The sequence below is a fragment of the Mauremys reevesii genome, linkage group 3, assembly GCF_016161935.1.
Source record: "Mauremys reevesii isolate NIE-2019 linkage group 3, ASM1616193v1, whole genome shotgun sequence".
Classification (NCBI taxonomy): domain Eukaryota; kingdom Metazoa; phylum Chordata; order Testudines; family Geoemydidae; genus Mauremys; species Mauremys reevesii.
In genome coordinates, this window is record NC_052625.1 from 119,889,903 (window position 1) to 120,133,695 (window position 243,793).

The following is a 243,793-nucleotide window of genomic DNA, read 5'->3' on the forward strand; positions in this document are numbered from 1 at the left end:
ACATCACACCTGACGGATTGAGGTGCAACCCCTCTACGTAGCAAGGTACAATCCCTCTATGTATTAAGGTGCTGCCTTCTACCTTGTACATGTTGGTTCCATCAAAACAACTCTATCCATCATTTTACCCTTTTGCCCCTGTCATTGGGATTGGCCAGCCTGTTCTTTGTTATCTGTGTGGAATGTGCAAGTATGTGAATGTTCTGATATCTAGTGTTCAGTACCTTTTTAGGTACGTATCTTCTTGCAGCATCAGCCCTTTCCTTGCCAGCTTTTGTGAGCAGGGCCTGCCTCTGGCTCACAGCTTAACTTTGCTTTATATTAGCAAAGTCTTGATCTTTACTTTAGTTTAGGCCTCAGGCCTCATACCAGGCCTCTGATACCAAGGTTTATATCTTAGGGCCTCCTCTTACTACACCAGCATCTATACACTGGGAGAATTAGAAATGTGTGCCTCCCACCCATGTTGCATTGAAATAAAGGACAAAGAATATAACCTTAAAACAGAAGATTTATTAAGGGATATATACAACTGAGAGAAGATTCACTACGGGAAACACTACAAATACAACTACCACAAATAGATGCCAGTAAGGGAGGCATAAAGCCCAGGCCCTTAATCTCTCCCTTGGCTAAACTAATAAATGCCCAAAGATAATTACTGTCTCTCTAATTGCAGATGGAAGACACTGGCAATGGATGGTCCATCTTAGGATCTCTGGAACACCAGAGGATCTGGCTCTCTTACTGCTAAAGCAGGAGATCAACAGATCTGAGCTGACCGCAAGCCTTCACTGGATCCTTTGGTGGATTATAGGAATCAGGCAAGTATCAGAGTCCTTAACAGATGTTAGTAGCCAAAGTCTTGATCCGATGCCACGCAAAGAACCTGGACGTGGCTGCCTCGATGGTGGACAGCCCCTGCGTCACTGCTGACAGTCCCTTATATGCTCTCTGTGGTGCACCTTTCTGAGGTACACTCTGACAAGCCCTGCCCCCAGCCAGTTCTCAGTCCCTCAAGTTCTGCCTGGAAACAGAGTTTTGGCAGGAAAATGCCATGAAGAAGGGCACCTAGATGGAGTTCAAACCCTCCCTAACACATGCCCCATTTTGAATTTCTAATCTCCATTTTGAATTGCAGCAACATTCCTAACAGAATATAATCATGTACCAAAAACACCTTACAACTCTGTACTAGGAAAAAAGGATTCCCCAACAAATAAATAGTATCTATGGCTCACTTCACTGCGGGGCCTCCTTCTCGATGAAAGAGTAGGGCACTTCTTGGAGAAACAGCTTCTTACTAAGGTAGAGAATGGGATATTCTTCCGTGTCAGAGTCCTGGGAAAGTAAGGCCCCAAGACTGACATTGGAGGTGTCTGTTGGCAGAAGAAATTGTCTTGAAAAGTTTGGGTTGAAGAGGACTGGTTACTGACTTATCTAGTCTTTCAGAATTCTGAAAGCCTTGTCACAAGCCTTGTGAACCCTAAAATATTTAGTGGTCCGTCTTTTGCCATCGTCAGGGGCATTGCAGTTGTGGCAAAGTGTGGTGCAAAGTGTCTATAATAGCTGTCAAGGTACAGGAAGTGCCACACTTGTTTCCTTGTGATCAGGACACATCATTGTGCTAGGGCTTGGACTTTACACACCAGCAGCTATAATTGTTCCTCACCACCCAGTATATTGCTCAGATAGTTCACTTCCCAGTTGGCCAGCCTACATTTGGCAGGTTTGGTCATTAGTCCCATCTTCTTGAGAGCTTGCAGGACTGCTGTGACATGCCTTAAGTGGTCATTCCACTCATAGCTATAAATAATGATATTGTCAATGTATGCTGCAGCATATTACCCGTGAGGTCAGAGTACCTACCCATCAGGTGTTGGAAGATGGGCCACAGCCCCATAAAAGCCAAATTGCATGTTCCTGAACCGATGGAGGCCAAACAGGGTGAATAATAGCTGAGTCATGAGAAAAGAATGCATTCAAGGAAGATGTCAATATCCCTTCATTGGGTCAAAAGTGGAAATATATTTGGCAGCCCCTCGCCTCTTCAGCAACTCATCCACTCTAAACATGAGAGACATTGAATGCAATATTAAAATTCACTTTCCAAAAATCGATGCATAAATGGGTTGGACCCACTGGGTTTTGGGATGAGTATGATGGGACGCCTCCACTTACAATTCAGCCCTCTGTCTGGGTCAACAATTTACTTTGCACCCTTCTAGGTTAACAGAGCCCAAAGAAATATATAGGGTCCCACATTCACACAACCTCCTGTTGCATGAAAGTGATTTATCTTCACTTTACAGCTTTCAGCATCTCTACCTTCTCTTTACTTCTGAGAGGGATGTGTGGAAGGAAGATTTATACACCACCACCCCCCCCCACACACACACACACACACTGCAACATGGGTGATTAGTAAGAGAGTCCAGGCCCTCCCATTCTACCAAGCTCTGACCCAGAGCTCCATGAGAGGCAACAATTTCAAGCACCCTGGCGTGACTTGAGGCTGCCTCCCTGGGCCGCTTCCTACCATTTGCCTCCCAGCAAAGTCCAACATAAAATAGAAAGAGGAAAATAATTGAACTTTCAATCCAACCAGGCTCAAGTGATAATCTCTTTCTGACAGCAAAGTCTTCTGCAGTACCTTTATACAGGAGATCTCAGGCTAGGTCTGTCCTCCTATCTTGTCTGCCCAGTTCTGAGATGTCTGGTTCTCTATTACACTCCTCCTCCAGCTGGAGCAGGCACCACAGGTGCATGAGAGACAGAGTCACATAGGCCCAGAACTGCTCCTCAGCCCCTTCAGTTCCAGTGTGGGGTTTATACCCCCTGTAGAATGTCTCATTCTTTTAAATTATGTCAGCCACAATTCATGTTCACGGATACAGGGGATGCAAACTGAAAACCCTAATGCATTCCAGAGCCACTGTACCCAATGGAGAATCCCTTCCTGAGAAGCACAAGCAGCATGTGTATGATTGCTCTCCCCCAGTAATTTCTTCAGAAGGCAACCATCCCAGAGAGGACCTTGGCCTCACATCACAGGATCTCTTTTCTGATTTGGACCAGAAAGAACACAGTGGGGTAGGGATACCCCACAAAGAAGAAGCAGGGGAGGGGGACAGAGAAGGGATACAGCTTCTCAGCTGGATAACATGGATACAGACATCTTTGTCATTATTATGATGGATATTTCTAATTGAGCCAAATTTTAGCCTATAATCCTAGCTGCTACTTCAATTGAGGGTGGATGCTGTACCATTCACCTACCCTCCTCCCCCATTGCCTATCACACTGCTTAAAACGGGGACAAGGGCAGAGGGAAAAAAATGGCAAACAGATAGCTTACAATGGCTGGATATGTTCACAGCATATAAACTATACATGTTGAATTAGTAACAAAAGGGGAGGGTAAAAGAAGAACCATAGCACTCAGCATAAAAATCTAGAGGTTGAGAACAAAATTAATCAAAGACCCAAATTATATGAAGAGAAGAAATTCTTTAATTGCCCATACAGCACTGCTAGGAGCCCAGGTAACAAGAGAAATTGTAATTTCTCATTTATGAGCCTAAATTCAATCTAGTTGGTATTATTGAAACCTGGTGGCATGATTTACATGACTGGAATGTTAAAGTCAATTATTATATCCTATTTAGGAAGGATCAGATGAGCAAATGGGGAGGGGAATGGCACTCTGTGTCAAAAATGGCAATACCTGTTTCCAAGTCACTAATAACTCAGAAGATTATGCTTAACGCTTATGGATCAGGGTCCTAACAGATAAAGCACAAGATTGGGTTGTCCCTTCACCCACAAGTAGCACTGCCTAGCCTGTTCTTCTGGTCTCCTAACCACAAACACATAGAAACTGTTTTTCCCCTATGTAAGCATTTAATCTTCAGTTTCAAGGCATAACAGAATGTACTACAGGTATATAGCAGAAGACTTCCATAGTGCAGGGGTTCTCACACTTCATGGCACTGCAACCCCCTTCTGACAACAAAAATTACTACCTCAGGAGCAGGGGACCAAAGCCTAAGCCCACCCAAGCCCCACTGCCCCAGATCGGGGGGCCAAAGCCCCAGACTCACCACACCATTTCTGGGAGGAGAGGGGAAGGGAGGGGGATGAAAGCCAAAGTACTTCAGCTCTAGACAAAGGGCCTTGAACCTGAACCCTAGTACCACAAGGGCCAGCTTTCCAATGTGCTTGGGGGAGGCTAGACCCCCCAGCTCTGCCCCAGGCCAAACCCCACCTCTTTCCACCCTATTCCATTCCCTACCCCAAGCACATTGTGTCCTCACTCCTCCCCAAAACCTCCTGCACACTACAAAACAGCTGATCATGGCAGGTGGAAGCACTGATCAACAGGGCCCACCAGCAGGCCCTGGAGACTGATAGAAGAGTGCCAGTGTGTGCTCAGCACCCACCATTTTTTCCCCCTAGTAGGTGCTCCAGCCCTAGAATACCCACAGAATCAGCACCTATCCCAGGCACCAGGGCCAAAGCTTTGGCCCCAGTAATCTAAGCCAGGCCTAACAACCCCATTAAAACAGGGATCCAACCCACAGTTTGAGAACCACTGCCATAGTGCTTTCTTTCCTCCCTTAGCCTCCAAGTTTCCTCAAGCTTCCTGTTCCTCCCAAATATACATCCTCCCAGTTACTGAGCCAATTCTCATTAGCCCAGAAATTGCCATCAAGTGTCAGCAATCCCCAACAGAAACTGCTTAATTGACTTCAATTAGCCGGTAGTCTTCCCTAGGCTGCAGCAACTTCAGTGACCAGGATGATACAGCTAGCACCCTGTCACAGGTATGTTAGCTGGTGTTTGCTACAAACCATGAAATTACACCAGGGAACAGGATGACTGACTTGTTAAGGACCTATCTATAATGTGTAGGAAAAAAGCTGCATGCCCATGGAGGACTTCAATTTGAATGACATATGCTGGCGGTCTCACACTGCCAGTACTAAAACATGCTTGGAATTTCTAAATATTATGGATGTCAATTTCCTAACTCAAAAAGTGTTGCATCCAACATAGGGGAATTCTATATTAGACCTTATCTTGATAACTAAAGAGGAATAGATCACAGAACTAAAAAATAGTGGTAGCTTAGGTACAAGGAACCATGAAAAATGTGAATGATAATTGGGAATTGTTTAAGAACACTTTACTAGATGACCAAAAAGCCAATTTCCCACAAGCAAGGAAGATGGATTCATTGGTTAAAAAACTAACCTTGTTTAGAGAGAAAGTGTGGTAGGGTGTTCACCACACATTACCCTTATAACAGGTTAATATATGCAAGAAAGGTCAATTAGCCATAGGTAGAATGCAATTAGGATTAAATAGGGATGAAGCTTACCTGGGCAGAAACAGGCAGGGCTTCTATATTGCCACAGAGCTGATAACTAGGGTTGCTAGGCATCTGGGTTTAGATTAGAATACGCAGTTGAAAAGGGACTCTGGTGGTTCTAGTCAGCACCACTGACCAAGCTGTTAAAAATCCAGTTGGCAATGCAACAGGGGCCCAGTTTTAAGATAGGCTTCTAGCGCTATATGGCTCCTGAAGTGGCTGCCAGATCCCTACAGCCACTAGGTAGGTAGGTGGGTGGGTGGCCAGGGAGGCTCCACACATTGCCCATGCCCTGAGTGCCAGGAACTGAGATGAATGGGAACTGTGGGGGCAGTGCCTGTGGGTGGGAGGGAAGCAGGTAGAGCCTCCCTGGCTGCCCATATGTCTAGGGGCTGCAGGGATCTGGCAACTGCTTCCTTGGACCCATGGTAAGTGCTGCAGGAATCCCATGCCACAATCCCCTGGCCCAGCATGGATTGCTCTACTGAAGCCTGCACTCCTCCTGCAACACACCAACTCCCTACTCTGTCCCTGAACCCCTTCCTGCACCCCAAACCCCTCATCCCCAGCCTCACCCCAGAGCCCATACCCCATCCCATAGCCCAAACCTGTCCACCTCCTTGCTCCAGCCCAGGGCTCTTTCCTGCACCCCTAGCTGCACCCCTGGCCCCACCCCAGAACCTGCACCACCCAGAGCCCTCATCCCCCTCCTGCACTCCAAATCCCTGCCTCAGCTCAGTGAAAGTGAGTGAGGGTGGGTGAGAGTAAGCAATGGAGGGAGGGGGAATGAAACAAGTCGGGGTGAAGCCTCAGAGAAAGGGTGAGGCAGGGGTGTTTGGTTTTGTGCAGTTAGAAAATTGGCAACCCTACTGATAACAGAGAAGGGGGTTACAGTGAGGAAGTCTATGGTCATTCTTCTTAATACAGGAGGGGTGGGGGAGAGAGGAAATGAGTAGGAGCTTGCAATAGGAGTATAGAAAGTAGTCTAGGGAGGAAAAAAACTGAGATGCTCGTTCAAAGGCCCCTAAATTGGAACCCAGTGTAGAGGACAGGACAGGGTTCCCCTACCAGCCAGCATGAGAATGGTGCAGTCAGCATAGTGGATATGGATGTTGCCTGAGACTGGTGAGACCTTAGAGTGGAGAACAGTTGTATCTTGGTTGGAGAACTAAGCCATAAATTGACAAGCTGCAGCCCCTGACCAGGAAAGGGGTCACCGATCAAGAGACTGAGGCAATGGGCTGACTGACTGCCAGACAGGGCACAGACAGTGGTTAGCTAATTCCTCAGATGACCTATGAGTAGCATACACTCTGTTACAGAAAGCAAAGGCAGCTTGTAAAAGGAGAGAGAGAGAAGACAGTGGAAGTTGATGGTAATGAATATAAATCAGAAGATAAGAAAGCTTATAAGAGAAATCTCTGAGTGGAGTTAAGGATAATAAGGGTTTTTTTAAGTCTATTAGGAATAAAAAGAACCTAACAATTTTATTGATCCATTACTAGGTATAAATAGTAGAATTATCAATAATACACAAAAAGTGGGAAAGTTCAATAAATATTTCTGTTCTGTATTGGGCAAGGGGGGGAGATGATAATGATTATACCACTCTTTCCATTCCACTAGTATCTCAGGAAGATGTTAAAGAGCAGTTATTAAAGTTAGACATTTTTAAATCAGTGGGTCTGGATAACTTGCCTCCAAGAGTTTTTACAGAGCTGGCTGAAGAGCTTGCTGGAATGTTGATTCTCAGTTAGTCTTGGAACACTGAGGAGGTTCCAGAAGAATGGAAGAAAGTTAATATTGTGCCAATATTTTACAACGATAACTGGGATGACCTATGTAACTATAGGTAAGACTACAATTTTTTTATGGAGGTCGTAGAAGTCACAGAATCCATGACTTCAGCCCTAGCGGCTGAGAGCTGCAGAGTCCTGGCACCTCCACAGCAGCAGGGAGCTCTGAGTCGGCTGACACAGGGGAGGGGAGGAGCCTGCAATTCCCAATCACCACAGGCAGGGGGGCATTCCTGGGCAGTTCTCGGGCTGCCACCACGGAGCAGCGGCCAGGGGACCCTGGAGCTGAGCCCATATGGGTGGGAGTGGGGCAGAACTCCCATCCACCTCACAGCTGCTCAGTCCTTCCCATTTTATCATGGAGATTTTTAGTAAAAGTCAGGGACAGGTCATGGCTTCCATGAATTTTTATTACTCGTGACCTGTCCCTGACTTTTATTAAAAATAACCATGACAAAATCTTAGCCTTAATTATAGGCTTGTCAGTCTGACATCAATCCTGGACAAGATAATGTAGCAGCTGATATGGGGCTCTATTAATAAAGAATAGGAGGGTAATATAATTAATACTAGCCAACATGGATTTATGGAAAACAGATTTTGTCAAACTAACTGTTTGGGTTTTGTTTCTTTTTTAAAAAATGACAACCTTGGTTTGATAACAGTAGTGGTATTGATATTTAGACTTGGTACTGGATGGCATTTAAATTAAAAACTAAAATGACAGAAAATTAACATGGCACACATTAGGTGGATTAAAAGCTAGCTAAGAGGTTTTAAAATAATTGTAAATGGGGAATCATAATCGAGCAGGTGTTTTTTGGGGGGGTGCGGGGTCCCATAAGCACTGGTTCTTGCCCCTGCACTGTTTGTTGTAGCCATGTCAGTCCCAGGATATTACAGAGACAAGGTGGGTGACATAATCACTTTTATTGGACCAACTTCTGTTGGTGAGAGACAAGTTTTCAAGTTTACACAGAGCTCTTCTTCAGAAGCTTGAAAGTATATGTCTCCCACCAACAGAAGTTGGTCCAATAAAAGAGATTGGAGACAAGCTGAGTGAGGCATACACTAGTTGTCATTTTATCAATGACATGCAGGGAGACATAAGAGCGGCACTGATAAAATTCACACATGACCCAGAAATTGGTAAGTAGTAAATAAGGAAGAGAACAGATCACTGATATGGAGCCATTGTTCGGTAAGCTGGGCTCAAGCAAAAAATAGGTTATTTTTAATATAGTCAAATGTAAATGTACACATCTAGGAACAAAGAATGTGCCCATACTTAGAGGATGAGGGAGTCTAACCTAAAAAGCAGTGACTCTGGCACAGACTTGTGGGTCAGGGTGGATAATGAGCTGAAAATGAGCTCTTGGGGCAATGCTGCAACTAAAAAAGCTAATGCAACCCATAGATGTATGAACAGGGGAATATTGAGTAGAAGAAGGGAGGTGATACTACCTCTGTATTTGGGCACTGGTGTGGCCACTACTGGAATACTGTGTCTAGGTCTGGTGTCCACAATTCAAGAAAAATATCTATAAACTGGAGTAGGTGTGGAGAGTCACAAGAATGATTAAAAGTTTGGAAAGTATGCCTGATTAGAGGGAAACTCAATCTGCTTACCTTAAAAATAAGGTTAAGGAGTGACTTGATCAGAGGCTATAAAAACTTACAAGAACAAAATCAGTAAGAACAAATATTTGATAATTGAGGGCTCTTCAGCCCATGAGACCCAGGTATAACAAGTTCCAAGGGCTGGAAGTTGAAGCTGGACAACTTCAGAGTAGAAATAAAGCACACATTAAATGAGAATAATTAACCCTTCTACAGGCAGTTGGATTAGATTATCACAATGGTCCCTTCTGGCCTTTGGAATCTATGAACACACTCAAAGAAGTTGAATAAAAACAGGAGACATTCTTGTTGGAAGATTACAATGTAGCACTGCTTAGTTTCTTAAAATCCCAAACCTTAACCCACAACAGAGGGACAAAGTAGGCTGTTCCCTGACACAGAGAGCCACAACTCATCCCACCTTACTGTCAGCTGGTCCCCTGCAGACTGATTGCATGGTTGAGCTTCCCTACTGTCAGAAATAAGGCCCTGCAGCTGCACCTGCTCAGTCTCCTTACAGCATAATGAGCACAGCTGGGCTGCATCAGCTGGGCCTTTCAGACTGTTGTTCTTGTGCCCAGCAGCAGCAGAAATTCACTTCGTGTTCAGGACATATATCCACAGATTCTCTGTCTCTCTGTGTAGCTCCCACCTAGCCCCTGCTCTGGAACCAGCCCTGTCCTGCCTTTCCTCACTTTGGGTAATTCAGTTCGGACCTTTGGCTCTGACTCCTGTCTCTTACTCTGCATTGACCCTTGGCTCTGGCATTCAGACTCTGAATCTGGTTCTGACTCCTGCTCTGCTGACTAGACCCAGACCATCCATGACTTGGTCTTTTAACACCTCCAGAGTCCCCTGCCTGCAAACAGGAGCAGGAACCCCTTATAAATTGAAGTGGTAGCTTGTACTTTTAACATAGCTTTCAATACACCACAGAATGTAATAGCAATCTTTAATGGACAAGAATTGAAGCAAAAGCTACACAAGTCTGTGTGGGACCGTTATATTTTGCTTGGGCTATTACCACAATCCTTAAAAAGCACTACTATCCCAAATAGCATTTTATGTTAAAGCTCCCTCCCACTAGCAAAACAGCTGATCTGATTTTTGGTCCACTCCTGGAGGATAAAGAATTTTTTTTCTCCATAAATATTCCACTCTGTTCGCCACTGTTATACTGTGCTCTGTCCAGTCACTTAACAGTTCATCAATCATAGCACAGATGGAGGGTCTATTCCATGAAGCCTGAAATAACTGGCCTTTCTTCCATTCAGGGCTTGGGCTAAGCGGCTGTTTAATTGCACTGTAAATGTGTGGGCTGGCACGCAGGCTCTAGGACCCTGCAAGGAGGGAGGGTCTCAGAACACAGACTGCAGCCTGAGCCCAGATATCTACACTGCAATTAAACAGCTCCTTAGTCTGAGCCACATGAAGCCAGGTTGAGTCAGTGGCACAGGCCAGCTACAGATGTATAATTGTATTGTAGGCATACCGGAAAAGTCTAAACAGCCTCTACCTCTCTATCCTATACAAAGTACAAACCACCCCCTTTGCTGTGGTCACTGATGCTAGATGGCAATGTGAGCTCGGAGTTCTGAATGCTGATTGCTGCTGTCTGCACAGTCTGTCTCCTTGTTGCTGGGTTGTTCTGAGTCCCGCTGCTCCATGGGGCAGACTCTCTGAGGCCTTTTTCAGCTGTCTTTCTGTCTCCTCTCTCTCCCGTAGTAGAAAACAAAAGCACAGACCACCACCACCACAGCAGCTTGCTCGCAGCCCCCAAGCCTGACTTGCCAAGAGTCTACCAGGTGGTCTACCGCCAATTCCTTTGTTTTAGAGTGGCACCCTGCCCTCCAGTGGCAGTTAGGTCTAACTCCTGTTGCTGCTCTGCACCCACAATGGGTGGGTGCAGTTCAGCGGGACACTTGGAGGGCACTGCCTTTAGCCAATCAGAGGAGTTCTGTGGAGGGGAGGGCTCTGCACAGCTGGATACCAGACCAACACCATTTCCTCCCACAATCCCCAGAGTGGGCAGACTAGTCACTCCACCACACCCTGTGAATATGAGCGATGCAGTGAGTTGTGGTGCTATGAATCATGGCCCAATATAGTACCAGTGTGGACACAAGGCATGACAGCAGAGTAAAAGAGGTAAAACTCTGCAGATAAACTTTTGAACTCTGAGGCTGCACTGACCAGGGACAGAGACTTTTGGGGTGTTGGACTTAAGACCCTGAGGGGAAAAGGATACTTCCAAACTTACTTGGGGGTGGGTCTTTTGCTCATGGTTGGTGTTATGAATCCTGTTTGTAGTGTTTCTCCAACATAAAGCCGCATTGTTTCCCTCCTTTATTAAAAGGATTTTGCTACACTCAGACTCCGTGCTTGTGAGAGGGAAAGTGTTGCCTCTTAGAGGGGCCCAGGGGGTGATATGTAATTGTCCCAGGTCACTGGGTGGGGGCTCGAGCCAGTTTTGCATTGCGTTATTGAAACGGAACCTCTAGATCCTGAACCCAACCCTTGTTGCTTGGGCAGAAGGATTACATACATATGTACTTAAGTAATGCTACATGTACAAACCTCTGCCTCTTTCCAATAGCAATAAAATCATTTGCCACCTTCCGTAGAATGTTTTGATCTGTGATCTTGATGGTGGACCAGGAAAGATAAAAACACAATCCAGCAACAAATTTTACTTTCACAAAGTAGCAAACATTCAAGATAAGTTAAAAGGGAAATAAGGATAAATACTTTTTTTCTTTCATAACTCAGTGATATATCTTTGTTTGTACTGGTGTCAGTGCCTGGGCAGTAACTAAAATTTATCAAACATAGACAAGAAACTCCAGTCTTGGGATTTAACCTTGCTTGTCAAAGGTGAAAGGTATATGCAGTGGTGCTGTAGCTGTGTCAGTCTCAGGATATTAGCGAGACAAGGTGGGTGAGGTAATATCTGTTATTGGGCTTACTTCTGAAGGGGAGCTTGTCTCTCACCAACAGAAGTTGGTCCAATAAAAAGATTATCTCACCCACCTTGTCTCTGTAATAGGTGAGAGGTGTAAGCTAAAGAAGGGTTACTTCAGTGTGCTCATTCTCTAGGAATAATCCACTAAGAATTCACTATTCACCTATGTGACGGTCACAAATAAATCCCATGCTAGTGTTTTTTTGGTAATATGCTAATAGTTTCTTGTTACTACTCTGCCGGTGCCATCTCATTTTCCTCATGCTGTGCCTCATTTGCATTTTGTCTTGTATATCCCCTTTTCAACAACTGTCCTTCGCTGGTCAAGAAACCCATGGGCATAAATTAATGCCAATTATATATTAAACTGTACAAAAGAGGCACATGTGGTGTTTTCTGGTTACTTTATATACACAAAGTCATCCTAATGTAGAGTATTAGTTATTCATGAAGACAGTCTCATTTGCCCCAAAGAGTGCCATGTTTTTCATTATATTGTCATAAAACAGCTGAACAATTCTCATGAGTCCACGCTGGAATTCCAAAAAATGACTTATCTGAGACAGGAACTTTGTTTTCTGAAAAGCTGTATGTGACGTTGCAGTCTATATGGTTTTATAAAAATATGCTAATGAGTGACTATAATGTAACTGGAATATGCTTCACGCAAAAGGTCTCTTGTAAGGTATCATTACAGAGTTTATAATCTACTGAGCGTGATCATCCTATTTGTATAAATGTAACATTCTTGTATCTGAAACTAGAAATATGAAATAACTCTGGGGGCCTATTGTAATTATGCAAAATGTGGGCTATTAATGGTGGTTTGGAATCTTGATGACTCCCATTAACCAAGACAATTGTCTGCAGATGGGTGTGTTTTACCTGTAAGTCTTCCTGTATACATGTGTGCTGGCAAGTGGGCAATGAAGTTTTGCTCTGACGTGATCATGTCACCTGAACTGGAATCCATCTTTAACCTGGTGTCTTTCCATTGAGAAGGAGGGGGTGGGAACCCAGAGAGGGACAAAGGATTCCCACCTTATGCAAAAGATATATAAAGGGGTGGAAGAGAACAAAAGAGTGAGAGGAGCCATCATGAAGAATCCCCTAGCTACCACCTGAGCTGGAACAAGAGCTATACCAGGGGAAAGAATTGTGCCCAGGCCTGGAAGGTATCCAGCCTGAGAAAAAACTTATTGAAACATCTCTGAGGGTGAGATTATCTGTATTCAGTTTGATTAGCCATAGATTTGCGCGTTTTATTTTATTTTGCTTGGTGACTTACTTTGTTCTGTCTGTTACTACTTGGAACCACTTAAATCCTACTTTCTGTATTTAATAAAATCACTTTTTACTTATTAATTAACTCAGAGTATGTATTAATACCTGGGGGAGCAAACAACTGTGCATACCTCTCTATCAGTGTTATAGAGGGTGAACAATTTGAGTTTACCCTGCATAAGCTTTATATAGGGTAAAAATGATTTATTTGGGTGTTGACCCCATTGGGAGTTGGGCATCTGAGTGTTAAAGACAAGCACACTTCTGTTAGCTGCTTTCAGGTAAACCTGCAGCTTTGGGGCAAATAATTCAGTTCCTGGGTCTTTGTTGGAGCAGATGGGAGTGTCTGGTTCAGCAAGACAGGGTGCTAGAGTCCTGAGCTGGCAGGGAAAACAGGAGCAGAGGTAGTCTTGGCACATCAGTTGGCAGCTCCCAGGGGGGTTTCTGTGATCCAACCCGTCACATTGTATTAAAAAAAAAAAAAAAAAGACCCTGGAACTGATTTTGCTCCATGGTGACTGCTGCTTGTGCCTAGACCTTCGATTGCACCTCTGATATCCCTCCACAAAGATAGAATGGCTAGAGAATCTACATAGGTGAGGATCCACAAATTTAGGCCTTACTCCTTCCTTAATCTTGCGTACTTGGGCACAAGGAGCCCCAGTGATGTACAAGGGGTTTAGATACACGTAGACTTTGGCTCTCTGAATTCTGCCTCTTCCTGCAGAACATCTTGAGATTGATCCAAAGCTCATTGAAGTAAATGGGTGTCTTTCCATTGGCTTAACTGGCTTTGGATCAGTCCCTTAGAACATAGATCTGATGCTTTCTAAAATGAATAAACTCATCCTAAATGAGTGATTCTCAAGCAGGAGTACACATACCCCTGGGGGTACACAGAGGGCTTCCAGAGGGTACATCAACTCTTCTAGATATTTGCCTCGTTTTACAACAGGCTACATCAAAAGCACTAGCTAAGTCAGTACAAACTAAAATTTCATACAATGACTTGTTTATACTGCTCTATCTACTATACACTGAAATGTAAGTACAGTATTTATGTTCCAACTGATTTATTTTATAATTATATGGTAAAAATGAGAAAGGAAGCAATTTTTCAGTAATAATGTGCTGTGTCACTTTTGTATTTTTATGCCTGATTTTGTAAACAAGTAGTTTTTAAGCAAGGTGTAACTTAGGGGAACACAAGGCAAGCCAGACTCCTGAAAGGGGTACAGTAGTCTGGAAAGGCTGAGCGCCACTGTCCTAAATAAAAGCACCAAATATTGTACATTTTATGAATGTGTTAATTTGAAATAACTAAAACATACAGTTAAACAATAACCATTCATGTCTTTCCCATCAGATCCTCATTTAGAATATGGGAGCATATGTGCCTCAATGATATATATTGTGTTTTACATTTTCCACCCATAGGTGGTGCTAGCCCTTTCCACATTTGTTAGAGACTTTTTGCTATTACACATATTCACTAAGCAGGGGTGGCTCTAGAAATTACGCCGCCCCAAGCAGGGCGGCGCACTCGCCGCCCTTCCCCGATCACGCGGCCGGGGCAGAAGTGTCTGCGGCGGGTGCGCTGGTTCCGCGGCTCCGGTGGAGCATCCGCAGGCATGCCTGCGGGAGCTCCGTCCGAGCCGCGGGACCAGCGCACCCGCCGCAGTCATGCCTGCGGGAGCTCAAGCGGAGCCACGGGAAGAGGGGACCCTCCGCAGTCATGCCTGCGGCAGGTCCGCTCATCCCAGGGCTCCGGTGGACCTCCCGCAGGCATGACTGAGGAAGGTCCGCCGGAGCCAAATGCCTCCCTGCCGGGACAATGCCGCCCCATGCGCCTGCTTGGCGCGCTGGGGTCTGGAGCCGGCCCTGTCACTAAGGGAAAGTAAACTAAATGTTTCACAGCTGTTTACTCAGGGTCTGTTTGTTTGCTGTATGTCACAGGATTATCTACTGGTCAAGGCCACATTAAGCCTTATGAAGCAAAATCAGTTCCATATTACATACATGTAAAATTTCAAAGATTTGACTCAAATCACTTTTCCTAAGACAAAAAGCAGCGTCCTAAGTCTTAGTAAAATACCTTAACAGTAAATCTTCTTATAATTAATTGAGAATGGCAATGCAATGAACTGAAAATTTAAACAGTTTGAAGATTAAACAGTTTGAACATTCTTCAAAGCGTTTTTAAAAAATCTGTTATCTTCCATCAAGAAGCAAACGAATATTCTGAATGGAATATATCTTCCATCAAGAAGCAAATGAATAAACAAAACACCAATCAGAGTAATACTCCTTTTAAAATATATATATCATCACTGCAGTTAAGTGCTGCTCTTGAAACATTAGCTCAGACTTTGAACCAGCTCCCCACAGTTCCCTTGTGACTGAAAAACATTAGACTGAAATGCAGGTACTTTGCACAAATATAATCGCAACCACACGCAAGATTTTTTTTCTGTTTGTATGACCCTATAATTCTTCTTTTTTTTTTAAGACTCGAATGCTAGGCTTTTGAAATGCATTAGCAACAAATAGACTCTTTATTAAACAACTTAAAGTATTACAGTACAAATAAGGCTTTTCTAAAAAGCTACATTCTATTGCTGAACTTTGTACCTTAAATGTTTACATAGAGTTTGACCATAATGTTTGATTTACAATTAAGTGACCAGAGAAATAGCTTTTTTGCTCTTTTGAAGTCATTTTATAAGTATAGATAAACAACAGTTGGAAGGATACTAGTAATTTGATTTTTGCTTCCAAATAAGTCTCCTTAATTAATTAGTCCACTAGCCTGGGCTTCTTTCTGGGTATACCGTATAAGAATGTATTTACTTCTAGTTCCAAGTTTTGGCCCAATCCTGCTCCCATTTACCACTGGTTTAAATGGAAGCAAGATCAGGTTTTGTTTGCAATTGGCACTTTACTATAGTGCATTTGAGCATTTCATATAGAAGAAAGATGCATTTTTTACATTTTAAAAATCTCTCAATGTTTATTAAAAGTTGTTATTACAAATGGTCAAATAGATGTCTTACTACTGTATATCCTAGCTTTTACAGTAATTTTTTAAGCCCAACACAAAAAACAATACATAGCACTCTAAGAAAAACCTAACAGGCAGACAAACTCAACCTGATAAAATGCCTGATTCAGCAAAGCCCTTAACTACATGTTTAATTTCAAGCATATGATTAAGTCCATTCCTATTCAGCAGAGTTCTTAGGTGTGTATTTCAAAATAAGCACATACTTAAGTGCTTTGCTGAACTGGGGCCAAAAATAACTAATCCTCCACATACATTATGTGGCTGTGAACAAGTCACTTACCTTCGATGTGTCTCATTTTCTCAGAGTCTTGTCATAAAAATAAACATTAATCCTCAAATTACAGAAAGCATGTGAAAAGACTTTCCTTTACAAAAATCAAAGAACATACCAAGAACAAAGTGTCCATGTCCAGGTACCAAATGACCAATTAGTCCAGCCAGTGAATTACTTATGGCCTCGAAGCCTTTCACCTCTAGGTCAACCCTTCATATTGGAATAAAGTCAGTAATAAAGGGTTATTGCTATTTGACTACTGTGTGTTGCCCAAAACAAAAAGAACACCTTTACTTGCAGACCAAGGACGGGCTCAGCACGAAGAGTGAATTCTCAACTTTAGAGATGGTCCCCACATTATGATTCACCAGATTTGATAGAAAAGTGCAAGGAAGGTATTAGCGTAAGCCCCAGACTCACAGCACAATATATTACATATGTCCCATACATTTAATGAAGAAACCAGAACTATATTCAAACCTGAATACATTAGGGAATTTTTCTGTTTGTTGTTTGATTGTATTGAATGAGCTTACTTTTTTGGTTAATAAACCATGAGAAAGAAGCCTTGCTTCCTAAACTCTTTTTGCTCTGCTGAGTCATTTCACCAGTTTATAGGTGACTTTTGTGGAAGAGGGAAATTGATTTGTGGAAGTGACATAACAAGTGTTTAAGGAAATCTTGGGCCTGATTCTCCACTTTGGGACTTCAGTTTTTCACAAGCCTAACTCCACTGGACCTAATTCTCCTCACTTTGTGTAATAATTTAAGACCAGTAGCAAGTGAGTGAAAAATGCTACCAGATCAGAATGGTAGCATTTTACATCCAATATGCATGTTTTTAAAATGGATACACACACACTGTGGAGAATCAGGTCCACAGACTTCAACTGTTACTTTGACTAAGAGTTCATACTTTATAAACACAATATCTGGAAGCTTCTGGTGCTACCTCTCGGGACTGCCAGCTGCTGCTGTCAGTCTGGATGTTGTCTCTCTCTGTCCCATCTTTGATGTTTGTATCTCCCTAGAAAGAGTTTTATATAAACCAATCTCTTCTCTGTGTAGCTTCAAAAATGGTTCAGACAAGGTTATAAAATCTCCCATGTGTTCCTACACCTCAAGAAGAACACACTGCTACAGATGGTATCGGTCTACTGCTCCTTTATGTCTGTTGCAGAGATGATGATGGAGTGGTGACCTCTTGGCTATCTGCTTGAGTTACTTCAATATTTTTAATATACCAACATCTAATAAAACAAAAGCATGACTATCCACAGTGATGGTCTCTTTTTTTCCTAGTCTCTCTGGTTTTCTGTTAATATTTCCTTTTCATAAGTACTGGGTAACTTGGCACTTAAGCCCCCTGAATTGTAATCATGTCTTCCTATCTAAATGAGGAGGTTATAAGCTCAAGCACCTCAGCTGATTTTAATGGCTGTGGTATCACTCTAGGAGATGGGTGGTTTCTAAAGTAGCTGGATCCAAACCATTAAGGGTATTAAAGGTCAAAACCAACAACTTAAACTTTATCCAGAAATAACTGGAAGACATTTTAGACCACAGAGGGCAGTTGTAATATACTAACTGTGAGAAATACCCCTTGATATATGTCCAGCTGTATTCCGAACCCACTGAAATTTCTGAATGAGCCCATTTAGTGAATTCCAGTAATCCAATCATAAGAGGACAAAGACATGGATCCCTGGGTCAAGGTCCACATCTCAGAAGAAAAGGTTGCAAACTTCTAGACCAATGTAGATGGGAAAAAGTGCTTTTGGCCACCACTGCCCCTGGAGATTCAGAAGCAGCTGATGATCCAATAAGCCCCCAGCTTGTGAACTGGGCTAAGAGCGGGCATAACTTTTCAACCAAGAGGCAAACAAACTTTCCACTTCTTCTGGTTGCATCTCCTAGTCTATCAGAATTACCCCCGTCTTATGTATATTGAATCTTAGATAACTCATCCTCATCCATGTCCCAGTCACAGTGAGAATCCCATTCATTTAACGGCCCAGGTCAGATGAAATTGACACCCAAAGTTGCATGTTTTCCCCATACTGGGTCACCATCGGCCAGTCTGATGATCTTCCATAGTGGCTTTAGTCCACCTGCACATGTGTCATTGCAGGATTAGGCCTATATCTGAGAGAAGCCCCATACCTCTTTGTCTACTGATTAAAACTGTATACTTTTGCCTAGTTAGGTGTCTTCAGCCATACAAGGACTGACTATTTTCATTTTTGAGGTATGGAGTAGGAAAACTTCTTTATTAATTTTTTATGAAAAATTCAAAAAAGAAACCAATCATCACAGTGTTACTGGACTAGGGCAAATTAATGTGCTGTAAGGCTGGGGAAGAGGGTGAAAAAAGTCTAGAAAAAGGATATTTTTTATAAGAGGCCAATACCCCCACAGGAGACAAGGCTGCCTAATGTAGTTTATTTAAGATCAAGCAATGCTTCTTTTTATCCCATAGACCTTTTTTCAACAAAAATTATAAACGTAACAAAAAAACTGTTGAAATCTCTTTAGAGATATCCTGGAAAGCAAATAGTTTATTTTATTTGAGGAGCTGTGTTCTTTGCCGGTACTTTTATCTTTCTCCTATGGGAAACATTTAGCTGGACTCATTGTTTCTGCCAGCTTGTACGGGTGTTATGATAGAGCAATATTAGCTACTGGCTAGTTGACTGTTCACAAGTCCTTCACCAGAATAGCTCCAGCTTCCATTAAAGACAATTACAGGCAATGAAAGGGTAAAACTCAGTCAGAAGTATCAAACTTGGTGTCTATCTAGGTTAGCAATAGGCCGTCAAATTATTTTTTATCTTTATAATTATGTAAAATTATTCAACATATATAATTTTAATATTATTACCTTTATATGCAGTGTGTGTGTGTGTGTATATATATATTTTTTTTCTTTTAAAGCTGGTTATGCCCCAGTTCCCTAATGCTTAGTTTCTCTTGGGCACCAGGTCAAGTTCTCTGTTCCCTACTGATAGGCAGCATAAATTAGATATCCTCATTTAAAAACAAAAGGAACATCTTTCCAGCTAGGGATAAGGGATGATAAAGTGACCTGACACAGGATATAGCCCCGCAGTTTCCATTCATAGATACAGCTTCCATATCTACCCATCCTGTTTGGAGCAGGATATTGGAGTAGCCAGTTATTTAGCTGTACACACTTTATTTTTTCCTATGAATTTTCCATTATCATCATTATTTATGTGTATTGCACTAACTGTTGCTAGTCACTTTACAGGCAAGCATGAAGCCAATAGCACAGCCCTTGAGATCATATAATCTAAATAGAGTTTACAGTGAATCTAAGGCCTTCACAGATCCATTTGGAAGATTGGGGCTTCACAGATATGAGTAACTTTACACAAAGGAGTTGACTTCTATCTGGGAATACTCATGTGTAAAGCTCTTGTAACAGAGCTGTAGTGGCTGGGTGAGTGGGTGTTTCTGGGCACTGGCGCAAACTGCTCTTAAAAGGTGTGGCCCCTTGCAGATGGTGAGAAGAGCCCCTGTCTGAGGGAGTAACTCTCCTTGGAGAGAAAGCAAAATGGTTTAATATAACAACACCAGCAGCAGGAGAGGACCTGTCTTCTATCCTTTCTGCCGATAACATATAGATGTAGTTCTGTTGTTTGCTCAGCTTGAATCATTATCTTGGGGACTCGACTGTGCTAAAGCGTGAAGGGCTTTTCTGTATGGGATCATCCAGGAAAGTTAACCCAAATTAAACAAACTCACACCTTTAAAGTGAATTAGTTAAACCACATTAAATGGTGTGTGAACACTTTCATTCAGAATTAAAGTGACCTTAGTTTAGTTTAATTCCGTTTGGAAGTGAATTAAACTAAACCAAATTAAAGACATTTTAATTATGAACAACAGTGTCCACACAGGGATAATGCTGCTTAACTAATCCCTTTAAATTCACACCTTTATGTAATTTGGATTGGTTTTCCTGGATGTCCCCATGTACACAAGCCCTAAGAAGTGACCATGAGGTCACATAACACTATCCACATGTGCAATTTTCAGATCACGACCTATTGGCCCAGTGCTACCACCCTTACTCATGCTGATTACTTCCTTATTGTAGTAAGTAATCTCATACTGGACAAAGTAAGTATCAGAGGGGTAGCCATGTTAGTTTGGATCTGTAAAAAGCAACAAAATGTCCTGTGGCACCTTATAGACTAACAGACGTATTGGAGCATAAGCTTTCGTGGGTGAATACCCACTTCGTCAGATGCATGACAGGACTCTGTCACTTTTGGACAGAGTAAGGTACTTCTTAACCATAGTAATGTAGCAGAACTGGGATCTCAGGGCTCCACTTTGTTTCAAATGCCCCCCCTTTTCTGGTACAAAATGGGCCACATTCTGTTATCAATTACATGAGTCCAATTCCCAATAAATTCAGTCAAGGATGGACCATTAATTTGAAAGCACAATTTGGCCTATTTAGTTTGGTCGGGTTTGTCTCAAGAATTTAGGGGGTTCCAAGATCTTAATCTTCTTTCCATTAAATTCATAGTTCTTGGGATTTTATAACCAGTGTGTTACAAAGTTGTGGTTAGTGTTACTTTTGAGTAGTATTTTATGCAGGTTTTCCCATTGAAATTCCCAAACATGCATCTGACTATAACATTTTTTTTAGTCACTGGTGCTTTGCATTAGCAAACCTCCAGCTGGAAATTTGAAAATAGAGGAGCAACTGATAGCAGGGGGTGGAGAGGGGGATGAAGGGGACAGAAAATTTTTCCAAAAGATGCAATGGAAAGTTTTCAGGAAAGACCACATGATATCATATCATCCCCTGATAAAAATCTTTAAAGGCAACCTGATTTTTTCAAGGGCAGTGGCTTTTCAATCTCATCCAAGTCACAGGACAGATCACATCAGCAAGAATTGTTAGAGAAATATGATTTTTCCATGCACAAGTAGGATGGATTTATCATTCATTCCATTCCAGTTAAAAAGCAGGATAGATAATTTATAGCTGCTTGAATGTCACATGGTTACTTTGCTGTGAATCTGGAAACACTCTCACCATAAAAAATACTGATTTTAATGAACCAAATCAATTCATTCCCAGCACTGGGAAGAAGAACTGGTGCCAGACTTATCTTTCTGAAGACAAAAGGTGAATACACAGAAAAGAGGAAGTAAATCTGGGATTTAATGGATGATTTTAAGAGCAAGATGACCTGAGCAATGTTCTAGTTCTGCTGCAATTTAAATGTGTCCTTCTTTGTCCATGTACAGATAACTATTAGCTTCCATTGCATTGTCTCAGCTGTCTTTCAGGTAGCTTTGGAGAAAGAAAGTCATTCCACTGTTTATTCACTTGAGAAAAATGGCAGATGCCAGTGAGGAACCAGAAAACAATCTTGATATGATGGAACAGGTTTTACTTTTATATTAATTTTTGACAAATTAAATACTGTATAAGCCCACTAAATACTGGTCAATGTATATTAAGCTAGATATTGTAATATCTAAGAAAATGTATATTTAAGCACTGTTGTGAAATGAACAAATAGAAGAAGTTGAGCAACACATTTATTTGGGCCAAGAAATTAACATGCACCATGAAGGTCAGGAAGGCAAACTCTCGCAAAGAAAGAAAGCTGGTTGGAGCGCATTCAATGCTATGAAGGATGTCCTCCAAGGAAAAATCAACACGGCAACACGTGCCAATCTCTTCAATTCAACAGTATTGCTGGCAATGTTGTACAGCAGTGAAACATGGGCACTGAGAAAGATAGAGGAGCAACAACTGTCTGTCATGGAGAGAACGATGGCAAGACAAATTCTGGGGATTTCAATCCGTGACCAAGTCTCCAGTGAAGTGATCAGACAGTAGTGTGGAGTGCAGGATATAATTGTTGAAAGCAGCTACATTAAAATACGATGAGCTGGGCATATAGCTAGTCTCACTGACAATGTGGAGGATTAGGCTAAAAGAAATCTGATGAGGTTCAACAAGGACAAGTGCAGAGTCCTGCACTTAGGACAGAAGAATCCCATATACTGCTACAGGCTGGGGACCAGCTGACTAAGCAGCCATTCTGCAGAAAAGGACCTGGGGATTACAATGCATGAGAAGCTGGATATGAGTCAGCAGTGTGCCCTCATTGCCAAGAAGGCTAACGGCATATGGGGCTGCATTACTAGGAGCATTGCCACCAGATCAAGGGAAGTGATTATTCCCCTCTATTCGGCACTGGTGAGACCACATCTGGAGTATTATGTCCAGTTTTGGGCCCCCCACTACAGAAAGGATGTGGACACATTGAAGAGAGTCCAGCAGAGGGCAATGAAAATGATCAGGGGGCTGGGGCACATGGCTTATGAGAAGAGGCTGAAGGCACTGAGCGTATTTAGTCTGCAGAAGAGAAGAGTGAGACTGGATTTGGTAGCAGCCTTCAACTACCTGAAATGGGGCTTCCAAAGAGGATGGAGCTAGGCTGTTCTCCATGGTGGCAGATGACAGAACAAGGAGCCATGTTCTCAAGTTGCAGTGTGGGAGGTCTAGGATGGATATTAGGAAACACTATTTCACTAGTAGGGTGGTGAAGCACTGGAATGGGTTACCTAGGGAGGTGGTAGAATCGCCTTCCTTAGAGGTTTTTAAGGCCCAGCTTGAAAAAGGGCCTACAGTTGGAGAGTCTGTTAGGGATGATAGAACAGGCAACAGCAATTCTGAACAAGTTAAAAAGTAAATATACAGCAACACTGACTAGAAGCATTGGACAGGAGCTGGGAAAGTTAGATGGGAGTGGAATATTTCCAACAGATATTAGGATCAAAAAAATCCTCCACCACCCTTTTAACCCTAAAAGCCTTTTTAAGTCCAAGCAAGGAGTGGGTGGGCTTTTGAAAAGGCACCAGAATAAAATAAAGTTAGTGCAATGCCCCAGTCAATCAGGGTACAGTAAAACAGTCTTGTCTGTATTTGTCCCTTTAAAATGTGCAGGGGAGCAGAGTGAATTTTGACAGTTGGGGAAACAGTCACTGGGAAGAGGGAAGCACAAGGACACCATTTCAAAATGTAACTGATGGTGATTTAAAATATCCACAGAGTATCAGGCATGGCCAGGGGAGTCCATAGGCTGGGAACATTTGCAGATTTTTGTTTTTTTATGAAATGGCCAAACAACCATTAATGATAAAAATTAAAGTCTTTTCCAGACCAAGCATTATTAAAATCAATAAATAAATCATACTCTGCCGCCTTCCTTCTGACTCTTTCTAGCTTTTAAAAAATATATATCTTGCTGCTCCTTTCCATCATGCCTTTAAAGTGTTCTTTTCCCCTTCAAACTAAAACAGAATTATTCAAGTGTAATGCAGGTATAATTTACACCTCCCTTCACCAGATTCGCAATCTGCACCACCAAAAGCATTCACACCAAGGGGAGGCAGACACTCACTACCTTCCCTTGGGCTTTTTTGTTATTGATTATGATGATTTTTTACTGGGGGTGGGCAGCTTTAGTTTATAGCCAAGATTCTCCAGGTGACATACTGGCAAGGCTGCTGAGCATATGCTGAATGACTGCATTCCCTGTCCCTCCTGGCCATGTACCCTTCCTAGCCAACACCTCTGATTTCTTTCATTGCATTGACCTAGTATAATATTCCCCATCAGAAGGGAAGTTCTGGATGGTTTCCAAGAGTCCCTTAGTACACTTTCTGCTTCAAAGGTCCTTTCTCTGGTTTTATCCTGACAAAAACTGGTGTAAACCCAGGCTGAATTTGATCATTTCATCCCTTTAAAATGTTTTCATTTTCTCATCTAAAACTCTCTCTCACTTTTTCTTTTCTGATTTAGTCCCTCTTCCATTGTCTACATATCTTCAGTGTCTTCTCTCTCTCTCTCTCTCCACCTTTCCCCTTTTTGGATCTCCCCACTATTGTCTCTTGTCCCTTCACTGATAATTCTTGCCCTATGTTTTGCTCTATCTTCCATTTCACCAGTCTCTCCTTTTGGTCATCATAGGAGATTAGTGCCAGGCAGACTGTTGGCCTGAGTCAGCAGACTTTTGGCCTGAGTCTCCAGCCTGGGAAGGACTGACACCATGTCCAGAGTCTGGATCACGGTTTCATTTAGGGATTATTTGTTCTGCTCATTCCCTCTGAAGCACCTGGCATTGGCCACTGTCGGAAGATAGGATACTGGGCTAGATGGACCTTTAGTGTGACCCAGTATGGCCGTTCTTATAGTCTTATGTTCTTATTTACTCAATTAGAAAACTCACAAAGTACTATGTAATAAAACTCTTCATTGGTGTGGTTTTGCAAACTGTACCTTGAGGTGGGATAGCTTCCCAGACAAGAAGCCAGGGGGAGGGGGTGCTGTAGAGGCCCATGTTCTGTTATGCAGAAGCATTTGGGCCATGGTGCCATTGAATAAAGAGGATCTCTTTCAAGCACCTTGAGCCCAGTGTGATTACTGAACACCACGAGGTACTGGGAGTAAACAGAAATTAAAGAAAATAACTTGAGTGGAAGAATGGAGCAGCTAACATCGCTCAAACTCACTGGAAATATGTAATTTAAATAGTGCTTCACTCTGTATGTACAAGCAATGGGTGCCAGTGAAAAGGAAGACAATCAAAAGGTAGCCTTATTTCTGACAATAGCAGGTTCTGATACACTTAATGTGCTTAACACTTTTCGGTTCACTCAGGCAGAGGAGAAGAACTGTGAAATTGTAGTATAAAAATTTAAGCTGTACTACACTCCACATAAAAATGAAACATGAGAGAGATGTTTTTACCTGAGGTAACAAAAAGAAAGTGAAGGTATAAAAAAAGTTTGTGACTGATATCAGGCAAAAGAGCTAATCTTGCAATTTTGGGGAATGAACCAAGTCCCTGATAAGAGACTGGAATGTGATTGGAATCCAAAACAAAAAACTCAAGAGAGAGATTACTGGGAGATCCAGAATTAACCCTTGACCAGAGAATTAGAATTTCTCAAGCACAGGAAGTCACCCAGTCCAGAATGAAGCTTATGGACAGTGCTCGGGCAGGAATTATTTCAGAGATGTTCCATGGCCTGTGTTACACAGGAGGTCAGGCCAGGGGGTTGCAGTGGTCCCTTGCGGCCTTGGAATCTATGATAGAGAATCCAAAATGCCACAAGGAAAGAAACAAGCAGCAGAAAAGCATGCAGAGAGTAATGCGCACAACGTGGAAAAAGAGGATAACAGCAGGATCAATGTCTCAGATGACTTCTTAATAAGAGCAATGGACAGTGTTGCAGCAGAAGACCAGTGGGCTATCAACCTGAAAGCAAATTAAGTTAGACAGTGGTGTACAAGTCAGTATGTTGCCAGAAACCTTATTATTAACACTGAACAAAAAGCCACAGGTAATAGAAAGTAAACAGGTAAAACTCAGGCTTTACAATGGTGAGTTTATCCCCACTAAAGGATATGCAAACTAGATATATGGGTAAATAAAGTGGAAAAGGTACAATCTGTAATAGAACCAGGGAAAAGAGCATACGTATTAGGTTAAAAATGTGTTATGCTCTTGGTCTTGTCAAGAGAGTGTACTCATTGGAGAGCAAGAGACCAATCCAATTGAGGAAGATTTTAAGGACATCTTCCAGAGCTACTGCTTAGGATGAGACCCTGAAGAGAGTCATGCATGTACATGCATCCGACGAAGTGGGTATTCACCCACGAAAGCTCATGCTCCAATACGTCTGTTAGTCTATAAGGTGCCACAGGACTCTTTGCTGCTTTTGAAGAGAGTCATTAAGGCTATTAGCACAAGGCTGCTGGGACAGCATATTTGAGCCCTTATCAATATGAGGAAGCTCTCAGTATTTGATGGAACATTGTTTAAAGGCACCAGGATGGTGATTCCTAAGGCATTACAGAAAAACATGTTTTAAAGGATACATAAAGGTCATTTAGGGATTGAAAAAACTAAGCAAAGGGCCAGAGATATTTTTATACTGGCCTCAAATGAACAGTGACATTGAGGATGCTGTTAAGATTTGTCACATATGCCAAAAATACAGGCCAAGTCAAGCAAGAGAGCCCATGTCAGCGGCTCAAGAAAAATCAGTCCCCTGGAGCAAAGTAAGCATTGACTTGTTTACCATTGCTGGAAAAAAGTATGTACTTGTCCTAGACTATTATTCTCACTTCTCTGAGGCAGTTTTACTTGAAGATACTACAGTTCAACAAGTGATGGTGCATATCAAATCTATTTTGAATAGACATAGTAATGTCTGATAATGGGACTCAGTTTATTGGCCATGAGTTTAAGCGGTTTGCAGTGAAGTTTGGGTTTAGACATCTAACTGCTAGTCCCCATTATCCCCCATCCAACAGGTTGGCAGGAAATGATGTCAAAATAATAAAGCATCACTGAAAAAGGCTGCAGCGTCAGACCCTGATCCATATTTAACTCTGTTAAATTATAGGATGGCACCAATGAAACATGGTTTGTCAGCTGCAGATATTTTATTTAACACAGGGTGGCCAATCTGTGGCTCCGGAGCTGCATGTGGCTCTTCAGAAGATAATATGCAGCTCCTGCTAGGTGCCAACTCTGGGGAAAAAATGGTGGGTGCTCAGCACCCACCGGCAGCCCTATCAGCCCCCTTCCTCCCCCGTGCCTCCTGCCCGCTGCAATCAGCTGTTTTGCAGCATTCAGGAGGCTCTGGGTGGGGAAGGGCGGAGGAGTGAGGACATGGTGTGCAGCCCCCTTTCCCTCTCCTAGTGTTATAAGAAGCACACAGGATCTTTATAGGGGAGAAGGCAAAAAACGCCACATTTATTGAGAATACAGCAGTTAGCACAGGGTTTCTCAAACGGGGTCACCGCTTGTGTAGGGAAAGCCCCTGGCGGGCCGGGCCGGTGTGTTTACCTGCCCCGTCCACAGGTCCGGCCGATCGCAGCACCCACTGGCCACGGTTCGCTGTTCCGGGCCAATGGGAGCTGCTGGAAGCAGTGGCCATTTAGTCCTTCGGCCCATGCCACTTCCAGCAGCTCCCATTGGCCTGGGCCAGCGATCCGCGGCCAATGGGAGCCGTAATCGGCTGGACCTTCAGATGGGGCAGGTAAACACACCGGCCCACCAGGGGCTTTCCCTACACAAGCAGTGACCCCTGTTTGAGAAACCCTGAGTTAGTATATGCTTTTCAGTTACACATACACACCATGCACCCAGTCCTGCCAGTTGATGTTTATAGTTGCCAGTCCAGAGTCTGGATCAACCTAGTGGCCAGCCAGATTGGTCATAGAGGGGAGCCGGGCTCTGTTGGTCATGATCCAATGCTCCTGGAGTAGTAGCAAGACAAACCCAAAGTCCCATGGCAAAGCACCCTATTCTTACAGTCTTTTTTCTCTGTTGAAGTCTATGGATTTTGCTGTGTCAGTTTATGACCGGTTACGTCGTAATTGGTGCTATCTTTTGATGTAAACATTACAATACACCTATGAGAGGGTCATCCTGTCCTGGTTTCTATTTAATCAATTGTCCTTAGGGCTGCCAGCCTTACATCAGGGTCGTCAATCTGCCCTTCCTTCATTATGGATGTGCGTTGATGGTGTCATTACGTCTCTCCACTCCTTCTTCCTTGACCATTTGGCGATAACAATGGCCTTCACACCTTAGCTTTTCCTGATGCATAAAATCCTCATTCACACAAACAATCTTTTACAGAGACCTTCAAAGGTATACAGCAGTTTTTATGTTGAGCAAGAAAAGACATTATAAATGAAACCTTGCTAAGTTTCATAACCAAAACAATTCACATTGAGGCCCAGGCCTTCAACATTCATCTAATCTCCTTAACATAGACACAATACAAGATCCTGTCTCTTGCTTTCTAAACCTCAAACAAAGAAATGTATATTTAACCAGAGTGCCTAATTTATAATACATATAGGAAACCACAGTAGACATTATAACTTATCCTAAAACAAAAGGGTGATCATTATCAGTCATAAGGATTGTTCTGGTCTGTCCCTACCCAGGGTCAGTACAGACACTGGCACTCTGTCAGATGCATTTCTACCAATGTCCCAGAGGGTCATTCCTTTCTTCTATTCAAAAAGGGTGGCTGGCAGGATGAAATCAAATCATACATTAATTCTCATAGTACAATTATAAAAACCTGCTCCTATACTGTTTCACAGCATTGAGGAGGCTCGGGGGGGGGAAGGAGAGAGGATGTGGTGCGCAGCCTCACCCGTCCCTCCCCCAGCACTTCCTCCTCCCTCCCTGTGCCTCCCGCCCACTGCGATCAGCTGTTGTGACATGCAGGCAGCTCGGAGGGCAGGAGGAGAAAGGACATGGCTTACTTGGGAGAGGGGGTGGGAAAAGGTGGGGCGGAGGTGTGGGTGGGGACTTGGGGAAAGGGATTAAGTGGGGGTTGCGGTCTGGGACAGAGCCAGGGGTCCAGCACCCCCTGGCCAGCAACAGTGTCTCCTTGAATAAAGCACACGGTGACTAGCTGGCATGGAAATTTTAATCAACATTTTTCTTACACCATCTAACAATGGAAGGCAAGTGCCAACAGAAAAGAAAATACACAGACGAAAATCAAGGCTTCCAACAGGAGTGAGAGAATAAGTACTTTTTTTGTTGAATATAAATGGTAAGGTTGTGTGTCTTCTTTGCCAGACGTGTGTGTCTCAGTTCAAATCTTCAGACTTGCAGCATCATTTCGCTTCTAGCCATGCACATATGGATCAAGAATTCCCACAAGGTTCTGAACTCCGCACTTTAAAACTGAAAAAAAATGAACAAGCCCAGTTCTTCACCAGTTTTGCCAACCAATCGCAGACTGTAACATTAGCCTCCTATTATGTGGCCTGGCAAATACCCCATGTGAAAAATCCCTACTCTGAAGGACAGTCTATAAAAACGTGCCTCACTGATGTGATTTCAATCCTGTCACCAGAGAACGAGAATCTACAGAAGAAAATTTCTGGTCTGCAGCTTTCACACCATAAAATAGAACACAGAATCTCCGACCTGAACAGTGACATTGAATTGCAACTGCACTCAACTTCAGCAGTGTGAGTATCTGAGCATCGCTTGGGATGAGTCATGCCATGCACAGGATAAACCTTATTCTTGGTATTTGTCTGCACTGCGTCTGACGACTGTGTTGTAAGGAAAGAACTCCTCGATATCGTGTCACTAAAGGACAGAACTCATGGACGAGATCTAAAGGAGGTGTTGATGTTGGTAGTTGCAAAAAGCCACTTGCCTTTACAGAAGCTCACTGCCATTGCAACGGATGGACTCTGTTCATGTGGGGATCTGCGAATGGATTAGTAGGGCTTTGTAACTCTGACGAGAGCTTTCTTAAATTTTGGACATTTCACTGGGAGCAACTGTTATCTAAAAATCTCAGATTTCATCACGTCATTAAACCTGTCTTGCACATTGTGAAATTCATTCTCTCAAATGCACTCAATCACAGACAATTTCAAAATCTAATTGAAGAACTGGATGAAGATGACTCCCCTGACAATTTGCCATTTCACTGTGCAGTTCAATGGCTCTCGAGAGCTAAAGTTATTTCTCATTTTTTCAAGCTCCATTATTTATGGAGGAGAAGCACAGAATACACCCTGAGCTTACAGATCCTGGATGGGTTCTAGACTTGGCATTTCTTGCAGACATACTGCTACATTTGGATAAACTAAACGTGGACTTACAAGGAAAATTCCGGTTGCTGTCTGATCTAGTGCAAGGCGTATTTTTGTTCATGAACAAACTGCAGTTGTTTCACAGACAAATGGTTGAGGGAGAGCTGACACACTTTCCCTCAATGTCACAACTTCCAGCCACATCAAAAGAAGACGCAGCAGCACCCTTAAAACGGAGCACAACTAGGTATGCGAGCATGATTAAAGATCTTAAGGACAGTTTTGAGGAAAGATTCCAAGATTTGTAGCAGAAAAGACCTCAAATCAGATTTCTGATTGAACCTTTTAGTGCCGAAGCTGATTGTCTGAAGCCCCCTTTAGTCACTGGTGAAGCAAAATCCCAGATGGAAATAATAGAACTTTTGGAAAATGACAGATTGAAATCTGTTCAGAAGACAGCGGGGACCTTTACTTCCTGGAAATCTGTACCAAAGGATAAATACCCCAACATCAGAGGTGCAGCCCTAAAATTAATCTTGATTTTTGCCTCGACCTATCTTTGTGAGTCTGTTTTCTCAACACTCAAATGTGAATCCAAGCAACAATCCATTTTGACAGACAGCCACTTAAGGGAACTGTTGCATGTAAGCACAACTGAACACAAATTGAACTTCAAGGGAATTGCTGAAAGCAAAGATTGCCAGAAGTCCCACTAAGTAAAAGATTAAATTGTTATTATCATTAACTATACATTATACATGTATAATAAATATACATTATCAACTTATATAATGATTATGTGTGCATATACATATATACATATTCATTACATATTACTGTGGCTCTTTGACAATGTACATTGGTAAATTCTGGCTCCTTCTCAGGCTCAGGTTGGCCACCCCTAATTTAATAGAAAAATGAGAACTAGAAAGCCTGTCATGATAGAAACTGAGGTAAGGGAACTGGGGATTCACAGATGTACAGCGAGATAGATAAAGCTAAACAAACAAAAACAATATATTAAAGCCAAAACTTATTATTGTATAGTAAAATCATTACAATTAACTACATTTTAAAAAGTTGAGCAGTACATGATTGCTTACGTTTTAAAGAAAGTCAAATGACAGAGCTGGTGGAAGTCATGGGCTAAGCAACTGGAACCATAGTTTGTTCAAGTGCTAAGCCAGCTTTTGACAGCCCTAGCCTTTATTGTAGGTGCAGAGAGAGTATTTTCTTCATTTCAGTTTATTCAACTAGTTCATTCAAAGCTAGGAAACAAATGGGGTGTTGAAAAGGCTGGAAAGCTTGTTTCTCTGTTCCAATGTATGAACAAAAATTAGGTCTGAGAGGATGAGATCTACTTGTTCAAAAATCTTGAAGAAACAATCAGCTTGGTTCACTAATTATGAAATAGTACTTCCTTTGTTTAATAAGCCAGTAAGTTTTAAATGGAAAACATGTTTTGATAAACCTTTTTTTCTCATCTATACAGAATATTTAAGGTAGTTTTATTTACTTTATTTATTAACCAATAAAAAATTAAAATGCTGTTTTTGTGCATTTTTAATTGAATTCCAATTTCCAGCCAAATGCAGTTTGACACAAATCAGAAGTAAAAAATTGATAATCTAGTAAATAAGAAATGCAACACATCATTTTCTATCATAATAAAAATTAAGACTCTAAATAAATGTTAAGCTATATAATTGCTTAAATAAATGTGTATAAATATAGATGTGTATTAACCTCCTGGTTAATAAAAAGAAGTAACAATTTTTGTGTAAAGGCTATATTTAGTTGCAAATCAACATGTTTTAATGGTTACCAACCAGCAAAAATCAATCTTTCTCAGGAAAATAACTAAAAGATACAAATGCAAAACAAGATTAAAATTGATTATTTAAATCAAGGTTTTCTACTTGCTGATTTAAAACATGATTAGAAGTGGTGATTTAAATCACTTTGACTAAAATCAAGCCATCCTGATAACACTTAAACACCATTTATATAACACACAATTCCAAGTACTTATAACCAACCTAGTAAATAAATTACTTAACAATGTTCAAGTAATCTTGGAGGTGCCCTGCTTGGACTTGCCGGTCTCCATTGAAATATCAGGATGAGTCTTGTCAGGAGGCAGTGAGTCCATTTCTTCTGGCAGTGTTATGTGCTGGGGCTCAGTTATCTTGACCTGTCGTGTTGTTGCCTGAGACCTTTGGCGCAAAGCCATAATAAGTGCCCCTCATCTCCCTCCCTTCCGGTAACGGAAGAAGGTGGTGTCTCCTCTTCCTCAATATATGTTCATCTAGGGTGATAACCTTAGAAGACCACAGGGCAACCTCATTACACCACTGCTGTTTGTAACCAGTGATTTCCATCATTGATGTGCCCTTCATCATGTTCATGAAATAGCAGCTCCCTAGGCCCCAGGTCATATTGTTTTTGTTTATTTAGCTTTATCTATCTCGCTATAAATCTGGGAATCCCCAGTTCCCTTACCTCAGTTTCTATCATGACAGGCTTTCTAGTTCTCATTTTTCTATTAAATTAGGGGTGGCCAACCTGAGCCTGAGAAGGAGCCAGAATTTACCAATGTACATTGTCAAAGAGCCACAGTAATATGTAATTAATATGTTTTTCATCAAGGAGAAACAAACAGAACTGTCACACAGTAGCCTGGCCAGTCATGAAACTGGTTTTCAAAGCTTCTCTGATGTGCAGCGCTTCCTGGTGTGCTCTTCTAATTGCCCTGGTGTCTGGCTGCATGTAATCAGCGGCCAGGTGATTTGCCTCAACCTCCCACCCCACCATAAACATCTCACCCTTACTCTCACAGAGATTGTGGAGCACACAGCAAGCAGCAATAACAATAGGAATATTGGTTTGGCTGAGGTCTGAACGAGTCAGTAAAGTGCACCAGCGACCCTTTAAAGGTTCAAATGCACATTCTACCACCATTCTGCACTTGCTCAGCCTATAGTTGAACTTCTAATTATTACTGTCCAGGGTGCCTGTGTACAGCTTCATGAGCCATGGCATTAAGGGGTAGGCTAGGTCCCCAAGGATAACTATAGGCATGTCAACATCCCCAACAGTTATTTTCTGGTCTGGGAAGTAAATCCCTTGCTGCAGCCATTTAAACAGAGTAGTGTTCCTGAAGACGTGAGCGTCATGAACCCTTCCTGGCCATTCCACGTGGATGTTGGTGAAACGTCCCTTGTGATCCACCAGTGCTTACAACACCATTGAAAAGTACCCCTTGCAGTTTATGTACTGGCTGCCCTGGTGGTCCGGTGCCAAGATAGGGATATGGGTTCCACCTATCACCCCACCACAGTTAGGGAATCCCATTGCAGCAAAGCCATCCACTATGGCCTGCACATTTCCCAGAGTCACTGCCTTTCGTAGCAGCAGCTTAATGATTGCTTTGGCTGCTTGCATCACAGCAGCCCCCACAGTAGATTTGCTCACTCCAAATTGATTCCTGACTGACTGGTAGCTGTCTGGCATTGCAAGCTTCCACAGGGTTATCGCCACTCGCTTCTCAACTGTGAGGCTGCTTTCATCTTGGTATTCTGTAGCTTCAGGGCAGGGGAAAGCAAGTCACAAAGTTCCATGAAAGTGCCCTTACGCATGCGAAAGTTTCACAGCCACTGGGAATCGTCCCACACCTGCAACACTATGCGGTCCCACCAGTCTGTGCTTGTTTCCTGGGCTCAGAATTGGAGTTCCATGGCATGAACCTGCCCCATTAACACCATGATCTCTAAAGTGCCGGGGCCCACGGTTTGAGAGAATTCTGTGTCCATGTCCTCATCATGCTCATCACCGCGCTGCCGTCGCCTCCTCCTTGCCTGGTTTTTCAGGTTCTGGTTCTGCATAAACTGCACAATAACGCGCGAGGTGTTTACAATTTTCATGACTGCTGCGTTGAGATGAGTGGGCTCCATGCTTGCTGTGTTCCGCGCCCGCCTGGTGCTTTAAAACAGCTGGGAGGCTGGGGCTGGGCTGAGCTGACTAAGGGGTAGCTGCAGCTGGCTGGCCCAAACAAAACTGAAGCCCTGGGGCTATAAAGAGCCAGAAGCCAGAGCCCCAGAGAGTGTCTCTCTGGCCATAGAGAATGGGCCTGAGGCTGAGGAGGCTGCTGCTGCTAGATGAGAGAGGGAGGCTAGGGAACAGGCTGAGAGGCAGGGAGGAGGCAGCCAGAGGCAGCCCCAGGCTGCGGCCTAGTAAAGGGCCAAGGTATTGTTGTGGGGTGCAGAGGGCTGCCCAGGCACCAGGGCACAAGCACCACCAACCCCTGTGCCTGTGTGAGTGTGGGCTGACAGTGCAGTCTGCCCCAGGGTGTGGGGGCTGAGACATGTGGCCACCACTGAGGCAAAAGTGGGGTGGGGATAGTAGGGTTGGGAGGGGTGGGGGAGAGACCCAGTTATAAAGCATAGGGGGGGGGGGGGGGGGGGGGGGGGGCGGGGCGACGCGGGTCACAGCAGCCCGAGGCGCTCAGAGGGGCAGAACTGCGGGACAATCTGAGCCCAACCAGCAGGAGGCGCGGCAGGGGTGAGTACCACCCGTTTACACTGTGGTATGGTGTCTGCACTGAAAAAAGGCGCAAAATGATTGTCTGCCGTTGCTCTGGGGAGGGGCAACTGATGACATGGCTTACAGGGAATTAAAATCAACAAAGGGGCTGGCTTTGCATCAAGGAGAAACACAAACAACTGTCACACAGAATGGCACCATCAAGGATTGAACTCAAAACCCTGGGTTTAGCAGGCCATTGATTTCACGGAGGGAGGGGGGAGCAAATGAATACAAAACAAATCTGGTCTATTTCTTGTTTTGATCCACTCCATCTATCTTTTACATCTTAGGCTGGCAGTAGATGGTGCAGTACGACCGCTAGCCATCATCATCTCCTGGGTGCTCGGCAGAAGATGGGAATGACCTGGCTGAGTCACTCCCATGTCTGCCTAGGCGCTCCTGACTGACCTCACTGAGGTTGGCTGAAAGAGCACCCAGGAGTATGATGATGATGGCTACTAATCGTAATGCACCGTCTGCTGCTAAAAGGCAATGAGCTGCTGCTGTGTAGCAATGCAGTCTCACGTCTGCCAGCACCCAGGAGACATATGGTGACGGTCAGCTGAGCGGGCTCCATGCTTGCCGTGGTATGGAGTCTGCTCAGGTAACCCAGGAAAAAAGGCATGAAATGATTGTCTGCCGTTGCTTTCACATAGGGAGGGAGGGAGAGGGGGGGCCTGACAACATGTACCCAGAACCACCCGCAACAATGTTTTTTGCCCCATCAAGCATTGGGATTTCAACCCAGAATTCCAATGGGCGGGGGAGACTGCGGGAACTATGGGATAGCTATGGGATAACTACCCACAGTGCAACACTCCAGAAGTCGACGCTAGTCTCAGCACTCTGGACGCCTACCGCCAAATTAATGTGCTTAGTGTGGATGCAAGCACTCGACTTTATACAATCTGTTGCCAAAAATCAAATTCTGTAAAATCGGAGTAATTTCGTAGTGTAGATATACCCGTAGAGAGAAGCTAGGTGCCTAACTCAGTCTTTTTGGATCCTACTGTTGTTCCAGTGATTTTCCAGGCACCTAAGCCCCTTTTGTGGATTCAGGCCCAAGAGTATTTCTTGGAGACAGCTTTCAAATATGGGCCAGGTGGCAGCCCTACAAGAATACAGCAAAGTAAGAGGATCTGCTGGCTCCTTCTCCAGTTGTTATAAGAGCTCTTCAGGATTGGGTTAGGTTATTTCCTGTAATATATTAGCAAGAAAATTATAAAGTGTTAAAGGTAGAGAAGAGAAATGGAAGTGGATTCAGATATCAGAGGCAGACAGGTCTAGGAAGAGAAACACAAGCCGAAGGCTGCAGGCCCAAGAGCTTATCTATGTTTAAAATGCTACAGCAGCACAGCCCACATGCAAATAATGAAAAACAAAGGGCAATTGGGTTAAGAATAATGACTAAATGCTAATGAGTTACATGACCTTGCAAGGGCTCAAAGTTCAAAGCCTGGAATCAGTTAGCTTTGTTGGAGTGTGCAGCCTTGTAAAGGAAATTTAAGTGTGGGTGACTTGTGCTGCTGCAGGGATAGTTTAGGGTCTTTTTGGGTCTAAATTATCTTCAGTAGTGTGACAAATAGGGCAATTTCCTGCGATATGCTTGGGAGACCTTACTGAATTACATTTAAGTATCTTTGGGGTCCATAATATTAAATTAAAGGTTTATGTATTATTGTTAGTAGAAAGTATCCACCTTTAGAAAAACTGTTTTTTCAGCGGGAGAGGGGGACTGTATCTCGGAAACACTTTTGTCAAATGGCCCCAAAAATGGATCACTAACCACACACTGTTTCCTCATGAGGCACACTTTGAGTCTGAGACAGATAGGATATCACTCTGGGGGAGGAAAAGGCTGTTTTACTGGGCAAACATCAAGGCAAGAGCCTGACCACAGGGCTCACAGTCCTCCCATTTATTGAGGCTATTTTGATACCTCTCTCAGCCTTATGGAATGAGAATTTAGGAAATTTGAGGGGGCCTGGAGGGAAGGTGGGGTCCCCAGGTGGATGAAGCTCAGGAGAGGGCCACAGTTGGTCCAGATAGTCTTGGTGTCCCAGGCAACATAGGTGAAAAGAACATTAATGATATTGCTAAACAGTTTGCATGCCTAAATATGGGTTTTCCTACTGAAACTGTGTGAGCAGAGGAAACAAGCCCAGGGAGTAACTGACAAGCAGGCAGGACTAGTAGCAGAGAGGGAGACAAGACTCTTAGTCATGGCTAAAATGAAGTGGCAAATTAACATGTTTAGAAAGGAATGCAGCCTTCTTTACGAGGAAGTCTGTGTTCATGCCCAAGAAACCCAATGCTTAAGGATATAGCTCCAGCACCTACTTTGACAGATGATAATAAGATGCTCCAGTCACAGGAAGAGATTACACTTGAGCAAGGTGCCAAATGCCAGACATTACACAACTAAGAGGGACCAGCTGTCGTGGTGGCCAATACTTGAGGTCAGGGAGCCCTGGCCCTAGAAGAGAAGCAATGCCCAGAAACCTGAGTAGCTCAACTTGAGGAAGACCAAAGCAATACCACAGTAGGGAACAACCAGTTTGCAAGAGCAGATACAGACCTAAGGGCCAAGTTACAGATGATAGAAAGCACAATGATGTCTGAGTACAGATCTACCCTAATGACCTTGGAAGTGAGAGTCACACAACTTGAACATCAGTGGGACCTGGAGTCCAAGAAACAACAGGCTGAAGGCCACCAGGCAACCGAGATGGAGAAGGAACTGTTGTGAGAATTGGGCCTACAAATTTATCCTAATTGTGAGCTCATCTGTGAAAAGTGAGTGAATGTTTATGAAGTCTCACAATAGCCTGTAACAAATGTTAATGGAAAAAGTTGCCAGAGGGAGATGGAAAAACTGAATTAGTCCAAACAAAAAGGCCTACTGATATAACTCAAGAACTGTGTTAAGATCTTGCCTTGTAAATAAGAAAAGTGGGGGACCAGAACTCAATGAAATCAATGTGTCTGATATTAGCCCTAATTGGTGGACAAAATAATGAAGGGGAGGACTATTCCACTCATCACTCCCTTTTGGTGTCTTCAAAAACAGAGACTCTGGAAGAAAACATTGGCTACCGGAGTGAGCCTTCACCAACATGGTTGCCACCCCCATAGTCCTCTGACCTTGAGCCTTTGTCTTCTTGATCCTGAGAGATGTTATGACCAGGCTGGGCCTGAGAGAAGGACCCATCACCATGACATCCCCACCTCTTCCGCTCTGGACACCACCTGGGACATGAGACTTTGTCATCCCGTTCCCCCCACCTTTCCCATGTGTCCTTTTTTCTTTCCTACTTTCTCTTTTCTTATCTCTCCTTTTTCCTTCTGTCTAACAAAATTCTGGCTTCGCCAGCTAAGACTATATTTTGCAACACTGCTGTAAGCCTGTGACCAGAAAGGCAGCTAAAAGCAATGCCTTAAACAGCCCAGTGCTGGTACAAGTTTGACAAGTCTTGGAGTGGCTAATCAGATCATGAGCTGTGCCTGTGTTTCTCAAGGAGTGGTTGCAAGTGAGCATCAATACCAGAGACAGAAGCTGCATTTTCTGTTTTTGTGTTTCTCTCGCCCCTTTTGTGTATGTTTGGTTTGTTTTGCCTTCTAGGAAACAGGACTGGACTTTAATAACAATAGCAACAACAAAAGTTCCAGCCCATTTCAAATAATTTCTTCTCTTCTCCCCAAAAGGGCAGTTATTACCATCTTTGATATCATCTAAGAGACTGACAGACAAGGTGAGTTTTCCTTCTAAAGGAATCTTAAGGGAAATGGAACAAGGAATATTGTTCAAATGAAAGCCTTATGGAATACTTTGCATTTCAAATGCTTTAACTGTTTTTCATCTTTTTAAAAACATTTTTAATGGTGTGTTTGCCATGGTACTAAACAGGCTGTGGTCTCTTTATACCGAACCCTGAACCTTGTTTAAAGCTATTTAATGTGGGACGGTTTCTGGGTCATGTTAACACTTTTAACTCTTTGGGCCGTTTATTCTATCTTAATTAATACAATACCACCAGTCAACAGAACAAATCCCAGGAGCTGAAATAGAAAGAACCTGAACAAGCCCTTCAACTCCTGACAGAGGCACTTTGGAAAGGGCAGTCAGACATGATTAATGTGGCTAACGGACACCAGGAACCAGCTGAGACAGGAGTTGTAAGACACTGTGGATGGACAGTGTGTAATGAAGCAGAAACTCAGCACCCTGCTGAAGGATTTGAAGTGGCAGCTGCACCTGTAGCAGAAATGAGCAGCCAAGCCCCAGGAGCAACTATGGGAGATCCTGGCCAACAGCAAGACCTGGAGGCCAGTCCCTCCCAGGCCTGGCAGATGCTGTCAGAAGTGTAGATAAAATGGGAGATGGAGAAAGAATAGAAGGGGCTGCTAAAGGAGCTATAACAGAAGCTTGGTCTACACTACAGAGTTAGGTCAACATAAGGCAGCTTACATCAACCTGATTTTGTCAGTGTCTACACTACAATGCTGCTTCCACCAAAGTAAGTGGCCTCCAGTGTCTGTGTAGACCCTGCATTACTTACATCGGCTGTTCGCTGTCAGCCCCAAATGGGGATGACAGCTGGCGCCCTAGCCCCTCCCCTACTCCCCAACCCCCGCCCCAGTGCTGACAGCAGGAGCTGTCAGTGCCAGGAGTGGGGGATCTGACAGCTGTGAGTCTACCACCCAACTGACAGCTGTGGGAGGGGGCAGCTGTGAGCGCCATGCCTGCAGCTACAGACAGAGAAGAAAGCTGTCAAGGCTGATTCCCCACTCTGGCACTTCGAGTGCAGAAGGTGGGGGCTGGCAAGGATTCTAAAAATTAATACTGGCCACTCCAGGCTTATATTAAACTCCCAAGGTTACAGCTTTTCTCTGACCTTGGATGGGTAGATGCTGCCACCACCCAAGTGCAAAAACCCCTTTTAGAACCCAGGAAGGTGCACTTGGGAATTCCCTCAAGCCCTCCCACCCCCCAGGGAAGAGCTGAGAAAGAAAACAAAGGAAATCAGCTTTTGCCACCAGCTAATTAAACAACATACACAAACCTCTTAGGGACACAAAAATCCAATCCTGTTCTTAAAAAAAATAAAAGAGAAAATATTTCTGGAACTTAGGCCTTTTGCTAGGTTTAAAAAAAACAATTACAGGGATTAAGCATCAAGCTAGCTTCTTGAGGTCCAGTTTAAAGGTTACAAGCAAAACAAAGCACCTGGGGTTAGCACAGAGGAGTCCACAAGCCATAAAGAAATAAAAGAGATAAACCTAATCACATCTTCCTAGACATTTCCTGATCTACTTACATATCTGCGGTTTTAAACGAGTAGTTTCTAGGTATGATCTGATGATTTCCATACCTGGCCCAAAGGTTTCTACAGCATAGTTCCAGCCCTGTCTCTGGTCTGTCCCCTCTCTCCGGAGAACCACAACAGACAGACAAAGGGGAAGTTTTTCCCAATTTTAAAAAGTTCTAACCCTCCCATTGGCTCTTTTGCTTAGGTGCCCACACCCTTCCTTTTACCTATGGACTTTTTAACCCTTTACAGGTAAAGCAAGTAGAGAACAGCTACTAACATGGATTTTACAGCTAACTGGCTGGCTGGGTGTCCATAAAAGCTGCCCCCCTGCCTTCATCTATCACGGAAACTCTTTACAATGACAACAGGTCTGGAATCAAGGCGATTTCAGCAGAGAAAGGACAAGGTGCTGAAATCTCTGCTGCTCTGCAACAAGATCTACAGGCTGCTATGCAGAGTTACTCAGGGGCGTGGGACCAGCTGCAGAGCCAGCAGAAAGAACGCAGCATAGCTCTGCAAGCCCTCCAGGACGAGATCCAGATATCAAAGATCTAGGAGCTAGATCTGCTAAGGGACCAGAACACAGTGCTCAGCCTTGAGCAGTAGCAGCAGAGTAAGAAGGAGACAGTCGTGGGGCAACAGGATGATCTCAATGTCCAGCTGCAGGAATTCTTCTGAGCCACAGCCACCTCTTGGAGCAAATGAAGGAAAAGGACTAAAAATGATGGTCAAGGAGAGGGCAGAGCTGCATGAAGAGAGCACAAACATGGATGCTGAGATGGAAAACTTAGTAACTGTTTACCAAGGAGCTTGCATCCCCACATGGTACTGGGGCAATGTCCTAGAACATGGTCCCGGAAGCATCCTGGAAGATATTGCCAGGAGACTGATTCACCACCCAGTGAAGGAGCTAGTACTGATGGCCATACAGAGGCTGTGGCATCTGTAGATGCTGCTGGATGGCAGTAGTCTCTAGAGCTACAGAACAAACCCAATCCCTAAGGGGGTGGAGAGAGTTAGAAAATAAGGTTGCTATGGCCCATAAGTGCAAGGCAGAAACTGTGGCATAACTCAGTGCACCACAGCCGGGGTCGGCAACCTTTCTGAAGTGGTGGGCTAAGTCTTCATTTATTCACTGTAACTTAAGGTTTTGTGTGCCAGTAATACATTTTACATTTACAGGGGCCGGTGGATGGAACCTCAGACCAGCAGCAGGCTGAGTGGGGCCTGCAGCCTGGGGTTCTGTCCACCAGCCCCTGCTAGCCGGGGTCCCCACCACCGGTCCTGCTCAGCCCGCTGCTAGCCTGGGGTTCCATCCATCCAGGCCAGCAGCGGGTGGAGCAGGGCCAGCGGCCAGGACCCCAGCTGGCAGGGGGCTGGCAGACGGAACCCCAGGCCGGCAGCAGAGTGCCACTGAAAATCAACTCACGTGCTGCCTTTGGCACGTGTGCCATAGGTTGCCGACCTCTGCACTACAGGAACCTGGAAAGCAGTATCCTTGCAGGAACTAGAAGAAATATGCTCCTTAATTAGGATCCTGGCTCAAGCCATAAAATGAGTCAGCCCAGCTGAGGATAAAGGAGAAAACAAGGAACAACAGCACTTACTGTTACAAAAGGATCTGAGTGAGCTCTGTGAGACAACCCTTGGGCGGTGCCCTGTTAGGAAGACCCAGACTAAGAAAACTGAAGTACTATAAGGGGAGAAAGCAACCCTCAAGTGTGGAATGAGCTCAGAATGTCAGGCACAAGACAGCCAAGAAGAGGCAGTACTTCAAACTCCTGAAAGGGAAAGCTGCATTGTAGTCTACCATGTGTGGGTACTGTGTGTGGCAGAAATTGTTTCATTTGTAGGGGAGCTCTTGAGATGGGTGGGATGGGGAGTCATCTCTGATACTTAAAAAATGTTTAAACTGAAAATGTAATGGTGAAAGCACAGCTCTAGTTTTTGGAACAGAAGATGCATGAAAAGTGGTATTAAACCAGTATAAGGCCAGAAGGCCCTGCTTACTTTTGACTCCTAGTGATGTTATTGAAAAGACAAAGTTGTTGTTCTTTGTATTGCAAAGCACACATTTGTGTTTCTCTCTGTATATTTATGAATCTGTGACCTCTGCCTTGAGATAATTAATGCTACATCCATGTATATTACTAAATAGTTGTAACCAGATGCCTCCAGGCTGGAAAGATTTGCAAAACCCTCTAATTTCTTATCAAAGATCATTACTAAAGTATTTAACAATTAAAAAGTCAAGCAGCCGGATGGCTGCCAACCCCTCAGATGACTAATTAATCTGCACTAATCAATAAGGGGTTTCTATGCTAATGTCGTTTTAACCTTGGCGATCTTCCTTTTTGCGGACGTCAAACGATAAAGAACAAACGCCTACCGCCCACCCAACCAAACCCCACCAACAGAGCAAAAAAACAAAACAGCAGCGGCAGCAAAAAAAGGGGGGGGGGGCAAATTAAAAACAGCTTACACAGATGCAATTAAAGAAACAGTGGCGCCTTTACTGAACGGGTATTAGTCTCATTAATGCCGCGGCTGCTGCCTGCTTCAGCGCTGCCACAGGAGCCCGGAGCTGTTTGTGTGAACCAGAGTCGATGTACTTCGTATTCCTCCCCACCCCGGGTCCGTGTGTGTGTGTGTCACTCTCACGCACACGCCCCGCCCCTCTCTCCGGCAGCCCCGCCCACTCCCCCCGCCCACGCGCTGATTGGCCCGGCGGCGCCGCTCCCCCTGGCTCTGGCAGGCGGAGGCCGGCGCTGCCTGGCAGTTGTTCGCAGGCTCAGGGAGGCGGCGCGCGCGCGAGTGGCCGCGGCGCTCTGTCTCCAGCGGGACCTGGGGCCGGCAGCGGCAGCGGCAGCAGCATCATGGGCTGCAGCTGACAGGCAGCAGCGCCGCGCAGCCCGCCCCGCAGCCGCACGCGCCGGGGAGAGCGGAGCGGAAAAGTTCCTGCTGCCGCCGCCGCCGCCGAGGGGAACTTTGCGCGGGGGCGCCCGGCGCGGGGCGCTGAGCCATGCCCGCCGTGAGCCTGTTGCCGCTGTTCGGCAGCCCCGCGGGGCCCGGCGCGCTGGGCGGCGGCCCGCTGGGCGGCGGCAGGAAGGCGTCGGGCCCCAGCGCGGTCCGGCTGACGGAGAAGTTCGTGCTGCTGCTGGTGTTCAGCGCCTTCATCACCCTCTGCTTCGGGGCCATCTTCTTCCTGCCCGACTCGTCCAAGCTGCTCAGCGGCGTCTTCTTCCACTCCTCCGCCGCCCTGCAGCAGCCGCCGCCCGGGGGGGAGCAGCGCGCCCCGCCGCCCGGAGCCGGCCCCGGCCCCGCCGCCGGGAGCAGCAGCAGCAGCAGCAGCGCCGGGGAGGCGGCCGCGGCCGCGGAGAACTTGGCCAAGATCCGCGAGGACCACGAGCGGGCTCTGCGCGAGGCCAAGGAGACGCTGCAGAAGCTGCCCGAGGAGATCCGCCGGGACATCCGGCAGGACAAGGAGAAACTTCTCCAGGACAGGCGCGGCAGGAAGGAGGCGGGGGCCGCCGGGCTACCCAGCCTGCTCTTCCGCAAGCCCGTCGGGGCCGTGGGGCGGGAGCCGGCGGACCCTGATGTCCAGCAGAAACGGGCCAAGATTAAAGAGGTGGGTGTCCCCGGCGGTGGGCGGAGGGGGGGGGGTGTGAGTGTCCGCGATCGGCCGGGCTGCCTCCCGGCTCACTTGCTACTTTCTTGTTTATCCCGCTCGTTGCCCTTCGCCAGCGCCTTGTCACCGGCAAGCTTTCCCCGGGTCGCTTATTTGCAACTTGCTGAAGTGAGCTGAGGGTGACGCTGGCTCCTGCTGAAAGCCAGGAACTGGCTGATCGGCCTCCTCAGGGAGACACGGTAGTGCCTGGGATCTGCTGGCGTTTAACTGGGTTTTGTGCAAGGTTTACACCGGTGGAGTTCAAAATGCAGCGTGGCCGCCCATGTGTCAGCGGACGCATGCACACCGGGGACGGGGGCGGGGGAACAACACCTCCTCGCAAAAAAACTTACCGAAACTAGAAGCTCTTCACAACGCTCTTCCTGCCAAACCCCCCTCTCCCCTGGGGAAGCCCGGGGCGCGCGGACTCCGAGCTGTGAAGTGCGGTGTTCACACTTGGAAGCGCAGAGAGCCGTACGGTGGGAGGGTGGAATGGCAGAAGGCTCCTGTGGCGTCTCGGAGCCGCATCTGTGAAAGCATCGCCGCTACTCAGTGCCGTGCTAGGAGGTATAAGCGTATACTCCTAACTCAGTACAGGTGCTACTTTACATCTCAGAGCACCTGCCTTTGTATCCCGTTTATGTGAGTGTACGTTCATAAGCAAGTGTAGACTTCTGAGCAAAACTTAGGGAAAGAATGAAACCTAACATTTATTCTGTGTTCAGCAATAAGTCTTTAAAAGCATTTTACTGACTTGGTTTAACAAGTTTCCCATACAGTGTGAAGACCTCATGACGGTCATTGATCTAGTCCTTTGGGTGCGTTGGCAATTCCTTATTGTGCAGGTAGATCGTTATGTCAGTTTCTTCTCTCTGTGGAAGTCCCACTTTATTTCTTTTCTGGTTAATTTCCTGTCTCTATACCGATATCTTCTCCTGCCCCTTGATCTTTTTCTTACCCTCATCCCCTATTCTTTTTGCCTCTATACTTAAGGAAGCTATTCAGGTATGGCTTTCTACCTTGTGTGATGTTAGATATAAGCAGCTTTCAGCCTGCTGCTACAAACTAACTCTAAGCATATTTTGTCAGTTTTTACTTCGTGGTTTTCAGATATTAACCTTCTCTGTGCTGGTCCTGCTCTTACTACTGTATACTTTGCTAAAGCATACATGTCTTGACTTAATAGATAGGAACTCGAATGAACCATGTTTACTGATTATAGCAAGACAGGGCTGTAAAAAGCATTTAGAGAAAATTAAGTTTGTTAGGCAGAGGGGAGATATGAATTAGGCTCTGTCTGCTGCCTTCATTGGACCCGCAGGGCACTGTAATGCACCCAGTTCTCTTTCACTTGCCATTTCTGCTTTACTTCTCATGAACATAGATGATAGACTTGTTTACTTCTCTCACTGCACTAGTATTGGGGGAGGGTGTGTCCTATATTAATTCCTGCATCGAATGTAAAAGACCTGTGTTAGTGGTGGGAGATGGAACAGAAGACTGAACTCCTGTATCTCTTCTGCTGCATTTCACATGCATTGCAATACTTTTGATTTTCAAATTTGTGTGTTGGAACCTTAGCCAAACTGTATTAATGTGAAGTTCTAATCTACAGAGTTAGAAAAAGCTGTTGTTTTATAGCATGTAATAGTGAAATGTATGACCAATAATATACATTTTGCAAACTCCTTAAAATTTTTATTTACTCAGACTGATCTGATTGTTCAGAAAGCTTTAAAACCTTGAACAGCTCAGACTAAAGCTCTTTATAGGGGAACTCCCCCCTCTTCCCCTGGAGGAAAGGAGAAGAGTGGGAAGCGAAAGTTTTTCTTGATGGAAAGTAATAAAAAAAAATTAATTTTTCACTGAAACAATTATTCTGGGACATTCCAAACAAAATGGAAAAATATTCACTCTTATAAATGTTGCTGTTTTCAACCAGCTTCAGTTCAACACTGATGTTGATTCAGATATGGGTCAGTATGACTGCACAAGACACACTTTGTTTTCAGTTTACACTTTTAAAAACCTACAAAATTACACACAAAATGACATTAAAATTGCAAAAGCAAACACTTTGAAAGTTAGGAACTGCAGAATGAAGGTTGCCCTTGCAACCTTAATCTGAACTGCCAATGTACATTTCCATTTTGATAATCTTTAATTATGAGCTCCCATAATATTTGTTTCTCAGGTTCATTCAGTGCATAGAATGGACAGTGCTCACTGAATGAATGGCAAGAGCTATTCTGTATTTCTTCTTCTCTTCATTCAGTGTGTGCTCCCATACTTAATTTACTACACACCATATAAACCCTGCACTTAGTACAGTATTAATTTCCTCATGGGCATTTTTATGTGATGTTCATGATAGCATCTGAGGGCTTCACAAATTGTCAGTTTATTTTCCCACCACCTTAGTGAGGTGATCTTGTTTCTGTTTCACTGGTGGAGAACTGAGTTTCAGATTAAGGCCAAATCTTCAAGTGTCCACTAATTTTGGGTGCCAAATATGAGATGCCTGGAACATGATATTTTTTCAGAGTACTCAGCATTATATGGCACTTCATATATTCAAAGCATAGCTCCCATTGACTTCTGAGCGCTCACAACTGCAGCTGTACTCCTGCAAATCAGAACCCAGTTATCTCAAATTGGGCACGTTGAAAATTGGGAACAGAGAGTGGCCACCTGAGACTGGACTATAAAAAGAAAGGGGAGAGAACCCTGTAGTTGTCAATCACTTGGGGGATTCAAGGAGCTGGAGCTTTTGAAATCATCAAATGTTGGGTCCTTTAGCTGAAGTCTTTGGGAACAGATTAGGTGAGAAACTTGCTTAGAAAAAGATGGGTAATTTTTTTTTTTTGGTCTTGGAACTGTGTTTTTGCTTTTGTTGGCTTATACAAGCCAAATTAAAATAAAAAGGGTTACACCTCTACCCCGATATAACGCTGCCCTCGGGAGCCAAAAAATCTTACTACGTTGTAGGTGAAACTGCATTATATTGAACTTGCTTTGATTCACCAGAGCGCACAGCACCCTCCCGCCCCCCGAGCACTGCTTTACCGTGTTATATCTGAATTTGTGTTATATCGGGTCACATTATATCGGGGTAGAGGTGTACTTGGTATCACTTAATCCTGTGCCATTTTGTTTATTAAACTTGCTTTAGTAAAAAAAAAAAATTCCGTGCTATGATGCAAATAAGAGTGTTCACCCCAATTAAAGTATTTAGCAGTGGTTATTGTCTCTTCAATGGAGCAGCAAACTTCTGTGTGTGTTCCAGGAGAGCACTGGATGCTGCAGTGAGAACTCTGTTGGGTAACTTGGGGTTCACTTCTTGTAACTTGCCAGGCAAGGTTAGGACTGGCATGGTCCTGAAGTGTTTGCTGGCAAGATAAACAAGCTGGTGTGTCAGGGAGTTGTCACACAGCTAGTAATAGCAAAACTCTCACCGAGGCGGTGACATAAGAAGTTCTGGGAACCTCAGCAGATTGTTATATTGGCAGCTGGTTTCGGGGAAATTCAGGAATAGGAGGAGGGGTGTGTGTGTGTCACTTTGCAAAAAGTACCTAAGCAGTAGAAGGGAGCATGTGATGAATATGCTTGTAAGCTGGCTTTGGTGTCAAGGCTGTGGGCTACAGTACATAGCATTTAATTCACTTAGGGTACGTCTACAGTACGAAATTAATTCAAACTTACTTTATTCGAATTTTCGGAAGCGATTTTATACATTTGGTGTTGTTTGTCTCCACTAAAGCGTGTGAATTCAGCGGAGTGCATCCACAGTACCGAAGCTAGCATCGAATGTCGGAGCGGTGCACTGTGGTAGCTATCCCACAGTTCCTGCAGTCTCTGCTGCCCATTGGAATTGTGGGTTAAGCCCCCGGTGCATGATGGGGCAAAAACATTCTTGCGGATGTGTGCCGTCACTCACTCCTCCCTCCATGAAAGCTATGGCAGATGCCATACTACCAGCAGACAGTACAGCACGGTGCACCTCCTGTCTCCTGGTACTATGAATCCACCTCGCATGTCCTCTTGTCTTTCTTTCTACTCTTTCATCTAACCATTTCCCACCCTTTTTTGGCTACCATTAACAGAGCCACATAGCTTCTGCTGCTTTTTCCATGTTGTCTGTCCTGGGCTCCCGTGGAAGCTACAGAAGGCAACAATTGCCTGCTGTTTTTCAGCCATTGTGAACAGAACCGCACAGCTTCCACCGCAAACTCTGCTCTCCTGCTCTTGCAGCTCTAATGAGCTTCCCGACTTGGTGAAAGCTACAGGAGACAGCCATTTACCGCCTTTTATCGGCCACCTTGGACCGAACAGCTCATTTCACGCCCTTTTTCCAGGATTACCTGTGTAGGTGCCATAGCACAGAAAGCATGGAGCCTGCTCAGATCTCCGCTGCAGTTTTGACCATTGTAAATACCTCATGCAGCATCCAGCACTATGTGCAGTGCCTGCAAAACTGGGCGAGGAAGCGACGACAATGCAATTACTATACTGATGAGGACATGGACACAGACATTCCTAGAAGCACGGCATGTGGCGATTGGGAGATCATGGTGGCATTGGGCCTGGTTCATGCCGTGGAACACTGATTCTGGGCCTGGGAAACAAGCACAGACTGGTGGGACCACATAGTGTTGCAGGTCTGGGATGATTTCCAGTGGCTGAGAAACTTTCATATGCGTAGGGCCACTTCCATGGAACTTAATGACTTGCCGTCCCCTGCTCTGAAGCGCAAAGACACCAAAATGAGAGCAGCTCTCACAGTTGAGAAGTGAGTGGCCATAGCACTGTGGAGTCAGGCGTTGCAAGCTAGCTACCACTCGTGTCAGTTGGGAATCAGTTTGGAGTAGGCAAATCGACTGTGGGGACTGCAGTGCTGCAAGTAACCAACACAATCGTTGACCAGCTGCTATCAAGGGTAGTGACTCTGGGAAATGTGCAGACCATTGTGGATGGCTTTAATGCACTGGGGTTCCCTAACTGCAGCTGGGCGATAGTTAGGAACGCATATCCCTATCTTGGCCCTGGCACACCGGGGCGGCCAGTACATAAACTGCAAGGGGTACTTTTCCATGGTGCTGCAAGCACTGGTGGATCACAAGGGACGTTTCACTGACATCAACGTGGGATGGCCGGGGAAGGTGCATGACGCTCGCATCTTCAGGAACTCTGGTCTGTTTGAACAGCTGCAGGAAGGGACTTACTTCCCAGACCAGAAAATTACTGTTAGGCATTTCAGCATCCCCATAGTTCTCCTTGGGGACCCAGCCTACCCCTTAATGCCATGGCTCATGAAGCCGTACACAAGCACTCTGGACAGTAATAATTAGAAATTCAACTATAGGCTGAGCAAGTGCAGAATTGTGGTAGCATGTGCTTCTGGATGTTTGAAAGCATGCTGGCGCAGTTTACTGACTCGGTTAGATCGCAGCACAAGCAATATTCCAATTGTAATTGCTGCTTGTTGTGTGCTCCACAATATCTGTGAGAGTAAGGGTGAGATGTTTATGGTGGGGTGGAAGGTTGAGGCAACTCGCCTGGTGGACAATTTTGCACAGCCAGACAACAGGGCGATTCGACGAGCGCAGCAGGGTGTGCTGCGCATCAGAGAACCTTTGAAAGCCAGTTTCATGACTGGCCAGGGTACGGTTCGACAGTTGTTTCTCTTGAAGTTACCCGCCCCCTATATACATGAAAGGAAATAAAGTCAAAATTGTTTAAAAACTGTTCTTTATTATTTGTTGCACAACACATTGAGAGAAATCAGAAGGCAGACTGGGGAGGGAGGAGGGAGGGTTGGGTTAGGGAGGAGGAGGAGGAGGAGGAGGGAAGGACAATTCAAGAAACCAAATCAAAAGTTCGCATATGCCAGCTTTCTGCTGCTTGGGTGATCCTCTGGGGTAGAGTGTGTGGGTCCCTGTAGCCTCCCCCCCTTGTGTTCTTGGGCATCTGTGTGAGGAGGCAATGGAACTTGGGAGGAGAGAGGGTGGTTATACAGGGGCTCCCGCGGCAGTCTGTGGTCTTGCTGCCTTTCCCGCATTAGATCCACCATACAGCAGAGCATGTCAGTTTGCTCCCCCATGAGCTTGACCATAGCATCCTGCCTGCTCTCATCGCGCCCATCCGTCCTCTGTTCGTGTTCCTGTAATGCTTTATGTGACTCCGCAATTGTTCGCCTCCATGCATTCAGCTGGGCCCTATCAGTGCGGGAGGACTGCTTGAGCTCCGGGAACATATCTTCCTGAGTTTGTTTTTTCCACCTTCTAATCTGGACCAGCCTCTGGGACAGAGTAGATAAGGGTCAGGTTGAAACATTTGCACCTACGAGAAAAGAAAAAGGGAGGGTAGTATTTTAAAAGATACTTTTCAGAGAACAAAGGTGACACTTTGGTGTGAGTAAGCCATCACACGTAGCTGGGCAACAGAATTCAGCTTGCAGGCAGCCTAGGGGCATGTGGGATTCTGCTTCTTCATTCATTTCAATGTTTTCAAACTGCTGGCCCCCCTTTCCCATAGGAAGCAATGCCTGGTGGGTTTGCCATAAAGGAGGGCCTGTGGGCTTTCTGGGATGATCACGTCACACAACACCCCCTCCCCCCCCACTGCATGGCTCCGATGAGGCTTTGAGCAGGGATGAGCCCTTTAAACTATACGCAAACAGCCCAGCACGGCTGGGTTTCCCCCCGGCCCTCCACCATGTGCCTCCGATCAGGCTCTCACCAGAAGTACCTTCTCCAGGGTCATGGTCTGGGAGCCCGCGTTGGGAGTTGGGGGAGGCTATTGGCTCCAGCGCTAAGCATAGTTCCTTGCTAGGGGGAAAATGGATTCCCCACTTTCCACCTGTGCACTGTCCTCCTCCTCCCCCCCCTCTTCGTCCTCAATGACTCTTCCTCCTCCGTGCAACTTCCTCCTTGCAGGTGTCCATGGACAGTGGTGGGGTAGTGGTGGTGTCATCCCCCCATAATTGCATGGCGCTCACGGTAGAAGCGGAATGTATGGGCCTGTGACCCAGAGCACCCGTTTGTCTCCCTGGCTTTTTGGTATGCTTGCCTGAGCTCCTTGATTTTTTTTGTACGACACTGCTCTGTGTCCCTGGAGTAGCCTCTTTCTGTCATGGCCCTGGAGACTTTAGCATACGTATTTGCATTCCTTTTATTGGAATGTAGTTCTGCCATAACAGACTTGTCTCTCCAACATGCGATGAGATCTAGTACCTCTCGTTCGGAGCATGCTGGAGCTCGTCTGTGAATCTGGGACTGTGTGATCTCTTGTGATGGTGGACTCTGCATGGTCGCTTGTGCTGATGGTGACCAAACAGGAAATGAAATTTAAAAATTCCCAGGGCATTTCCTGCCCACCTGGCTAGTGCATCGGAGTTGAGTGTTGTCCAGAGCGGTCAGAAGGGAGCATTCTGGGATAGCCCCTGGAGGCCAATAACGTTGAATTGCGTCCACAATACCTTTTAACCCGGGATTGCGATAATCGATTTGAAGAGCCCTTTAAATTGAAAAAGCCGGTTTGGTCCTGTGGATGGAATCTTTTTTTTTCCCCCCAAATTAACTCAGCTAATTCTGAAATAACAGGCTAGTGTAGACCAGGCCTTAGAATTGCAAGGCAGGCAATGACACAACTGTACTGGTGTGGGTTGAATCCGCAAGTGTCTCAGGAGATTTCCTAAATTCTGAAGCCAGAAGGGACAACTGTGTGATCATCTAGTCTGACCTCCTGTAGAACACAGGCCATAGAACTGTGCAAAATAATTCCTAGAGCATATCTTTAAAAACAAAACAAAACAAAAAAAAAACATTCAATCTTGATTTAAAAATTCAGTGATGGAGAATATATACAACCATTGGTAAATTGTTCCAGTGGTTAATTACTCTCACAGTTAAAAATGCATGCTTTGTTTCTAGTCTTAATTTGCCTAGGTTCAACTTTGAACATTGGATCATGTTAGACCGTTCTCTGGTAGATTGAAAAGCCCATGAAATAATTAATAATGGACTCCTCAGTCTAGCAGATAAAAGTATTTAAATATTTGTTCCCCGTGTAGATACTTAAAGACTGTAATTAAGTCACCCCTTAACCTTCTGTTTGTTAAGCTAAACAAATTGAGCTCCTTGAGTCTCACTATATAACACATGTAGATAGACTCAAATTCTCCAGGGTGACATTCAGCTACCCAAGCTAGTAGACCATGCTTGCTTTTCCTGCAGTGCTCTGCCTCCTTCACTACCCACATCTGTTTCTACAGCCAATTAAGCAAATTTCCTACAGAGAGCAGCATTATTCACTGATCAACCCTGACTCATTCCCTAAACATCCATTATGTGCATTAAATGAGACAGGGTATGTGGGGGTGGGGGTATGATGCATGATCTGTGTTTAAAGACTATCCTAATGGATATGCGCAAGGGGGCTACCATAAGTTTGTACAGTACTTATGAACCTAAAAGTGTCAAAAATCAGTGACAAGATGGGTGAGGGGAAATATCTTCTATTGGACCAACTTCTGTTGGTGAGAGACAGCTTTTGAACTGACATAGAACTGTTCTTCCAGACTGGGAAATGTACTTGGAGTGTGACAGCTAAATAGGAGGTGGAACAGATTGTTTAGCATAAGTAGTCCACCTTGAATAGTCCCTTTAAATGTGTTAAGTGTAATAGTGAAGCCTGCTTATTTTGAAACTCCACTCTGAAGTGAGAAAAATTGAGACCTGAATTGCTACGTTGCTTTATTAGGGCAGAGTTCCATTCAGACGTGCAAATCCTCTTGGAAGGTAGTGTTTTACCTTCAGTGGCAGATGTGAGATGCTGCATTCCTAAGTATTATCCCCGAACGCCTCTTCAGAGGAGGAAGGAAAGGTGGAAGACATCACCAGTTACTGTAGCCTTTATGCTCTCCAAGCCTGAGGGAGTGAAGAAAGGGCTGCTGTTGTAAGACAATGAAATGGCTTTGTCTACCAAACTTCTTCACTGAAAATAAAAGTAACACTATACTTCGAAGGCCACAACTTCCTTGGAATCTTCAAATTGGTAAGCCCATGTGGATATAAACCAGGGGTAGGCAACCTATGGCACGTGTGCCGAAGGCGGCATGCGAGCTGATTTTCAGTGGCACTCACACTGCCTGGGTCCTGGCCACTGGTCCGGGGTGCTCTGCATTTTAATTTAATTTTAAATGAAGCTTCTTAAACATTTTAAAAACCTTATTTAAACTATTGTTTTATGTAAAGTAGTTACATATTATAGACTTACAGAAAGAGACCTTCTAAAAATGTATTACTGGCACGTTAAAATGTATTACTGGCACGCAAAACCTTAAATTAGAGTGAATAAATTAAGACTTGGCACACCACTTCTGAAAGGTTGCCGACCCCTGATATAAACTGTTTAAACTGATGGTTTGTTGTTCTCCTTCTGTCTCTAGTAAGGTCATGAGAATGTTACTTAGCAGTCTTCTTAAAAATTATTTCACATTAACAGATATGCAGACTAATCTGAGTGTATGTCTTCACTAGCAAGGTTAAAGCGCTGCTGTGTAGTCGCGGCACCAGTGCTGGGAGAGAGCTCTCCCAGTGCTGTTTAAAAAAAAAAAAAAAACCCATCGCCACTGTCTACACTGCCACTTTACAGCGCTGAAACTTGCAGCGCTTGGGAGGGAGGTGGTGGGTTGTTGTTTTTTTTTTAAACACCCCTGAGTGAGAAAGTTGCAGTGCTGTAAAGAGGCTGTATAGACTAGGCCTGAAACAACTTCTTTTCTCTTGGCCTTGCACATTGAAGGTGATGTAACTCCACAGTGCAGGTATCATCTTTATTTTGTCTTGTGCAACACCAAGCAAGTTGATAACTTACTTACTAGTAAGTTATCATAATAAGTAATTTTGAGACTGAACCACATGGAATCTATTCTCCCTCCTGCTTACGTTGTAAATATAAGGATTACTGTAGGTATAAGGATTTCTTCTAATCTATGTCACAAACATGTCTATCCCCCTACCTTGCATTTCTAGCACTTGCTACTTTTCTGTTCATACAGTGGTGGTGCATTGGTGAAACTTCTCCTTTGACCCTTCTGTGTGCATGTGACTGTCCATCTGTACAGTTGGTTGATGTGGTGGGTTTTTGTTTCAATCATAAAAGCATGGTCTATGCCGTAAAAAGCTTACATTTTTAAAAATACAAGACAAAGGGAAGAGAATGGGAATGGACATGCAGTGAAGTAGTCCGATGGTGATTATTGGTCGTATGCTGCTGATAAAATTTAAAAAAAAAATATATAGAATCTGGTAGTACTTCACAACCTTATAATAATCCAGATTCTTGTTCATGTCATCCAGTTTCTCACCAGTCACAGTAGAAGTGAGTCCATATTGACTACTCTTTTTTTTTTTTTTTGGTGGTGGGGGGGTTTGCGCACACACCCCACATTCTACCTGGACTACACTTTAAATTTTCCCTTCTGGTATTTGTATCTTAAGTTTTATACTGCCATGGTAGATTGGCAATGTTGTTTATTTTTAGTATACAGGTATACGAAAGGCACAATCTAAATTGATTTTTCCATTTTCCCAAATGTCTCCCATCCAGCTACAACTCTTGATTTGTGAAACTTAACTAATCTTTTTCTATCAGCTCATTCCTGGGATAAGGGTGATTCTTACCTGTTCAAGTATTAACCACGTCCAAACCTGCTCAGTTTTGAAAACTGAACATGAGATTATTAAGACTGGAAAAGACAGGGATTTGAAGCATCCACCTATTAACTCTTGAATTGTAACGTAACATCTGAAAAACCTGCTTAGTCAATTGTAACATTCAACTTTTTTTGTATTCATATTTTTCAAACATGTCACACTTGTTTATTGACGATTAGGTGCAAGACCAGCTTGACCGCCCAAATAATTGGCTCTTCAGACCTTTTTGCTCTCCCATAACTCGAACACTCTGCAACCCTCCCCCCCCCCCCAAAAAAAATTGCCACAAAGATGCCTCGTCTGAATTTCTTAAGCTTACCACCACCACTGTCTTCTTGATTAAAGAAGATTAAACATAAATTTGAACTAGAAAGGGTGAGGTTTGTTTTTTGATTGCTGGTATTTTTGCTTTTTGTTTTGGTGAAAATCATGTAAGGTTTAGAGTGGAATGTTTTCTGCGCTTTGGCTAAGATTATGAACTCATAATGGTAACTTCATGTTTTAAGGTTCACTTAGCCTGTGGCATCCATGCAGCATGAGGGAATGGAGTAAATCATAGTGTTAGAGTGCTACTGCGGTAGGCAATAACTCAGTTCTGTGTGCACACTGAATGCAGAATAGCAGAACTTAAAGATTGATAAGTTTACTTTGAAATCCGCTACTTACCAGATCTATTTGCAGCTTATGTGAGAAACTGACAGGGAGGGCTTCAGTGGATGCCAGATGTGAATGAAGGCAACTGTATCTGCTATGAAAAGCTGATCACTGCTAGTCAGATTTTGACACAGCATTTTTTATGCAACATAGTTAACTTCATTAGAAGCACTTGTACTGTGTGGATGACACTCTTTTAATAATAAAAAAAAGCCTTGGGGGAAAAACTGCCATGAAGTTTGGTAAACTCTGTTCTTGGGAAGATTGGGGTGTAGGTTCTCACCCTCCATCCTCTTCCCCCCCCTCCCATGAAGAAAAGCTGTAATATAGCAAAAGGCCCACAATTTTTATTAAGTGTATACAAATATACCTTAGCATATAGTGCTTACCCAACCATTAAATATAAAATTAGAGATCTATCTGAAGTCCTTGGTTTGCTCATCTTAGGCTGCAAACTAAAAGCAGTTCCTGAATTTGGCTTTTATTATGGCGTACACTATACTGTGGAGTAGCTAACTATATATTGTAATATGCTACCTCTTTCTTTGTCAATAAATTGTAGTTTGAGATAGGATGACACTAGTTTTAAGAAAATTCACTTAAGCTAGTTATCTAAAGATTCCTATTGCCTTATTGCACAAGAAGTAACAGCACAGTAATGCCATAACGTGCCTTGGTAATAGTAATAGTTTACTCTTCTTACTTGCTTATTCTGGGGTTGTAAGCTTGAGGAGAGGAATTTCATAGCTAGGCTGGTAAATGGAAGAACATGTGTGAAGTACCAGTTCAACATGTTGGATCCTTCCTTTATTAAATTGCATGTGGGGGGAGGCCAGGAAGGAGTGGAAGGGGGTGATCTTTAAAGAAAATGTGTGTATTTCAAGGCAGTGTATTTGTAATCTTGTCTTTTTCCTTCTGATATACTTAATTCAGCTTTGCAAAGATGTTATGAAAATTGTCAGGTCAGGTGTAAAATGGGAATTTACTGAAATAGCTTAATTGAAACACCTTCTGGAATACTTGTTGCTATTATAATATATTTGGCAACTTTTCTCAAAGTACTCTATGAAGGGGAAGTACTCCAATGGGGAAACTGAATTCAGGTGGCTCACTGGAGGTCACGCAGTGGGTCAGTGGTAGAGAATTGCACTCAGTTCTGACTACCAATCTTCGTGCTTTGTGCTCTAAATTATGCCCTGTTGTGCTGTCACTAAACAATAAGGGTAAGATACTATAACTGTTATCAGGCTGAGTAGCTCCTCAGGGAAGTAATCTGACTGAGGTCAGCATAGGTTAAACTTTTGGAATCTGGCCCCAACATAAGATAGTTATTGGTAGTAGTTATGGGTGTCCACTGCAAAGGTGAGCAAGTGTGAACACTGGTCTTCAATAACAGGATTAGGTCGAATTTAGCTGCGTTAGGTTGATTTTATAATTAATGCGTCTACACGAGCAACCTGTTGCGTCGACCTAAAGGACTCTTAAAATCGACTTCTGTATTTCCCAATGAGGGGGAGTAGTGCTAAAATCGACCTTGCTGGGTCAAGTTTGGGGTAGTGCGGCTGAAAATCTACATTGTAGCACTCTGGGATAGCTCCTGGAGGCCAATAATGTGACCACTCTGGACAGCACTTTCAACTCCAATGCACTAGCCAGGTACACAGGAAAAGCCCCAGGAACTTTTTAATTTCATTTCCTGTTTGGTCAGCATGATGAGCTCAGCAGCACAGGTGACCATGCAGTCCCCCCCAGATTTGCAAACGAGCTACAGCGTGGAGCGAACGGGAGAGACTGGATCTAATTGCTGTATGGGGAGAAGAATCTGTGCAGGCAGAACTCTGATCAAAAAGAAGAAATGCTTAATATATATACATGTCAAAATCACACATGGTATGATGGACAGAGGCTACACCAGGGATATGCAGCAGTGCCGCATGAAAGTCGAGACGCTCAGGCAAGCCTACCAAAAGACAAAGGAGGTAAAGGAGGCAAATGGTCGCTCTATGATCAGCTGCAGGGCATTCTAGGGGGGGACCCTACCACTACCCCACCACTGTCCGTGGACACTTGCAAGGGGGGAGTCTCACGCAACACGAAGGAGGATTTTGTGGATGAGGAAGAATGAGCAGTAGGCAAGCAGTGAATCCATTCTCCCTGGCATCCAGGACCTTTAATGCACACAGCAAGCAGTAATAACAATGGGACTATTGGTTGCGCTGAGGTCTAACCTCATCCGCAAACAGTGCCAGCGAGCTTTTAAATGTCCAAAGGCACATTCTACCGCCATTCTGCACTTGCTCAGCCTATAGTTGAACTGCTCCTTACTACTGTCCAGGCTGCCTGTGTATGGCTTCATGAGCCATGGGAGCAAGGGGTAGGCTGGGTCTCCAAGGATAACTATTGGCATTTCAACATCCCCCAACAGTAATTTTCTGGTCTGGGAGGTAAGTCCCTTCTTGCAGCTGCTCAAACAGCCCAGAGTTCCTAAAGACGCAACTGTCATGCACCTTTCCCGGCCATCCCACATTGATGTCGGTGAAACATCCCTTGTGATCCACCAGTGCTTGCAGCACCATTGAGAAGTACCCCTTGTGGTTTATATACTGGTTGGCAAGGTGGTCCAGTGCCAAGATAGGGATACGTGTTCTATCGCCCCACCACAATTAGGGAGCCCCACTGCAGCAAAGCCATCCACTATGACCCGCACATTTCCCAGAGTCACTACCCTTGATAGCCGAACATCAGTGATTGCATTGGTACTTGAATCACAGCAGTCCCCACAGTAGATTTGCGCCCTCCAAATTGATTCCCGACTGACTGGTAGCAGTCAGGCATTGCAAGCTTCCACAGAGCTGTCGCCACTCACTTCTTAATTGCCAGGGCAGCTCTCATCTTGGTATTCCTACACTTCAGGGTGGAGGAAAGCAACTCTGAGTTCCAGGAAAGTGGCCTTATGGCATGCGACAGTTTTTCAGCTACTGGGAATCATCTGATACCCGCAACACTATGTGGTCCCACCAATCTGTGCTTGTTTGCTAGGCCCAGAATCGGCTTTCCACTGTATCAACCAGCCCCACCGCCGCCATGGTGTCCCAATCAGGGCCGGCGCTTCCACTAGGCGGTCACCTAAGGTGGCAGGATTGGGGGGGGAGGGGTGGCATTTTGCTGCCCTTGGCAGAAATTCGGCGATGTGGGGTCCTTCCGCTCTGGGTCTTCAGCAGAAATTTGGCGGCAGGTCCTTCGCTTGCTCTGGGACCCGCCGCCGAAGTGCTCCGAAGACGCAGAGCGGAAGGATCCCCCACCGCCGAATGCTTAGAGAAGGAGTGCTGCCGCCTAGAGTGGCAAAAAACGTGGCGCTGCTCCTGGTCCCAGTTGCCACATCTCATGCTTTCAGGAATGTCTGTGTCCATGTCCTCCTCACAGTCATCCTTGTGCTGCTGTTTCTTAACCAGGTTCTGCACATACTGCAGTATAATGCGCGAGGTGTTTAAAATGCTCGCAACAGCAACGGTGAGCTGAGTGGGCTCCATGCTTCCTGTGTTATGGTAATCCAGGAAAAAAGGCACAAAATGATTGCAGTTGATTTCACAGAAGGAGGGACTGATGACATGTACCCAATACCACCCGCAACAATGTTTTGGCCCCCTCAGGCATTGGGAGCTTAACCCAGAATTCCAATGTGCAGTGGAGACTGCAGGAACTGTGTGATAGCTTCTCACAGTGCACCGCTCCGTGAGTCGATGCTAGCCATGGTAGTGAGGATGCACTCCACCAATTAATGCGCTTAGTGGGGACATACACAATCAACTGTATAAAATGGATTTATAAAAATCAATTTCTATAAAATTGACCTAATTTCGTAGTGTGGAGATGCCCTGAAACTTGCTCTTAAAATATATGCTAGCCAATAGGTCCAAAGAGTGAAATTATCCTTTTAACTGTTTAACTTTAACTATTTATCTTAAAGTAGAGTACTGTGGAGGATGGTAGGATGCTTTACCTTTTTTTTTTCCCCAACATTTCTCCCCCCTCCCGTCACCTCATCTCTTCAGTTTGAGTTCTGCTGTAACCAAGAACCACTTCCATTGGTCTCATTAGTTTGTACAGGAAATTGACATATTTGGCCTTAGCAAATGTACTGCATTTTTATTAGCTGGTGGTGAGGAAGATTTGGATATTGCTCATTCTGATGCTTTTAATTTTTAAAGCTTTTGCCAACATGTTAACAGCAGGTTATATCATCCAGTTATAATCTCTTACTTATTAGAGTTAAGCACATATAGCACTTGAGAGAACACTGCTCGTGTTCCTAAATTTGCATTCCTAAATTATTTAAGAAATACAGCAAGTGAATTAAGTCTGCTTAAAAATTTCTTAAATCTCTCAACATAGGACTCTAAGAGATAGCACAAGAGTCAAAAGACAAGAAAGATGATAATGTTGAAGGGCCAAAAAGATATGTTGTACAAAGGGTGAGATAATGATCTAGAACATCCTTTAACCATTAAAAAAGGACGTACTTGCTTTTCAAAACTTCCTTCAGAAGAATAAACTTTTCCTCTGGAAGTGGATGGAAAAGTTACAGTTAGGGAAGAACATGTTTCTGTGTAGTTCTCAGCCACATGGGCATATCTGTCTTCTGTCTGTATTTACTACAGATACAATAACTTGTATCTATTGACAACATTAAAGTGGAAAGGAAGGTAAAAGGAAAATCATTGTCTAGTATTCATTATCCTTTTCTTTCACTCTTGTTTTACCTGGTTGATGTGTCCATGTCCAGGGATGCCTTTACTGTTCAGCAACGTGGAACTTGTCTCTATCAAACCTCTGTAGTTTGATTTCAGCATTGTTTTAAAATGTAGCAGAAGAGGTCTTGCATTAGACAAATATAACTTGTTTCTTGAATTAATGGCTGGCAGCATTGAATTTTTCTCTTCAAAGAAAAAATAGTTCAGTAGTTGCAGGCTTTTTACACGCTTAGCAGACTACATAATACAAATGACCCCTATGCCTTTAAATTCCTTCCTGTTTATCTTTCTTTCAAAGAAATATGAAATAGCCTGTGTGAAAGAATGCTTAAAGGTTTTTTTTGGTTTTGTTTTTTGTTTAGATGGTGGGGGGGACGGGACAGAGGAGAATATTGCTTTGGAAAATGCACTGGTTAAGTAGTTAGTATTTCTATAATTGACTACGATGCACACACATGCAGGTCCATTCTTCCTAGCTCACTGTTTTCTGTTACTGCTTTTCAGTACTAGCATCAGTAATTGTGCTGACTGATTCCCTAAAATACAGTTTTGCCAGTACTGCTGGAAACCTGCTGCTTGTTACCGTGGTTGTAGTTCTCCACCCATCTGTGATTCTGAGAATTGCAGTCCAAATTTTCTGTTGGACCTAGGTAATCATTTTAAAATACGTAAACCAAAACTAAAGGAGTGGAAGTAGATGTAAATAATGTACAGCAATTTTGAGCCCCTGTAACAGAAACCTTAACTGCTGTTCAGACACTACTGGAGATGTACCTCTGTACTGGAATATGATAATACTTCCTTACTGTATTGAATTGTTTCTCTTGACAAGCTCATCAAAATTGTGGATGTCTGAACACAAATTGCATACCAACTAATATTTGCATTACTAGCCATGACACTGGCAGACCAGGTGCTAGCTCATGCCAAGGAGCCTGGGACTCACTGAACACTGGCAAATGCATAGCTGGAAACCAGTCTGGCTCTCCTGTTAATATTGTTAAAATAGCTATTAGAGTTGTAAACATGTTTAGTCTTTAGACTTTTTGATATGTGCAGCATCCTGCAAGCATTTCATAATCTATCATAGGATATGTCTTCACTACCAGCATTAAAGTGCTGCTGCGGCAGTGCTTTAACGTGGCTGTGTAGCTGCGGCACCAGTGCTCTTTTCCACTCCCATGAGGGGAGTAGCTACCAGTGCTGTCTATACTGCCACTTTACAGGACTGAAACTTGCATTGCTCAGGGGGGTGTTTTTTCACACCCCTGAGTGTGAAAGTTTCAGCACTGTAAAGTGACAGTGTAGATAAGGCCTTACTTCGTTACATGAGATACAGATATTATAACATTTAAGTTCTGTAACTAAAAATGTTTGCTATGACTGTAAACCCCCACAATAAAGAGAGAAGCATTATCAAGTGTGAAATACTAGTTAATCCTAAAAGAAGGCAAACCTTTGTGGAACACCAGTGGACAAAGACTTTACTGATTGCGTCCCCCCATGCCCATGAAAGAGGCTATGTACACAAGTCCTTGTCCCATCACAGTTTAAATGCTGGGGGAAGGAAATAAAAATCCCTATTAAGGAGCAATTATCACTATGCTGCTTGGAATTTGGAGAGGGCAATATTTCTAAGCATAAGCATACTTAGCTTGGGTTAGCCCTAAAGGACATAGAGCTTGCACATCACAGAAGCTTCTGTTACTTTTTGAAACCTAAGACTGACTCATTTGTGTGTTTTCCTCCTTTAACCTTGGAATAAAGAAGTAGTTATTTACTAGTTAATAAATCTGTAGTTTATTACAACTTTGGCTAAAAGCATTTTTTTTTCTGCAATAGCTGAGTATGTTAACAGGACATATCCAAATCTGTGATTGTACCATTCCCCACCCCACCCCATTACCCTTTCTATTTCCCAAGCAGTTGTTTCGTTTTTAATAAATGCATTTTCTTTCTAATAAATGGATTTTTTTGCTTTGAAAACATTCTTTATTATTGCATAAAGTTAAAAGATACCTTAGCCCAGGAAAGCAACAGGCACTGCGTAGCGCAAACAGATTCCTGCTAACATTGGAACCACTGCACTTCACTCCCATGTAGGGCACCAGACATTACTGGTGGCTTTCAGCCTCAAATTGCTCCCTCAAGGAATCCCTAATCCTTGCAGCTCCGTGCTGGGCCCCTCTAATAGCCCTGCTCTTTGGCTGTTCAAATTCAGCCTCCAGGTGTTGCACCTCTGAGTTCCATGCCTGAGTTAACATTTGTGAAGGGAAGGGTGAAAGATTATGGAGGGTATAGCACACGAATATAACCGCGGGGATGCTGTTAGCAGTCAGGTCCCCTGCCCATTCAGGTTCTTCAATAATTATTGGAGCAACAAAATTAGGTACTATAGTGAGGAGTTAATCCTACCATCCATTCTTGAGGATGTTGAATTAATTCCTTTTTTTTTAAAATCAAAAGTTGATACAAATAATATGATCTCAATTTTGAATAGCAGTGGCAGATTCTAAATTCATTAGATGGCTCTTTGGACAATCCCAGGGCACTGAGAAGGAAAACAAAGCAAATCTGCACTGCAACTTGATGAGTCTACAGATATTGCTGGTTTAGGAGAAACTTCTGCTTTTGTTTTGTTCTTTAAATGTTTAATTGTGGAGATAAGCCTCCTCACCACTAAATTTATTTTAAGAAGAAATGTTCAGCAGGAATAGCAACACTGCATCTACATGGATGATCCTATAGTTGGACAAACAGTTTTTGCTTAACTTAAAACAAAAACTTGTGAACGTGGTCTGTATTGATGCATACATACAATGCTCCTTTTATCACCTCACCTACTTCTTAGTTTTTCATTTTACCATAAATTAGACTATTGTTTTATCCGGGCAGAACTTGCTTGTTCCCTCTATAGTACCTGGCACAAGAGTCTGAAATAAAGGGAATGATAATGGAGTGAAACTTACTTCAAAGAATCAGCTGTTTGTTTGTCTCTCCAGTAAACACATGGAAATGCTGACTGAATCTGTTTTACCAACTTCTGTATGAAAATATTTAATTTGCAAACTGTATCACTTCTGGCTATAAGTATTAAACAAGTATCTGGACAAAAGCTGTGAGGCGTAAAAAGTAGCAAATCTTCAAGGATCTACATGTCTTCGTGAAACTCCTTTTCCTTGTAGTGGCTATGAATAAAAACAAAACATAAATCACTTACAACTGGATGATTTGATAGTATGTTTTGCAAGTATGAAATTAAGAATATAGAAATTGACATACTATAACATTAAAGTTCATATATATAGATAAACATTTTGAATTGGTTTCATTGAAGTGCATTTGGAATAACAGTTTTAATTTTTTGCTCTTCATATATGTTTATGATTATAAATTGAATTTCTTCAATCAAAATAAAATCAACAAAGACTTGTTATAAAGAGGACAGTGATCAGTTCTCCCTATCCACTGAAGATAGAACAAGTACTAATCCAACATCAAGGGTGATTTAGGTTAGATATTAGGAAAAGCTTTCTAACTATATGGGTAACTAAGCTCTGGAATAGGCTTCCAATGGATGTTGTGGAATCCCCATCTTTGGAGGTTTTAAGAACACCACCTGTCAGGGATGGTTTAGGTTTATCTCAGCACAGGGGCTGAACCTGGAGACTTTGGGGTCCCTTCCAGCCCTACATTTCTATGATTGAGCGACATACTGTCGCTATCTATTATACCTCAAATACAAAATCTCTTTACCTGCAAATACTGTTTAATTCAACATTGGGCTGCAGGCTTTGAATATACTTAATTTTAATATTTGACAATTATTTTCTGCCTTTTCTGACTGAGATTTGCAATACTTTACCAGTATTTCAGACACTAAATTTAGTAATAGCTTCTGGTTACATCAGATATAGAAAAAATATAAATGTAGACATCACACTGTAGAGTTGACTTTGCATTTGGTCTGTCACTATTCTGCAGATCTTTAAGGATTTCTAAAAGTAAGACTGTCCTCTGGTGTGGTGGTTTTTTGCTTTTGTTTTTTTATGTTCTGAAACTTTTAAAAATCCCAACTTGTCTTGTTTTAGAAATATTAAATCCAGTTTGGTCTTCCCTATTCTTGCTTCTGGAAGTGTGTGTGTGTGTGTGTGTGTGTGTGTGTGTGTGTTTTGTGATTGCCATCTTTTCAATGTTGAAAGCAAAAGCTTCACTTAATCAAAATGCTAGTCCACTAAACATATCAAACACATGAAACAGAAAATAGGTTGACAAGGAATCTCTTCTGTTACCAAGCATTCGTTCCCTTGGCTCATGTCACTTTACTAATTCTCCAGTCATAGTAGATGGAACCTGAATTCTTAATTAAAAAACAAGCAGGAAAGGAAATAAAAACCTTTTGGGCCTTCTTTAAATGTCATAAAGAAGCAGAAAAAGCTCACAAATAAAATTTTCCTTTCTAGGCCACTCTAAAACATACTTCAAATGCACAGTGTCTATTACTGCTGAATAAAAGTTAATACAAGCACTTCCTCTTTGTGTCTGGGTAAGTTTATTGTAAAGTGTAATACTGCTTGAGTTTATAGATCTGGCCTTGCTACAAAACAAGGTAATCGTGAGGGGTCTTTAGCTTTCTAAATTCTTCCCAGGCACACAGTCAGTTGTAACTACTCAACCCCTTCTACAGTGTAGCATTGCACTGGTTTCTTGTGTTCCTTACTCCTACTGAATCCCTTAATATAACAAATGGATTCCTTTGTTTGGTTGTCTCAAGAGTTCTGATCTTCCTAAAAATGACAACTATAATCCTACACCTATACAAAGTTGTTAAAAGCATCCAGGTTGGCTGTATTTGAAGACTAATTTACCCCCTACTGTTAGCTTTCCTAGTGTTCAACTCACTGGTTTAAATTATATACAATCTAAGTAGCCTTATAAATGATTACAGTAGTAACACAGATTGTACCCAGAAGCTTGCTTTCTTCCATTGCAAGGGTTTTGGCACACATTTTTTCTACTGTCTTAGAACTTAGCCCTGATGTAGAAGAGTCAGTAGTGAAATACTGAAAATATGCATGCCAAAGGAGGTGGTGAAAAAATAAAAAATGAATTGTCTGTACAAGATTTACCTGGGCAAAGATACTTCCCCACATCAAAATACCGTATTTTTCCGTGTATAAGACTATACTTTTTCCTAAAATCCTTAGCCTAAAAATTGAGGGTAGTTTGTAAGCCTCCTGTTCCAACTCCTATCCACCCCGAACTCCCTGCCCTCTCTCCAACACGCTGCCTGCACATGGCTGGTGGCGCTACAATCCATCCGCGGCTGGAGCTGGGCGGGCAGTGTCGGAGCCGGGTGGCGGGTGGTCGCGGACGCACGTGCACTGGGGCTGCGGGGCGGGCCGGCGGAGCGGGGCGGCGGGGGGGCCAGGGGGGGCGCGGCTCCCCCCCCGCTCCCCGCGCCCAGCCCCGCCCCCGGGCTGGTAGGCTGCCGTCCGCCTGGCTGCGGCGGGGGGGACCAGGAGGCCGGCGCCTCGGCCCGGTAGTGCGATCCGGGTACTGCAGCGGCTGGGGACCGGAGAGCCGGGCGGCAGGAGTCGCGCGGCAGGAGCCGGGCAGGGCTGCTGCCGGAGACCAGCCGGCCCTTCTCCTTCCCTCTACCCCTACCTCCGTCCTCTTCCTGGGCCTGAGCAGCAAAGTCGGGGGGGACAGCTGCAGTGCGGCTGGAGGGAAAAGAAAACAAAACAAAAAAACCTGGGGCATGGCCGGAGCGGCAAAGCAGGGGAGAAAAAAAAACAAAAACCTGAATTTGGGGTTAGAAAAGTGGGGGCGTCTTATACATGGGGGCGTCTTATACATGGAAAAATACGGTAAACCCTCTGTCACCAAAACAAACATTGGCAATTCACCCTAAAATCTAAGCAATCGTTGATCTATCACATAAGGGTGGAAATGAATTCTTCCTGTGAAGGACACTTTTGCTACCATTCTCCTCCTCCTCCTACCCCTGCAAAAAGAGATCTGTGAGCACAAGCATCTTCATCCTTCATGGAAGGGTTTGTGAAAAGAAGAGGCTTTCTGGTAGTCATGCTCCAAGCCCTTTAAGACCTGAATGGATCAAAATCAGTTGGATCCCAGTGCAGACTATGGAGCACTTATGTAATGTGTTTTTTCTGCTTGAAGCATTGCTCATGCAGCAAGCACTTGTTTCTCTAGTGCACTGCATAACTTGGATAGATGCCAAGTTACTTCATAGCTTAAATGGTAGCCTATGTTTGCTGTGTGCTGAGAAGTAGGTTAAAGATCTTTCTCTCCCAAGAAAACTTAGTGTGTGGTTAATGGATCAGCAACAGAACTTTGAGCAACGAATTAGCCCACTTTTTTTAAGTATCAACAAGGCCATGGCAGGTAATGCTCCTGCAGTGAATTTAGAGTGGTATCCTGAAAGTTTCTTCTTGTAAAATCTCACTTTTTAAATTTAACTAGATGAGCATCAACAGTATTTTTAAATAACCATATCTACATGTAACAAATGAAATAAAGATGACTCCAGAAAGGCTGCCATTTTCTTTCAGAAAATAGATATCAAGTTAAGAGAACTCTCTTGTTAAAATTGGTTAGAAAACCACTAGACTACAAACATTAATTTTAAGTGAGTTTTCAGAGTATCTTTTCAGATAATGGTAGTGTTAGTTGAATTTCTCTATTTTGTTGATAGCATTGAGAAATTTCAGATCAAGCTGGACTTCGATGCTTTTGATCCCTTTCACCTTCCTCTGCTTTTTTTCAAGGCATTCTTCATTTAAACTCAGCCCCCTTTCCTTCTAGACTTATTACAGCACTTGATTCTAGTAGTGGAGATCTACTCTGGTTATTACCTCTTAGAAATAAGTGTACACATTAACACTTATCCATTACTAACATTCAGAGTCCAGTGTTCTAACTCAGGTTTCAGTGTAGGCATTTCTTCCTGTAAATGATTTTTCCTGTCTGTTAGCTGATAAGTGGCAGTTGCTATAGAGTAGCCATAGAGATGGTCAGAGACATAGTAGCTTTAAGCTGTTACATTAAATCAAATGAAAATATATCTTACTGATCTGAAGACAATTTATTTTCACAACATTCCTGATGATGGTATTCCCCATTTTATGAGTAGGGGTAGCCTCTGTTTGCCAGAAGTTGGGAATAGGCAACGGGATGGATCACTTGATGATTACCTGTTCTGTTCATTCTGTCTGGGGCACCTGGCAATGGCCACTGTCAGAAGACAGGATACTGGGCTAGCTGGACCTTTGGTCTGACCTAGGATGGCCATTCTTATGTAGGGAGCTGAAGTACAGAGATTTTTAGGTCAAAAGCCTCCACTAATTTTGCGTGCCCAATTTTGAGATGCCTAGAACCTGATTTCTCCCCCCCCCCCCCCCCGAAATACCTAGTGTTCTGTAGCACTTTATATGTTCAAAGCACAGGTCTCATTGACTTCAGTTGCAGCTGTGAGTACTTGGCACTCCTGCAGATCAGACCCAAGGCCTCAAGTCAGACTCCCAGAAAATGAGGAACGTGATTAGAGACCACTTGGGGAAAAACTGGGTTTAAGGAACTTGCCTAGCATTACATACAAACTCTGTGGCTAATGCAGGGGTAGACTCCAGTTCTCCAGGGAAGCATTCAACTGCCATAACCATGAGACCATCCTTTTTCTTCCCGCTGTCTCCTGCCTCACTCAATACATGCCATCCAAGTTCCACAGCATATCAGGCAAAGGATCTGTACTACAGAATCCTGAGTCATCCCCCAAAGCAGGTCCATCTTGTACACTTAATGAAGCAGTTGTCCTGTGGAAAAAGTAGTATGTGATCACATAATTGAAAGCTGTCTTATAATGTATACATGGTGTTTGTGGCGGGTGAATTGAGGTTGTGTGGTCAACTTCAATTCTGGCATTTCCTAATTTTTGAGTGTTTGACTTGGCAACCTTAATGTTATGTACAGTAACTCCTCACTTAAAGTCATCTCGGTTAACGTTTTGTTACATTGCTGATCAAGTAGGGAACGTGCTTGTTTAAAGTTGTATAATGCTCCCTTCTAGCATCGTTTGGCAGCCACGTGCTTTGTCTACTGCTTGCAGGAAGAGCAGCCCCTTGCACTTAGCTGGTGGGGGCCTGGAACCAGCTCCAGCTTGGATAGCTCCCCCTATCCGCTCCCTGCTCCTCTAAGTTCTCTGTGCACAGGGCTGGCTTTAGCAAGTGCAGGGCCTGATTCGTACTCATCCGGCGGCGCTCCAGGTCTTTAGCACTCCGGCAGCGGGTCCTTCACTCTCTCTGGGTCTTTGGCAGCACTCAAGTACCCGCCGCCAAAATGCCACAGAAGACCCAGAGTGAGTGAAGAGCCTGCTGCCGAAATGCTGCCGAAGACCCAGAGCGCCGCCAGGTACGTAAAAACTAAAAAGGCGCCGGCGCGGGGCCTGATTCCAGGGAATTGGGCGAATCGGCCTGTGCAGCAGCTGCCTGCAGTTCAGCTGCGTTTCCCCTCCCTCCACCGCCCCACACACTGCCATGCGCTGTTCCCACCCTTTGTCTTGGAGCTACTCCCCGAGACTCCTGCTTGCTGTGCTGGGGGAGAGGGAAAAAAGGGGGGGCTAATGTCAGGTTGTCCCCCTCCCTCCTGCTCCTGCACCCCGCTTACCCCATCTTCCATAGGGAGGGAGCAGCTGTGGTCTCAGCAAGCTGATCTAATTAACAAGGCAGTGTACTTAAGGAAAATGCGCATATCTCCCTCCATTCCTGTTGCCTTGCAGAGTGAGAGAGTTAACCCTTGAGGACTCAGGCAGTTGCTAGTTCATCATTTAGCACTAAGGGAAATATCCCACCCTCTGAATCCTCCACCTCAACTAAGCTTCACAATCATCATCACTGTGTACCGGTATTAAATTGTTTAAATTTACACACACACACACACACACACACACACACACACACACTATATACTCACACACTTTAAGCAAAACGATGTTAAGCAAATCCAATTTCCGCATAAGAAAAATATTTCCCTGGAACCTAACCCCTTCATTTACATTAATTCTTATGCGGAAATTGGATTTGCTTAACATCGTTTTGCTTAAAGTTACATTTTTCAGGAACATAACTACAATGTTAAATGAGGAGATACTGTATATAATTTCTTAGGTCTTTTAAAAAAAAATAAAATAAAGGCAAATGGGGGGGGGGAACAAGAATTAATCATGTGCCATCATATGGACACCTAAATGGGTCATCACTACACAGACCTCTGCCATTTATGGGGATAACTGACAGTTGTAGCCAGTTTTATTCTCTGTGGCCCTTCACTAGAAGGGAATGGAATACTTTACAAGAGAACTTCGCAGATGGTTGCTGACTGGGAAGGAATAGTAAGACTCAGTGATCTTCAATTCTCTTCCAGGCGCTTGAGGGGAGTGTTGTCAAGGGGGCTCAGACTCTTCTACCTATTATGACCACTTCCACCCTGTTGTTGTCCCAGTCCCATTCTCATCATTTAGCTAGCCCCAGTCTCCATTCTTCAGATTTCCCAGTAAATCCTAATCTCACCTCTCTGGACTCCTACTTCCAGTCACCTCTCTAGCTCCTCATCTGATCTCTCTGCATGTGCCCCTCATTCTCTTGCAAAGGATTCCAAAGATACATAAAGGAGAGTGGCCCCAACCACTCTTCGATTCCTTTAATGGAAAGGTACAGTGAACTTGGATTGCATGCAGTTTTCTTGACGTTTCCCTTGTGGAGTTTTTTTTTTCCCCTCCCTTCTTTAAGGGACTAAATTTTTGGGTTTTTTTAGTTGTTCTTTAGAAGAACAGAGAAATGGTACCTGGTGGTCATGGATAACATCTGGACCTGTGTGAAGCAGGAGGTTTGTCTCATCCACCCCTGTTGACAGGGGAGGCTCCTCAAGTCCAGTCAACTGTTAGGTAATATATAAGTGTAGCATAGCCTATGGAGATCTGGTCGTGGAAGTGGTGTTGTGGCCTGTTTAAGATTGAGGACTGGATACCGCTTATCCAAATTGCCCAATGCCAAAGCCCCTGACATGGTAGATATCCCTGCATCCATCCAGGTCGGTAGTTCAGTCTATAATACATAGACCTTAGTGAACTATTTGAAGAAGCGGTTCCATGCCCATTACACGCAGCACTTACGTTCCCACAACCATCAGAGTCTGGTGCCATGACTTTGGCACTGTTGGCTTGTATACTACTTGATGAAGTCATTCAGTGCAAGTTTAAGTTGTGTTCGGTCCCTGGATCCATCCGTATTGACAGTCTTGTGCTGAGGATCTCTCGCAATTGACTCTGGAGAGCTGTTTGCTTGAGGCATGTCTGTTCCAGTTTAATCAGCACTGAGGTTGACCGTGATTGAAGTGATTCTGTACCCTATTCAAATGGCAATAGGGTCTTAAGAGCTGTCTGAGTCAACATACATTTGGTGACTAAAATCCAGCACTGTTAATTTTGGTAAACCACTTGTCAGAGTACTTTGGTCATGAATATCAGCAATATGCACTTTTGTCCTGGTCAACGAGGTCCAGTGCTGGCAGTATCTCTGAAGTGTCACTTAATCAAATGATATACTGTACATCAGTGTCACTAGAATTATCTTGGTTGTCATGGACAGCTGAGTCCAGTTCCAAAGGTCCAGCACTTTTGATTTTTCTGGCATTAGTTCAGCTGGGGGATTAAGTCCTGACTAGGACTCTTTATTACCCAGGAGAACAGCCTTATTTGCCAGTTCTTCCTCCTGCTCAAAAAAGATGCAGTGTCATTGGCAGACTTACTTTTTTTGGTCTGGAACTGTCAGTTTTCCTATGCTTTTTCCCTATGATTCCTTTAGTTCAGCAGGTCTGCTGTCTGCAGGTCAGTTGAGATGGAACCAAGATGTCAGTAGACCTAGCTGGGTCTTGGTAGTTGCGTCTTCAGCATCCTGAAGCCTGATGTTCTCCAAGTAATTTGGAAAGTCATGCTTTTAGTTTTCAGGTTGGGATGAGAGTATCCACCTGAGTCTGAATCTTCTGAGGTTGACAAACAGACTTCTGGACTGCTGACTTGCTTGATGAGCGTTTTCTTTAGAGTCTCTAATGGATCGTATTGAAAAGCAAAAGTTTTTGACTAAACAATTCTTGCTTTTAATGTTGCAATATTTAACACTTTGAATCCTAAAATTTGCCAGGTTGGCTGGGTGTGATTTCAGAGCAACCGTCCTCATTTACTATGCCGAACACATCCTTTCTTTATGGAAGGGTTGTTCATTATTACTTCCAACTCACGTAGTGCTGTTTTGCTTCCTGGCTATGCCAAAGGAATCTGTATGAGTACCATAAGATGCACATATTCATTTAGCGATCCTGGGGGTATTCCTTCTGGTTCAGGAGTCTGATACAGAATTCCAATGCCAAAGGGGAAGAAGAGTCAAAATGGTTGGGACCTCTGGTCTGTTGTTTGTCAGTATCATCTGTACCATACACCTGGGAAGAGGACATTGCTCAGTCACTGGTACAGAACTGATGAGATATGGGGGCCCAATGTCCATTTGTCTAAAACCAGGAGCCACATGAGAAATGTCAGTGTCCTCATCCCCATCTTAAGTCGAGTTTCCATCTCATTCAGGTCGCTAATCTGAGTTTTCATCTAAGTCTCTTGTAAACACTTGTTATGATTCACCAGGTGTTCGTTCATCTAGATATTTCAAAAGATATGTATTTAAAGCATCAGTTGCAGACTTGTAACAGCTTTTCAAATTCTTTGAAACTGTATGACTTGGAAACAAAAATGTGTCCCTTATTGAAGTCTGCTCTGGGAGAGCCAAATATTTTTGACTTGTCATCCAGAATGGATGCTCATTTTGGTAGTTTTTGAGGTTCTGTTCACCTAGACCACCTCAGCACATGTTCTTAGGGAGTTATACCTACTTGCTAATGTCCTGCAAGTGGGCAGATGTGTGGAGGCCGCTTCCAGAGTGTCTTTCTCTCTCCCTCGGCATAGTCATGCTCCCTGCCCACCTTCCCTACTTACCCAGTCTCAGATAAAGAATTCTGAATTTGGGGAAGAAACGGAAGGGTGGTGGGGCCATTCCTCTTTTCATACATCAATGAAAAGTAGGGAGTAGGGAGGGTGAGTGGCTTCAGTGGGCACTGGGTTCCCTAAATTCCATAGCTCAACACCAGAGGCAAAGCATTCAAAAAATTAGTGAACAGTAAGTATTCACTCTTCTTTGATTGTCTTATTGTGGCAATAAAACTGGAGATGAACTGATTCAGTTGAATCTGCATGCCTTAAATACTGAGTTTTAAAGCAGGAAGACATAAGGGGGGGGATGGGAGGAGTGTTTTTGGTTGAAGAAGTTATGTTCCCTGTCTGTTAAATCAGGTTTAGTAGGAGCTTCCACTTGTGGAGCTAGCAGTGATATTTACTTAATGGAACTTGTATATGCTACTTCTGTACGGCAGATCTCTTATGTAATAGAACTAGCTGTTACATTGGGACTTGCTGAACAAGAAAACCATAGATGTGATCGGTATTTGAAGATGAACTTTTGCTGTGTATTGAGTATGGTTTTCAGTTGCTTACCAACTTGATGGGTTCTTAAGTCTACCTCTTATATACATTGTACTTCCTTTCTAGTCTTAGGGTGGCATTTGCATGTTGCTCAGAGTAGAGAGATTAGGTGTAAAGGGTTTCTAATATGACTCTGTAAAGTCAGGCCCATAATCTGTATTTGGGCAAAATATGTGTAAAAAGCAGCTCTGAAAAATCAAGCCATTTATCTAGTAATACAGATTTAGGTGTTTAACTTTACTCACCTATGTTGGGAAAATTCGAATGGGAGATTCGATTATTAGAAATGTAGATAGCTGGGTCTGTGATGACCGGGAGAACCGTATGGTGACTTGCCTGCCTGGTGCGAAGGTTGCGGATCTCTCGAGGCATCTAGATAGACTTATGTGTAGTGCTGGGGAGGAGCCGGTGGTCGTGGTACATGTAGGTACCAATGACATAGGGAAGGGTAGGAGAGATGTCCTGGAAGCCAAATTTAGGCTGCTAGGGAAGAGACTGAAATCCAGGACCTCTATGGTGGCATTTTCAGAAATGCTCCCAGTTCCAGGGCCAGGTAGGCAGGCAGAGCTTCAGAGTCTCAATGCGTGGATGAGACGATGGTGTAGAGAGGAGGGGTTCACGTTCATTAGGAACTGGGGAAACTTCTGGGATGGGAGGAGCCTATACAGGAGAGATGGGCTCCACCTAAACCAAGGTGGAACCAGACTGCTGGCGCTAAACATTAAAAAGGTTGTAGAGCAGTTTTTAAACTAGGTGATGGGGGAAAGCCGACTGCTGCAGAGAAGCGTGTGGATCGGACACAGACTTCTCTTAGGGGAGAGTCTGATGATAGAGAATCTCCAGGTTATAGTCAGGAGCAGAGGAATGAGAAATATAATGTAAGGGCCGGATCAGATGATGAACAGTCACATAAAAAAGAATCTGGCACATCAGAAAAAGGCAGGCTATTAAACAAGGACAAGTTTTTAAAGTGCTTGTACACAAATGCCAGAAGTCTAAATAATAAGATGGGTGAACTAGAGTGCCTTGTGATAAAGGAGGATATTGATATAATAGGCATCACAGAAACCTGGTGGACTGAGAGCAATCAATGGGACACAATCATTCTACAAAATATATCGGAAGGACAGAACAGGCCATGCAGGGGGAGGAGTGGCACTATATGTTAAAGAAAGTGTAGATTCAAATGAAGTAAAAATCTTAAGCGAATCCACAGGTTCCATAGAGTCTCTATGGATAGAAATTTCATGCTCTAGTAAAAATATAACATTAGGGATCTATTATCGACCACCTGACCAGGACAGTAATAGTGATGATGAAATGTTAAGGGAAATTAGAGAGGCTATCAAAATTAAGAACCCAATAATAGTGGGGGATTTCAATTATCCCCATATTGACTGGGAACATTTCACTTCAGAAATGCAGAGATAAAATTTCTCGATACTTTAAATGACTGCTTCATGGAGCAGCTGGAGGAACCCACAAGGCGAGGCGTCTCTAGATTTAATCCTGAGTGGAGCGCAGGAGCTGGTCCAAGAGGTAACTATAGCAGGACCGCTTGGAAATAGTGACCATAATACAATAGCATTCAACATCCCTGTGGTGGGAAGAACATCCCAACTGCCCACCACTGTGGCCTTTAATTTCAAAAACTATACAAAAATGAGGGGTTAGTTAGACAAAAGTTAAAAGGTACATTGACTAAAGTGAAATCCCTGCAAGTTGCGTGGGCCCTTTTAAAGACACCATAATAGAGGCCCAACTTCAATGTATACCCCAAATTAAGAAAAACTGTAAAAGAACTAAAAGAGCCACCGTGTCTTAACCACCATGTAAAAGAAGCAGTGAAAGATAAAAAGACTTCCTTTAAAAAGTGGAAGTCAAATCCTAGTGAGGCAAATAGAAAGGAGCACAAACGCTGCCAACTTAAGTGCAAGAGTGTAATAAGAAAAGCCAAAGAGGAGTTTGAAGAACGGCTAGCCAAAAACTCCAAAGGTAATAACAAAATGTTTTTTAAGTACATCAGAAGCAGGAAGCCTGCTAAACAACCAGTGGGGCCCCTTGATGATGAAAATACAAAGGAGCGCTTAAAGATGATAAAGTCATTGCGGAGAAACTAAATGGATTCTTTGCCTCAGTCTTCACGGCTGAGGATGTTAGGAGATTCCCAAACCTGAGCTGGCGTTTGTAGGTGACAAATCTGAGGAACTGTCACAGATTGAAGTATCAGTAGAGGAGGTTTTGGAATTAATTGATAAACTCAACATTAACAAGTCACGGGACCAGATGGCATTCACCCAAGAGTTCTGAAAGAACTCAAATGTGAAACTATTAACTAAGGTTTGTAACCTGTCCTTTAAATCGGTACCCAATGACTGGAAGTTAGCTAATGTAACGCCAATATTTAAAAAGGGCTCTAGGGGTGATCCGGCAATTACAGACCGGTAAGTCTACAAATTAGTTGAAACAATAGTAAAGAATAAAATTGTCAGACACATAGAAAAACATAAACTCTTGAGCAATAGTCAACATGGTTTCTGTAAAGGGAAATCGTGTCTTACTAATCTATTAGAGTTCTTTGAAGGTCAACAAACATGTGGACAAGGGGATCCGTGGACATAGTGTACTTAGATTTCCAGAAAGCCTTTGACAAGGTCCTCACCAAAGGCTCTTAGGTAAATTAAGCTGTCATGGGATAAAAGGAAAGGTCCTTTCATGGATTGAGAACTGATTAAAGGACAGGGAACAAAGGGTAGGAATTAATGGTAAATTCTCAGAATGGAGAGGGGTAACTAGTGGTGTTCCCCAAGGGTCAGTCCTAGGACCAATCCTATTCAATTTATTCATAAATGATCTGGAGAAAGGGTAAACAGTGAGGTGGCAAAGTTTGCAGATGATACTAAACTGCTCAAGATAGTTAAGACCAAAGCAGATTGTGAAGAACTTCAAAAGATCTCACAAAACTAAGTGATTGGGCAACAAAATGGCAAATGAAATTTAATGTGGATAAATGTAAAGTAATGCACATTGGAAAAAATAACCCCAACTATACATACAACATGATGGGGCTAATTTAGCTACAACAAGTCAGGAAAAGATCTTGGAGTTATCGTGGATAGTTCTCTGAAGATGTCCACGCAGTGTGCAGAGGCGGTCAAAAAAGCAAACAGGATGTTAGGAATCATTAAAGGGATAGAGAATAAGACTGAGAATATATTATTGCCCTTATATAAATCCATGGTACGCCCACATCTCGAATACTGTGTACAGATGTGGTCTCCTCACCTCAAAAAAGATATTCTAGCACTAGAAAAGGTTCAGAAAAGAGCAACTAAAATGATTAGGGGTTTAGAGAGGGTCCCATATGAGGAAAGATTAAAGAGGCTAGGACTCTTCAGTTTGGAAAAGAGAAGACTAAGGGGGGACATGATAGAGGTCTATAAAATCATGAGTGATGTTGAGAAAGTGGATAAGGAAAAGTTATTTACTTATTCACATAATATAAGAACTAGGGGTCACCAAATGAAATTAATAGGCAGCAGGTTTAAAACAAATAAAAGGAAGTTCTTCTTCACGCAGCGCACAGTCAACTTGTGGAACTCCTTACCTGAGGAGGTTGTGAAGGCTAGGACTATAACAATGTTTAAAAGGGGACTGGATAAATTCATGGTGGCTAAGTCCATAAATGGCTATTAGCCAGGATGGGTAAGAATGGTGTCCCTAGCCTCTGTTCGTCAGAGGATGAAGATGGATGGCAGGAGAGAGATCATTTGATCATTGCCTGTTAGGTTCACTCCCTCAGGGGCACCTGGCATTGGCCACTGTCGGTTGACAGATACTGGGCTAGATGGACCTTTGGTCTGACCCGGTACGGCCTTTCTTATGTTCTTATGTAAATTTTCTTGGCTCTTCATATAGTAAACGGGCTAATAGCAAGCTTTTATGTAGTTTGCAGAAACCTTCCTTTGTTCAGTATAATTCAAAGTCTTAAGATCATGTTAATAAAAATCATTGTAACATGGTTTTTGGAGATCAGCCAGTAAAAATTCAGAAATGTATTACTGGTATAGTCTCTTCCCCTGCTAGTATTTAAATTAGACAGAACTATGTGAATTAATGAAACTATAATACTGATAGCACCAAGAAGTTTAAGAAGAAAACTGTTACTGGGGTATAAAAATGCATAAATGAAATATCAGGCTATTTTTGTCTAGCTTAAAATATCTCTTGTAATCTTGATAGCCACAAACTGGCTTTTTTGGCTGTGGTTACAGAACATAATTTTCTGTACTCAACCATTTTCCTGTTAAAAAGAAACAACCAAGTGACCCTAATTGAGGAACCTAAATTTTCCCCATGAAGCTTACTTTAATTGAATTGTTTTCTGGAACTGTAGCTGAGGCTAAATGGGCTGTTACAAATGGACTAGATACCTTTGTGTTTATAGTAAGAGCAGAAAATATATTGAATCGGATTCTTTCCTTTCCTTAACAATTTTTTTTTCCAAATAGTGATGGTGGTAAAAACTTTTCCTACCTCTACTGAATCACAGCAGTGTGCGTGCAGCAGCAGGTTTTTTTTTTTTAAAGGACCTCCCATTTTTTTGGTTTTCACTTTTTGAAAAAAGATGCATAAGGATGTATTTTTCTGAAACAATTCTATCATTTTAATGGTATTGTGGGAGAGAGGGAAGGGAAATACAAGTATCTCATACTTCGATTTCTTTCTGTTCTAAGATTTGTCTTCTAATTTAACTCTGTGCACAGTGGATGGTAGGTTATGCCATGCCACTTATCTGTTAAGAAATAAGTTTTTTGCCTCTTCAGACCAATTCTTGTACAGACGCCTCCATTTAATAAAACTTTACTTAAATATCTCATTGCTCTTAATTTCAAACATATTCATTATCTATTTAGAGCAGGAGTGGGCAAACTTTTTGGCCCGAGGGCCACATCCGGGAATAGAAATTGTATGGCAGACCATGAATGCTCACAATATTGTGCTTGGGGTGCCGGAGCGGGGGTGAGGGCTCTGGTTGGTGGTGCGGGCTCGGGGTAGGGGCCAGAAATGAGTTCAGGGTGCGGGAGGGGCCTCTGGGCTGGAGTGGGGATGTGGGGTGCTGGCTCTAGGGTGGAGGCTGGGTATGAGGGGTTTGGAGTGTAGGAGGGTGCTCTGGGCTGGGACTGAGGGGTTCGGAGGGCAGGAGGGAGATCAGGCCTGGGGCAGGGGGTTGCGGTGCAGGGAGAGGCTCAGGAGTGTAGGCTTTGGGCGGTGCTTACTCAAGTGGCTCCCGGAAATAACCACATGTCCCTTTGCCGGCTCCTACGCAGAGGCGCGGCCAGGCAGGTCTGCACATTGCCCTGTCTACAGGCACCACACCTGCAGCTCCCATTGGAGCGCTGGAGTGGGGGCAATTGGTGCACGTAGAAGCCGGAGGGGGACCATGCCGCTGCTTCCGGGAGCCGCGTGGAGTGACCCCCAACCTTGCTCCCCAGCTGGAGGGTGTGTGTGTCATGAAGCTGCTTCTTGAGCTGTGTGGAGTGGCCCCTGACCCTGCTCCTCAGCTGGAGTGCCAAAGCAGGGCAAGCCCCAGACCCTGCTCCCCAGCGGGAGCTCGAGGGCCAACTTAAAATGGCTGGTGGGCTGTAGTTTGCCCACCCCTGAATTAGTGTTCAGTTGACCCACTGTGGGATAAATTAAAATACCTCAACCTCACACCACAGGACTCCAGACTGCTGAGTATGAACTTATAATGGCAAACCACAACCCTTTTGGCCTATGTGGCTGTTAAAAGTTCTGCCAGTAGTCCCTGTGCTAAGCAAACACGAGGTCTTGCATAGGAGGAGTCAAGTATCAGAGGGGTAGCCGTGTTAGTCTGGTTCTGTAGAAGCAGCAAAGAATCCTGTGGCACCTTATAGACTAACAGACGTTTTGCAGCATGAGCTTTCGTGGGTGAACACCCACTTTTTCTCTGCTCAAGAATAAAACTGGCAGGCTGACTTATTCTATATTCCATTGTGCAAAGTGAAGCCAGGTCCTTCCTAGGTATCATGGAAAAATCTAAAGTTGTCACTGTGGGTTTGGGGGGTGAGGGTAGTATGCTGAGGAAGTTCCTTGCCTGTATATCCTGTAACTTGTATTGATATGGGGAATACGCCATCAGCTTTTGCTGGGGGAGCAAACAGACCACATTAAACTTCCCCAAGCTGATGTGGTTGCTCCAGGAAAGGCCATTTGAAGCATAAATATTATTTATTTGGTGGTGTTAAGGGGAAGTAGTAGTAGATACAGCAGAACAAGTCCTACCAAATGATTCTGTCTACCTGTATTTATCTTCCCACTTAGTCTCTTTTTCAGAGATAGACTGTAGAATCTGACTGTGTCCCATTTGGCTGTTTTTACTTAAGTACGGGCAGTGAGGAGGAGGAGGATTAAGGATTTTTTTACACAATTATCTTGTTTCAGGACAAGGACTGCCCATTTGTTATGTTGGTACAGAACCTAGCACAGTGGGTCCCTGCTTTTGGCCCCTAGGAATTGCCACACACTAAGATTAATACTGGGTGGAAGAGCAACACAGAATCATTTCTGCCCTTTCAGGCAATATTAGACGTCCCTGCTGCTTTGCATAACGCTATAGCATGCAAAGGTCAGCATGACATTAGCAAAGTTGCAGGCACTGCACAATAGTATTGAAAATACAAGTGAAGCATGAAAGTTTGGGGGTATTTGCCAGAGATCCTACTTGCTGAATCTTTGTCATATGTATGGCAGTACTTTGATTAGGAACATAGGAAATGCAATACCGAATCAGATCAGTGATGGCTATTTTATCTATACAAAATCTGTTACGTTTTTGCTTTGATAAACTTTGCTTCAGTTGTATCTTGTGGCAATGATTACATATGTTTTGTGTTCTGTTTTTATAAAAAACCTCTTCATCAGTTTTAAATTTGGCATTCAGTTTAATCCACTAAATAGTAGCTCGTGATTATATCATTTACTTTGTAAATCTCTATCATGTCCTCCTCTTGCCACCTCTCTAAACTAAATAGTGTCAGTCTTTTCAGTCTGACCTCATAAATCTTTCCATGCTTCTGTGGCCTCTAAGTCTTTATCCTTTCTATTTCTGCTATATAATTTTGTGAGAGAGAGTAATCAGAACTGAACACCACTATTCAGGTATCTTAAATGGTTACATAACCATTACATTGGTTATGTAAACTAGATCGATGGCATATCAATCCTAGAAATCTGAACACTTCATTTGTTTTGGCTGACAAAAAACATTGAACAGAGTCTTACATTGAGCTGCCCACATTAAGCCCAGACTTTTTCCTGAATTTTTTGTAGTTAATTTAGCTGGTCTCTCACACTAAATTCTAAAATTATTCCTTTCAAAATGCACCATCATGCATTTGTCAGCCATGAAGTTAATCTGCTGTCATGCTGCCTAATTATGCTGCTTTACTCTTTAAAGTTCCTCAGTTTTTCTCTAATTTTGACTAATTTAGTCCGTAAACTAATTCCTTAATCTTATATTGAAAATATGAATTAATATAACTGGAAAACTAGTGTTGTCTTTATAATAGGTTTTGTCTCCCAAGTCCAGTACTGAGATTGGTATTATGCATTGTAAAGACTCCATACTATGGAACTCTTGGATTCATTAAAGTATCTAATAAAGTATCCAGTGACTCATGAAGCAAAACCATTTAATCTGTAAATTTTAAAGTGGGGAAAATACCAGGACTTAAGAAATATATGCAAGGGCTTGTTGCAGAGATGTCCTTAATCAGCGGAGTATCCCCCACAAAAGAATGGAATGCATACACACTTTTTTGTAACGAAAACTTCATCACAAAACTGCTGTCACACAACTTTGGTGGAATGAAGGAAATGGTTGCAACTAATGACACAAGTGTCTCATATTCCTTTATTTGGAAATAAGGTACCTTAATTGGAATATTAATATAACTTCAAAAACTAGTTCAATATTGTGTTAAATCTATAACATAATGGATACCCTAATTATGCAAATCTCCTTTTATAAGGAAATGTGGCATGGAAACTTTAGGAATAATAATGTTCTAGAGCTGTGAGCGCTGGGCACTATTGACCATGGAAGACCAAAATACTCAGGAGAATGACAGGTTACACTTAAGTTTTCAGGTGTGTGCATGCGTGTGCGCACATGTGCTTGTGCGTGTCTAATATATGGTTTCGAATGATGAAGATAGGTGACAGTTTGAAAACACCCTCACTGCTTCCAGGTTTCCATGATCTTACAAGCAGCTTTTAGTGAAAGTACAGAAGATTAAAGAAAATAGTGCTTTTAGCAACTTTGAAAATCTAGTTCCAAAACCTACATGCATGTAGAGGATAATAGCCAATGTGAAAAAGAAAACTAACTTATGAAAATCTTGCATGTTTTCATTTTTATGCTTTGTTAGAGGTGTTTTAAAGGCTGTAGACGGAAATAACTTTTTAAATAACTTTCTCTAAGGTCATTACAGTAATGGTCAGGATCAGTTTGGACCGTAGCTCATACAGGTAGTTACCCTATCTGCATCCATAATAATGGGTGAATAACTACAAAGACTTATCTGATAAAAGTGGATCCATACTGCATTTTCTAAATAAAGGTATGAATGTCTTACTGGGGCAGAGATAGACCTCATTGGTTTGGCATAAAGATCAAGGCAGAGGGAAATGAGGGCGAAAGGATACCAGTGAACAGCTGCTGATCTCTTGAGGGAAGTAGATCTACAGTGCTCTGTGTACCTAAAGGGGATTTTGTGATGTAAAAAGGTATTGACAGATTTCCCCAAACTGGCAGAGAACCATAAAATATTTTAGAACTGAATTTTCAATTTTCTTAAAATGCATATTTGCAACTGATACTGTTTGGGAACAGGAATCGGAGTTGCTGCACTGTGTTAATATTCTGTTTGGAAAGATTTATGAGTGAATGTGTGACCCTTGCTGAATCCTGTGGCGGTGAGCTGACATTATCTGCTTCATCCCAAGTATTGTGATTAACTGGGATTAACCTCTAATGTAACAGGTATTTTTCAGCAGTCTGGAAAGAGTCCAACTCTGTTACTCCAATTTCATGCTGTTAGACTGGAGATTGTTTTCTGGCCACAGTGATAACATTACAGCCTTATTTGTTGCATGGATCAACTGCCATACATAGATTAAATTTATGTAAACAGTTTCAACAGAAAGAGGCTCTCCTTTTAAATTCTGAAAGGGCAGTTTTACCCAAGTATTTATCGTGAACCTGGTATCGAAGGCCCTTTGCTTCTCCTGACTTGACCATCAGTATTTAACCATACTGAACAAATTGTTTTGATTATTTCATTTGGCTAGGGGCTGAAAAGAGAAGAAAATGAATTAAGATGAGAATTAGTTGTCCAGAACTTTATATGGTCAGTCTCCTGACCCAGTATCAAGACCTTCTGATAGGGCAAGTGTTACTTTCCATGTCCAACATTTTGGAAAACATTGGCTACTCAGTTTCAAGGGTAACCTTGATTCTGATGCTTCATAACTTGAGTGCTTGACCCTTCAAACTTAATACTTGCTCAACATAACTTTTTGAATGTAATATATTTTCTCAATGTAATACTGCTCGGTCTTCTATAACTATGCAATAATTATACTATATGCTAGCACTCATAGTTAGAGTTGCAATGGGGAAAAGTAAATTTAGTTTCCTGTGTAAACTCAAATCTTAATGCTGCAGTAATGTAGCCTGCTATTCATTACTATAGATTACTAAAGAAAATAATTTAAAAATAAAATGGGTGGAAATAGAACTAGAAATAAAATTAATTGATATGGCACACAACTATTTGAGATGGAACATAAGATGTCCCATGTTTTCTTCTTTGTTCTTTTCCTTCTGGCTATAGCCATACACTTTTTGACCAGTTCAGTAGTCAACACTTTAAGAACACCAAATTTGTTGTAATTAAACAATTGTAACCGGAATAATCCAAAACTAGTGTTTTGACAGTGGATCTGTCCTCTAAGCAAAAAATGGTTTGAGACATAGGAGTAAAATCTTTTCAACCTAAGTAGCTCAGGGAATAATATTCGGTTTCTAGATAAGTGGTGGTAGCATTAGAGACACATACAGAACTTTATACTCTCTAGTGAAACTCACAATGATAGATTTTGAGCTCATTGCTTCTTTATAATTTTGGAGGCTCATATACTATTGTGATAAAGTTGAGAGAATCCTTCTACCCTAAAACCTTAAACGTTTATTTTTATGGAAACTGATTATGCTTCAATAGTAGAGGTGAAGTATTGATTTTTTTATACTCATCACTTCTAAGCCTTTCATCATACAGCAAATCAAGACCTTACCTCTTTTTGACTTAGTGAGCCACAAGAGAATTAGAGTTTGTATTTGAGGTTCCGACAGTTAGGGTATGTCTACGCTACCCGCCGGATCGGCGGGCAGCGATCGATCCAGTGGGGATCCATTTATCTAGTCTAGACGTGATAAATTGACCCCCGAGAGCTCTCCTGTCAACTCCTATGTCCATTGATGCGAGAGGTGCAGGCAGAGTTGATGGGGGAGTGGCAGGAGTCAACTCACCACGGTGAAGACACCATGGTAAGTCGATCTAACTATGTTGACTTCAGTCTAGACCAGGGCTAATTCTCAAAGTATGCTTTCACTGGGTGGCTGGACATTTCTTGGGGGTGCCACAGGCATGCATCAACTCCAGTGAGTGAGTGGGCATAAGTCTCTGCCCAAAGACGTTTATATGTCTTCCTGTACCCATTACTATTTGCTTTTATTTGTGTTTAGTTGATAATGGGTTTTGTTCCCACACCTATGTATCATATGATAAACAGTACCAGTTTTAGTTGCAGAGACCTTACTTGCTCCTCCCATTCCTTCTAACTGAGCTGCAGTGATTTGCAGGCAGCTAAGTTGGTGTAAGTTTTTATACTTGCTTAAAAAAAACTGAATGGGAGCAATAGACTCACTTTGAGCTCATACTAAAAAGGATGAACTTTAAAGCAGTCCTAGTAAGCAGTCCTTCTGTCTTTGAAATACTGTTGATACTTTGAAATACTGCAACTGGGGTAGAAGGGAAATGCAGCATTTCTCTCTGAAATTCAGCCATTTGCAAAGTGCTGCAAGATGAATTTCCAAGGAAACTACCATATCTTTCCTGAGTTCAGCCACTAACGGTTACTTTATTTTTTCCCTTAGAAAGGAGCCAGTTTACTTGTTCAAATGAAAGTAAAAGTTCAGATTTCCCTAGCTGCCTGTAAAGGTTTAGTTGCCAGGTTTAGGGAGAGTAGCCTCAAGAATCTTCAGTGGGTAGAGATCAGCAGCGGAGGAAGAGGGATAATGCTTATTGTAATGCTGTCCCTAATAACTCTTCATCTTATTTGGAAAAGTAATTTACAGTTAAGGGAATGTGATGTGTATAATCACTTGTCAAAACTGGTTTCCAGTTTTATCATGATGCCTCTTCATTGACACGTGAAGAGCTGGTCTCAATCCAGTTTTTAGTTGACAACTGTGGTGGTGGTGGTGTTTGACACCTTGTGCTGTTGTTGATCAAGTACAGAATTGACACAGAAGACCCTCATCCTTAGATGTGGACCTCCCAGGTTATGAGGACAGAAGATTTGTGGTGAAGTTTTCACTTGATCTCTCAGAACAAAGCACGTTTTGGGATAAATAGGCTTTCAGTATCCAGATAGTTCGTCCACTTTTCACAAGCAGTTGAATCCACTAAAAAGAGAAAGTTAAAGAATTGTAATAGTGGTGAACATATTTCTTGGTCAGTGCACTGTCGTTGGCCTTCTGCCTCAGTTGAGGTATGCACTAGTGATCCAGGAATGTACAGCCTTCTGTGACTTAAGAAAGCAATTGAGTGCTCAGAGAACTTTGAGGGAAATAACTGGTGGATTGTGACCCTTGTTTAAATCTGAAAATGGTTATTAAAGCCTTTTCCTGGTGCATATCTTTCTATGTTGGCAGAGTAAATGAGCCTGTTTATACTTTCAGAAAATAAATGTCCTAGGTCAAGATGCTAAAATAAAGATATAAAGTTATAACTACTACTTAGGGACACCCCTCTGACGTTTCTACATAGATACTGTACCCTTCCATTACTAGACAGACAATTCTGAATCTGAAATGGATTTAGCTGGAAGAATACTGAAGACTTGTGAAAGCAATAATGCGGTGGTTTGGTTTTTGTGTGTTTTTTGTGTGAAAACATTTCAAATATCATTTGTGTGTTGTTTCCTATCAGGACTTGAAAGCATCACTTCTGAATTTAGATATGTAAGTAACTGTATTCTTTCAGTGCATTTTCATTGAATCATAGAAATGTAGTGCTGGAATGGACCTCAGAGTCATCAAGTCCAGCCCCCTGCGTGGAAGCAGGACCAAGTAAACTAGACCAGTGGCTCTCAATCTTTCCAGTCTACTGCACCCCTTTCAGGAGTCTGATTTGTCTTGTGTACCCCAAGTTTTACCTCACTTAAAAGCTACTTGCTTACAAAATCAGACATAAAAATACAAAAGTGTCACAGCACACTATTACTGAAAAATTGCTTACTTTGTCATTTTTATCATATTATAAAATCAGTTGGAATATAAATATTATCTTGCATTTCAGTGTATGGTGTATATAGTAGTAGAATATAGAGCAGCGTAAACAAGTCATTGCATGAAATTGTAGTACTGACTTTGCTAGTGCTTTTTATGTAGTCTATTGTAAAACTAGGAAATATCTAGATGAATTGATGGACCCCCTGGAACACCTCTGTGTAACCCCAAAGGTACCTTACCCCCGGTTGAGAACTACTGACTAGACTATCATTGAGAGGTGTTCGTCCAACCTATTCTTAAAAACCTCCAATGAAGGGGATTCTACAACTTCCTTGGAAGCCTATTCCAGTGGTTTACTATCCTTAGAGTTAGAAAGTTTTTTTCCTAATATCTAAACTAAATCTCCTTTGCTGCAGATTAAACCCATTACTTCTTATCCTACCTTCAGTGGACCAAGAAAACAATTGATTACTATCCTCTTTACAATATCCCTTAACATATTTGAAGACTGTTATCAGGTCCCCATTCAATCTTATTTTCTTAAGACTAAACATGCCAGTTTTTAATCTTTCCTCCTACGTCAGGTTTTCTAAACCTTTTATCACGTTGTAGCTCTGCTCTGGACTTTCTCCAAGTTCTCCATCTTTCCTAAAGTGTGGAGCCCAGAATTGTACACGGACACCAACTGAGACCTCACCACTGCTTAGTAGAAAGGGACAGGTTTCAGAGTAGCAGCCGTGTTAGTCTGTATCCGCAAAAAGAACAGGAGTACTTGTGGCACCTTAAAGACGAACAAATTTATTTTAGCATGAGCTTTCCTGAGCTACAGCTCACTTCTTCTTCTAATAGATTCAATTAGTGTAATGACCCAACCATTCCCAGTCTCTATTTCCCTATGTTAAGTTCTCCTCACACCTTCTATGGGCCATCTTAATTATCACTTCAAAAAGTTTTTTTTCCTCCTGCTGATGATAGCTCATCTCAATTGATTAGACTTTTCCTGTTGGTATGCATACTTCCACCTTTTCATGTTCTCTGTATGTATAAATATCTCCTGTCTGTGTTCCATTCTATGCATCTGAAAAAGTGAGCTGTAGCTCATGAAAGCTCATGCTAAAATAAATTTGTTAGTCTTTACGGTGCCACAAGTACTCCTATTCTTTTTAGAAAGGGACAGTTACCTCCCATGTCTTACATATAGTCCCCAGAACATTAGCCTCTTTTGCAACTGAAAAATGGTAGTGTTCTAGTAAAATTATTTGTATTGAGTTGGGGCATTTTAGTGCTAACTTATTAGGAATAGGACTCTGTGTTAGGCACTTTACAAATACATGGGAAAGTACACTCCTCCCAAATAACTTGCAATCTAATTTGAAACAAGACTCCTCACATGCCTGTGAAGAACAATAGGAAGGGGAGACAGGTGACATAAGTATGAGTGCATCAGAGCTAGCTTATGGTAGCTATGTGTACTGCTTGATGGTTGAAAGTTATTGGAAACTGTAACAGTACATATGTGGTACCGAATTAATCTTTTGAGTGAAGGGGAGGATAATGTATCTGGTGCTGAGTAGAATTTTTCTAATTAGTCTTTTCTGGCTGTATCAGTAAAGTTGTGAATAAAATGAAAAGAACTATAGATGATGCTAATTCTCTGTTTGGTGTCTGAGTAACATACCAGTTATTTTTGTACAGTCTCTAGTGAAATGCAGCTATTTTTGTATGCTTGAATGTAGATATTGACCATAATATCTACATTGACCATAATTAGCAGTGGTCCCAGGGGTAGTGGGAGCAGTGCTGGGGAATGCAACCCTGGGGGCGGTCAGAGCAGCGGCTGCTCAGTGGCCCCAAGCAGCTGGTCCCACTAGCCCCGGCTCCCCCCAGACTACCGAGCTAAGGTTTAGTGAGGGATATTTATTGTACAAGTGATGGAGAAGTCATGGGGCTGTGAATTTTTGTTTATTGCCTGTGACCTGTCCATGACTTTGTTAAAAATACCCCTGACTAAATCGCAGCCTTACTCATGGATTTTAGCTAACTGCTGTAGTAGTAATGGCAATAGCACATTTTACTTTGCATCCAATGGGGGAGGGAATGATTAGGTTTTCTTGTGAATTTTGCTGAGATTAGATTAATGTGAATCAGTGAAAGATTTAGTTTGTGCCGTCTTTTAAACCTCGGGATAAAGCATAATTTTTAAAGTGAGTAGAACAGATTTGGATTATGCAGTTTACAAGTTTTTTTTGTATAAATATAATGTCCAGTATAGGATTATCTATAATAGCAATATTTGGAAAAGAGGATTAGAATAAGAATTCCTAATGCTTGAGTGGTGGGGAATATGGGCTAGTCTACACTGGCAATGCTAAAGCACTGCCACAGCAGCGCTTTAACGTGGCTTGTGTGGTCGCGGGAGAGCGCTGGGGAAGAGCTCTGGTACGCTGGGTGAGAGTACTGGTGCACTGTCTACGCTGGAGCTTTACAGCGCTGAAACTTGCTGTGCTCAGGGGGGTGTTTTTTCACCCCCCTGAGTGAGAAGGTTGCAGTGCTGTAAATTGCCAGTGTAGACAAGTCCTATTAGTCATGTTAAACTCTTTCTAATGCTGTCTCCATACCAGTTTGACCCTTATATGGAATTGGTTAAGGGTGAGTTCTCCCTTTCCTATATTCTTGTAACAAAGTCTGGGTTGATCTGATAGGTAGAATTGAAAGCTCTGTTTCCCTTTTTTTTTTTAAAGTCTACATTAGATACAATTGCATATTGCCTTTGAATACTGTAGGAAGTGAGGCAGTGATAAGTATGGATCCAATTTTGGGTAAAGCAATTACAAATTCAGGGGGTTTTAAGCTTCTTCAGAGGCCAGCTAGGGAAGATACTTAGATCTCCTGTGTAAAGCTTTGGGTGGAGGTTCAAAACACCGCTGCTTTGAGTTGATATTGATAACAGCACAAAGCCTAATCATTTGAGAAATCACAATGTAATTGGCTCTCTAATGGGTAAGGTTCCGCACCCTGATTTAAACCAGCCCAGGTGATTTCTAGCAATCTGGATTGTGATCTTTCTTGAATTGTGGACAATGATGTTGATTGGAGATGGTTCAGAGAAGAGCCATAGGAATGATTAAAGGATTGGAAAGAATCCCTTACAATGAGAGACTCAAGGAGCTCAATCTATTTATCCGATCAAAGAGAAGGTTAAGGGGTGGCTTCATCACAGCCCAGAAGTACTTACACGGGGAACAGAAATTTGATAACAGTGCGCTTCAGTCTAGCAGACAAATATATAACAAGACACAATGGCTAGAAGTTGAAGCTAGACAAATCTAGATTAGGAATTAGGGAATAAGGTGCACATTTTAAGTGTTGGTAATTAAGCATTGGACAACTTCCTAAGGTTATGGTGGATTGTCCATCATTGGAAACTTTTCAATCAGGATTGAATGCTTTTCTAAAAGGTGTGCTGTTGTTCAAAAAGGAATAAATTAGGGAAGCCCTATGGCCTGTTATGCAGAGTCAGACGAGATAATCATAGTGGTCCCTTCTGGCCTTATAATGAATGAATTATGGTAATTAAGAAATGCTAATTGGAAATGGGGGAATAGCATATTGCAAATGAAATATTGAAGATTGTAACAGAGGATTGTTTAGCCAGAAGATGTTTGGTAAAATTCCAGTCTTAATGTGTCAGAACCAGAAACCTTGCCGAATCCAAGGTTTTGTATGTGACTATTATCTGCTAAGGTGGTCAGACTTAAGGTAACTTTTTTGTTTCATGTATGTTGGAAGTAGAGCTACTACTTTATAACACTAATGCAGTGATACTCAGACCTCAGCGGTTCAGGAGCCAAATTAGCTCAAATTAACATTTCCCAAAAGAGCCACAGTAGTGTGAATTCATTGTTTAATTTACTATAGTACCACATATTAATATTTAAACAGTATGACAGGAAATATTTAGGTGTGTGTTCATGTATATGTATTCACAGCAGAATGAGCAATTATTAGTATTTTATCAACTACAATTGGTTAATATAGTAAACACATCCTGATGGATTAATAACTTAGGTTGGTTAATAATTAAATCATTGTTTTAATATCATGTGCTGCAAAGAGCCACAGGAGACACATTAAAGAGCAACTTGTGGCTCATAAGCCTCAGTCCGAGTATCACTGATATTTAATTTAATATTAATGGAAAATGGTACCACAATTATTTGAGGAAAAACAAGTGCATAAGAATTTTAAATTATTAAACTCCAACAAACAAGACTTCCTGGCTAATCAAAAAATACAAATTTGAGACTGATTTTTGTCTGTCCAGCATGTAGTGCTAACTAAAATGAGTCTATTAATCTACGGTATTTTGTCTCTTTTTCTCTATACAACAAAAACAATATTAAGAAACCACAGAGGACACAGTTGTTTACTAAATGCACATACACTATGCAGCTAGAAGTTGTATATTTTACCTGGGTCTCCTCGAGGCTTCTGAAACCTAGAACACAGTAAAGAGCACCAGAGGGCTAACAAACTATTTAAAGGGATGCTACTTTGCATAAAAAAAATTGTGTATTAAGCGCTAAAACTAAAAGAAGTGTTTAAGAAGAAAACTAATTGGAAATAAACTTGACTAAAAGTTTAATAGTCATAGCTAGCTGACAATAAGCAAAACTAATAGAAATTTTAAAGTGATACAGAAAAACATAGGAAAGAATGTCCTGGAAGTTTGGCATATATAAGAAGATAATGAGCAAGCTTGGCTGTTAGTGGTTTTGAACCCCTATCCATTTGTTCTGTTACTTACTATAGGAGAGGCTTGTAGTGACCTTATATTTAAGTTGCCTAACACTGTCCATTATAAAGGATTTCTGCAACCTTTGAGAATCCCTCACCTCCCTTACTTGCTACAGGCCTTTGATATTCAGCACAGTTAATGGCCTGAGGCTACAGAAGTGACTTTTCTTGTTCTGTGAAATTCCATTCAGATTTTGGTGAGGTATAGTATTTTAAAAATGGCTATTTCCTTTCTTTTTGCTTGCCTTTTTTAGGAAATGGCAGCATAGATTCACGCAGAGGCCAGGCTCACATGTGTGGCAGCACCACCAACACCTGCTGCCTGAACACCAGGGAGCTAAGTGAAGCTGCTGGAGGGAGGGTAGGGTGACCAGATGTCCCGATTTTTATAGGGATAGTCCCGATTTTTGGGTCTTTTTCTTAGATAGGCTCCTATTTCCACCTTCCCTCTGTCCCGATTTTTCACATTTGCTGTCTGGTCACCCTAAGGGAGGGTGAGCGGGAGAGACAAGCTGGGCCCCCCTCTCAACCACCCCCTGGACCCAGCATATGGTGCTGGCAACCAATCCTCCATCTCTGGGGCCACCACCATGTAAGCAGGAGCTCCTCCAGCTCCTAGGTCAGTTGCAAGATGAAGAGAGCCAGGCTATGCTGGGCCTGCCCCCCGTGATTGCACCCTGGACCTAGCACTCCTTGCACTTTGAGCATATCGCTAGACCTGTAGCTCTAGTAACAGTCTCTGCTGTAATACTGCAGGTTCAAGGTTCAAACCTTATTGATTAACAAGGGGTTGAGTAGGTTGCTAGTTGCACATACTCAACTTGATTTTGCTTTGAGGTTTTTAAAATCAAACAAATCCACAAAATCAGGAAATCTCATACACAATCTGTTAAGAATGCCAAGGTTTCAAAGCCAAGCACTCAAAACTTAGGAAGTGGCACATTTATGGTGGCCTGTGCAATCTTAATTTGACTCCCATATATTGATCGTTATTGATTACATGATGACTCATTTTCTTTAGGAGATTCCTGCATGTTTATTCACTTCACAGGATAGGTACACAAGGGGGCAGAATTAAAATTGTTCAACAAGTACGAGATTTATGGTTGCCCAACTCTCAAGTGTTTGACTTTGCAATCTGTAAGTTATATTTAAAATAGTTTTTAGTATAATTATAACTATTCAGAACTTTGCTGTAATGGTACAATACTACTTTTTCAGTTTCTTAACTCTTTTTTGTTCCTTCTCCATAAAGATAATCTGCTATTTCTGTTATCTGAGAGATATCAGCATGGCTATATAAAGCAGCAAATGTGAGTTGTCTTTGTAGGAGATTCCAGCTTGGCTTTTCTCTCCTTGCAGAATTCTAGGTGCCCGGAAGTTGATGATTTTGTATAAAAAGGGATTATTATAAAACTAGTAATCCAGTCACACCTCTCTAGCCAGAATGCTGAAAGTATTACACCTGTACCTCAATATAACGCGACCCGATATAACACAAATTATGTTTTCTTGTTAAATCAGCATTATAATCCTGCTTTCATTTCCCTCCAGATGATGAAACATTCCTGGGATAATTATAAGCGTTACGCTTGGGGATTAAATGAACTGAAACCCATATCTAAACAAGGACATTCAAGCAATTTATTTGGTGAGTAGTTTTTGCTTTTGTACTTAGTGACATGAATGTTAGGACAGTAAATCAGTTGAAGAGATTACAGTGGTGACACACGTGCTCTTCCCAGCTGTTGTGATACTGACATTATTTGCATAGCATGTTGTGTATAGAAGTTAACAGACTAAGGTGACCGCTTGCATTGCCTTGTCACAAGTTACGTCACCTTGCTCCTCTGAATGAAGGTAATGAAGTATTTCGGTGCTATACCTTATGTGGATAATTACACTGTATTACACTACTCTGATCCAGATCACTTTGTCACTACACGCAGTAAAAACATGAAATAAAAATTACATGCTATGCCAGGGACATAGCTACCACTACATATTCCATGTGGGTGCAAAAGTGGATCTTTCACAAGTATCTTCTGGCAAGGAGTGAGTGACCTGTTAATTGACTTGAAATGGAGAAAATCTCTAACTGGTTCTCTCTTTTGTGAGATGACCTATAGTTGTACCCATAAATGGATACGTCCACGCTACCCGCCAGATCGGTGGGTAGCAATTGCTCTGTCAGGGATTGATTTATCACGTCTCATCTAGACACGATAAATTGATCCCCAAACGCGCTCCTGTCGACTCCGGAACTCCACCAGGATGAGAGGCAGAAGCGGAGTCGACGGGGGAGCAGCGGCTGTCGATTCTGCACAGTGAGGACGGGAGGTAAATCAAGCTAAGATATGTTGATTTCAGCTACACTATTCTTGTAGCTGAAGTTGCGTATCTTACATCGACCCCATTCCCTCCCCCAGTGTAGACCAGGCCAATGTTGCAAGAGATATAGCTATAAATTAGTGTTAGACATTTCTTCAGCCCAAAATTAGCTTGAAAAAGTTAAAGCTGTACTGGAGAGAAGACAAAGGTAATGCATTTTAGAAATATCTTTTTTAAATTTAGAAATGGTGCAGAACTGAATGGAAGAACATCAGCTAAAGGAGAAGTTGAGTAGAAAACACTGCTTCCTTATGCACAGATGAGTGTTGGCTTAAACCTTGTAGAACGGGGGGGAAAAAACCCTGAAAATTGCTTTTTAGAATATAGAAACTGTCAGTCTTCATTATTTTGGAAATAATAAAAGTGAACTAATTTCCTTGATGCCCACAAGATAGTGCATAGCTTTGATTTATTAGAAAGATTAAAAAAATGTGTAAAACTATATATATTTTAAAATAGGGTGTTTATATCTTGCTTGAAATGGGAGAAGAGATGAAAAATTTTATCTTAGGCTGTTTTACGAGTGTCATCCAAAGTGCAGCATTTAGCAAATCCTCAAGAATTAAGTATTCTAGTGCAGCATTTCCAGAAGTTTGGGTTTTACCCCACTCAGGATTCAAAGGTTGTGAGTGGATGTGTGAGGAAATGGGGGTGAGAACATAAGAATGGCCATAATGGGTCAGACCAATGGTCCAGCTAGCTCAGTGCCCTTTTTTCTCATAGTGGCCAATGCTTCAGAGGGAATGAACAGAACAGGGCAATTGTGTGATCCATCTCCTGGTGTCCAGTCCCAGCATCTGGCAGTTAGAGGCTTAGGGACAGCCAGAGCATGGGGTTGCATCTCTGATGATCTTGGCAAATAGCCATTGATAGAGTTCTCCTCCATGAACTTACCTAATTCAAGGTGTGAGCATACCATCGATTTATATAGTGGCATTATCTTTTCTCTCTTGTCATCTATCCCTTTTTTAATGGCTCCTAATGTTCTGTTAGGTTTTTTGACTGCCGCTGCACATTTGAGGAGCTGTTTTCAGAGAACTGTCCACAATGACTCCAAGATCTTTCTTGAGTGGGAACAGCTAATTTAGACCCCATCATTTTGTAGGTATAGTTGGGATTATGTTTTCCAATGTGCATTACTTTGTATTTATCAACACTGAATTTCATCTGCCATTTTGTTGTCCATTCGCCCACTATTGAGAACCCTTTGCAACTCTTCATAGCCTGCTTTGGACTTCACTATCTTGAGTAGTTCTGTTTCATCTGCCACCTCACTATTTATCCCTTTTCCCAGATCCATTTATGAATATGTTGAATAGCACAGGTCTGAGTACAGACTCCTAGGGACACCACTATTTACATCTCTCCCTTCTGAAAACTGACCATTTATTCCTACCCTTTTTCTTGTCTTTTAACCAATTACTGATCCATGACAGGATCTTCCTTCTTATCTCATGACTGATTATTTTGCTTAAGAGTCTTTGGTGAAGGACCTTATACTTGGACTTGCAGAAAAATCTTTGACACTATATGTGCTAGATCACCTTTCTCCATGTTTGTTTGACCCTCTCAAAGAATTCTATAGATTGGTGAGGCATGATTTCCTTTCACAAAAGTCGTGTTGACTCTGATAAAGCTATAGTAAAGAAGAGAATTAACCAACTTACCTGAAAGTTAAGCTTACCGACCTGTAATTGCCAGATGGCCTCTGGAGCCTTTTTAAAAAATTGGTGTCACATTATGTATCTTCCTGTTATCTGGTAAAGAGGCTGACTTAAGTGCTGTACCACAGCTAGTAGTTCTGCATTTGCATACTTAGGTTCCTTCAGAACTCTTGCATGAATACCATCTGGTCCTGGTGACTTCTTACTTTTCAGGTTATCAGTTTGTTCCAAAACCCTCCTCTATTGATTCCTTAATCTGGGACAGTTCCTCAGATTTGTCAGCTAAAAAGAATGGCTCAGGTGTGGGAATCGCCCTCCCATCCTCCTGTAGTGAAGGCTTCATTTAGCTTCTCTGCAACGGCCTTGTCTTTCTAGAGGGCTCCTTTGGCACCTCAATCATCCAGTGGCCTCACTGCTTCTGATGTGCTTGAAGTATGTTTTGCTGTTTAGTTTTTGTCTTTCGCTAGTTGCTCTTCAAATTCTTTATTAGCCTTTCTAATTATACTTGACTTGCCAGAGTTTATGCTGATTTCTGTTTTCTTCAGTAGGATTTGACTTCCAATATTATATCTTTTTGTCTCTAACTTCCTCTCTTTACTTTTCTTTAGCCATTGCATTTTTTGGTCCTCTTACTGTGTTGTTTAATTTGGGGTACACATGTAATTTGAGCTTCTATTATGGTGTTTTTTTTTAAAGTTTCCATGCAGTTTGGAGGCATTTCACTCTTGTGACTTCCTTTTGAAGTTCCGTTTTTAACTAGTGTCTTCATTTTTGTGTAGCTCCCCTTTTTGACATTAAATACTACTGTGGGAGCTGCTTTGGTATATTCCTCTCTACAAGGATGTTAAATTTAATTACATTATTACTGAGTGGTTCAGCTATAGTCACCTCTTGTGTGCCACTTAGGACTAAATCAAAAAATGCCTCTCTCCTTGTGAGTTCCAGGACTAGCTGCTCCAAAAAGCAGTCATTGATAGTGTCCAGAAATTTTATTTGTGCATCCCATCCTGAGCTGACATGTACCTAATCAATATGGGGGCAGTTAGAATCCCTCATTATTATTGGGTTTTTTCTATTTTTATTGCTTCTCATCTACTTGAGCATTTCATAATAACTATCATCATCCTAGTCAGGTGGTTTATACTATATTCCTATTATACTCAAGCCTGGAATTTCTGTCCCTAGAGAGTTTGATTCACTTAAGATTTTTACTAAATGTTACTCTATATGTATGTTTTCATTTATAGTGCCTCTCCCCCACCAGAATGACCTACTCTGTCATTCCTATATATTTTGTCGCATTATCATCATACCATCAGGTTTCTGTGATGCCTATTATATCAGTATCCTCGTTTAATACTAGGCACTCAAGTTCACCCATCTTAGTACTTAGACTTCTAGCATTTGTATGTAAGCAGTTATACATTTTTTTTAATATATAGGGGTCTGCCTTCATGTGAAGTAATTGAATGGGACTCCTTTTTCATTTGACTGTTTCTATTGAGCTTCTACCTGTACTTTATCAGTTTCTAGCCTCTCCTTTTTAATAGGATATAGAGAATCCCCATTAAAAGATCCTCCCCTAAGGGATGTCTCTGTCCTAAACAGTGTGCTCCTCTGCACTTGTTGACTCCCCCTCCCTGTTTAGTTTAAAAAAAAAAAAAAACTCCTTACAACCTTTTTGATTTTACGTGTCAGCTATCTGGTTCTGTTTAGGTGGAGCCCCTCCTTCTTGTATAGGTGCCTCCTTTCCCAAAAGGTTCCTCAGTTCCTAATAATCCTAAAGACTTCCTCACTATATCATTGTTTCATCTGCATGTTGAGATCCTGCAGTTCTGTCTGTCTAATTAGACACATGCATGGAACTGGAAGCATTTCAGACAATGCTACCGTGGAGGTCCTAGGCTTTAATCTCTTACCTAGCAACCTAAATTTGGACTCCATGTCTTGAGAGATCAGCAACTTTTCCTTTGCACTGGCAGGCAGTTTACCTCCATGAGGTTCTCCAGGTGATTACAAACAGTTTTTTTTTATATTTCCTATGATCCCCCATTACTATTACCTATCTTCCTAATAACTGGGGTCTCCTCAGTGTGAGAGGATACTGTGACATCATCTGGAAGAGGAGGGTCTCAACTATGGGATCCTTTCCTTCCGCTTTACTTTGATGTTCTCCAGTTAGACTTTCTTCCTCCTCACCAGCACAGAGGCTGTCAGAGTAGGGGTCGGACTCCTCTACTGTGTCCCAGAAAATCTTGTCTATCTACCTGTCTTCCTTAGCTCCTCCAATTCAGCCACTCTGGCCTCAAGAGCTCCTACCTGGTCTTTGAGGGCCATCTGCTGCTTGCAGCAAATGCACACACATGCCACTTGCTAACATGTCTGAGTGAAAAGAGAAATTTTAAAATATCCAAGCGTCAGCAGTGCAGCAGTATCTGAGGATATGTCTTCATTGCAGTCAGCCCAGACTCTTACTTGGTTTTTAGCTCAACCCCATCCACATACAAAAACCTCTATCTGGGTTTGGAGGTGCTTTAAGCCTAGACTGGAATCCACCCACTTTCCACAGAGGACACAGACAAAAATCACTCCAGTGCTGATAGTCTTCCATTGCTATTCTGAAAGAACAGACAGGTTCTTTTGCAATTGACAATACTAACTGTGGAAGAATCCTAGTGTCTCAGCACAAAGAACCATGGGATATGCCCCCAGAGATACATGTAGGTGAATAAAGAACCAGTGAGAACATAGTAACATAGGTATTACTTAGCTGTGGGGATGCTCATGCCCAGTTTAGACTGACCAGGGTGCTCACAGCTGGGTACTGATCACATAGGTTAACTCTGCTGTGAAGGCACATACTGAGTTTGCAGGGAGCCAGGTACAATAGCTGAGGTATGAACTCACTTATTTCAGTGGGTGCTAATTCAGATGTCAGTAATTTAAATGTCAAAAGTTAACTCTTTCACTGCTTATCAAAGCATGTAAGAAAAGAGGAAGTATTATGAAGACTATTATTTTTTGATGGGTCTGTAGAAATGCACGAGGTTTTCAGAGGGGCATGATTTGTTCCCTTTTCCTGAAGGGAGGTCCTCAGCTTTCAAAAGTGTGGGAAACAAAAGTGTCTACATTTATGAGAACAGTGGACTCCATGCATTTGAAGAAGTGGGTTTTTTACCCACAAAAGCTTATGCCCAAATAAATCTGTTAGCCTTTAAGGTGCCACTGGACTCCTAATTGTTTTTGTGGATACAGAGTAACATGGCTACCCCTCTGATAAATGTATGAGAACACTGATTTTTCTTGTTTTAGTTAATTGCTGTTTGAAAGGTTTAATATTTGTTTTGACTAAAATAGTTTAGCAAAATGGTTTAAAACATTACTTGAATCTAATTGTAAATCCATGTTTTTCTGATGTACCATAAAACAGAAGTGAAATTTCACCTTCACTAATTGATTCAGGATGGATCACTTTTCAGTAAATAAATTCTGATAAGGGTCTATAATGCAATTTACTTACTGTTGTCCTTTTGCATCCAGTATAAGTTGTTCCAGTGCTCAGACAGTGTAAATTGTCATCTGAAAACCAGACACCAATATTTTAATAAGAAATAGCCATAAAATTATAAGAACAAGATATCTAAGTAGGGGTTGTAATCCTTCATGACATTAGATAGACGTGCAAGAAAATTGCTAAAGATGTACTGTACTTTGAAATATTTCTTAGCCTGAGCATTAGCAAAGGTCATGCTAGACATTCTTCACTATGGAACAAGTGAGGTGTTATACTTAACCTTTACTTTTGTGTCAAGGAAGAATAACAGCTATATTGTTGCTGAAGTTTGACAGTGATGGACAGATCATTTTGCTAATTATGCTTGTGGATATTATAGTGCAAGATTTAGATTTGAGTAGCTGGTGCAAACTACTCGTGAGATTAATAAGCAAGAAAAAAAATTGAACATATCTCACTTAAAATGGCCACCAGAAAAATTAAAGCTCTGGAGACAAAATCCATGTGAAATGTAGTCAGTGTAGCTTGTGATAAAGAATGAGAATGGATAAAGAATGATAAAGATGAGAAAATGAGCCTGGTACCAAGAATGGTGCATGGGGCTCTAACACTGGGGAAAATTTCAGAGATCTCGAAAAGCACTGAAAAAATCATGGAGCAGATAACATGTTACCACATTGGTCATGTGGTCCCGTCTCTAGGCCATCTACTTGGTATTGGTCTCGTTCATCGAGAAAACAAACCAATATGAGCCTATGAAGTCACTTGGTAGAAGGAAGTGTTAGAAGATCCTCTGAAAATAGCTACTATTGAAATGAGCTGTGGATATCTACTTTGTTTTTAAAATACTTCAGGTATGGTTGGGGAAGAAAAAAAAGGTACCAAATGGTGCCCCTTTTAAAGCTGCATGTAAGATTTTGGCTTTATATATTGTAAACTGGCTGCTAATTTCATATACTATATAATGCATAATTAAAGACTTTAACATTATAGAAAAGTATGGCCTCTAGCTGAAATCAGAACTTTAGGCTCAGACACGAGTCTTTAATTCTGCTGCTTGAAAGTGTCCTAAATCAGCGTGTTGGTGAAAATTAGTTGGGAGTAGTAAACTGTCTCTTGACTGTGGAAAGCTTTGGGAGTTCTTAACATCCCCCCCCCCCCCAAATAAAAACAAAACAAGCAAGTATATTTGCTTGATGTGGACATCCCATCCCTCTGGTGCTGACTTGATGCTGCAACTCAGTTCTAAGTCTGGGAGTGCTGAGGTGTACTAAAGAGTGTGGGGGTAAAGCTAGCCATAACTTTTGTGAGGCTGGTTTTTTATATTAAAAAAAATTCTTTCAAACTGGAAACTTTCTTGGAAAGCTTTAGGATTCTGAAAGTTTCTAATATTTCAGCAAAACCAGAAATATCAGGGTTTCCCCCATTTTTACCACTAAATGCACTAGTATGAATTATGTGCAGGGCATTTTTGTTTCATTTTTGAGACTGGGGATTTGTTCTTGCTGTTTGGACTTCTCAATCTCCAGCTTTTGAGAAATTTAGTGGTTAAAAAAAAAAAGAAGAAAATTGAAAGTGGGGGAGAGAACCTATGAATATCACTTAATTTATTGCATTCAGTGGCAAAAATGGTGGTAGGGCAAAACAAAAACAATTTTGAAATCTGTGGGTTTTTAAAAAAAAAGAAAACCCAAAACCTCAGGGTTTTTGTTTTAGAAAGAAAATGATTTAAAATCTTCAATACCCAGTTTTGGTATGGAGTAGTGACACTGTCACCTTGTAGGGTAGGACTGCTATTTAGCATGATTTCAAACATACACATCTTTCCATTTCTGTCTTAATTCCCTGCTTGGCCTAATAAACTTCTTATCTCATGTAGCAGTCAGAGTTATTGCATGAAATGAACCAGTCATGTTGGAAACCAGTTCTTCACTAATTAAAGCAATATGCTGTAGTATGTATCCTCCTCAAAGTGCATTAGCTTGACCCATTTGAAATGGGGATTAACTGACATAGTGTCAAATATGAGCTGAGAGCCCATGGAAAGTCAGAACTGAAAATCTTAGCTTTATGAATAGTAGGGAGAAATTAAATGGTCTTTGGCATTGTAGAAAGAAATCTGTAAGTTCTGCCCTTCTTTCTCCTCCAGACATAACATAAGAACGGCCATACCGGGTCAGACCAAAGGTCCATCTAGCCCAGTATCTGTCTACCGACAGTGGCCAATGCCAGGTGCCCCAGAGGGAGTGAATCTAACAGGCAATGATCAAGTGATCGCTCTCCTGCCATCCATCTCCATCCTCTGACGAACAGAGGCTAGGGACACCATTCTTACCCATCCTAGCTAATAGCCATTTATGGACTTAGCCACCATGAATTTATCCAGTCCCGTTTTAAACATTGTTATAGTCCTAGCCTTCACAACCTCCTCAGGTAAGGAGTTCCACAAGTTGACTGCGCTGCATGAAGAAGAACTTCCTTTTATTTGTTTTAAACCTGCTGCCTATTAATTTCATTTGGTGACCCCTAGTTCTTGTATTATGGGAATAAGTAAATAACTTTTGCTTATCCACTTTCTCAACATAACTCATGATTTTATATACCTCTATCATATCCCCCCTTAGTCTTTTCTCTTTTCCAAGCTGAAGAGTCCTAGCCTCTTTAATCTTTCCTCGTATGGGACCCTCTCTAAACCCCTAATCATTTTAGTTGCCCTTTTCTGAACCTTTTCTAGTGCTAGAATATCTTTTTTGAGGTGAGGAGACCACATCTGTACACAGTATTCGAGATGTGGGCGTACCATGGATTTATATAAGGGCAATAATATATTCTCAGTCTTATTCTCTATCCCCTTTTTAATGATTCCTAACATCCTGTTTGCTTTTTTGACCGCCTCTGCACACTGCGTGGACATCTTCAGAGAACTATCCACGATGACGCCAAGATCTTTTTCTTGACTCGTTGTAGCTAAATTAGCCCCCATCATGTTGTATGTATAGTTGGGGTTATTTTTTCCAATGTGCATTACTTTACATTTATCCATATTAAATTTCATTTGCCCAATCACTTAGTTTTGTGAGATCTTTTTGAAGTTCTTCACAATCTGCTTTGGTCTTAACTATCTTGAGTAGTTTAGTATCATCTGCAAACTTTGCCACCTCACTGTTTACCCCTTTCTCCAGATCATTTATGAATAAATTGAATAGGATTGGTCTGAGGACTGACCATTGGGGAACACTAGTTACCCCTCTCCATTCTGAGAATTTACCATTAATTCCTACCCTTTGTTCCCTGTCCTTTAACCAGTTCTCAATCCATGAGAGGACCTTCCCTTTTATCCCATGACAGCTTAATTTACGTAAGAGCCTTTGGTGAGGGACCTTGTCAAAGGCTTTCTGGAAATCTAAGTACACTATGTCCACCGGATCCCCCTTGTCCACATGTTTGTTGACGCCTTCAAAGAACTCTAATAGATTAGTAAGACATGATTTCCCTTTACAGAAACCATGTTGACTATTGCTCAACAGTTTGTTTTTCTATGTGTCTGACAATTTTATTCTTAACTATTATTTTGACTAATTTGTCCGGTACCGTCGTTAGACTTACCGGTCTGTAATTGCCGGGATCACCCCTAGAGCCCTTTTTAAATATTGGCGTTACATTAGCTAACTTCCAGTCATTGGGTACCGAAGCCGATTGAAAGGACAGGTTACAAACCTTAGTTAATAGTTCCGCAACTTCACATTTGAGTTCTTTCAGAACTCTTGGGTGAATGCCATCTGGTCCCGGTGACTTGTTAATGTTGAGTTTATCAATTAATTCCAAAACCTCCTCTAGTGACACTTCAATCTGTGACAGTTCCTCAGATTTGTCAGACGATTTCCCTTCCCCTCAACCGCTTTCCCTGAAACTATACTGAATGTGCTCATTAGCATGTGTGTGTGCAGTAAAAGGAGTAGTGATAGATAGATAGATGACCAATATGCATGTAACTTCCTAGTATCTCAGTAGGCCATTACTGGGAAGCATGTTTTAAAATTAACACAGTTTTCAGACTTCGTAGGTTTGCCAACCCTCCAGGGTTGTCCTGGAGTCTCCAGGAATTAAAAATAGTCTTTAATTAAAGATTAATGTCATGTGACGAAACCTCCAGGAATACATCCAACCAAAATTGGCAACCCTAGCTCTAGGTGATCTGTTAGCCATGCAGTCTGGTTTTAAGTTTGTAGGGATCATGATTTCAGAATATTTTCCGGTGAGGTTTTACTGCAGGACGGAATTGTATCTTTGTTGCAGCTTTTGCACATGGAAGGCAGTATGGTCTAGTGAATGTGGCGTTGGACTGGGAATCAGACCTCGGTTCTATTCCTGGATGTCGCTGACCTGCTCTCAGTGTGACTTACGAAAGTCACTTTATTCCTCTGTGCCTTTGTTTCCCTTTCCACTCTGTCTTGTATAGACTATAGGTTCTTTGGCACAGGGAGGTCGCTCAGTATGTGTTTGCACAGTGCAAAGCACAGTGGAGCCCCAATATGGCACTACTATAATACATATAATTAACAGTGCTTGTCCATGGTAACATGCATGTTCTTTCCATGGCTACTGCTTGGCTGTGTGGAAGGCATTGACTCCACATAGGAGCAGTGTAACACTACAGTTTTCTGCTTCTGGGTGTGGGAGAGACAAAAGTTAGAACTTCTAGGGCTTGTCTAAACAAGAGAATTTACTGCTAGAGGCGTTGGTATAACTCCTTTAGTTTTCCTTTTATGCCTTCTCACCTTGCTCCTCAAGAGGATTGTGCCTTTGCTGCTATTGCACTGTGTTTAATACTATTAATGTGCAAATACAATATCTAGTTCTATAACTGACAGTAAGTCTCATAAAACCCTTCTGAGATATTTCAGTGAGTTTCCAAAACCAATTGAATACTGGGTTTGAGGGTGGGAGTGTTGGGGGGTGGACGGGATGAGGAAGACTCATTAGTTTTTACCCCCATCTTCCATACAAAAATGAAAACCACAGCCACAGTTTTCAGGTAAATTTAATTAAACACCGTTTGGGAGGTGGGAGTGTTAGTGAGAGTGGGAGGGGGAAGGAAAGGATGTGACAAAATCATAGTGGTGGTAAACATGCATTCGCTTTTAAAGTAACTGATTTCGAAGGAGGAGACCAGGGACTAGACTTAACTCCTACAGTGTTGGACACTCAGCTGTACTTTATTGTTTTTGATCTTTGTATTTATTGTCACTGCTAAATTTACTGGCTAAAAGTTTACTTCTCTTGGCACTACAGAGCCAGTTCAACTATGGGAGAACCTAAAAATTAAGTTCCAATCGTAAAATCTTAATGCTGATTCACGAGCCAGAAAGAATCCTGGTTGACTTTCACATTTGGGGGTTGAGTGTACAGAGAGGGCAGCTAGATGGGGGGGGAAAACTCAAGTTATTAGTAAACTAAGCAGATTTGATCTGGGAGCCCACTGTGAAAATGCTAGAATTCTGTATAAAGAACTATATCTGTGGACTCATAACAGGAGTCTTCTTAATTGTAATTGAAGAAGAGAAGTTAGTGTCTGCCCATGCCACCTCTAACTTTCCCAAGGCAGAGGGAGCTAAACATGCAAGGAAAAAAATCATAGGAGCAGCCAGTCGAAGGAGAGCGCTTTACCCTGAGGTTTATTTAAATTAACAATAAAGTAAAACCCCCAGAAGGTGTAAGTTCGTTTTTGTTTGATTTTAGTTTTTGTTGGATTGCATTCAATATATGTGTACTGTATTTGTATTGGGGTGGGATATCTGTTTGCTTACATTGCTTTATTAAATAACCCCCATTTTAGGACACATCCCCAAAGATGTTAAGTAGAATTCTGCTCCACTTTGTTATATGATCACCTTCATTAAGCTATTGGATTTTTGTTGGTCTGTTAATTGGTCTCTAAATCTTATGCTCTTAAATGCCGTGGGTAACGTTTTCAGAAGTCTGCCTAGTCGCCAAAGTCCTTGTCTGCTCCTTATGCAACATTAAGAATATGAGGAAACCTGCATAGGCACAGTTGAGTTTCCCTTAACCATATAAAACAACTATATACAAGCATGTACCTAGGAGATCTAAATAAATAAATACACTGCTGCTATTAGATTTAGATGGCTTCTTCAAGAGAAGAGGAACCCGAAACTAGAGGTATACAACCCAATTCCTATACACCACAGTCCACTGAAAAGTCAGTTAGGAAGACTCATTGGATTGAAAGTGTTCTGTTCATTTTCTGCTATTGCCAATTGACTGGATTAAAATCTAATCCAAAGTGTTGAAATCTGACAACATTCCAGCACTGTAGGGGATTAGCCAGATTTTAACTAGGGCTTTGCAAACTTTGGCTTTGGTGCATTTTTAATAATTAATCACTCTCTTGGTAACTTTAATCGCTAACAATATATTGGAGTATCATCAAGGAAAAAAAAACCTGTAGTGAATTTTAAATCTAGGAAGCCAGCTTCTTAAAATCTGAGTCAGCCTTTACCTCAGCACTTTAATAACAGCTGTAGGTATACAGAAATGTCAGCTTTGAGTCAGACATTTGTACGTTTCTGCATATAGTGAGGATAACATAATTCAGTGTGTTCTTGGTAGTACTGTATGTGTACTTAGAAAACTTGCAGGTGATTCCTGTTTGAGAACATATTAAAATGTCTACTATGTAAGGTTGCTTCCTGTCTGTTAGCCCAGGATAACTTCTTATGATACATAATCTGGTTCATATTTTTTTTTTCTTGTACTGAATAAAAGTTGTGCCAGCTATTGCTGGGTAGATGAAATGAGAAACTGAGGCAGCCATGTTTGATCTGGCCAGGATACAGATGCAGAAAACAGAACAGTAGCATGTCTGAGTGCAGCGTTTCATAAAATGTGATTATTAAATTACTACAGTGTGTTCTGTGCCCTGGCTTAGCTCTTCCACTTCTGTATAAACAGTAGCTGAGAAAATGGCAAAACATTAGTTGCTTCATTCTGGTTATGGAAGTAATGTAAAATAGTCTAAAATATTAGACGTATTTCTTTAGTGCATCTCAATACTATTAAAGACTTTATCACAGAAATACAAAGTATTAAGTAACCATTATGGCTGCCAAGCAATTAAAAGAAATAATTGCCTAATAGAATACCATTTATTTAAATATTTTTCGATGTTTTCTACATTTTCAAATATACTGACTTCAGTTACAACATAGAATACAAAGTGTACAGTGCTCACTTTATATTTGTTAGATATTTGTGCTATAAAAATAAAATAGTATTTTTCAATTCACTTCATACAAGTACTGTAATGCAATCTGTATCATGAAAGTTGAACTTAAAAATGTAGAATTATGTACAAAAAATAACAGCATTCATAAATAAAACAATGTAAAACTTTAGCACCTACAAATCCATTCAGTCCTCCTCCTTGTTCAGACAATCACTCAGACAAACAAGTTTGTTTACATTTGCAGGAGATGATGCTGCCTGCTTCTTGTTTACAGTATCACCTGAAAGTGAGAACAGGCATTCACATTTATTATGAGTTGTAATTTAAATCAATATATTCGAAAATGTAGAAAAACATCCAAAAAACATTTAATAAATTTCAATTGGTATTCTGTTTAACAGTGTGATTAAAACTGATTAATCATGATTATTTTTTTTAATTGCGATTAATTTTTTTTAGTTAATCGCGTGAGTTAATTGTGATTAATCGCCAGCCCTAGTAACTATAAAAACTACCTTTTCCTTAGGACAAGAAAGGACAATTGTACTGCTTTTAGGAAGGCCATCTGTTAGTGGGGTATGCCAAATTTCCTACATTTTAAAACAACTCCTTTTTGTCTCTGTAACCCCACGCCAAAAGTCAAGATTTCTTGATGCAACTCATCCCGTATTCTTTTGTGGACCCAAAGGATTACAAGGTTGGGGCCTAGTTTTGGATTCTGGATTGGGTAGTGGATGTATCAAGATGGGATACAAGGCATTGTGAGTGATATTGTGTTGGGAAGTGTTGATGGTCCTCTCCTTGCTCCTCCCCCAGTTTGTTTTGCACTATGCTGCGAGATCAAGGCAGCTGATTTCCTTCCATTCCAGCCAAGTACAGCGCTGGTAGAGGAGGAAGAGAAATGCTGCGGAGAAAAGGAAAAAGGATCTTTACTTCACTTCCTCTTCATTCTAGTGCCTAAGAGATTTTTTTGAAACTGTTTTTCAGCCTGAGATAAGGAGCCAGCAGACCCACATGTGTGACCTGCCTGCGAGTCTTGCACCACAAGCTGATAAATACTGCTGTCTACTTCCCCATTTTTTAGACTGTTGTTTTAGATAGCTTTGGTAGCTGGGAAGTTGTTTTGATGCAGTAAACTTATTTTTTCATTCAGCTTGTTAATTTTATCTGACATTATTAGTTATTGGATTTAATGTTCTTTTTGGCAACTTGATGGCTGTCTTCTGTTTCAATTTTTCAGTCAATAACATCCATTAATAACTCTCTTCTCTAGTCCAGTGGGGACAACCTTTTGGTGTCTTTTTTTCACAAATCACCACTTCTTGCATTCATAACTGTGTGGACTACATTGCATTAGAAAACATATGGTTCATTAATGATTTTGGTCTTTCATTCACAATTTTATAACTTCTCAATGTGAACTCTAGCAGTTTTGTAATAGAAAAGTATTTATGGTGTTATTCCTCCACCCACTTGGCAGCTGGCAACAAGATCATGTGATCAGGTCACATTGTCAGACGAGTTTGACAGCAGCTGCTACAGACTATAGAGGCCCAAATCCCTTAATTCTTTGTCAACTTCTTTTTTTTCCCAACTTTCCTTTTTATTATCCACCTCATGAATTCTTTCCAGTTTCCACTTTGTAGTATTTATTTCCCAGGCAAAGGCTGTCCCACCCCAGTCAAGTCACGTACAGTACGTTGGTTACCATTTCAAAATCAACAGATCATAGACTTAGAGTATAAGGTCATAAGAGACTATAGATAATCTAATCTGATCTCCTGTATATCACAGTCCATTACATTTCACTTCACCCAGTTACCCTTGTGTTTAAGCTACCAGCTTGTTTGACTAAATCATAACTTGTGTTTGGCTAAAACATCTCCTGCAAAATTCTCTACATCAAGGCATGGAGACTCCACCATTGCCATTTGTAGTTTGTTCTAATGGTAAATCACTTGGTTAAAAATGTGTGCCCAATTTCCCATTTGACTTGTCCGGCTTCAGCTTCCAGTCTGTGATGCTTGTTATGCCTTTCTCTGCTACACTCAAGGGCCCTTTAGTACCTGGTATTTTCTCCCAGTGAAGGTACTTATACAATATAATCAAAGTCACCTCTCAACCTTTTTTGACAAGTTAAACAGGCACTGTAAGGCATTTTTTCCAACCCTTGAATAATTTTATAGCTCTTTTCTGCACATTCTCCAGTTTTTTCAACACCCTTTTAAAAATGTAGACACCAAACTATATGTAGTATTTCATTGTCGATCACACCAATGCCATACACAGAGGTAAAATCACCTTGCTACTTCCTCTGTTTAGCTGTCCAAGATTCACATTAGGCCATTTTGCCACAGTATCGCACTGGGAACTCATGTGGACTTGCTTGTCCACTATGACCCCATAATCATTTTCAGAGTCATTGCTTTCCAATATACATTTTCTCACTGTGTAGGTATGACCTCCATTCCCTGTTCCTAGATGTACGACCTTGCATTTGGTGGTATTAAAATCCATATTATTTAAACTGGGGACAGCTTACCATGTGATCTCGGTTGCTCTGATTGACTGCTCTGTCTCCGTATCATTTATCATTCTGCCAGTCTTTGTCATCCACAAATTTTATCAGGCAGTTTATTTACTTTCAGATCACTGATGAAAATGTTGAATAGTGTAAGGTCTAGTGTTGATCCCTTTGGAACCCACTAGAAACACCTCCTTTCACTGACTATTCTCTTTTTAAGATCTTTTAGCTAGTCAAATCTTAATCCATTTAATGTGTGCTCTATTGACCACCTTCTTCACTTTTGTTCCTACCCTAAGTAAGACAAACCACATGCTATTTTTTATTTAAAATATGTAACTAAAATAGAACATCAGTTGGTATTTGCCTTTTTGTGTGTTTTTTTTTACTGTGTTTTTTTAATTGCACTTAACTCCTTGATTATTCTCTGGTACTACTACCCTCTCAGTAAACTTGTACGTTTGAGTATTCCTGCAATTATGAACTAAATTAACTTTCACTGTCAAACTTTAAGGATTTGAACCCAGTTTCTCAAATTTGGCTCCGAACTGTAATACTAACCTCTAAGTGTATAATCCCTTTTCAAGTAATTATCCTCCAATTGGATCAGTGTTCTTTCTGTGCCATCCCCAAAACAGTGAAGAATCTAGAATACATCCCTACTAAGTTTCATTTACGTTATTTGCAACTCAGCAGTGAACCATTAGTATATTTTTTATAGTGCTATCTAAGTCAAACATCTTTTTGTTAGACAAGTCTTGTGAAACATTTTAAAATAATTTACTTAAATTTGAGAGAAATGCATGTTGGATTTCTTTTATTCCCCACATTTGTTGCCCTACTGAAAAAAGAGCTTAGCATGATAGCGTTATGTTGAAATGATGATAATTAGCAATCTTACTTTGCTTTTGATGCTCAGAAAGCATCTGCTTTATTCTAATAAAGGCATTGAAATTAAACTCATTGCTCTATAATTCTTGGGACTTTGAGATTTAATGTTGGTGTAATTACACAGTTACATGTGGTCTACATATGCAAGTTTTCAAAAAGGTTATATGTGTATTTATAGGCTTGAGTAATTTTAAGTGATTTGTTTCTTAGTTTGCCATTTCATTTCTAGAAAGTTCCTGTTTCTTTCCTGATGTATTTGGTGGGTTTGAATGGTTACAATTGTGTTTTTTTTCGTGGTACAATTGTATGCTTTATGTAGCTTTCTTGTAATTTTGAGTTCCCATAAATAGCACTTGAGTTAACTCAGTATTTCCAACGCCATGTGTTCAAAATTCATGAGTCCGGCCTCAAAACTATTAAACTAAAAAAAATACATGTTAAGTTCTTTGTATTGGCCTTATGGTTTCATATCTGATCAGGCATTGGGGTGTTCATGTTTTCAAGCTGTTGATGAAACTTGAGGGCTTCATTTGGTTGTTGTTTTGTTTTTTTTTTTTAAGAGGGAGAGACTTCTATGTAATCACTGGATTCCAGGAGCTGGAGCCTTGAGAATAACACCCAATATTATGAGAGTCTCAATAAAATGGTGAGAGTTGACAACTCTCTCCACTTTCTTCCTTGGTTAAGAATTTTAGGCCAGTCTTCTTGCTCAGTACTGTAGAGAGACCAATCATGGCTCCATATTTAGGGCTGAGTTGAGGGTTTTTATGTTTTATATTTATAAAATATTCTGCATTACCCTCTGTAGCTGCTTTTTTGGAGATCTCCGCTTTAAACTTGTGTATTAAGAAGAAATCAGTATCTTTCCAAATACATCTAATTAAAAAAAAATGGGGTGTTTTAATGTGTCTAAAATCTGAATGACTTCAGTTCCCATGCTACAGAATGGTACAGTGTTCAAAATATAGGGGAGCACTCAGAAAAAGCAGATTTTAATTTTATCATCACCACAGCCAGCTTGTCATATGAATACAGGGGAGTCTGTCTGAGAGTCTCTCCATATTGTTCACTCAAGCTGGTAGTGAGCCTCCCTGCTCAGGTAGACACTTGTGCTAGCTGGGCTTGAGCTAGCACGCTAAAATAGCAGCGTGGGTGGTGATGTACCCGCAGAGACTTGGGCTAGCCACCCCCCTGGGTCATGGGTCTATCCACCAAGGCTGGGAGGCTCACTGCCAGCTGCTGTTTAGATGTGATAAGGATGCCGTCTTCCTAGGTACAACTGCTCGCATCAGATAGCAAAATTGTTTTTCTGCTCCTCACAGGAAACAGCTGCAGCCATGAATGACTCCAAACCTCCTTCCTCAACAGGGCAGAAGCATCTTTTTCTCTTGCTCAAAGCTGGGGGTGGGTTAGGTGACACACCCTGGAATGCAGTGCTTAACTCTTTTTAGAGCAGTGGTTTTCAACCTGTGGACCGGGGGGGTCCCTCAGACTAAAATTTCCAAAGGGGTCTGTACCTCCATTCAAAACATGTTTGGGGTCCACAAATGCAAAAAAGTTGAAAACCACCACTTTAAAGACATTAGCTGTATTAAAAGAGGATTAACGTAGGGAGAGGTATTGCAATGCAAGCAGAGGAAAAGTCCATCGAAATGCACAGAAGGAAATCAAGATACAAACTCTTTTTTTTTCCCCGTGTAAGTGGAGCTGAACTATTACAGAATTCACTATAAGCAGGTTTCACAGTACTTGGTTATTAAATATCTCTAGAACCATAACATGATATGATGTATCCGCTTATCTGTTTCCTAGTAGAGTTCCTGAGCATGCCCCTTGCTTTCTTGTATGATTTTGTTGACTTAGATCATAGTGTATCATTCCTGAATTGCTGTCCTGCAGCTACCACTAGTGTACAATGTCTTGCATTTTGTATCATACTTTACATTGTAAGGACATTTGTTGGATTTAGATAAGCACAAGTTACTTTATTAAGTTAAAGGGACGCTGTCAGCTTGAATTTATGAGAAAGGGGCTCCATGCAGGGGTTGTGGGAAGAGGAGACGCCCTTCTGGTTTCAAACCTCAAACAGCAGCAGTTCTGCTGTACTGTTACTGGTAAACATCCTCTTGCAGGCCCTAGGGCTGAGTGAACTTGAGCTCTCAGAGTGGAGGTCTAAGGTGAAGTTACGCTAGTGCCTGACATGGAGTGGGAATTTTCAGTATTATAGCTATGCTGATCTTAGGATATTATAGAGGTGTGGGTGAAGTAATATCTTTTCTTGATACAACTTCTGTTGGTAAAAGACCGTTCTTTTTTTAGGGAAAGGTAGTGTGTCACAGATAAGAAGTTAATATATGTTACAAGAGGCCATTCAGGGCGAAGTGGAGTAGATTAGCAGCTGGCAATCAACATCACCGTGCAAGTGGGTAAATACACGGTTCTGAGAAATGCACAAAGATGATAGTTAATGAAGTTAATTTTTTTCCTGTAACCAGTTACAGTAACGTAAGGTGTCACAAGTAAGTAATAACAGAAGAATTAGTGTGTTCTTCAAACAGTGCTCTTAAAAAAAAATTGGCAGCCTTGTCATTTCTGTACAAGGAGTCAAATTGCTTGTCTGTTTCATGAATAAGCAAGAAACCTGAAGCTCTAAATTCTAAAACAGGAAACCAAAACTGCAATTAGTACAGCAGTTCAACACAGGAATATAGTGTTGCTTTGTAGTCTTGGTACAAATCCACGTTGCTGATTTATTTCTATGGTGGTAAACATTTCAAAAACAGTGTGCCAGTGTTAAAGTTACACTGGCAACTAAATACATATTTCTAAAAAATTAGTTATCTGTTGTTGACTCAGCAAGATGAATTCACAGGCAAACTAGTGTTCTCAAATATTAGCCAATACATCTAGGTGCTTTTGCATCGAACACACAATTAGATCACATATGTAAACAAAAATAAATTTAAAATATAAATATTAAACTACTGAGTAAATCTGGCTTAAAATAAGCGTGCTTATTATCGACAAATTCTTTTTTGCTAAGAAGCAGCATATAAACAGTTTGAGACTGAAATAACATTTTGAGATGTTATCAGTGGAAGTTTAGACTATAATGCTGCTTTTATTATTACTGCTATTATCTGTATTACCATAAGACCTAAGATACCCAATCATGGACCAATACCTCATTGCGAAAGGCACTGTACAAACACAGAACAAAACATAGTCAAGTCCCTTTACTAAGTTAAAGGGACACTGTCAGCTTGAATTTATGAGAAAGGGGCATTATGCATTATAGAGCTGCTTCCTCAGTCTGTTAACTTTTTTTACATCCTTTTCTAACAGTGCCTCCACTTGGAAATGCTTGGATATTCTGTTTTTGCTCTGTTAGTTTTCCAGTAAGCATTTTAATAGTTTCCAGTACTGTTTCCTCAGGATTTTAAGCCCTCTTCTGTTCTACCAGTACTTTGTTCACTGAGCCGTTCTGATTTGATTTGGTGTTGTGTGTATTACCCTTGTGAATTCCTCTCATCTTTGCTCTATCTATAATTTTTAATTACGGTAATCATTTAAAATACAGTATTCTAAAAGCAGAAGTTTCATAAGAGCAGTAATAAATTGCAGCTAGCACTGAACTGCATGCATGTGTGGCAAGCCTGCTGTGATAGCAGCACTGACCTTGTTTCTTGCTTCATGGGTGTTGGGCTCCTGCCAAACTTCCTGCCCATCATAAAATCTTGTGGAGGAGTAGGATTTACAAACACACACTCTGGAGCCAACAGTTGGATCAGTGATACTACAAGTCTTAATTTGTTTAATATTCATATTAAAAAAGGGATTTTTATTCTTAGCTTAGGTTTTTTATTGATCCAAGTTTTTATATAGTGCTCAATCAACAGATCAGTTCCTCCATAGAGTATCTGAAGAGTTGTCCCCATGCCCTTGTGACACTAAGTATATATGTTTTGCAGATGAATGTGTGGGCTGGCTAGCCTGGCACAAGCTGTGCCATTGTGGCATCCTCAGTATGTTGGCTATGGCTGTGATGGAATTTATTCAGACTGTCCACTCTATTTGGAGGAAGCTTGAGACAACCTAAAGCCAATAGCAAGTATCTCTGGTGGCTTCCTGCCCCTGCCTTACCAGCCCCGCACCAGTGTGATAGGTTCATGAATCTTCAGGGAAAAGTCAGTGTAAGATTTTAAACACTGGTGATGTATTTTGTTTTGCGACAAAACAGGGTAGATACTTTTTTAAATGGAAAGTTGTGATAAACTGACTTTAAATCCCCAGAATCAAGAAGGAGGGTTGCAGCCTTCACGAGTCACCAGCACTAGTTCTAGAAATAGCATCTAATACCTCTTTTGGTTTTGAATTGGAAGATAAATTGGCTGACATGCACACTTAATTGAAGACAAAGATGAAAAAAACTGTCTGTATCCATTTGTGTCTGGTATTACAGTTAGATTGTAAGCTCTGTGTGGCGGAGACTGCATTTGTGCTCTGTTGTAAAGTGCCTAGCACAATGGGGCCTCGTCCATGAGTAGGGTTCCTCGGAACAGTAATACGAATAATAGTAGGTGAGGTCACTTGAGGTCCAGGCAGGGCCAAGTGGAATATAAACAAAATTCAGTTAGAGAAAGGATGTTCTTTTGATTGCAGTACGTGATTAGAAGACGAGTTCAAGGGTCTATTCCTTGTTTTGTCAAGCACTCCTGTGTGACCCTAGAAAATGAGAATAGTATTTTCTAACTCTTGATGTTGTCAAACTTAGTAAATTATCAGTAGTGTTTTAAGATCCTCAGTGGCTGTTTAGTATTATGTACTGAGTGTGGAAGACAAAGACTAACTGAATGACAACCCAAAAAAAGACTCTGAAATACATTTTCAAAACTAGAACATTCACTGGTATTACAGTGGTGGTAGATCTTATGTACTTTTGTCGGTCTTATACGTGGAAAAATATTGTTAAAGCTTGTTACTACTTGAAAGGACATTATCAATTAAATTTTAGTGTGTACAATACAAGTAGGCTGGGCAGAATGTGATTTAAAAAAAATTTCAGTGGATAATATGTTTAAGCATTTTTTTTTTAATTTTTGTCAAATTCAAAAAACATCACAGTTGTGGGAAATTATGGGGGGGGAGGTGAGACAACTAAATGAAATTAGACACTGAGATTCAAAATTAATTTTATAACCATTAAAATAAAAAATTACAAAGTAAATATCCTTAAATCAAACTAAGCTCTCAAGCAGCATTTTTCTTATTTTGCCAATCTGTAAATTTCTGCAACCCATATAAATGTTTTTTTCATCAGCTTCTGTGTTTACAGTGAAATACATTTGCTGACATGACATTTACAGATGGAAATCTAATCCTTCCAAGCCAAAGTATAAAACACACTTCCCCTCCCCCCTCCGCCCCAATCCAGTAGAAAAGTCAATGAAACATAAACATTCCCCTACAGTATTTGAAACAAAAACATTAGTGTTTTGCTCAGGTATGAGAATCAAAATGAACTGACTAGAAACTAGTTGTCTACTTGTTTGTATGTTAATTTATTTTTAACCAGATTTATTTGAAGAAATTACTATTAGAGTGTATATAATTATATTTCCATGTGTTTTCAGGTAACATTCAAGGAGCAACAATAGTAGATGCCTTGGATACACTGTATATCATGGAAATGAAAGATGAATTCAAGGAAGCCAAGGAATGGGTAGAAAAGAACTTAGATTTCAACGTGGTAAGTATTGGGGATTTTTTTTTTTTTTTTATTAATTGCTAGTTCATAGTGATGATCTGAGAACAGGCCCTGTTGTGCTAGGCACAGTACAAACAGACTAATAAATAATCCCTGCCCCATAAAGCATATAATCTAAATAGGCAAGACGACATAGGAGATAAAGATGTAACCCGGGGATAGGTAACCTATGGCACGGGTGCCGAAGGCGGCACGCAAACTGGTTTTCGGTGGCAATCACACTGCCCGGGTCCTGGCCACCGGTCCCGGGGGCTCTGCATTTTAATTTAATTTTAAATGAAGCATCTTAAACATTTTAAAAGCCTTATTTACTTTACATACAACAATAGTTAAGTTATATATTATAGACTTATAGAAAGAGACCTTCTAAAAACGTTAAAATGTATTACTGGCACATGAAACCTTAAATTAGAGTGAATAAATGAAGATTTGGCACACCACTTCTGAAAGGGTTCTGACCCCTGATGTAACCTATAGTCATAATGAACGGAATTATCACAAATGGCATGTTAGTGACACAATTTTGGGAGGTGGGGTATTTTTTGAGTGGGCACGTGTTAGGTGGGGACTAGCTAAATGGAAGGGAAAGGGACACTGGCCTGTCACTGTGAAGTCAGCTTCTCTTCCTGAACTAATATACTGGTCAAAGCTACTTCATAGATGTGAAAAAATCAAGTACATTCAAAAAGCACTTTTTGGTTGACTGACAATACAGTCTTAGGCCAAAATGGTACCCAAAGTTGACTCCTAAATCAAAGTAATCTAACTTTTTTTTCAAAAGGGCTGAATGCTTGAAGTTCACAGTACAATTAGTAGGAGTTGCTACTGGGAACCTTTGGCAATCATAGAATATCAGGGTTGGAAGGGACCTCAGGAGGCCATCTAGTCCAACCCCCTGCTCAACGCAGGACCAATTCCTAACTAAATCATCCCAGCCAGGGCTTTGTCAAGCCTGACCTTAAAAACCTCTAAGGAAAGAGATTCTACCACCTCCCTAGGTAACCCATTCCAGTGCTTCACCACCCTCCAATGAAAAAGTTTTTCCTAATATCCAACCTAAACCTCCCCCACTGCAACTTGAGACCATTACTCCTTGTTCTGTCATCTGGTACCACTGAGAACAGTCTAGGTCCATCCTCTTTGGAACCCCCTTTCAGGTAGTTGAAAGCAGCTATCAAAATCCCCCCTCATTCTTCTCTTCTGCAGACTAAACAATCCCAGTTCCCTCAGCCTCTCCTCACATGTCATGTGTTCCAGCCTCCTAACCAGTTTTGTTGCCTTCCATTGGACTCTTTCCAATTTTTCCACATCCTGCTTGTAGTGTGGGGCCCAAAACTGGACACAGTACTCCAGATGAGGCCTCACCAATGTTGAATAGAGGGGAATTATCACATCCCTCAATCTGCTGGCAATGCCCCTACTTATACAGCCCAAAATGCCGTTTGCCTTCTTGGCAACAAGGGCACACTGTTGACTCATATCCAGCGTCTCGTCCACCGTAACCCCTAGGTCCTTTTCTGCAGAACTGCTGCCTAGCCTTTTGGTCCCTAGTCTGTATCAGTGCATGGGATTCTTCCATCCTAAGTGCAGGACTCTGCACTTGTCCTTGTTGAACCTCATTAGGTTTCTTTTCGCCCAGTCCTCTAATTTGTCTAGGTCCTTCTGTATCCTATCCCTACTCTCCAGCGTATCTACCACTCCTCCCAGTTTAGTGTCATCTGCAAACTTGCTGAGAGTGCAATTCGCGCCATCCTTCCAATCATTAATGAAGATATTGAACAAAACTGTCCCCAGGACCGACCCTTGCGGCATTCCGCTTGATACCAGCTGCCAACTAGATATGGAGCCATTGATCACTACCCGTTGAACCTGATGATCTAACCAGCTTTCTATTCACCTTATAGTCCATTCATCTAGCCCATACTTCTTTAACTTGCCAGCAAAAATACTGTGGGAGCCCGTATCAAAAGCTGTGCTAAAGTCAAGGAATAACACATGCACTGCTTTCCCCTCATCCACAGAGGCAGTTATCTCCTCATAGAAGGCAAGTAGGTTAGTCAGGCATGGTTTGGCCTTGGTGAATCCAATATCTCACTATAACTTGTGTGTCAACTTTAGACATTTAAAAACTTTGGTCTGTTTCTGTACAGGATGCAAGATGATCTACAAATAATTTTAAAGAAAGGTATTAACTTAACTATACTGACAGTTGGTGTATATTAATGCACTTTTATGCATACTGATAAGACAAGTGAAGTTGAGAATCCCATGACATGAAACTGAATAAGCTTGGGTTTAAGGGCTTATCTTGATAGAAATGGCACAGACTAGCTGTTGCAAACTAGCTTCCTGTATGGACACTACTCCACTTCTTGGAATTCAGTTCTTCTAAATCACAATAAGGCACTCTTAGTGCACATTCTATGAAATAAGCACCCATAGCATGAACCATTGTTAACCAGTAGGTTTTTTTAGAGTGGTGGAATTAAATGTGAGTTTAGTGGTGTTAGAAAACTAAATTTGAATAAACTTACTTTGAATAACACTAACTTTAATTTAGTTAGGTTAGCTCCAAATACCACTTACGGCTCAGCACTTACAGTGAGTGAAAAACAGAACAGGCTCCATTCTTTCAGATGTCTGTATATCTCTGCTGAAATGTTTCATCATATTATCCTGCAATAGTTAACATTTTATTGCCTTTTCTTCCTTAACTTTTTGTCTGTATATTAAATTTCTGTGACATTTTTAATAACTGTCTTTTTACCCATGCAAAATATTTATTTTTTATTATAAGTGCAGTGGCACAGCTACTAAATATTTACTGTTACACAGCTGTTGTATAGATGGGGGTTATGTGAAATTAATCTGACAGTGTCAGTTAGTTGCTGCAGAGAAAGAAGATTAATCAGGTAGCTATTTAAAAAAGTATACTTGAAGTCTTCGTTTGAAGTCTTGGACTAACATTCTACAAATTTAGTTTTAGAACTCTGCCATTTCACTTTCCACAGCTATCAAATTTGTTTTCTTTACATACATAACCTGGTAAACAAGGGTAAAATGAAGAAACATATAGCACTTAAAAATTGCTTTGAGGCAAAACTCTTAATCTCTCTTTGTCTAGGTATCTATATGGCCCCCATCATCAGAGTATGGCAACATAGTTTAGCTAAATTAAATGACCCTTTCTATAAGCTTGTACAACTAAGGATGTTCATCTGTTTTATTTGGCTAGTTTTAGGTTGTTCTTTTTCACTGGATAGTCTTACTGTTACCAAATTTATTAACGCAGCCACTTTGAGATTTGCAAATGTGTATGAAGAATTTGTATGAAATTATTGTTTGATTAGTGGAGCTGAAAGACTAAAACCGAATAAGGGTATTTGTCAAATATAGTTTGTTTTTACTGCTCAGAAAACACTCTCAAGCTTCTGAAAAGGCCAGCTGTTGAATTCTCTACAGATTTGGCTCCTCTGGTGAATACTGACTTTCTTGGTATACTCAATGGTTTGAGTCCTGTCTATAGTTATGGCACTTCCTATTAGCCTTTTTTAGCTAGACCATCTTCTAGTTTTCCCAGTAATATAGCAATCTTCAGTAAAATTACCTCCTTTAAAAACAACGCTGTTTTTATTCTGAGATAATTAATTAAATGGAGAATGGCATCTATGCTGAAGTTTAGTTAAACTAGCAGATGAAAATGTCTTGTTAATATTAGATTTTGTTTAGTAGTTTGACAAAATAGACTCAAGTTGGTATACTTAAAATGTCTCACTTAAAAGTGGTTTTCTTTTGTTTTAGTTTTGAAGATGAATAGAAATAAAGTATTTTGAAAGGTCAGGGGAGATCCTAAGGATACATTTATCATGAGGTGTAATAAATTGTTCTCCCATCAAAGTCTATTGGAAGGAAAACAAGCATGAAAATAAAATATTATGAATGGCATGGAAGTTCTAAATGGGTGCATTGGGGATTGAACAGTTATGAGTAAAAAGGGATGTTATACTGACTTCTTATTAGTTGTATAATATCTAGTTTGTCAGTTATGCCACAGGTGTGTAATATTTTTGATCGGTAATATAGCAAACCCTGTAATTTAATTTTAGTAGTTGAAGTATGAACAGGGTTTTATTTACATAATTATTGGTATTTGGTTTAAAATGCGCCAAGCTAATGAAAAATTGTAAGCAACCAGTCTGTCACCATCAGTGTTGTTTTTATAGTAGTCTTAGCCATGTAGGGCATTTTTAGTGAGTGAACTGGATTAAAGAAAAAAAGTTTTTGCCCTAGTTTTTCTAACGAGGGGGCTTTTCCCTGGTAAATCCTTCCCTACTTCCTGAGATCTGTCATGAGCGATTTACTCATTCTGACTGAAGAAAGGTGGACAAGGCTCAGCTCTCCTCAGTCACCCCAAAGGGCTGTTAAGGGAAACAATATTGTATGGTTTCCCTCAGAGGGCCTGAACATGTTGTCACTGCAGTTATTGGCTCCTACCAGTCTGGTACAGGGTTAATCACAGGCTGTCTTCCCCAAAAACACTAATGACTACTCCTTCTTAGAGTGCTTGTTCATGTCCATTCCAATCAGGTGTGTGCATGTGCATGGCAGCCAGAAGATGTTTCCCCTAGCATCATCCATCGGGTCAGCCTGAGCGCCCCCTGGAGTTGCACACCTTGTGTTTAAGGTGCCTCGGGGAGAGTCACCAGAAGGAGTGGTGCCAGATCTGTCGTGAGTTTTGTCCTAGGACTTTGAAAGACAAAGACTCACATCTTAAAGTCCTCCTTATGGAGGCTGCGCTCCAGCCCCAGTCAGACCCCGGATCGGAAGCACTTCAGGCCGCAACCCTCTCCGTGGTTCTACCAACCACAGAACCGCAGGACGATTCCTGGAGGAGGAACAGGAGCGGCAGGAAAAGACTGCACCCGTCCTCAGGCCAGGGCTCTGGCCAATCCAAATCATCTTCAGGCCAGAAACAGGCACACGAGGATGGCGCACCAGTGCATGGACTGGATCCAACCCATCTTACTTTCTCGTCCTGACTATCCCCTTTCTACCTTGTGTGGGCTCATATCACATCGAACCGATGGGTGCTCCACACAGTAGAAAGGGGATACCTCTCCAATTCTCGGCCCTTCCACCCTCCTTCCCCATCCGTCTTCAGGGACCCTTCTCCTGAGAAACTCCTCATATAGGAGGTGCACTTGCTCCTGTAGCTGGGAGCAGTGGAAGTGGTTCCTTGGGAGCCGAAGGGCAAGGGCTTCTATTCCTGGTATTTCCTAATACTGAAAGCCAAAGGTGAGCTCAGGCCTATCCTAGACCTGCGAGAGCTCAACAGGTTTATAAAGAAGTTCCTCATGGTCTCTTTGGCCTCCATTATCCCTTTCCAGGATCCAGGGGACTGGTATGCTGCCCTCAACTTGAAGGATGCATACTTTCATATAGCAGTCGCACCAACCCACAGAAGGTACCTCGGGTTTGTGGTGAGCAACAACCACCACCAATTCAGAGTCCTCTGCCAGCAGCTCTTCGAGTATTTACCAAGTGTATGGTAGTCGTGTCCACATTCCTACACAGACGTCAGGTACAAGTCAACTTGATAAGAATGACGTTCAGTGAACCGGGCCTTCTCCTGAATGTGGGGAAATCTACGTTGTCCCTGGTTCAGTGGTTAGAATGTATAGGGATGGTACTGGACTCAACACAAGCCAGGGCATACCTCCTGGAAGTGAGGTTCCAGGCCTGGGTGATATCATTTGAAGTCTTAGGCAGTTCCCCACCACCACAGCAAGGAATTGCCTGAAACTCCTGGGACACATGGCTACTTGCACCTATGTGGTGCAACACGCCAGGCTCAGACTCCAGCTGCTCTAATTGTGGTTAACCTCAGTGAATCGGCTGGGTTGAGGAAGAGTCATTGGAGCTCCTTTTCTCCCCGGGGACATCACAGCCAGAACTACTACTCTCTCCTTTCACCTCTGTGATACAGCTGGAAGCCAGTGAGGAATAGCTGAAGCTGAACAGGAGTGATAGCTGCTCTGAGTCCTTCCGGCTTTGAGCAGAGCTGCTTTTGGGGCTATAGGGAAGCAGTGCTCATTTAGGGAAATGGTGCCCCCTAATATCTCTCTTCTTAGTGACAGGCTGATTTACTTAACAGAGGGGACCTTGAGGGCCATGGTTTATAGTCTCAGAAGCCTCAAGTGGCCTAACCTTGGGCTACATGTTGGATGCCACTGATCTAAATAGATGACAAGCAAATGAAGGCTGGACAAGCCAATCTAATAGCCTAATTTTGGCAATTAATTTGGCAATTGATCTTTGATTATCAGCAGGTAAGTAGGCCCAGTGGTCTGTGATGGGATGTTAGATGGGTTGGGATCTGAGTTACTACAGAGAATTCTTTCCTGGGTGCTGGCTGGTGAGTCTTGCCCACATGCTCAGGGTTTAACTGATCACCATATTTGGGGTTGGGAAGGAATTTTCCTCCAAGGCAGATTGGCAGAGGCCCTGGAGGTTTTTCACCTTCCTCTGTAGCCTGGGGCATGGGTCACTTGCTGGAGGATTCTCTGCGGCTTGAGGTCTTCAAACCACAATTTGAAGACTTCAATAACTCAGACATAGGTTAGGGGTCTGTTACAGGAGTGAGATTCTGTGGCCTGCGTTGTGCAGGAGGTCAGACTAGATGATCATAATGATCCCTTCTGACCTTAAAGTCTGAGTCTAATCAAACAAAACCTTGGTGGTGATAAAAATGCCTTCTAGGTCTATGTATTGTTTTAATTACTTCTTTCAAGAAGTATTTCCCCCCAGTCATTCTTTAATGAAGACCATCAATATCAGAAAAGACAGTGGGAGCCACGGGGACTAGGTCAGCAAAGAAGCTGCAGCATGTTGCATGGAAGAGGTGCAGAGAGAGGAGGTGACAAAGAGGGGGAAGTAGGCATGTTGCTTTGGCACACCGAAGTTAGGAAGTAGGTTGTGCAGATCTTTGCAGGAAAGGCCAAAGGACTCAAAGTCGATGCAAGGTTAACATGTAAGGAGAAAATGCTATATTCTATAATTGAGACTCATACTTTTTTGCCTAAGATATATCTGCTCACGTTAACAGACCACGGGGTTAGCTCCCTTCCAAAATAGCAGGAATACATCCATGTTACTCTGTTGGTGTAAAACTCAATCACTGTAGAAATACATGAGAATTAGTACTGTACTTCCTAAATCTCTGCTACACAATTCACTCTACAGTGATTGTCTTCAGATCTGCTCCCTATGTTGGTATTAGATCAGCGGTTCTCAAAGTATGGATCGGGACGCCAGGGCTGGTTTAGACTTGCTTCAGCCCTAGGAGGTGGAGCCCAGGTTACAGGCTTCCTGCCTGGGTCTGAAGCCCTTAGGCTTTGGCTCTGGCTCCCTCACCGGGGGCAGTGGGGCTCAGACTTCAGTCTCCCTTTCTGGGGTCATGTAGTAATTTTTGTTGTCGGAAGGGGGTCGCACTGTACTCCTGTACTAGAGGGATCTGATCCGTAAATTCAGGTTGCCTAACACTTCCCATTGTAAAGATTTCTTGCAACCTTTTTTTTTTTTTTGAGAACTCTCTTGCTTCTGTATGCAACAAACCTTTTTCATTTGTCAGAGGACGAATGCTCTTGGTCTGGGCTGGCCTTGACTTGCCCACCACTGACTCCCCCAGCACCTGGACCCAGTGGTCCTTCCGCCCCTATGGGATGACAGCCTATAACTGTTTTCAGGTAATGAACTGTCTGTGCTCTGGGGCTGAAGCTTCAGGGATTCTAACAGGTCATTTAAGCTGTAAAATCAACTGCTCAGAAGCTAGGAAACGCCTGTGCAACCATAAACCTGTTGTTCTGTCTCTTCTGTGTATTCATTATGATACAGTCTTCAGTTACATGATCACATACATTTTCTGAGAGGACTCAGCCTCATTTAGTTCAAAGGGGACATACACGAAGGAGCAGAACTAAAGTCACACTGACAGCTGTAAATATTGCATTTCTTTTTTGCTTTTCTGACAGGTTAATGGTTAACACTGAATAAAGATTGACGGATTGTGGAGATAACTGATAAAATAATCCCACTTGATGTTTATGCTAGATTGGATGGCTCCCTTTTTATAAAGAGTTTGTGCTTTCACTCTTCTGCATGGTTTTTATTTTAGTTGAAAAAGACCTTTCCTGAAATTGTACTTAACTTTAAAATGTATTCATCGTACTCACATAAAATACTGAAGATATTGCATCTTATTTTTTGAATAAGAGAAGACAGTAAAATTGCTTTTGTTAGGATTTTGCTGTAAAGGTTCCTCATTCAAAATATCTTTCCTTTACCTTGCAGCAGATATTTTTGCCCGATACCATATTTTTCAACATGTTGTCTTTTTTTTTTGTCCTTCTGGTCAGACAGATTGAGAGATAAGTAGAGGTCTTCACCATTTGCACTTACTTATTTTGCTTTCATATCCCCTTTGCACAGTTGGCTGCACTATAAAATATCTGGCAACAGCAGTGAAATATGTAATGATAGTAATAGATTAGCATGTAAAGACCCTAAAAGCTTGTGGGTTTTGTTTATGCTAAAGTTAACAGAAGCTTGCACTTCACAATCAAATGTGGGAGGTTTCTATCAGCCAGTGTTCCATTTCACTCTTCTGTGGCCCATCTCAGCCAGTACATAGCACTTTCTTCAGACCACGATCATTATTGCAGTGTGAACTTGCCAGGGGCCTGCCAGATGCCTTCCTGTAACGGAGCAAATGGATTGTAAGCAGCTAGTGTGAGTGTCTTCAGAAATATACCTTTTTGTATCCGCTCCTTATGCTCAGTTGTAGCTGAGAAGAAGTTTGTGGAAGCTTTGTTTTTAATTATATGAGTGTTTGTGAGGGCTGTGTACTTTTCTTTCATTAAAGAGATGTAAGGGAACAGAACAATTTACTTCTACCACATGTGCTTCTTGTTTGTTTCACCTTGCTTTGAACAATGTAAACAGGCTTTTCAGTGCTGCAGAATATGTATTTAATAAACAGATGTGATGTCTTACTTAGTCTGTATACAGTTCCTGGAGTATTTGCTGCTGCTTGGCAAAGCACTAAACAGGGCCAGACAGAGTGAGATAAGACAAGTCTTTCCAGTGTGGCTAGTGCATTAAAATATACTTTCCAGTAGACAAGTTCAGCAAACCAGAGTGTGTTTTTATTCAAGTTTTTGTTTAGAATGAAATCTTTAAATGAGCTTTACCTTTAGTCAGTCAACAAGGCACTGCTGGTACACTCTGCATTAGGCTGCTGAGGATAATGAAAAGAATGGTATGACAAAATGAAGTTGGGAGAAATACCTATTCATATGTGCCGATGAGGATAACTTAGCCTCTGCTCTACATAGTTTTACAAAGGGAACATCAAGGATCAGTTTCTCCTGACCTTAAATGAGATTTTTTTTTTTCCTAAGGGAAAAAAATGAGCAAAAATCCAGTTACTTCTCCTCAGGGATTCTAATAGGATAATATAATACATTAAACTGCTTTTCAGATACCCTTTTGAGTGATCAGTTGGAGGTATAAAAGAGGAAGGAAGACAAGGGCACGTGATCTGAGGACCAAAAATAAGAGCCATCCTCTTCGTGTTTGCAAAAATGAGGAGGGGAGGGGTCAGCCGTAACCAAAGAGGCCTTTTCAGTTGAAGCAGGTTAATAGTTTGTCCTAGAATTCTTTGGCCCCCTTTACAAGTTTTTCATAATATGCATCTTAATTTTCAACTGGTCTGATAGAAAAAATAGCTTTGCCTCTTGCCTTATATGCATCCTTTGAACAAATTATAAATTAGTAGTAGGATAAACATAATGGAAGGAAAATAAATACGTAGGACTTTACATCTTAAATATTGCAATACAATAAATCTAATTTTACCCTGATTCCTAAGGCTGACATATCAGTAGCCTGCTGCTTATATAATGTCTTCTTTCCTTAGAGGGAGAGTTAGAGTTTGAGGCTTCCTTCAGGTAAAGATATAAAGCTGCTTCTTCTGCTTTACAAATCTCTATATCATCCACATACTTTGCCAAGGTGAAACTATCTTGGCATAATGTTAAGGATAACTATCCTACTAAAGATGCTGCTCTTAAAGCTACACTCCATGAAATGTCTGGCTCCTTCATTTGTTTCATATGCTTCAGTGGATTTGAATCAAGAATTCAGTAAGAGTTGAGATTTCAAACAAAGCCGCAAAGAGAGGTATGTGGATGCAGTTTTGTAAATCTGATAACTTTCAAGCAATTGTTAGTTTCAAAAAATGAACTGGAGGATCATCATTTTGGCAAACATTCACAGTGGTGGCGGAATCACTGCCGATGGTTTGATGGTAAATTTTTTTATCTCAATTATGTGATAAAGGAAGATATTGAACAAAACTGGATCCAAAACTGATCCGTGCAGAATTACACATGATATGCCCTTCCAGCTTGACTGTGAACCACTGATAAGTATTCTCTGGGAATGATTTTTCCAACCAGTTATGCACCCACCTTCTAGTGTCTCCATCTAGGTTGTATTTCCCTAGTTTGTTTGAGATGGTGTTGCAAGACAATATCAAAAGCCTTACATCTACCACTTCCCCCTTATCCACAAGGCTTGTTATCCTGTCAAAGAAAGCTATTAGGTTGGTTTGACATCATTTGTTTTTGACTGGTCTCTAATTCCCTGGGTTGTCCTTATTTCCCTTTATAGATTGGCACTATATTTGTCATTTTCCAGTCCTCTGGAATCTCACGCGTCTTCCATTATTTTTTAGAAGGTAATAGCTAATGGCTCAGATATATCCTGTGTCTGCTTCATGGGTACTCTAGGATGTTTTATCAGGCCCTGGTGACTTGACGACATCCTAACTTGTCTAAGTAATTTTTAGCTTTTTCTTTCCTTATTTTACCCTCTGATCCTACTTCATTTTCACTGGCATTCACTGTTAGATGTCCAATTGCTACTATTTGGTGAAAACTGAAACAAAAAAGACATTTAGCACTTCCGCCATTTCACATTTTCTGTTACTGCTTTTTCCTCCCTGATAGAGTAATGGGTCTATACTGTCCTTGGTCGTCGTCTTGTTTCTGATGTATTTCTAGAATGTTTTTCTTGTTACCCTTTGTCTCTAACTCGTTTAAACTCATTTTGTGCATTAGCCTTTCTAATTTTGTCCTTACATACCTATTGTTTATATTCATCCTTTGTAATCCTCTTGGTGTTTTGACCTAGTTTCCACTTTTTGTAGGACTCTCTTTGCGTTTCAGATCATTGAACATCTCCTGGATAAGCCAGGCTGGTCTTTTGCCATACATCCTGCCTTTCCTGTGCAGTGGCGTAGTTTGCTCTTCTACCCTTAATAATGTCTCTTTGAAAAACTGCCAACTCTCTCTTGAACCTTTTTCCCTTAGACTTGCTTCCCATGGGCTCTTACCAACCAACTCCCTGAGTTTGCTAAAGTTTGCCGTCTTGAAATCCATTCTTTATTGTGCTGTTTGCCCTCCTGTCATTCCTTAGAATCAAGAACTCTACCATTTCCACTCAAGCTGCCTTCCACTTTCAAATTCTCAACCAGTTTGTCAAAATGAAATCTAGAACAGCCTCTACCCTAGGAGCTTTCTCTACTTCCTGAAATAAAAAAAATTGTCTCTAATACATTCCAAGAACTCATTGGATAATCTGTGTCCTGCTGTGCTATTTTCCCAACAGATGTCTGGGTAATTGAAGTCCCCCATCACAAGTAAGTCTTGTGCTTTGGTTGTTATTTTTTTTTTTTTAAGTTTCATCCACCTCTTCTTCCTGGTTTGTTGGTGTGAAGTAGACCTCCTACTGTGACATCACCCCTTTATTTTAAAACCCTTTTATCCTTACCCAGAGACTTTCAACAGGTCTGTCTCCGATTTCCTTCTCAATCTCAGTCCAAGTGTATAGATTTTTGATATATAAGGCAACACCTCGTCCCTTTTTTCCCCCCTGCTTGTCCTTCCTGAGCAAGCTGTAGCCTTCTATATCAATAGAATCAATTGGTAACTTGCAGTCCGGCATTAACCTCCAGAATGTATCTGTCTCTACCTGGGCCCCTACACTTGACCAGAAGGATTGAAGAGAAAGCTACTTGCGCCCCCAGCTCCTTCACCATTACTGCCAGAGCCCTGTAGTATCGTTAGTGCTCACATGGATGAGTAGCATGATGTAGCAGTAAGAAGACTGGATGATCCCTGACAATTCCTGTGTAACATCTTGGATATTGGCTCCTGGCAGGCAGCACACCTCCTGGGAAGAGAGTGTGCTTACGAACAATAGTCTCAAACCAATTTTGGAGCTAGAAATAGTGTCCAGACTTCTGTTTTGTGGTTCTCTTAAAGACTACTGGAGTAGTCCTCTAGCAGGCCTCTGTTGGGTTTGTGGGAGCGGTGAGACATTGCAAATGTAGCTGATGTACCAAGTTGTGTGTCAGAATATTTTTCAGTACTGGCAACAAACTTCTTGAAGACACTTGATGACCAGGACAAGCAGCTGAATGATTGGCAGACAGATGGGATGGGCTTAAACAGCAGGCTGCAACTTTATTAATTATACTTCAGGGAGGGCTGCTACACTTCCTGACCTCTGCTTTCTGATACCAGGCATTAATTGATTCCTGTGTGGGTTACATGGCTGTGATCAGAAAACAAACAGTTAATATGGATAGACAAGGGAGGGTCTACCCACTGACTAAGCTCTGTTGTGAAATCTTTCTGCTCTCCTCCCACAACTTCCCCATGTAAGGTGTGGGGTAGAGTGACAGAGGCCACAAGGTTGGATGGGGGCAGGATCTCGGGTCTGAGACTTCATGTTCCACCTTCCACCCCACTGAGCATGAAGTCCAACTGTGCAATCCTGGGTCTCATTTACCTCTGTGAGATGACCCTTTCAGACTTTACCCGCACTAGCCATGGGGAACACCAGTGATTAGCATGAACTCATCTCACACCCACTAAGCCCTGGTACCCATCTCCTCCCTGACCCAGTGCCTCGTCAAGGGGCCAAATGTCTGCCACAGCCTTTGACAGATGTACTCTGTCATCTCTAAGAAGCTCAGGACCATTGTTAGTGATATCCCCACATTATCACTGCTCTCCCTCTGAGCTCCCAAAATAATCCCGGCTACCTCATGGTTCACATTTTTTAGTGCTTGCCCCCATGCAGGTTTACTCAGTGCTTCCCTCGTTAAACTCATCTTGCGAACATCTGACAAAAACAAGGGGATGTGAAGTCATGACTGCATAATCCACTCTACATCTCTATATGTCCTAATTCTTAAACATAAGAATGGGCAAAGGGAAGGATACTGGAAAAAGTAGTCTCTTATATCCAGAAGATTGGCAGGACTTTAGGCTGACTTTGGCTTTTCTTTCACATAACATTATAATTTTGGAACAACCTCCCAAATAACCTCTTAAACCTATTCTATACCATGAAGCATTCCATCTTTTATGTTCATATGTCACTGATTTTAGTTCTGTATTGTTTATGCAGTCTTTTAGTCTTTTAGAAGCTGCATATGTTTGTGTAGCACAGCCTATTTATTCTACAGCCAATTCTTTATATGCTAATAGCACTACAAAAATATGATTCTTGCTAATTGGCAAACTCACTAACTTCATAGTAGTTTTTAACCACTCTAGCAATTTACAGCCACTCTTGTGCCATTGCACTCCTTGGCCCCTACCCCAAAATTCAGGTCTTTCATCTATAATACAAACTCACTTAAGGTGTCCTTGTGTTATCTGAATGTCTGACAGAATCATTAGTACTAATGTGCTAACCTCTCTGGCATTTTTAACTGAAGTGTCAGCTAAGTTCAGTTCTGCAAAATGAAGGCAACGTTTGAACAGAATATTTTGAGAGCAATCAGGCACTAGGTTAAGTAACTTTTAAATGATCAGTATTTAGAAATTCTATATCTCTCTCATTGAAATGACATTGTCAAATTATGTAGGTTGTCATACACTTCAGAGGAGCAGACATGAAGAATCCATTGGAAATTTTCCTTGTTAAAGCAACTTCATGGTCCATAAAAGCTTTTATATAATATTGATATGTAAAAACACATTGGACCAAGAGCATCTGGAGAAGAACTAACATTAGAAACGTAAAAGATTGTGCTTTTATTATTCCATTTTTATAATTAATACATGTACTCAATGTAATTTCTCTTTTAAGCAATCTGTTAGATTGAGGGAGCAAACCTTGGTCAAGATGGAAGTCTAACAAAAACATATTTGATCTGGGAGCGCATTCTGTGTGCAGGTACTGAGTCACTTGTAGGAGAAGAATACTAGAGGCTAAGCATACCAAGACATGGGGCACTTTAGACACAATTGCAGGGGGATCAGAGCTAGTCAGTGCTAGAGTTGTGTACAGCATCTTTAAAGTGAGGAAGAAAAACTAGCAGTGTTATGCTTAGAATCATTTGTTTCCCTCTTCTGCGTGCTGACATTTGGTATTAATGGAGTTTAACACCCACAAAGTAAGGTGAAGGATGGTGAACTTAAGATATTTCTTCTGCTATAATTGAAATTGTGAATACATTATATATAGCATGCATTAGCATATCATTGTGTCCTTATGAAACTAACACTGGATTTTTTTCATATATAAAACTGAGGTTCAAACTCTAACTACATGTATTTATATCCCTAGAATGCAGAAATTTCAGTTTTTGAAGTGAACATCCGTTTTGTTGGTGGGCTGCTTTCAGCATATTATCTTTCTGGAGAAGAGGTAAGATTATCTATCTGCATTGTCAATTTAAACTTCCAATCATCCAGGTGATTAGAATTGGATAATGTATTATTTTCTCTCCATTCTCAGTGTTGAATTTAAATGTCTGTTTTGTTTGTTGCCATGGTTTTTGAAAATGCTCACTGGGTCCAATCTGAAAGTCAGCCTGTTGAAGATGTGTGCTCCCCATCACTCCCAAGGTTATTGTTTTGTATAAATCTAATGAATGGAAAAAATATCTCAATTGTAAAACTGTGATGAAATGTATATGAGAGGTGTTACATTCAAGTACAGAGTAGTGAAGTTTGCTGATGCTGCTGGAGGTGGGTTTGGATGACATGCTTCTCACAGGCCAGTTCGGAGTGTGTTGTTATCCACTCGCACAATTTACAACTCTGACAGGACTAATTATTCATCTAAGTGTTAGCAAAACTGCAGTTTAAAGATATGACTGGAGAAACTATTGATATGATTGGAGGGGGAACGGAATGAATAACTGGCATATAGACGCCAAAGGAGACCCCTAAAAATACCACTGCTCAGAGGTCTTAGGTGAGTTGGTATGAAATTTGGGAGAGTAGGCTCCCTGTGGTATTCTGGCCAGCTGCAGGAAGAGAATGAAGATGATCGTTGTGTAGTTTTTAACTCTTGTCCTGATCCTCAGTTGTATAGATGTGGAGGAAGAAGAGCTGGAATTTGTCCTCTAATCTCAAACAGACAGTGGTGTCGATCTTAACTTGTTTCTCATAGCTAGTCTGGAGGCCTCAGGGACCACAAAGGCAGTAGCCCTCCTAGCAGTAGTTTCCAGTGAAGAGCATGCTGGCAACGATTGCTGAAGCCTTGATAGCTGCTTGACTTCTTGACTTCCTTGGCAATGTTATGATGCCTGTTTTTCTTGAGCAAACCCAAGCAAGCACTCCTCATGATGCTCTTCACAGTGGCAATTACGCAGAAGGCGTTGGGTTTATAGTTAAAATTCAAAAGGTTCCATGTTCAAACTCCCGTTCAAGTTCTCTGAAGCAGTTTATACTCTCGCATAGATACATTGTTCCAAATTCAACATTATTATTGATAGAAAATCCCAGAGGCTGGAACTAACCACCTTAGTGGTCATTAACTGCCAAGAAATATTTGACCTGTCAGTTATTAGGTCTATTCTAAACCATCAACATATAAACATATACAGAGAAAATTAATGATCTTGTACAATTATGTATAAACACACACTACTTAACATGGATACAGTATTCTGTTCTAGTACTTACATTCCTCTAGAAATTACTTACCAGTATACTAACCAGTATTATTATTTTTGTCAGACAATTCTGGATTGACAAGTGTGAGATGATGAATTCTCTAAACAGTTGTCTAGTTTAAAGAAAACAGTTTCTGTTGGCACACTCCAAAGAAAAACTTTTGGCTTATTTTCCATTCTCATTTAGAAATATTTTGATTTTGCATTAATAGATAATTTTCTACTTCAAATTCAGCTACTTGAGTTCTCTGAACTACTCTCTAGAATTATGTCCTGGGGTAGCTGCATATCTCTAAAATGTAGACTGGAAAGAGCTTACGTTAGTTCATCTGAAAGTCTTTGGGATGTTGGTCCTTTTTTCCTGTATTAGAAATGAACATTTTTGGACTTCATGGTCTCATTCTTGTTGATTTTCTGAAATGAATATATGGTTGTCCCTGTAGTTGTCAGGTAGCTACATTTTGGGTCCCATGCTGTGGCTGCTTGGGTTCTTGATCATAATTTATACATGGCCACTGTTGAAGCTTAAGTCTGTATTTGAAACACCTTTTTAAATCAAACATTTCAAAGTGTAGGAATTTTTTCCCTCTTGACAAAAAATGCCTAAAATTAATAGGAAAAAATGGTTTTGGTGGTAATTCTCTTGCCCAGTTAGGTGGACTTTTTTCCCCAGCAGCAGATAAGTTGGTTAATTAAGCAACTGGCAAACAATTTATGATGTTTCAATACAGACACTCCTCACTCTCTCTCGAGGCTAAGTATTAGAACTTATTTTAAAGTACAGTGGTCATTTACCTGTCTTGTTACAAGATATAACTTGTGAACTGCTTTGAAGATATGTTTGGTTTTTTAGAACACACTTAAATTTTTTTTCTTTAATTTTTTTTTCTATATGCCCCATGATTGTTTTTCGTGGCTTTAGTTATGCCTGGACCCAGCTTATGGCAAGGGAAGTGCTACATATGCACTCCTAAATTGCTCTACCAGTGTTGTCAGACCAAATTTGTAACAACCCTGATACTCAAGTTAGACTTAAACCCCTCCCCTCCTTTTATCAAACTAGTATTTGTAGTAATGGTTTAAGTTCAGTATCTTAACATATTTCTGGTAGGCATCTTTAAAAAGACACTTACATTTCAGAAACAGTGAGCTACAAATTATGTAGTTTTCTAATGAAGGTAAACTCTCTGGAAATGATGATTAAAAAGCTGGACATGACAAGCTTTAATATAATATAATTAATAATGACATGTTCTGTCTAAAAAGATTTTGGGGAAATAGTCTTTATGTTTAAATGATACATTTATGGTAATTGATTACTTGGGAAGGAAAATTTTAACCATATCCTTCATTGAATATTTCTGTATTGTGTTTTTAATATCTTCAGCCACAGTTCAGAATAATCTTTGTAATACCTCTGTGACCCTTACTCATATGAGTAAACCTTTGTAAGTCATCAGAATAGCTTGTGTGAGTAAAGTTTGGAAGATCAGATCCTTGGCTCTTCCTAGTCATAATCAGATTGCCTATGAGAAGGGTAATGTTGATGTGTTGTTTTTTTTAGTACTGTAATTAAAGGCAGCTTTTGTTATGTAAAACGAAGTTACATAATAAAGTTATAATAGCTTTGGAATTAAATGTCCATGGTTAATCTAAAATTGCAACATATTGCATGTCCCATGATTATTTGTAAATTTAAGTTTAATCATAATTAACAAGCAATATTGTAACACATTGAGTAGATTCTAAAACATCTTGCTTGCACTAAAATTCATTCAAATAAAATCACTAATGTAGCTCATTTTTAAAATGTGATAGACATTGAGTAGTTTGGTTGTCTGATAGCCAAGTCTTTACGTGGCATATTTCACACATCTTGTTGCTGTAATTACATGAAAACCCACTGAACAAAAAATTTTGTTACTGGATTTACTCAGGCTACCATGAATGATATACAAGTATTAAAACAATTAGATTTGAAGCCAAGAGTTAAGTTTGTATGTGGATTTAAATGTTAGTCTTAAAATAGAGAGACACACAAGAAATGTCAAACATGACTAAGACGAGCTAAACTTTTCATCAGTGTTAAGAGAACTTCAAGTATTTATTGACAACATAATTTGAAAAGAAGTCTTAGATTTTAAGCTCTTTTCTTTTGTTATGTGACTGGATTACTACAAAATATTGTGTATGTAACTGAAGACTGTTTCCTTGCTATTTATCTATCAGATTTGCTATGGATTAATGGAGTTCATTTATGAGGGAGGAATTAGGGATAAAGTTGACTTGGAGATGGGAGAGAGGAATCATAATTTGTTTGGAAGTAATAAAAAATCTTTGGGAGTTTTGTTTTGCTTTCCTTGAGGGTGCCACTAATACTGATTTTCCTCTTTAGTTTGACCACTCTTACATCCATTGTCTAACTGTATATGAACTGTATTATTTTATCTTCAGTTCTTCTTATGGCATGGTCAGTATAGCTTATAATAGTGGGCCAAGTTTCATGCTAAATTTTGCTTAATTGCTAAAGGAATTAAAATGACTAAGTCTGTTAACAGTATGACTGACTATGATTCCGGTTCTTGACTACCACTATGCTCTCTTCATTATTGTCTTGGGAGGACAGCTAGTGAGGGGGGATGGTGTCAGCTGCCATGTGATGACCACCATATGCTGCACCCATAAAAGAGGTTTTGTTGGAGGGGAAGCTTCCTGAGCATGCCTCACCATACCTTCTCCCTGTCCCCACTCTCTGTTTTCTGCTGGTGGGAACACAACAAACTCCTGTCTAGTCTTATGAACAAAATTAGTTTTAAACAACTTTTTAGAGTCAAGCTCTTGATCTGCTAACAGTAACCAGCAACTGAGTGGCTAACTGGAATCCCCACAAGAGCTGTTCTGCTGCTGCTCTGCAGCACTGCAATCCCAAGTAAACCTGGAAGAACTGTGGTGCTGTTGTCAATAAACATGATAGCTTCCCTCTCAAGCTCTTGTCATTGATAACTATACATGGATATTAGAAAAATGAGAGCTGTCCAGAAGGGAAGGCAGTTCTTTGACTTAGAATCATAGAATCTCAGGGTTGGAAGGGACCTCAGGAGGTCATCTAGTCCAACCCCCTGCTCAAAGCAGGACCAAACCCAACTAAATCATCCCAGCCAGGGCTTTGTCAAGCCTGACCTTAAAAACCTCTAAGGAAGGAGATTCCACCACCTCCCTAGGTAACCCATTCCAGTGCTTCACCACCCTACTAGTGAAAAAGTTTTTCCTAATATCCAACCTAAACCTCCCCCTCTGCAACTTGAGACCATTACTCCTTGTTCTGTCATCTTCTACCACTGAGAATAGTCTAGATCCATCCTCTTTGGAACCCCCTTTCAGGTAGTTGAAAGCAGCTATGAAATCCCCCCCTCATTCTTCTCTTCTGCAGGCTAAACAATCCCAGTTCCCTCAGCCTCTCCTCATAAGTCATGTGTTCCAGCCCCCTAATCATTTTTGTTGCCCTCCGCTGGACTGTCTCCAATTTATCCACATCCTTCTTGTAGTGTGGGGCCCAAAACTGGACACAGTACTCCAGATGAGGCCTCACCAGTGCTGAATAGAGGGGAATGATCACTTCCCTCGATCTGCTGGAAATGCCCCTACTTATACAACCCAAAATGCCATTAGCCTTCTTGGCAACAAGGGCACACTGTTGACTCATATTCAGCTTTTCGTCCACCGTAACCCCTAGGTCCTTTTCTGCAGAACTGCTGCCCAGCCATTCGGTCCCTAGTCTGTAGCAGTGCATGGGATTCTTCCATCCTAAGTGCAGGACTCTGCACTTGTCCTTGTTGAACCTCATCATATTTCTTTTGGCCCAATCCTCTAATTTGTCTAGGTCCCTCTGTATCCTATCCCTACCCTCCAGCGTATCAACCACTCCTCCCAGTTTAGTGTCCTCTGCAAACTTGCTAAGGGTGCAGTCCACACCATCCTCCAGATCGTTAATGAAGATATTGAACAAAACCGGCCCCAGCACCGACCCTTGGGGCACCCCACTTGATACCGGCTGCCAACTAGACATGGAACCATTGATCACTACCCGTTGAGCCCGACCATCTAGCCAGTTTTCTATCCACCTTACCGTCCATTCATCCATCCCATACTTCTTTAACTTGCTGGCAAGAATACTGTGGGAGACTGTATCAAAAGCTTTGCTAAAGTCCAGAAATAGCACATCCACTGCTTTCCCCTCATCCACAGAGCCGGTTATCTCATCATAGAAGGCAGTTAGGTTAGTCAGGCATGACTTGCCCTTGGTGAATCCATGCTGACTGTTCCTGATCACTTTCCCCTCCTTTAAGTGGTTCAGAATTGATTCCTTGAGGACCTGTTCCATGACTTACTCTTTGATTTTTATCATTGGCTGCTGCTTTTTAGTGATGTTGAATTTTCTTCTAGTATGGGCACTCTATCCCCCTCCACCTGACAGGACAATAACCAGACACCTCTTGTTAGATTGGGGCGGCGGGAGGGGTTCATAGATGGTCACACAGTATAGAGCACTTGGACATCCCAGGTAATCAGGAGAAACACACATCCCCTGGAATTCAGAGCCATCTGGGAAGCATGCAGTGCATTCATACCATTAATCCAGTCTCAGCACATTCTCATAATGTCAGACAACATAACAACTGATCTGCTTAAACAAACAGAAAGTAGCGAGATCCATTCTGCTGTGCATATAAATGGCCATTTTATAGAATTGGTATATCAAGAACCACAACACCCTGTCTGCAGCGTACCTTGCAGGAACCCAGAATTCACTGGCGGACAGCCTCAGCAGGTACTTTAGCTCCCACTCGCAGATGGTGGCATACAGCTTCTTCACTCAGTGGGGAATCCTATCCCGCCTCCCAGACAAACAGGAAATGTAGCACATACTGTTCCATAGAGTTAAAAGCCAGATCATCTAGTCTGGCCTCCTGTATATCACAGGTCACCAACAGCACCCAACACCCACACATTAAACAACTGAAATTAGACCTAAGTATTACAGCCCACAGAAGACTAGACTATTGCATGCCACAGGCAGAAAATAGAAAGGACCAAGGTGCACCAATGCCCAACACCCTTGCAATGCTAGGGAAATGATTAAGTGAGAGACACCTGGATAATCCTGGCAAGTGATCTGCACCCATGGTCCAGGAGAGCTCAGGGCTAGGTCTCCAGAGGCGATGATCTCCTACTCCCTTGGATAGATGGTTTGAACCATGTGTTTCCTCCTATCCTGCTGCTTCCTCAAGTAATGTGGAAGATTTGACAGGACAGAGCTGACTTGTCATCCTGCCCAAATGGCCTAGACAATTCGGGTTCCAAGGTCTTCTGCATATGTCAGCCCAGACCTCTTGACTCAATACAACGGTAGGGTCGGACATCCCAATCCAGAAGCGCTTTGCCTCACCTTGTTATTTGGATGGGCATTGGATCTAGAACATTCCTGTTCTGCAACTCTGCAAGCCATTCTTACTAATAGCAGAAAGGAGCTCACCAGAAAATGTTACCTCTCGGGGCCCAACACCATCATATTTCCCCCGTGACAACAGATATTCCGTGACATATTGGGTTACCGCCTTACCCTCAAGATGACAGTTCTTTCCCTTAGCTCGATACAGGTTCACCTAGCAGCAATCGACATCTCCCTCCATTGCATAGCTACCCTGTAATTACTCACCCACTCACCTCCAGGTTCTCAGAGGGCTTAAGTAGAACTTTCCCACTGGTAATAAAACTGACCCCTCAATGGAACCTTAATTGACTCTTTCAACACCTGTCAAGACATCTTTCAACCCTGTTAGCCTTCATAGACAAGCAAAGCACTTACTTTCCTCATTGCCTAGGCCAGACAGATAGATAAACTGGGGGCCCCAATGGCAGGCCCTCCGTATGCAATATTTACCCCTACAGTAGTTTTGGAATTTCCCATAAACCCCCAAACTATCAGCTCCCTTGTATTCTTCCCAAAGACCCAAGCCTCCAGCGAATAGAACTTTATTCCTTCAACATGAGATGAGTTTTTGCTTGTTACCTACAGAGAACAAAACAGGTCAGAAAGTCACTTGGGTTGTTTGTTGCCTTAGTGGAAAAAGCTTGAGGACTAGTTATTTCCTCCCAGAGGGTCTTCCAATTGGATTTCTGGCTGTATTCTACTTTATCAGCTTGTACATCTTCCTCTCCCACACAGGATCTGGGTTCACTCTATAGGAGCAGAAGCAGCCTCAGTAGCATCACTTCAAGAGGGTACATTTGCTTATTTGCAAGGCAGTAACCTGGAGTTCCATTCACACATTCACAAGATGCCACACCTTGGTCCAAGCCTCCTCTACTGATGCATTCTTTGGGACAATGGCTCTACAAGTAGCTAGGCCACGTTGCACCCTCCTCACCAAGTAGTGCTTATCAGTCACATACACAGTGGGATACACATAGGGACCAGCACTCGAAGAAGAAAGGGAAGTTGCTTGCCCTTCATAATTGGAGTTTGAGATGTGTGCAGAGGATGGAATAATTTTGTGAATAATGTTGAAATTTTGAAAATGGGTTTCATTCCAAAAGGAAGTGAAAACTGAAAATTAGAAATTCTTCATGAAAGAAAATTCTGGAAAAAAAAATCACTTTGGGTTGATTAAATGTTTTGTTTTGATTTTGGCTATATTTTAGAACTTTATTTAACATTTAAAATTTAAAATGAAAAGTTTCAAAATGGAAAATCAGAATGTTTTGCTCTGAAAATGTCTACAGGACATGTAAACATAGTTGACACTGTTTGGTTTTTTGTTTTGTTTTTTTTCTCTCTAACACTAAGTTCCAGTAAAGTGAACCTGATTTCATGAAGTGTTTTGGCTCTGCATATTCTGGCAGACTATAGCTGAGTTGAAATTTCTCTGACTACCTGTGTTTGGCATTCACATAGCTATAAGTTAACATCCCAGGAAAATGATTGTGGACAGTTTTATATTTTAGTGCTATTGTCTGTCAGCAAAATTAACCAAGTACAAAGGTTTATTTTGTCCAGTGCTGCTAAACCCCAATGATCTGAAATTCAGATGATCAAAAATATTAAAATAGACAAAATTCTGCTTTTAAAGGAATATGTCTCCTGAGCCATTCAGACAATCAGAATGTAAATGTAGTGATGTTAGTCACAAAATATACTACTTGTGTATGAAATGTAGATATGAGATGAAAGAACTCATCACTTAAATGCAAATCTGTTATTTTTATTGTAAAGTGTTCCACTATTCAATAAATTATTGCTAATTATACAACTTCATTTTAGTTGTATTCCAGTTTAATTATATGTTGAATATTTGATTTGATCAGTACTATAAATGGCTAAAATATGAGCAATCTACAGAAAACAAATAGAAACAAGAAGATATGCTATCCTGTTATGTGCACATATTATAAAATAAAAGCAATAGTATTCTAGTGTTTGCTCTTTGTTGATGACTTAGAGAACAAGAGTAATCTCTTACTTGAAAGGGGGGACTAAGAAGTGTTCCTCTGCTCTGACTATGGCAAGCCTTCCAGAGATCAGATCAGCTGTGAAGGAAGTTGCTCTTTCGTTTCCTCCACTCACAAGCAAACTGAGGGGTATACCCATTTGAGGAGGGTAGTACAAGGTAATTCTCAGGATAGGTTTGATGACAGGAAGGAATAAGAAAAATATGTAACACTCTAGACATACTTACAATATTTGAAAAAAAAAAATGAGAACTCTTCCTAGTCAAGAGTAAAGTAAAACCAGGCTTTTTCCCAGACTCTAAATAGTCTTGTAAGTTCCCTTGATAGCCTCAATCCTACAAGTTTGAAGAAGATTCTTATATAAATCATTCAGGCATGTGCTAACTTCTTTAGATTCTTCTGTTTATTATTTTTATTTTTCCTTTTGACACACATTAATTCAGCTCATCACAATGATGATCAGTTTTTGAACCCTCACCTCTCTGTCTACCTCTCCTGCATGGATGGGTTGGGAAAACAGTTCCATAATAATGGGAGGGAGAGGGAGAGGAGAGGAGGAGAAGAGAAGTCTATAAACCATATTTTGCTGACCGCAATTGATGCCACTTGTTTTGTCTAAGCAACACTAAAACTGTCAGTGCAAAATCAGTATTATGGTTAAAACATTGAGCTGGAGATTTTGCTTCTAAACCTAAGGTTTACCCTTAATTTTCTCTTCAAGCACCCAAATTGTGAGGGTAACAGCTACCCTTTAAAGAAACTTAATGAGTAAGCATTTGCTGTTCCTGACAATCATAAGGATAAACTGCAGTCTGCCAAGCCCAAGTATTTTTCAAAAGCTATCCTGTCAGTTTTCACTGTAAATATGAGAGCTAAAATTATTCTACGATTAGGTTCAGTGCTTTAGTTGACAATGTTCTCCAGAGTCCCTGCCCTCTAAGATCGCTACTTTGACAGCTTAGTTCTAGGTCATAGATCTAAAGGAAAACTTGAAGCTACAAGAATGTAAATCCTGTTTGGCAACTGCCTGGAGCAGAGCTTCTGGTCTGTCTCAAGCCTGAATAAATATCCCTTCAGTATTTTTCTTTAACAGGCTGTCTTTTTTTCCTCTCCTGGGGTGGGGCAGATTGAGATTAATTAAAATGTTGCAACCAATTTAAATCAGTAGGGGTACTTCAATAAATCAATTAAGGTAATGTGCAGTAGTAAGTGAAACTTAACCACCTTACATTTACACTGTCACCATTTATCCCACTCTTGAATGTGCACTGCTCTAAATTTTGAGTTCTAAACTCATGTGGGTGCACTTGATGATCTTGAAGCTGGTGACAGTTCTCCGTTTGTCCAGGAAAACAGCCCAGCCAAAGCAACAAGGAGCAGAGCAATTCTAATTTGAGATCATTCCAAGCTACACACCTCCTCTGAAGACAGGAGTTGTTTAAAGGAAGGGTCAGTATTGCTGGATTCTGGGTAGAGGATAAGATCACTTGGTCTCTTATCAGACTCAAGCAGCCCCTTAGTCTTTTTGCTATCCCCCTTGCAAGCACTTTCCCAAACAATAAAGGTGGTGGTTACTCACGGTGCCTTCACTGCAAGCCCACCTCAGTTTTGGGCACAGCAACAGTCTCTGCCCAGGTTCCAGTGAAGCCCAGCAACAGCCACCATGACTCCCTGCTTGGTCAAAACCCCAGCAGGCTCTCACCACGAGCTCTCCCTCCAACCCCTGCAAGTAGAAGTCTGTCTCTCTCTTGCCTAAAGCATCATTGGATTTGTAGTCTCTAAGGCTGGACTTCAGCGCTCATGTTCTTCCCAACTGGAACACTCTCTTAATTAAGTTCAGAGGCCCCTCTAGTAACTATAATTAGTAACTATAGTAGAGGCTACTTTTGGGGTGAGGAAGGAATTTTCCTTCATGTCACTAAAAGGGACCTTAAGGGTATTTCACCTTCCCAGCATGGGGTACAGGTCATTTGCAAGGGTAACGAAGGTATATTTCACTTAATTGAGCAGGGGCCTTGGGCATTGGTGAACCTGACTGTCATGTTCTTTGCCTGTGGCACCTAGTAGGGGCTGTAACACTTAATTGAGCTTGGTGTAGGGATGGCTAGGTGGTGTCTAGTGGCCTGGCATATACAGGCCACAGTTTTCCCACCCCTGTATTAGTCTGTCAGCTGCATTTGCAAGCTGAGGAAAGGGTAGAAATAAACAATCCATTTTCAGAATGGAGAGAGGTGTACAGTGGTGTTCCCTAGGGACCAGTCCTATTTAACATTCATAAATGTTCTGGAAAAAGGGTTAAAGAGTGAGGTGGCAAAATTTGGAGGCAATAGAAAATTACTCAAGATAGTTAAATCCAAAGCAGGTTGCAAAGGGATCTCACAAAAGTGGGTGACTGGACAACAAAATGGCAGATGAACTACAATGTTGATAAATGCAAAGCAATGTACATTGGAAAACATAATCCTAGTTATACATTCAAAATGATGGAATCTAAATTAGCTGTTACCACCCAAGAAAGAGATCTTGGGGTTATTGTGGCTAATTCTCTGAAAACATCCACTCAATGTGCAGTGGCAGTCAAAAAAGCTAACAGCATGTTAGGAACCATTAGGAAAGGAATAAAGACAGAAAATATCATAATGCCCTTATATGAATCTGTGGTATGCCCATCTTGAATGCAGCATGCAGATCTGGTCACCCCATCTCAAAAAATACATATTGGAATTGGAAAAAGTGCAGAGATTAGGAGTATGGAACCACTTCTGTATGAGGAGAGATTAAAAAGACGGGGACTTTTCAGCTTGGAAAAGGGGTGACTGTGATAGAGATCTATAAAATCATGAATGGTGTGGAGAAAGTAAATAAGGAAATGTTATTTACTCCTTCCCATAATGCAAGAACTAGGGGTCACTACATGAAATTAATAGGCAGCAGGTTTAAAACTAACAAAGTATTTATTCACACAATGCACAGTCAACCTATGGAACTCTTTTTCCAGGGGATGTTGTGAAGGCCTAAACTATAGCAGGGTTCAAAAAAGAACTAGTTCCTGGAGGATAGGTCCATCACTGATGCAGCACCATGCTCCTTAGTGTCTGTTTGCCAGAAGCTGGGAGTAGAGAACAGGGGATGGATCACTTGATGATTGCCTGTTCCCTTCACTTCTCTGAAACACCTGGCATTGCCACGGTCAGAAGACAGGATACTGGGCTAGATGAACTATTGGTCTGACCCAAAATGGCTATTCTTATGTTCTTAAAGAAGCAGTATTCAAGGTTTTTCAGAAGACCATGGTTCAGTTTTGTTAGTAGTCTCTTTAGAATTGTTTCCTCCCTTGAGAGACCAGTTGTCTAAATTTTGCAGGTAGGGCTAGGTATTTTTGCAAATTAATGAATCCTGGATATCATCATAATCTAATAGGGTATATTCTCTAGTTCAAGACTCTGCTGAACCCAGGATCCTTTCCCCCTTATTAACATACAAAACCAATATGGAACTCAAATGTTCTCACTCACATTAGCTGCTTTTAGAGCAGTGGTCCCCAAACTGGGGTGCACCCATGGGGGGAGGGCATGGAGGAACATTCAGGGAGGTACCGGGGGGCCCAGGCCAGCCCTCCTTGGGGGCGGAGAAGGAGTGACACCCAGCCCGGCATTGCCGCTAACTCTGCACTGGCCCCGCCCCAGCTGTAGCTCCATTCCTGGCCAAAGCTGAACCCCCGGCCTTGACTCGCAGCCACGGCTCCACTCCCAACCCTGGCCACAGCTCTGGCTCTGGCCCCAGCCCCAGCCACGGCCCCAGCCCCAGCCCCGTCACAGCGCCCAGATGCGGTCCCACTCCTGTCCGCAGCTCTTGACCACAGTTCCCAGAGGGAAGAGGGAGTGTGGACAGGTTCTATTATGGATAAGGGAGGGGCATGACAGGAAAAGTTTGGGGATCACTGTTCTAGGGTAACTCCCTCAAGATTACTCAGCCTCTATCCTAGATCTTCTTTTTCCAGAGAGTTGCTCCCATTTCCCTTTATATCCAAGTGCAGAAACCAGTTACCTGCCTCGAGGGCTGGCTCTAGGTTTTTTGCTGCCCCAAGCATGTGTTCACTAATTTTCCCAAAGCCTGAGAACATAGTATGGTAGTGTGATACCTCCTTGCTCATACCAACATTTTAAAAAGACCATAACCATGAAGTTGGAAGCAACTCACTCATGTCGAAAGATATTAAAATGAAGAGTTAAAACAAATTGGTGCCAAAACGCACATTGACTTGACTTAATGGTTTTGTCATCAGAAATGATGGAACACTTGGCCAATAACTTTGCTATTAGAATTAGCTACTTGTAACTAATTTTCATGCCAGCACATTCAGAACAAACATTTTTCTCCAAGAGATGAACAAGGGGAAAATTTAATGAAGCCTGGCTATGATTGTCCACTTAAACAGAGTAATTTAAATAATGGGTTAAAAATTAATGCTGTGGCTTGATCTTGAAAATATGGTGTATGAATGAAGGTTTAGTGTTTCAGAATATACTTCTACTAGTACAGTACAGTATTATAGAAGACTTGTATGAAATACTAGCTGTAGTACCGTACTGTCCTAAACCTAGGGCCTTAATTGTCCCCTTGCTTTTGCCTGAATGGTAGCATATCTCTTTAAAATTCTCTGCTTCCATCTCCTTTAGTTCTGACAAGACATATTGCAGTATAAAAGTGTACGTAAGGTTCAAGTCATAATGCAGAACCGTTTTTTGACATTGCTACCATTGTTTAACACAGAGAATAAACAGTTTTTAATGTGCTCTTGCTGTAATTTGTAGAGTGATTGCTCCTGTTTCAACTAATCAAAAAGGAGGTAGTAGGTGGTGTGACTCAGTGTGTGTACCTGTAGTGGTGAAGATTTCAAGACAAAGGGTTGGAAGTAACTGTGGAGCAGCTGGAGGAAGCGAAGAGATTGCTTTGAATGGGGAAGGGAAGTGAGAGAGGTAACTCGTAGTATCTGTACATGCTAATACTTTGGCTCTTCATAGACATCTCCAGTTATGGTTTCTGGTCCTCCAAACGTGAGGATCATTCAGAAATAATATAATGCTCATTTTTCAGCTGCAGAAGAAATAGAATGTTATGGTTTTATTAACAGAAATAAATTATAGGTTTCAACTGATGAGTGGGTATGTTTTTAACATAATTAGAGAATTTGGAGCACACTTAAGAATTGCTCATAAATTTACCGCATGTTGGCAACACTGCACTTTAATCAATACATTCATTTCAGACTCTAAGTAAAAATTTAGATGGCAATTACCTATTTACCTTTTTTATTCTATTCCTTTAACTTGTTATTGGGCAAGTCATAAAACTATTGCTCACATGTGATATCCTTACACTAACAAAAAGAAATAATGAATCTCCCTCATGGTTTAGAAACTTGATCTCTTGTTGCTCTCAGTTAGATCACTTAGACTCCCTTCCTTATTGCTTTCTATTTATTTGTGTACACAAACTGCAGAAGACTTCACAATCCCTGTATTAAATTCAATAAAGGGTACAGGCACTTAGCATTAGTCAGACTTGTTTTGACAAAGCCAATAGGCGTGGTGTCTTAGATGTCAGGTTTTACCAGTCAAATGGACTCTAGCCAGTGATAGCCAACCTCTTTGAAAGAATTCTCAGTAGTAATTAAGAAACCAGACATTCAGGAGAGAATGACCATCCTTCTTCATTGAGTCATTGCTCCCGTGTATTCCACAGTAGGCGTGCATGCTCGCCACGTGCACCGATGCCAGAAGTTTTTCCCTTAGCAGTACCAGTACTGGGGGAGCGCCGCTGTGACCCCCTAGAGTGGTGCCTATGTATCACGCTATAAGGGGAGCCGTGCACTCCCCCTCCGTCCCCCATCCCCACCCCTGTTCCTTCTCGCTGCCAGTGATGGTAGTTGGAACTTTGTGCTCCAGCTCTGCTGCAGCCTTTCTACTCAGCCTTAGTGGTACCGTTCCTGGAATTGTTACTTCAGTTGTTAGAGTGGGCTCGGGGCATGCCCTATGCCCCAGGCTTCAAGTTGTGCGACTCCTGTCGCCATTCTATGCCTAGGAGTGACCCGCACGCTGAGTGTCTCCGCTGCTTGGGTGAGACTCACATCAGCGAACTTTGTAAGATCTGCAGGTCATTCAAGCCTCAGACCAAGAAGGAGAGAGACATTAGACTCCGTGCTCTTCTCATGGAATCGGCGTTGGCCCCAACTCAGGCACGCCAGGCGGACTCAGCACCCGCCGCCACATCGTCGGTGCGTAGCGAGGCCCCCTCTACCAGCTGGCACTGCTCCCCCTCCAAGAAACCTTGCAGTGGCGCCAAGACAAGGAAAGAGGGGAGGCTGGTCCCATGTCGGGCAGCCCACGGTCCCCCCCGAGCTCAAGGCCTCCGACTTGTGTTGAGCAGAGCAGCCCGGCGCCGTCCGCCCGCACATCTCCACCAGTACGGATGCTGTCGACTCCGGAGGCAATGCAGGCTGCGAAAGACATTGAGTCTGCTGGTTCCAGGCATGCAGACGGTGACGGCTCCCCGTTCTCGGGGCAAGCCCCCATTGGGTGCCCATCAGATCTCTCCTGCGGGTCACAGTTCACGCTCCAAGGGCCGCTCCCAGCACCGTTCAGTGCGCAGCAACCAATCATCCGGCAGCTCTCACTTCCCTCGATGCCGACCAGGCCATCCCAGTCACCACCCGCATGGGAGTCTCAAGGACCCTCTACGCTGCCTGGCAGCAAGCACAGGCATCGAGAGAGGCACCAGGAACATTTCTCTTCGCGACACGACTACCGCAACCGTTCTCGATGGGGTAGATGTCGTCGTTCTCCTTCCAGTTCCCACTCAACTAGATGTCGCGCTCGGGATTCCCCTCGCAATGACTCAGCACTGGGGCAGCGGAGCTCCCGCCACCATCATGGGTACCAAAGTAGCACTTTGGGCAGGTGTACCGGTCCTCAGCATCGAGGTCCAGGTCCCGAGGGAGGTGGCACCGCCGCTCATACCGTTCCCGTGGGACCGTGCGCTCGACAGTGACTTCGGCACCCAGCCGCCCATCCCCGGCACGCACAGCCCAGCCAGGGCAACTACCGCCACCAGGCCCTCAACTGGGTCAGTGGCAAGGGGCCCCGTGGCAGGGACAGTGGTGCCAGTGGGCACCATGGCCACCGATGGCTGCCCAGGCGGGTGCCCGCTCTGTCACCGGAGCATCTCAGGCCCCATCAGCCTCTTCCGCCCCTCTAAGAGACAGATCGGCGGGCCACGAGTCAGCGGACCCGCTCCTGGACTTTGATCTGGGGCTCAACCCGCCGGTACCGGCCGAGGCCCACGGCTCTGTGCCAGCCCTTTCCCCGGCACCAGACAACACCTTAACGGCGCCCCCGCTATCAATCCCTAAGGAGGACTTTAAGGCACACAAAGTCCTGCTAAAGCGAGTGGCATCTAGCCTCCAGCTGCAGGCCGAGGAAATGGAGGGCCCTTCCGATTCTCTGTTTAATGTGTTGTCCCCCTCGGCACTGGGCCGCATGGCTCTGCCCCTGCACCAGGGTGTAGCCAACATTTCCAGCACCCTGTGGCAAAATCCCACCTTTTTGGTCCCAATCTCCAAGAAAGCTGAAAGGAAGTACTTTGTGCCGGCCAAGGACCATGAGTACCTCTCTTCCCACCTGGCACCTAACTTGCTTGTGGTAGAGTTGGTAAACCACAGAGAGCGACAAGGCCAATCCACACTTACTCCCAAAAATAAGAATGCCAGACGACTGGACTCCTTTGGTAGAAAAATGTATTCCTCGGCAAGTTTCCAACTCAGGCCTTGCTGAGCAGATATAACTTTAACTTGTGGGAGTCTCTGGCTAAGTTTGAGCCTCTCCTCCCAGACCGGGACAGGAAGGACTTTAAGGCCCTGGTGGAAGAGGGAGCAGCAGCGGCGAAAGTGGCCCTGCAAGCGGCGTCGGACGCAGCCGACACTGCAGCACGCTCGATGCCTTCAGTGATTTTCATGCGCAGGGTGTCGTGGCTCCTCCTGTCTGGACTGTCGACGGAGGCCCAATCCCTTATGCAAGATCTCCCGTTTGATGGGAAAGTGCTCTTCGCGGACCAGAGAGCTGTCAGGCTGCATGGGATGAAGGATTCCCGTACCACCCTGCAGACCTTGGGCCTCTATGACCCTCCAGCTAAGGACAAGGCCAAACCACAACCGTCGGCTCAACCTGCGAGGAGCAGATACGAGCCCCTATATAAGAGACTGAGAGACCAAAAACGCCGGTCTCAGCGACAGTCCCACTCCACACCACAGCCTGGGCTCTCTAAGGGCAAGAGGCAGGGAAAGAGTTGGTTTTGACTATTTGCAGGGGGGCGCCAGGCCCGTCTCCAGGGAGACCCCCCCATTAAGAAAGTTGGTGTTCTGCAACCGTTTTTCTGCTTTCTGCATGGTGTGGTCTCCTATAACATTGGACCAGTGGGTCCTCAGCACCATTTCCAAGGGCTACATGTTGCAGTTCACCTCACCTGCTCCAAACCACCCGCCTTCCCTGGGGGACCTGGAGCATGCCCATCTCCTAGGGCAGAAGGTGGACTGTTTACTGCACCTGGGAGCGGTGGAAAGTGTACCAGTAGAATTCCAGGGCAAAGGGTTCTGCTCCTGGTACTTCCTGATCCCGAAGGCCAAAGGGGGCCTCAGGCCCATCCTGGACCTCCGGGGCCTAAACAGTTTCCTGGACCGCTCCAAGTTCTGCATGGTGTCCCTGGTCCATCTTACCCCTCCCTGAACCCGGGGAACTGGTATGCGTCCCTGGACCTCCAGGACGCGAACTTCCACATCCATATTTTCGAGGGACACAGGTGCTTCCTCTGCTTCCTAGTGGGGCTGGACCACTACCAGTTTGCGGTCCTTCCGTTTGGCCTATCCACTGCAACCAGGGTTTTCAGGAAGTGTATGGCTGTGGTAGCAGCCTACCTCAGGCAGGAGGGGATGCAGATCTTCCCATACCTGGACGATTGGCTTCTCAAGGGCAACTCACAATCCGAGGTAAAGACCCACGTCGAGCTGCTCCTCTCCACATGCACCGGTCTCAGCCTAGTAGTGAATGAGACCAAATCAACCTTAGTTCCAGTTCAGTGCATAGAGTTCATTGGAGCACTGCTGAACTCTTTGAGGGCCACAGTCTCTCTCCTCCTAGACAGTTTTGAGGCCCTGAGAGATCTCATTGCCTCGGTCACGGCTTTCCTGGTGACAACGGTGAGAGTGTGCCTTCGAATTCTGGGCCACATGGTGGCATGTACATATGTGGTCCACCATGCCAGACTCCAAATGAGGCCCCTCCAACTCTGGCTAGCCTCCCAATTCTCTCAGGCCCAGGATGGGCTGGACAAAGTTCTCATGGTTCCGTCCCCGATACTGACTTCCCTTCAATGGTGGTCTTGCCCGAGCAATATGCTGCAAGGGGTTCCCTTTCAGGATGCCAGCCCGTCTGTAGACCTGGTGACCGACTCGTTGGACCTGGGTTGGGGAGCCCACACAGGAAACATACAAACCCAAGGCACGTGGTCGACCCTGGACTTGTCCCTTCACATAAATGTCAGAGAGCTCAGGGTGATACGGTTGGCGTGCGTGGCCTTTCACACGCACCTTAGCGTCAGGCTGGTCAGGGTCCTCACGGACAACAGAGCCGCCATGTACTATATCAACAGGCAAGGCGGGACTCGCTCCCTAACCCTCTGCTGGGAAGCCCTGAGCCTATGGGAGTTCTGTATAGCCCACGATATCTCCCTGAAGGCTGCACACCCCCAGGGCATCTGCAATACACAAGCAGATTGCCTCAGCAGGGTCTTATCTTCTCAGTATAAGTGGTTGCTCCACTCAGAGGTTGCTCACCAGCTTTTCTGAGTGGGGGGAGTTCCCCAGGTCAGCCTCTTTGCAACCCGCCAGAACTGGTGTTGCCCCCGGTTCTGCTCCAGGGGAGGGATGAGAAGGGGCATGATCTCCGATGCGTTCCTCTGTGGTGGTCAGGCCAGCTCCTTTACGCTTTCCAACCGTTCCCCCTCATTGACAAAGTCCTGCAAAAGGTAAAAGCAGAAAAGGCGAGAGTCATCCTCATAGGCCTTGCGTGGATCTCCCAAGGCTGGTACAGGACCCTCCTTTGCCTCTTGGTGGCTCCGCCGAGGATGCTGCTGCTTCACCCAGACCTCCTCTCCCAGAATGGGGGCTGCCTCCTCCATCCCAATCTAGCCACGCTCCACCTGACAGCGTGGTTGCTCCGTGGCTAGACGAGGAGGAGGGCAGGTGTTCGGAGCAGGTAAGGCAGGTCCTCCTGGAAAGTAGGAAGCCGTCCATACACTGTACATACATAGCGAAGTGGTCCAGGTTCTCCAAGAGAGTGAGTGAGCAGGGAGTCTCCCTCTCCTCCGCAGCTCTCCAGCTTATCCTGGACTACCTCCTGTCCCTTAGGATCCAAGGATTGGCACCCGCCTCAGTCAGGGTACACTTGGCGGCCATATTGGCCTTCCACCCTCCAGTGCAAGGGCACTCGGTCTTCTCCCACTCTGACTTCCCACTTCCTGAAGGGTCTTGACCGTTTGTTCCCATATGCTAGACCCCCTGTGCCACAATGGGACCTGAACCTGGTTTTGTCACGACTCACGGGTCCTCCCTTTGAACCCCTGGCCACGTGTTCCTGGTTTCACCTCTCATGGAAGGTGGCCTTCCTTGTAGCAATCATGTCTACCCGCCGTGTCTCGGAATTCAGGGCCTTGACCTCGGGAACCCTCCTATATGGTCTTCCACAGGGATAACGTCCAGCTTCGCTCACAACTAGCGTTCCTCTCGAAGGTGGTCTCCACCTTCCGTATGGACCAGAGCATCTTTCTCCCCGTGCTCTGTCCTAAGCCCCATTCCTCCAACGAGGAATGCCGCCTCCACACGCTCGATGTTCGTAGAGTGCTGGCATGTTACTTGGATCGGACGAAACCATACCGGAAATCCTCGCAGCTTTTTGTTGCCTCAGGTAGCCCCCTCAAGCGCTCAGCTATCTCCACCCAGCGTCTTTCTTGCTGGATTACCTTGTGTATATGCACGTGCTATGACCTGGCAGGGGTTCCCCCGCCACTAATCGTTAGGGTACACTCAACGAGGGCTCAGGCCTCATCAGCTGCCTTCGTAGCCCATGTCCCTATTCAAGACATTTGTAGAGCGGCCGCTTGGGCCTCAGTTCACACGTTCACTTCACATTAAGCGATTGTCTCCCAGTCTAGGGATGACGCCGGGTTCGGCAGGGCGGTTACTCCATCCTGGTCTATCGTGAACTCCTATCCACCTACAACAGGGATAGCTTGGAATCACCTACTGTGGAATACACATGAGCAATCACTTGAAGAAGGACAGTTACCTGTTCCGTAACTGGCATTCTTCGAGATGTGTTGCTCAGGTGTATTCCGTATCCCACCCTCCTTCCCCTCTGTCAGAGTTGTCCATTCAGAAGGAACCGAGGTTGGGGGGAGTGCGCAGCTCCTCTTATAGTGCGGTGTAGAGGCACCACTCTAGGGGCTGCAGCAGCACTCCCCCAGAATGGGTACTGCTAAGGGAAAAACTTCCGGCACCGGTGTACATGCACGCACACCAACTGTGGAATACACCTGAGCAACACATCTTGAAGAACACCAGTTACGGAACAGGTAACTGTCCTTTTCCTACCCTGCAAGAGAAAACACATGGTCATTTTGTGCCTCGTAATAGATGTCATATGAAGGTGATGGCCAGAGTTTTCTAAGATGTGCTGAATATACTAACCTTTAAAATGTTGCTCTCACCTGAAAATTGACTCTCTCTAAAAATGGCATCATGGGGGTCCATGTATGCCTCCGTCATTTCTATATCAGATTACAAAGAGATTTTTTTTCTAACTGCCAGTCCTGCCATCTCTGGTTTCACTTCTTCTGACATATACAATAAAGGATTTACAGGCTGAATGTAGCCCTTAGTAACACCTGTCTGGCCATTGCTTTTAATGGAGTGCCTGGACATCATTGGAATTCACTAAACATTTTTGCTGAGCAGAAGAAAAGTATAAAAACTTACTGTCACTTGCCTAAGCGGCTATGACTTGAAGATACAGCACAGGTCTGTTAGCAAGAAATTGCCAATGTTTACATAGGGTATGCCTACACTACCCGCCGGATCGATAGTGATTGATCTGTCGCGTCTAGTGTAGATGCAATAAAATCAATCCTCGATCACTCTGCCGTCGACTCTGGAATTCCACCGCATGATGGGGGAGTGGCAGCGGTCAACTCGCCGCCATCCTCATGGCCAGGTAAATCGACCGAAGATACGCCGACTTCAGCTATACTATTTGTGTAGCTGAAGTTGTGTATCTTAGGTCAACTCCCTGCCTAGTGTAGACCTAGCCATAGTCACTGATCGGATTAGAACCACCCTTGAAACTGAATCAACAGATACATGGTGCATGAAGTCACAATCCTGGGTTCTGAATCTGTCTCAGTTTCTACTGTTGTATACAAAGAACAGGGCACTTGTGAGTAAGCTTTAGCCTCTATATCTCATTTAAAATTTTGAATCCTTGCACTATTATGAGGAACACAATGTAAATAAATAATTTTGAAATCTGCTGTAATTTTTTACCCCAAAACATAATAATTGTATAGCTCCACTATTGGGTCTGATCTCTGTAAATGTAAATAAAAAATGTCCCATATTCAGTGGAACAGTTATGGAGGAAAACATCTAGAAACTGCTTCAATCATCGGTTCTTCTTTCAAACTAAATGGGAGATATGTGGTATCTCTCAGGTGGTGGAGGGAGGAAGAGGGAAATGATGGGGGATCTCTTTATTAAAATGGCTACCTGTCAGTGATAGACGCTGAACAAGTTTAGTATAATTACAGTTGTCCTATATTATCCTCTTCTGATAAGTCATCTTACTAATATATGATGTTTCTAGTATGGGAGCTCACAGCAAGAGCTGGTAATTCCTAATCCAATTTCAACTTTAGCCTTTAAACATGAAATATACAGTGTAACCTCAGAATTACAAACACCTTGTGTCATAAATAAACAGATGGTTAAGGTCTCTTTTACCTGTAAAGGGTTAACATGCAGTACCTGATGACCACCTGACCAGAGAACCAATCAGAGACAACATAATTTCAAATCTCTGTGGAGGGAAGCCTTTGTCTGTGTTCTTTGTTAGAGAGCTCTCTTTGGATCTAAGAGAGGTCAGTCATGTCTCCAAGTTCTCCTGGAGTAGTTTCTACTATTTAATAGTGAGTATTAATTAGAAAGGCGGATTAGTCTTTTGAGTTGCTTTCTATATTTGCAATTGTGTGTTTGCTAAAGGAAATTCTTTATTCCTGTTTGCTGATATTGCTTTTACTGAGAAAGGGGGAGGGGGAATTCTCTCCAGAGATTGATAAGTTTAGACCCTGTATTGTTCCATCTTGGTTACAGAGACAGTGACTTTTCTTTTTTATTCTTTAATAAATTCTTTTCTATTAAGGACTTGGTTGGTCTTCTCTTGTGGAGATTCAAGGGAAGGGGAGGGGGAGGTGAGTCCCTCTTTGTGTTGAGTCAAGGATTTGACTCGGGGTAATCTCTCCAGAGCAGGCTGGAGAGAGGGAAGGGGGGAGGGGAACTGGCTGTTTCTCTCTCTCTGGCGAGATTCAAGGTGTTTGGATCTGTGTTCCCCAGGGGAAGTTCTTGGGGGAACAGGGAGTGTGTCAGACACTTAAAAACTGACTGGTGGCAGCTTTTACTAGATCTAAACTAGGATTTTAGTTTAGAGGGAAACCAAGGCAGGTCCCCACATTGGAACCCAACAGTTCCAAGTGGGGGTGAGACCTATGACACCTTGGGAATGGAGATTGTTCATAAATCTGAACAAAATGTTAAGGTTATTCTTTCAAGAGTTTACAACTGAACACTGACTTAATAGAGCTTGGAAACTTTATTATGGAAAAGAAAAATGCTGCTTTTAACCATCTTAATTTAAACGAAACAAGCACAGAAACAGTTTCCTTACCTTGTCAAATCTTTTTTTAAACTTTCCCTTTATTTTTTTAGTAGTTTACGTTTAACACAGGACTGTACTGTACAGTATTTGCTTTTTTGGTCTCTGCTGCCTGATTGCATGTAAACTCTCTGGTCTTTGTAACTGTGAGGTTCTATTGTATTTAAATAGTACATATTCAATTTCTGCCACTTCATGTTTCAACAGAAAAGGAAACATGAAAAGGAAACAGTTACTCTTTAAAGGAGTACTGTATTTTTTCTTGATGCATAAACAAATCCCACTCCTGTTCAGTGGAATTATACATGTGCATCAAGGGGGGAAATAGTATGCAGCTACCACAGTGATAGTGCTGTATAAGAACTTGAACAGAATTGATCTTGTGCATAATGACAGTAAAGTAAGCTTTAAATGTTGACTTTTCTTGAAGGAAATATTGAACTAGTGTGTTTTAGACTTTTCAGTATAGTGCAGACTTGATGAAACACCCGTGCACACATGAAGCCTCACCTTACTGGCAGACAAACTGAGGAAATTTGTTGTCCCGCAGAAACCAACACATTTGAGGTGCCGTCTTGCATTTTTTCCTGTGTCCAACTACTACTATTTACAAAAGTTTAATGCACCTGTTCACAACTTCTAAAAACAAAAGCTCAGTTTCTATAGAAGTTGTTGGGCTCATTCCTCTCATGGAGGCAATCGAGGGCACCAGTCAGATGGAGTGTATGCATCGGACTTCAGATCCAATGTTTCTACACTACATGAGACCCGCCAGTCTCTGTTTACCTCAAACCTTTCTGATGCAACAGTAATGAGCTCCTCTGATCAATTGTGTTACAAGTTTCCTCCACTTTTTAAATTTAAAGGCAAAGAATTGTTTCAAGTCACTCGTGTTTTGTTTAGAAATATATAGATTATACCCTGGGAAGCGTGACTTTGCAACAGAATGAAAACAGTATTTACTATTATATGGATGGTCACCTTTATAATATGAAGGAATTCCTCAGCCCTTTGTATCCCAGGGCCAATCTCCAACTACCTGGTTTCTGTTCCTGTTCCATCGAAAGGGGAGTGTCTCAGGCCTGGTCTACACTAGGCGTTTAAATCGGTTTTAGGAGCGTAAAACCGATTTAACGCCACAACCGTCCACACTAGGAGGCACCTTATATCGATTTTAATGGCTCTTTAAATCGGTTTCTGTACTCCTGCCCGATGAGAGGAGTAGCGCTAATATCGGTATTAACATATCGGAATAGGGTTAGTGTGGCCGCAATCGACGGTATTGGCCTCCGGGAGCTATCCCACAGTGCACCACTGACCGCTCTGGACAGCATTCTCAACTCGGATGCACTGGCCAGGTAGACAGGAAAAGCCCCGCAAACTTTTGAAATTCATTTCCTGCTTCGACAGTGTGGAGAGCTCATCATCACAGGTGACCACGCACAGCTCATCAGCACAGTTAACAATGCTGTCTCCTGAGAATCGAAAAAGAGCCCCAGCATGGACCGCTCAGGAGGTAATGGATCTGATCGCTATATGGGGAGATGATTCAGTGCTAACAGAACTGCGTTCTAAAAGACGAAATGAAAAAGTATTTGAAAGAATTTCTAAGGCGATGACGGATAAAGGCCATAGCAGGGACTCAGTGCAGTGCAGAGTGAAAGTTAAGGAGCTCAGACAAGCCTACCAGAAAACCAAAGAAGCAAACGGAAGGTCCGGGGCAGGTCGAAAAACATGCCGCTTCTATGCTGAGCTGCACGCAATTTTAGGGGGCTGCGCCACAAGTACCCCACCCCTGACCGTGGATTCCGAGGTGGGGGTTGTAATCTCTGCCATGTCTGAGGATTATGCAGACGGGGAAGATGAAGAGGAAGAAGAAGAGGAAGACCTCGCAGAGAGCACACAGCACTCCGTGAACCCCAGCAGCCAGGAGCTTTTTATCACCCTGACGGAATTACCCTGCTCCCAGCCCTCACAAGCAACTATTCCAGAGAATGACGCCCTGGAAGGGAGCTCTGGTGAGTGTACCTTTGCAAATAGCAAACAGTGTTTTTTAAGCAAGCCTTTTTTAATGATTGATTTGCCCAGAGGACTTGGGATGCATTGCAGACAGTATAGTTACTTAGAAAAGTTTGTTAACATGTCCGGGGATTGAGAGGAAATCCTCCAGGGACATCTCGATGAAGCGCTCCTGTAGGTACTCCAGAAGCCTTTGCAGAAGGTTTCTGGGCAAGGCATCCTTGTTCCGCCCACCATGGTAGGACACTTTACCATGCCATGCATGTAGCAAGTAATCAGGTATCATTGCGTGGCAAAGCATCGCAGCGTATGGTCCCGGGACTGCTGGCATTCAAGAAGCATCCGCTCTTTATCTTGTTCTGTTATCCTCAGCAAAGTGATATCGTTCAGGATAACCTGGTTAAAAATCAGGAATTTAAGTAAGGGGGGTGGCCATTTTTCTACTGGTTTCGTGGAATGCAGCAGCTTAAAAAAGACACTTTCCTGCACGTAGCGGGGAGGAGGAGTGAAATGCCGATGATCTTTTCTGTTTGGTCACCGGTGGGTGGGGAGGAAGGTTGTTGATTAGCAGGGAGCTAGCGTGGTATTAGCCATGCGTTGGGAGGGTAAATCACTGAGACAGTGGCTTACCATGGCGCATGCAAGCTGAATTCTGATGCCTGGACCTGATGTGTCTGTGAGATCTGTAAACCCAGAGCTGCAAGCGGTCACTATTAAGATGAAAAATGCAACCTTGTAGGAAATCACATGTGCTAGGTGAATAGTGATGTTCACTGTGAAACAGTATAACCATTGTTCTGTAAAATGTATCTTTCTAAATATTTATCTCCCTCATGCAGCTGCAAATTTTTCAAGCGTCCCTCCTCCATCCCAAAGGCTAGCACAGATAAGGCGGAGGAAAAGAAGACGCGAGATGAGATGTTCTCGGATATTATGGAAGTTACGCAATGAAAGAGCTCATCTGAATGAGTGGAAGGACGTGGTTTCAAATTACAGGAAAGAGGCCAGTGAACGTGAGGACAGGAGGGACAACCGAGATGAGAGGTGGCGACAGGAAGACCGGCAGGAAAATCAGCGGTGGCGGCAGGAAGATCAGCGGTGGCGGGATGCAACTCTGGGGCTGCTGCGTGATCAAACTGACATGCTCCGGCGTCTTGTGGAGCTTCAGGAACGGCAGCAGGATCACAGAGTGCCGCTGCAGCCCCTGTATAACCACCCTCCCCCCTCACCATGTTCCTTAGCCTCCTCACCCAGACGTGTAAGAAGCGTGGGGAGGCTCCGTGCACCCGCCCACTCCACCCCGTGGACAGCCCAACCAGAAGGATGCCGTTACTCTGAATTTTTTTAATGGCCTTCTCCATCCCTCCTTTCCTCCTCCCAAAGCACACCCTTACTTCTCTCCCTCTTTTATAATGAATCAATAAAGAATTCATGCTTTTTAAATATAAGTGACTTTATTTGCATAAGTAAGCTGTACTCGAAGGGGGAGGGGGAGTTGCTTACAGGGACTGAGTCAATCAAGGGGGTTGGGTGTTCATCAACAAACACAGCAGTCACACTGTACCCTGGCCATTGATGAAGCTCGTTTTCAAAGCTTCTCTGATGCGCACCGCTTCCTGGTGTGCTCTTCTAATCTCCCTGGTGTCTGGCTGCGTAATCAGCGGCCAGGTGATTTGCCTCAGCCTCCCACCCCGCCATAAAGGTCTCCCCTTACTCTCACAGAGATTATGGAGAATACAGCAAGCAGCAATAACATAGGGACATTGGTTTGGCTGAGGTCTGAGCGAGTCAGTAATGTGCCAGCGAGCCTTTAAACGGCCAAATGCACATTCCACCACCATTCTGCACTTGCTCAGCCTGTAATTGAACAGATCCTGACCACTGTCCAGGCTGCCTGTGTATGGCTTCATGAGCCATGGCATCAAGGGGTAGGCTGGGTCCCCCAGGATAACGACAGGCATTTCAACATCCCCAACTGTTATTTTCTGGTCTGGGAAGTTAGTCCCTTGCTGCAGCCGTTTAAACAGAGTAGTGCTTCTGAATACGCGGCGTCATGAACCCTCCTGGCCATCCGCGTGGATGTTTGTGAAACGTCCTTGTGATCCACCAGTGCTTGCAGCACCATTGAAAAGTACTCCTTCCGGTTTACGTACTGGGTGCCCTGGTGCTGCGGTGCCAAGATAGGGATATGGGTTCCATCTATCGCCCCCCCACAGTTAGGGAATCCCATTGCAGCAAAGCCATCCACTATGGCCTGCACGTTTCCCAGAGTCACAACCTTTGTAGCAGCAGCTTAGTGATTGCTTTGGCTACTTGCATCACAGCAGCCCCACAGTAGATTTTCCAACTCCAAATTGATTCCCGACTGACCGGTAGCTGTCTGGCGTTGCAAGCTTCCACAGGGCTATTGCCACTCGCTTCTCTACTGTGAGGGCTGCTCTCATCTTGGTATTATGGCGTTTCAGGGCAGGGGCAAGCAAGTCACAAAGTTCCATGAAAGTGCCCTTACGCATGCGAAAGTTTCGCAGCCACTGGGAATCGTCCACACCTGCAACACAATGCGGTCCCACCAGTCAGTGCTTGTTTCCCGGGCCCAAAATCGGCGTTCAATGGATAGAATCTGCCCCATTACCATCAGGATCTCCAAAGCGCAGGGGCCCGCGGTTTGAGAGAATTCTGTGTCCACGTCCTCATCACTGTCATCGCGCTGCCGTATCCGCCTCTTACTCGCCTCGGTTCGAAGGTCCTGGTTCAGCATATACTGCACGAGTGCGCGAGGTGTTTAAAACATCCACGTTTGCGGTATGGAGCTGAGCAGGGTCCATGCTTGCTGTGCTATGGCGTCTGCACGGTTCACCAAGCAAAGCAAAAAAGGCGCGAAACGGTTGTCTGCCACTATCAGGGAGGGAGGGAGGGAGGGGTGAGGCTGTACCCAGAACCACCCGCGACAATGATTTTTGCCCCATCAGGCACTGGGATCTCAACCCGGAAATGCCCAGGGGCGGGGGAGGCTGCGGGAACTATGGGATAGCTACGGGATAGCTACCCACAGTGCAACGCTCCAGAAATCGACGCTAGCCTCGGACCATGGACGCACACCACCGATTTAATGTGTTTAGTGTGGCCGCGCGCACTCGATTTTATAAAATCTGTTTTACAAAACCGGTTTATGCAAATTCGGAATCGTCCCGTAGTGTAGACGTACCCTCAGTTTACTACTGCTTACTCCTAGTAGTTAACACTGCACTGCAACCATTGAGGAGCTCATTAAATCATTGTTCTGACATACCAATAAGAAATTCGGGTAATTGATACCAAAATGAATAAAATTAACTGGAAGTATAAATCAACTAATAGGAGTACTGAGTAAAATACTACGCCTATTTCTGTTGTTTTACTACAAAATTTAATATGAATAAGGACTTTTAAGAAGCATTTGTTTCCCACTAGCAAATAGAACAAGCTTACAAATGTCCTGTGATGCTGAACCTGAAATTTAACAACCCATCTCCTCATTTGCTGTTGACATTAAAGACAGCCACCGCCTGCACAAATTGTGTGCCATCAGTGCTTACTTTCAGTCTTTATGTGCCTACCATAGTGATTTAGGAGCTTATTCTATTGCTTAATCATGGCTCGAAGTCACTTAATGGCATTAGAATTAAAAGATATAGCCAGATTTATGAGGCCAGGAATGAACCTTCTGTGAGTGCTTTATGCTGCTTAGAGAATGTAATTATTGATTCACAACATAGCGCCTATTGGGTGCCTTCCTCCTTTCACACAAGCTGCGAATCAGTTCTTAATAGTCAGCTCTCTGAAAAGAGAATTTTATATGCAAAGCGCTACCCCTTTTTTGGATGTGGTGGCTCACAGCAGCTAAAATGAAGTTTCTCAGTTTGCTGTTGTAGCACTAGGGTTTGGTACACAAGGCTAAAGGAACAGAAAATTAGGAAGCAGATGCTTGTGGCTTAACAGAGGAACTGGGCTTTAAAGATACTCATTACTGGTGGATATGGAGCAATTTTACTGGGACAGCTGTTTCCTTAATCAGGAAAAACTCAAACCTCTAAGATGACATCCAGATGTATACTGTCTCTCTTTGCAGTGTGATATAGTATGTCTCCATGTTGTATATTGTATTCTTTACTTAAATGCATACATGTTTGTATGTATACCACATAAAGGATGTTGTTAAAACCATGGAGTGTTAAGTTTCTTTCTTCCGTAGCCATGGAGGAAACAGAACCATGAAATATATTGCATTTATGTTGCACTTTTGGCCTCCTGAGCTACTGTTTATCCCAGAAGAGATTAGTGGACAAGTAACATTCCATTTCTATGTGCAGCATTCCAACAGCAGTTAATTAATTAAAAAATGTGTCATAGATTGTGAGTTCTGTGGGGTATAGACCTGTGGCATATGTCTGTATAGTGCTTAGCACAGTGTGGACCAGGATCCTGACTGAGGCCTTTGGGCACTACCACAGTACAAATGATAAATGTGATAATATCTGGTTACTTTCACCACGCACATAGGTCATGTGAAAGCAGGGATTTGACATTTACACTGGTCTGAGATCTAGGATCAGTATACAGTTGTGGACCACTGACAGTTTTAACATCTGATATCTTGCCATCTTGGGATTCCAGCCTTTACAACGATATAAAAAATTCTGTTTCTGTTCCTACATTATAAGAATGGTACCTCAAAACTCTCACTGATTTATTGAGACTGAGATGCTATTTAAAAAAAAAAAAACTGAGCATGTGTAGTGCTAAGAAGACTGTAGGGGGACCTGATAATAGTCTTCAAATGTGTTAATGGCTTTTATAAAGAGGGACGGTGATCAAGAGTTCTCTGTTTCCACTGAAGGTGGAACAAGAAGTAATCTGCAGCAAGGGAGATTTAGGTTAGATACTAGGAAAAATGTATAGCTTTAAGAATTAGTTAAGTAATGGAATAGGTCACCAAGGGAGGTTGTGGAATTGCAGTTTTAGGAAGTTTTTAAGAACAGGTTAGAGAAACACCTGTCATAGATGGTCTAGGTATATATGGTCCTGCCTCAGTGAAGGGGGATGAACTGGGTGACATCTCAAATCCTTTTCAGCCTTCTGAGTCTGTGACTTCTGGATTGTTAGTCCTTCATTAATTGTTGAATAGCTTTTTCAAACACCACTCATACCTGAAAATTAAATACCTCAAGCTGAGAAATTTATCCTTTTGTATGTTCCTCTAACTTCATTTTCAACTGTACCAATAAACATAAACACTAACACCAGTTATAAATATCGGCCACGTTAGCAATTACTGCCCTTTGCCTCCAGATTAAGGGCCCTTCCTCAAAACTGTTAAGTTGTTTATGCAATTTATGGCTACATAAGCACTTCCTGAATGTACAGAAGCATAACCAAAAGACACAGCTTAATATAATTGAAACAAAACCCTCTGTCTTGTGGTTTGTTTTATGTATTTATTTTTGATTTGAGCCTAAATTTGAGCAGTCACCTGCCTCACTGCTAGTTTCAAGCATAACTCTAAATTCAAAATATTATACAGCAGTTTCTCATCCATCTCTGTTTAGTTCTGTCTTCAAGTTGTTTAGTGTTTTGTGCTGGGCGTTACTGGCTTCCCTCAAAGATTGCAGAACACAGTAGAGCTACACTTTAGTTCTCTAGTTACAATGTTTCAAAAATCATTAAACATGTTAGATACCGCTAGGATTAGCAAGTATGATTGATTAATTTTTCAGTGTTTGTTGCTATGTATATTTGGATTAAGCATAGGAAGCTCTCACTAATCCAATTATTTCAGTCTGATTAAGCTCTCCAAAGCCTTTTCTGACGGGGTAACTTCATGGCACTATGTGACTCTTTTTTGGTATGATGATCATTAGAACAATAGCGGAGTAATTGCCTTTTCCTGTGGTTCATGGTACCATAAAGTAGCCAAAGCTAATCTATTGATAATGGTGTCAGCATTTTGTTTGTTACATTAGGTAACACTTTATTTCTAAATAGAAAACACTTTCAGAACAATTTTATTAGTCTTAGTCAATGAGTAGCGTGATACCAACAGCAATTTGTCTTAAGGTTTAACTGTTTTGTAAAATTATGGGTACATTCCATACTCTGACTCTCAAAATAACATCTTTCTAAAAATACAGAATAGTATGTACCACATTATGTATTTATATATGTTAAGAAATACTCCAGTATCATATTTAGGGATTTGACAATTTATGAATAAGCAGATAAGATAAGTATCAGAGGGGTAGCCGTGTTAGTCTGGATCTGTAAAAGCAACAAAGAATCCTGTGGCACCTTATAGACTAACAGACGTTCTGCAGCATGAGCATGAGGGAGGATGAGGCCCTGTTCTAGCAGTTGAGGTGTGAAAACCAAGGGAGGAGAAACTGGTTCTGTAATTGGCAAGCCATTCACAGTCTTTGTTTAATCCTGAGCTGATGGTGTCAAATTTGCAGATGAACTGGAGCTCAGCAGTTTCTCTTTGAAGTCTGGTCCTGAAGTTTTTTTGCTGCAGGATGGCCACCTTAAGATCTGCTATTGTGTGGCCAGGGAGGTTGAAGTGCAACAAACCTCGATGCCAACTCTGCCCACATATCTACACCAGTAACACCATCACAGGACCTAACCAGATCAGCCACACCATCACCGGTTCATTCACCTGCACGTCCACCAATGTAATATATGCCATCATATGCCAGCAATGCCCCTCTGCTATGTACATCGGCCAAACTGGACAGTCTCTAAGGAAAAGGATAAATGGACACAAATCAGATATTAGGAATGGCAATATACAAAAACCTGTAGGAGAACACTTTCACACCTCAACTGCTAGAACAGGGCCTCATCCTCCCTGATTGAACTAACCTCGTTATCTCTAGCTTGCTTCTTGCTTGCATATATAAACCTGCCCCTGGAAATTTCCACCACTTGCATCTGAAGAAGTGGGTATTCACCCACGAAAGCTCATGCTGCAGAACGTCTGTTAGTCTATAAGGTGCCACAGGATTCTTTGTTGCTTTTACAGATAAGATAAGAGTTTAGCCACAATGTGTTAAGCTAAGCAGAAGATTTAAAATAACGATAACAAAGGTAACAGTAACTAACTAAACAACTAAGAACATCAAAGACCTTCAGCACTGACTGACATCTAATTCTGGGAGTACAGTATTAAAACAGAATTTTTAGGGCATGGATACCAACGGAGTCTGTATGTGGAAATGTTTTGTAGACTACTACACATATTTGACTGAGTTAGATTTCCAGTATAGATATAAGATGCACAACATACTGTTACTGGCACATTTATTTATTCACTTTTGGATTTTTCATGACAAAAACTTCCTAGGTTCTATAGGAATACTGTTACTTGCATCTGTTTAATGTGTTTCTTTACACTGTGTAAAGTTAGACCAAGGCTGTTTCAAAACTTGGAGCCTAAAGTTAAGCTCCTAAAGTGCTACACACGCTAACTTCTGTTTTCTGAAAATCTTGTCCAGAATATTTAACTTTTTATAAGGATATTGTGCTTGTTTCACGCACTTTCATATAAAAATATTCAGTAAACATAAAGGGGCTTCCATTATAGGATCTATATCTCCCCATTTTGCTTTACTACCACAATGTATACACTTTCACATCTCACTTGCTTTTTTTGTGATGGTGAAGGGAATTAAATCTTCAGCAATGTGCTAATATAATGAGTTTGATATATACTACACATTTAGAATTCTGAGTTTTTTCTCTGTATGTGTTTGTTTCCATTTCAGTGACCTATAGAGAAGCAGTTCAGAGTCTTAGGGATTTTTTTTCACGTGTTGCCATGTTTATGATGATTACCTTATAATCACTTAGCAAGTTATTCAAATGTAAAACTTTACAGTTTTCATCATTCCAGTTTCATCATTCTGCAGAGAATTCTTTCAGGGGTGTAGGGTTTTTTTTTATTCAATCATATACCATAATGCATAAATTAGAGCTTGGAGCTGAAGGATAAGATAAAATTACCGCATCATTTCTGGTGAAGGTTAATGTCTTTTGATGGAGTTACAAAATGCACTTTAATTTACAATAATTCACCATGCTTGGCTGTGTATTATAGTTAGAATTTGTAGGAGGCACTTATTCCTCCTTTGTGTTCTGTTTTCCCTTTTTCCTGATCACTTCATTAGCAATAGTTATTAGGCTAATTTGACTTTCATAGATATTTGTCATTCCAGGTAGAGGGGATCAATTTTCTTTGAGAGTGAATACGAATGCCTGTTTCATTCAGAAGAAATAACCTATACTTGGATTGTTCATTCCCACCACAGAAAATAGCTTTGCCCTCAAATCTGCAATTAGATCCAGGCGTGTAGACCTTTGTGCCCATGTGGATGTTAATGAGGTTCCACGGCAGTATTAGGGCCTGCCATCAGGGACATGATTGCAGGACTGGAGCTTCTGTTTGCTAGTTTGAACTATTCAGTTCTGAATATTTGATCTACTATCTTGAAAATGAGGCTTTTATTTAAATCCACAATGATCAATTCAGTAAAAGAAAAAAGTTTCATGCGAGTACACTCACCACTTCTGCATCTCACATAATCAGGGCCAGCTCTGGCTTTTTTGCCGCCCCAAGCGAAAACCAAACAAACAAAAACTGCAGGGGGCCGGAGCAGCAATGCGTGCACACACACAAAACACCTGCGGGGCGGCCAGAGTGGCAAAGCAGGAAGAAGGAAAAGGAAAAAAAAAAAAAAAACCCTGCAGGGCGGCCGGAGCGGCGCGGCAAAGCAAAAAAACCAAAAAATCTGCAGGGTGGCCAGAGCCAGGGTGCAGGGGGACTCCCTGTGCTGCAGATGTGCAGCAGAGTGTGTGCCTGGTCTGGGGAGGGAGGGAGCGGGAGGGAGAGAGAGAAGGGGGATGGCCAGGGCTTCAGCGGGGTGCTCACCACGGGGCCCCTCCTGCTGCGCTGCCTGCCGGGAGGGCTCTGCACCGCTCCAGTCGGCCGGGAGGGAAGGACGGAGGCTGCCCTGCTGAATTTGCTGCAGGGCGCCCTCCTCCTCTGTGCCGCCGCCCCCTGCAGGGCAGCCAGAGCAGCAAACCAAAAAGAAAAATGGGGCAGGGGGAAGGGTGGCCGGAATGTCGTCCCTTGGAATCTGACACCCCAAGCTCGAGCTTGCTCAGCTGGTGCTTGGAGCCGGCCCTGCACATAATAGCATGGTGAATGGGTGTAATCGCTCTAAACAGACTTTTTAAAAAGTAATTTATTTAAACTCTCCCCACATACAGTCCCAAGTTGGTGTCCAAGTTCACTAGAGCACATAACTTAAGTTTTTTGCTGAACAGGGTTGGCTTTCTGAGTTTGGGGGAGGTAAAAAAGGTGCTTCACACAATTTGAGAGATGAATGAACAAATTATAAAAGCGATTATTGTAGGAAGGTTGCTGATGAAAATACAGTGTATGTAGATGTGGTTATTTTCCTTATCTTTTACAGGTAATGGTTCTAACCAGGGTTAATACTATAAAAGACCAAGAATTAAAATTGAGGACTTTGGATGACTTATTAGTAATAGGGGCCACAATACACATAGGCATTGTGTTATACCAAAGCATGCCTATGTATCTTATAGACAAAGTATTTCATTTTGCAAAATTATTAATCTAGCCTCTCTCATGAGGAATAAATTTTCTTAAATATTTTTATAGAGGCAGAATGATAAGTTAATAATTTTAATGTGTTCACTGAATGAATGAAATGACAAGTCAAGTTTGGTGTCTGTTGACTATAGATGGAGTAGACATGTTTAAAATATTTTGAGAGAATATAGAGCAAAGTTTGGTAAACATTGGCTAAAATCCATATTGGCATGTGGATGTGTCTTTAAAAATGAAAGTTTCAACTTCTTAATTTTCCTCAACTTATAAAAAGCAAGTACCCTATGGGTTCTTTTGCATAGCATTTATTTCTTGCACACTGTTAGAAAATTTATGGTCTGCAAAAGAAAAAATGTTCTGATAGATTGAGCTAACTAATTGCAGCTAAGATCAGTTTTTCTTGTTAGCGTTGCTGAACTGTATTAAAGGTATCAGTGAAATGAATAAAAAGTGGCTTTAGCTATTAGCTTTTTGTCTATTCAAGGATGGTGATTTTTGCTGGATCACGTTCCAATTCAATATGTTCAGCCATTCACACAGCATTATTGTATGCTTGAAATCACAGTTGCCAGTACTGTTTTACTCATTAGATAGTTACCGGGCAGTCAGTAGTATAGTCACGTTAAATTATAGTCGTAGATAAAATTAAGGAATGTCTATACTTCCTTTATTCTAGTTCAAATTTTGAATTTTGGAAAGAAGTAAAATCATTAGCATCCATTGAGTAATTTTTTAAAATCTTTGTTGCAAGTGAAAAGAATATATTTTTATGCTCAAGACTTGTTCTAGAATGTTAGTTCAATTTAAAAATTACTCTGGTCCTAATTTCCTAATGGCTTTTCCTTTTCAATTCCTGTAATTTTAGCTACTAATTTTGAAAAGGGTGTTCCAGTTAACTTCCTAACATCAATATACTTAATTTTTCTGGTGCTTTAAAGCTGATGTAATATTTGTTCAGCACATTACAGTTTCATATGAATAACTTATGGCTTTCCTTGCTTATCTAAAAGTGGAAAAATATTTCTTTAATGCTTAATATTAGAACCATTAGTTTTGGCTAACCAATCCTTGTGTCTCCCTGAAACAGACAAAGCAAGTTTCAAGGAAATTGAGATATGTCAACAAATAAATATAACAAGATTGAATAATGGAAGTTTTATTACTGAAAGTTGTGAATAATTTGAAGTTCAGTATTGCAGCATTAAAACCTTGATGTTAAATTAGATAAACGACTATCTTTTTGTCCAGAAGCAGTTACTCTAATATCTCTTGCTGAGCCTGTGTATAGGCTGCTTAATAATGATTAATACAGCCAATAATGTACCAGAATTATGAAATCATGGTCATGGCCTTGTATCCCATAGTATAGTTAATTGTATGTATGTTTTTATTTATAAAAAGCAACTCAGACTGTCCCAGGGCACATGTCTTAAAAATAATATCCATGAAACATTGACAACCATCAACCTGGACTCCTGTTCCACAAAATAAAATATGTACTGCCACCGTGTCTCATTCAGGCAGAACCCCAAGAAAAGATATGATCTCATACTGTGTCCCAAAGGTTAACAGAGTTGACCTCTGTTGCATCAGTGGGCAACATAAATTCCAGCATGAGTGAGGTCCAACATGATATACTATACAGCCAGTCCCTAGGTGTTTTAAATATAGGGACTGCTAGCAGGAGTTGTCCAGTTGGCCTCCACTGTCATGATGTCATATTGGAAAAAGAGATGGTCTCTCGAGTAGCTAGGGCAACAAACAAAATTGGTATTTATAAATCAATCTGAACTTGAATTGCAAACAGAAAGAAATGGAAAGCCATGCAGTCTTCACAGACTTATTTTAACATGCTCCCGATAGCTAATGCCTCCGAGCAGGGAGACAGTTGAATTCTACATTAGCTGTGGTTTCAAAGTATCCTCTACATCAGAGATGGGAAAACTACGGCCCGTGAGCCACATCCGGCCTGCGGGACTCTCCTGCCTGGCCCCTGAGCTCCTGGCCTGGGAGGCTAGCCCCCGACACCTCCCATGCTGTTCCCCCTCCCCCGCAGCCTCAGCTCGCTGCACCGCTGGTACAGTGCTCTGGGCGGTGGGGCTGTGAGCTCTTGCTGGGCAGCGCAGCTGCAGAGTTGCGGCTTGTCCCCGTGCTCTGTAGCGTGGCTGTAGCGCCGCCAGCCGCCAGCGCTCCAGGCAGTGCGGTAAGAGGGCAGGGAGAAGGGGGTTTGGATAGAGGGCAGGGGAGTTTGGGGTGGTGGTCAGGGGCCGGGGGTATGGATAGGGGTTGGGGCGGTCAGAGGGCAGGGGAACGGGGGTTGAATGGGGGCATGGGTCCTGGGGGGGCAGTCAAGAAGGAGGTGGGGTTGGATGGGGCAGTGGGGGGGCAGTCAGGAGCAGGGGTTCAAGGGGCGGTAAGGGAGAAGGGGTGGTTGGATGGGGCAAAGGTCCGGGGGGGGGCAGTCAGGAATGAGAGGAGGGGTTGGACGGGATGGTGGGGGGGCAGTCAGGGGCAGGGGATCCGGGGGCAGTCAGGGGACAGGCAGGGTGGATGGGGTAGGAGTCCTGGGGATGGTGGGGGGCATCAGGGAACGAGAAGCAGGGGGGCCTGGATAGTGGGCCCTCCATATCGTTTCGGAAACCCAATGTGGCCCTCAGGCCAAAAAGTTTGCCCACCCCTACTCTACATTAACCCCATGCATACTGTAAAGCAGTCTGAAGGACACAGCCATAATTTGTGGCAGAATCCATATCATAATGAAAATAGACTACTTTGAATATGCATTTTTCTTCCTTCTTAGAAAATTTAGCCTAGAATACCGATTTAAATTGTGATATATATCAAACTGAGAATTGATGCTTAAAAACATGTATTGTAAATATATTCATGAGAAAAACTAAGGTGAAGAAGGAAGCACTGTTGGAGAGAAAATCAGCAATGGTCACTTTGATATTTTAATGCAGCTGGGATAATTCTCTTTTGTATGTCATACAAAACCCCCATGTGATTCAGAGCAGATAATAGCGCTTGAACATCCAAGTATTGTAATTGTTCTCCATAAATAGGTTTCTATATTAAATTGGAACAGGTTTCCTGTATTAGAAAAAACTCTTCTTGAAGAGATCAGGTAGGGCTCAAAGAGAGCCTGCCAACAGTTAGCTCAGTCCAGCCTCAGCTGACTATTGGTAGTTGGTGAGAGCAGAACCCATATTTGCAGTATTGTTATAACTAGATACTTTTTCTTTAAAGCATAAAAAGTTCTATTGTGTTTCCTGCTGATAGTTAGACATATTGAGGTACTTCTAAATCTTATAGATTGAATGCCAGGTATAACTTTTCCTTCAGTACTAAAGTATTGTATCTTCCTTTTTCTTCAACATCTCTGCACAAACCCCAGGGTGCTATACTATGTAGTCTTAAGGGATGCTTTGTAAAACACTACCAATAGTAATATCAACAACAAGATTGATTTCCTAGTACTTAGTACATTTTTTATACTGTGTAGTAATATGCATGGTTTTTATTTTTCAGATATTTCGAAAGAAAGCAGTGGAACTTGGAGAAAAGTTGCTCCCAGCGTTTAACACTCCCACTGGAATACCTTGGGCATTGCTTAATATTAAGAGGTAAAAATAACTATTTTTTGTGAATTTAGCACACATGAGAAGGGCTGCATTCAGTTAAATTAAAGCTGAAGTCCTGTCTTTATCCACAGAACAGGTATAAGCACAGGCAGCAGCATATACTTCCCCAGGTTTATAGTCTGAGCAGTATACCTCAGTCTTTGTTCTGAAGAGATCACCTCTGAGCAACAAGGATAATTCAGTCATGTCCATTCAGTCCTTAAACTCTCAGTAGAGACTGTCAACAAACATGCCAATTGAGGGGGAATTTTTGTTCACTCTGAACTTGGCTGATATCAACTCATTACACAGGGATCAGTGAACAGCCACCAGATGGTACGGAACTTGGTCACATTTTAATATTCTAGAAAATTTTAGTCTTCCTACATGCTTACGGGGGGAAATTCCTATAAGATCTTACATTTTGCAGTTCTGAACTTAAATAAATTTAAAATAAAAAGTTAGAGAACATATGTGAATTCATAAGTGTTTCCCCCGCTTTCTTTTTCTCACTTACTGTGCTGCTAGTCAGCTATCCTGTGCATGAGTATAATAGAAATGCCCCACCTACCAAAATAGATGTGTAATGCTGAAATAAAATATTTTCCCCATTTTAGCTAGTTTTGGAAAGCCTTTTGGGGGAAACATATTCTGTTCTCTCTTTTTTTTTTTTATACCACACTAATCTCAATAGTAACAGCCCTTTTGGGAGTGCATTAAGAGGTGTGAGTAACATCCATCACATGATTCATTCTCTTCTTTCTTCCTCTCCCCAGGGAGAAAATGTTTTTATGCAATGCAGTGTTTTGGTTTACTAGGGTTTTGTTTCAGGTTTTTTTTAATGTACACATTGTGTGTGTTAAAGGCAGGTTGAAGGAAATGTGCCTTGCACTTGGGGCAGAAGATGGTGAAGGAAGTAAGTTTATGATGGTTCTTAGTATCTTTGGGAGAAAGACTGGTCCCCAAGAAAGCTCTATGTCCTGCACAGATGAGCTTCATCTTTATTGTAGAAAGTTCTGTTTTATCTGAGGGTGGAGTTGTCGACTACGGTTCTCATCCCAGAGAATGATGATCGTTTAGATACTCTGGGGCAAGCCATCAACTGCCCTCAAGACCTTGAACTTGACTCTCTGCTGTATGAGAATCCAGCATAGAGAGTAGAGGATGGGTTTGATTTGCTCATGGTAGCCAGTGTTGCTGAGGAAGCATGCTGAAGTGTTATGAATTAGTTGGAGTTTTGAAGGGCTGATGGCTTCAATCTATGGTACCACAGGAGCTCTGAGGGAGCACAATACTGAGATTCTGGTACGGTCTTTGGCAGTGAAATCAGTCTCTGATTCCAGGGTCAGGGCATCAAGGACGTAGTGGATTCAGCACTAAGTGGTTCGGTGCCTCCTCCTCCCCCAAAATTAAACCTATTCTGAATGCTTTAGGAACTGAACTCTTTTGCTGGCCAAACAGAAAAATCAGTTGATTTCCCAGCTCTAGCATCAGTATAAGCTTTGTCCTTTGCCCGCCTTGCTTCAGGGAAGCCAGTGTTTATAACATTTGAAAGGGAGATTGTGTATGGAACTGACACTTGTGGGCAGGAGACAAACTGTGATATGCAGAAAAGTAGTTTAGATTGCTTTTGTCATGTTGAGCCAGTCAAGGGTAAAGGTGTATCCGTGGGACAAATTCCTATACAATACTTTTCTGTTTTGGATGGAAATTGTCTCCAGTGTTTGAGCGGAGTTGGATATTTTTGTCCCTATTATTCCCATTAAGACAATGTTACCACTCTTCCATAAACATCCCGGTATTATTTTCACCTGTCAGAAGTAAAGGGCATGAGGCTTTCAGTTGTTCCATAAAAGTTCTGGTCTCCACTGGCCTGGAGAAAGGGAGTCCAGAGGTTACTTAAGAACCTACTTCTTAGTAGGTAACATTACTGATAATCCACTGAGTTGTTCCTTTTTAGAATACAAATTTTGAAGAGCTAGTCAGGATGTTAAACATAAATGTTAAAGTGTATTTATTACATGATAACATAACATTTTAAAACACTGGAAAGAAAATAGTAAACGTAAAAGCATATGGTAAAAGTTAAAGCCGGTTTAAATAAAATTATCATTTGTGTGGTTAGAACAGGGTTGACAGTATTTGTTAGACACCCTCCCACAAAACACACACACGCTCCACACTGTTAGCAAGTGTTGGTCCTGTGATGGAATATTATGTAGGTTCCACCAACTCATTACCCACCAGAGATACAAGGGAGCTGTCTGTGAAGGAGCTGTCTGTACAAGGGAGCTGTCTGTAAGGAAAGGATATAAGAGATGGAGTGAACAGTCCTGAGATGGGAACCGTAAGAGCAGTTAAGATTAGGGAGAAAATTTGAGCGGAATGTGGTACAGTATTACTTTCTGTTAATAAAAGCAAACGCCAGGAAAGGGCAAGTTTGTACATTACATAGGCTCCTGACTATGTTTGAGTGCAGACTGAGAATAACATCTGGTCACACTAGATTCAGTTATGGCTTATTTTTACGTTTTAACATCTGTTACAAGTTAAAAATGGAATTGAGCTGAACTCTCAATTCTCTGTTCCACAAAGTGAGAAAAAAAATGGTTGACTGAATGGTTGACATATCTATGAACAAACTAGATACAGTAGTTACTAGAAAAGGTTCAGAAAAGGGCAACTAAAATGATTAGGGGTTTGGAGAGGGTCCCATATGAGGAAAGATTAAAGAGGCTAGGACTCTTCAGCTTGGAAAAGAGGAGACTAAGGGGGGATATGTTAGAGGTCTATAAAATCATGAGTGATGTTGAGAAAGTGGATAAGGAAAAGTTATTTACTTATTCCCATAATACAAGAACTAGGGGCCACCAAATGAAATTAATAGGCAGCAGGTTTAAAACAAATAAAAGGAAGTTCTTCTTCACGCAGCGCACAGTCAACTTGTGGAACTCCTTACCCGAGGAGGTTGTGAAGGCTAGGACTATAACAGTGTTTAAAAGAGAACTGGATAAATTCATGGTGGTTAAGTCCATAAATGGCTATTAGCCAGGATAGGTAAGGAATGGTGTCCCTAGCCTCTGTTTTTCAGAGGATGGAGATGGATGGGAGGAGAGAGATCACTTGATCATTGCCTGTTATGTTCACTCCCTCTGGGGCACCTGGCATTGGCCATTGTCAGTAGACAGATACTGGGCTAGGTGGACCTTTGGTCTGACCCAGTACGGCTGTTCTCATGTTCTTATGTAAATCATAGAATTTTGGGACTGGATGGGACCTTGAGAGGTCATCTAGTCCATCCCCCCTGCACTGAGATAGGACCAAGTGTACCTAGACCTTCCCTCACAAGTGTTTGTCTAAATCAGGGGTTGGAATAGGGGCAGAGTTGGGGTGGGGAGTTTGGGGGAGGGGTGGGGTTTCATGAACTAGACGAGCAGTCTGAGGTATGAAGTTCAGCATGTATGATTCTTTGCTGTCAGTAGTTGGGAAGAATGTTTGTTAAAAGTGGCAGTGTATTTTGTATGAATAGTTACTTTAAAAAGTTCCTGCCATTACAGCTATGTTGATAGACTGTTAGTATAGATCATCACCAGTGTTACTGACCACATAAGGAATAGTTACAGATGTTTATATTTTATTAAAACCTCTCTTTGCATTACAGTTTTTAAAAAATTAATACATTGACTTTTAATAGCATACTCTATTACTCTTCATTTTTTTCATTTTTGACTGTACTTTTGTATCGTTGTATGAAGAGGTTTCAGTGATGCGGCCCTTGGGCCAATGTACTAGTCCTCATGTGGCCCTGGTGGTGGTTTAAGTTTGAGATCCCTCATCCAAATTATTCTTGAAAACTTCCAATCACAGGGATTCCACAGCCTCCCTTGGTAACCTATTCCAATGCTTAGTTATCCTTATAGCTGGAACATTTTTCCCAATATCTAATCTAAACCTCCCTTGCTGCAGAATAAGCCATTTAATGTTTGTCCTGCCTACAGTAGATGTGGAGATCAATTGACCCACTATCCTCTTCAAATATGTTAAGGGCTGTTATTTAAAGACCGTTATCAGGTCTCTCCCTCAGTCTTCTTTTCTCAAGACTAAACATGCCTAGTTTTTTGAATGAGGAAGAAAGTGCCCCTAACAAAACGACATTTATGCTGTTTGAGCATTGTGAATATCTTTGTATCAATAAGTAATGTCTTTATAGCAGGCTAGTTTTTTATTTTAATTAATTACCATATACTGTACAGCAGTGGTCCCCAACCTTTTTCATCTGGCGAGTGCCAGATGATGAGCCACGGAGGATCTGCCGAAATGCCGCCGACAAGCGGCAACATCAATAGGAGTTGCCACCGAAATGCTGCCGACAAGCAGCGTCATCCAGAGGCGTCGCCACCGAAATGCCGCCGCCGGCGATGCCTCTGGATGAAGCTGCTTGTCGGTGGTATTTTGGCAGATGCTCGTCCTCTGGCCAGTACACGGGTGCACTTAGACGCCCTGGCGGGCTCTATAGCACCCGCGAGCACCGCGTTGGGAACCCCTGCTTTACAGAATGGCTGTCTGAGTTAGGCTGGGGGTCTGTCCAATCCCTGAAGCAGCCCAGAATTAAGAGGGCACAAAGATGGTGCCCTCTAGCCAATTTAGCTAATAGGCCTGTAGGAAGCACTGCACAGAATCTCACTCTAAGGGAATGTACTGTATAAATTATCTCTTCAGCCTTGAAAAAAGAAAACAAGGGGAAAAAAACTTGTCCTAACATGCTTTAATATATACTTTTTGGATCGCGGTAATGACAGACCACATATCTTAAAATGATGCAGAAAAAGTAAGATTCTGTGACACTGCACCCCATATTCTTCATAAGGATATTATTATGATGTGATTATGACATAGTTATGATGTATTGTATGCAAGATAAGTCATGTGAGATATCATTGGAAAGGTTATGATTTTCTGAATATGATTATCCTATTTGTATGCATGTATCAATTTTGTATCTGAAGTTATGAATATTGACTGTTTCTGTATTTCAAATGTAGTTACACTTGGGGAATGCCCACTAGACCAGATGTTTACATTCTAGATAGTGGGTGGAGAAGAGCCATTAGAAAGAACAATAGGCCTTAGGAGAAGCTTATCTCCCACCTGGGGAGCCTTCCTGTGAACACTCCAACAGCCTGTGAGTGGTGGCTGCTATGACTCTATAAGGACAAGTGATGAGATGATATGTCTCTAGACTCCATCTTGGGCTGTCAGTAATTTTCCACAGACCAGTCTGAGAACTAAGCTTTGAAACAAAGGGTTCCTGCTTTATGTAACAGCTATATAAGGCAGGGAGTGACATCATGGTGTTCTTCAATCCCCACACAAGTGACTCCTGGAAACACCTGAGGGAAAAAGATTGAACTGGGGGAAGTGCTGGACCCAGGCTAAAGGGATTTTTAGCCTGTGAATGGAACACCTGGGGATTCCAAGCTGTAAGCATGTGCAGCATGTCCCTTAAGAATCTGCAGCTTGCTTGTATCATCTCTTAGGGTGAGACACTGCTATTCATATCCAATCTATTTAGTATATTAAGTAGGGCCGTTGATTTAATCGCAGTTAACTCACGTGCTTAACTCAAAAAAAAATAATTGTAATTAATCATAGTTTTAATCACACTGTTAAACAATAGAATACCAATTGTGAAAAAAATCTAAATTTTCATTTTCAAATATATTGATTCCAGAATACAAAGTGTATAGTATTCACTTTATATTATTTTTATTACAAATAATTGCACTGTAAAAATGATAAATAAAAGAAATAGTATTTTTCAGTTCACCTCATATGAGTACCGTAGTGCAATCTCTTTATTGTGAAAGCACAATTTACAAATGTAGATTTTTTTTATTGGTGTTACATAACTGCACTCAAAAATAAAACAATGTAGAACTGTAGAGCCTACAAGTCCATGGTGGAATGGTGGTTAAAGCATGAAGGGACATATGAATCTTTAGGGCATCTGGCATGTAAATATCTTGCAATGCTGACCAGAACAGTGCCATGCGAATGCCTGTTCTCACTTTCAGATGACATTGTAAACAAGAAGTGGGCAGCATTATCGCCTGCAAATATAAACAAACTTGTTTGTCTGAGCAATTGGCTGAACAAGAAATAGGACTGAGTGGATTTGTAGGCTCTAAAAGTTTACATTATTCTATTTTTGAATGCAGTTTTATTTTTTGTACATAATTCTACATTTGTAAGTTGCACTTTCACGATAAAGAGATTGCACTACAGTCCTTGTATTAAGTTAATTGAAAAATATTTTTTATTTTTACAATGCAAATATTTATAATAAAAAATAAATATAAAGTGAGCACTGTACACTTTGTATTCTGTGTTGTAATTGAAATCAATATATTTGAAAATGAGGAAAACATCCAAAAATATTTATATCAATAGTATTCTATTATTGTTTAACAGCTGATTAATTACGATTAATTGCGATTAATTTTTTTAATCGCTTGATATCCCCAATATCAAGTTTAGTTCGCTTTTTTTGTTTATTTGCTATCACTTATAACCACTTAAAATCTATCTTACATAGTTAATAAACTTATTTTTGCTTTATCTAAACCAGTGTTTCTCAAACTGGGGTCGCCGCTTGTGTAGGGAAAGCCCCTGGCGGGCTGAGCTGGTTTGTCTACCTGCCCTGTTCGCAGGTCCAGCCAATCGCGGCTCCCACTGAGCATGGTTCACTGCTCCAGGCCAATGGGAGCTGCTGGAAGCAGTGTGGTCTGAGGGACTTACTGGTCGCCACTTCCAGCAGCTCCCATTGGCCTGCAGCGGCAAACCGCGGCCAGTGGGAGCCACGATTGGCCGGACCTGTGGACAGGGCAGGTAAACAAACGCCAGGGGTTTTCCCTACACAAGCGGCAACCCCAGTTTGAGAAACACTCATCTAAACCAGTGTGCGGGAATCCTAATTCGGGGCAAAAGGCATATTCCTCTCCACATTGAGGGAGGGAGCATATTTTATGAGCTTATGCTGTACTGTTCCCTGGACAGCGCAACACGGTATAATTTTGGGTTTATACTCGAGAGAGGGGGATGTCTGAGGAGCTGGTAGTTGCCGTGTCTGTAGCCTTCCCATGCAAAGGCTGGTCAGAGAGTTTTCATGTAACTGCAGCTGGGGTGTGTCCCTACCAGTATGCATACTGGTGAAAGTGCAGGCTGGAAACGGCTTTGCATCTTGTCATAGCAGTACAGTGTAAGAGAATCCAGGCTGGTGTGGGAGGTGGGGTCTCAGTGATACCCCAGTTCCAGGTGGCACCCCAGGGGAACCTGTCACAGATTCATCTAAGGAGACCTCATACTTTGCTTACTTCCTATCTTCTACAAAAGAGGTGTCAATTCTATATAATTTTGGAGGTCAAGAAATCCCTTCTTTGGTCATGGTCATAAATCAATACTTGTGCTTATTAAATTATCTTTAGTAGGAAATGTAACTGATGAATGGAAACCCAAAGTTTGAAATTCTGATCTTAAAACAAATTATCTTTAGTAAAGTTTTCAAGTGTGCTGAAATCCCAGTTTTTAGAAGAGTTCAAATCCCTTTTTGGGGGGGGAAAAAAAGAGACTTAAGTGTTTTGGAAATACCCGGTACTCTTTGTCTTTCTCCACTGTCATTTTGCTTACTTGAAGGAAGATGTAGATTTCAGTATTTAAAATAACGGTTCCCTTTGAGTTTCTGGACTTTATTCAAAACTTCTTTAAACATTTTGTTTATCTTAAAGAAACAATAATCATCGTACAATGGACCCTCGCTAGAACGCACGTCTATATAGTGCGAATACGCTTATAGCGTGGAACCGCGCATGGATCCCAAATTTAATTACCTTCATTGGAATCCATGGTAACGCAGTCCCTGCTATAACACGGGACCGTGCATGGATCCAAAACCCCGCGTTCTAGCGAGGGTCCGGTGTATTTAAGAGCCTGTGCCTAATAAGAGTATTTAAAGAAAACTTAATGGGAATGAGAACATGAATGTATGAAAGAGGATCAAAACAAGTGAGAGAAGTTGTTAGTTGTTTTAGACAACACAATTCTTCTTGTGGCAATTGTAGAAGGCTTTGCTTTCATTGAAATTGAGAGCTAGTTGTGTGTGTTACATACTTAGTGTATTTCTTTAATAGTAAAAATGAGATGAGAAGTACTAAAAGTAAAATGAAGAGTTTTTTGCCGCTTTAAGTTGGTGAGTGTACTCTTTCAATGGGCATCCATAAAATAAAAGTGGTACATACAAAACTAAGTTAAACTTCCATGATTGATTTACCTATCAATTGCTTCAATTTCTTTTGATGTACTAATTCTAATAGTTGTCCAATAATCTATAGTTTTTTGATTATAAGTGTCGACTGTAAAACAAAACAAAACTGAAAATACTTTTTTGGGGCAAGGGAAAGAGAGGAGAGGACACCTGGCTTTTGTGCGTCATAAAGAAGGCCAAAAAGGGCATAAGCGCAACTCCCCCTCTTCAAGTATCAGAAAGGGGCAGAGTCAATGTAAAATCACACTTACGTTGAATTTTTTTTTACCTTTGTCACAAATAACATCTGGAATTGTTCTAATTGAAAGACTAGAGGAAAACCTTTCATCAGTTTACTTTGTGCATTTGACTTTATATATGCAGCGTACTTTCCATTATCTGAATAGCATGGGGGACACAGTTTTTATTTGGATAATCAGGAGTTCAGATAATTGAGAGAGCAGGAGCCCTCTTCAGCTCCACTGTTATGGCCCTGCTTGCCCACTCCTGTGTTGGCAGGACTGCAGAGGGCTCTCTGCACTGAAGCAGGAGCCGTTCAGCAGCAGGATGACCTCCCTTGCAGCTGGGGGTCTCTGTTCTATTATCCAAATCAACTGGGGGGACAAGGATGGGATACAAAGAATGTGGAGATTTGGATAATAGGCTTTGAAAAATCCAGAGTATACTGGATTCAGTTTCACTGTTTTGCCTATCTAATGAGTCAGTAGCCCCTAGGGGAAAAAAATTTAAGACATAAAAAAATGATTCTCAAGCCACAAAAATTGACAAAGTGACTTGGGTACAGTATCTGAAATTACTTCAAGCTTGCTTTTAAATGGACCAGATTTCAAACTGCTGGAGTAACTTTTAACAAATGGTGGTTATGCTTTTATTGAGAGAAGGGGCAATACTCCAAAATACCATTAAACTCCAATCCTTATTGACACTCCAAAATATCATTAAAAACAAATAATTGTAAACCGTTTTTCATAATTCACTGGTAAAATGGATTCTGTTAGGACCTTCAGAGGCAGAAAATTCTGCATGTTTGTTATTCCCTGAAGAAACAAGACCTCCTTCCATATTGACCTTTTCTTAATTTTTTTTGTTCTCCTCTTGATACATAAATCATTACCTATGTTTATATAATCCCTCGAATTACTTACATAATAGAATCCCTCCGTAGCCTTTCTCCAAACGGTGTAAGGTGTAGTCTCCCTAGGTTTTTATAGCTGAAACCTTCCATATATTTGGTTAATGTAGTAGCTCTGTTCTGGAATTTCTATATGTGGATAGTAGTAATGTGCCCCAGGTGCATACATGTAATATATAAATATGTCTGAATTTTAACCTTTTTGATGGTCACTGGGGATCCTATTCAGGGCTGTCCTTAGGATTTTATGGGGCCCTACACAGTATTATTAAACTGGTGCCCCTATGCCCGACGACATCCTGGGCTCGCAGCCCGGAGGTGAGGAGGGACGAGGCAGCAAAGATACTGAGACGTCCGGCCTGCCTCACAGCAGCGGAGAGTCACAGTTCCCCACAGAGACCCCCATAGCCTCTCCCTTGCAGAATGCAAGGCCCCGGCACATGTACAATAATGCACAACTGCTTTTGTCAATAAATTCAGAAACTGACAGTATATACCTGGGGGTTGGCAAATGCCTGTTAAATGGCTTCGTTACCACTTGAATGGCTCTTTAACAGTTTCAATGTTATGCTAGTATGTCTGGCAGGCTGGAAGGCTTTTTCACTTTTAAGTTACTAGATCCCCTCCAGAGGAAGACTCACCAGGCTGCAGCAGTCAGCTGTGGTGGGAGCCTTCAGGAAGGGTCAGAAAAGGGGATAACAAGAGCTGGGTGGGTGGATGCTAAGACCCAGGGCTGCCCCAAATTTTCGGGTGCCCTATGCAGCCGCGTATGCCTAAGGATGGCCAGGATCCTATTGCCATTCTTTTCTGAAATAAGAATGCATAGAACCTCAGAGTTCCGGACATCTCGGTTGTCCATAATTCTGAAATGTTCATAACTCTGAACAAAATGATATTAGGAAGTCGGCAACCCTAACTGGGGTGCCACCAAAGGAATGAAGAACTGACTTCCTCAGGCTACCAGTGTCAACGAGGAATCCATTAGTGCTGTTTGATTTAATAAGATTCCAAGATTGCTAACCACAGAGAAGAAAAGGAGGTAGTAGTAGTAGTGGCAGCAGTTGTAACCTCAAGTTGCTTTCCTCTACACACTAGATTTGAGTTAAAACAAATAGCTTTCAACCTGGATGCTAACTGAGATGGGCACTGGAAAAGCGAGATCAGAGCCAGGGTTTAAGAAAAAATATACTTGACTACCATTAGCATTCTGATGGTATTATTGACCCAGAACATCTCTGCTCACACATATTAAGCATAGGGATGTAACCCTGAGGCCTCCCCACATGCACAAGAGATCCTTCAGGAAGGATGAGCAGTTGCCCATTATAACTGACTACTGAACTCAGAAGAAAACAAATGGAGAATACTGTAAATTTATCTCCATCCATGTCATGTCACAGATCTTTTCTTGATGCCTCTTTTTTTTTTTTATGGCCCTTTAAGTATAACTTTTATTTCCTTCTACGTCCACCACCATTTTTGTTTTCAATTTGTATAAGTATACTTATTTTCTGGTACCGTACTTTAAATCTAGCTAGCAGGATGGATACTTACAATGTTGTTTGCTGTCTTGAAATTTGTGATAAATCTGCTGAGGATGCTATAAACAGATCAAGCATTCTTGTGTAGCATTTTGTTATTTAGTCCTTTTGGAATGCCCTCAAAACAATTTTTACAAGTTGTTTTCCCTAAATAACAGTTCCACTTATTATAGATTATTTTCCCCTAGCAATCAAAGAATCCTATCATCATATTAAGATAATTGAAGCCAAGCAGTTCTCAAACATCAAAATCCATAATTTCTTTAGCCTCTGTGATGATGAGGTTTAATGATGTTTCCCTCGTTGTTAAGATCCTTCTCAGTAATTCAGCAAAGGCCCTGCTTTTAGGATTATTGGTTTGTTCCTGCTTCCATTTGATTCTTGAATTGTTGTTTTGTGCATCTCCCAGTGTTTGTATCCATTGTTTGTTTTTGATTGTAAACTCCTCAGGTCAACCATGTCTTCTATAGCACATTCTTCTAATTTTATAGAAATTATAGAAATGTAGGGCTGGGAGGAATGTCAACATGTCATCTAGTCCAGCCCCTTGCACTGAGGCAGGATCAAGTATACCTTGGCTGTCCCTGAGAAGTGTTTGTCTAATCTATTCCTAAAAACCTCTAATTAAGGGTATTCTACAACCTCCATTGATAACTTCATAGCATTATGAAGATTTTTGTAATGTCTAGAGTAGGCAGAATTCAAATTTTATGTTTGTAATTATGACTTTATATTTAAGGTTTTTAAATGTTCACAGTTAGTGGGGAAATTATGGGGTGGACGAGAGAATTATGTAATGTGAGTAGATGTTGCAATTCAGAAAACTTTATAAACGTTAAAACAAATAGTCAACATCACATCAAAATATATGAAGTAAATATCCTTAAATCAAACTCTAACAGTTCTCAAGCAGCATTCTGCTTACTTTGCCTAGGTCTACATATCTATTATCACTGAAAATATGTTTTCATTGGTGTGTGCGTATGGGTGGTGAAATCAACATTTACTGATAAAAATCTAATACTTCCAAGCCTATCTAAGTGCACTGAGAACTTTATCAGCTATTAATAGTTGTTGAATCTCTAACTTTTGTTAGTTGTTGAATTTCCCATAATTTCTCAGGCTATCGGAGAATATGTTGAGTTCTAATTTAATCACTTCCCCTGTCCATCAGATGTCACTTCCCTAGAAACTGTGATGTCACATACCTACTAGTTCTCCAGTTATCCGTGCTCTTCCAGGAGAAAAGGAGTAGAACAATGAATTTCTACTGTATAAATAAGCAGAAACAAGGTCCTTTTCTTGCATCTCTAAATAAACAAAAGGCAGAGACTAATTTTGGTTTTTTTCCAGGTCATGTGTAAGTCTCATTCTACTTGTTTCTCTCCACTCACATGCACTATGTTCCCCTATAAAAGCCTTATTTTGATATTAGTACAGACACACAAGAAGAGGCTGTGCTGCTGAAACATTGTACCAATTCACTTGAAAATATTTGTAAATGAAAATGTCCAAAGCACTCTTGAAATTCCCATTAGTCTAAATCTTTTAAAAAGCAATTTCCTACCCTTATCACTTCAATTTAGTTGTTCTTGTAAATTTCACAGTTCCCGCTCTATGACGGTCAGACAGGTATTGAATAATTTTAATAGTTTCTAACTATACCAACAAAATCACCATAGGAAGGAATACCTTCTTTAATTATGATTAAATATTCCTAGCAGTGAACTTGAATCATTCAACAAATTCCATTTAAAAAGGATGCTCAAAATACAGTATAGTTGAAATAGGGGTTGAAATACTCTGTGGTTCTCTGGAGTATTCCACCCATAAAAGGCTCTTAAAAATTCCTTACTATAAAGTTGACTCTAGCTTTTCTCCCAACTACATTAAATCCAATTATAATTTATTTCCCTTATAATAACACCTTCTTACAATAATTAAAAAAATAGCTCCTAGAGAAGGTGCTGTGCAGAAAGATCTTTGCAGAGTGTCATAATAACTACAACACTTCTGTTCTGCAACATGGGTTAACAATGATTGATTGCAATCTGTTTTTAACAACTGGAAGAAGAAATGTGGCATAGCAATATTAAGAAATTAATTGTAATTTTCTAATCTGGAAATTAAAGTGCAGCTGGGCATCAGTACAGTTACTGCAATTTTGTGATTTATCAGTCATGACAAATTATCTTCATCTGTTTTAAGGCAGAGGTTTTGTTTTATCTTTATTCAATTTCGCAACTGCACCAGTTTCAGGAAAGCTTTATATGTATAAGTGCTAGAGATGCCCATTCATTTTGAAAATGTCAGTTGAAGCTCAGCAGCATTAATTAAAGCATTCTTCCTTTTTTCCTCTTTGTCAGTGTCTCACTGTAGTTTTTATAGAACATTTGTATAAAACAGTGATTCCGGGTAATTGACCTGCATATGTTAAATAATCTTAAAATGTTACTGAGAGTTTAATGTTCCTTGTAAATTGAGAGGCTTCCAATTAAATAAAGTTCTTAAGATAATCACTTTCAAAATTAATCAAGTAATATAAGGATGTTACTAAAGCTCTTATTGACTTAATTGTGACAAATTAATAAATGCAACCAATGCAATTACTGTAATGGTTTTATCAACTTGCATTTTTCATAATTTATCCATAAATCTGTTTTTCTGCAACACAAGGAGAAAATAAAAATTACTTAAGTGTATTAGATTTGGATCGGTGCAAATCAGTCTCTGAATAAATCTGTGTTGAAGTGAACTATTATTAAAAAGGCATTGCTTTATTTACACACAAAAATCAAACCAGGCCCATTAAGGAGTGAGAGATAATAATGAATCCAGTTTGGTCTGTTAAACTCATTTCCTAATCAAGGTTAGCATAGAAACCCTGCTATATTTATAGCTTAATAGAATCAACTGTGTGAAGTTGGTTCTATTTGAAATAACCCCAAATCTTCAAAAGCCTTAAGTTGATTACTCAGTCACACAGAGCGTCCCACAAATGCTTAAAGGATTGGTGGCTATGAGGTAACTGTGCCTCAAAAAACTGCAGATGATGACCAGAAAACAATTAAAATAAAAAAAAAATCTAAAGGTTTAAATATATGCAAACACCCAATAAAGGCAAAATACTACCATCCTAAGATGGTCATCAAAAATTCCAGATGAAGAGACTGGGCATAACTCAGACTGGCCTAATACAGATGCATCAAGAAACCTCTCGAGTGGTTTGCCATGTGCAGAAACTGGATCTTTGAAGCATTTAAAAAACAAATACCCTGAAAAAATGGAAAAGCAAATTCTAATTAAAACACATATTAGATCAGTTTGACTTTTGAGTTTGTTGAGAATCAAAGTAATGTTTCTCTTGTATTGATTATTTATTAGAATTCTATTATGTTTGTTTAAAAAACAAAACCAAAAAAACAGACCCTAAAAAAAACAGATGGCTGGTCCATCAAGGCTGTATAGGCCACTCTCACAGATGCAATATATGCTACTACCAGAATCTGACCAGAGATCTTTGAGGCAGGGGACCATCTTCTTGTTCCATGTATAGCACCTTGCACAAAGGCATCTTGGTCCAGTACTAGGGCTCCTAAGCACTACAGAGGTACAAATAAATATCATCAAATTTAGGTCTTTAAACCAAAACGAAAACGTTATTCCCTGGGTAAAAATAACATGTTTGCTTTAAGAGGAAGTTCTTGAAGCATTACTCAATTTACTTCAGAATTTCACAGGGAACAGAATTTTTTTCCCCCTAATGGAAGAAATAGTAGGAGAGGGCAAGGTAGGGTGACCAGGTATCTGGATTTTATAGAGACAGTCCCGATTTTTGGGTCTTTTTCTTATATAGGCTCCTATTACCCCCCACCCCCGTCCCGATTTTTCACACTTGCTGTCTGGTCATCCTAGGGCCAGGGCTTATTGTTTTGACTTCATATATGGCTCCCTGAGGCATTAAAAGACAGTGATATATGTAAACATGAATACAGAGCAATTTGGGTTTATATGAATATTTCTGTGAACACACAATCTTAGTGCTCCTCTGTGGTGTTTAGATGTGCTTGTAATTATTAGAACTTGGAGCTCTGGCTGTTAGGAGTCTGAAAGGACAGGAAGAAGCGGGGAGGAGTGGAGGAGACGGAGTGAGAGTTACAGAGGGTGCAGCAGCAGCTTGGTAAAGGGGTTTCCACTGTAAAAATAAAGTCCCGTTGAAGCTTGTTAGTACCTTGCCTGCTTGATACAACATCCTCCTAGTAAGCACTTCACAGCCAACTTATGGTTGTATACACCTGTAGCAGGGTGCTGGTGCAAAGGCACCTAATTAGCCCTTGCTCAGCCAGCCCCAATCAGGGGAAATAGATTGGGGCTGGGGAGCAGTCTGGTGCCTGGCCTTTAGAACTGGCTGCATCTGCGGGCCTGAGAGTTCAAGGGCTATAAAGGCTGGCTGGCAGCCAGAAGAAGGGGGAATGGCCAGGGGAAGGTCAGTCTCCAGGCTGAGGGCAGACTCTGTGTGGAAGAGGAGATTGTAAGGCCTGCAAGCTCTGTATATAGTATATCACTGGTGGTGGGAGAACCTGGTGTAAATAAAGCCATGGGTGCTGAAGAACTAGATGCCTCTCTGAGCTTTATTGGGGCAGCCAGTGGGTCCCAGGAAGAGGGGCGGGCAGAGGACCTGTTACAACACCATATATGGTTGCCTTACATTTTCATTGAAGGTTCTCTAGTAAATTAGATGATCTTCTGTATCATTTAATTTCCTATGTCAGGCTTATTCATGTTTAGAACTGATCAAATTATTCATTGAAGAAAATGTAGTACCTGAGTAACTTGTTTCATGAACATTTATCCTAATAAACCATTGCTTCCATAAATGTTGGTTCAAAAGCAAATGAAAATAGTATAAACACTGCTGAAGTGAAATACAGCTGAGAATTTGCAAAAAGGTCCTGGAGAACTTGTCCAAATTCTTTCTTTCTGTGGCATATAAATTGTGTTATTCTGCTGAAGCTTCTACCATAAAGGTACCATAATGTACCTTTCAGCTCTTAGATCAGCAGTATTTTCTTGGGATACTTTCATGTACTACATGATCTTATAAAAAGATGATTGTCACTGAATATACATTACAAAACCAGGGCTGATTCATATTGTACAATGTATTGTCTGGAGTGATATCCTAGGCTGTAATTCAATCAAAGCTGTGCTGACGCATTATATTGTTGCACTGCTCAAGTGGATCATGCAAAACAACAAATTCCTCAGAAGCAAATTCAACCATGTATTCATCTCAGGAGCATTAGTAGTTTTGTAGAACACTTTCTAACAAAATTAAATATAGCTTAAAGATTTGAAATCTTTGTGGGTTTTTTTTTTTTAGAACTTCACCTGAGTTACCATATATACTCGTTCATAAGCCGAATATTTTTGGTAAAAAAGTGATGCATCAGAGAGCAGGGGTCAGCTTATAAACGGGTCTACACCAAAATTTGATGATTTTAAACTCTATGGAATCATTGACTATCTAAGACATCGTCATTTTGTTTACCTGGAGCATCTGCAGGCATGGAGCCCCTCAGCTCCCTGTGGCGCACCACTTCCCGCAGCTCCCATTGGCTGGGAACAGCAAACCGCAGCCACTGGAAGCTAAGGGGCTCCGTGCCTGTGAATGCTCCAAGTAAACAAAACGTCCAGGCCCACTAGAGGCTTACCCTAGCGGGCCAGGAGCGAAAGTTTGCCAACCCCTGAAATATAGGGTCGGCTTATGAAATGATCATACAGTTTTTACTATTTTTACCTAACCATCTTGAGGGATCATCTTATAAACGAACGGGCTAATGAACAAGTATATATGGTATGTAGCTTTACCTAGTCTTGTTTTATTTTCCTGATAATTTAAAAAAAACTTTTTAATTTATCCCCATATTTTGCCATATCATTGGGTTTCAGTTGTGGTAATGCTGGCATAACATTGAGGATTCTTTATAAGCGAGAGAAATTTACAATTAGATCTAGGAAGTCTCATGTTGGGGAGAAATCAGGGTTGCCAGAGAATCTGCATCTAATCAAACAGTTCAAGATTAATTCTCTGAGTCACCATCTCACTGATCTATTGCAGAACATCCTATGTGCAGGGATCACCCCAGTCTGTGTTGCATGTTCACTTGAAGGCAAGACCTGGAGACATTTGCACCCCTCCCCCCAATTATCTCCAAGGAATCCTAATCTATTTACAGGCCAAAATATCTACAGTATGTACAGTCTTCACCCTTTATATAAATAACTGACACAGTAGTCAATTTTTAAATTTTTAAACTCTTAAAATCTGAGATTTTCCAAGGATCTACCTAGCCCTCGGACTCCTGGAAGGTTTTTTGTGTTTTAACTAGTAACATCCTGGGGCTCCACAATACCCACTCCCCTTCCCTAATAAGGGGACCCTAGAACTGACCCTGCTTGAAGGTTGAGGTTATGTGAGAAAATTTCAAGTGGACGTACTCCTTACCACATCAGGTTGGCTGCATCAAGAGCAGGAGCCCCACCAGCCTCCATACTTCTGAGGTCTGTGCATCTTCCCAAAACCACCAGATCTCTTAAGAGCGAGGCATAAACCTCCAGGGGGCTCTTCAGATTGGTTATCCAGATGAATTGATCCAGATGGGGAATGTGGGCGCTAAATGCCCCTAGCAAGGCTGGGGTTTTCCCACTATTTATCAACAGGCTATGTGGTTTGTTACTGGTCACAGCCAGAATTGTATGTCACGATTGTATGTTATGATGAATTTTTCTCAAGGATATCATTTGAAAGTATAGTATGGAGCAGGAAATCATGGTGTCTCTCATTGGCTAGTACTGAAATCTGTGTCCCCAGGAGTCCTCATTCTTTCTCCTACTCTGTCCTGAGAGCTTTGGGGAAGGAGAGGGAGAGTAGTGTTTCCATGTCAGTGTTTCTAAATTATCTTACTATCCCAAAAGTTTGTTCATCTAGTAATAAATGATACACCCTTAGCAAGGCAAACTAATAGAATTCCCGTAGCAGCTGTGGTCGAGGCACTAATGTCACTCAGCATCTGGGACACGAGGGGGAAGGACAATATGAAACTGCATAACCGTAGGGCAGTTTAAAAGCTATTAAAAAGAGAATTGAGACATGCATAGAATGACAGATATTGGCAGGTAAGCCATCCAAACAGTTTTGTTTGTTCTAGAAATTTTTCTTCATGGGTTGTAACTTTTTAACCTAAATGTAATTTTTATTTAGAAAGTTAACTACTTCTTAGAGAGATATCAATAGAAGCAAATAATCCCTCAGCAAATGAAACAAAAGACTTTCTCACTGACATCTGTGAAACATTATTGCTGTGCTTCTCCACAGTGGCTTATAATGGAATAAATGGGGGAAGTATTCATTATAATTGGATTTTAATAGTAGGTATATATAATATCTTATAAAGCTGTTAGTGTTGATATTGCCTTTCAGTAGTTTCTACAAGCTATAGAGAAGAGGGTATTTTTATTATTAGTCTGTCAAAGGCTCCTTGATGTAGATAACTTTTAGTTGAGTACATAGTCTTGGTATGTTTGTCTACAGTAAATACCCCCAGTAAAATGCACTAAAAGGGTCCCAAGGCAGGCTTTCTGCTCAGCCTCTCTGGATGTCCATTTCCGTCTTTTCATACTCTGTAGGGCATGCAACACATTGGAGCACACACAGCACACAAAATACATCCCCTTCAAGAACACATGTAATTTGATTTGAATTTTTTATAATTTTTCAAATGAATGCAAATATTAGAATGTGCAGTCAGTGAACAATGCAACACATTTTAGTGTTCAGCAGATACAGTACGGAAACTACTTACTATACTTATTCCACAGTATCACTTTGTAAATAAGTTTAATTATGTAGATTCATAGTTTAAACTGCACCTTTTAAAATGTCACTGTTGGACACTCTAATTTAAGGTTTCGTGTGCCAGTAACACGTTTTAACATTTTTAGAAGGTCTCTTTCTATAAGTCTATAATATATAACTAAGCTATTGTTGTATGTAAAGTAAATAAGGTTTTTTAAAATGTTTAAGAAGCTTCATTTAAAATTAAATATAAATGCAGAGCCCCTTCGGACCGGTGGCCAGGACCCGGGCATTGTGAGTGCCACTGAAAATAAGCTTGTGTGCCGCCTTTGGCACACGTGCCATAGGTTGCCTACCTCTGCTTTAGACTAGCCTAATCTTAAAGAGATGCTCAGAAAGTTTTAGAGAAAATTTTGAGTTACACTAAAATCAAATGGAGAATGTACTGGATTATAATTTTTATCACAACAGGTAGGAGCCAGTGAGTCATGACATTCTGCACCCTTTCTATTTAAGACAATTAGTATATAACACTACAGTTAATTCCTTTTTAAATACCTGTAGGCCAGCTGTAAGGTGGCTACCCATTATGTGAAAATATTGGTTGCCTGAAGTAATCATAAATAGTTGAAAGGAAAAGATACAGGGTCACTAGAATGTAATTAACTGGTAGGTAATAAAGTCTCTCACCTGAGGAAGACCGCATTATCTTAATAAGGTCAACGTAGCAATGCCTGAATGTGTAAAACTTGAGGAAAACAGGCACGTGCAACACGATATTCACAAATGCACCAACTTTTCAATCAGTCCTCTAGACAACAATAAAGAAATATTCCTATTTAATTTCTGGTGAAGTGTAATTACACTAGTGCTGATTAATCAAACTGATCATAGTTCAGGCATTCTGTTTGATTTCTCTTTATCTCCATGATTGAGAGTGTGGTAGTTTCATTTATAAACTTGTAGTCCACTGAAATTGCATAACTCCCCACTATAAATCAACTTCTGTTGGATCATACTATACTATATCAGGAGGCATAAGCGGAGCACTAAAATAAAAAAATCATAAATAACATGGATCTCTTCCAGCAGACCAGAAGTGTTTCACTTAGTATAATGTATCTTGTGAAAAGCAAAATAGCTCTTTATCAGTAAATTGAATGGATCCTACTGGATAATAATATACTATTAAAAATGTATGTGATGTAAAAAGAGAGCCTGTAAAAAGCATGTAAATATGTATTTTTACAGGATTTTGACTTTCATCTTGATTATGAAATAGTCATGGTCAGTGAAGGATAAAATTGTGAATGTGTAAATATACCCTGTGTTGGGAGAGGAACCAAAACACTTAGTTTTTACTGAATATTATTGATTCCCATAAAGAAGGCTCTAATTTCTCAAACCCAAACAGCTTTAATGCAAGATATTTATACAGTGACAGTTCTGTTGTAGTCAGCCTACCCAATTCTGCAATGTAAGACTTTGCAATGCCGTGTTCCTATTTTTTATTTGTAATTAACTAGAAATATACTCTGATCTTTAGCACTGTATTTTCCCAGTGCAGCGAAGCAAAGTACTTAAGCCCATGCTTAAGTGCTCTGCTGAATTAGGGGCTTTTGACCCCCTTTTGGTTTTCCCCTTTTCCACCACATCGGGTTCAGGCTTTTTGCCTCTCCTAAAGGCTCTGCATAACTCTGGCCTGGTCTACACTACGCATTTAAACGGAATTTAGCAGCGTTAAACCGATTTAACCCTGCACCCGTCCACACAATGAGGCCCTTTATATCGATATAAAGGACTCTTTAAACCGATTTCTGTACTCCTTGACGAGAGTAGTGCTGAAATCGGTATTGCCACCTCGGATTAGGGTTAGTGTGGCCGCAAATCGACGGTATTGGCCTCCGGGCGGTATCCCACAGTGCACCATTGTGACCGCTCTGGAAAGCAATCTGAACTCGGATGCACTGGCCAGGTAGACAGGAAAAGCCTTGCAAACTTTTGAATTTCATTTCCTGTTTGCCCAACATGGAGCTCTGATCAGCACAGGTGGCCCTGCAGTCCCAAATCCAAAAACAGCTCCAGCATGGACCGTACGGGAGATACTGGATCTGATCGATGCATGGGGAGACAAATCTGTTCTATCAGAGTTCCGTTACAGAAGACGAAATGACAAAGCATTTGAAAAAATCTCCAGGCTATGATAGACAGAGTCCACAGCAGGGACTCAGCGCAGTGCTGCGTGAGAAGCGTAACGGAAAGCCAAAGAATCAAATGGACACTCATGGAGGGAGGGAGGGGGTACTGAGGACTCCAGCTATCCCACAGTCCCCGCAGTCTCCGAAAAGCATTTGCATTCTTGGCTGAGCTCCAAATGCCTAAAGGTCGGCCAGGGGCGCATTTTCCCGGGTGTTTCAGGGTGTATGTTGTCAATTTACACCCTCCCCACCCCGAAAGAAAAGGGGAAAAAATCGTTTCTCGACTTTTTTCAATGTCACCCTATGTCTACTGCATGCTGCTGGTAGACGGGGTGCTGCAGCACTGAACACCAGCATCCCCTTCCCGGTGGCAGACAGTACAATATGACTGCTATCCATCGTCGTCATCATCAGCCCGTGAGTGCTCCTGGCTGGCCTCGGTGAGGTCGGCCGGGGGCGCCTGGGTAAAAATGGGAATGAGTCCCGGTCATTCCCGGCAGACGGTTCAGAAGGCTTGGTAACCGTCCTCATCATAGCAACTGGGGGCTGAGCTCCATCAGCCCCCCCTCTTTCATGTCTAAAGAAAAGATTCTTTACTGCCTGAACTATCATAGCAGCAGGAGGCTGCGCTCCTCTTTTCCCCCCCCATCCTTTAATGTCCTGCCTGGACTATCATGGCAGCTGGAGGCTGCCTCCCCCTCATTTTATCTCACTAAAGGTCAGTGTTTCTTATTCCTGCATTCTCTATTACTTCATCACACAAATGGGGGGACACTGCCACGGTAGCCCAGGAGGGTTGGGGGAGGAGGGAAGCAATGGGTGGGGTTGTTGCAGGGGCACCCCCTAGAATGGCATGCAGCTCATCATTTCTGCGGGATCTATGGGGCTCTGACATGGAGCGGCTGTGCTCTCTGGTTCTCTAGTACACTTGCCCCATATTCTAGGCAGGGCTGACTCTATTTTTAGACAAAACATAAAGAAGGGAATGACCCAGGGAGTCATTCCCATTCTTGTCCATGCGCCCCTGGCCGACCTCTGCGAGGCCAGCCAGGAGCACCCATGACAGCAGCAGATGGTACAAAAGGATTGATAACCGTCATCACCAATTTTCAAATGCAAACGGTGCAAAATGACTGATAACCATCATCTCATAGCCAATTTATAAGGGCAGACGGTGCAATAGGGATGGTAAACATCTCTGCTACTTTGCAAAGGCAAATGAATGCTGCAGTGTAGCACTGCAGTACCGCCTCTGTCAGCAGCATCCAGTATACATACGGTGACAGTGACAAAAGGCAAAACAGGCTCCATGGTTGCCATGCTATGGCATCTGCCAGGGCAATCTAGGTGAAAAAGGGCGCAAAATGATTGTCTGCCGTTGCTTTCATGGAGGAAGGATTGAGTGACGACATTTACCCAGAATCACCCATGACACTGTTTTTGCCCCATCATGCATTGGGATCTCAACCCAGAATTCCAATGGGCGGGGGAGACTGCGGGAACATGGACGCACACTGCCGAATTAATGTGCTTAGTGTGGCCGCGTGCACTCGACTTTATACAATCTGTTTTTAAAAAACGGTTTCTGTAAAATCAGAATAATCCTGTAGTGTAGACATATCCTCTGTCTCTGCAAACTTATCCAGGTTAGTCTGAAAAATATGACACCCTTCCACTCCACACTTGATACCCTATTTGTCCTCTTCTCTGCAGCCATTTCTACACCTTTTTTCATACACTTGGAACTTGCTCAGGGAAGGCAATCTGTGTTATCTGTGTCCTTTGTTACAATGTTCCATGCTAACTAAAGGAACTTCTAGTGCCTGATCCTTCTCCATTGAAGCCAAAGTGACCTTCACCATTGACTTTGATGAGATCATGCTTATGATGAGAGTTACTGATAAAAACAAGAATTATTTGATCCAAGGACAAATATATTTATAAGAGAAAAGTAAGGATTGGGGGGTGGGAGAGGAAAGGAAGATTGGGGCAGGCTGAGAGAAAGAGATTTCATACTTTCTAAGGACACTTGGCTTCTCCCCCTTTTGGAGGAAGTGGTACTGTACTGCTGTACTCCTGCTGTGTTTTCTTTGTCACTGTATTTGAATATATCTGTAAGGATATGTTAAAACTTCTGAAAAATAAAATTAAAAAAACATTTGGCAAAGTAGATTGTCTGTAAAATTACAAGTCTGAAAAAGACAACTTGCATTTTTATCTAGAAAAACAGAATCCCACTTAATACTCTTTCCTGTGTCACGGAATCTCTGAAAGTAGAGATCATAAAGGCAGCCACCCACTGCCAACATGGGGTCCATGTGTGTTATGCATGTTTAAATATATATATATATACATATTTATAAATGTGTTTACATAATGAAAATGAACAAGGCAAGGCATTTATAAATTAATGTCATAATGCATGTCACAGTTGCAGTCTTATGACAAGTTACCCACTATCTGAAACAAGTGTTCAAAAGAAATAAATGGGTTGTCTGTCAAAGTGACCATGATGCATAAATCTTGATATGATTGGTTGATGCACTGAGTGTTAAAATAAATTTTCAACACTTTGTATCTGTCATTTATTTTAACAATGAGTCTATTAGTTAGAATAATTTAATTTCCAGAACAAAAATTTAATCATTCCACATGCAATACCAAGAAAAATAAATGTGAATTGTAGTTGAATCATTGTAAGGCATTAATTATTTGTAACTTCAAGATGTATCAATTTAATGTATTTTGATGTACTTAAAATATGTTATTAGGAATTGAACAAGAGGCTCACAAAAGAGGATAAAGTGAGTTCAGTAAAATGAAGGATAAAATCCATATTTAAAATGGCCAGATGAAAAAATAATAAACATGGTTTAGGTAGTATAAAAGTAATTATCTAAACTCAGCTGTTAAATCTTAATTTTCTAAGATTATGATATAGTGCTTTATAAAACCATATGAAATTATTTGTATAACCTGATAAATGATGGTAGTCTCCCAGTTGTCCGTGTATGCTATCCAATGCTTTGAAGCGTCAAGCCTTTGTAAACGGACAGTTTTCCCTTGATCTGAAAATTCTCCACCAAATTGGAAGGGCTGGAATACTTTGACCTTATCCTGCCTTGAAAATTGATGGTGGCCTTTCTTTCAGCAAATGATTACTTGCTGCTTCTAAAAGAGAAGCTGACATTTTTCACAACATTTTTAATATTATTACTCAGGCATGGTTACTAATCTGAAATAGAAGAAACCATTGTTCCAGAATCTGAAGCAGGGAGGCCCATCTTAACTATCTTTCAATCAACTTTTTACAAAGCAGCCTGAGATGAGTCAGTGAAAAGTTGGCAGTGGAGGGAAATGTCTGGTACTTCTGTAGTGGATTGAAGGAGAAGAGTTGAAGAAGATGCTCTTTTTTAGTCTTCAAAGTAGCCACTAGTCCAGTCCACAGTCCTCTTTACAGCATTGTTGATTTCAGGAAATGCATGCTGCTGGCAAAAACAAAGCACATATGATTGCCCCATAGATATCTGTAGCTTTTATTTATAACAAATTAACCACTGAGTAAAACAGTCTTCCTGTGGGACTCTGTAGTTTATTGTTTAGTATTTGAACTGTAGTAGTGCCTAAAACCCCTGATCAGGAATGGAGTGTCATTGTCATAGGTCCTACATTAATACATGCCTGCAGTGTAATTTAAGTGAAGGCACAACAAGCAAATGGTAACACACATTAGGGGGCAAGGGGCGGGAGGTGAAGATAAATGAAATAGCATGTATTTACATAGGGTTACCAGAGGCAGTTTTCTATCAGGAGTCCTCTAGTTAATTGATAAAATGGGTTCAGCTGCAGAATTAGTACAGAATGTTTTCTTTCCCTTGTAAATCACTTATTCATTCCTGAACAGACTTTCTAGAAGGCAAGTAAAGCACTTCGAAAATTTTTCTGTGTAATCCTTTTCTGGTAGTAGTAGCATATCCTCTTGAAAGGAGTGTGGGTTAGATTGCTTGCTTCTGGATGAAGAGCAGTCTGCAAAAAGATACTGCCAGAGCGAATATGCTGCTTGTCAATATACAGCTGAGTGAATAACAGGCTTTTTATGGTGGAAGCAGAGGAAAAGACCCCCTTTCTCCTTTACCTGCTGGGATTGCTGAAATGTGGTGATGTGATTAGTGTCCTTTTATTTCCCCCTGCAGAGAGAAAACCCATAGTAGTCAAGTAAGAACATGTTAGTGGCACCCAACCTGGTTATTCATGTATTATGAGATCTTGGGGATAGTGTAGTGTTTTTCAAGGACTAATCGTGATGTTCAAAGATGTGTTTTAGACTAGGATAAATGGATTTAATTTACTCTAAGTACTATAGGATGTGTATTTTATCTATAAGCATTCTTTACATAGTTCCTTTCAAAACTCTGTTGTTGTTTTTTTCAGGTATTTCCAATTCAGAGGGTGTTTTCATTGGTTTCTGAGAATTCTTTTTATATTTATACTGATTCTACTCATCATCCCAAATTATGCAGGTTGTTGCAGTAGTGAATTTTGCTTTAATAGCTTTCTCTTTTACATATTCTAATTTATTATTATATGGATGGCAGACCTGTAGAATCCTGTTAATGATTTTTGATTTGCTGTTCACTTTTCTTTAGGGGACTCTATTAAAAGTAGTTCCCACTAGTATGCATTATTTCTATCCCTGCTCTGATGTATTCTATTCCCTATAGCCCTTGGAAATTGATTCATTAAACCCTTAGTGCATAAAGTAACAGGAACATGAATTGTTTAGCTTATTCATTAGTGTATTTCAGGAAACATATTTAAGACCTGTGGTGAAATTGATTAATTTTTATTCAAAGTTATTGTGTTGATGAATACAAGTTAGAGGAATTTTTCTATTGTAACATTGAAAAATTGCATTTAAAACCTTGCATTTCTAATAGCAATGTTTAAATTGTTTGTGTACTACCCTGTGTGTCTGTCTTTTTGTCTGTCTCTCTCATGCACACACAGACACAGGCTTGCATCTAAATTTACTGCTTAGTTGAGTACCTTATGCTTCCTGGTCTGCTAGCCCTCCATCTTCTGGGCACTACTAATGTCATCATATTAGCATAAGACAGACAGCCAGATGAAAGGAGTATAAACCAGTGCCCATTTGAGTGCAAATAGATGCACTACATTTGAACAATGAGGGAAGACTAGAAAGGGTTAACATGGAATATCAGGATAAACAGAATAGAGAGAGTTATACAATTAACCTTAACCAAGAGTGCATATTGGCTACTTTGACTAGTAACCTCACAATTAACCAACATCAATAGGTGCAGTATTGCCAAGCCCAAGTGTTCAAAAGTCACACATCAAACCCCCAAAATCCTAAACGGCACAGCTCCAGGAGCAGCCCAACGACCATATTGTGGCTCACTCATAATATGGTCAATTGTTCACCCTTGCTCTGGGTGAAGTAATCCATGCCAGCCCTCTACTTGTACATTACAGAGGTAGAGACAAGGCCATGTTGACATGCAGAGGGAGGAAAGTGGTGGCCCTTCTAGAGGCTGCTCTCCCTCACTCCACAGTGCCACCTATGATATGGGTAGCCTGCACAATGAGGTAAGGGGGGCATTATGTTGCCTTGCTCCCCTACACAGCCGTGTAAGAAAAGAGACTGCCTCACCTTATGTATGTATATATTAGATTTTATGTATAGGTAAGCCAAGGTACTCAAAAGTAAATATCATTTTGAGTGCCCAATTTGAGACATTTCAAAGGAACCTGATTTTCAGAGCGTGCGCCGCACTTTTTGAAAACCATGTGCCTTTTTTAAGTGCCTAAAGTTGGGTACCCAAAATTACAAGAGGCTTTTGAAAACCCTGGCTAGGGCACCTATAAAACCCTTTTGGACAGTCGTTCTCAAACTTTTGTACTGGTGACCCCTTTCACACAGCAAGCCTCTGAGTGCGACCCCCTTTATACATTAAAAACACTTGAAAATGTATTTAACACCATTATAAATGCAGGAGGCAAAGCGGGGTTTGAGATGGCAGCTGACAGCTCGTGACCCCCCCCCCATGTAATAACCTCATGACCCCCTGACCTCGAATTTGAGAACCCCTGCTCTTGGGGATCAGATGCCTACCATTCTTGCCTGTATCATAACTCTCCATGCTGGATTATAGTACTGTGGTTTGTTTGTGGTGATAAAAGTTGGTCAGTTTTTCATTAAGTTTTAAAGCAGTAAAATTTAACCTCAGTTCAGGGAGAATGGAGGATTATTCTTAAGAAAGCATTTCTGAGATGGTACTCTGTAATACGGTATAAAATATCTGATATTTGAAGAGGACAGACCTACTACAGCCATCTTGTTGATTGGCTATCAAGAGTCACATGACCTACAGGAGCATTGTGCTCAGCTAGAGAGCACAATTGGGACAAATTTCTTCACTGGTAGCTCATTTTTATGTGAGTATCTGTGTTGCTGAATCTTTAGAACATATTCTTTGTTTACTATTGATTCCTTTCATGTATTTAGTAAAAATGTTGGAAGCAATTATGTTTTATTTATCATATTGACTTACTTTATGCTATCTGGTTATGTGGCAGGTGTGACTTTTTTAAAATATTTTACTTAATATGAAAGGTAGACATTGAACATATAAATAAAAACCTGTATTGGTACTGACCTTTTTTCACTGCTGCTAAGGAGGCTTCATTTAATAAAATATTGTTCTGAAAAAGTAGTTGTGTCAGATGAGAACTAAACCTTAGAATTTTTACACTGTATGAATACTATTTATTAGAACTGCCATGACTGGCCATTATGAACTGACTCACAAAGGTATCACTTATGGAAACTGGAGATGCCTGTCTGGGTGTAACAATCAATTTAACCTAAATGGAATGTACCCATGGAGATATTTTTTTTCTTTGGGTAGAGGCATAAGGGAAGATAACTAATAAAATTGACATGTATGTCATCTGTGATAATGTATCATGTTAACTTTTGAAATTTATGCAGAGCATTATAATGAGCAATGTACTGTACCATCTGCCTAGCTGTAACTACTTAGTCATATAAGATGCATAGATTAAAAAATATATGTTGTAGCACTATGTGTGCACTTACCACTGTGGGGTCCTAGTCCATACCTCAGGTTCCTAGGCACTACAGTCATACAAATAAATAATAATAATAATAAAAATAATATTTATAATGTTTTTGCAAGTGACCTTTCCAAAACAGAACCATGTTAAGTAAACATGAAGTCTGAGATATTAAAAACCTGTCTAATGATTTTTAGAAAGAGTAGGAGAAAAATGTATCTCTACTAGATGTCTCTCTGCACATCCCCACAGTTCAGACTATAGGGGATGTGAATTGTGTGTGGATGGTGTAGACACAAACCAAAGAATACTTAGTTTGCTTAAACGTAGTCCTCTTTAAACAGCACTAAATTAATGTGGAGTAGGTACGTTATAGATAATGTCTGCAGCATCCAAACAGGGTAGTTAGAGCACAGTACACTAGTGCTCCCTACAATTAACATCCTGTAGTCTGAACTGTGAGGCCGTGTGGACAAACCCTTAATTTCAGATCATTTGTTTTGAGACCAATTTTACAGAGCAGCAGATCAGATCAGATCAACTATCATTCCATTTAATCCGAGCAGTTTGTTTAAATGGAATTTAAAAAAATAGGGTGAGAGTTTGAACCACAAAATATAGCTGATCAGAAAATTGTTTTCCCATCCCACAAGAATTTGAGATTTTGAACAATTATCCCATCCCGAACTGAGACAAAAAGTGAAAATCTTGAAGATTTTCCTTGAAATAAATCTTGAAAATAAAAAAAATCATATTTGATTGAAATTTTCAACCTATTTTTATTATAAAGTAACTTAAATTTTTAAATGAAAGGGTTTTTTGAACAAAATAAAACTTTTCATTTAGAAAATATTGAAAAGAGACATTTCAACAATTTCAAAACATTTTTTTAAATTTTTTTTGAAACTTTATCAAAAACCCTTTCTCACAACATTTTTGGTTGCAACAAATTGGCATTTTCCATTGTTTTGTTGAAAAATTAACAGCCATTTCTTCCACAAATGACTGATCCATAGCTAATCATTCATAATCAACTGCTTTTGACTTGTCAAATAATTCTGCAACATGTGGATTTTGCCAGTGGTTGGAGCAGAGAGGTGTCTCTGGGATGCTCAATTATTTTTAATTAGAGCTTTGTGAAATTTCTGTAATGGAAACGCAATATCATACAAATCACTTATGACTAGTGCTATGACTTTGTCATAGCAGTCACGGAATCTGTGACTTCCAGAGACCTCCATGACTTGAGCCCCGTGCTTGGGAGCTGTAGGGTCCCCGCCACCCTGGGAGCTCCCCAGAGTACAGAGCGGCGTGGCCAGCGGGGGTGCCCAAGAGCTCCAAGCCAGAGCCACTGCAGGTGGCAGGGGTGCCCTGAGCTTGGAGCCACCGGTGGTATGGAGACTCTGCAGCTCCGAGCCAGGCACCTCTGGGTGATGTGGGGAGCCTGCAGCTCTCCATTTTGTCAGGCATATTTTAAGTAAAAGTCACGGATAGCTCACGGGCTTCCATAAATTTTTCTATACTGCCCATGCAAACATTGGATGCCTCAGCTGGGGTTCCCTTCCTTTAAGCCCTCACTCAAGGCCTGCCAGAGAGATCTGATTTCTTTTCTGGGTGGTAGGGACCAGATGCCCTGAAATCCTTCACTCTCCCTATGCCAGATCTTTTAGTGGAATACAGCTAGCTCCCATACTATCTCTTCAGAAAGTGGCCACATGCACTGATCCCTATGCCTGTGATGTATTCTGGTATGCATCTTTTTTCCCCTAGATGAAGTAAGGATAGATTGTAGTAGGACCAGTGTTGTACTGCTGAATACTAGGGATGGCAAGTTGCCCACTCCCCTGAATACCCTGATGGGATGGAGAGAATATGCCTTCTTTGTTGGCCCCATGAAGATGACGTAGGAGGGGACAAGGTCAATTATCTGCAGCAGAGTGCTGCACAGATGCCAGCTGGCCAGTTTTCTGAAAGTACTGAAGCTTGTTTGAATTTAGGGTGCACCACCTGCCAATACAAACCTGCCATTTTGTCCCATGACATCTGTGAAAGCCAAAACCAGCAGGTTTCAGATAACACTATTTTTAATTACTTTGCGTAGTTGCAAAAATCTCTTTGCTTATTTGAAGAGACTTTTCTGATCAAATGTCTGAAAAGACATGGTAAGTGTACATTCAGTAGCTGTAGTTCCCTCCTTTCATGAAGACAACAATACAACTCCCTCAGGATCTTTAGAAGAAAAAATGCAATCTGAAGCCTGGAAGTTTGATATTTACTTTTAATGGAGTAGAATAGAGAACACCTGTGCCCTATTAATGTCACCTTGGACAAGGAGAATCTGCCACCCACCCTAAAACCTGTAATACTCTAGCCAGTACTAAAGAAACCTTCACTACATGCTAGAAACCTTGCAAATGAAGCTGATTGGAAATTTTCTGATGGAAAGTGTGTTTTGGTTTTTTTTGGTCAGAAATGTCTTTGTCACAATTGAAATCTGCCATGAGACCGTGACTATTTGCTGAAACTTCCAATAGAAATCTGCCTGGTTTCCTGTCACCACCTTTGCCTGACTCCTCAGCAGATCCCCTGAATAGCTGCCACAGTGCAGGGACTGCCAAGGCTTCAGGCTCCTAGGAGGCTGTGGGGCATGTTTTGTTTTAGAAACACTAAAATGTTCCCTCTGCAGGAATAGTTCAGTGTTACCTAAACAAAATGTTGCAGAATTTCACTTCCATGAAAAAAAATTGAGATTTTGACTTTTTGTCCCAATTTGAGACAACTTTTTTTCTCCCCAGAAAAAAACCTCAAATTTTTTTGTGGAAGTGGAATTCAGTTTACCAGTGAGCACCACTTGCAAAATAGAGTCCAATCGAGAAGATAGTGTAAAAAAAAAAAAAAAAAAAGTCTCTCGTGCCTCCTGTCCACTGTCAGTCAAGCTTCAGGTCAGAGCATAGTCAAGAGGCAGCATTTGTGTCTTTGGGTATGCCTATACTGCAGTTAAACTCACAGCTGGCCCATGCCAGCTGACTTTGGCTCATGGGGCTCAGGCTAAAGGACTGTTTAATTGCAGCATGGACTACAGTGTGGACTTGGACTGCAGCCTGGGCTGTAGGACCTTACAAGGTGGGAGGGTCCCATAGCTCAGGCTCCAGTCTGTAAAGATTAAATTTTATTTGGTGAAGTGTCATTAGCTCTTAATTTAATTTTGAAAACATAATCATGGTTAAAGAGTGCCCTGAAAGACAGTGGATAGCTATCATACCTGTAGTTAAGATCTACATTATTAGGTAGGATTTATGTTCTAAAGTCTTATGAAATCTTTTATTGAGACTTTATAAATGTAATATTCAATACTTCAGTTACAGTAGAACCCAGAGAACCCAATCAGAATCAGGGTCCATTGTGCTAAGCATTGTGCACAAACACATGAATCCCCAAAGAGCTTATAATCTAACTTTAGGAATGCATAATAGTCATATAAACATACATACAGACCAGTCTTTAAGTGATCCATCAATGGTCGTCTAATAAAGGTGGAGCAGAATTGTACTCAAACATTTAAGGTGATTATGGGGTAGTCTCATAAAACAGAAGGTGGCCTAGTAAGGGTGTTATTTGTACAAGTTTTGTTGTGTTACCAATTAAAAGCTTTGAAGTTAATTCTCTTCTGGTAGCTACAGTGTATCTAATATATCGTATATTTTATTAGCACTTCTTTATAGATGCTAATGACCTTTTCTGCCTTTTCCCCCCTTTAGTGGGATTGGTCGAAACTGGCCGTGGGCTTCTGGAGGAAGCAGTATTCTGGCAGAATTTGGAACTCTGCATTTGGAGTTCATACATTTGAGCCATTTGTCTGGAAACCCAGTGTTTGCTGAAAAGGTTAGATTCTTCGGTAAAACTTTTATATTAAAAAATGAAAAATTGGAATTTCTATAATTAAGTGTGTCACAGTAAGCGGTGAATAGTTTCTGTGGGAATCCATATTAATGAACACAAAGCACATGGCTGAATTGATATTCATTTTGTCTTGGATATAAAAATTATAAAAGCACTTATTAGCCACATAATATCTGGAAGTTTGGTTAAGTGGTAAATTCATGTAGATTAGGCATTTGGAACACAGCACCTATTTTAGTTGGTGTAACTTGCTTGGTTAAGGTGAAAACCACAAATCAATTTTATAGTCAGATAATATACTGTAAAAAGAACAAGGAGTACTTGTGGCACCTTAGAGACTAACAAATTTATTTGGGCATAAGCTTTTGTGGGCTAAAACCCACTTCATCAGATGCATGCAGTGGAAAACGCAGTAGGAAGATATATATATACACAGAGAACATGAAAAAATAGGTGTTGCCATGCCAACTCTAACGAGACTAATCAATTAAGGTGGGCTATTATCAGTAGGAGAAAAAAACTTTTGTAGTGATAATCAGGATGGCCCATTTCAAGCAGTTGACAAGAAGGTGTGAGTATCAGTAGGGGGAAAATTAGCATGGGGAAATAGTTTTTACTTTGTGTAATGATCCATCCACTCCCAGTCTTCATTCAAGCCTAATTAAATGGTGTCCAGTTTGCAAAGTGACCAGGGAGGTTGAAGTGTACTCTGACTGGTTTTTGAAGGGCGATCCTTCAAAATGGACAAACTCTCACAGATCTTGGGAGGCAAGTCTGTCCTCGCTTACAGACAGACCCCGCAACCTGAAGCAAGTACTCACCAGCAATCACACACCGCGCAACAAAAACACTAACCCAGGAACCTATCCTTGCAACAAAGCCCATGGCCAACTGTCTATATATCTATTCAAGGAACACCATCATAGCACCTAATCACATCAGCCACACCATCAGAGGCTCGTTCACGTGCACATCGACCAATGTGATATATGCCATCATGTGCCAGCAATGACCCTCTGCCATGTACATTGGCCAAACTGGACAGTCTCTACGCAAAAGAATAAATGGACACAAATCAGCCATCAAGAATTAAACATTCAAAAACCAGTCGGAGAACACTTCAGCCTCCCTGATCACTCAATTACAGACCTAAAAGTCGCAATTCTCTAACAAAAAAAACTTGAAAAACAGACTCCAACGAGAAACTGCAGAATTGGAATTAAAAAATTTTTTTTATGATATACTGTGTTCATGCAGAAGTACAAAGGACCATGACCTTCCAGCAATCACTTTGATGCATTTTTTAAAAAATACAGGGTGTCACTACTATAAGTAAGGGATTTGGGAGTCTTTTCCATTTCATGTCCGTCTTTATAGAGTGTTCATAACTTTTTGAGGAAAGTACTCTTTTTATGTGACATTTCTCATACTTGTTGACAGCCCAAAGATGCATTTTTTCCAAGTTTGGTAAAATTCTATGTGGCCATTTTTGAGTTTTTTGAGCTTAAAAAAAATAACGTTTTCACTACTTCAGAAATTGTTGTGGCTAGCCCTGTATACACATTTAGATAACTACAAATGGATTATTTTAAAAACTTCAAATGTAGCTTGATGATTTTTTACATATTTGAAGAAACATCACATACAAATAATTGTTTACACATTCTAAAAAAGACTATGGTGCATGCACAGTATGTTTTTTCTATTAAGTTTTTAACATATTGCACCAAAGTACAGTATTTCATTTACTGGTGTACAGATTTACATTGAATCAATGCAGATGTGTTTATTGGAATAGATACATATTTGAATAAATGTACTACAATAATTTTAATATCCCCACGTGTATGTAATATAAAAATGTTCCCAGTGAATTGTTCCTTTTATCACAAGCATAAATACATTTTAATAAGAAAAATGTATATTATTTTTTCAAAATATATAATGTGCCTATCAAAAGACCTCTATGCATATGTGCAATTAAAAAAATCAAATCTGATATCAAGTAAGAAACTCCACAGAAAAACCAGAGTTTGTCCATTCAACATCTCCCTTAACAGCCTTGTTAAAGAGATCTGCAGCATGCTCTGAAGGTCAATAGATTTGGTTCTGTTGGACTAAAGAGGGAGATGAAATGGTGGATATGGATCTTATACAGGTAGATTTATTAAATATGTATTCAAAGATTTTATTTTTTTAAACAATTACTAAATACAAAAAACGGCGTGCAAAGGGGTTAAAATTAAATTACTGATTCCTAGGCAATTATAATTCAGCTACATTTAACATATATACCACATGCATTTATATAAAATATTACTATGTACCAGAGAGTAGAATTATAGATGTTGTAATCGTATGTTTTTATTTCCTGACTTTTGTATAATTTAGCTCTCAACAAGAATATTGCATTAATGTAGTCTACGTACTTGTAATTTTGTTTATTAATTAGAAATATATCAGACATGTATACAGCAATATACATATTTAAAAATGACTTTTCTCTGTTAAATTATGACCTCTTAATAAGAAATTCCAAAGGAAGCTGTAAACTTTGTTTAGCTCCAAAAGCAGTGGTCAAACCTTTTAATTGAGTATTAAGTACACCAAGCTTCATGGATTGGCTGAACAATATATTGTTACCATTATGTACAGTGCAATATTAAAGCTCACACAATTATTGTAACCTATGAAATGCATATGCAAAACAAGATTAATTAAGGACAGAATTTGTTTTAAATAAACCTGAATTTCAAAGGCTTTTTTCCTCCCGACTCTCAAGAAGTGACATTAAGATGACATAATTTAATTTTTAAACTAGTATTAAGAACAAAATAAAATCTAATGAAAGTGCACAAGTTGATAATCTTGGCAAAGAAGCCAAAGATTTAAATAACCTTTAAATGGAACTACATTCTGTCTCATAGAGGTAGGAACTCCAAATGAGACTTGGGGACACCTTGACAATGTTTTAGGGAGAAGCTTCCAGTGCTCCTGCCTTGCTCTTTCTGTTCTGTGGCTAAATCATGATCTTCCTTCCTCGGTGCATTTAATCTGGTGTATTTCATTAAAACTCCATCAAAATACTACATGTGCTCTATCTACAATGAGTCATGCTTGAGGGGCACTCAGACTTCAGCTAATGCAGAATATAGCTGCTGTCTTGTGGCCCTGCAGTGAGCTCAGTATCAGTGGAGTCCTGTGCCACTGCACTGTGAAGCTCACTCTAGGATAGAGACTTTACTCAGCAAAACAGTCCATTACTTCAGTGCTCTATATACTGTTCAAACTTGAAGTTAATTCCTAGCTACAATCTAAATTACTGGTTTAAATATGTAAAGCTCTTTATGATTCGGGTGACTGAGAAAGTGCCTCTCTTCCTGTCATGCCACAATGGCTGAGTTTAGCTGGAGTGCCCAAATGCCAAAGATTTGAATATCTGGGGAGCTGCGTGGGAAAACATCCTCAGTGGAAGGCACTCAGTTCTGTAACTCATTTCCACCATTTTGTCTCCCTCTTTAGTTGAACAGAGCCAGATCTGTTGACCTTCAGGGGCATACTGCAGATCTCTTTACCTTGACCTTTTATGAGGGAGAAATTGAATGGAGCATCTCTGTTTTTTTTCTGTGGAGCGTTATAGTTGATGACAATAGATTAGATATATGTTTATTTTAAAAAGAAATTGTCTATGCCTATGCATAGAGGTCTTTTGATAGGGACATTATATATGTTGAAAGAATAAATATTTTTTTTTAATAAAAATGTATTTGTGTGTTGATAAAAAAGGATGCACTAATGCTACTTGTATTTCATGGGAAGATAAGACTGGATCAAGTGCTCATTGTTTGGTTTTCTTTGTAACAGGTAATGAACATTCGTAAAGTTCTGAACCGGCTTGATAAACCAGAAGGTCTTTACCCTAATTACCTGAATCCCAGTAGTGGTCAATGGGGTCAACGTAAGTATGGCAGTTCTTCAGAACTGCCAGTTAACTATTTTACATACCATCTCTAGGAAGAAAAAAACTCTTAATTGTTTCTTTTACTCTTACCAATTGACAAACCTGAGTTCTACTTGGATTACTTACTTTTCTATCCACTTCATATATGTCAATGTATGTTTCTCTGACCTCTAGCATATTTGTTAGTAGAAAGCTTTTGAATGAGTCTAAGTGTGTGGTTGAAAAATGTCGTCTTTAATTGAAAAATTTAAAGTGCTCTGTTAAGGGTGCTGTTTAAAGAAATGCTATCAGCTTGTCTTGGATCAAAATTCTATGTTGGTATTGGTTTAGTTTCACTGAAGTTAATGAAACTGTACCCGTTTATATTAGCTGAGGATTTGCCTCTATATTTCTTCTGTGAGTGCTTCCCTACGTCCATTACACTGTAGGCGTATGTGTCTCATGCATTGGTTCCAGAGAGTTTTCCCTAGTGGTATCTGTAGGGGCCACCCTGCCCAGACCCCAGCTCTGAATGGAGGGCATAGAAGAAGGAGCCACTCCACCCCTTCTTGAGTTTTTCTTACCTTCTGTAATCAGTAGTCGGAGCATTCTTTGTTCACAGCCTCGCTCCTTGAGAACAAACTTGTGGGTACTTTAGCTAACTTTTGCCTATTGCTACTGTGTTTCATCCATTGGGCATTATTTTTCTTTCTGTATTTTCCTTTGTATTTAAAATTATTCCCTTTTAGTTCATTTTCTGAATTGGGCAGATCTACAGGTCTCACCTAGTACTGGGGAGCCTATGCCAAGGTTGCAAGGTTTCAAGCCTTGCTCTGGTTGTCAAAAGCAGATTCCTATCTGTGACCCTCATTCACACTGTCTTAAGTGCTTGGATGGGGGCCACATAAGAGACAGATGCTCGATATGCCAGGGCTTAAAGAACAAAATGAAAAAGCTGAGAGAAGAGCAGCTTTGATGTATTCTTACAGAGGCTGCTCTTAGATCAATGTCTGAACCCTCTTGGTTGTCGAAAGGAAGCTCAACAATTACTTCTTCTTGGAGTGCTCTCCCAGCTTTACCAGCAGATAAAAGCCACAAGTGATTCCCATCACTGGGACTGTCTTCTTTAAGGTCTACACAGCAACTAGACACCCATGGCTGGCTGGTGCCAGCTGATTCAGGCTCACAGGGCTTGGACTATGGGGCTGTTTCATTACTGTGTAGAATTCCAGGCTTGGGCTCGAGCACAGGATCTAGGACCCTGCTCAGAATCAGCCCGAGCCCGGAAGTCTACACAGTAATAAAACAGCCCCACAGCCCAACCCTCACAAGCCTGAGTCGGCTGGCACAGGCCAGCCACATATGTCTAGTTGAAGTGTAGACGGGTGGCTCCAGGCCCCAGCACGCCAAGCTCGTGCTTGGGGCGGCATGCCACGGGGGGCGCTCTGCCGGTCGCCGGGAGGGCAGCAGGCAGGGCTCCGGTGGACCTCCCGCAGGCACACATGCAGGAGGTCCACTGAAGCCACAAGACCAGCGGACCCTCCGCAGGCACGCCTGTGGGAGGTCCACCGGAGCCGCGGGACCGGCGACCGGCAGAGCGCCCCCCACGGCATGCCGCCGTGGTTGGGGCGTCAAAATGTCTAGAGCCACCCCTGAGTGTAGACATACCCCTAACACATTCAGAAGCATATGAAATCATCAGTATCATGTTCTTTGAAGCCCAGGGCCAGGGACTGCTCTGCAGAAGATCATGCTGGTACTGATGGTAGAGTGTGCCCTTTGGCTTGCCGTTCCCCTGTACTGGCTCTCACTGATTCCCATAGACCTTTGCCATTTACACCAGTATGCTCCCAGGGACCACTGAGACAGGTGACTACTTCAGCTACAACACCAGATCAGTCGTCATTGATCATAGCTGGAGAACTACCTTTATTGCCCTAGAGGCCTATATAGCAACAAGAGACCTACTATGCTGGTCAGTACCAGCATAGCCATTGATTCAGGATGAAGACCCTATTCCAGCACCGTTGCAGGCTCCGTACTCATAAGCTCTAGTACAGTCTGCTGTGGGCCCATCAACCTTAAGCCCTGTACTGGATTCATCAGCCTCTTCTATGTCCATCTCTAGACCTCTGGTACTGCTCCATCTTGTCGCACAGTAGCCAGAAGTGGGAAGCCTTTCGTTCTTCCCCTTCTACTGTGTTCCTGGCATAGATTCTTGGATTCCAAGGCCAGAAGGGACCACTGTGCCACTGTGATCATCTAGCCTGACCTCCCGTATTAACACACGTTATAGAACTTGCCAATATAATTCCTAGAGAATATTGTTTATAAAAACATAGAGTCGATTTAAAAACTGTCAGTGATGGAGAATCCACCATGACCCCTGGTCTGCTAAGATCCTGAAACCGGTGCCCAGACCCTTCAAGTCCCTTCATTTGTCTAGATACACTCCCTCCCCTCCCCGCCCCGAGTCCACTTGGCTGCGGGAACTCTGGTATTCTAGTTGCACCCTTCAGAGGCAGTGTGGAAGTAAAGCAAGCATTTGTAGGACGTTTCCCTATTGACTTCTTCAGAGTAGCAACATAGTCTTCCATCAACACGTTTACTAGACAATATGCACTTATTGTTTGCATCAAGAAAAGAAACAAACGTGGGAAAAATGATTCTACAGTTCCTCTTATGATGAGACTTCAAGGCCCATCGCGTTTAATAACAGCTCGGAAGTCACCTAAAGCATAAAAGACATATGCGAGTACTTGAAGAAGAAAGAATGGTTGTTCACCATCTTGTAACTATTGTTTTTCGAGATGTTGCATATGTCTGTTATGCCAACCGTCTTTCCCAACACATCAGAGTCTACCATTGGCATGCCGGTCCGAAGGAACTAAAGGAGGGATGGGGTGGCTCCATTCAGAGCACAAGGAGCCAGAGCATGAGCAGGGCTGCCCCTATGGGTACTGCTAAGAAAAATTCCCCAGCACTGGTGGTGCATGAGATGCACACAGACCTACAGTTTAATGGGCATATGCAACACATCTCAAAGAACAACAGTTATGAGAAGGTGGATAACATTTTTCTACAGCTGAGTGTTTATTCTGCTGACATTAAATGATGCTGGCAGACAATTAAGGAAGTAAGCTAAACAGAATTATATTGCCTTCAGTTCCATTGGAAACATCATCTAACAACTAACCATTAGTGGGGAATGACTATGTAGAACAGGGATCGGCATGGGTTGTTGAACTAGAAAGTGTTACTAGAATCCCTTTTTTATATTGTTACACTACTAAACAGTTGTGGTTTGGGGGGGGGTTACATGAAAGGACATTGGTTTGCTTTTACTGTAGAAATCCCATCATCGAAATTCTTCTGAACAATTGATTCAGCGCACCCATTGAAAAGAAACAAAATAGAAATTATTAAAATATTTGGGACGACATCCACAGATTTGAGGACCTAAATGGTACTCTTATATCTGTCTTTATTTAAAAAAAAAGCCCTAAATGTAGGAATATCTCTCCATTTTAATAAATTTCCAGTCAATTGTTATGCCAGTTTGTAAATTCATAAGAGTTCTTGGAAGTCTTTTTACCACCAGGCTTTAGCCTGAACAAACTCCGTTTGTAACATTCCTCTGACTCCATTTTGCACTTCTTTTTATCAACGGTGTTATAAAGCAGTAGTTTTCAACCTGTGGTCCACAAACTATTTCTAAGATTTTCAAAGGAGTCCACACATCCATTTGAAAATTTTTAGGGGTCCACAAATGAAAAAAGGTAGAAAACCACTGTTATAAAGCATAGGCACAGGTAACAACAACCTTTTGTAACTTCATACCCATATTGACTTAGCAAGGCTTTTTAAATCTTAGAGAGAGAGACAAACATGTGCATGCAAAAAACATGCATACATCTATATATCTCTATGTATGTTTTAAGACAGTAGGCACTGTTGGGTAGGAAGGCCTTCTCCATGCCTGTGACCCTGTGCTTAGGCAATTATAGTTGCCTACTCCTCTGCCTGTCCCCCTTTATCGGACACAAAAACTCTGTTTTATTAAGATACGTCAGCTAGCAACTGCCCTGAATAGATCTTCAAACACAATTGCCCTTGACTAAAACAATAATAATATTTACTGCCATAGGTACAGAAAGAGAGGTCATAAAATGAATGAGAAATGTGACTAAGCTAAAACCTCACTAGTCTGGCATTAAACTTACCTAATATTGCAGTGCCTCACATGGTAGGAAAGCCCTTACTCTCACCCAGTTTAAAAGCTGCCATTGTCTCTTTCTGATTTGTCCTTTTTTAAAAGTGAATCAAATTCTAATTCTGATATTTAGGCTTTTGACCTTTCTTATGTTTATATAATAGTGCCTCAAAAACTTCTCTTTTGTATCAAATCAAATCCCTGGTACATGTCTGGGAGCTTGTAATTTATAAAGCCATCTTCCTTTACCAATGACATGTAATTTGTATATGGAAATTAGCTTCTTGTCCATACAAACCACGAACACAAGTGTTGATGCAGGTCGATCCATGGCATGTTGAAAACGCAACAAATAAAATAAAGTCTACATTTGTTTCCTCTGTTCCAATTCAATTGCTTTTTGTTTGCAAGCACGGATTTTTCACAGTGGAAGACAACAAGAACTTAAGTCATAAAAAGATTTTTTATTTGAGATTATTTTTCCAGTGCCTATTGATTACAACAAAAAACTAATTGCCACAACATAGAAGTATTCAACATCAACCAGGAAAGAATAAAACAGCTTCTGAATGTTAGGCTTTGGCTACACTTGCACTTCAAAGCGCTGCCGTGGCAGCGCTTTGAAGCGCTAAGTGTAGTCGAAGCGCTAAGTGTAGTCAAAGCACTGGGGGAGAGCTCTCCCAGCACTGTCCGTACTCCACCTCCCTGTGGGGAAGCTCCCAGCGCTGTGGCTTTGACCACACTGGCGCTTTGCAGCGCCGCAATTTGCAGCGCTGGAGAGGGTGTGTTTTCACACCCTGCTGCAGCGCTGCAAATTTGCAAGTGTAGCCAAGGCCTTAGTGTTTCAATGCTGTAACTCTGAAGGACGTTGTTGGTTCACTGCCATTGTTCTTGTAAATTCATTTAGTCCTTGTTATTTTGACAGTAACCTTACAGTGATTTGCTGCAGCATGCACCAATTGGATTTGTCTCCTGCAATAATGTATATAATAATAAGACGTATTATTGATGAGATTATGCTTGTGCTATTTAGTTTGCAAATGTCAGGGGTTTCTATGGTAATTTTATTTAGGAAACTGTAAAGGTCATTTAAATGCTGCTGTTCAGTGATCAGCCCTCCATCACAGGAAAACAGCTCTTGGATTTTTTGAAGAAGCCTTTTTTCCTTTTGGATCATGAATGATAATTAAATGGTATATACTCTTCAAAAATTTTAAGATCTATTTTTTTTTTAAAAGCTCTTCATAATTCTGATAATTCATAATTCAAAACTCTCCATAATCATAGTGCATTTGTTGGGATGGGATAGTAGGAAAAATTTTGGACACCTAAATTGGACACTGGAGGTCACAGGCTAGTGGAGGAAAGACACACTGTCATGGTGAAGTTTTAATGGAAATACATGTAGATTCTACATTTGCGTGGCTTTCCAACCCCCCAAGGTGAGCAAGAGGATGCATTTTGTGAATGGGCGGAGGGAATTTAGGAATTTTAAAAAATTCAAAATGCCCCATTCAATTTCATAGAGAAGCAAGGATAACCTTGCAGTCAAGGCCCAGGACTAGGAGTTAGGAGTCGTTGGCTGTATATCTAGCTATGCCACAGACTTCCTGTTAACCCCTGTGTGCCTCAGTCTCCAAATCTGTGAAACTAGATTATTTTAATTGATTAGTATCAGTAAAGCACTTTGAAGTCCTCTTATTGAAGATGCTCAATAAATTCTATTTATTAATATGAGTAACAATAGTTTTATTAGAAAATACTATTTGTGGAAGAGGAAATCTTTATCTAGTGCTCTTGTTCTAAAGTGTAGTAGAGGGCACTTAAGGCAAAACTAGTTATAGTAATACTTTAAGATATTGAAATATTTACTTAGTAGGAATATATTAAAATAATATGGTGGTCTTTTAAAAACTTGCCTCTTACTTTAGATAACTAGATATGGGGCTGATCCTGCAAACCGGATCATCAGTAGCTTTATTCACGTGAACAGTCCCATTTCTTCAAGAGGACTAACTCATGTAAGTAAAGTTAGTCACATAGCAAAATCCTAAATATTGGCAATTGAACACCCATAGTATTTGCATTACCAAGGCATTTTCTGCAGTAGGTCTGGGGCAATACAAAGGAACATTGCAGGTGCTGAGGTAACCTGGAGGGAGGGAGGGTGTGTGTGTGTGTGTGTGTGTGTGCGCGTACCTCAGTCCCCAAATCTGTGAAACTATATCCTATATATATATAAGATAAAGTTGGCACATTTTTAAGGGCCACCACAAGAATGTTCAACATAGTTTTTAGAAATACCTGAAGTTCAAAGTTATAATATTTTTTTAAACACTACAAAGGCAATCTTCAAATGTGCTGAACTGACTTAGCAGCAGAAATCCTAATGGAAATCAATGGGGCCTGTGCTCCTAACTCACTTAGATGCTTGTAAAAATTTCAGTTTAGAATAATTAACTGTTAATCCCAGCAGAATAAGGAATGCATTTGTGACATTGGGAGTGGGTTTTTACCAACTTTTTCTGTTTTTTAAAAAACGTTACAATATATTAGTTACACATCTTTTGTCTATCTTAACATAAGAACATAAGATCTTAGATTATAAACACTTATTCAGTGCAGAGACGTAGACTTTTTTTCATTTCTGTAAAGTACCATGAACTCCAATGACACTATGTAAATAATAATGCTGCCTCCTCCCACCCTGTTATAGGTCATCATACAAGCAGAAAGACTAACCATTTATTATAAAAATATTTTCTGTTGTAAAATAATTAAGTATTTTTTCTGAGATTTTGGGCTATATTTATTACATGATTGTTATGGGGAGGTATACTGAAATTTGTTAATCTATCACAATTTCAAACTGTAATTGTGTTTCAGTGCTTAAATTCAAGGTGGAATTGCTGAATCCTCTTTCTTCCTTTTCAGATCACGTCTCTGTTGGAGGACTTGGAGATAGCTTTTATGAGTATTTGCTCAAGGCATGGTTGATGTCAGACAAGACAGATGAAGAAGGCAAGAAAATGTATTATGATGCTGTTCAGGTAAATGAGATATTTAAATCTTTCTTGCCATAATAATCTAATCTATAATGTTCCTAAAGAAACAGGCTCTGGGGAGAATGAGGGATTTATGCCTTTGCTATCACAGTGAATAAGTTTTTTTTTTTTAAACTAGTTGTTTTATAAGACTTATTAGATATAAATCTTAGAACAGTGCAGAAGCTGTGTAGGAATCTAAAACTGAACTGAAATTATTTCAATTCAGGTTATAAAAACAGTATCTAATATTTAAAAATGTGTATAAAATGTGCAATTTTAGTGTGTAATTTTTTAAAGAAAGCTTTATCTACAAGCAGTGCCAACTAGGATTCCAATTTTCCTAACAATAACATAAATTAGATGCTTTTCTGTCCCTTTTCTTATGTTCATGATATAGGAAATCCCTCTACTATGTGTTTTAATTCCCAAAACATATTTCTTAAACTGCTAGAGTATTTTGAATGTGGGCATAATAGTGTATATAGTCTATAATCAGTCTGTGCATAATTATCGGTGAAATTACAGTACTGCATTAGTGTTGCATAAGCACATTAGTTACATCATATATTCATTTTTCAGCTTTTGTGAAGTGACAAACTGCTTGAATTGAACTGTGATGGAAAAAAGTTTTTCCAAAAATAAAAATTGTGCATAGTCACCCCCAAATGCAGAATACATTGCACTGATACAAAAGATAGATGGGGAAGAATACATTCTGGCCATCAATGAAAGGTCCAGAGACTGCTCACCACCTGGATGAAAATAGGAGAGCAAGCTGCCTTTATTAAGGCCACAGGTTCAGATCCTTGTAGTCTTTCGGTAGGCTTCCTTTTGCCTATTTCACCTCAATTTTTTCTGAACTGAGCATGAGCCAACTGTTTTTCATCTAGGTGTATATTTGCCTCAGATACTATAACAAAGAGGAGTCAACATTATCTGTGCTAGATGGTAGGCAGAGCTATTTATTAGCATAGTCATGATCCTGTAACTTACAGCATCCTTCAGTCTACCCATGCCTTACGTGAGTGCTGAACAAAGCTTGTCTACACAGGAAAGTGTTACCAGTTATACCAATTTAATTATACCAGTTTGGTTAAACTGATGTAGTTATACAAGTATAACCCCCCTGTGTGGTCACACTTGTTCTCATACAAAAGTGGCTTTATTTGGTTTAGTTTAAACTGGTTCCCAAGTGACATAAGCTACACTGAAAAAAATGCCTTCTTACACCAGAGTAAGGGTGGGTTGATGGGTTGAAACAGTGTGTGTTATACCAGTATAACTATGTTGGTTTAAATTTACACCTTAACTTGTACTAGTTTTTGGAATTATCATCATTAATATAGAATACTACCATGACACCGATTTAACCATAAATTCCTATATTAAATCTAAAGGTCACATGGCATTTCTACAATTGCTCTAAGCATGTCAAAAAAAGCTTAAATAATAAGCATTTTACTATGTCCAAACAGTAACAAAATATTTATACGTGTTTGATTAAAATACTTACAAAAGGGCTGACCCCCAGGGTGCTTAGACTCATATTGGTCATCTTCAACTTGGTCAGGCAGGTATTAACAATGAGCCCTTTAAGAGTTTGCTTTTTATACCCTATAATAAACAAGTGATGTCATTGCTAATTATTAGTCCTGAGTGAAGTCCTTTTTTATAATACATTAAACACACACATATAGCCAATTATTTACTGCACCTGATACCCAATTAACCATGTCTTATTTCAGTTACCTCAGACCAAATCGTAAATAAGAAAACACTACAAGTTTAACACAACTCTTCTTTCTCATAATTTCATTCTTTGTGGTCACGTGATTTGGGCCTATTTCTCATGCTATTATCACAACCCAGTTGAAAACCATCTCTAAGGTAGGCCAGTATTTCAACACTGGTATAACTTTCCTGTGTATACAAGCCCTAAGAAAGGGGACAAGACTGAACTGTGCACACTTCTGCACGTGAACTCTGAACAAAGAGGAGATGATGCCCATCATGACCCCTTGGGATCTGTTCAAGGAAAAAAGCTAATCTGGCTCTTCCTTGCTAGACATTTAGATTGGCGAGCAGCACCTCATGATCAAGAGCTGTCGTTAAATCTAACATTAGCATGGCTGTTTGAACTCTCAGTCTATTATTAATATGCTTATTATCATGTTTATATCTAAGATGTATTTTAGGCATAAATAGCTCTTTGATTGTCATTCAGCATTACCAGCCAGCAGAATTAGAGACACAGTGGTAGTTGGCAAGGTTATTAGTATCCAGTGATCATGAATCATGTGCTAGACTTCTACATGTTATAACGTTGCTGGTAGAATGACATCCTTATGTGTGGTGATGTTATGCTTTTGTCAGTACTGGCCCCTTGTTCTTCCCACTGACCTACACTAAAAGCATTATGAATCTACTTCACATACGGTGAGATTTATTTTCCCCAGTGCTTTCAGTGTATGTGAGACTAACCCAAAGCAGTCACAGGGACCTGTGTAATTATCCACTATATTCCCATCTGCCAATGCTACTCATCCCCATCAAAAAAGCAATAGTGCTGGTGCAAGATTTAATGAGTAATTCATTATTTTATACTGCCCAGTAACTAAAACGGTAGATGTCTATAGCATGGTGGGATTTAGTTTTGTGTGAAAAATTCATTAATTTGGAGTTTGTTTAGAAAGAAGTATTTTGCTGAAATCTTCTTTTTCTTCTATCCAAGCTCGTTTCTTTAAAAATGTGATAATGTCCTTGCAGATTGTTTTCTTATGGCCATCGTGAAAAGCAATAACTATATTGAAAATCTATATTTTTAAACTGAGCTGCTTCTGGCCGTCATTATTAAAATATAATTTTTGTGGTTGACCCTGTTTAAAATTGAGTTGGTTTGTGATGGGCAAAAAAGAATAGAGGTATCCTCATTTCAATTACCAGAACATAATCTTATAAAGTATTAATAAAGCAATCTTTAGAGAGATGCCTAAAACTGGAATTTATGTGTATGAGACAGTGAATAAATAACCAAATGTAGGCCTGTTTTCCCTCATTAAAAGGAAGCATTATACTTTAAGTAATCCCCATGTTTCAGGTGATTGTGGAGGTAAGAAGACTAAATTTTAAGAGCTAATAGCTCATTGATAATAATGCCCAAGAATAAAGAATCCACAAAATATTTTTTTACTTCTCATATTTAACTGTTCATGAGCTAAAATATCAAGCTACACACACATGCAATACAATAACTAGTCTGTTGTTTTAGGATTGCTGCAGTTGCTTTCTAGCGGACCATCAAGTAGTTCAGTCTGAATATTGGTCCTAGCATCATTTATTACATGGTATTAAAAAAAAAAAAACAAAAACCTCCATTCTAGGGTCTCTGCAACATGGAGCCTGCCAGAACTATACAGAGCTACTGGGAGCTATGGCTACCCAAACCAATCATCTTCCTTTAGGGCAAAATTAATTCCATTACCCCATTTAGGGCCTGGAAAATGAGGCTGAGAAGGTACTGTGCATGTAAAGTACCTCCCTGACTGTGCAGGATGGAACATGTAATCCCCTAGCTCAGGGGTTGGCAACGTGCGGCACGCGTGCCAAACACAGCACGGGAGCCGATTTTGAGCGGCACGCAGCTGTCTGCCGCGGTCCCGGCCCCCAGCCCCACTCAGCCCCCGTGCCGACCGCTCTCCCCTGCGGGGGCAGGAGGCAGAAGCTTGGTTCTGCGGCAGCCAAGCTTCCCTCTCCCCCGCTTCTTCCCCCAGAGTGGTGCTTTCCTGCCCCGCCCCCTCTCCGTCCCTGCGCCAATCAGTTGATGGCCCTTGCGAGGGGGAGGGGGAAGAGCGGCAGCATGCAGGCAGTTCCCTAGAGGGGACAGAGAGAGGTAGGGATGGAGCCTTGGGGAAGGGGGTGGAACAGGCACATCCCTTCCAGCCCCCTGCCCTGAGCCGCTCAAGGCAGGGGGCTGGGAGCACCCCCATGAGCCGAGCACCCCAGCCCTCTGCCCTGACCCCCCACACACACCCAGCATTCTGCTCTGCACCTCCCACACCCCCAGCCCTCTGCCCTGAACCCCCCACCCCAACACACCCCCAGCCCTCTGCCCTGCAGCCCCCACACACACTCAGCATTCTGCCCTGCACCCCTCATACCCCCCAGCCCTGACCCCCCACACCCAGCCTTTTGCCCTGCACCCCCAGCCCTCTGCCCTGAACTCCCCAACCCCAACACACACCCAGCCTTCTGCCCTGCATTCCCACAGCCCCATCCCTCTGCCCTGCACCCCCCCCACACCCAGCCCTCTACCCTGTACCCCCACAGCCCCATCCCTTTCCCCTGACCCCCGCCACACACACACTCAGCCTTCTGCCCTGCACCCCCTACACCCCCAGGACCTCTGTTCTGAACCCCCTACTCCAACACACACCCAGCCTTCTGCCCTGCATCCCCACAGCCCCAGCCCTCTGCCCTGACCCTTGACCCCCCACACACAGCCCCATCCCTCTGCCCTGACCCTTGACCCCCCCACACACACCCAGCCTTCTGCCCTACACCCCCCACACACCCCAGTCCTCTGCCCTGATCTCTGAACTGCCCCCACCCCAGCCCTCTGCCCTGACCCCTGAAACCTCCCTCACCCCAGTCTGGGATCCCGCCACAGGCCCTGCTTAGCCTGCTGCCGGCCTAGGTGAACAGAACCGCAGGCTGGCAGCGAGCTGAGCAGGCTGGTGGCATAAGATCACCATTTTAATTTAATTTTAAATGACGCTTCTTAAACATTTTGAAAACCTTGTTTACTTTACATACAATAGTTGAGTTATATAATATAGACTTATAGAAAGAGACCTTCTAAAAATGTTAAAATGTATTACCGGCACACGAAACTTAAATCCAAGTGAATAAATAAAGACTCGGCACACCACTTCTGAAAGGTTGCCGACCCCTGCCCTAGCTGATTGCCAAGCATCCTGGGGAGTCTACCTTAAAGGAGCTGCAGCAAAAGAGAGACCTCCTGACAAACAGTTCTAAAACAGCTCTTGGTTGGAAGCGGAGACAGTCAGGCCAAAGAACACTGTCAGTGGGGCACAGAAGGACAAGCACACCTTCCTACTGCTTACCTTAAAAGTGGTAACATATTCATTTTTGATTGTTTACAGAATAGAGGGATCCTATTCCAGTAGCCTTCTTTCTCCGCATGGTCGTAGCGCAGAAGGTATTACAGCTCTACTGCTGGGTAGCCTATGCAGTTCCAACATATATAGAGAGAAACTATGGGAAAATCCTACAAAGTCTTTGGATAATGATCATCATAGAGCAGGGATAAAGACCCATCACACCCCTTCCACCCTGGCCTAAACATCATTTGGGAGTCTGAGTCCAGAAACATGCCTGAATTTGCCTTATATTACATCTTGATAAAGCCCACTTTGCATTGAATTAACATAACAAAATTTGTCTCTCCATATAAAAAAGGATAAACAGACCCGTACAGCGTCATGATACGTCCAGTCCTAGTGTAAGCCTGTGTGACCCAGCCGGCTGGTTAATGAATGCAGACCCATAGTAGGTGGTGCATGGAACTTTCACAGACAATCAGGGAATAGTGCCTGAAACGTTGATGAGTGACTGCGAGCAACCACACACACACACCTTTAATTAATATACTACATTTGATCAGCTTTGATGTTTAAAAGTCTAACAGCAATATTCTGCACGTAGCTAAATACAGTGCAGTTATATTGTGCAGAAATACAAGATTCATTATGTTAACTATACTTGAGTCTCCATCTAACAAGATTAATTCTTCCCTTAGATTACATCAGAAATACTTCCACAATAGGCAGAGGGGACCCTGTCTGTATAAGTGCTTACAGAAGGTTTTGTGACTAAAGGGTGCTGCATGCAACCAGCTTTTTTATATCATTAATCATTTATTCACAGTTATGCCATCTCTTGAGCTTTCAGCAGTATAAAGTACTTAATAAGATTATCATTGTTCAGGATTGTGAATTTGAATCGTCACCGAAACACTCATTATCTCTGAAAATACCAGAGAGGTTTTAGCCATAGTTTCAATGGGGACATTTGTTCCAACAAGCTATAGAGTTGTAACCCACAACTTGTATGTACAATTTGAGGATATTGACAAAATACTGAGAAAATTCAATAAGAGAAATCGCATGGAAATTGTTTCTGAAACTTGATCCAGAAAAAAAAATGCCCCCAGTGTATGTTGTTTATAGAACATAAATTTATGATGACTGGTTGAGGTCATTTTACAGGAATCTTGAGGACAAGCAGTTGTCTACAAACAAAATTGCTCCATAAGTTGGGCTAGAACTATATTATTGAGAGTGTTGCCAACTCTCTCAATATTTAGTTGTTTACTTTAAACCCCAACTACCAAAGACAAGTAATTAGGCGAGAATGTCAGCTTAATTTAGAAGAACAAGGTATGTTTCTTGTCTTCATGTTTGTGGAAGAGAGCTTGAAAGTGCAACTCTGGTGCTCCCAAAAATTTCACAAAACCAGTGAACCTAAATTATTTTTAAGCCAAGCTCATGATTTTCACGGTCTGACTTATGATTTTTGAATGTTTGAGGGTAGCACTACTGCAATCTAGAAAGGTTTCTCTCTTCTCCTCTATCCAAGCCACACATATTCTGTACACAGGGGTTAAATCCTGAGTTAAGTGATTCAGACTGAATTAGGCAAGTTAGTGTTGGAATTAGAGTAGGACTTTCTCATATTCCCCTAGGATCTAAGATGCCTTAAATGTTGCAGTATATTCTGATTATACAGATTCTTATGCTGACAATCAACCAACTGCCTTTTATGCTTCATAATTTTGAAAAAATTGGGAGATGCCAAAGTAAAATGTTAAACTTCTGTGACAAGACACATTATAGTAGAGAGACAGTTGAAATCTGTAGAAATTTTAGTAAAGAAAATACACATTAGTTTTTACTAAGCTATCCAGTGTCATTTCTGCTGTTTGTCTAGCTGCATTTGTGTAGAATCTCTGTAGTCACAATGTAAGGTGTAATGATAACTCACCTTTTCAGTGATGGGTTCATTATTTTCCCCCAACTGAAAGTTATTTCTTTCTGATTTTCCTTCTACCAGGATAATAGAGTGTTGCAGGGACATCTTGTGTCGAAGACAAAGCAGTTAATATACCATAGATCAGTCAGCAGCAAGTGATAATGCACCAGATAGACACAACTAATTCTCTCTCAAAGATTAATTGAGCAAAAGGTTATCTGTATCAATGTACGTTTCTTGTGAAATATCCCTTTATAAAATACATAGTATAACTTTACTCTCTGAAGATGATGTCTGTCCTATCATTCCACTAATAATTTTATCCAGGGTGCTAATAAACTTACTTGATGGAAGTTCTCTGGTGGGCAGCTACAAGGGCTGTACTGAAGAATATAGGTGAATTTATTTATTTATATAGGAGAATAAAATGTCATTTTTCTCAAGCAAGCATAACAAGGCTTCTGCACATATCACTTTGTTCATTATCTATTATAATTATACATTATCTTTTAGAGGCTTGTGAGCTCTTCTATTATAAACACCTATATAACTGCTATAAAAATTCACATTTCACATCAAGCTAAAGTTTGTCATATGGTGCATGGTATAGGTCCAGAAGCAATAAGTGTCAACTCTTTTCAGGAAGTATTGTGGTATATATTTGCTATACAGAAAAAAATCTTAATGTCTCAGGTATGTTATGTGCGTAGATTTCAATGAAAGTTGGTAGGTGATTAGTCTAGGATCTGATGTAATTAACAAAAAGTAATCAAATATTTAACTTTCTACTTGAGTTCAGAAAACTAGAACTTTTATGCCATGGTTGGCATAAACAGTTGTTCTGACCATATGGAGCTGTCAGTTGCATCTCCATAGGTAAGGATGAGTTGAGTTTTGCATGTAAAATAGGAATTAAACTGCTCTGTTAGGTATGAAGAATACAACATATCCTTCCTAAAATTACAGCACTCATGCACAAAACATTTTTTTGAGAATTCCTAAGTGAATACATTAGTTTGTGTTAAAATTAATTTTTAAATTGGTCCTTCAAGAAGTTTAGTACCCTTCTTGACATCTTTCCTCTCCCACCCTGAAAAATTACCTTAATAATGCATATTCTTCAAGTTTTCCATAGAGCTAACTCATTGAAATCTTGTATGTAGACTATATTTTAATCATTTTTTTAGTATTAACGGTCACTTTTTGCCATTATTGTTCACAACTAAACTTCATTCTTCAGTAAGATTGGCACATAACTATGGTTTGTAACCTGTCCTTTAAATCGGCTTCTGTACCCAATAACTGGAAGATAGCTAATGTAACACCAATATTCAAAAAGGGCTCTAGAGGTGATCCCAGCAATTACAGACTGGTAAGTCTAACGTCAGTACCAGGCAAATTAGTTGAAACAATATTAAAGTATAAAATTGTCAGACACATAGAAGAACGTAACTTTTGGGGCAAAAGTCAACATGGTTTCTGTAAAGGGAAATCATGTCTTACTAATCTATTAGAGTTCTTTGAAGAGGTCAATAATCATGTGGACAAGAAGGATCCAGTGGACATAGTATACTTAGATTTCCAGAAAGCCTTTGACAAAGGCTCTTACATAAATTAAATTGTCATTGGATATGAGGGAAGATCCTTTCATGGATTGAGAACTGGTTAAAAGATCGGGAACAAAGGGTAGGAATAAATGGTAAATTTTCAGAATAAAGAGGAGTAACTAGTGGTGTTCCTCAAGGGTCGGTCCTAGGACCAATCCTATTCAACTTATTCATACATAATCTGGAGAAAGCTATAAACAGTGAGGTGGCAAAGTTTGCAGATGATACTATAACAGCGTTTAAAAGAGATCTGGATAAATTCGTGGTGGTGAAGTCCATAAATGGCTATTAGCCAGGATGGGTAAGGAATGGTGTCCCTAGCCTCTGTCAGAGGGTGGAGCTGGATGGCAGGAGAGAGATCACTTCATCATTACCTGTTAGGTTCACTCCCTCTGAGCAGGGCCGACTCCAGGGTTTTTGCTGCCCCAAGCAGCAAAAAAAAAAGCTGCAATCACGATTGGCATCAGCTCCACCGTGCCGCTTTCTTCTTCGGCGGCAATTCGGTGGCTGGTCCTTCCCTCCGAGAGGGACCCGCAGCCAAATTGCCGCCGAAGAGCCCGACGTGCCGCCCCTTCCCCTTGGCTGCCCCAAGCACCTGCTTGCTGAACTGGTGCCTGGAGCCGGCCCTGCCTCTGAGGCACCTGGCATTGGCCACTGTCAGTAGACAGGATACTGGGCTGGATGGACCTTTGGTCTGACCCAGTATGGGCGTTCTTATGTAGAGAAAATTTCACTAGGTAGAATGAAATGATAAATTTATCTCATAGTGAAATGTGAAACCGCCGGATTCACAAGTGGGGAAACCTCATTGGAATTATTCCCAGATCAAATCTTAGCTGAAATGGAGTTAAAATAAATGTCATGTATGTTTTAAAAAAAATTATGTATTGTATAAAAAGGAAAATATTTTGGCCATAAGTAGACAATTTTGAATTTCATACCGTCCTGAACTCTTCATCTATAAAGATTCCCTTTACCACTATCCGACTCCAATACCCCTTTCTAATACATTTTAGAGATTTGATTTCCCTGCCAGAACTTTTCACACCACAAATTGTGAAACACTAATTTATATGGGATTGCAGCATACCACTAAAATTCAGAGACTACAAGAGCTCATATTTTAACACTTGCCTGCACCAGGAATTATTCCTGATTAACTCCATGTGTGGACACTGTTATTCCAAAATAAGGCTGACTTTTTCCAATTTAACTTAATCCATTTATGCCTGAAGAAGAACACATGGATTTAATCATTCGGGGCAACCAGCTGGCATTGTTAGGGAAAGAGTAGAGAATAGTAGGAAAGAGTAGAGATCAGGTGGGTGGTGATTGGAGGTGGGGACCAATTTATTGGGCTTTTGTGCAAGATGTGTTTGTATTTCAAAATTAAGTTTTATAATAGAAACTACCTTGCAGCCTTAACTATAGTCACTAGAGGCCAGATTCAAATCCCATGGAAATCTGTGTCTTTCCATTGACTCCACTTTGGATCAGTCCTTTAAGTGGCTCCATGATGATCAGTGGCTTTATCATGCATGGGAATTAAATCAATCTTTGCTATGTATAATAGTTTGATTTATGAATTGATTTATTTTTAATGTACCCAATCTAGCTGCTAGATAATTTATTGTAGAATTACCAACTGTTACCAGAATAGTGATTTTTTTTTTTTAAAGGATGCTACTCTGAGACAGGTTTGCCCTGTCAGTTTACAAAGCATTTTAGTTTGAGGTCGTTTGGTCCTAAATTGTTGACAGTTTACTATTAGAATTTACTAATATTCTGAACGCAGTTATCCACACAACTATTGGCTGTCTTAAACAATAGCACATTTTATTATAACACACAAATCATTTTATTGCATAGCAGTTGAAAGTGTCTGGAAATTCCTTTGTCCATTTATTTTAACTTTCAATACATTTCAGACAATTATGCAGTAATATATTTCACTGGAAGCTTCTTTGAGTCCCAACTTCTTAGTTATATAATTATAAATGAAAATATTTTAAACCCCAGTGAAAACAAGCTCTAAACAACATTCTTTAAAAAAAAAAAATTACCCAGCTACTCCAAAAGAAAGCTGCTGTTTTGTGGTCCTGCAGTGAGCTCCAAAAGAAAGAAGTTTCCCCACCTGATAGAAAAGCTGTTTTCCATTGCATTTGGAATGCAATTCACTTGTTAGTGACTCAATCTCTATAATGTCTATAATCCTGTTGCCAGCCATATTGGAAGGGGAGCAGAATCCATGCTCCAGCCTCTATTCAAAATAGGCTAAGGAGGAGAGAGAACCCAGGAGGGAGCATTTGGGATGTTGGAAGAAGAAAAACAACATTGAAGGTTCAAGGGGGGGAAAGTGGGGGAGAATGAAAAGAAGATGATAAATCAGGGGAAAAATAGGGGTCCATGAGACACACTCATGCTCTCTCACAGTCCCACATGACATTTTCATAAGCAAACTAGGGAACTGTGGTTTGGATGAAATTACTATAAGGTGGATGCACAAGTGATTGAAAATTCAAAAAGTCATTATCTGTCCAACTGGGAGAAAGTATCTACTGGCGTCTCACAGGGGCCTGTTTGGGGTCTGGTGCTATTCAGTATTTTCATTAATGACAGATAATGGAGTGGAGAGTATTCTTATATAAATTGCAGATTACACCAACCTGGGAGTGGTTGCTAGCACTTTGGAGAACAGGATTAAAACTCAACAAGATGAAATTCAGTAAAGACAAGTGCAACGTACTATATTAAGGAAGTAAAAATCTAAAGCACAATTACAAAATGGGGAATAACTGGCTAGGCAGTAGTACATCTGAAAAGGATCTGGGAGTTGCAATGTATCACACATTGAATATGAGTCAACAGTGTGATGCAGTTAGTATCATTCTGTGGTGTATTAACAGGAGTGTTGTATGTAAGACATGGGAGATAATTGTTCTGCTCTACTCAGCACTGGTGAGGCCTCAGCTGAAATACTGTGTCCAGCTTTAGGGACCACACTTCAAGACAGATGTGAACAAATTGGAGAGAGCCCAGAGGAGAGCAACAAAAGAAGAGGTTTAGAAAGCAAGACCTATTAAGAAAGATAAAAGAATTGGGCAGGCTTAGTCTAAAGAAAAGAAGACTGAGGGGGAGACCTGGTAGCATTCAAATGTGTAAGAGGTTGTTATAAAGAGAACAGTCATCAATTGTTCTCCATGACCACTGAGGATAGGACAAGAAGTAATCAGCTTAATTTACGACATGGGAGATTTAGGTTAGATTTGAGGAAAAGTAAGGATAGTTAAGCTCCAGAGCAGGTTACCAGGGGATGTTGTGGAATCCTTGTCATTGGAGGTTTTGAAGAACAGTCTTTTAAATAGCCAGAGATGATCTAGGTATATTTAATTTTTCCTCAGTATTGGGTGGGGGTGAACCTTGAGGATCCCTTTCAACCCTACGTTAGAATAAGATCCACATTAGGAAAGCGTGAGAAGCCCCTGACTTGTATCTTTATCCTCAAAAATGGAAGTCTTCATCTGCCAAAACCAAGCACATTTTTAGTTCCCAAACCACAGTTTTGATAAATGTGTGAGGATTTTTTTTCAAACAGTTGTAATTTTTTAGCAAAGTTCTGTATCATGTGAGGGAAACTGAATTGCCTGAAAGCGGTAGCTAGGGAGGATTCAAAGGAATCCAAAAGAGAGAGAAGAATAGGTTGAGGAACTTCCTAAGTCAATAAGTGATGCCAGAAAAAAAGACAATCAGTGTCGCTGGTAAAATCTTGGGCATAGGAGAGAGAAGACAAAGTTCATAGTTTTCAGAATTTGTTGGCTTTATTTTTGTAAAGTTCTCAGATCGCACAACTTAAGTACCTAGATGGATAGATGCAGTAAAAGTTAATAAAGAATTTTCTGCTGATGCTACAGTATATAGAAGACCTTTATTGCTACTAAAAATAACATTTATAGGCATTTAAAAGGGAACCAATAACTATGATCAATACTTCCCATGCATGGCTCAGTTTGTTGTTTTTATCTTTGTCTTTAATGGTTCCCTGTACTGTTGGAGTGGTTTTTGGGGGGGTGCGTGGGGTGATTTAGTGTGGATTATCAAATTTATCTTCTCTTTAATTTATCTTCCAGCCATCCTTTTGGGTTTTATTATTATAACTGAATAAGCTAAGCATTTGGTGGACAACTGAATAAATAGTAGCATGGTTCATCTTTAGTCACTTTCAAGAGCACACGGGCCACGTTCCCTTTGACTGTCATCTTATGTTTTCAGATTTTTCTTTATGCCTCCCATTTAATCTCATGATATATACACCTCTACCCCCATATAACGGCTGTGATTTAAAGGGTCCGGTGCACCACCACTGCAGGGAGCTCTGGGTCCTTTAAATCACCACCAGAGCTCTGGCAGCAGGGCTTGGGCGGTGATTTAAAGGGCCCGGGGCTCCACACGAATTCGGATATAACGGGTAAAGCAGCTGGGCTCGGGTGGCACTTTAAAGGGCCGAGGGCTCCCCGCTGCTTTACCGCATTATATCCGAATTCGTATTCTATCGGGTCGTGTTCTATTGGGGTAAAGGTGTAGTGTATCTTCTGGTACATACATCGTGTGTTCAGATTTCCCTAAATCTTGTAGTGATGGACTTCACCTACTTCTAAGTATCAGAGAGGTAGCCGTGTTAATCTGGTTCTGTAAAAGCAGCAAAGAATCCTGTGGCACCTTATAGACTAACAGACGTTTTGCAGCATGAGCTTTCGTGGGTGAATACCCACTTGGTCGTATTCACCCACGAAAGCTCATGCTGCAAAACGTCTGTTAGTCTATAAGGTGCCACAGGATTCTTTGCTGCACCTACTTCTAATTCTTTCTCACTAGTATATTTCACCATTTTTATTGCTGTGTTTTTCAAAGGTCTCCAAAACATCCTTATCATGCATTGAGAACTGCCTGGGCAGAACCCTGAGTCCATGTGGAGCTTGGCTGGCTTCAGCTGCATGCCAGGGTTTCATGTGGGTAGGCTTCTGCAGCTACATGTGTCTCAGTACATGTCAGAACTGTAGTATGTTCATTTTTGGATATATAAAGTACCTCAATTTGAATAACACTTTTTTGTAAAGGAACCATTCAGTGCACAAGAAATACTCACTACTTATAGCACTGCAAGCTGGGAACGTGCTGCTTTATTCAGTTACATAACAGACAGAGCAGGGAGGAAAAGACACGCTAGCTAAACAGGAAGTAATGGAGGACTACATCATAGCTGCAACTCATAATGTTCTAAATCGCCCTTAATGATCACTAGATTACATCCTTCCCATCTTAATTTACAGCCCAGATATAATATTTTAAATAACCAGGGGCTATTCTTTCTTTCTCATGGAGTAATGCATCTCCGCAACAGCTGGGGCCGCCTCCAGGGTCATGGCATGAACCTGATCCTGACATCTTGTGATTCCACCATTATTTAAATAGACTTTAAAGACAAGAGTCCAGTTTGCTCTGAGATAGTACCCAGAATCCATGTGGGCTGGCGAGTATTGAAACAGTTTAGTTTTAGTTCTTGCAACCAGTCTCAGCCTCCCAGGTTTTTGTCCCTTGACCACTAGGACTGGTAAATTTTTCTTTTGGCTTTTATATTTTACAGGGGCAAGCACAGCATCTACCTATTTGATGGGTTCTCTGCTGTAGGCACTCAGGGTCATTCTTGCATTCACTATCAGGCTCAGTTCTGCTTTGCATTGCTGATATGTTTGTAGATTCATTGATCACAGTAGCTGAAACCCCTGTGTTTAACTCTGTTACTTTGTAAGGTCCCACGTTTTCCCTTTTAGACAATACATAGTGTGTACCTCCTTTGTGTCTTCCTTCTCCACAAGGTAACAAGCTTTCTGCTTTCTTCCATTTGCTCTGTTTTTTTTAGTCTGCCCCTTCTGGGCTTGAGATACTGTTTGCTTTAAATCATCTGGCTGAGTGTCCAGTCTTGAGGCACTTGTGGCATTGGGCTGTTTTAAATTAACAAACAGATTGAAAATGAGCTCCTTTGCAGCAGAACCCACCTCAGGAGTCCCTTGCAACTGGCTTTGCATTTTGCTCATTGAATCTGCTTGATTGTCCCTGCATTCTAAGTGCAAATCTCTAAGCTTTTCACTGCTTCCATTGCTGTTGCTAATTCTGCTGCTTAGGGCCAGGTTAAGTTCCCCTCTGACAGCAGTCGTATTTGTTAATTCAAAGACAATTATTATTATCGATACCACAAACAACTCTGTCCCACAGCATGTTCTCTAGGATGCTTCCAAATTAGCAGTATTCCATTTGTCTTTTTAGCTGTGACACATACACAGGTACACTTTCACCTTGCCACCTCATTCTAGTATGAAACTTGAAACATTCTGTAATAATGGTTGGCTTTGGTGTGTAGTACTCTGCTAAAATCTTTTGAAGGTCATGCAAACTCTTATCTCCTGGTTTCTGAGGTTGTAACAAACTCCTTGAGAGAGAGTGGGTTTTACTATCAGACATTGAGGAAAATTGCTTTCTGTTTTGTCCTTATCTGTAATCTCATTTGCAAGAACATAGTGGCCCAATCTTCCAATATATTGCTGCCAATCTTCATTTTCTGAATTAAACTCCTCAGTTTTCCCATGAATTACCATTTTTATGTTCTTCCTTGTCGCCAGTTTTGTGAAGAGACCCACTCAGCGCATAAGAAAAACACTTTAGTTGCATTGCTGCAGTCTGGGAACCTGCTGCTGTATTCAGCTATATAACAAACAGTGGGAGAAAACATGCCCTAACAAAACAAAGTAAGGGAGGAGGTGGAGCATGGCTTCAACCTCTAGTATTTTGAGTATCCCAATTAACCCTTTGATAATCACATTACTACACAATTATATCTGATACAATAACTATATCCTTTGAATACAATAGCATTTTAAGATGGAAAATTTGCAAGCTGAATCACTGAAGCCATTAAAAAAATACCCTATATATATAAAATATGCTTGTCATAAAACTATGGGGAAAATCAGAAAATGGTATTTTCTTATCCTTTTTAATTATTTTAACTTTTTTAGAAAATTTACCAGGTAATATACAGACATTCTCAGCAAATTATCATATTGTTATTGTATACCAACCTGAGCTGGTAAAGAACAGTTGCATTTTCTTTAGGCTTGAGGTTAATTAGCATTATTAGTGTCAAAATCAAAGCAAAAACTATACTGAAGATAAATCTGAAAACAAAAAAAGCTGGATAGGTGTAAATTTATTACTTTCCTATTTTGTGCAATTTTGCCTTTGTTTTTCACACATTGCTTTACCAAATAATAAATTTGGTTTGAAAATGTCTCTTTTTGCAGTCCATCGAAACCCATCTGATCCGGAAATCTAGTGGAGGTCTGACGTACATTGCTGAGTGGAAGGGTGGCCTGCTCGAACATAAAATGGGACATCTGACCTGTTTTGCTGGAGGCATGTTTGCACTGGGTGCAGATGGGGCACCTAATGATAAAACGGGGCATCATATTGAACTTGGTGCTGAAATTGCTCGCACGTGTCATGAATCTTATGATCGTACAAGTAAGTACTGTATTGTGGATTTTGAGAGATTAGCTGTGCTTTAATCTTTATCTATAATTCTGTCCTGGTTAAAACAGGTGCAGAAAGTATTGTATGGTGCTCTGTTAAATTAACGTAGAGTCCTTTTTGTTCCCTCGTTGAAACTCTTGTTTTGCTCTGAATAGTGACTCTAAAAATGGTTCCTCATTGTCAACAGATACGCTGTCTCTGTCTGTCGCATCCTATCGGCTTTCATTCGTGACAGAAATTTTTTTGCTCCCTCCAGCTCTGTTGAGCCACCACAAATGAAATGGATTCTATTCATTTGTGCATATATAGAACTATTAATGATGTTCTAAATACAAGGACAAATTCTGCTCCGAGTTCTTCTTGTGTCACATTTAGACAATAGGGTTACACAAAGATGACTGAATGCAGAATTTGTCCTTCAAGATCATTTTTAAAGTTGCTGAAGCAAGAAGATGAAAGAACCCAGCCACAGTGAATTTGCCAGAGCGAACTGGAAAAAAAATCAGAGTCACAATACACATGAAATATCCCACAATGCAAGTTTTATGGTTATTCTTTGGAGTAAAACTGCAATTTAAAGCATTGATACAGCATATCCTTTTGCACCAGCTATTGGGATTTACCAGATATGACAATTATAAGAACGAGTTTGGACACCCATAGCTAAAGTGTAGACTACATGTGTAATATCATTAACTTCATATGAAAGTCTGATTAATGTTTAGTAATCTACATAAATGGTCACGGTTTGTGCCTGAAAAGGAGCATTTGTAGGTTTTAATACTATAGTTACTATGAAAAAATACTCAAACAATTGGAAAATGTACAGTTAAAATCCTGCATACAGAATCACCGCAAACATTGTTACACATTTTATTTTTATTGTCTAGGTATGAAACTGGGACCAGAAGCTTTCAGATTCGATGGAGGTGTAGAGGCCATTGCTACAAGGCAAAATGAGAAATATTACATCTTGCGACCTGAAGTTATAGAGACCTACATGTATATGTGGAGGTTCACTCACGATCCAAAATACAGGCAGTGGGGATGGGAAGCAGTAGAGGTAACACATTTTGTGGGATTGTCTGGTGGGTTTTTGGTTTCTTTGGTTGAGAGAGAGTTTTCCTATTACAATTTACTACCTTGATAAATGATTTACTTTTGCTACTATTCAATAACTGTAGACGTGTTCATTTTGTGATTTGTTTGTCTAAAATTACAGGTGATGCAGTAAAATACTCTCTGGAGATTAAGATTAAATCAGATAATTTTGGCTTTGGCTAAATCTAGTCTTCCCAATGATCTACATCAGTAAAACACCTCACAGTTTTTCATTAGTTACCTCTTAGGCCAGAAATTCTGCAGGTCTGTACCAGGTGCATAGTCAGGGCTTATTGGGGAAATCTGAGCAGTGTCAGCTGAATGACCGCTAATATGCACTAAAATTGATTTGTAGGGGAAAATTTACATTATTAAATTTTTAGCAAAAGGTGTTGTGTCAGGGATATTTAATTATTGCATTTTGATGACACAGTGAATAGGTTTCTTAAAGTAAATTTCAACCAAGATTTCAAGTGACCAGAGATTTTTTATATACAATTTTAGAGGACTCAAAATTTAAGTCACTTTTGAAAATCTTGACCTTAATTCATATTGGTTAAGGCCACAAGTAACCATTAGATCATCTAGTCTTACTTCCTGCCTATTACAGGCCACTATGTTTCATAGTTACCCCTGTACTGAGTCAAATAACTTTTGACTAAACCATAATTTGAGTTGGGTTTAAGCATCTCTTCCAGAAAGGCATCAGTCTTGATATGAAGACATCAAGAGATAGAGAATCCACCACTTCCCTTGTTAATTTGTTCCAAAAACCAGTACTCACCCTCATGTCTGTCATTGTAATATATCTTCTCCAGTTCTCAAATTGTTTTTGTGGCTCTGTTCTACTGTCTCTCCTGTTTTTCAACATCCTTTCTAAAATGTGGACATCAGAATTGTATTTAGTATTCCAGTATCAGTCTCACCATTGCCATATACAGACGTAAAATCTATTCTCAACTCCTACTCTTTATTAACCTGTTTATACATCCAAGGATCACATTAGCCCCTGGTAGACACAGCATCTCACTGGGAGTGCTTATTGCGTTGTTTTCCACTATGACCCCTAGATACTTTTCAGAGTCACTGCTTTCCAAGATATAGTCCTTGTTCCTGGATTATTAATTTTGTATCTGGCTGTATTAAAACACATTTTGTTTTAATGGGCCCAGCTTACCAAGCAATCCAGATCGCTCAGTGTTAACTGGATTGTCATGCTGTTAATGCAGATGTATCCATAAATAACAGCCTTACCTCTCACAATTCAGGTTCTCCTTCTGCCAAGTCTTGTAAATCATAATCTTGTGTTTGACATTAAAAATTTCAACATCATAAATTCGGGTGAACACAGATTCAGCATTTTGAATTCAATACAGGTTAAAGTAGATGGAAAAAATGCACAAGACAGAACACATAGCTTGTTTAAACTTAAATATATTTCCCAATTTAAAAAACTGGACAGAAAAATTATCGTACATGAAAACATATATATAAATAGGTCTATTTCAAAGGTCTGCTAACTTAATAGGTCTATTTTGAAGTGTTACGCTATAACATTTTCCCCCTGGATATCAGTTCCTTTTAAATACACTTTTGCATTTCCAAACACAACAAATAATCCTGCACTGTGGTAAGGACTGGGGCGAGCATCACTTGCAAGCTATAAAGTGCAGATAGCTTGCTTGGATTTATAACAAAAATAATGAATTATGAGATACACATATGTAGCAAGACACAGATTAATCTTGAACAACCTCTAAAGTGGGTAGAGGTGATAGATATTGCAGTAATAGTTAGTGACTGATTTTTACTCCCATATCTCTTTTGGGAATGCTCCTTCTGTCAGTTGGCTAGTTTTAGACACGGCATCTACATTTCCTCTGTTTTTCTGAGTATGTGATTTGAAATATAACAGCTTTCTCTACATAAACATATATTTACGTTAGACAGTTCAGTGGAATTTGTAAGACTAGTGTGAAAAACATGGGGGACTACTGTCTCAAGATATTGAGAATGGGATATATTGTCATTCACATCCAGGTTATGACTTTGGATCCAACCTATGTTTGTTAGTGACTGAAAAATGTTACTCTGATGATCCATATCCAAACATCCAGCCATACAATATAATTTACAGTATTATATTCCTGGATTATTAAAATGTAATTTAAATGCTCAGTGCCATAAAACTTTGACCCTTATTTTAAGTGTATTTAAATTCTCTAGGACTAACATCTCCCTGGATTTTGCTTCAAATGAATAATCTGTTCTGAAGACAGTTATGTTAGACTCTGTCCCCTCTGTTAGTATATTATGGTACTGTAGGTATTTAAAATAAAGCACATAATAAAGGAAAATAGATAAAAGATAAATTGTATTTAGTCTTAACACTATTACTGACCTATCTGCAAGGTTACAAATACAGGAAAAGGCAAATTGAAATACATTTGAAACAAAGGCAATAATAAAAAAAAGGACTAGCACTGAAGTAAAAACTACTACACAAAAATATTTATTTCAAGCAGAGTTGCTACATACACACAACATAACTGACACAAACCCAGAAAAACAAGAAAATAAGAAGTTAGGTCACCTTACTGCCCAGACCCAGTACTCCTCTGCCCATAAGTGCACACCTTACTATAATTACTGCTCCTAGACTCACACGCCATGACTTTAACTCTGTCCCTATTGGGCACACCCTTTACTAAATTATTTTTCATCAACACTAATAGTTGTGGATGTTTGAGCTAAATTTGGTTATGTTGGGAGAAGGGTAGTTCGGTAAACGGACATGGGTGGAAAGGGAGTTAAAGGGCACGTTGGCCCCACAGAGATAACAAAATTAGGTTGTGATGGATGGTCTGTTTTGGTAATAAGCATGTGAGTAGATGGTATGGACAGTTAAATAAGTGAATTTTTGATTTTCTTTTCTGGATTTGTTTCAGGTATGGTTGGGGGGGGGCAACCCTGACTACTTCACAGTGAAGTTTTATGGGTATTAATTTCCTAGTTTTTGAAATTATTAATTGGAGGCTGGAGTTTGGCAGCGAAGAGGTGAGGGGGAGATGGGAGGTCAGATGTGGTGGGTGGTAATGCAGGGGCTGACAGAAATTTTATCTGTCAGTAATTGCACATAAGCTCTTGTGTGTCAGCCAATGAATACAGATCCTTCTTTGTTGTAGGATAAAAATCTTTTATTCACACCTGGCTTCCATCAGTCACTCAGACTTGAGTGCCCCGAGCCCCGATCAATCAATCCGTTTGTGTGGGCAGCACAAACTTTCAGTAATGGTTAAAATAACCCTCAATCCAACATCTACCTCTTGCACCAAATCTAATCAGAGATTACCAAAATATGGGTACATGGAAAATATTTTAAGAGATATCTGTCAACAATGAAAAGTGGGACTACTACCAAGGAAAATTTCAGCCAGATTTCAACTTCAATGACTACCCTTTAAAAATTTATGAAAAGAAACCAAATAAAAACCTATATAGAAAATTCAAAGGTTATAAAAACTAATCCTGTGTGAAATTTCATACTGATTAGCCACCTACTTTTAAATAAAGAAGAAATCTATGCCCCATTTTAAAGCTCATTTTAGAAAACAACCCTAACTATGGAGTCACTACCAGATGCCATAGTACAGAAATAACAAATTAATACAGGTTTATCTAATAACCCAGTCCTGGGGTTTCTTGTAAATTTCAGTGTTAAGAATGTTAACTGTTCAGCTGGATAGTAAAATGCTTTTCACACAAATCCAAACTACCTCCCATACCTTTCCTGGTGCCAACTATCCCTTACACAATTGCAAAAACCTCTGCCTTCTATAATGCTTATACTTGTTAATACAAAATTCCTTGCATTTATCAACATTAAATTTCATCTGCCATTTTGTTTCCCAGTCACCCAGTTTTGTGAGATCCTTTTGTAGCTCTTCGCAGTCTGCCTGGGACTGAACTATCTTGAGTAGTTTTATGTCATCTGCAAATTTTGCCACTTCGCTGTTTACCCCTTTTTCCAGATCGTTTATGAATATGTTAAATAGGACTGGGCCCAGTACAGACCCCTGGGGGGCACCACTATTTACCTCTCTCCATTCTGAAAACTGACCATTTATTCCTACGCTTTGTTTCCTATCTTTTAACCAGTTACCAATCCATGAGAGAACCTTCCCTGTTATCCCATGACTGCTTATTTTGCTTAAGAGCCTTTGGTGAGGGATCTTGCAAAGGCTTTCAGAAAATCTAAATACACTACATGCACTGGATCTCCTTTGTCTGCATGTTTGTTGACCCCCCTCAAAGAATTCTAGTAGATTGGTGAGGCATGATTTCCCTTTACAAAAACCATGTTGACTATTTCCCAACCAATTATGTTCATCTATGTGTCTGACAATTTTGTTCTTTACGATAGTTTCAACCAATGGCCTTATCGTCTTTGAGTGCTCCTTTAGCATCTTCATCGTCCAGTCGCCCCACTGCTCGTTTAGCAGGCTTCCTGCTTCTGATGTATTTTTTTTTTAAATTGCTATTACTTTTAGAGTCTTTGGCTAGCTGTTCTTCACATTATATTTTGGTCTTTCTAATTATATTTTTACAATTCATTTGCCAGAGTTTATGCTCTTTTCTATTTTCCTCATTAGGATTTATCTTCCACTTTTTAACGGATGCCTTTTTGTCTCTCACAGCTTCTTTTACTTTGTTGTTTAACCACAGTGGCTCTTTTTTGGTTCTCTTACTATGTTTTTTAAATCAGGGTATACATTTAAGTTGAGCCTCTATTATGGTGTCTTCAGAAAGTTTCCATGCAGCTTGCAGGGATTTTACTTTTGGTACTGTACCTTTTAATTTCTGTTTCACTAACCTCCTCATTTTTGTGTAGTTCCCCTTTCTGAAATTAAATGCTACAGTGTTCGGCCGCTGTGGAGTTTTCCCTGCCACAGGGATGTTAAATTTAATTATATTATGGTCACTATGACCAAGCGGTCCAGCTATATTCACCTCTTGGACCAGATCCTGTGCTCCACTTAGTACTAAATCAAGAATTGCCTCTCCTGTTGTGGGTTCCAGGACTAGCTGCTCCAAGAATCTGTCATTTAAGGTGTCAAGAAACTTTCTCAGCATCCCTTCCTGAGGTGATATGTACCCAGTCAATATGGGGATAGTTGAAATCCCCCAATATTATTATTATTAAGTTTTTTATTTTAATAACCTCTCTCATCTCCTTGAGCATTTCAGACTCACTAACACCGTCCTGGTCAGGTGGTCTGTAATATAGCGCTACTGCTAGATTCTTATTTTTCAAGCATGGAATTACTATCCATAGAGATTCTATAGTACAATTTTGTTCATTTAAGATTTTTACTTCATTTTATTCTACGCTTTCTTTCACATATAGTGACACTCTCCTACCAGCACAACCTGTTCTGCCCTTCTGATATATTTTGTACCCTGGTATTACTGTGTCCCATTGATTATCCTCATTCCACCAGGTTTCTGTGATGCCTATTATATCAATATCCTTATTTAATACTAGGCACTCTAGTTCACCCATCTTATTATTTAGACTTCTAGCATTGGTATATAAGCATTTTAAAAACTTGTCACTTTTTGGCTGTCTCCTACTGCATGACTTACTGAAGTCAAGATATATCACATCATCTGCTTCCCGCATCCAAAAGTCTTGTTACTCTATCAAAGGAGGATTTTAGGTTGGTTTGATGTGGGTTTCTTGACAAATCCATGTTGTCTGTTAGTTATCATCTTCTTATCTTCTTCTAGGTGCTTACAAATTGATTATTTACTCCACTATTTTTCCGGGTACCGAAGTTAAGTGTCTGGTCTATAATTCCTTATTCCCCTTTTTATACATTTGCCCTTTTCCAGCCCAGGATCTCTCCTGTCCTCCATGAATTCTCAAAGATAATTGCTAATGATTCAGAGATCTCTTTGGACAGTTCCTGAAGTATTCCATAATGTGTTTGCCTCCTTGAAGACGTTTAACTTGTCTAAGTAATTCTTTCCCTATTTCAGCCTCAAGTCCTATTTCATTTACACTGTTCACTTTGTTAGTTGTCCAATCACTGATAACTTTTTTGGTGAAAACCGAAACAAAAACAGGCATTTAAAACTTCGACCACTGCTGCGTTTTCTGTTATTGTCTTGCCTTTCACATAGAGTAAATGGGCCTGTCCTTAGTCTTCCTCTCAATTCTAAATGTATTTGTAAAATGTTTTGTTACACTTTGTCCATAGTTAGTTTAATCTCATTTTGTGTCTTGGCCTTTCTGATTTTGGTCTTTTTCATATTTATCTTTAGTAATTTGACCTCGTTTTCACTTTTATATGACTCGTTTTTGAGTTTCAGGTTGTTGTAGATCTCATGATTAAATCAGGAGTTTAATGATGATTGAGTCTAATATGATGGAATCTAGTAGACTGTGCTAGAGATCTTTCTTTGAATACCTGTAGGGATTACAGGGACTATCCTGTGATAGAGGGAGCCCTACTAATGAAAGGAAAATTAGAGCTGTCTGTCACTTAACCATGAGAGTAATTAACCTTTACAACAATTTACTGAGAGTTGTGGTGGATTCTCCATCACTGACCACTTTAAATCAAGAGTGGATGTTTTTCTAAAAGGTGCACTCTAGGAATTATTTTGAGAAAGTTCTTTGGGCCTTTGTTTTATACAAGAGGTCATACTAGATGATCACAGTGGTCTCTTCTGGCCACTGAATCTATGATTCCACGGAGAACATCTGAGAGGGTGATCAAATCTTGTTTCCTCTCCCTGAAAATTCAGTTTTGTAAACAAAGTTAATTTCTTCTATAAACTTATTGGGGGGGGGGGTTCATGTGCTGGTCCCTATGTCTATTCAATATATGGGTATGCAGGTGCATCATACACCTAAAACTGGCAAATCTTGCAAGTAATATCTGTTGGTCTGTGCCAGCATCATGGATTGTCTCATGCTAAGCACCCACACTATCCTCTGCTTTTGAGTCCAGTCCTTCTGAGGGACGTTTTCAGCCCAGAAGAGGATACGATCTCAAGAAGGAATTAAATCCCTTTTCTGACCACACGCCGAAGCTTCCTTCCACTGGCACTGACAGTACCTCCAATGGAGACTGACCCAGCCATCTTATCAGCTGAATCTGATGTCCTGGACGAACCACCACCTCCCAGAGAGATTAGCCCAGACAGGGCTTCAGTATTTTTGCTGGACCTCATCCTCTGCCCAAGCAGGATTATCCTCCAAGGGATCACTGATATCCTGCTTTGGGGGGCCCTGTTCCTCCCCCCCCAACCAGCTTTTGTGACCCTTCTTGCTGGCCCTTTTGGGGTCCATGGGATCTTTATGCACAACACTCAGGACCTGTGCACTCTACCAGAGAATCATTTTCCTCCTAAGCAACAACAACTGGCTGGAAAGGAGTATGTGGAAGAAGACGACGACAAGCTGGATTTGCCAGTACTGGACATACCAATAGGAGTATCTTTCTCACCCAAGGAGGCAATTACTCCATCTTCACCATCCTCACCTGATGACCGTAAACAATATCAATAATTGTTGCGAAGGATGGTGGCAATACTTCAGATCCCATTAGAAATTAAGGATGTACAGCACAAGCACTTGGATACCCTGCAGCCTATAGGACCCAGTCAAGTAGCTCTCCCAGTGAATGAAACCATTATAGAATCAGCTAGAGTATATGGCCTACACAAGCAATGTGTACCCTATTCTCCTAAAAGGGCTGAGAAACATTATTTTGTGTTAGCAAAAGGGACAGAAATCGTGTTCACCCACCCTGCCCCAAAGTCCCAGGTAGTGCAAGCAGCAAAGGAAGGATCCAGGCAGCAACACACTAAAACAGTTCCTGTGGACAACGGTGTGAAACAGCTGGACCTTCCCATGTCCACAGGGTTTGTTTTTGGGTGTTGCTGCCTGGGTCTTTCCATGGCTGCTTGTACTACTAGGGACTTTGGGGCAGGGTGGGACATCCTGGAGTTCAGAATCTCTAACTACGAGGCCCTGTTAGCGGCATATGACTTTATGAACTACTCATAGTTCCTGGAATTCAAAGACAAATTCCCCCAGGAGGAAAGGGCCTAATTCCAAACCCTTGTTAAGGAAGGTAGAATCGTGGCTAAAACCTCATTGCAAACTGCAGTTGGCGCGGCTGGTATCCCATCAAGACGTATAGTGACCACAATAGTAATGTGGCGAGAATTGTGGCTTCATCTTTAGGGTTCTCCAGACAGGTTCAGAACTCCACTGAGGATTTGCCTTTTGATTAAACCAATATCTTTAGGGAGAAAACAGATGAGTTTTGCACTCATGTAAAAGACTCCAGGACAACTCTCTGCTCCCGGGGCATTTATAGCCCAGCCACAAAAAGGAAGTGTCATTAACAGGTGTATGAGCCAAGTCCCTTCTGCAGTCTTTCTACCACAGAAGACCATAAAAATCACTACACAAGCATTAGAGCATACAGAGCCGAAGATACGCAGTCCCATCCACCAAAGGCGGATTAGGGTTTTTGGGGCCTTAGACTAAAGCAAATGGGAGTCCCTCCCCACCCCTTCCGCCTGCAGTGTCCCCATCTCCCCCCCCACACACACACTCTCTCTCTCTCTCTCCACCCAGCATTTGTGCCAGGGAGCAGGAGAAGACCCAGCACCCTGACCATGCTCCCTGGCAGGAGCACCAAGCAGTCAGGGCACACGGGCGTCCCTTTTGGCCGGGGCCTTTGGGGATAGGCCCCATTGGCCCAGTGGCTAATCTGCCACTGCCATCCACCTTGACAACAGCCATTCAACCTCATCCACCAGCTAAAGGTTATTTTTGATGGGATGCTCGAGAGTTGCAACCTTTAACAATGATGCCATCTCCACCTGTTTCTAGAGTCTGCTTTGGGGGCCACCTTGCATATTCTGCGCACAACTGGAGGGCTATAACAATGGACAAGTGGATACGAGACATCATCCACTTCGGTTCCCCAAAACTCCCTTCCAGCCCTTCTTCAAGGACCACTCTTACAAGGAGCAACTCCAACAGAAGGTGGACTCTCTCCTGGTTCAGGGAGATATAGAGCAAGTGCCACGTCATGATCAAGAGAAAGGGTTTACTCCACTATTTTGTAGATCCCAAGAAAAAGGGAGAATGGAATCCCATTTTTAACCTATGTCAGCCAATTTATTTATTTATTTTTGCAAATTAAAATTCTACATGGTTATGTTGGCATCAATAATTCCCTCCTTGGAGAAAGGCACATGGTTTGCAGCCCTTGATGTGAAAGGTATTTTCACCCATCCCACAGAAGGTTCCTCAATTTTCTGGTAGGACAGGAACACTACCAGTTCAGAGTACTCCCGTTTGGGCTGGCAGCAGTACCCAAGAACTTTGAGAAGGTCTTTTCAGTGGTCGCAGCACAGATGAGATAAAATCACTACGCTATCTTCCTGTACTTGGACAACTGGCTTTTAACAGGCAGATCATATCTGGAAGTTGTCGACAATCTTGTCCTTGCTCCACTTCCTGGCATACTTGGGAACGTGCCTAAACATGGAGAAGTCTACTCTGACTCCCAAGCATCTCAAACTTTATAGGGACACCCCTGGACTCGACAACAGTAAGGGCCTACTTCCCAGCAGACAGATTCCATACCAGGAGCAGTCTGATAAAAACAAGTCAATCACAAACCCCGAACAACGGTCCAAGTCCATCTTTTTTTGCTAAGCCACATGGCCTCCTGTACTTACATAATTTCGTTCACCAGGCTACATCTCCGTTGTCTGCAAGCCTGGCTCAGGGCAAGATATATATCGGACAGACACAGCACAAATATCGTAGTGACAATCTCCATCAGTGTCAGTGCTTCACTTACCTTTTGGACAAACCTGAAACACATGTATTGGAGTCCCCTTTCTGCCTCCCACACCCAACGTGACAATAATCAGGATGCATTCCTCATAGGTTGGGGAGCCCACATGAGCAGTCACAAGATATGTGGACACCTCAGAAGACCAGGATGCATATCAATCTCTTGGAACTAATGGCAGTCAGACAGGCCTGCAATGCATACGATTCCAATGTGTCTAGATAATGTCAGACAACATGATGACCCTCTTCTATAAAAGCAAATAAGGTGGGGCAAAATCCACTGGCCTCAGGCACCTGGTGCACATGCATACCCACATGTGGAACACAGATAGGGACCATCCATCTCAAAGAACCTCCTTTTATAGGTAAGTCACCTCCATCTTTGCTTTTTTCCTCCCTAACAATATAATTATGCCAATATATGCACCGTGTCAAAAGTAAAAGTACAAGAATTCTAAATATATTTATCTAGTTCTGCAATTTCAAATCTTTCCCAAGGACACTATGACAAAAGGGTTCTCCATTTAGCTACAGAGTAATTGGATTTGGCAGACTAACAGTAAAATTGACAGAAGATTAATTTTCTTTTACTTAATTTTTTTCTCTCATGAATTCAGGCACTGGAACAACATTGCAGAGTAGATGGTGGCTATTCTGGAATTAGAGATGTTTATAGCAACCATCAAAGCCACGATGATGTGCAGCAGAGTTTCTTCCTTTCAGAGACTCTCAAGTAAGTTAGCAAGGAGACTTAATTTATATTAATGAATCTCTACAGATCTTCTTTACAGATGAGTACTTACCATTAGTAGTCTTGACATTCAGGTAATGTAAAATCTGACTGGAACAGTATGCAGCTTTTGTTACATGGCAGGAAGACAGATTGCATTTTTATTAATAAACTGAATTCTGTGACTTTTGAAAATATCTTTACCTCGATTAAAGACATTTGATACTTACTGTTAAGAAATTACATCTCGCAATTTTGACAGGTCCTAGTTATACATGCCAATACCAACATCACTGTTTTACCAGACAAGATGGTGAGATTGTCCTCTTGTACTGAATACTTTTTATGTCAGCTATGGAGCAGGAAAAAAGCAACTAACTTTTATGGTAAATTCATACAGCCTTGATAAGAGAACAAAGAAGGGGCCCTCCTTCTCTCCTCAGCTTTTAATGAAATAAAGGAAATCTTGCATCAGTCTTTTTCCCCCATTTCTTTCTATTCTTTGCAACCCAGCCTTGTATAATAACAATGTAATCATGCAGTTTCTACTGAAAGTGTATTTCCCTAGTGGGTTTTTAATTTTGTGTCCATATATGTGGGATTTTTTTAAGAGCATAGTGTACAATCTAGTATTCTGCCTCCATAATACAGTCGTTTAAGTCATCCATGTGAGGATTTTGACCAAACAAAATTGTTATGGCTTCTTGGAGATTTTGCTGTCAACTATCATTGACCCAACAGGGTTTCTGATTATATTAGTTGTAATAGCCCAGTCTGAAACCATGCTCCAAAACACACTTTTGTGAAAGAATAAAAAAAAACAAAAACCACTTAACAGTCAAACACCCTTTTTGACAGTTTTATGCATAGGGAGGACTGAAGAGATACGCTTTTTCTGAAGCCTAGCATCTCCCACAGTTTTCCTTCATATGGGCTATTCCCTTCCTGTCTGCTGTTTCTGGAGGCAGTTCAAAGAGGCTAGCACAGGCTGTGCTAGCCTTTCTCCAGCCTGCTGTCAGATCATCTGTCTCTATAACAGAAGTCAGTGGAGGTTCCCTTTGCTTCCAAACTTTACTTTGCCGCCTTATTTTTGCTTTGTTTTGTTTTCAGGCTGTACCGAGCACCCTTCTTTGTTCAATCCTCCTCTTAAACCAGGTATTTAGCGGCACATGGCTGAAGCCACTTGGAGACCTCTCTTTCAGGGATGGTACAGCAGCCAGCCACATGAGCACTGGACTAAGCCTAAAAGGTGCACCATCTGTGAGGCAGCTTTAACAAGCTTTACAGAGGGCAAGTTATGCCTTGCCTGTTCTCAGCCAGCCAGCCCTAGCACTGCTAGGATACAGAGCTTTGAGTCAGACAACTATGCTGGTACCCCATCTCCTCAAGAAACACAGAAAAGCCTGATCAGGGGAGACAGAGAAGAATAGGCAGAGGTTGTAAGGATGAAGGAAGACTTTATTCAGATGGCCAAGAGGGTAAGTCCTGGGACAATTCAGGACCATAAGGATAAGACACTAGTAGGGCTCCCAGTCCTACCCCAAGTCCTGAAATGGGTCCTAAGTGCTCTTGGGGTGGAAGCAGGGTTCACGATCAGCCCCACCTTCCTCTCAGCTTGATTCAGAAAACTAGCAGTGAATTCCCATCCCCCAACCTATCGGAGTGGGAGTCTACATGGGAGGACTCCCAAGAGAGAAATTTCTAGAGGACTCATGACCCTGTGCAAGGCTAGCCACAAAAGACCCCATTCAGGGCACAGCCCGCTGGCCATGCTTGCAAAGCACGTAAATATATGTATATATATAGCCAAAAGAAATTAAAGGGTAAGAAAAAATACAAAAAAAAAAATAGGTATTCATCCTCTGACCCAGACACCACTTCCTCTACTGAGGAAGGAGAGCTGTTATCAGACTCTGATTATAAGCAGGACACAGACAAAATGCAACCAAGTTTTCTCCCCCACACACCCTCTTTTGAGAAGCTTGAAGCCGTGTGCAAAAAGGTTTTATCCATGATTCAGATTGTCTAAGCATGCCCTCAAGCCTTAGAGCAAATACCTCCCTTCCAAATCTTGTCCTTAGGCAGCAATTCTCCTGCATGCATCCTTTGAGGAGGTAATCTGGGGGAGAGGGAATCTCCTGAAAGGAGTAAATATGTTAACAGCCATGTTCTCAACTTCTACAAGCTTCAAGAGCCGAAGAATGCTCTCACAAATGTACCTAAGGTTGATGCTGCCATAGGTTCTCTAGCAAAGGATATGGTTATTCCATCCAAAGGGGACTTATTCCCCAAGGATCCAACAAATAGGAAGGTGGAAGCCAACCTGAGAGCAGTGTCATGGCTGGAGGACCTTAAAGCCCATACAGGCAGAGATCAACCCAACTTTACATCTATGCGACATCATTCATGGCAGATATGTTAGTGGATGCTGTGAGGTTTTCTGCCAGGGCCATGGCATCCAGCTCAGTACCCAGGAGATACATATGACTTCCTACCTTCCTCACTCCAGAAAAGTCCTGTGCTCATCTAAATTCACAGGATTTTTCCTCTTTGGAGAAAAATTGGACAAAATAGTGGCTGGAAATGCTGCCAAACTTACAGTTCCTTCCCCTCTCCAATTAGTGCTCTAAGAGGGGACTACAAACCCACTGGGTCAACGTTTTATTTGAATAGTTACAGTATAAGCAAGGACTCACTGCACCTAGTTACTTTGGCATTGGAATGACTTTTATTAATTATTTTTTTACAAGTTTTTACACAGCTTTGGAATGAATCCTCTGGCAGCAGACTGGAGAAAGGGGCATGGCTAGCACAGGGTGTGCTACAGCTTTGAATTGCCTCCAGAAACTGCAGACAGGAAGGGAAGAAATTTTCCATTTTATTAGAAGGCAATTGAAATCAGAATGTTCCAAAACTATTCTAATACGTATTATAACATATTTTTAATGTTTTTGTTTACTTTAAACAGTGGCACTGGTTCATTTAACCAGGTACTTTAAAATGAGAAACATACCTGATGGCTTACAAATATTCTGATTTCCGTTGCCTTCTAAAGGGAAAGCTGATCCTTTTGGTCCTTTATAGCCTTGGGAGCCTTGCATACACTGTTCCTGTCACCAGGGAAGTGCCACCTGTGTTATCAACATTGAGAAACCTTTTCAGACAAACCCTAGTGTAGACACAGCCATTGTGGCAGCCTCAGCCAAAGTGGTAACTGCACTGTGCACTGAATGACAAAGGTAAAGAAAGTTACAGGGATTTCTAAAAACTATTTTGATTATATTTTGCTATACAACTTTGTAATTTGAAAAATGTAAAGTACTTTAAAAGGTTAAGTATAGAGGTAATAATGAAAAAGTCAGCATTTGCCAACAGTTCCCATGCAGTGGAACTTGAGTGTACAATTTATATCTGTACTACAGTATCTCCAAGAACTTGGTGTGTAACAGTGAGTAAATGTTGTTGTTTTTAATGGTGATTATTATATTACTGTTAATATATTCCTATTTAGTAAACATTTACCCATGGTATTGTTCTAATCACTGTTTTTTATTTATATATCATGCCTTGAACCAAATCGTGCTCTTATGAGTAAGGCAAACAGGATTTGACGTGCAGTACATTCACTCAGTTTTCTTTTGATGCATGTGGTCATTTATAAAAGCTTGTCATGACTGTATATTGCTGGAATAATATGTAACAGAAAAGGAAGTGCTGTTTAACTTTAAGAACCTAGACTTTATATCTTTGTTATTTATCAAAACAGGAATTTTTACATCACCACCTGCTACTTTCAAGCCTGGAAGCCAATTTTAATTAAGTAGTCCCAATGCTTGGTGCCAAAACATTAGTAAATGTCATTGGTTGATAATGTTTTACATTAGATCTGCTACCTAATATTTCCATCTATAGAAGTGGGGCATTAATATTTATCTGTGAAAATGAGTTAGTTCCATCTTTCTCTTCTTTAAACCTGAGGTTATTTCATGGTGCTGTCATGTTACCTGTTTTCTCTTGCCAGGTACTTATACTTACTGTTTTCTGAAGATGATCTTCTTCCATTTGAACATTGGATCTTCAACACTGAGGCTCACCCTCTACCAGTTCTTCACAGAGATGATGGAAAGAAGGAAGAAAAACACAAATAAAACAATGTTAAGTTAATTTTTGTTTCATTCCTTAGAAGTTTCTTTCCAGTTTTGGGCACACGATGCAGTTTTACTTAAATTCCTGAGATATTTTGAGTTTTAAACCAACTGTTTTGCAGTCTGTTATATTTGCCAGTAAATATTTATGAATGGACCTAAATTCATTACAGCAAAACTTTTAATCTTATTTTTCCAGCTGAACCACCACTTTTATTTTTTTTAAAGAAATCTGACGTCTCTAGATTTCATTAAGCTGCAGTGTCATCTTTGCCAAATAGAATAGAGGGGTCTGCATGTTACTTGTTTCCTATTATACTTTTGATTTGACTGCAAAATTCTTTCCTCCTCTGTGAGGAGATGTCTGCTTTAAGCTGTAATATTTTGCCATGTTGCAAAAAGCCATAAAGAATTAAGTATAAAGAGCTTTTTTTTCATTCTATGTTAATTTTTTTTTGTCTGTCATCTGAGACAAATCTTGTAACTGTGACAGCCTCTTCTTATGCGGGTCTATCAATTGGTAAAATATCTTCTGAAGTTTTTAATTATCAATGACGTCTACGTAGGAATAGTTTCATCTCATGCAGACACAATTCTGTTTAAAACTGCAGTGTACTTTGAATTGAACCTAAATATTTTTACAAATCCATTACATTAGTTGGACAGATCCGAGTTTTAATAAAAACTCATCTTTTTGTTTTGTTTAGAATATCACTGCAAACTGAATTGTTTCTTCCATTTTCTAACTAGAGTTACTATCACTTCTATAATCAGTTTGGTATGAGCAAAATAAACAATTTGAAAAACTGGCATTATTGAATTATTAAAAAGGGAATTGTATCTTATTTATAGCTATTTACATAATCTGTTAGCTTTTTCATTTGACCGAATGTGTGAGATAAATGAGATGTTATGAAATTCTTTCTAAAGTTAGACTGCGAGTGATGCCAATCAGAGAATGAGAGATGATTTTTTTAATCTGCTGTGATCTTACTTTTCAACAATTCCATTTGGTTTAGATTGTGAACTAAGACAGTCAGCCGGAACAAGGTAGTGTAATATAGATTATCAGAACAGGAGTTCTGAAGAGCTCAAAGGACACTTATCTTCTTTTTAAAAAAAAAAGAAGTATTGTTTGCGTTGGAAGATGGAAATTGACCTGCATACAATTAGTACATTTTGGAAGCCCAGAACAAGGATGACCAAAGTTATAGAAATACAACATATTTAAAAGTATTCTTCAGACATAAGGCCTAGATTACCAAGAAAAGTTACTTTTAATGAATCACCAAAGGGAGAAATCAGGCACAATTCCTTTTCTATTGAGATGTATTTTGGAATAGTTTACATGAGTAATTCATATGGATATTAGGAATTTAACTTTTGATATGCAGACAGGATGACTGTACTGTATGTTCAGAGTAGGGTGTGACCACTGGCTTCCCAGCATGAAAAAGTACATTATTAGGTGGTGTGACTGCAAAGAAGCCAACATGGTTCAGAACAGTAATTCTCAATTTTCTTTTAAATAAGTGCATATGATGACTCAAATATCCTGCTTAGTCATTTAGGCAGTATGGTTCCACAGCCATAATTAGGTGTAGATCTTCTTTCACAAAAGAACAAGACCTTCTCCCCTGCACCCCTTAGTGCTGGAAGTGCTGCAATATAGGTTTTTCAGGTAAAAATTAGGGACAAAGGAAATTTATTACCATTATGTCCTGCATTTTGGAGCAAATCCAAATAACTTCCTCTGCAGATGCAGAGGGCCCTTTGCAGCCACACATGTTGTTCCACTGGATACAGAAAAGGGTGTGTATCCCAC

At 41.4% G+C, this 243,793-nt stretch overlaps 1 protein-coding gene across 1 annotated transcript; it reads left to right on the plus strand.

Moving 5' to 3' along the window:
- The first annotated feature begins 42,708 nt into the window (after window positions 1-42,708).
- On the plus strand, window positions 42,709-243,158 carry MAN1A1 (mannosidase alpha class 1A member 1). Its single transcript, XM_039530521.1, has 12 exons — window positions 42,709-43,558; window positions 91,271-91,367; window positions 113,580-113,695; window positions 128,420-128,500; window positions 166,515-166,609; window positions 198,515-198,638; window positions 202,521-202,614; window positions 209,744-209,859; window positions 225,869-226,088; window positions 226,988-227,160; window positions 237,711-237,826; window positions 241,845-243,158. The coding sequence occupies exons 1-12, from the start codon at window positions 42,953-42,955 to the stop codon at window positions 241,969-241,971; spliced, it is 1,965 nt and encodes a 654-aa protein (XP_039386455.1). The 5' UTR covers window positions 42,709-42,952; the 3' UTR covers window positions 241,972-243,158.
- Window positions 243,159-243,793: the final 635 nt, after the last annotated feature.

What these genes read in the sequence shown, in the direction of transcription:
- MAN1A1 (XM_039530521.1), top strand. Translation starts at nt 42,953, where the DNA reads ATGCCCGCCGTGAGCCTGTTGCCGCTGTTCGGCAGCCCCGCGGGGCCC. An exon ending in ACCCAGTGTTTGCTGAAAAG is followed by an intron (nt 198,639 to 202,520) that starts GTTAGATTCTTC and finishes TCTTTGTAACAG; the next exon opens with GTAATGAACATTCGTAAAGT. An exon ending in GGGGATGGGAAGCAGTAGAG is followed by an intron (nt 227,161 to 237,710) that starts GTAACACATTTT and finishes TCATGAATTCAG; the next exon opens with GCACTGGAACAACATTGCAG.